At 48.4% G+C, this 280,738-nt stretch overlaps 12 protein-coding genes and 3 non-coding genes across 26 annotated transcripts; 10 read left to right on the top strand and 5 right to left on the bottom strand.

The window, feature by feature from the left end:
* Nucleotides 1-437: 437 nt before the first annotated feature.
* DPYSL5 (dihydropyrimidinase like 5) lies at nt 438-89,067 on the top strand. Its single transcript, XM_060026959.1, has 13 exons — nt 438-533; nt 39,570-39,834; nt 64,170-64,328; nt 66,324-66,503; nt 67,319-67,387; nt 69,089-69,133; nt 70,969-71,044; nt 72,045-72,201; nt 76,651-76,792; nt 77,962-78,104; nt 80,034-80,241; nt 83,982-84,150; nt 86,188-89,067. Exons 2-13 carry the CDS (start codon nt 39,574-39,576, stop codon nt 86,271-86,273), a joined length of 1,695 nt encoding a protein of 564 aa, XP_059882942.1. The 5' UTR covers nt 438-533; nt 39,570-39,573; the 3' UTR covers nt 86,274-89,067.
* Nucleotides 50,521-50,628, bottom strand: LOC132435681 (U6 spliceosomal RNA). Its single transcript, XR_009521624.1, has one exon. It is a non-coding gene; the product is annotated as a U6 spliceosomal RNA (small nuclear RNA).
* A 12,653-nt stretch (nt 89,068-101,720) lies between the features above and the next one.
* MAPRE3 (microtubule associated protein RP/EB family member 3) lies at nt 101,721-149,636 on the top strand. Of its 2 annotated transcripts, none has more exons than XM_060026962.1 (7): nt 101,721-101,885; nt 144,613-144,740; nt 145,803-145,948; nt 146,540-146,696; nt 148,028-148,182; nt 148,309-148,461; nt 148,703-149,636. In XM_060026962.1, the coding sequence occupies exons 2-7, from the start codon at nt 144,620-144,622 to the stop codon at nt 148,769-148,771; spliced, it is 801 nt and encodes a 266-aa protein (XP_059882945.1). In that variant the 5' UTR covers nt 101,721-101,885; nt 144,613-144,619; the 3' UTR covers nt 148,772-149,636. The 2 variants fall into 2 exon arrangements, with proteins under 2 accessions (XP_059882945.1, XP_059882944.1); XM_060026961.1 differs by having other exon boundaries at nt 146,540-146,741.
* A 3,869-nt stretch (nt 149,637-153,505) lies between these two features.
* On the top strand, nt 153,506-164,867 carry TMEM214 (transmembrane protein 214). Its single transcript, XM_060026958.1, has 17 exons — nt 153,506-153,667; nt 154,655-154,854; nt 155,420-155,570; nt 155,858-155,992; nt 156,240-156,322; nt 156,750-156,855; nt 156,967-157,048; nt 157,368-157,469; nt 157,844-157,985; nt 158,417-158,508; nt 158,802-158,850; nt 159,045-159,158; nt 159,394-159,511; nt 160,041-160,137; nt 160,325-160,493; nt 160,619-160,770; nt 160,967-164,867. Exons 1-17 carry the CDS (start codon nt 153,523-153,525, stop codon nt 161,091-161,093), a joined length of 2,064 nt encoding a protein of 687 aa, XP_059882941.1. The 5' UTR covers nt 153,506-153,522; the 3' UTR covers nt 161,094-164,867.
* An 8,472-nt stretch (nt 164,868-173,339) lies between these two features.
* TRNAY-GUA (transfer RNA tyrosine (anticodon GUA)) lies at nt 173,340-173,429 on the top strand. Its single transcript is given in 2 exon segments — nt 173,340-173,376; nt 173,394-173,429. It is a non-coding gene; the product is annotated as a tRNA-Tyr (tRNA).
* A 351-nt stretch (nt 173,430-173,780) lies between these two features.
* TRNAA-AGC (transfer RNA alanine (anticodon AGC)) lies at nt 173,781-173,853 on the top strand. Its single transcript has one exon. It is a non-coding gene; the product is annotated as a tRNA-Ala (tRNA).
* Nucleotides 173,854-174,259: 406 nt separating this feature from the next.
* On the top strand, nt 174,260-192,118 carry AGBL5 (AGBL carboxypeptidase 5). Of its 5 annotated transcripts, XR_009521479.1 has the most exons (16): nt 174,260-174,370; nt 175,498-175,758; nt 176,009-176,180; nt 176,502-176,665; nt 177,241-177,418; nt 177,684-177,862; nt 178,264-178,720; nt 179,224-179,393; nt 179,723-179,858; nt 180,510-180,712; nt 181,320-181,534; nt 189,032-189,184; nt 190,268-190,380; nt 190,687-190,733; nt 191,225-191,355; nt 191,730-191,867. XR_009521479.1 is itself a non-coding variant. In XM_060026954.1 (15 exons), exons 2-15 carry the CDS (start codon nt 175,544-175,546, stop codon nt 191,899-191,901), a joined length of 2,598 nt encoding a protein of 865 aa, XP_059882937.1. In that variant the 5' UTR covers nt 174,260-174,370; nt 175,498-175,543; the 3' UTR covers nt 191,902-192,118. The 5 variants fall into 5 exon arrangements, 4 of the variants coding, with proteins under 4 accessions (XP_059882937.1, XP_059882936.1, XP_059882939.1 ...); XM_060026954.1 differs by lacking the exon at nt 190,687-190,733 and having other exon boundaries at nt 179,284-179,393; nt 191,730-192,118; XM_060026953.1 differs by lacking the exon at nt 190,687-190,733 and having other exon boundaries at nt 191,730-192,118.
* A 9-nt stretch (nt 192,119-192,127) lies between these two features.
* Nucleotides 192,128-193,141, bottom strand: OST4 (oligosaccharyltransferase complex subunit 4, non-catalytic). 2 transcript variants are annotated; one of them, XM_060026957.1, is made up of 2 exons: nt 193,005-193,141; nt 192,128-192,359 (listed from the first exon to the last, which is right to left on the bottom strand). In XM_060026957.1, the coding sequence occupies exon 1, from the start codon at nt 193,139-193,141 to the stop codon at nt 193,028-193,030; it is 114 nt and encodes a 37-aa protein (XP_059882940.1). In that variant the 3' UTR covers nt 192,128-192,359; nt 193,005-193,027. The 2 variants fall into 2 exon arrangements, 1 of the variants encoding a protein (XP_059882940.1); XR_009521480.1 differs by having other exon boundaries at nt 192,224-192,359; nt 192,969-193,141.
* A 5,618-nt stretch (nt 193,142-198,759) lies between these two features.
* EMILIN1 (elastin microfibril interfacer 1) lies at nt 198,760-206,508 on the top strand. The gene is made up of 8 exons (XM_060026952.1): nt 198,760-199,360; nt 200,302-200,427; nt 200,889-201,109; nt 202,231-204,150; nt 204,520-204,636; nt 205,024-205,041; nt 205,201-205,338; nt 205,784-206,508. The coding sequence occupies exons 1-8, from the start codon at nt 199,191-199,193 to the stop codon at nt 206,119-206,121; spliced, it is 3,048 nt and encodes a 1,015-aa protein (XP_059882935.1). The 5' UTR covers nt 198,760-199,190; the 3' UTR covers nt 206,122-206,508.
* Nucleotides 206,509-206,927: 419 nt separating this feature from the next.
* On the top strand, nt 206,928-218,491 carry KHK (ketohexokinase). 4 transcript variants are annotated; one of them, XM_060026949.1, is made up of 8 exons: nt 206,928-207,533; nt 211,334-211,450; nt 213,769-213,903; nt 215,755-215,827; nt 216,559-216,705; nt 217,736-217,824; nt 218,056-218,119; nt 218,206-218,491. In XM_060026949.1, exons 1-8 carry the CDS (start codon nt 207,442-207,444, stop codon nt 218,227-218,229), a joined length of 741 nt encoding a protein of 246 aa, XP_059882932.1. In that variant the 5' UTR covers nt 206,928-207,441; the 3' UTR covers nt 218,230-218,491. The 4 variants fall into 4 exon arrangements, with proteins under 4 accessions (XP_059882932.1, XP_059882929.1, XP_059882930.1 ...); XM_060026946.1 differs by lacking the exon at nt 213,769-213,903 and adding an exon at nt 213,447-213,581 and having other exon boundaries at nt 217,962-218,119; XM_060026945.1 differs by having other exon boundaries at nt 206,930-207,533; nt 217,962-218,119.
* Nucleotides 218,492-218,635: 144 nt separating this feature from the next.
* Nucleotides 218,636-234,414, bottom strand: CGREF1 (cell growth regulator with EF-hand domain 1). Of its 2 annotated transcripts, XM_060026951.1 has the most exons (7): nt 234,354-234,414; nt 232,657-232,786; nt 222,055-222,148; nt 220,912-220,977; nt 220,752-220,822; nt 220,488-220,612; nt 218,636-220,291 (listed from the first exon to the last, which is right to left on the bottom strand). In XM_060026951.1, exons 3-7 carry the CDS (start codon nt 222,135-222,137, stop codon nt 219,845-219,847), a joined length of 792 nt encoding a protein of 263 aa, XP_059882934.1. In that variant the 5' UTR covers nt 222,138-222,148; nt 232,657-232,786; nt 234,354-234,414; the 3' UTR covers nt 218,636-219,844. The 2 variants fall into 2 exon arrangements, with proteins under 2 accessions (XP_059882934.1, XP_059882933.1); XM_060026950.1 differs by lacking the exons at nt 232,657-232,786; nt 234,354-234,414 and adding an exon at nt 231,203-231,447.
* ABHD1 (abhydrolase domain containing 1) lies at nt 231,052-241,880 on the top strand. The gene is given in 12 exon segments (XM_060026331.1): nt 231,052-231,471; nt 239,194-239,312; nt 239,314-239,352; nt 239,701-239,755; nt 239,758-239,848; nt 239,851-239,881; nt 240,091-240,136; nt 240,290-240,415; nt 240,545-240,708; nt 241,219-241,267; nt 241,367-241,532; nt 241,655-241,880. Coding segments are annotated over 12 exon segments (1,518 nt in total). The 3' UTR covers nt 241,867-241,880.
* PREB (prolactin regulatory element binding) lies at nt 241,880-245,701 on the bottom strand. 2 transcript variants are annotated; one of them, XM_060026943.1, is made up of 9 exons: nt 245,349-245,700; nt 244,623-244,815; nt 244,215-244,432; nt 243,946-244,026; nt 243,722-243,846; nt 243,351-243,524; nt 243,152-243,224; nt 242,800-242,959; nt 241,880-242,624 (listed from the first exon to the last, which is right to left on the bottom strand). In XM_060026943.1, exons 1-9 carry the CDS (start codon nt 245,481-245,483, stop codon nt 242,530-242,532), a joined length of 1,254 nt encoding a protein of 417 aa, XP_059882926.1. In that variant the 5' UTR covers nt 245,484-245,700; the 3' UTR covers nt 241,880-242,529. The 2 variants fall into 2 exon arrangements, with proteins under 2 accessions (XP_059882926.1, XP_059882927.1); XM_060026944.1 differs by lacking the exon at nt 242,800-242,959 and having other exon boundaries at nt 242,038-242,624; nt 245,349-245,701.
* A 1,038-nt stretch (nt 245,702-246,739) lies between these two features.
* Nucleotides 246,740-247,939, bottom strand: PRR30 (proline rich 30). The gene is given in 1 exon segment (XM_060027609.1): nt 246,740-247,939. A coding segment is annotated over 1 exon segment (1,200 nt).
* Nucleotides 247,940-263,982: 16,043 nt separating this feature from the next.
* On the top strand, nt 263,983-267,207 carry TCF23 (transcription factor 23). Its single transcript, XM_060027608.1, has 3 exons — nt 263,983-264,204; nt 264,911-265,153; nt 267,028-267,207. Exons 1-3 carry the CDS (start codon nt 263,983-263,985, stop codon nt 267,205-267,207), a joined length of 645 nt encoding a protein of 214 aa, XP_059883591.1.
* The last annotated feature ends 13,531 nt before the right edge of the window (nt 267,208-280,738 follow it).

Raw genomic sequence — 280,738 nt, 5'->3', positions numbered from 1 at the left:
TCCTGCAGGGGGAGGGGAGGCGGTAGCCGTCCCAGGGGACCCGTGCATCAGCGCGTCCAAGCGCCCGGGCTTTGTGAAGTGCCTTGAGTCACCATGGAAATCCAAAGGAACGCGGAGAAGGGCGCCAGGAGGTCGGCGGGTTCTCGGGCTGCGTCCTCCGTCCCCTCTCGGACCCTGGCCCTGCGGCAGGGCCTGTCGGGAGTTGTAGTCCCAAAGCGGCAGCCGCGAGAGGCGCCGAGGACGCCAGGCGCCGCCGGTCCCCGCCTCTCCCTAACCTGCTAGCGAGAGGTGGGGAGCTCTGGGGAGGAGCCGTCGCTTCAGTGATTGGCCGAGGACGCCTCCAGCCTCCACCCAAGACCCCTCCCCTGCTCGCGGCTTCTGACTCCAGCGCCCGGCGCGCCAAGGCGGCGATCGAGCGAGCGAGCGAGCGTGCAGCCGCCGCCGCCCCGAGCACCCGCAGCTCCGGCGCCGCGGCGAGACCGGAGGAGAACCCACCAACCGACGGACCCTCGCAGCCGCGGCATCCCGGAGGAGTGGGTGATGGCAGGGTGGGCGGTGGGCTTATTCTCCCCGGGCTGGGACATCCATCTCACACAGTCTCTGTTTCTCTGGGAGGCGCACAATAGGGCCGGGGTCCGGGTGCGCCTAGGGGCCCGGCTGCGGGGGACGCGGCGGGAAGTGTGGTTTGGGAATGGCGGCAGCCTTCCCGGGCTAAACTGGGGCCCGAATCGGTTCCTCTTTGTAAGCCCACAGAGCTCCCAGAGCGCCGAGCGGTGCCTTGCTCATAGTAGGCGTTTAATAGGTGCTCGTGGGATTGCAAAGAACTGGGGTGAGGAGGCAGCTTGGTTGAAGGGGGTTCACTCCTAGCACACAGTAGACGCCCAGCCTCAGTCGTCGAGGCGCAGTGAATAGCTGGAAGGCTGGGTGGGGGCTTGCTGGCCGTGGGCCCGTCCGGCCCCAGTCTTAGATCGGCGCCGTCCTCTGCCCCCACTCCCATCCGCAGACACCCTCTGTCCCTCTCCCCTCCGGGTTGGGGTTTGCCCAGCCTGAACCGGACCCGGCGGCCCGTCCACCCGTCCGGCTAACGGAGCGGACGCCTGAGGACGATTCGCCAGCCGCCTCCGAGGCACCTGTCTGAACGACAAAGGCCGCTTTTTTGCGGCCCGGCCCTCTCGGCGGGCGCCAAGCTGGGTCCCTGCGCTTGAGCCCAGCGCGGGAGCCCTTCTGGCTGCATCGATCTTGGCGAGCGAGAGACGTCGACGCCCCAGGCCCGGGGAGGAGGCAGGAGTCCGAGCTGGAGAGAAGCTGGGATGGAGAGAGGCGGAGGAGAGGCCTGCGTTTGAGCATAGATGGGGGAAATGGGAGATAGGGAAGCTGGGTGGGGACAGGTGACTGGATCTGGGAAGAGGGGTAAACTGGAGACTAGGGTTTGAGGAGGAAAGAGAAGGGTCTGAGGAGGGAGGGACGGAGCTTGGAGCAGGTGGCGCGAGGCGAGGCTGGGGCTGACGAAGAATGTGGAGGGGAGGAGGGATGCTGGAGGGTGGAGACTGCCTGGGTTTGAGGCGGGTAGACGCTGGGGAGGAGGAGACCAGCGCGGTGAGGAGGAGGGGTCTCCCTGGGGAGGGAGGTCTCCGGGGAAGGGAGGGGCAGGCAGCTGGGGTCGCGGGTCTCGGGCCTGAAGACCCTCAGCTCTGGCGATGGGCCTGGCTGTCCTGTGGCTGGCTGGGCGTGGCTCTTGCACCGGGCGACGAACCCAGGATGGCGGATCCGGGACCGAACTGGCTGTCCCCGCGAGGAGCTTTGTCTCCCGGCTTGACACCAGCCCGTAGGGACTCGTTTAGGGTTTTGAGATAATCCGCAGCGCCGCAGGCACACCCTTTTCTTCGCAGAGCTGAAAGGCTTGGTCCAGTGGCAGATGCTGCCAGGGAGGCAGAATGAGGGACGCCTCCCGCCCGACAGACCCGGAGAACAATAGCCGACACTGGTATCCGCCCGACAGCGAACTAGGGCCGCCCCCCCACCCCAGAAATGAAGTGCGCAGTTTTCTGGTGCAGAAAATGCTCCCGGAGAAATCACAGGGCACGTGCTCGTCTCTTGGGGTTTGTGTTGGGGAACCGAGCCCCGCCGTTAATTCCCTGGTGTGAGTGGCGCGTCCCCCTAGACTGTGGCACCGGCAGACAGACGCCGCCCCTGGGTTTGGTACCTTCTGGCTGCGGCACCGCCCCCTGCCCCTTGCTGTTGACCAACCACCAAGACGGTCTGGGGCGACCTGTGGAGGTTGCCTCGGTACTGAGCGGGCTCCCTGAGTAGCCGGCTTTGTCTGGCGAGGCGGCCCACCTCGAAGGTCTGCTGTGTGTTCCTAGAGGGAGTAGTTAGGGCCGGTGCGGACTGTGGTAAAATGGGGAGAAGCTGTCGTGGAGATTACCCGCCACGGGTGCCACTCCTGGCCTTAGAGCCGGCAGCCAGGGGACCAGTGCTTCCCTTTGCCAGTGACCACACCCAAGCCAGCTTATCCATCCTGCAGTTTTGGCTGGTATTGTCTGATGACCTAAGACAGGGATGGCTCTATGATAAGAGGCATCTCCTTGCCCATGGGAAAGCAGATGGACAGAAATGCAAACACAAAAAGGGGTTCAGCAGAGCTTTCCATGCACTCATAGTCTTGCTTGCTGTCTAAGTATCTTTCACGCCGCGCGCAGCGTCTTGACATGTGAAATGACAGCCAGAAAGTAGCATTCTGTTTGATAGGTTTTCTTTGATGATTGTTTAGCTGATATTAAAGGTGACTCTTTAGCATAGATTTATACTTTTAAATGGTCATTCATTTAAAAAAAAGAAAAACAAAAAAAAAGCAAGGCAGAAGCATTTTTGTTCCAGGAGTGGAGGAAGCTTGGCTAAATGACAGTCAGAGCATCATAGGACAAATCGGTGTGACATATTTGGCATGAATTTGACCGATGAGCCTTTCGGCTCTCTTAGCCTAGCCTTGAAACCTCTAGGTTTTACTCAGGTTGATGCATAAGGTGAGGGACTGTGATGTGACTGTTGGCTCTTGCCCAAAACGTATGGTTGCTGCCAACGTGAGGTCCTCCCATCTGGGCTGTACCCAGTGGCAGCAGCAGTAAGCTATATCCTGCTGCTTTTAAAGGATGGTGCTTTGAGGAGGTGCCTCTCAGAATTTACAAAGGACTAGCTGGAATGTTGTTCATTGGATGTGTTTAATTAAATTAATAGACCTATCTATCTCCAGAGTGAGTGAAAACCAGGAATCTCAGTATTAGAACACCCAAAATCTGATGCTGAAAGTTTTTTCTTATGAAAAAGCTCAAATGGGAAGTGTGTTTTCATGTCATTTCCCAAAGGAAAAGTTTCAGGAGGGAATGTTTTGTTGGTTTATTCTTCTTGAAGGAACTTATGGATTTAAGGGTGTAATCCTGTGAAAGCACTGTGTGAATATCCAACCCAATTTTTTCCCCATGGGGAGTCAGTTCATAGATGAGGGATGCCAGTATGACCAGCCCATTTCTATGGGGAAGATAGAGAGAAGTCAGCACGCCCCCCTCCCACCTCCTGTGAAAATGCCTGGGAGACAGAGGGGAGAGACGAGTGGCTCCAGAGAAGGACTTTATGTACCCAGAATTCCAGGGTGCCCTTGGGGAGCTCAGCTAGGGACATGAACAACTGGCTGTTTTCAGCATAGCCTCTCCAAGATGTAGATGTAAGCCAGAGTGGTTTCAGTATTCTCAATGCACTGCACGTTTCCACCTCTGGAAACAGTTACTCAGGCAACTCTGCACAACTGGCCAAAATCTGGTTTGAAGACTTGGTGTGGCTTCATCTGTGGTACCTCCACCTCTCCTTGTCCTGCCATGGATATCTAAGAATTCTCCCTCCTTAATAATAACTGCTCCTCTGACACAGAATTCAGCTCCAGGGAACTGTAGGCCAAAGGCCATCACAACTGTGGACAAATCTCTGGGGTAAGTTAGGATTTAGATAAATATTGAGAGCCAGAGAAGTTGGTATTATTAGAAAAGAGTATGTAAGTTATCCTTCTGGTGTCAAAACTAAACAAATTCTGATAGAATCTGATCCTGTTCATACATTTTTGTTTTCTGAGCTATAAGAAAATTTTTTCAGAAAAGTCTTCTAAGACTTAGTTGACAGGAGCTTATAGAAGAATAATAATATAGGAAATCTTTGTCAGTGTGAGAACCTGTAGGGAGAAGTTGGTATGAAATAAAGTCAAATGAGAATAACAAGAAGGTGTTTGATTTTCTTGCGCTGCTAGTGAATAAATAAGACATAATTTCAAAATCACTTTGTCTTAAATTTTTTATATGAAGATGAAAGGTTCAAATACTGTGGTATGAATCTTTAATGAACTTTGATATATATGTATAAAAGCAGACACATTATATACTTTAAAAAAAAATTTGTGAAAGAATATTGTATATGGTTTGTTCTGTTTCAATCTTCGAAATTTCTTCCATTTGAAATAAATGGACTTAACCATAGCATCCCCTGACCCTCCCATACCCTCTCATCAATCACAGCCCAGTTTTGTGCTCGTTCCCTTGTCTCCTCCCACCTCGACTCCCTCCTCACAATCCAGACTCAGAGACAATGTACACAGGAGGGAGAGCCTTGGTCTGAGCCAGGAAGCCTGGGGTCAAATCCGAGCCCTGCCACTTTCTGTCCGTCTCTCCTTAGATGAGTTATTTTTCTCTCAGGGACTCAGTTTCTTCTTCTGTACAATGAGGTTTATATGAGTTAATATATGTATAGCACTGAGACCAGAGTCTGGCGCCTAGTAAGTGCTCGATACATGTTAGTTAGCACCATCAGCACCATCGTCATACCCTTACCCCAGAATGTGTGCCCATAAAAACATTTTGATTCCCCATTTAATCTTTCATCCGGGGCAAGCCGGTGCGGATATCACCAGGGTCTGGAGCAAGCTGCTGTAGGGATCGATAGTGGGAACAGAAAGAATGATTAGGACACCTTTCTGAAGCTCCCACCCTTATAAATAGTAGGAATAGCTCTGTGCTGAGTCTGAGCCTCTTTAAACACAGCTGTTTTGAGCAGCTGAGAACTTGCAGAGTTAAGAATGTTCCAGAAGTGCTCTGACCCCAGCTTTGCCAAATTGTCCCTGTATATAGAGTTGGCCTGGCAACTCACCCTGCTCCTACACCATCTAAAGGACAATCAGGCATCCATAACTGGTGAGACGCTGTTGTTCCGAGGATGTTCTGTTCTTGGTGTGGGAAAGAGCGATCATGTTTGGTTGGTGGCAAGTTGTTGGGAATAAAAATTGTTCAGTTTATTTCTTAGCTCAAGTTTTCCAGCTAAGAAATAAACTTGGCAGCACAGAATTACTTATTTAACAAACATTTTCAAAACACTTAACTCTGTGTGAGGGGTTGTTCTAGTTCCTGTGAGTTAAGTACGGTACTGTCATTATTCCCACTTTACAGATGAAGCAACGGAGGTACAGAAACCAGCCAGCTAGAGAAGTGGCAGAGCCAAGCTTCGAACCCAAAGGGCCTGCTCAGAGTCTGTATAAGTTGAGGTTCTCCAGAGAAACAGAACCAATAAGGATTGGCTTATGTGGCTGTGGGGGCTGGCGAGTCTGATGTGTGTAGGGCAGGCCAGAGGGCTGGAAGCTTTCATGTGGGAGCTGAGGTTACGTGGGCCCCATAATGGTTAGTCTTACGGCAGAATTTCTTCTTCCTCTGGGAAACCTTAGTTTTTCTCTTAAGGTCTTTCAACTGATTGTATGAGGCCCACCCACATTATTGGGGAAAATCTTAAAGTCAACTGACTGTGGATGTTAACCACATCTATAAAATACCTTCCCAGCAACACGTATAGATGTGTGTTTGATTGAAAAACTGACTACTAAAACCTAGCCAAGTTGACACAAAAAACTATCACAGGGTCCGTGGTTTGTTTTTTTTTTTAATTAATTAATTTATTTATTTTTGGCTGTGTTGGGTCTTCGTTTCTGTGCGAGGGCTTTCTCTAGTTGTGGCAAGTGGGGGCCACTCTTCATCGCGGTGCGCGGGCCTCTCACTGTCGCGTCCTCTCTTGCTGCGGAGCACAGGCTCCAGACGCGCAGGCTCAGTAGTTGTGGCTCATGGGCCCAGTTGCTGCACGGCATGTGGGATCTTCCCGGACTAGGGCTCGAACCCGTGTCCGCTGCATTGGCAGGCAGACTCTCAACCACTGCGCCACCAGGGAAGCCCCAGGTCCGTGCTTTTAAACACTACCCCAGGATCAGAAGCTTACTTGTTGGGTATAAGATTTACAATAAACTAAAGAATTTAGCAATGGGCTATTTATCCCACTGCAAAATGGTGGGCCTTACCTTGTTGAAAATAGAATTTGGACCTCTTTTTTCATCCATGTAGCTTCTAGCACAAAATAATGCTCAGAGCAAGCATTCAGTGGATAATATTGAAAGAATGACCAACCGGAAGATTGAGATGATACTTTACAGGATTTTCCAGCCACTGAGATCTCTAACTCCCCACTTAAATTTAAAATCATTTGGCCCAAGTGAGGTTGAGGTTTTATGAATGACTAGACTCTCTTGAATCAAAACAAGAGAGGTACTTCCCTGGTGGCCCAGTGGGTAAGACTCCACGCCTCCACGGCAGGGGGCACATGTTCGATCCCTGGTCAGGAACTAAGATCCTGTGTGCCGTTCAGCGCAGCCAAAAAAAAAAAAGACAGGAGAATATCTGCATTCTGAATTGACCTCCCCACCTCCCAACATCTACCCATTTTCATTGGCTTTAGCAAAGATTTTTGGACCTGTCACTGCCTCAACTCCTTGTGAATGTGTCCTGTACACAGTAGCAGTGCCCAGGACTCAGTCACACCATATTTGTGTCCCTTTGTTGTCCACTGACAAGCATTCCCTTTGTTGATTTCAAATCCGCCATGGGCTCCCTCTAATTTCTCAGGCCTTTGGTCTTTATTCTCCCTGCTTTTGTCTGGTCCTGTCCTTCCCTTTGTCCTTCCGCAGAGCATGACCACTATTTATGGAGAAGTCGCCTCCTTTCCCATTTTTAGCGCTTCAACCAGATTTTCGTCTTTGTAGATCAATATATTCATTCTGTTATAAAATTCAAATGTAGGGCTTCCCTGGTGGCGCAGTGGTTGAGAGTCCGCCTGCCGATGCAGGGGACACGGGTTTGTGCCCCGGTCCGGGAAGATCCCACATGCCGCAGAGCGGCTGGGTCCGTGAGCCATGGCCGCTGAGCCTGCGCGTCCGGAGCCTGTGCTCCGCAACGGGAGAGGCTCCAACAGTGAGAGGCCCGCATACCGCAAAAAAAAAAAAAAAAATCAAATGTAGCTCCCAAGTTTTTCCTTTAATGCCTTTTTGCTCCTGTTTCCAACAGACATGAAACTCAACTTTAAGAAAGTTACTCGGAATGTTTTAAGTTTGGCATACTGCCAAATATTTGGGCCACACACATACATAAAACAGTAACATTGGGGATTGAGAGTGTATTTTTAAAATATTTTTATTTTATAAACTTTTTAGTAAAGTATAACACATACAGAAAAGTATACAAATCGTAAGTGTATAGCTTACTGAATTTTCACAAACTAAACATGGCCATGTCATCAGCACCTGATGAAGAAACAGCTTACCAGTGCATATCCCAAAACCCCCCTTAAGTCCCCTCCCAGTCACTGCTCTTCCTCCAAGTTCTCTGACCCCTATCAGCATAGATCAGCTTTGCCTATTTTTGAACTTTTTATAGATGGAATCAGATAGTGGGTACTCTTTCAAAAAGGGGCTTCTTTTGCTCAGTGTTACGTTTGTTGCATTTTGTATGCTCATTTTCATTGCTATATAGCATTCCATTGTGTAAATGTACCACAATTTATTTATCCATTGTGTTGTTAATGGGTATTTGGCTAGCTTCTAGTTTGGTGCTATCATGAATAGTGCTGTTGTGACCATTCTAGTACCTGTCTTTTGTGAACAAATGTGTGTTTCTCTTGGGTATATAGTTAGGAGTAGAATTCAGGTCAAGGATATGCATATGTTGTGTTTTAGTAGACCACACCAAATAGTAAGATTAATGGTGAAATTTTTTTTAAAAAAGTCAATCCCAAGGCATGCAACGCTGTGATTAAACTGTTTTTAGAAGCCCTAAATGCTGGCATAATTTAGTGGCTTGATCAGAGGTTGGTTTTCAACTCTTATTCTTCAGCAAAAAAATTAGAACTTTAGCTGTGTCTGACTGTTCTACAGTAGCTGAAGTGAACATTTCTAAACTAAAGACCAAGGATGTGCTTCAGCCTTGGTCTTGCTACAGCAATTTCCTTACTCCTGTTTCTTAAGGAAAAGCTGAGAATCAGATTATAATTGCAACATGGGTCCAGAGATCATTCCAGAGATGTCCTGTCAGCCTTGAACAAGATTAACAAGTGAGATTTATTCGGTTAACTATTTTGGATTTCTTGTATTGAGTCAGATAGCAGTTGTGAATTGTGTGATTTCTGTGGCTTAAAAAACGCCTCAAAAGAGTCAGCTTGTAGGGCTTCCCTGGTGGCGCAGTGGTTGAGAGTCCGCCGCCGATGCAGGGGACACAGGTTCGTGCCCCGGTCCGGGAAGATCCCACATGCCGCGGAGCGGCTAGGCCCGTGAGCCATGGCCGCTGAGCCTGCACGTCCAGAGCCTGTGCTCCGCAACGGGAGAGGCCACAGCAGTGAGAGGCCTGCGTACCCCCCCCACCCCCCAAAAAAAAGTGTCAGCTTGTAATTGCAAAGTTCATATTTCTTATTTGGGAATTAGAAGTATAGCATCTCATTTTTTGTGGGTTTTTCTAAAAAGACTTAAAACGCACATGTTATGGGGGGTGTTAATCTTATTTATTTATTTTCTTTTTTTCCTCTTTTTGTAATTGAAGTAGAGTTGATTTACAATGTTTTGTTAGTTTCAGGTGTACAGCAAACTGATTCATATATATATATGTATACACACACACACACACACACACACATTCTTTTTTCAAATTCTTTCCCTGGGACTTCTCTGGTGGTCCAGTGGTTGAGACTCTGCGCTTCCACTGCAGGGGGTGTGGGTTCCATACCTGATCAGGGAGCTAAGATCCCACATGCCACGTGGTACGGTGCCCGCCCACCTCTCCCCCCAAAAAAACCAACCAGATTCTTTCCCCTTATAGGTTATTATAAAATATTGAGTATAGTTCCCATTACAATGTGATTATAACAGAAAAACCCCTGCAACTACTAAAAAACGATAAAGATGAGGCACAAAGATATGAGCAGTAGCCTCTAACCAGATTGTGGATATAGGCAAACCCATCTCCTCTCCACAGCTGGTCTTCACTGTTGGCCCAGGAGAGACGGCAGCGATAAATTTGGCCAGTATAGATCAAGAGCAGCGATGTAGGTACAATTACAGGATGATGGTAATGAAACCTTTGCCACCAAAGGAGCATAACAAGGCAGTCATGAATTCCTAACTTGGCTGGGTTTTGCTTATGAGACCCATTCACAGCCCAAGTTGTTCCTGATAAAGAATATTTTCCTGTCATGTGGCCTTTCATGTTTGGTATTGGTCCTCATATAACCAAGTGAGTGAGATCAGATTTATCACTGCTTTAAAACCTAGGTTTACTGCTTGAACTCCGAGTCCCTTAAGCACTTAGATATTTCATATCTCTTTTAATATAGGATTTAATTTTGTTCTTTAAAATGTATATTCCAATATTTAATCAATTATAAAACCACTTTAGACCATTTTGCTAATACAGTTAGTGTAATGTTTGCGTTTCATCAAATCCTTGTCCCTATACTCAATGTAATTTTTACAGAGGTGTAACCACAACATGGATACTATTTTGTATTTTGTTCTGTCATTGGAAAAAAACTTTTCTGTGTCTCTACCTAATTTAGAAATGTAAACTTGTAACTGACTGCCTATCATTTCATTGGAATATACTATATTTAAACATTTACTTACTGATGAACATTTAGATTATGTTCGATTTTTATATTTTTATTTATTTATTTATTTATTTATTTATTTTGCGGTACGCGGGCCTCTCACTGTCGTGGCCTCTCCCGTTGCGGAGCACAGGTTCCAGACGCGCAGGCTCAGCGGCCACGGCTCACGGGCCCAGCCGCTCCGCGGCATGTGGGATCTTCCCGGACCGGGGCACGAACCCGTGTCCCCTGCATCAGCAGGCGGACTCTCAACCACTGCACCACCAGGGGAGCCTTATTTTTTAATAAATTTATTTATTTATTTATGGCTGCGTTGGGTCTTTGCTGCTGTGCGCAGGCTTTCTCTAGTTGCCGAGAGCAGGGGCTACTCTTCGCTGTGGTGCGCGAGCTTCTCAAGGCAGTGGCTTCTCTTGTTGCGGAGCACGGGCTGTAGGCACGTGGACTTCAGTGGTTGTGGCACGTGGGCTCTAGAGCACAGGCTCAGTAGTTGTGGTGCACAGGCTTAGTTGCTCCACGGCATGTGGGATCTTCCCGGATCAGGGCTCGAACCTGTGTCCCCTGCATTGGCAGGCAGATTCCCAACCACTGCGCCACCAGGGAAGTCCCCGATTTTTAAAATTTTAGATAGTGTTTACATCTTTGTGAAAATCACACACATGATTTTATTACCCAGCTGATAATATGTTTTTGAAAATTGAGATTCCCTTAAAAAAAGCTTTTGGTGTGGGGGATGCAGTTTTACTCATAATACCTGATAGCTCTCACGTAAGGAGAAATGCATAAATGTGTGTTAATTCCTTGAAATGCATAATATGTGTCACAAAGTTCCCTGATCAGAGAATGCCTTCTAATCGGTCTTAGCTGGCAAGTTGTTTATCAAAGAACTTGTGTAAATGTAGGAATAAAATTGTCTGAGATAATCAATCATTTTACAAACAGGACATGTAATAATAATTTGGAGCACAAAGGACTCCAAGCTAAGGCAATTTTACCAATAAATTCTGTAAAATTGTGTTGTCTCAATAGCAGGTAGCACCAAAAGTTGGCCATAGTGAAAAAAATGAAAGTTGCAAAGAGATGAAACAGTTATGAGAAGCATCCAATACTTAGTTAAATTCTAAATATCTGCCAGTAGAATGCCAATAGCCAGGACCAGAAATGGCTGTTGGAGCAGCCTAGCAAGCGGGAGAGGTTTGCTAACCATCCAGTAACTGGACTTAAGTTGCACTGAGCTGTTATTCGAGATGGGCTCAAACCTCCTCTCACATATTTCCTGAGTGCCTGCAAGGAGCAGTGTAATTTCCAGGAAGGAGCTTGCACGTGGGAGAGAGATGGGGTTTGAATCCTGACTCTGCTACTTTCTAGACGTGAGAGATCTTGGACAAAGTCACCTAATCTTCCCAAGCCTCGGTTTCCTTGTGATTTAAAGGGTTGTTAATATCTTTCTCATAGGTTTATAAGGAGGACTCAAGGGAAAACATGCAGGGAGCCTGGTGGGTACGTCGTAAGCACTCAGTAAGTGGAGCTAATGGTATTCTCTAGGTGCTAAAGTTAGGTGCTTTGAGCTACATGAAGGTATAGAACAGTATTGTCAAAGTACATGATTGTCAAAGGAACAGGCTGGACAATAGGATAGCTGGTGCAGAGGGAATAGAGAGCACCTGAGAAGTTCAGTCACAATGGTTCAGGTCCCTCCTCTGTACAGTGAGGAGATGGAGACTAGATTCTATCGGCAGCTCTGATCTGTGACAGCCGTGCTATGTTGCTGCTGAGACTGTCACAATTCCTTCCCAGCTCAAACCAGCAGACTTGCAGTTTGGCACCATCTATCAAAACGAAAAGTGCACACACCCTTTAACCGAGCAGTACCACTTCTGGGAATTTATCCTAAAGATGTACAAGTATATGTGCACGACGAAAAATAGGAAGGGATATTATTGCAGCATTATTTGTACGAGCAAAAAAATTAGACCCAACCTAAATTCTCAGCATTGGTGAGCTAGTTAAATACATTATGATCCATCCTTACAAAGAAATATTATGTAGCCATTTGAAAAAAATAAGGCAGATAATTTCTGATCTGATAAAGAACAACATCCAGTATATATCAGTGAATAGAAAGGAAAGCAGGCAGACCAATATTTAATGCATGTTTGCCATTTATGTGATATAAAATATATACATATATGCTTAAATATGCACAGACTCTCCTTGGAAAGAAACACAAGAAAATCCATGGTGGTGCTTGTCTCTGGAGGAGGGGACTGGGGAACATTTCACTATTTCTATAGTTTTAAATGTTTATCATGTGTATATTTTACCCGTATAAACAATAACGATAACTTGGCAGCCCTGGTTGGTTCTGGCTCACCTCTCAGAGACTCGAGAAAACTGGAGAAGGGTAGAATTCTGGGCCTCATGCTCAGGGCTTATGTTCTCATATGGACTCCCAGGTGGAGGACCCCTACATAAGCCTGCAGCGTAGGGCTTTCAAGCCTACTGAAGAGACAGAATGTGTAGCCCGTTCAAAACAAGAAAGGCTTTGGGGCCAGGAAGCGAGGGTGACGTACTACTGATTCGCAAATAGCATTTCTGATATTTTCCCTCGTATTTATTTTTATTCAGGGAAATTTGATTTAAATCTTAGGATGCAGAAGATGAGAAGCACTAATGAGGCATCATGAACCTCCCACAGCGCTGCGTGCATGTGCTCATTCCTTCATCCCTTCCTTCAAAGAATAGGTGCTTACTGAACACCTACAGTGGGCCAGGGGTCAACATAGGATATTGGGGCTAAAAAAAACCTTAGACAACATTTAATCATTTCACAGAGGAGGAACCTCCGGGGCAATTTAACTTCCAGTGAGCTGTACCAGTGCAGGCAGTTTCTGGTAATTGCCCTTTCTGGTCTCCAATGACGGGTTAAGAGACCTCTGGATCCTCCTGGAGAATCAGTTCCCTCATGTAGAGTAGAGTGTTGGTTCCATTCTGTTTTGCATTCTGGTTACTTTTGGGGCATGTTTTCTCTGTAAGGGCTGTGAAGGCAAACTCCTGGGTTCATACCTTTGTGTGATCTCTTCCTGTGACTTGCTTTTAACCAATAGAAGACGACAAAGATGATGGGGATGTCATTCCCATGACTGTTACGTGATGTAAGACCCCGTCATCTTGCTAGCAAACTTGCTCTAGACGCGCAGTTTGATGAGCAAGTGGCTGTGCTGGGAAAGCCCACTTGGCAGGAGATTGGGTGGCCTCTAGGAGCTGGGTGGCCTCTAGCTAGAAGCCTATGACCATAAGGAAATGAATTCTGTCAACAACCTGAGTGAGCTTGGAAGTGGGTTCTTCCCAGTCAGACCTCCAGATGAGAACACAGCCTGTCCAACACCTTGACTGCAGCCTGTGAGGCTCTAAAGCAGAGAACTTAGGGCTCCTGGCCCACAGAAAGGGAGGTAATGAAGATGCGTTGTTTTAAGCCACTAAGTTTGTGGTAATTTGTTAAACAGCATAGAAAACGAATTCACATCTCTCCTGCATCACTGTTTCTAGTCCATGTTTTCTTCACCCGTTTTACCCCATGAACCCACTGCTTCATTTGTTTATCATTCTCTTTCTGAGTCTTTGCTCGCCCTCCCCCTGCCCCCCGACTCCTGACTTCTGGGAGATAGAGGTGGACAGCAGCTGTGCTCTGACCCCGACAGGGCTGATGGAAGTCATCAGGCTAGTGGGCACTTCTGGCCCCTGTGGTGGAGGTCCAGCAGAGTTGGGGAGGGCGTTTTGCCCAAGTTGGTGGGGAGGGGGGACTGGGATAGAGCTCTGCCTAGGAATGTACTAGAAAGCAGTCGTGGAGGTAGTCAACACTCCATTTTGTGGCCCTTTTCAATGTATGTAACCTATTCCAGAAGTTGTTTCAGCCTGTCCTCCATTGTTTTTGTTGTGTTTTGTTTTGGTGGTGGAGAGGGTGCTTGTTGAGGGCATTCTCCCATTTTAGTCCCTTTTTTGGACCATACCCTGGAACATCTGGCACATCCACTCCGACCTGTTTCTCGACTTACGGGTCAGGCTGAAGTGTCCATTCTTTCCTATTACTGCTTCTTAAAGCTGGCGCTGCAGGCTTAGCTTGAAGCACCTGATGCAAGTTTGAAATGGCTTTGAAGCCTTTTTAACAGCATTATTGAGATGCAATGTAAATACCATAAAGTTCACCCATGTAATGTGTACAATTCAATGATTTCACCATTCTCTAATTTTTGAACATTTCCATCATCCAAAAAGAAACGCTTTGCCCCTAAATCACTTCCCACTCCCCTCCCTGACCCCAGCTCCTGGCAACCACTAAATCTACCTTCTATCTCTATAGCTTTGCCTATTCTGGACATTTCATATAAATGGAATCAAATGTGGCCTTTTGTGACTGTTTTTTGTTTTGTTTTGTTTTTTAATTTTATTTACTTATTTATTTATTGGCTGCGACGGGTCTTCCTTGTTGCGCGCGGGCTTTCTCGAGTTACAGCGAGCCGGGGCTACTCTTCGTTGCGGTGCACGGGCTTCTCATTGCGGTGGCTTCTCTTGTTGCGGAGCATGGGCTCTAGGCACACAGGCTTCAGTAGTTGTGGCACGCGGGCTCAGTCGTTGTGGCTTGCAGGCTGTAGAGCACAGGCTCAGCAGTTGTGGTACACGGGCTTAGTTGTTCCGCGGTATGTGGGATCTTCCCGGACCAGGGCTTGAACCCATGTCTCCTGCATTGGCAGGCGGATTTTTAACCACTGCGCCAACAGAGAAACACCTTTTGTGACTGTTGAAGCTTCATTTTTTTTAATCTTAAAAAAATAGGGACTTCCCTGGTGGCGCAGTGGTTGAGAGTCCGCCTGCCGATGCAGGGGACGTAGGTTCATGCCCCGGCCCCGGTCCGGGAAGATCCCACATGCCGCAGAGCGGCTCGGCCCGTGAGCCATGGCCGCTGAGCCTGCGCGTCCGGAGCCTGTGCTCCACAAAGAAAAAAAGAAAAAGCAGGAACTCCCCTGGTGGACCAGTGGTTAATACTCCACGCTTCCAGTGCGGGGGACGCAGGTTCGATCCCTGGTCAGGGAAATAAGATCCCACATGCGTGGCCAAAAGTTTTTTTTTAAAAAATGCAATATCTGCACCCTAGTCCACAATCTACCCTTTTTTGTTTTGATATAAATTAAAGAAATATATATTTGGTCGTCATTCCCAATTCCTGGCACAGAGTTCGTAAAACTCTTAATTTTCTGAGAGATTGGTGTGAGAGGAGTGTCTTGTTATTCATAATAAGCCCCTTTCCACCTTCCCTGAGCTTATGCTAATAAGGTGACTCAGAGGATGGAGCTGGTTGTCAAGGGAACCAACTAGATGATGGAGGTTTGGAACTTTCAGCCCCACCCCTCACCCGTCACCCCACCTCCAGCAAGAGAAGAGGAGTTGGAGATTAGGTTAATCACCAAGGCCCAGTGATTTAATCACTCATGCCTGTGTAATGGAACCTTCATAAAACCCAAAGGAGTTTAGAGAGCTTCCACACTGGTAAACACATCAAGGTGCAGGGAGGGTGGTGCACCAGAGATGGTATGGAAGCTCCAAGTCCCTTCCCCACACCTTGCCCTGTGCATGTCTTCCATCTGGCTGTTCCTGAGTTGTATCCAGTAATAGTAAGTAAAGTGTTTCTCTGAGGTTTGTGAGCTGTTCTAGCGAATTAGCAAACTCCAAGAGGGCATTGTGGGAACCCCAGATTTATAGTTGGATGGTCAGAAGTACAGGTGACAACTGGCATCTGCAGCTGGGGACAATCTTGTGGGACTGGGCCCTTAGCTTCCAGAGTCTGCACTAGCTTCCGGTGGTTAGTGTCAGAAGTGTTGTGAATAGAGAAAGAGTTTTCCCTTGGATAGTACCACAGGTTTTCAGCCATTCCCCATTGATGGGCATTCAATTTGTTTCCAGTTTTCTGGGTTTTTTGCCCTACCAGCAGTGCTGCAGTAGACTCTCTGTACATGTCTCCTTATGTTCTCGTGCTTTTTTGTCTATGGATGGAGCCCTACGAGTGGAGCTGCTGAGTCAGAGATCTTTTTAAAATTTTAATAGAGGCTTTCAGACTGTTTCCCAAAAGTGTGTAATAATTTGCATTTCCATCAGCAATGCCTACGCAACCTTTCCCAACCCCCACCCCTCCTCCCCCAAGTCCTGCCAACATCAGGCATCACTCTGGAATTTTTGCCATTTCTGATGGATATGAAGTGGCACCTCATTATGACTTTTATTTGCATCTCCTTGATTACTGGCGAGGTTGAACATCTTTCTATATGTTGTGGGTCATTTAGATTTGCTCTTCTGCGTATCACTTATCCATGTCCTATGCCCATCTTTCTCCTGGTTGTATTTTTCTTATCAATTTGTAAGAGTTCATAGCTGTCATATGCACTAAACATGTTTTCTCAGGCTATTTATTGCTTATTGACTTTATTTCTATGGTATGATTTTTATATCAAATGAGATCATCTTCTGTAATATCACATTTAAAAATTTTTATAAGGTCAGAAATGTGACTTTTCTTTTATGGCTTCTGGGTTTCTAGATTGACGTAAAAGGTCTCCCCTGCTTCTAGGTTATACATGTATTTTCCTGGGCTTTCTTCTAATATTTTTAACTGTTTTATGTTTTACATGTAAATAAATTCTAGATGGATTACAGATTTGGGTATAAGCTGTAAGGTAGGGAGCCAGCTTAATTTTCTCCCAGACAAATAGCCAGGGATGCCAGCACCATCTATTATTAAGTAAATCATTTTTCTCCCTGCTGAACTGAAATATCTCTTTTGTTGGATTTAATTGAAATCTGCTACCAATTGCCTTACTCTTTTCCACTTCTCTGTCTAATCATATGCTGATACCGTACAGATTTAATTACAGTAATTTCATATAGTATCTTTTATTATTTCTAAGGAAGTCCTTTACCTACCCCACAGTATTCCTTTCCATAATTTTCTTGACTCTTCTCAATTCTATTATTATCTGTTTCAAAATAAACCCTTTGGGAATTCTAATAGGAATTTCATGACACTTATCTATTAATTTTGGGATAATTGACATTTTATGATATTAGCTTTTCCTGTCTGAATATATTTGTTTCATTGTGTTTACATCCTATTTTATGTACTTTGAGAAGTTCTATAGGAGTCTGTGCCTGTCTTAGTTTTTTGTTTTTGGTCTCTTTTTGTGTGAAGTTGTATTGAGATATAACTTATATACAATAAAATTCACCCACTATAAGTGTACAATTCACTGTTTATTAGTATATTTAAAGGGTTGTGTTACCATCATGCAATTTACTTTTAGAAAATTTCTATCTCCCCCAAAAGAAAACTCAAGCCCATTTGCATTTACTCCCATTTCCACCCCCAACCTTGGGCAGCCTCTAAACAAAATAGATCCAAATAGAGAAAATACTTTATATTTAGATTTGCCTTTTCTGGACTATTCTTAGTGTTTTATTTTTTTATGCATAAGTGTTTTCCAGTGTTTTCACTATTGTGAACACAATATCTTTTCCTGTTTCTATTTCAAAGTGGCTGACTGCTAGCATAGGAAGAAAATATTTTGATTTTATTTATCTTATAATCTGTTGTCTTACCAATTTTCATAGGTTTTCTAGGTATACAATCATAACACAATTTATCTCTTTTTTCCGTTTTATCTTGAGGATTTAATTTTCTTATTGCATTTTTAAGCAAATTGCAAACATCATTTAATAATCGTAGTCAGAGAAGGCATCCCTGCTTTATTCCTGATTGTAATGACTATGAGTTGCCGTCAAAATGTAATTTATTGACAACTATTGATGAACTGCAGAGGCAGGGAAAGTCAAAAGAAGGTTGAGAGGGAGTTACCTTTCCATTGCCATTTCTTTTAAGGCTGGTATGAAATAGTTATATGTTTCCTTAATCATTGGCTGCACTGCATAGTGCCTTAGTCACTTAAAAATAAATACAATTAAAATTTCAGTTCCTCAGTTTCAAGTGCTCAGTAACCACACGTGGCTAGTGGCTACCTCATTGGACAGCACAGCTCTTTAGATCCTGGGTGGGCAAACCACCAGCAGCTTAGAGTGGTGGTCACAGTTTTAAGGGATTACTTGAAACAAAACAGAATATGTGACAGAACCCAAACTGGTCCAAAGGCCTTTTACAGAAAAAGTTTGGAGACCCCTGGTCGAGAATATTGTCTCTCCAACTGAGTCATTTTTATATACCTTCTTTCCATTTTTCTTATTACAATATCATCTATGAGATAGATGCTTAATATTTTTCTTTAAATAAGCTTGAATTTTTTAAAAAAGAAATATTATATCAATACCATAAATGGAAATGTTTGCCATAAATAAATAACTAGAAAAATAAATAGAATGAAAGCCAACCGATGTTATTAAATTCCAATAACAAACTAGACTTTGCTTTCTTTTGTTAAAAAAGAGAAATTAGCAAGTGCTAAGTATTAGACGAGACACATCCACCACCTGAGAGGTGTTCCATGATGTAATCAGAAGTAGAAAAAGAGAACTGAAAAAGAAACCGCCTCCTCACTCATGATTCAAGGTCACTTATGTCCGGGGACGTGTACAGGTATCTCCCGCTTCAAAAGCTCATTTTATGGCTGCTTCAGTTTTACGAAAGACCTACATGAGTACCTGTTTTCGCTAACCGACAGAAAGAGGATTTCTGCTTTTAGGAACAAAGGCAAAAAGCGAAAACAGCGTTCAGCTTTTGTTTTGCTGAGACCCTTTACAGAGGCAACGCGCACCTCAAGATAGGAGTGGCGCCGCCAGGCTCCTTCCCCGGGAACTACACTCGGCGTCTCAGCATCAGGCTGCCAGAGCTTTGAACTGTGTCTGTGAGCACTTTATCTAGATTTATTTTGTGCATCCATTAGCAAGATGTGTCCTAAGGTAATTGCTTCTTTGCTTTAGGCCACTTTGCTTAGAAGGTTTTCATAGGAATGCTCTACCGATGGGGGAGGGAGGGACACATACCTTCTGGAATCACCTGTAGTGTTCCTCAATTTTGGAACACTAGGCTGAGGGGAGAGGAGGTGGGGAGCATGAACTTGGCATAGGCGATGGCTGGGGTTGGGGTGGCCTAACTAGAGGAGCCATATTTAGACGCCTTCCTTACCATTACCAGTTCAAGGGTGTACAAGATACATTTGTGTCGCTTTTTACTCTAGGTTAGAGCACCAGATGTAAATTTATAATTGGACCATATCACTTTAACCTCCACAGAAATGTCATTGCTGAATTAAAATTTAATGATATTTCCTCAGCCTTTTATTGATGTTTGCTCTATATTAAAAATGACCACTGGGAAAATATTTCTGCTCCTTCTGCAAAACTGCAATAAAATATATCTGTTTCTTATTTTCCTTAAAGAGTAACCCAATAAATTCCTTCTAGAATTATCTACATAGAGAGCAGACCTGCTTTCTCGAAAACATTCTAAGACCTTCTTTTGAATGTTCGTTTAGGTAGAGGAGAGCAGGGAATTATTTGGGATTCAAAATGCCTTTCCTTTGGGTGAATCAGAGCCTCCCTTTTATCCAATAATAAGAAGAGTTTTCCCCTTCCCTCCCAAACCATTTCCCCCTTTGCTCTAACTGCCAGGATGCTTGGCATTAAATATAATTCCTACTAAATTATATCTCTTCTTTTTCTGAGTTCCCTTTAGCAGTCCTCTTTTTAATGCGTTTTTGTTGCTTTTAAGTCAAATTTGCTGGGGTGTAATTTACATAAAATATACATAACCATTTTCAATGTTCATTTAAGAGTTTTGACATATTTATATACCTGCGTAATCACTACCACAATTGAAATATGGAATATTTTTATTACCACCCAAAGTTCCCTTGTGCCTCCTTCTGTTCAATCCCCTTTCCTCCTCCCTCCCCAGTCAGTGATCTGCTATCACTGTAGATCAGTGTTTCTCTACCAGGGGGGAGTTTGCCCCTTAGGGGCCAATATGGCAATGTCTGGAGACATTTTTGTTGTCACAACTGTGCAGGTGCTGCTGGCGTCAGTGGGTCGAGGCCAAGAATACTGCTAAATATGCTACAATGCACAGGATAGTCCCTGCAGCCAAGAATTAACCAACCCAAAATTTCAGTCGTGCCAAGACTAGGAAACCCTACTCTAGCTATAGATTGGGCAAGCAAATGGTATCCCATGGCTCAAATCCAGCCTCATTGCCTGGTTTTGTGGAGCCCATACGTTAGAAATGGGTTCAATATGTACTCCAGCATGACTGGCTTCTTTCACTTAGCATGATGTTCACCCGTGTTGTAGTGTGACTCAATACCTCTTCTCTTTTTATTGCTGAATAATATTCCATTGCATGGATTTGACACATTTGTTTATCTTTCATCAGTTGATGGAGGTTTGGATTGTTTCAACTTTTTGGCTATTATAAATAATGCTATGAACATTCTTGTGTAAGTTTTTGTGTGGACATATGTTTTCATTTCTTTTGGATATACAGTATACTTAAGAGTGGAACTTCTGGGTCATACAGTGATTCTATAACTTTTTGAGGAATTGCCAGACTGTTTTCTAAAGCAGGTGCATCATTTTACATTTCTACTGCAGTACATGAAGCTTCCAGTTTCTCTCCACATCCCCGCCAACACTTGTTATTATCTGTCTTTTTTATTATAACCATCCTAGTGGGTGTGAAGTGGTATCCCATTGTGGTTTTGATTTGCATCCCACGGATTGCTAAATGAGCATCTTTTCATGTGTTTATTAGTCATTCATATATATTCTTTGGAGGAATGTTGATTCAGATCCTTTGCCCATTTTTAAATTGGGTTATGTCTTTTTATTACAGAGTCGTAGAAATTCTTTATATATTCTAGATATAAGTCCCTTGTCAGATATCTGATTTGCAAATCTTCCCATTCTCTGGGAGTTAGTTCCTTTTTATTAATGAGTATTATTCCCTTGTTTATTTGGAATTAGTACTGTACTCACAATTTGTTTATCCATTCACTCGCTGGTAGACGCTAGGGTTGTTTCCAGTTTGGGGTTATTATGAAAAAAGGTTATTACAAGGATAAGTCTTTGTGTGCACATATCTTTATATCTCTCTGGCAAATATCTATAGAGTGGGACTACTGAGTAGTATGGTAAGTGTATGTCTAACTTTATGAGAAATTGCCAAAATATTTTCAAAAATGGTTGGACCATCTTACATTCCTACCCGCAATGCACAAGAGTTCCAGTTGTTCCACATCCATTCTAACCTTGGTATTACTGGTCTTTTTAAGTTTAGCCATTCTAATGGGTAGTGATATTTCATTATGGTTTTAATTTGCATTTCCCTGGTAATCAATGATGTTGACATCTTTTCATGTGCTTATTTGCCATTTGTGTCTTTTTTGTGAAGTGTCTTTTCAAATCTTTTGCTCATTTTTTATTGTATTGTTTGCCTTCTTATTGAGTAAAGAAATTCTCTTCATGTTCTGGATATGTCCTTTGCAGGTATATGTTTTGCAAATAGTTTGTCCCAGTCTATGACTTTTCACTTTCTTAACAGTATCTTTTGAAGAGCAAGAGTTTTAAATTTTGATTAAGTTCCATTTATCAATTTTATCTTTTAGGGTTCATGCTTTTTTTTGTCCTAACCCAAGATCCTAAAGACTTTCTCCTATGTTTTCTTTTAGAGGTTTATAGTTTAGTATTTATGATTAGGTCTGTTATCCATTTTGAATTCATTTTTTCCCCACATGGAAGTACATTTGCTTAGCATCATTTGTTGAAAAGACTACTTTTCCTCCATTGAATTACTTTGTCAAAAATCAATTGACCATACATATATGTAGGCCTATTTCTGGACGCTCCATTCTGCACTACCCGTATATTTGTCTATTCTTAAACCAGTACCACACTCTCTTGATTACCGTAGCTTTATAGTAAGTCTTGAAATCAGATAATGTAAGTCTTCCAGTTTTGTACTTTTTCAAAATAAGTTTGCCTATTCTAGGTTGTACACATTTTTATATAACTTTAGAATCAGCTTATCAATATCCATAAGAAGGTCTGTTAGGATTTTGATTGAGGTTGTGTTGAATCTCTGAATCAAACTGGGGAGAACTGTCATCTTAACAATGTTGAGTCTTCCAATCCACACACAAAAAAGTAAAGATTTCATTTACTTAGTTCTTCTCTAGTTTCTGTTAACACTGTTGTGTAGCTTTCGTTGTACAAGTGTTGCACACCTTCTGTCAAATTCATCATGCTTTTGGTGCTACTGTAAACGAGATAAATGTTTTAATCATGTAAGCTGCCTCATTCTGTGGATCACTTGATGACCCTCAACAGAAGCAGGCAAATGGGGAAGGACTAGAACTGGAATGGGTAGGGGTGGGGTGAGGGGACAACTAGCCACAGACACTGGAGCACCTTCGTTCCACTGCGCAGCATACCCATGATGGTGGAGACCACAGCTGGTAGAAACCCAGGCATGTGTCAGAAAACAGCAGGTAGAGCACAGTGACGGAAGTGTGGGCACAGGTGGTGGGAGGAAGCAGTTGGTGTCAGAAGAGTGTGCCAACAGGTGGAGGGGCCTCAGACACAGATGGGCAGGACTTGACTCCCAGAAAAGGCAACAAGAAGGAAGAGCATGCCAGCCTACCAGTCATGAGATAGTGGACCCTTTAGCAAGCAGGGCTTGGGCGCAAGGCATCTGGTACCTGATGTGGAATCTGGGGTCTGACCCTCTACAGCAGAAGAGGTAGAGCGCACATTCAGGGCTTGTCCAGAGCCAGGTGTCCTAACTGGGTGTCTTAGCATGTGGGACTCTAGTCTTTAGACTTGTCTTCAGGGATTGGTCCTTGGCCTGGGCTGGGGCTGGAGAGGAGGCTGCCAGGGACTAGGAACCTAGGGAATCTGGCCAGCCCTTCTGGGAAGGAAAGGGAAATAAATTGTGTTTATAAAGGTAATTGGGAGTCTGTCATCAGTTCCAACCCCTCCCCTCTTCTAGTGGGAGCAGATGAACAAGAAAAAGAGGAAATGCTGGCATTCAGGGTGAATTGGATGGGCAGACAACCAGACTTCCCATTACTCCCATTTACTTGCTTTCAAGAGATGTAGACTTATTCATCCCTTTTGTTGGCGGTTACACAGCAGGTGCTCCACAGCCCAGCAAGGGCTGAAGGAAAGGCTCATTAGCTCTTTTTGTTTAAGTGAATGAAGGTATCTCTACTTTTTCAGACTCAACCACCAGGAAAAGCTTTTGGACCCCGAACAATCCATTGCACCCCCTCTCCAACTGTTCATTCAAGGAGGGCAGCAGCCAGATGGGCCGGGTTAGAGACGGTGTTCAACTCCTGCTTTTCAGCCATTTGAAAAGATTCTGTCTTGTCTGGGGCCCCGGTGAACGGAGTGGAGGAAGGGGGCCATTCGCTATTGCCTGTGGAGGTGGCCCCCATTTGCTCTCTTCATTGAAGATGATGCCCCTGGTGCTGGCTTGGTCCCAGGGTGGGAGGTGGAGTGTCTTTCACTGAGATAGGGGACACTGGACGAGGAGCCAGGTGCAGAAAGAGTATGATGAGCTTAGTTTTAGATGTGATGAGTTTGAAGGGCCAGTGAGACATCAGAGCAGAGCGATTCCATAGGCCATGAGATGTACTGATGAATGGTAGTTGAATAAATGTACAAGAGATGTTGACTTGCTAGTGGATTGCCTGCGCTGGCACAGACTTCCTCAGAGTGTACTCCAATGCTGCTGCTCGCTTGACCAGGGCTATCGTCAATTCCACAGCTAGTTTGTTATAAAAATATTTATGTAATCAGATAGTACCGAGAGATTGAGTCCTGCTGCAATTCCCTTTCTCTGGGACAACTGCAGTTAATAGCGTTTTATGCAGAAAGCTCATTTATGTGTGAGTTTATGTATATAGATGAATATTTATAAATGTGATTTACATATAAATGAGATTTAATATTCATATATATATATGAAATCTCACTTATATGTAAATACACAAGTAGATACACACACCACAGGTCCTGTTCTGTAACCTGCTTTTCTTAACTTAGCTCTGAATCATAGACAGCCTCCCATGTCAGTACTTAGAGATCTAAACAATCCTTTTCGATGGCTGCATAGCCTTCTATTGTGTGAATATGCCATTATTTACTTAAACAGTCCTCAGGTTGATAGACCTTCAGCTTGTTCTCAAAATATTTGCTATTATAAACAGCAATGCAACAAAATACCCACATAATACATTTTTGTGCAATGGTCCAACCGTTTTCTTAGAAGAAGTTTTTAGGTGTGGAATGCACATTTTAAGTTTTCATACAGACAGATCTCATGCAGATTTCCTTCTGATGAGATGGTACCAATGTGAACTACTAATGGGTCTGAGAGCGAGTCCATGCTTTTCTCACTTGCTCTGGGCTTTGTTCTCTTTTATCTGTGCCATTATGATAAGTGAAAAATGTAATTTCATTGTTTTCATTCACATATCTTCGATTATTAATAAAGATGCACATTATTTCATTTGCTTCTTAGCTGTCTATAGTCCCCCTACCCCTGTGGGTTACCTATTCATATCCTTTTCCTATTTTTTGTACTGGAGTGTTTGTCTTTCTCTTAAGATTTATAAGTGCTCTTACGTATCACAGTTATCCTTAGTTAGGGTTAGTTATATGGTGCAAACATGTCATAACTAGTTTTTATTTGTCTTCGTTAAAAGGAGTTTGTGGTATCTTTTGCTGCATCACAGGTTTTCATTGTTATTTTAGTCATATCTACATCAATCTTACGTTTTATAGTTTCTGGCTTTAGGTTATGCTAAGAAAATCGTAACCCATCCAAAATTTATAAAAGTATCTGTGTTTCCTTCTAGCACTTTATACTTTTATTTTTTATGTAAAATGTAAATCTAATGCTGTCACTTCCTTCTTTGCCATATCAGCGAGCCTTCCTGGTGCACTTCCTGATGCACTTCCGTAGCACTTAGTGTGGCCACACTCTTGGCCTAGCCCACCAGACCTTGGATGATCTGGGCTCTGCCTATTCTCCATCCTCATAAGTCAAAAGTATCAACCATCCCCAAAGCACTGCTCTGCTTCTGTTTTTAACGCCCATGCCTGTCTTCTCCCCCACTGTCTGGTGAACTCCTAAGCAACTATCAAGACTCACCTCAAGGGCACTTCCTCTGCGAAGCAGCCTTTTATCCCAGTCAATGTTAAGTGCTTCCTGCCCCTCCTGGGACTGACACAGCTGTTCTCTTAACTCACGTTGAAATTTTTCTTTATGCATTTCTTTCCACTGCAAACTTGCGAGCTCCGGGGCTGGGGGTTGGGGGCGTGCAGCATCTGGCTCTTGGTACAGTACCGTTTAGCAGGTGCTAAGCCTGCCCCTGTGATCTGATTTGCATCTTAGCAAGCTCAATGCGCTAACAGGGCGGAGGCTGGAGACCAATTAGAAGGATCCAGGTAATAGTGATGTCCCCATCCAGGTAGCTGACAAGGACCTGGACTGAGGTGGTGGGTTTGGAGAAAGGAGTTTAAGAAACAGATTTAGTGGGTAGAATGGACAGTGCTTGAGCAGCGTGTTTTGTTTGAAGTGTCTCCTAAATGTTCAACAAACGAGTAAATAAAAATGTTAGCCTATTAGCACCGTCCAGACCTTTTGCTTTTGGTATTATTTGGTGTCTAGAATTACCCCTACTCCTATTCCTTTCCGTGAAGCTGTGTGATGTTGGCTAGTCATCACCTCCAGTCATCATCTGTCGAGTGGAGATAGCCTATCACCTCCAAGGGCAATTGTGAGGTTGTTTCAGTTAAATGCCATGTGATATGAGCCTTCACAGCCCCTAACATAGTAGCACTCAGTAAATGTTAGCAGTCTGGCCTCCGCCACCTGCTTACCTTGGGTGATTGGGTCAGTTGCCATCTTCTGACTGACCTAAGGGATTCCTAGAGAGAGAAGCTGAAATCAGCATTTATTATTGCGCTTCCACACAGCACAGGCGTGCCCTGACAGCTGGTCTCCATCTGTCCGCAGCTCTCTGCTCACTCTGTTTGCCCATGCTGCCATTCTTACTGTCGTCCCCAGTCTGTTTTCCTTTTCCTCCAGAGACCCTCCCAGCATTCAGTCCTTTCCAAGCTCTGCTCCTTCCTTTCCTATTCCGTGAGCATTACGTAATTAACCTACTGCATCCTCATGCCGGGATCACAGCAGTCACTGCTCTCCCAGCCTCCATTCAACCTGTGCCTGGTAAGCAAGCAGGAAGACCAGCCCCCGAATCACGGTTATATCCCCTGACCATGCTCAGCGTCCTGCTCTGAATGCTCCAGGGCTTCCCAGGCCCTGCGGATCTCATTTAGAAGCCCGAGCCTCTTGCTCTGCACACCCTGGCTCTCCAAGCTGCTTCCTCATCCCAGCCTAACCTCTCTGCTCCAAGACCGTCAGTCGGCTTGCCATTCCCAGCCCATCTTTGCTTACTTCTGTCTCTTGTCTTTTTTTCATCCCACAGAATGCCTGCTTTGTTCCTCTGCCCCAGGCTTGCACCAAACACCCTCACAACTGGCACAGAACTCTCTTTTGAGATGCCTTCCTTGCCATTGCTAACAGCCCATTACTGTGGCTAACGCTTTGTGCTCATAAAATGCTTTCCCACTGCTGTCTCATATGATCAATCCTCCTGCTTTCCTTCAACTGGCATTTAATGAGTCCATTCTGCATACCAACCCTGGGAAGGATAAAATAAGGTATAACCTTTGCTCTCTAGGAGCTCCAGTCTAGTAAGAACGAATTCCAACCCACAGTTTCCTTGGCCATAAAACGGGGATGATAATGTTTAATGACCTCACAGGGTCATTGCAAGATTTATATGAAGTTGTGTGTGACACAAAAAGAGCTTAATAGCAATGATGTGGATGGATGGTGCCGATGGCCACTTTACAGCCGGGCAGACGGGCTTGGAGCTGTTAAGGATGTGCCCAGAGTCACACGGCTACAGGGACAAAGCCAAGTTCGGTGCTTGTAGCACGGCCCTACCCCATCGCTCACTCCATCTCCTCCTCATATCCCCCTTTGCTTCCTTTGTGTCCCACTCACTCTCAATCACTGCTCCCTTAAACAGGTCTCTGAAATACGGACACAATCAGGCTAACGGCATCACTGCCCCAGTCAAGGGGAAGTGGGTCATTTTCATCCCTAGTCCTTTCTTTAAGCCTCCTAAGCGTGCCCACTTGGCCTGCCACTCCAGGTGCTTCCCGCAAGTGCCTGGCTGTCTCACCCATGTGAGTTTGTCTCTAAGAAGCAGTTGATAAGCTCACCGTGGCTCACCCGCCTTCCTGCCCATCTCCCCAAAGTTGGGTTCCATTAGTCATGTCTGTCCATGGGCACTGATGAGGTTTGCTTCTCAGGCTCCAGGAATTCTGGATTGGGGTAAAAATACCCATCTGCCTCAGTGATGGAGGTGAGTCTGGTCCATGAGAAGGCAGCTGGCAGAAGCGGGCACAGGAAGAGGGTCACTGATTGAGCGGAAGCACTAATGGTGTTAAGTCAATGGCAGGTAAAAGCATTGCATTTGGGAGAGAGGCCTGGAAGCACATTTTAAGCCCAAGTTGAAATATCTGGTACCTCTTTAAAGGAGTCATATCACAGAGAAAAAAAGTTTGTGTCCTTCAGAAATCTACTTAAGAGTCGATATAAGGAAGGAGATTGGTTTGTTTCAAAGCCCAATCCTTTTAGGAAATCTTCCAGAAGGTGGCAGGGTGATGGCAAGACCTACTGAAAAGAAGAGAGAACGTCTTTCACCTTATGTCCATTTTTTTCAAACAATATAGAAGTATTTATGTCGTTTTAAATGACCATATTTACTTTTCATTATAAAATTAATATATAGAAAATTTGAAAAATCAGAAGGGGAAATCACCTACAATCCCGTAACAAACCTTGTTGTTTATTTTCATCTGGTCTATTTTTCGAATGCATATTTTCACATGGTTGTAATAGTACTTGACATACCATTTTTGTATACTGGCATGCTGTTCTGTTTGTTTTTTTTGTTTTTTTTTAATTGTGAAATGTTTTATGGGATACATCCAGAAGAGCACAGAAAATATACGGACAGTTTAAAGAATAATTTAAATTATTTTAACTCCCACCCAGGTAAAAGACTCGAGTACTTGCAGCTCTCAAGACGCTTGTGGCCCTCCCCAAACACAGCCCCCTCTCCCCCAGAGAGAACCACCAATCTGACTTTTCTGAGAACCTTTTCCTTGGCCTTTTCTTCATACTTCTACCACTATGTGCCTGTAATTCACTTTTTCCTGTTTTTGAATGTTATATGAATGGAATCATACCTTACTTACTTTTTGTGTCTTGCTTCTTTCCTTCAATTATTGTTTTCAAGACATTGTATATGGCCGTAGTTAATTCATACTCATTTTCAGTTTACAAGAGTAGTTTTATTTCCCTGCTCTGTTTCTCTCCCAAATCTAGACTTTATCACGTAGCCCAGGTTTGTGATGCCTTCATAGTTGGGAGAACTCATTCCTTTCCCCTGCTTGTGGCTTTCCCCAACCCCTGCCTGAGAATGTAGGTCTCCGTGGGAAGAGCACTTCCCCTTTTTCTGGCCATGGCGCTGGCCCTCTCTGCCATTTGGCTGGCGTTCTAGGAAGCAGCCACTCTGTGGGCCGCTGGAGACCCTTGAGCTGCAGCTGCCGTCCTTCCAAGGGAGTCGATGGAATTATTTCTGGGGCCTGGAGACAGCTGGCGAGAGCATGGAAAGCACAGCAGGGCTGAGGAATCTGCCAGAGGACTGGCCAGAACCGGGAGGGTTCTGGTGGTGGTGGTGACACTACTGGTCACGAAAAGCCAGTGTTCTCTGGCTAAAGCCTCAGTCAGGAATCAGGAAGCCTTGTCAAAGTGTGTGCACACCTTCCTCTGCTTTTCTTCCAGGGCCCTGGAGCAGCTGGGCTCACGGAAAGGGGATTTAATTCATACTGGTGTTTGCTGGTGCCCAGCCTCTCCGGGTCTCAAATGAGCCTCCTGACCTCAGTGAGTAAGTGGGCACCTGAAAGGAGCTATGTTGCTGCCCAAATGCCAGAAACTGGGCATGCTGGGCTGGGATGCCCACACAGACACACACGTGTGTCAGCGCACAGAGAAGCCTGTTCCGGGTCAGCAACACACACACTCACATGCACGCTCAGCTTTGCCTTCTAACAACTGCCCAATTTCTCTCATAGCTAATCTTGTCGAACAAGTGGCCTGCGGCTCCATTTCTTACCACTCTCTCACAGCTAATCCTTTGGAATTCCGCTTTTGCTCTCTTGAGCACTGATTATGCCAGCTCGGTAAACCGCGCCCTGCTGGGCCGGGCCAGGCCAGATGAACCCATGGGATTAAAACCACTTACTTGATTTTAGCCCGTTAAGGACTCACCCCTGTTGGATTTGTATACACTTTCCCGGAAGCCAGGCCCACCTCTTGGACTTTACTTGAAGCAGCTCCCTGGTCCTAGGCTGGTATTTTATACTTTCTCAGGGGCAAGCCCTTCCTTGGTCATCACGTTGACAGACTGCGGTCATCCCCTTTCCTGTTACTGCCTGAAGAGGCTGCCCTGGTGCTTGGCTCTCACCAGTAGTCTTGCCCTTTCCTGTCCAACCTGGTCTAATTCTACCTTCTGTACCATGTGGTAGCAAAGGTGGTAGCAGTATTCCAGATGCATATGCTTCATGGTCTTGTACAGATGGTCCCCAGTTACAAATACCTTGGGCCAGCCTTCACCTGCCACCCATAGCCCTGACCCTGCCCAGCCCCTGGGTTAAAGGAAACAGGGCCCCTGGGATGGTAGAGGCTTCCTGGCTAGCCAGTTAGATGCAGAAACAGTACGTTGCCAGCAGATGAAGGATACAGCGTGTCTCAGGGTGGATGTAACATCGGCCACAGCCTCTCTAGCCTCTGCCCTCACTGAGCTAGCCACCCCTTGGCCTGACCAGCCGTTCTTCCTGTCCAGGTCCCTGGCCTCCAGGTCCCCACCGGTCCTTGGAGAGCCCCAGATGAGAGACGGAGGACCTGCCCTTTTACCTCCCCCAGTTCCTCTTCCCACGGCTGAGTTCTACTTCCAGAATCCCTCAAAACTTTTTGCACAAAACTCCCAGGTGCGTGCCAGCCCTCCTGGACACTGATACTGGCCTGGGTTGGAGAGGAATCCAGGAAAAGTCCCGGATTTCTGGGTGGGTGATGGGGACAGTGCAGTTGGTTTGGGGCCAGGTGAATGGTGCTGCCTGTAGGACATCCCAGTGGAGTGGTCCAGTGGGCGTTTGGATAATATTAAAACTCCCCCACTCCTTCGTTCTTAGCATAGTGGAGTTTCCCAGATTCCTTCTTACCTTGGCAAGCAGAAAGCTAGGTGGTGAAGAAATCAGTCATAGAGCAGGTGAAGTGTGACTATGGGATGTGGGAAGAGGTTGTCACGGGCTGGGAGCAGCTGTGATCTTGTCCTTTTGTTTTTCTTACTTGTCACCTAATTGTTATTAGTCATTAATTCATACAGATTGACTAGGGGAGAAGTTACCTCCAGGAGGGGAATGTGGGTTGGGATGAAGGAGGTGCTGACTCTTGAACACGGTAATGACAATGTTGAGTTCCCGGGTGTTTGTGTCATTATTCTTTGTACCTTACACGTAGGTTATAAATGTTATTTAAAATCTACTCAAGAGTTCATAAAGCCAATTAAGAATTAGTTATAAAATCACACTGTGCTTTAGCATTAGTTAAGAACTGTTTAGTGCTTTACTATTTAGAAAGCAATTTACTTTTAAAAAAAATAAATTTATTAACTTAAACACTTAGCTGTTTCCCACTCACCTCACACTTCTCTTTTTTTTGGTTTTTGTGTTCTGCTGAACCTTTAATTTATTCTCATTTTCAACTCCAAGAGAACCCCTTTCCGGAATCGTTCCAGGGTGCTCTAAGCGCAAACAAACACCCCTTTCCCATTGTTCTGTCTCTCTTCCCTGTGTGCTGATCAGAAGAAGAAAAACAGCTGCATGGTTTTGTTTTCTTTCCCAAACCCGTGACATATATTGCCCTTTGATCCTTTAGCAAATGTTATCTGCTTGGAGCAAGGGACAAGACATGCCATTCATTTAGCGTTTCCCCTGTGACCTGAGCGGCTTCACCTCCCCTCCAGCTTCTACTCCGGGTTGCCATTAGGGTCGGCTTAAATGCCACAGACCCTTCATGTCACGGCGCAGTGTGTAGCTCTTGCATATTCCTGGCTATCACAGTGACCAAGTGTGTGTAAAGTCACACATTTTCCTGTGGATTCTACTGAAAGAGGAAATATGAGTCTTAAACCAGTGCCTGTTAAGAGGAAATATACATCTTAAACCAATAACTGTCAGGTTAGTTTTAAGGTCTTTCTGTGAGAAGAGTCCCTCTGCAGTCTTCTGGCTTGTGTGTCTGTGCCCAGCGTGAAGCCGCCCGGAGTCCGCCCCGCTGAGCTGCCGGCAGGAGGCAGCTGTGCCGGACAGACTGTGCCGCTCTCGTCTCACGCCTCCCTGCAGGCTCGGGGAAGTGTAGAAGGTGATGACAGAAGCAGGCAGCCCCAAACACGGTGTTGGGGTCGGCGGAACGAACACTGTGCACCTTCTAGGAGTGTGGGGCGTGTGCATTTCGTGAATGAGAAGCAGAGCTGCCCGTAGCCTTGACTGTCCACTTGGCAGGACGCACCCCCGGCTCCGCGCATTTCTGCCCTGGAAGCTGCTCAGCAGCGGGAAAAAGGGCAGGAGGGTGGGCGGTGCGGGAAATGTACTGTCATCCAGCAAGACAGTTGTTGGAGGGCAGATCGCAATAATTGCTACTATTTTCAACATGAAGAGGCTTTCTCATGAAAGACTGAGCTCCCAGCTTACACCGCTGTCCCTCCCCATCCGGAAGTCCCTGTTTCCCCCAGCCTGCACATCACCTTAGCTCTGACCCACCACTGGTTTAGGAATTTAAGGACCAGGAAATTGGGGGATACGGGCTGGGTACACTTGGATAAATCTTTGCATATTGGAGATATCCACCATCTTGCTGTGGAAGGTGTCATTCCCTGAATAAATTGTAAAATTCTTAAGATCCTTAATATTTGTAGCACAACACCACCCCATTAGTCCTGGACTGGTTCCCTTTGATTCAAGGTCACTGTTGGTAAAGTCCAGGACTGGAGGGAAAGTCAGAGGGGACTTGAATCTATGCAGCTGTAGAATTCCATTCCTCTGGTTTATTTTTTATAATAGCATTGAACTACCTGGCAGTTTTTCCCCATTTCTTCCTGGGAGGACAGATACGTGGTTTGAATCCTTTTGTTCGAATAAACAGAAGAAGTGGATGATCAAAGTTTTCGGTTAAACAAATGGGAGTGTGGGGATACAGTCAGAAGTCTTTAAAGGAGGTGTATTTATTTTAAGGCCCAGTTGTTACTCAATGATGATTTGATTATAATGTTTATTTCTATCTAATGTGGTATCTTAGTCAGCTTGAGCTGCTATAATAAGAATACCATAATAAGAATACCATAAACTGGCTTAAACAACAGAAGCTCACTCCTCACAGCTCTGAAGGCTGGGAAGTCCAAGATCAATGTGCCAGCCAATTCCGCTCCTGACGGGAACTTGCTTGCTTGCAGACAGTCATCTTCTCTCTGTGTCTTCATATGGCAGAGAGGGAGAGAGAGAGAGAGAGAGAGATCCTGTGTCTCTTCTTATAAGGGCACTATATGACCCTCATGACCAAAATATCTCCCAAAGAGCCCATCTCCAAATATTATCACATTGGGATTAAGGCTTCAACATATGAATTTGGGGGAGGGGGAGCCTAAACATTCACTCCATAGCGTGTAGTAAGCCAGTGGGCGGGATATTGGCTCTCTCTATACAGTTATGATGTTTGGGGATAAAAATCGGTGACTCGAAGAATCATAAATTAGTAAAACTGATCCTGACCTTCTTGACCATGACCATTGACAAGAATGTTCTTTGAATGTGCTGCCCCAACCAGAGCAGAGGGAAAGACAGTCATAGCCGGTGGCGTTTGCACTGCTTAAGCATGTGTTTCAACAACTGTGCTCAAATCCTTTCCCTTTTGGGGGGACTCTCTGAAGAGGTCCAAAGTATCTCCCCACTCACCCACCCCCTCACTCTGTAATGTTCATACATGCATAGTACACTCACAGACAGCAGGCACACTGTGGGGAAACATGTCAGTGGGTCTTTCCTTTCTTTCGTTTAGCAAAGACTAGCAGGGAAAGCTGTAGGAATGAGGTGCTAATGAGGTTGCTGGGGGAGGTGAGAAGCATAATGAATGTCAACCGTCACACAAGTCAACAGCAAGGGGGGACCAGGAGGGATTAGACATCTTGGTGATGTAGACAATCTGGAAATGTAGAAACGTGGGGAGGATACTTGTGTAACAAGACACCCCTCCCATCACCAACCTGCTGGCCTCATCCAGTCACAGTTGTGGTGTCTGGTACCTGGTGAGAGGCACCCAGTGTCCCCTGGACACTTTAGCCACTTAGTAATGCAATTATTTGTGTCTCTCTCGCCCACTAGACTGAGTTTCTTGAGAGCAAGTCCTGTGTGCCTTCAGAGTTGTCTCCAGTGCTTGACACTGAGAAGGAGTGAAGTTATAGAATATTTTCATGCACACAAATGTTCATTTTAAAAAGATATTCTCCAAAAGCACCTTGGGCAGGGAGATATGATATTATCCAACCACACCAGTCCAGGCCTGGAGTGGTAACCCCAAAAGACTGAAGTCCTGCAGGTAGTTATGATGGCAACAACCTCCAGTCTGAAGGAAATAGTCTACCAGAGGGTTGGAGGGAGCTGACAGTATTGTGCCTAATCAGACCTAGCAGCCAGGCCACTATTTACACTGAAGCCATTATTTACAGAGTTGGTTTCCAGTGAGGACTCTCTTCCTGGCTGGTAGCTGGCCACCTTCTCACTGTGTTCTCACGTGGCCTTTCTTCTGCGCATAAGCATGGTGCACAGGGGTAAGAGGGGGTAGGGGAGAGAGGGAAAGCTCTCTGTTGTCTCATCTTATGAGCACACTAATCCTATCTGATCGGGGCCCCACCCTTATGACCTCATTTAACCTTAAAAACTTCCTTAGAGGCCCCATCTTCAAATATAGCCACTCTAGAGGTTAGAACTTCAACATATGAATTTTGGGAGGACACAAACATTCAGTTCATAACTGCTCTGAAAACGACTATCTGGGTTTCAATTCCTACTCTGTTACAAACTAGCTGTGTGACTTTGAGGAAGTTCCTTTAACTTTTCTAAGCATCAGCTTCCTCATGGTAAAACTGGGGACAATAATGGTACCTATCTCAGGGTACTGTAAAGATCAAATAAGATGATGTATCTGATGGGCTTAGGGAGGGGCCCATTATACAGTAGGTGTTTACTAATTGTTAAGATCATTAACAGCACCCTCCAAGTTCTGAGAATGAGTTCCCTCTAAGGTAGTCCTGGGAGTCCAGTCCAGCCTGGATTTCCAGGACTAGGTCAGGCTGTGTGAATGGGATCTCCAGACCAGAGAGGTTCCAGGACTCCCCAGTATTGTTGAGGGAGCCCAGCCTTTTCAGAGCCTGGTTAGCCTTCAGGGATTTCCAACAAGGAAGTGGAAAACAACCGGGTGAGTCATGGTGGCAGCCCAAGGGTTCTAGAGAAGGATTCAGTGTTATGGCTGGTGGTAGCAGGTTCTTTTTTCATCTCCTTGCATGGAGAGTGGCAGAGGGAGGGACTGAGCTCACTGGACCTGAATGAAGGGTCACATTGGATTCTTTCTGCCTTCTTTGTAGCTTAAAAAGAACAACAACAACAAAAAAAAAAAACACCTTTTTTTATGCGGTATGCGGGCCTCTCACTGTTGTGGCCTCTCCCGTTGCGGAGCACAGGCTCCGGACATGCAGTCTCAGCAGCCATGGCTCACGGGCCCAGCCGCTCCGTGGCATGTGGGATCTTCCCGGACCAGGGCACGAACCCACGTCCCCTGCATCAGCAGGTGGACTCTCAACCACTGCGCCACCAGGGAAGCCCCAAAAAAACCTTGACACAACTTTTCAGATTCTAAAAGGTAATACAAGTTTATTGTATAAAATTTGAAAAATATAGAAAACTATCAAGAACATAAAAATCACCTGAAACTCTTCTACCCAGAGTTAACTTTGGTAACCTTTCCTTTAAGTCACAGACCTGGGTATGAAGCCCATCCTTCCATGCTGGAGTGGTGTGACCTTTAATGGGATACCTGTTCTTTTTTTTTAAAGGTAGACTTTTTTTTGTTTTGTTTTGTTTTGTTTTGTTTTTTTAGTATTTATTTATTTGGTTGCTCCGGGTCTTAGTTGCAGCAGGCTGGCTCCTTAGTTGAGGCTCGCCAGCTCCTTAGTTGCAGCACTTGGGCTCCTTAGTTGTGGCATGCAAACTCTTAGTTGCCGCATGATGTGGGATCTAGTTCCCTGACTAGGGATCAAACCCGGGACCCCTGAATTGGGAGCTCAGAGTCTTATCCACTGAGCCACCAGGGAAGTCCCTACCTGTTATTTTCAAAACCTCTACTTCCTCATCTTAAAACGAGGCTAATACTTCCTGCCTTGTTCCTACTTCTCGGGGCTGCCATGTGAATTAAATTCCAGGCACAGGGTGTTAGCTTACTAAAAGCTGTTTTCTTATTTCTACTGAAGAAAACACCCTTGGCTTATGATTCCAGCATCAAAGCTCAGATAAGAATCCCCCATAGGGCTTCCCTGGTGGCGCAGTGGTTAAGAGTCCGCCTGCCGATGCAGGGGACACGGGTTCGTGCCCCGGTCTGGGAAGATCCCACATGCCACGGAGCGGTTGGGCCCGTGAGCCATGGCCGCTGAGCCTGCGCGTCCGGAGCCTGTGCTCCGCAACGGGAGAGGCCACAACAGTGAGAGGCCCACATACCGCAAAAAAAAAAAAAAAAAAAAAAAAGAATCCCCCATAAATCATTATCATATCACCCTTTCAGGGTCTCTGCCCTCCAGGTCTGTGCTATGAGCATGTGTTCTGGATTAATAAGCAAATCAATATCCTCATTTACCACACTGACATAATGACTATGCAGCAATTTCCCAGCATAAATATTCCTATTTCTCCTCTTACTTAAAGCTGCTTTAAAAGGTGAGGATTATATATTTGCACAGAGGATTGTGTGTGTCTTACCATCATTTCCCTCTGAGAACTTGCATCTCTCCTTTTGTGGTCACACCTGGCCTTGGCTTTGTAATGAGAGAGAGAGAGAGAGAGACTGCATCTCTGAGGCTTTCTGGACTTCCTTTGGCCAGAATGGTTTTGTCCATCACTTAAGAACCAAACTCATTTCCTGATTATTGTGTATTAAATTAAAATTCCAGTTTTCAGATTTTAGGACAAAAGTTCCCCTGAAATATGTCAGCTTCATTCCAGCTTCAGACAATGGGCTCATTGCTGTGACTGTACCTGTCCCCCCATCCTTCTGGCCTACCCAACTCCTCCCCACTGCCTCTGCCCAGGGCCTTCCACCCTAGGGGAGGGACCCCTCGTCCCCAAAGGTCAGAATGATACCTGGCAGGGACCAGATGTTCATGGAGGACAATGTTGCTGTGTAAGGGAACAGCGTTCACTCCCAGCCACCTGTCTTGTTTCCCAACACTGCCCCCAGCAGACCACCCTCTCCTGACAGCAGGAGGACTTGGCAGTTGAGGCTGAATAAGTACTGTAAACTCTCTTGGTGTGGAGATTCCATGCACTCCAATCTGGTCAACTTGACAAAAAAAACAACTGCCTAACCAAGTGTGTCCAGGAGAGCAGGCTAAGCTCTCCAGATAGTTGACTTATTTCCTTACAAGAGCTATTCCTTCAACGGATTGTGAGACCTTTTCATCCTGGGACAAAGGCTTCCTGTACTTTGCCTAGTGGCAGGCAAAATGAAATGACGAGGATGAGAGATAGTATGTCACTTCCTTTGCTCTGTTCACAGTGATGTGCTATATTGGAAAAGGGATGAAAGTTGAGCATTATCCTGGACATAGAGTTGCCAAATGTCCTGGGCAACAAATATGAAATTGGCCCACCGCTTGTTGCTTTAAACCATTTGATTGTCAGGGTGCAACAAGTAGATGCAGCCAAAACTGTTCATTTGTGAACAGTTTTGAGTTTCCTATACTGGATGCTGGGGATGAGGACCAGGCAGAAACGATGTTTGCTGCTACGCCTTTGACTTTGAGGACTTAGTCCAGAGGTGGAGATAGACTCCAGTGCCTCATGAAGGTACAGAGGGAGTTGGGGAAGGCTTCTCAGAAGAGGGAACAATTAATTGGATCCTGAAGAATAAGTTTACCATGTAGAAAGGTGGGCTTTATTAAGCCCACAGAGATACTGCAGTGGTGTAGTCTCCCTCCCCCGGTCAGATTGTGTCCTATATTTTCTAAGCCTAAGTAAAAATCATTTCTGTTCAGATACTGAATGGTCAAGATAGTCGCCGAATCAACCTGCATTAAACGTATATATCAATTAGGGGAGAATTGACATCTTTACTATGCTGGGTCTTCCAATCCATGAACATTGTATGTCTCTCCACTTATTTATTTCTTTGGTTTCTTTCATCAGCATTTTGTAGTTTTCAGCATACAAATCCTGTATATTTTCTTAGATTTCTACCTAAGTATTTCAAATTTTTTGTGTGTCCATTTGTTCATCGCTAATATATAGAAAAACAATAGCTTTTTGTTGATCTTGTACCTTGTGACCTTACTGAACTGACATTTGTTCTAAGAGATTTTTTGTAGATTCTTTGAGATTTTCTGCATAGCCCCCATCACGTCACCTGCAAATAAGAATGGTTTTATTTTTCCCTTTTCAGTCTATATGCCTTTTATTTCATTAGTGCTAGCTAAAACTCCCTTTGTTGAATAACAGTGGTGAGAGTAGACATCCTTGCCTTATTCTCAGTTTAGGGGGAAAGTATTCAGTCTTTCATAAATTCTGATATTAGCTGTAGGTTTTTTGGTGATGTTCTTTAATTTTTTTATTTATTTATTTTTGGCTGTGTTGGGTCTTCATTGCTGTGTGTGGGCTTTCTCTAGTTGCGCTGAGCAAGGGTTACTCTTCGTTACAGTGCACAGGCTTTGCATTTCAGTGGCTTCTCTTGTTGGGGAGCACGGGCTCTAGGTGCACAGGCTTCAGTAGTTGCAGCACGTGGCATGTGGGATCTTCCTGGACCGGAGATCGAACCCATATCCCCTGCATTGGCAGGCGGATTCTTAAGCACTGCACCACCAGGGAAGTCCCTGGTGATGTTCTTTATCAACTTGAGGAAGTTAACTTCTTTTCCTACTTTCCTGAGAGTTTTTTATCATGAATGGGTGTTGAATTTTGTCCAGTGCTTTTTCTGCATCAATTTATATGATTATGTGATTTTTTTCTTCTTTAGCCTGTTAATATGGTGGATTACATTGATTGATTTTCAAATATTGAGCAAGCTTTGCATCCCTGGAAGTAATTCCATTTGCATAGTGGGATTCTTTCATTCTTTTACATATTGCTGAATTCTGTTTGCTGATATTTCGTTAGAAATTTTTGTACCTACGTTTATGAGGGATATTACTTTATAGTTTGTTTGTTTGTTTGTTTTTTTCTATACTGTCTTTCTCTATCTTTGGTATCAGGGCAGTACTGACTTCATAAACTGACTTGGGAAGATTTCCTTCTCTATTTTCTGGAAGAGATCGGGGTTAATTCCTCTTTAAGTGTATGGTAGAGTTCTATGGCTTTTGAAAAGTTGATTCTGGGGATGCAGTCTGGACCAAATAAAGCTGAACCTTGCGGGGGGGGCTTGAGCGTATCAGATGAGCTTGTCAATGGGCAGCCAGCTGTGGCGCTCCAGTGAGGTCGTGGACTTCTTGAGACAGACATAGGAGGGTGAACTGAATCAGAATCCATCTGAAGCATGACAGGAATTAAGCAGCTGTGAGGCTTGGAGAATCTGGCTCTCTGAGACACGTCCCAGGAGCCTCTGACATCTTCAGGACCATACGGTATACTGGGGACACTGGTCCTACAAGACGTCTGGGTTTGACTTGGCTACTTAGTAGCCATAAATTCCTTATTAGCAATTTCAGTTTTCTCGTCTGTAAAATGCCACTTCTTGGGTTGTTTTAGGAATAAAATGAGACAAGAGATATGAAAATGCTTTAGAACCACCACAACTTCTTGCGAAGGTGAAAATTGATGTTTCTTTGGGCCCCAGCTTCACCCTGACTGCTGTGGTGTCATATTCCCAATGAGTCCTGCTGGGAGGTCAGTGGGAGGCTTGTGGCCCCAGCTGGCTATAGGACCAGTGTCCTCGGGCTGTGGGGAAACTTCCTCCCCATCCCTGCTCATGTCCTCTGCCCATGGAGTTTGGGCTCTCACAGGAAAGGGTGGGACCTTGGTGACAGTGAAAAGGAATTTGGACCTTGACCAGTGCCCCCTCTCCCCTTTCACAGGAACATGCTTGCCAATTCAGCCAGTGTGCGGATTCTCATCAAGGGAGGCAAGGTTGTGAACGATGACTGCACCCACGAGGCTGATGTCTACATTGAGAATGGCATCATCCAGCAGGTGGGCCGTGAGCTCATGATCCCCGGAGGGGCCAAGGTGATTGATGCCACTGGGAAACTGGTGATCCCTGGAGGCATCGACACCAGCACCCACTTCCACCAGACCTTCATGAACGCCACATGCGTGGACGACTTCTACCATGGGACCAAGGTAAAGCTTCTGTTTGGGGAAAGTGCCTCCCTCAGTGGTTTCCTCTGTTTCTGGGGCTGCTCTGGACTAGATCCACATGAACAGGGTGCTCTTGCTGTATCGCTCAAAGGAGAAGGGTGCTCTTGAAGGGGCCACTGTGGCAACTAAAATAGGAAATTTCAGGCTAAATGTCATAGATTTCTAAGATTATGGAAAAGGAGGCATTTAAGCCTATTTTGCTGATCGCATCACTTACTGAGGCACCCAGGCCAGGAACTGATTTTATTTTTATATTTTTATGTCATGTAGTACAGACCTAGAGGAAGAGGAGAATAGCTGGAGTTTCTTATTGTGCATGCGTGGGGCAGGAGGTGTGTGTGTGGCGGGGGTAGGTCTGAGGGACTGCTTTATGTATGATAAGCTAAATTAATTTCCCCAAAATTGTGAAAAATAGATATGCCTATTCTAGATGATTTTAATGGTAGAATTATGAAACAGACATAGTTAACTATCTTTTATTATCTTTCCTAGCTCGTTCTTTTTAAAAACAGCTTGAAAGATACTGGTGGTAGGCCCTCTTTTCAGAGTGAATTATCATGGACAATATTTAAGAATTACTGAGCTGGGCCTGAGCTACTTTATGTCCCTAAATGCAAAATACAAAAATTCAGACCTGTGAAACAAATGAATCAGGAGGAAATTATGTTTCGCCAAAAGAGTCACAAGTAGGTTCTTTCACCCTTTCTCTGTGCTCCAGAATTCTGTCATTGCTGTCATCCCTGTGTGCTGTAATTATCTGTAATACGCAGGCCTCTCCCTGGACACCAGACTGTGGGCTCCTTAAGGGCAAGACCTGACTGTATTCTTCTGCTTTCCCAGAACCTGGCCTTGACCTGGAATGAGAGTAGCTGGCCAGCAATTGTTTGTTGACTGAATAAGTGATTGATACTTATCCATGCTGTCTCTACATCCAGCTGTGCATCAGATTCATCTTGGAAGACTTTTTTCAAATGCAGAGTTGAATCAGCATCTTGAGGGTCAGAAGTCCCTGGCCCTGGCAGCAGCCCTCTGTACTGTCTGATTTATAAAGGACTTGGCCTCTAATGCCCCCTGGGTGAAAGGAGTCCACCAGTGGCAGCAGTCCTATGTCCTACTTTGGCCCACTGCCTCAAATCCCCATTGGCCCTGTACCTTAAAATCTCACCTCTGTTCTACTTGGGGTTCTCAGGGAGCCCCTCTCCCGTGCTCAGTGCACTCCCCCTGGGATCCATCTTCCTGGGGGCTCCAGTGCTCCGGCTGTTAGGCAGCAACTGATAAGGCTCCCCAAACCCACCCTGAAGAGCCTGGCTGGGGCTCCAGGCAGGCAGAGGCTGGCCCAGCTCAGGCAGATGTCCCTTAAGGTCTCCCTGAGGATATGCCTCCTTCCCAGTCCAGACGCAACAGATCAGACCCCCGGAAGGCTGAGCTGTGAGGAGTCACAGTAGCCATGGCCCAGCCTCTGCTGAGGCAAGGATGCCGCCAGGCCTGCTGAATACTCTGGCATCCCAGGCCACACCTGCCCGCTTGAGCCAAGCCCTGGGAATAGAAGTGATTGGTGGGCCTGCCCTACTTTCTCCTCTGAGAATTACTCCAGGGCCCTGCAGATGAGGCTTCACTAATGAATGGGGAGCCCCATCCTCATAAACTCTTGCAGGGTCCTCTTGGGGGGACTCTGGTGGCAGTCGGGGCCTTTCTGAAGAGAGTGAGCACATCCGGCTCACCATCCCCATGCACTTGAGCCCGGCCAGGCCAGGCCTGCTTCATTTGTGGTTATTTTTATTGAAGTACAGCATACACACAGAGAAGCGCACAGGTTCTAAGGTACACAGAATCATCACAGCCGAACACACCCTTGTAACCAGCACCCAAACTGAGAAACCAAACATTGCCAGCACCCAGAAGCCCCCCTTGTGCCCCCTCCTAGTCACTACTCCTCACCAACGATAACAGCTATCCTGACTTCTAATACCATAGTTTCTAAAAAGTAACAGCTTAATGGAGGTATAACTCACACTCCATACAATTTGCCTCTTTAAAGTGCAGAAGCGGGTGGCTTTCAGCATATTCACCATAGGTTTTGACTGTTTGCTTTATGTAAATGAAATCAGGCAGCCTGGACCCTTGCGTTGGCTTCCTTTGCTCAACATTATTTTTGTGAAATTCGGCCATGTTGTTGCACGTTGTACTTCATTGCTTCACAGTGTTCTACTGTACAAGAGCCCACAGAGTACCTAGACATTCTGCTGTCACCAGGCATTGGGGTGGTTGCTACTTCGGGGCTATGACAAATGCTGTTGCTCTGAATGTTCTCATCCATGTCTTTTAGTAAACGTGTGTGCACGTTTCTACAGGCATATTCCTGGGAGTGGGATTGCTGGGTCATAGAAGACACACATGTTTAGCTCTGGGAGAGACTCCCACATTGTTTTCCAGTTTGGTTGTAAGTTTATACTCCCAGCAAGAGAGTAAGAGAGGACCCGGTATTTACCACCAGCGTAACTCTGCTCACCACACCAGTCCATGCTGGGGTCCGTTTTGCAGCGTGCACCAAAAATTGTATGCAGTGTGCAGCCTTGCACCAAAAATTGTAGCTTGCCGGTTACTCTCCCCGCTTGGGAGATCTTTAGTCCAGGGTCGGATGCCACACTGTCACTATGCTGCCTGCCAGCCTCTGGGAGAGGAGGCTGGCCTTTCTTTGTTTTATTTTCCACATTGTCATCTGCCGGGGCCTCATTAGCCAGGAGTGATGAGTTTTCCCCTGAGAGCCTCCAGCTCTTTACAGCGAATGAAGACCTTTGCACGTGCAACTTTGTGCAAGGTGGTGGGTAACTTTTGATCTTTTCCAGGCTTCTCATCCATGGAAGCAGCTGTCTCTGGAAAAACACAGAAAAACCCCTGTGTGATTAAGGGTTCCTGTAGGGTCAGACACCCCCAATCCATGCCAGGCCCAAGTTATAGGAAATTTAAGGCCCGTAAACGCCAAGCCACTCTGGCTGCTCGCGTCACCTAAACTGACCTTTTGTTATATCCACCCCCTAAGTAAGATCGGACCTTGTCCTTGTGCCGCAGCACATACTGAGCGTCTGTTTCATAACACAGCCCCTGACGCAGTCCTCCCCAAACCCCTCTGGGAGACCCTGCCCAGAGTCCTGCCTCAGACATCCCAGCCCCCCAAGAACTGGCTTCCTGCCCCGTCCCCGTCCCCCCCACTCCTGGATTGCCTCTCCCTGTTGCTGCTCCTACGGCTGGATATTTTGGCTTCCTCTTATCTCTAATTCCTGACAATCTCCTGGGGAGAGAAAATGCTCTCCTGTTGCACTGCTGATGTCAGGGATGTGTGGATTTAATTATTCACACAGCCTGTGGCACTCAGGCCCAGGCTGTGCACCCTGATAGACTGCCGCTGACCTACTTTGCACCTTCTAAGAAAGGTAACGGTTGATCTGCTTTCAGCATCTGGGTTTATAATAGAATAATAACCCCAAGGAAAGCTCACCCTTGTGATTAGCCTATAGAGAAAGAGAGATCAAGTTGCGCCTTTTTGTTCCCGTCTGACAGATCCGAAGGGCCTTGAACTCTGCACCCCCTGAGCTATGGCCTGCCTGTCAATTGGGCAGCAGCAGCCAGGGCTGGGAAAACAAAACCGTTGAAAGCCTGGCTTTTCTGAGAGCATCTGGGTCTCCATTGTACTGGGTCTGAAGGGGTTTCTCTAGCGCTTCTTTAACACACGCTTTGCCTGCCTCTGCTTCTGTTAGAGGCTGGGGCACGCTCTGCCTGGCTCCCCTGCCTCTGCCCCCCTTGCTCACAGCCCGGGCACTCCATCCTCCTCCCCGCCTCCTCCACGCCTCCAACCTGCAGGCCCCTCCCTCCCAGAGGCCCAGAACCTGGTCTCCAGAGATGCCAGGACGCCCTGCTTGTTAAAAATGCCCCCACGGAGGAAGGGGGTTATCTCCTGTGGGAAGGCAGGGGCAGGAGGGGAGGGAGGAGAGCCAGTGACACCAACTGTGTTAATAAAGGTCTAGGATTTCACTTGGGTCACGGGGGTCTTTTATCATTATCCTACTTAGCTTACTCATAAATTATGCTTATTCTTTGGTGTGAATCTAATATTACATAATAAGAATGTTAATGCAGGCTGTTGAGCTCCACCCCACCAGTGGCTCTCCGTGGCCCGGTGGGAATATCAGAATCAAACTACAGGCACAGCCCCTTCACTAAGATGGTGACAGAGGGGGCAGCAGGGACAATGGGGAAATGCTCCCTAGATGCCTTTTCTGCCTCCCACTCCTCCAAAAATAGACTGAGAACCACTGTCTAGGCCAATGGTTTTCAACCTTTGGAAGCAACTTACAGTAAAACTACTTGGGGAATTATTTTAGAAATACATGTCCAGACCTCTCCTCTCTACTGCCTGTACCCTCCACCCCAGACTAATGAAATCAATGTCTCTAGGTCTGCCTCTTCCCCCATCTGTATTTTTTTTTAATTTAAAAAAAAATTTTTTTTGGCTGTGTTGGGTCTTCATTGCTGCACGCGGGCTTTCTCTAGTTGCGGTGAGCAGGAGTTACTCTTCGTTGCGGTGCGCGGGCTTCTCATTGCAGTGGCGGAGCTCGGGCTCTAGAGTACAGGCTCAGTAGCGCCTACATGGGCTTAGTTGCTCTGCGGCATGTGGGATCTTCCCGGACCAGGGATCGAACCCGTGTCCCCTGCATTGGCAGGCAGATTCTTGTCCACTGCGCCACCAGGGAAGCCCATGTATTTTTTTTTAAAGCATCCTTGATGATCCTAACACTAGCATGCGGATTATTAAGGAACTTTCTCGGCTATTTTGAATGGCACATTGTCCTGGCTGTTACTCCTGTTGCCTGTCTGACCCTCACCTTATGTGCCAGAATGACATCTGAATCCCCTTTGAAAACTTGGGCTCGTCTTGCCTCACCCTTGCCAGTATTATTTATTAGTTTCTCTCCTTCTATTCACATTATAGGGTCCCATTATTGGGTTCCCAAGCCCCAGCCTGGGGCCTAGAACCCCTGTACTTGCTAAGTGTCCCTGGTGCTGTGCTCTGCCCTCCTGTCTGTACCGCATAGGCATCATCAATGAGCGATGGATTGGCCATGGTCAAGATGTCATCAAATGGAAATCCAGCTGGGTCTGTGCCTCTTCTTTGAGGACCCAGAGACTCTCTCTTGTCTGTGCCAGGGCCATCTGGTCACTGAGACAGCCTCCCACTAACTCAAAACCATCAGCAGCAGGACGTCTATTCTTGTAGTCAAACCACAAGGGGAGCCAAATCTTAACCCAAAGAGTGTTTGTCTAGAACAGGATCAGCCTAGCAGATGTACAGTGGCACAGGCTAGGTGGCCTGCCACTTCCCGCCCCCAGCGGAGGGTCCTGACCCTACCTCCCTCCTCCCACTGCAGAGGACTAAACCTACCAGAGTCCTGGGATAGGACCCGCTGGGACATAAATAAATTCCCTTTGTTGTCCAGCCTGCCAACCTTCTTACCAAGGAGCCCATGTATCCATTGGGCAGACTGTTTTTGCTATTTTGCCTTTGAAACTGGCTCTTTGGGCTTTAAACCTTTAAATGCTGCTCACTTCCTTTCTTCTTTTTTCTTGACTCTGTTATTCTGTCCATTTCTGTTTAATTCTAGCCAAAATCTCTTTCCAGTCTTTTTGCTCTGCAGTAACCCTTCCTGCTTGTCGGGATCCAGACTCATACAGTCTTGCTTATTAACTGATGTTCCCAAGTTCACTTCATTCCGGTAAAAAAACTGGAGGGATCTTAGAAATAGAGCCCCACCCTCCCATTGATAGGGAGAGAGAGTAAATGAGTTGCCCCAAGTCCCAGAGGTAGTTGGACCACACTGTAAGTTTCTCAGTCTGAGGCCCTTTTCACCACACCACTCAGAGGATCCTGAAACCCCAGATTCTGGACAGTCACCCCTTTCAGACAGCCTCTGACCTCTCAGTAGGCTGCATGCAAATAGTTAACTCAACACTGTGTGACTCTAAGCTTGCCTGGACCAGATAAAGGCATCAAGGAACTGATGCATCAGGCAGACAGCAGAGTAAGCTCTCCGCCTCCCCAAGATGGCGGCTTTATAATGCACCACTGTCCCTAGAGGAATAACACTGATGTCCATGCCTTAGAGCTGACAGTTTTTACCATTTACAAATGGTTGTTGTGGGGATTAAATGAGTTGATGCACGAAAAACACTTCACACAGTGCCTGGCACAGAGTACGTGCATGATAACCGTTAGTCCCCAGGCTGAGTGCCTGCTTCCACCCTAGGCCTGGCCTTGACTCTGTCTGATCCACCCACTTTGGCTTTGCAATGAGATTGTTCTACTGTCCATCTAGTGCCCGTGCTGCCTATGTCCTCGGCTTTGCCAGCAGGGTCATGTCCTGCTTGAGAACTTGCAGTGGCTCCCTGTCGTCTAGTTTGGAGTCCTAGATCTTCACCCTGGACAGCTCACCATCTGACCTTGCCCTCTCCATCCAATCCTCACTGCCCGTATGTGCCCATCCATCAGGAAGGGGGTTTTCTCAGCCCCCTTCGCTGTGAATTTCCCATGCTCCCTCCTGCCATCCCTTCCCACCCATCCACAGAAGGCCTTCATGACCTACCAAGCTCATGTCACATTCTTCCTGCAGCTAATTCAGCCCCAGGATCCACTTTTTTCTCCTCAGCTGAAATAAAATCTCATCCTGGGGCTTTCAAATTGTTTCCTATGTAAAGTTTGTCTCTCAGCTGGATTGAAACCTTTGAGGGGCAGAGACGACAATTTATATTTAACTCGTGACTCACCACAGACTCGCAAAGATTAAAACATGTAGTACAATAGATGCTCAAGAAATAGATGAATGTCTACATAGGGTGGCAGTCGTGAGCACAGGCTGGGGTGGACGGCCAAAGTTTGACTTTCAGCTCCACATTTACTGGTTGTGTGATTTGGACGAGTTAATCTCTCTCTGTGTTTCAGTTTCCTTCTCTGGAAAATGGAGATTATGATAATACTTTATGTGTGTTGAGATACTACTGGTAAAGAACTTAAAATAGTACTTCATAGTTCCCCGGCAGTCTAGTGGTTAGGAATTGGTGCTTTCACTGCCGTGGCCAGGGTTCAGTCCCTGGTTGGGCAACTGAGATCCTACAAGCCACGTGGCCAAAAATAAAAAATGAATAAAAATTTTAAAATAAAAAATATATTTAAAAACTAGTACCTGGTGCTTACTAAGCACTATATGAGAGTTTGTTAAATAAATAGATCATGGGACTTCCCTGGTGGCGCAGTGGTTGAGGGTCCGCCTGCCAATGCAGGGGACGCGGGTTCGTGCCCTGGTCCGGGAGGATACTACATGCCACGGAGCGGCTGGGCCCGTGAACCATGGACGCTGAGCCTGCGCGTCCGGAGCCTGTACTCTGCAATGGGAGAGGCCACAACAGTGAGAGGCCCACGTACCGCAAAATAAATAAATAAATAAATAAATAGATCGTGATGACTGAGGACCAACCCCTGAAAAATCCATTTGTGAAGTTTCCTCACAGGCATACGTATTAAAGTGTTAGACATCAAATAGGAATTACAAAATTGGTTTCTGTCTCTACTGTCAGGGTTGACTGTGTGTGTTATAGGTTTCAAATGGAGCCTAAATAGTACTGGTGATGACTTCTAGATAATTTTCTTTCTCCTTTCTTTCTCTTAAAAACAGAAATATCCAGTCATAAACTCAGCACGTAGCAGGAGCTATTTAAAGATGTCCTGCTTCAAATCAGGTATCTCGTATAACAAAACCTTGCTGGCAACTTTCACTGTACATCTATGTTAATTGGCAGGCCAACATGTAGGCCAGGTTGACTCTTCTTAGAACAAATGTAAGAGAGATCTATCATTTCTTACAAATTTTTACATCTAGCATTGGAAAAAAATCTCCTATGGTGACCAAGCAGCTCCTCATTTCCTAGAATAAGAGTGTTTGCAAAGAATTGATCTATACAGAGAGATTACTGCTTTTTAAAACCTTTGGTTCAAGAATAGAGATAAATGTACCCTTGGTGATTAAACCCAAGCATCTTGGAAACCTTTCATATCTCATACTAGCTCTGCTTTTATACTCTCATCCAGCATCTCTGGGGTTTAAAAAAAAGATAGAAGAAAAATACATCGTGTATTGTATGTATACTTCAGTGAGACATATAGTATATGAATGATGTATTTTTCTTCCTCCTATTTCTTTTCGTAAAGACGGAATACTTTTTAATATTTCAAGAAATATTTGAATATGGCCTTCTGGAAGGCTTCAAAAATCTCAGTTGAAAATATCTCTTCTCCTCACTGAGGTTGCCTCCTATCTGAAGTGGCCATATTTCTGTGTTGAATGTCAGGTACACATCTTAGAATGGTTCACTGGCAGGTAGAAATGTGTGTAGACGCTGTATCTTCTCCCTTACGTGGTTTCCGCCTCATTGTTCCCTCAGGTTATCCCTGTAGCCAACCATGTTTTTCTCTCCTTCTGATCCTTTTTTATTTCTTGTTAATTAAAAATTAGGTGCTGTAAGGATCCCTAATTAGTGACTATGTGAGGATAGAGCTGTAGGCCAGCTATAGTTAAGAACTTTCTCATTCACCGGTGTGGTTCTTTGTTTGTTTGTTTGTTTTGGCTGTGTTGGATCTTTGTTGCTGCGCACAGGCTTTCTCTAGTTGTGACGAGCCAGGGCTACTCTTCGTTGTGGTGTGCGGGCTTCTCATTGCGGTGGCTTCTCTTGTTGCGGAGCACGGGCTCTAGGTGCGCGGGCTTCAGTAGTTGTGGCTCGCGGGCTCTAGAGTGCAGGCTCAGTAGTTGTGGCGCACGGGCTTAGTTGCTCCGCGGCATGTGGGATCTTCCCGGACCAGTGATCAAACCCATGTCTCCCGCATTGGCAGGTGGATTCTTAACCACTGCACCACCAGGGAAGTCCCTCGTTCACAAATGTTTATCTCTCACACTACACACACACTCACACACTTAGACACTTTCACATACTCACTCTCACAGTCATACACTTACACACGCACTCTCACATACACACACGTGCATTCACTCGTGCACACAGTTTTAGAGCTGGAAGAGCCACTGGAGATTAATGAATTCAACCCCTCATCTATAAATACCTTTCCTCTTTAGATTTAAACTCTCTACAGTGTCCTCAATATTTAAAAATAAAATTAAGCTTGATGAATGTTGGTGAACTCTGTTCTTGGGAAGAGTATGTACAGAATGAAGAAGGTCATGATTGGGTAGCCCAGGAAGCCACTTTTTTTTTTTTTTTAATCTATGTGTTACGCTTTTTTTTTTTTTTTTTTTTTTTTTTTTGCGGTACGCGGGCCTCTCACTGTTGTGGCCTCTCCCGTTGTGGAGCACAGGGAAGCCCTATGCTTTTTTTTTAAACAACTTGATTAAGGTATAATTGACATACAATAAGCCACACATTTTTAAAGTGTATGGTTTGATACACTTTGACATGTGTAGATACTGCGAAGCCATCACCATTAATACAATAAACATATCCATCACCGCCACCCCCCCCAGCCAAAGTTTCTTGGTGTCCCTTGCAATCCTTCCCTGCGCTGGCAACCACTGATCTGTTTTCTGTCACTATAGATTAATTTGCATTTTCTCACATTTTTATATCATGGAAAAGACAGTATGTATTTCTTTTTTGGTCTGGTTTCTGACTTAGCATTATTAAGTTTTTGGCAACTACAGATAAAGCGACTATGAATATCTGTGCACGAGTGTTTGTGTGGACACATGCTTACGTTCCCCTGTGTAATTACCTAGAAGTGGGACGCCTAGAATATATGGTAGGTGTACATTTAGCTTTTTAAGAAATTGCCAAAGTGGTTTCCAAAGTGGTTGTAACATTTTCTGTTCCTTCCAGGCTCCACATTTGTGCCATCACTTGTTATGGTCAGTCTTTTTAATTTTAGCCATCTGACAGATGTATCAGTGGTAGCTCACTATGGTTTTAATTTGCACTTCCCTAGTGTTGAATGTCTCTGCATGTGCTTATTTGCCCTCAGTATATCTTTGGTGAAGAGTTCACATCTTTTCCCTATGTTTTGAGTCATTGGTCTTGTTTTTTTTTTTTTTTTATGAAATGTAAAGAATAGGTAAATCTTTATTTTTTCCTTTCTAGTTTTATGGAAATATAGTTGATATACAGCACTGTATAAGTTTAAGATGTACAGCATAATGATTTGACTTATATACTTCATGAACAGATTACCACAGTAAGTTTAGTGACCATCCATCATCCCATATAAATACAAAATAAAAGAAAAAAGAGGGACTTCCCTGGTGGTCCAGTGGGTAAGACTCCACGTTCCCAATGCAGGGGGCCCAGGTTCGATCCCTGATCAGGGAACTAGATCCCACATGCGTGCCACAACTAAGAAGCCCGCATGCCGCAGTGAAGGTCCTGTGTGCCACAACTAAGACCCGGTGCAGCCAAAATAAATAAATAAATTTTTTTAAGAAAAGGAAAAACAATTTTTCCTTGTGATGAGAACTCTTAGGATTTACTCTCTTAATGACTTTCACCTATAACATCCAGCAGTGTTAATTATATTTATCATGTCATACATTACATCCCTAGTACTTATTTACCTTACAACTGAAAAATATGGAATGCTTCAGGAAGCTGTGTGTCATCCTTGTGCAGGGACCATGCTAATCTTCTCCGTATTGTTCCAAATTTAGTGTTGCCAAAGTGAGCACTGTTTGTCTTCTTTTTATCGGGTTGTCAGAGTTGTTTATATGTTCCAGCTACAAGTCGTTTGTTGGGTACATGTTTTGCAAACATTTTCTCCCTGGCTATGACTTACCTCTTCATTTTCTTAACAATGTCATTGGAAGAGCAAAAGTTTTTCATTTTGAACTTCAATTTATTAATTCTTTTTCTTTCATAGTTTGTTTTTCGTGCTGTAACTGAGAACTTTTTGTGAAATCCAAGGTCACAAAGATTTTCTCCTATGTTTTCTTTTAGAAGTGTTATAACCTTAGCTCTTACATTTAGGTCAATGATTCATTTTAAGTTAGTTTTTATATATGGTATCCAGTAAGGGTTGAGGTTCAGTGTTTTTACATACGGCTATCCAATTGTTCTAGCACCATTTGTTGAAAAGACCATCCCTTGTCAAAAATCAGTTGACCGTATGTGCGTGGGTCTATTTTTGCACTCTCTTTTCTGTTCTTTTGATCTATGTATCTATCTTTACACCTATACCACAATGTCTTGATTATGATAGCTTTAGAGTAAGTCCTGAAAGCCGGTGGTGTAAGCCTTCCAACTTTGTCCTTCTTTTTCAAGGTTGTTTTGGCCATTCTATATCCTTGGAAGCAAACTTTTTTAGTGCAGGCTGTAAACCAAAAACTTAAGAGAACAGTAAACTCAGTGTATTAACCAAGCACTTGATAAACATTCTCAGCCCTTAGCAGGGTCCCTTTCTGTTAGCCTGAAAAGTTAAGAATTTTCTTTAGAATTTTCTAAAGTTATTTGGAGAGAAAAAAATCTGTGATGTGTGTGTGTTAAAAGGAACTTAACTGAGTGCTGGGGGTTCAGATGAGGTCCATGAGGATGTTCCATGATACTTGGCTACATATTGATCTCGATATGTTTTCTTCACATGACCCATATCTTTATGTATAATAAGTTGTGATGATGTCATAGGGAAGAGTTCATTCTGCTTCCTCTTGCTCCCTCTTTGTCTTACAATTAGAGTCAATGGAGAACAGAAGTGGGCCGAGGAGTTCTGAGCGGACTAGGTTAGGATAAAACTTACATGAACTGAAATTCTAACCACTGAGCTGTTGCCACCCTCTCCCCTTCCCTCTGTCAGGTTTCCATCCTGTTTGGTACCCTTTGTTACCACCAGGCCTGGGCTGTAGCTCTTTCCTGGTTTGGTGCCCTGACTCTCACTTTGCCAGGCTTAAGATAACTAGGACTTATATTCGGGAGAGCACGCTTGTTCTGAATCTCTAAGCCCCAGACATAGTGGCCCATCAAAGAGTCTACTTTTCCTGCTGTGCGGAAAATACAGTGTTCAGCCTGGAGCGTGTGGAGCCTCTCACGGGCTCTGGGTTCCCAGACCCCCAGGTGGCATCTGGCAGTGCATGGCTCTGCGTAGGACCTGCAGCTACGTTTCCAGCCGCTGTCCCCTCCAGGAGGGCTGCACTGCCCTGTCAGGCCCAGCATTTCTGTATCCCTTATACACGTATCGTGATCTTTAAAGCCCCCCTCAGGCAGGCCTTATTTTCCTTCCTTTGCAGGTGGAGAAGCTGAGTCTCAGGGAGTGAAATGCCTTTCCAAGCTAGCAAGTACAGGCATAGGCCTCCCTGCCTCCCAGAGCAGACGCCAGCGCGCATTCCCCAGCATCAGCACCTAGCGTGGCCTCAGGACAGCCTCCCTCATTCCCCAGCATCAGCACCTAGCGTGGCCTCAGGACAGCCTCCCTCATTCCCCAGCATCAGCACCTAGCGTGGCCTCAGGACAGCCTTCCTCGGCAGCTTGATAGCACTATTATCACTGAGCTTTGGGACCAAAATGAAGACTCGCCAACACTGGAGCAGATGAGGGAAGGAGAGCAGATGGGGTTACATGTGGTGTATTTCTGGATTGTTGGTAAACCCCTCTGGTCTGGCCTCTTTGGGCAGCCTGGACTTTTAATAAAGGTGGTCATGACCTGCTTACCTGTAAACTTTCCCGCTTTGGGATTAGAAGGGGCTTTGCTAAGGAGGAAGATGACAAAGGGCGTCTCCGGGCTCTATTTTAGAACGGTTTCCCCTGGCCCCCTGTCTTCTCAGAAGCTAGCAGCCACGTTCCCTCCGCCACATAACTCCCTCTGAGGATCATCTCCGGTATCCATGGTAACTACATGTCGGGAGACAGGCTGCTCTGTTCTGTGGCTTTGTATTAAACACAATGATTTAAATTGGATGCTCGGCAGTGGAGATAATCATTCTGGATTAGAGAGACGCCTGGAGACCCTCATTTCATAATTTTAGAGTTGGCACAATGCTCAGGTTTAGCCCTGTAATTCAAGCCCAAGCCACACCCACCCCTCTGTTTCTAAACTGCAGTTAGGTCCAATTTCACTTGGGATTTTCTCCATCCTTTGACAGAGGAATCTTGGAGCCAGGGAGCCCCGCAGTCAGACCAGGGCTATCTTGAGCTCTAGAAGGGGCGGCATCGTGTAAAGGAAACCTAGGGTGCTAGCGGCAGATAGACCCTCATTCAGTCTGGCTGCATGATTTCCTCTGTGCCCCATTTTTCTTATCTGTAAGATGAGAAGAGTAACCTCTACCCTACAGAGTCATATATTTTTAAATTTTCTATTGTGATAAAATATATATAACATAAAATTTATCATTTCAATCATTTTTCAGTGTACAGTTCAGTGACATTAAGTACGTTCACAGCGTTGTCACCACAATAATCCATTTCCAGAACTTGTTCATCTTCCCCAGCTGAAATTCTGTACTCCGTAAATACTAACTTTCCCATCCCCCACTCCTCCCAGCCCCTGGCAGCCACCATTACACTTTCCATCTCTATGAAGTTGACTATTCTAGATACCTCGTAGAAGTGGAATCATACATTTTTTTGTCCATCTATGACTGGCTTATTTCACTGAGCATAATGTCCTCAAGTTTCAACCATGTTGGAGCCTGTGTCATAATTTCTTTCCTTTTTTAAGGTTGGATAACATCCATTCTATGTACGTACCACATTATGTTTATTCATTCATCTGTCGATAGACACTAGGTTGCTTCCACATTTTGGCTATTATGAGTAACGCTGCTGTGCACACGGGTATACAGATATCTGTTTGAGTCCTTGCTTTAAATTACAGAGTCATTCTGAGGATCAAATAAGATAATAAATACGAATAATATTAGGAACATTGCACAAAGCAGGCTGTCAGTAAATGTTCATTTCTCTCCTGAACATGAGTTCAGCCTAGGTGGTAACTGCCACAGTGGTCCGATGGCTTCCGCGGGAGTGGTGTCACTTTTTGCTAGCTTCTGTGTCCCCGGGACATGCTAGTCTGTTGGGTCTGGGAATTAACACAATTCATTCCCAGGTTTAAAGGAAATGTCTTAACCACAGAAATGTGCATCGTCTCCTGATAAGAACCATGCATGCTTTTCCATTTCTCCCACCATTTGGGATTCATGTATTCCTAGTTCTAAAATGAGAAGATGTTAGGGCTGACGTATATACTTCCTTATCTGTTGTCTATTTTAAGTATACCAGGTGGGAGACCCTGAATCTGCAGTTGGGATTGCCCCAGGCTATGAAGCTCTGTGCTTAGTTGCTATTTGTTGGTATCAAATCTATTCTCAGGGTTACGGAAGAGTATGAGATTTGGAATAAAAATACCTGGATCCCAGTCTCGGCTTATGTCTCAAAAACTGAGATGGTGAAAACATCTGTCCAACACAGTGGTCATGAAGGTTAGGTGAGGGCAGCACTTGGCTGTGCAGGTGACCCTCTCCTGGAGCACTTCGTGGGGACCAGGTCTCTGTGTTGGTCTGCATCCCTTCAGGAGATTTTCTCTGGGTCTAGTTTCATCCCAAAGTTTCTATGGTGGGGGTTAATCCCCTGCTGCCCTGGGCCCCTCCAGGGTTGAGAATCCAGAGCGAGGAGCCATCTTTCCCTTTGCAATTAGCTTTCCTGCCACAAGGCCACTGCACAAGCAGCCCTGGAGACAGCCAGCACCTCTTTGTCTTCAGGAATTTGCCACAGAAGGGAAGGGGCAGCAAGAGCTCTTGCACAGCCTGGTCTGACCTGCGCCTGACCCAGCTGCTCCCCACAGCATAGCAGTCAGGCCTGTTCTTTATTGATGGGGCTGAAGGGAGGAGGGCAGATGGGGATTTCACACTGAATCCCTACCTTTCTCTCTCCCAGCAGCGCTTGCAGCTGGCTGTGTCCTGTGTGCCCAGGGTCTACCTGTTGAGCAGGGGCCAGGCAGGCTTATATCAGGGCTTCCCAAGCAGATGCGTTCACTGTCCCTGAGACCGGAAGCCTACCCTGGTACGCTCGCATCTGGGAAGGGGAGCTTGGGTTTCCCTCGAAGACATCTTAACTTCTAGGGCAGCTCACCTCTTCTTGAAGCCAGTGAGCCAGGGAGATTGTTGCGCTGGTGACAGGGTTTTCTTGGCTTCCATAACCCCATGCCAGCCGGCTCTCCCTCCTGCCTCTTGACTCTCCTTCCCAGGCTCCTTCCGTGGTCTTGTCTGTCTTACTCCTCTCCTCTGTGGTTGCTTCTCAGGATCCTATGCCAGACTGCCTTCTCCCCCTCCCCACCTTCTCTCCCCAGGTGATCTGTCACTGATGACTCCCAGGCTTACAGCTACAGCCTAGACACCTCCGTGCACCTGCCCCAAACCCAACGCATCCACCACAACCCCACTCCTCTCCCAGGGACCCCTCCTTCCAGGAACGGCGCCCCCATCCTCCCAAGCCAGAGCTTACTGGCTCGAGACCACAGGACTCCTCAGCGATAAAGCCAGACCTCAGACCAGGTGTGCCAGGCTCCAGAGTTCAGGCCTTTCCCACCAGAGCACCCTGCCTTCACGTACCATCGGAGAATCGAACTGTATTTCTAACAAACATAAAAGTTCAGATGTCACTCTAAGCCCCAGACAAGCTCTGCTCTGGGACCCCGCCCCATTTTTGGCTGTGCTGGACCTCCACCTGGATGCCTTTGTCAGTCCGTCCCTGGACTCCCCACTCCCTCCGCAATCCCAGCCTGCTCTCTCCGTCCCAGCTCCTGGCTTCATGGAACTGACCCCTTATAATATGGCAAGTTTCCTTCAGCCCTCCCTCGTGGATTCTGTAGTGCATTTCCCATACAGTTTTCTTAAACCTCGTCTTGGCTCAGACTGACACTCCTAATTTTCCTAAAACCTTTCCTCTGTTTTGCTAAGAAGTCTGGGACCAAGGACCTGGGCACCCTCAGCTCTCCTCCATGTCACCTCAGCTCATCTTCTCCTCTATCCATCCCCCTCCTAAATGGATGGGAAGAGACGTCCTTCCCAGCCTAATAGATATGAATATCAACCCTCAGTTTCCTCATCTGAATAATGGGGAGAATAATACATATTTCTTTTTTTTTTTTTAAGCAGAGGTCTTCTTAGAAGCCCATATGATTTAAATTTATTTATTTATTTATTTATTTATGGCTGTGTTGGGTCTTCGTTTCTGTGCGAGGGCTTTCCCTAGTTGTGGCAAGCGGGGGCCGCTCTTCATCGCGGTGCGCGGGCCTCTCACTATCGTGGCCTCTCTTATTGCGGAGCACAGGCTCCAGACGTGCAGGCTCAGTAATCGTGGCTCACGGACCCAACTGATCTGCGGCATGTGGGATCCTCCCAGACCGGGGCTCGAACCCGCGTCCCCCGCATTGGCAGGCAGACTCTCAACCACTGCGCCACCAGGGAAGCCCAATAATACATATTTCACAGGACTGTTGTGAGAATTAAATAGCCACAGAGTATGTGCTCAATGGATGTTGGTTATAATTAACAATTTTCATCTGCTCCATCCGTCAGCTCTGCATTAAGATTTCCAAAGACTCTCTTCCCTCCTAAATTTGGTTGTTCCTCTCCTGATACTATTTTTTCAGCCACGCAGGCATAAAACCTCCCCTGTTATTTACATCCTCTCCTCTTCTGTCATCAAACCTGGCTGCTATTTCTTCCCCGAAACAGGTTTCCCATATGTCATTCATCCCAGTCCGCAGGTTGAGGTCCGTCGTCTCAGCACTGCAGTCGACTTTGCACTGAGCAGTCAGGGCCATGTTCTGGAGTCTGATTTTCATACCCAGAAGCCTGCTGTGACTACAGACATGTCCAGGGGTGGGGGTGACCAGAGTCCTCTCTGTAAATGTGCTCCTAAACCCCACACTCCCAAAGCCCCCTCATCACCACCACCTCCACACACACAAGTTGCTAAACTTTGCTGATTGATGGAATCCAAATTCATCAAGGTCCACACAGTTTGCCTCAGTCAAGACCAGATCTATTCTCTGTCCTCTGGCTGTGTCCCCGGCTCCGCCCACCTCACTTCCTACCCCAGAGCGTCTCATCCTGCCCCCTTCCAGCTCTCAGCCTGCCCATCCTACTGTGTCCTTCCCCTCCTCTGGTCTGTTGAACTTGATGTTGCCATCACCATTGAGGAATGTTATCTTGCGCTGCTTTGTACTCTCATTATTTTGAAGTCATTTCTATTAGAAATGAACGTGTTTCCTGTCCTGTTTGCTAACTGGACTCTAAGCGCCTTAAGGTACTTCTATCTCTCACTTCTTCCGGAGCATCTGATACATATAACACGGTGTGCACACTCATGCTACCTACCAGTTAGGCTTATTGTTTATTAACTAAAATAGCTATAATGGTAGTATAAATCACTAGTGTTTATTGGGCTCCTACTCTGTGCAGGTGCTGTCCCAGGTGCTTTACGTGCATTATCTCATTTAATCCTCATGGTAACCCCACAAGGGGTGTATTATTACTCCATTTTACAGATGGGGAAAATGAAGCTCAAAGAAATTATATAACTTGCCCAAGATCTTATAACCATAAGTGATGGAGCTAGGATTTAAACCTAGATCTGCCTGCCTTAAAGTCTGGTTCTTGTCACTCTACTATTTTGCCTCTAAATATAGCATTAATGTGTTTTAAAAATGGCAAGCTGGGGACTTCCCTGGTGGTGCAGTGGTTAAGAATCCGCCTGCCAATTCAGGGGACACGGGTTCGAGCCCTGTTCCGGGAAGATCCCATATGCCGCGGAGCAACTAAGCCCGTGAGCCACAACTACTGAGCCTGCTCTCTAGAGCCCGTGAGCCACAACTACTGAGCCCGCGTGCCTAAAGCCCGTGATGTGCAACAAGAGAAGCCACCGCAGTGGGAAGCCCGCACACCGCAATGAAGAGTAACCCCCGCTCGCCGCAACTAGAGAAAGCCCGCGCGCAGCAACGAAGACCCAACGCAGCCAAAAATAAATAAATAAAGTAAATAAATTTTTTTTTAATGGCAAGCAGGTTAAGTGTGGGAAAATGTCCTTTTGCTAAGGTATATTGCAGATTGAATGTTGCCTGTCTCCTCTGCTGAAAATTCAAAGAATGAAGGGTGAGTTTTCGATATGGTGATGCTTAACAGTGAGAGCATTGCAAGGTCAGAAGTGGGACCATGCCCTAGATGAAGTAATAGAGGCTGGGACCCAGAAGGTAGGAGTGAAAAGTAAAAGGAAATTGAGAAGTGCAGTTAATTATAAATGTGCAATTTAGAGAAAAACCAGTCAGCTGAAGAATGAGCTCAACAGGTCAAGAAAAGGCTTGGGAGCTGTATGTAGCCAGAGGGACAGTGGGTGGTCCCAAGGAACAATCATGTGTCACTTGGTGTCCTGGAGAAAAGCTGGTTGCAGGGAGGGTTTGTGTTGTTTCGTTTGTTTTTCAGAGAAAAGGGGCATCTGATAAAAGGTGTTGGGGAGACTCTAAAAGAGGTTGGAGCAGTGGTCAGCATTCCAGCGGCCTTGAAGGGAATTATCGGAGAAAGGCTCAGGGTCCTGAGCCCCCAGTGCGAGCTGGATGAATTGGCATTGAAGCCAGCGTAAGCCTGTTAAGAGCGTGATCTCCCTAGATCAGGTCAATGTAGCTGATAAAAATGGACTCCTTGTTTACATACTATTAAGAATTTCAAGATGACAGCAGAGATTAAACCAGGACAGAGCCAGTCAGAACACAGGGCACTGTGGGACTGCCCAAGCCACATACCCACGGAGCTGGTGTTGGCTGGTGGGCGTATGTTTCAGGATGAGAAAGGTGTTTACTGAGTGCCAGGCATGGTTCTAGGTACCATACATACATCATCTCACTTGACGAAATGCTCAGGCCCTTCTCTGGGGAGTCTCTCACATCCCAAGGAGTGGTGCTGCTTAAGAGCTGGCTTTCCTGAGGGCCAGAGAGCAGCCAACAATATCCCTGAAGGGCAAGGAAGTTATTCAGAGCAAGAGAGAAACCACTGATCTGGTTATTTTCTTTTTCTCTTCTACTTTGAGCGAGTATGAATAAAAGATGGAAGATACATTCAATGTGAAAAGAAAAGGAAGTGGTTCAGCAATTCCAAGAGAAGCAGATCCCTCTGAACAAGTGATGGCTTTCTCAACTGCATTAAGAAATGTCGAAACATTTGCATTGGACTTAGTTTACAAAGCACATCCAAATACTGGTTATTTGATTCTCAGTGTAGGATTGTTCCCTCTGTGAAGATTGAGTTGCCCTTAATCTATACATCTAGATACTCCAGACCCTGCTATTATGATTCCAATCACCTCCCCCCAGACACACCCATTTTCTGAGCACTAGTGTGAAAATATGTTCACAGGAAGTCCCTACGCCACCCCTAATGAAAAACCCCACAGATAAGCTCTGGCCCAAGTGCCTTCTCAGCAACAGGGTACAAAGTTTGTGCCTTGATCTATTGGTTCTTGGCCTTGGAGCCAGAGAACCAAGCCTTTCCCTTTGGGGAGCAGGGTGGAGGGGTAGAGAAAAAAACATAGCTACTGAGGACTCAGCAAAACGTGATTAGAGCCGCAGCAACGTAGAAGATGGTGAAGAATGACTCTCCAAAGATCTTTGTCCTGACAAAACCAGGAAGGGCCAATGCACTGTTCTTTCCAACGCTGTGATGTCAGCAAATAAATTATATCTGAAATTTCTTTCCAACTTGCTGAGCAGGTCCCTGGTCAATACGGAGACCCCCATGTGCCCACAGTGGTCTGATAACTTCTGAAGCATAAAGATGACATTTATAATAACAGGTTTAGGTTGAGTTCAGTACAAGTTCCTGCCAAGCGTATGCCTGGAAACTGTGACATAAAATGGATTACCATTAAGAATATTGGTTTTAAATGTAAAATAGATAGCTAGTGGGAAGCATCTGCATAGCATAGGGAGATCAGCTCGGTGCTTTGTGTCCCCCTAGAGGGGTGAGATAGGGTGGGAGGGAGACGCAAGAGGGAAGGGATATGAGGATATATGTATACATATAGCTGATTCACTTTATTATACAGCAGAAACTAACATACCATTGTAAAGCAATTATACGCCAATAAAGATGTTAAAAAAAAAAGAATACTGGTTTTTCTTAGGGAACAAGTGGATGTGACATGACTGGGCATCAAATAAACCCAGATTTACCCAGCGGTATGTCATAAATATCAAAAACAAAATAATGGTGACCCTTTGAAATAGTAAAATTATGTTTCATATCCTGCCAAATGTGTATGATGCTGCTGCGTCTGTTGGTTAAACAAATGGTCCTAAAGTCCATATTAACTTAACAGTGAGAGATGTGAAGTCTCACATTCACAATAGAAATGAATGCCACATACACAGTGGGGAATGCTTGGCTGGACAGAAGTTTATGTCAAAAAATAAGGGCCTGGGTTGATAAATGGCCACTTCAGTCAGCCACCAGGCTCCAGTAGGCCCTAGTGTGTTAGCTGTTCCATGGTCGCGTCTGTCTCCATAAATGAATCTTAATTCTGTCAAATAAAAAAAGCAAGTTGCAAAAGGACATGGACAGCATAATACCACTTGTGTACATTTTTCAGATTTGCAAAACAAATATAGTAAAAGCATAAAAACATGGATGGGAGAAATTTACATCAACCTCAGGGTTAAGGGACGGGAATAAGATGGAGGGCTCCAGTTGTATTGGAAACATTTTCTTTCATTTTTTAAATTAAAAAGCATGTAAGGTAAATACAGTAAAAAGCTAACATCTGTTCAAGTTGAGTAGTGGGTTCATGGGTATGTGTTGTATTATGTTCTGTACTTTTACTGTATGGTTGAAATGTTTCCTACATAACTTTAAAAGAAAGTATTTTAAATACATAAACATGGTTAACTAAATTTTAAGTAGTTTTAGTTTCCTCCGAATTAATTTTTTTATGTATACAGTATTACGAAAGTAATATATTCTATGAAATAAATTTCAGAAAATTAGAAAAAATAAATTACTCAGAATCCCATCATCCACAAACAGTCATTGTTAATGTTTTGGTATATTTCCTTCTATTTTTTTTTTCTTTGTGTGGGTGTGTGTGTGTTTAAACATACTTCTAAGTATCTTGGGGACACTTATTGAATTCTGTCTTTCTCACTCGTTATAGCATCACCCTTGTTCCATGTGAAGGCTTAGCCTCCATGAACATCATTTCTATGGATTCTTAAGATCTTTCACAGCTTCACTTTTCTTGCATAAAGACAGTTACGAACATCCAGCAGCCACACAGTCACCTTTCCTTTTGATTATCGTAAATATAATCCTTTTGAAAGCCTCCGGAACAGGATTGCATCACGCTCTGCTGTTGATTTGTACAAGGCTGTTTTGTGTGGAATGACAGTAAAAAGGTCTGTCACATCTGTGCTATCACATTCCTGCGAGGACTGAGCTTGTCAGCATTCATCCCGTGGGTGGGAACTGTGCATATTTTAGAAGCCAGCTCTGTGTGCATCTCGCCTGGGAGGAAAGCAGCACTAGTGCATCCGGCGTCTGGTCTGGGATCCCGAACCCGCAGCTGGGAAAGTGTTTACTGATCCCATTACACTTTTGCTTTGAGGCCTGGGGTAACAGCAGTAATGATTTTTCCAGATATTTGTATGCCCCTTCCCAGCTTGTGGAGGTTCTCACAACCACTGCCACCTGAGCTGCTGTGGGCCCCCAGCGGTGAGGTGCAGAGCAGAGCAGGCACACAGGATTACAACCAGCAATTGGGAAAGTCAGGACCTCTGCCGGATGCGTCTGACTCCGTCCAGAACTTCTCAGTTACTATGCTTGGACCCAGGCAAGAGGAGTCTCTGCCATGGGCTCTGGACTACAGGCAACTCCCCCACGTCTGCCCAGAGCCCACTGTCCCAATCCTGGACCACACTCTGGGGCCCTGGAATCCCCTGACAAAGGGCCTGAGCGCTGCCAGGGCCTACATTAGCCTGAATCTGTCCTTCTGGGGGCCAGACCACCACTCTGTGCACGCCTAGCCCCAGGGTGGCATCTTGCAGGAGTGAGCAGAGCTTAGATCCAGGGGCTGCAGGACACATAACCGGAGTTGGAGAGTATGGGCTAGAGGCAGACGCAGAGGCTGAAGGCCAACATCCTCTAGAGTGTAGCTCAGAACTGCAAGCATTCTGAGAATTCTGAACTCAAGCCTGGCCTTCTGAGTCATTATGAACATATATCTGTTAGAGTAGGGGAACAGAGTATACTCTGTGGAACAGTTTGTTAGCGTGACCTGTAACTTTTAACTAGAGATTCAGCAGGTAGACCTCCTTTTCTACTCTCAGAAGCCCACAGATGCTAAGAACGGTCTTGGCTCTCTTATTCCACCGTGCTGTCTCCATATTCCCTTTTTCTTCTATGCAAGTCTACAGACAGATGAGGGAGTGCAAAGGAAAACAATCTAGAACCACAGAAGTAAGACAATTTAGTGTGTAACATCCCAATATACCAGACACCCCCGTGTCCACACATAAAAGCAAGAAATGCATTTCAGGACAAAATAGAGTACAACCACCTGCTATGAGGGTGAATCATTCTGGCACGATCCAGCAAAATCAGAAATAGAAGCCAGCTAGTAAAGCTACAATCTGCTGCTCTTCCCCTTCTCTCCATCTCCCACATCACAATTCCTGCGTGTGAGCCTCAGAACTAGCACCCTCTGTTGGTTGCTTTAAGCTATGCAAGAAGTCAGGCCCCTGCGTTTCCCAGGACAAGGGCACTAGTCTCACCCGCCCAGCCAGGGTCAGCGTGGAAAATCAGTGTTGCAAGAGCTTTCATTGTAATTGTTGCTTGGCCGCTGAGTTAATTTTTTTTTCAGTCCCTTATTCTCCAGCAATATTTCTGATTCGTCATCAATGATTTAACCGAATAGAGAAGCATGAAATCATCAAGACAGTTTCATTGTGCTGTTTTCCTCCCATACAGAAAACAGAGATAAACAACTAAACTCTGAATAATGAAACACACATATTAGGACAAAACTTTACAAAGTGATGATTCTCTTGACTTTCACAGCTCTCCAGCAAGGAAGCTGGTCCCGTGGTATAGGTAAAGACTCTGTAACAGAATATTTAAAAAATAAATAAATGAAAAAATTTAAAAGCAAAAAGAGAAAAAACATACTTGACCTCTTGCATCACAGAGGTCAAGTAACCGGGCTGAGGTTATCCAACTGGGAGGTGGCATAGCAGGGACTTGAACTTGGAGCTGATTCCAGTCACTGTAGGGATCCAAATAAAAGTGTAGGTTTTGTCCAAATTTTAATTCCTCAGGAAAAGAGAGTCACCTATACTAAAGCCCTCATAAAGTTTCACATATTATGGGGCCTGTCTCAATTTTTATTTTAATAAAGTTTTTTTGGAGAACAACCCGTTAGCCTGGAATAGCCTTTGGGCAATGCTAGTTTAGGAAGCTCATGGAGGTCACCTGACCAAACTGGTTTTTAAAAAAGTACGTGGGGGCAGACCTTTAATACAGATTTAGTAATTATTCCTGGGAGCATTGTTTGTGATTGCAAATGAGACCTTTTAAAGATTTCTTTTTAAGTGGTATCTCGTGGAGATTGTGGATAGGATCATTTTTTCACTGACAGATCGTACGGGGACCTAAAATGCTCTATCTCAAACAAGACAGATGGAAATGAAGTTAATGTTCTTGGAAAAACTGAAGACAAAGACCCTGATGTGAAGATGCCTATAAAAACTTTGAATAGAATTGTTTCATGAAATGTGAGTGAATAAAACAAAATAATATAGTCAAATTAACATTTTACTATGGTTTACATATATATGTGTAACTAAAATAATATTATAAACAGACTTATATTACATTATGGTAGACATTTGATTACATCACCTATATATTCAAGTTGGTCAGAAATTGTCTGGGGGGAATCTTCTCATTTGGAAATATAGGCACTGGTAACACACTAAGTCGTTTTTCCCAAGCACTGAGCTGCAACCCAAGATGAGGAAGAAGCAGGTTTGTGTGCTGGGTCCACAGTAATGATGAAGATTACACCCTGGCTCCTGTGTTGACAGCTCCTTACATTTTCCCAAACATTGCTGCACTTGGGCCTCCCAGCCTCTTGTGTGGGAGAGTCTGTGGCTGTCCTGAAGGTCCACCTGAGGACCCAGTGTCCCCACGTCAGCGACTTGGGTGCGGGTAGAGATGTGACGAGATTGCTTTTCCCGTCTCCCTCAGGCAGCACTAGTTGGAGGTACCACCATGATCATCGGCCATGTCCTGCCTGACAAGGAGACCTCCCTTGTGGATGCCTACGAGAAGTGCCGGGGTCTGGCTGACCCCAAGGTCTGCTGTGACTACGCCCTCCATGTGGGGATCCCCTGGTGGGCACCCAAGGTAACAGCACTGGGTGGAACCCCAAAAGAAGAACCAGTGCTCTTTTTGGCAGAGGGGCCATCTGGTGAGAGCCAGCTGGGGGGGTGATGCTGTCCTGCGGTGTGGAACACCCCTCCCACCTCCATCCTAACTCCTCCAAATGCCAAAAGAAAAAACACTTATGATTCTATACGGGGGGAGGCCTGTTTTGCTTAATTTAAAGAGCAGTTTTCCAGCGCTCTGACCACAAGGCGCTCAGCATGTCCTGACGCTCTACCTAAGGTGTCACTTATGTAGCAGCCCCTAAGGGGTTGCAGCTGAGGAGCAAGCTCAGTAAGGGTCAGCCCTGAGGGTCACATCATTTTGTGCTTGGAGTGACAGCACTGAGGTCTCAGAACGGAGGGTCCCGTCCTGGCTCAGTGCCACCTGGTAAGAACGGATTGGGGTGCTTTTTTCCTGCTGGGCCCCAGCTCCTGCTCTGGGCACCCTGAGTTTGCTCCTGGTGTGTGACTCCCACTGGGCCCTTTCTCAGCTCAGCCTCTGTGCCGCTGGCTTTCCTGGCCTCCTGTTGCCCAGGCCCCAGGGCCAGAGTCCAGTCCCTGCTCCCCGATTCCCTCTTCCTCGTTCTTCCTGAATACAGATACACAGGCATGTAGATTTTGCTTCACTTCTGGAGTTTTACTGCTTCTTACCCCAGGGAAGCGACCTGTATATTCATTCTTTCATCAAGTGCTCATTAATCACCATGTGCCACTCAGTACTTGAGTGGGTGCCCCGGAATCTTAACCATAAATAAGCATTAAGCGATTTTGCAAAGTTCTCCAGCTGTGGATCCTGATCTAAAGGGCCTGGCTCCCTTCCGAGACAGTGACTTACAAGCCTGGCTGTACTTCTGCCCTCAGGCACAAGCCTTGAGCGTGGGGCTTACAGTCTCTTCCATTATATCCAAACTGGTGCTTATGAAAGGCCATGGAACCCCCCAAACTCACACATGAAGATCCCCCTCCTGGTACCGGCTAAAACGTACAGACCACACTGAATGTTAGCCATCCTTTATCTCAGATGGAAGTTTTGTCCACTTCGGACACCCTCCTGGATGGGCGACCCCTACCCTGAGCCTCTCTCCCTTCCCTCCTCCAGTGGCCTGGAATAGAGAGGGTCTGCTCAGATTCCCAGCAACACTGAGGCCAAGTCAGCTATCCCTAAGTCCCCAAAGGTTGTGGGGATTTTCATGCATCTAGAATTTTTAATTCTTTTTTATAATAACCAATTTTTTTTTCTAATTACAGATTTTAAAAATAGAAAAGAAAGGAAGCACATGATTCAGTCACCCCAACACAATCACTATTGTTATTTTAGCTTATTTCCTTCTGGTCTTTTTTCATAGTTACTCTTTCTCTTAAGTGTGAGCATTTTCTACCTGGCTGCATGGTCTTCATGACCATCAATGCCGTGGCCACTTAATGTTCTGTCAAGTAGACGAATCACAATTTATTTTCCTATTGTTGGACCGATGTTTCTTCCATTTTTTCCTAGTATAAATAATGTTGGGATGAACCTCCTTATTCACATAGCTTTGCTTCATGTTTGGCTTTGTCCCTAAGTTAGATTTTCCCCAGGTCTCTGGATTTTTAGCATTAGTACGCCTTCTCTGTACACCCCTTCTGTTGTGGGGGCGGAGGGAACTGGCCACAGGTGTAAAAGTCATTAGTGCATTTACCAATAAGGCTGATTTGGAGGCAGAAACACAGGACAAGCTTATGTGATAGGAGAAACATGCCCAGATCTCGTTTCTATATTTGTGTCACGCTGGACAGTTTTCAAAACACTTCCGCATCCATTTGCTCACGTGACCTCACAGCAGCCTGTGGAGTGAGAGGAGAGTGAGATACTGCAAGGTTGCGGGTGGTCATGTGGCGACAGAGCCACCTCTCCTCCGCGCTGGGCCAGCGTCTGCCAGTCAGCCTCTTGGCCCTCTGTACTCACGTGGCATTGCCTTTGCATTCTGCTCTCCAGGTGAAAGCAGAAATGGAGACCCTGGTGAGGGAGAAGGGTGTCAACTCGTTCCAGATGTTCATGACCTACAAGGACTTGTATATGCTTCGGGACAGCGAACTGTACCAAGTGTTGCACGCTTGCAAGGATATTGGGGCGATCGCCCGGGTCCATGCTGAAAATGGGGAGCTCGTGGCCGAGGCAAGGCAGTAGAGAATGTTGGGGGAAGTTGGGGGAGCACCGATAGAGACAGTTCTCTGGGGGATTCCTGACCACCCATGACCCTCCCTACAGGGTTCAGATAAAACAAATGATAAAAGAAAGTGTGAGATGTTAACAGCCCAGATGACAGATCTCTGTCCGAAAATCCAAACTCTTCTAGTGTCTGTAAAAACCAAATCTCTCTGTCTAGTCCAAAAGGGTTTCTAAGTCTTGGATGGCGATGTCTTCATTCAAATATGATACTTAAATTCCATTATCACAGAGGAATTTGGAGCACCTCTAAGAAATATTTTTAATGAGATGTGACGTACAGAATAAATAAGGGTCAACATTCCACCTTCCTGTACCTCCTCAGCGGACCTGAGGTATTATAGAGATCTTCTCACTGGTACCAAGACAGACAAGCCCCTTTGTACTACTGGGTCTTAAGTAGGATTCTTGGGGTAAAGGTTAATCTAGGCCTCTGTGGAAGCTGGAGGTTTAACTAGATTTCCAGTGAGGAAGTTCTGATTTGCAGATCAATAAACAGTGTTTGTCTTTAGTGTCCCAGGCCTGTTGGCTGGTGACTGAACTGTATTTTTAAGAGGAAAAGATATTTTCAATCATTATGAAGTGAGACTCAGGGGGTCCCTGTCCTAATCCTGCCCTCGTTCTAAGATGGGTATTACAGAAGTGAGAAAAGCAGCAAACCTATTGGAATGGGCTGTGCTGAAAATATTTTACTGTCCCTTGGGTTCAGTATTTTTCTGTATCTCTATGATTCTCTCAATTTTCTTTCTTTTGCTCTTATTCAGGGTGCAAAGGAGGCGCTAGATTTGGGTATCACAGGCCCAGAAGGAATTGAGATCAGCCGTCCAGAGGAGGTGAGGAAGATATCCGTGTTCTTTGTCATCATCTTTCCTATAGATTCACAGAACTTTTAGGATAGAAGAGTCATCGGTAAATACGAGTTGCATGGTATTGCTTTCTTCATGGGTGAAATTCCTATCTGGAAGCTTCCCAGGGAACAACTTCCTCCATGCTACGGCCGACCTGCCCTTCAGCTTCCTTGGAGAAGACAACTTTGGGGAAACAGACCCACCTCACTGGGGGCTGATTTCAAGGGTCTGAGGGAGGCCATGTGAACATGCCAGGGGTTGCTTTGGCCAAAATTGAATCGGGAGAGAAAAGACAGACTGAAAGGGCCTTTAGATGTTAGAAGAAATTCCAAACTATAAGCCAGTGAGTTGCCATTTTGGGGCTGAGATCCCTTTGAGCATCTGTGGAAAACTTTGGACCCTTCCCACCAGAAACGAGAAGCTCATGCGTGTCTGTGCTCTTACCCCCTTTTCCTATTCGTTGCTGAGATGGTGACTAAGCCCTGCTCTCCCTCTGCCCTCTGGTTTTATCCTTGCACAGTTTTGCAGGGTGTCGACACAAATGCCCCAGGTCCCCCTTGCTGAAGAATTCGGCTTTGGAGGATCACATTAGATAAATAATGTGTTCTTGCCCTATGACCCTGTTCGGACATGCCTTACTAGTGGTGAGGGGAGAGCTATTTTCCATTTCTTCAAAGCCTTAAATGCAGAGTGGTGGTTGGATGTCCATGAGGGACTGATGGGGAGGCCTTGGGGGACGAGGAGCTGGAGACAGGATGTGATGGTTCTGTCATCAGACAGGAACCAAGTCAGCCTACAGTGGGTCAGCCTGGTGTGGGCGGGGGTCCCACCTTACTCCTGCCGTGGGTTTGTCTCTGTCTGCGAGAGCGCTTGAATATAGCTCCTGTTTGGGCACCTCAGAGTTGATAGAGAAAGACACACCAGCTTCAACAAGGCACTCAGAGTGCCTGGGAGAAGAGGGGTGGGGGGATGCGCACAGGACTGGGCTTTGTGGAGTTCTATGAGGGGAAGAGAGCGGTGCTGACCGTAGTGGCAGTAATAGCAAGAATACCACCTTCACCATCTACTGATTAAAGGGGACATCTAAGGAGGTTTTGCTCCCCAGGGACATTTGGCAATGTCCAGAGATATTTTGGGTTATCCCAACCTGGGGGAGGATGTTACTGGCATCTACTAGGTCGAGGTGAAGGGTGCTGCCAAAGAGCCTGCAGTGTCTGTTCAGCCCCTTCCACAAAGGATTATCTCACCCCAAATGCCGCTAGTGCCGAGGTTCAGAAATCCCGATCCAGGCCAATCTTCAGCTTGAAATCAATCAGTGTTATTCCTTTGCTACAGTTCTGAGATGGCTGTGGAGAGAATGCACCAGAAACCAGGGAGAGATGTGACTGCAGGTTTTCGTTTGTTCTTGTTTTGTCGTCTTTTAATTAAGCCCTGAGTAGCATCCAGCAAAGACGTGCCTAGAGCCCTAAGTCCCGGGGTTCTCTCAGTGTGAGCAGAGGTGGTTGGAGCTTGGTGCCCCTGCCCAGGGTTTCCCCCCGAGCCAGCCCCTGTGGGTGCTGTTTGTCCCTCCAGCTCTGAGTCAGACATTCCAGCACTTTCTGCGTACGAGGTGGGGTGTCAGGGAGATGTAAGCTTGCTTAGGGAGATGGTGAAGCTTGTTTTCTTCCTGTCCTCTGTTTCTAACAGGTGGAGGCAGAAGCCACTCACCGAGTTATCACCATTGCAAACAGAGTAAGTAGACCCCAGCTCACCCTCAGCCCATTCTCAACTCTGGGGTCAGAACCCAGCCTGTACAGTAGAGTCCCATCCTGCTCTGGGTGCCAGCCCCATGCCTGGCTCCCAGGACCGCCAATGAACACCGTTTGCTGAATGAACAACACCGTTGCTATTCCCACAGACCTGGCAGGAGTCCTCCCTGCCACTGGCTCTCCATTCTACCCTGCTGATCTTGCTGAGACCTGGTTCATTGCTCAAATGGAAATGCCTCCCAGCAGAGGCAGGGCAAGGTGGGGACCACAGAGCCTCATGGCAGCTGGAATCTGTTCCTTGTAGAGGAGCAGAGAGACGTTTGCTTAGAGAATCATGATTCGAACCTCCGCCTCTGGGCCATTCATGATTTTTCCTTGGTATGGTTCAGGGTAAGGGGGCGCTGATGCAGTGTGGTGGTGGGAATGAGCACACACCTTGGGGCCTTGACCAAAGCCAAGCTTCCAGTCCCACGCAAGTCAATCAACCACTCCAAGAGACTATTTTATTATCTAAAATTGGAATGATAATATCACCCACTCTTCACAGGACGGTTGTGAGGATCAAAGGAGTCGTGGAAGGAAAAGCACTTTAAAAACAGGAGAACACTGTACCAAGATCCTTTCTCCTCCTAAACCATCATTAAGTGTTCTATTTGCTCAGATAATCTGAACTCTAGTTTTCTAAGTGTGGTCTCTGGACCAGCTGCATCAACATCATTTGTTAGAAATAGGAACTCAGAAATGCAAATGCTCAGGCCTGTTCAGACCCACTGAATCAGAAACTGGGGGTGACGCCCAGCAACCTGTGTTTTAACAAGCCCGCTAATGATCCTAATGGGCGCTAACACTTAAGAACTTCTCCTCCAGAAAGACCTAGGCTACCCTGAAGGCTGTGAGCTGAGGATGTGGTGTTAGGAACGCCAGGGGAACACAGAGGTTGGAGGTCCAGTTGGTCTCAGCATTAGTCAGGAAACCTGTGCCAAGCACATCAAATGCCAGGCCAGCCCCTAAATTCTCTATCCTCCTAATGTGACAGGCAAAGAAGGCATTAGAATAACATTTGGGAAAACAGTTTCCCCTTAGCCCTTTGTAAGTCCAGGAGCTGGACAAGGACATTGTTTTACTGTCGTAACAATAGTTACGCTATCAATTACTTCCTGATGGAAACTTACCCCAGAATTAGGAAAGATCTGAATAACAGAAGGGCAGCTCCTCGTTTTCTTAGTTCAAACACATGCCCAGAGAAGTGAAGCCGTGGACCGTGGTCACACAGCTTGATAGAGGAAAAGCCAATCAGTGTTATAATCCAGGTGTCCATTTGCAAGACCAGTCCTGTCTGGTGCAGACTGTGAGCCCCGAACCTCTTGTGTATTGTTTCTTCTCCAGGGTACATTCTGTCTACTGATAAAGCAGCCCTCAGATGGCAGACATCATCATTTTAGATATGGGATATAATACACAACTGTCTCTAGGTCATCACGTTCATGAATAGGAAATGAAGAGTCCCTCATTTCAAGTTGTAAATAGTCTAGGTGTTGGCTGGTAGAAAATGTGAGGTTCAGCACTTGGCATCTTGCCCTGATGTCCCCCTGCTGGGCTCTGGTGCTGGACGCTGCCTGTCCCCTCCTTGTTTCGTGGGGCTCCCCAGCCTGCAGCCACCAGCCCTGCATTCCCAGCAGAAGACCGCCACCCTGAGGGGAGTGCTAAGCGATGCAGGGGGCGGCGCTGGGGCCAGGACTGGGCTGGTCCGGTCACCTTGGTCCTTGTTAGGTTATGGGGTTGATGCTCTCTCCTTCCCACCGTGTTTCCCGTCCTTAGACTCACTGTCCCATCTACCTGGTCAACGTGTCCAGCATCTCGGCCGGTGACGTTATTGCAGCTGCTAAGATGCAAGGTGAGTCCGGAGGCTGGGCTGAGCAGCGCCCATGTGTGGTGGGGCCCAGCAGCTCCATGCACTTCCCAGCCCGGCTCCTGGGGCCAGGCGCTGAGCCTGCCTTTTCCTTTCCTCTCTGGCTGTCTTCCTCACAAGCACCCTGCACTGGCCTGGGTTCAGGGCATTAGCACCAGTGTTTCCCTCTGCACATTTGTTTGCATAACAGATTTACAGAAGTGTCCGTCACCTCTCCTGGGTCTGGTAAAATTTTCCAAGTTTTCAATCAACTCATTAACTGGTATTTTTTTCAGTCTCTTGGGTTTTGCTAGTGGTTGCGTTGGTAACCAACATGAAATCCTGGACCAGTTCCAACGGGCATTTCAGTGGGGAAATGCCTGGGAAGTCCCTGGAGAAACGACACTGTGAGGGCCCAGCGTCCCTTTCAGGAACTCAGTGTACCAGCCCCAGGGCACCTGTGTTGTCGGAGCACCTGGCAGCACCTGAAGGCTTTGTACGGCTCGGGGTGCCAGTGAGGGCCCAGTAACAGGAGAAACAGGTCACGGTCACAAACCTGAGGATATAAATTGGGAGCAAGGGCCTTCAGCCTTCCCACCACATTGCCCTCCAAATCCTGCCTCTTGCTTCTTCAGCGGGACCCCCTTCGCCGTCTCTCCTGCGCTGTCGTTCCAGTCTCCCACCTCCGTCTCCCTGCCCTCTATCCCCTGCTACGGTGCCACCCCCAGTTTTCTCCTGAAGCTGCTCCCGGCAGCCGCCTGCTCAGGAAACAGATGAGTGCTGCCCCGCCTCGGCGCCCTCGCCCTTCTGTTCTTGCCAGCAGTCAGCCCGGGGACAGAGAACAGTCTGACCTTGACCCCAGCTGTGCCCTCAAATGCCCAGCTGAGCTCGGGCAAGTCCCTTCCTCTCTGACTTCAGCTCCTTCACCTGCCTCGTGAGAGGCTCAGACCAACGATCTCCCAGGTTCACTGGCCTCCTGGTGATGGTTTGAACCCTCTTCTTTCAGGGAAGGTCGTGCTGGCCGAGACCACCACCGCGCACGCCACACTGACGGGCTTACACTACTACCACCAGGACTGGTCCCATGCAGCCGCCTACGTCACGGTGCCTCCCCTGAGACTGGACACCAACACCTCAACCTACCTCATGAGCCTGCTGGCCAAGTAAGGTGTTTCAGCAGGACCACGGCGCGGCATTATCTCACAACGTGCGCCGTTCCGGGAATTTGTAGATCTTTGAGGTGATATCGTAGAGGCCCCAAACCTGACCTAAGTTTGATTTCGTCGTGTCCAGAGGAGGGTTTTTGCTTTTGTTAGCTTCTCCATGCAGCTCCTATCACCACTTGATTCGGATGAGAGCTTCTGAGGTGACGAGTAAAGAGCGTATATAAAACTGTGAACGGTGGCTATTCAGAATTTCAAAGGATATTGACACCTTACACTGGAGGCCACTGGGGAACTATAGGATGTGGTCTCTGACTTACCCTAGAAAATCTGTGCCTCTTTCTATCTCTCGTCTTTCTTCACCTCTCCCTCTTCTCATGGTGTCCCACGTGGTTTTCTCTCGTTGTACGTACCTCCCTCCTTCCGTGTGTTTCTCCCTCCTTTCTTTCCTCTTCCCCTTTTCCTTCTGCACCTTCTCCCGCTTTCCCCGTAACATCTTCCTCCAGACCTCCCTTTCCCCAGCTCTTCTTTTTCTAACACTGCTTTTCCCCATTCCATCCAGGTCTAAATAAAATGCTTTAATGAATAGTCTGAATTTGGTGGGACACAAACGTGGAAAGATTTTGTTTCGTTTTGCTTCAAATTCTTTCTTGCCTCTAGTGACATTTTGATACTGGTAAAGGCCATTGCTTTTTCTTCTCTGTTGCTTATCGAAGTCCAGTTCAGTTTAAAAGTCAGTCTCTTCCCCTCCCCACCCCCCAGCTCAGAGAATTAATAGGGGTTAGGATTAAAGGGGTGGCGAATTCCATTCCATACCCAAGCACGATCTGTACTCCTGCACTAATCGTCGCTGCTTCTCTGGCTAAAAGTGACTGGCCTTTGGGGCCCTCCTTGTATGGGGCATGTGCCCAGATACAGGCTCCCTTGAGTCACCCTCACGCAATCCTCTGACACAGGAGATGGAGTGCAGCTAGACGTCTCCTTCCCGTACCTTCCCGGCTTCCAGAACTAGCAATTCCCTGTGCACAAGAATCTGGCCAAGCAACTTAAGCCTGGCCACCTTCTACAGTATCTGGGGCCCAGAGCAAGCTCACACCGCTTTGCCACTCCCTACGGTGGGAGGGCAGGCTGGCCCCCACCCCTGGCTCTCCTCACCCAGAGGCTCAGGCAGGTGCCTGCTGCTGTCACCTCTGTTCTCCACAGGTGAACCTCTTGAAATGTCCCCTCTTGAGACTAGTTGGAGGAGAGGAAAGCACCATTCAACCCATGAAAAGAGGAAGAAGGGAGAGTGCAGGACTCACCATTCTGCCAACACCTCAGTCGCCCTCCCTGTCTTCTGCTTTTACAAGACCTGGGGGTGGTGATACACCTCTGTTAGGGTGATGGAGGGGGGTGTTGATGTAAGTGACCAGCCCCAGTTGGAGGTGGCTGTCGTTAGATAATGGGGCTTTTATCTCAACCACGTCCTTAGTTTTCAGTCCTGGTTGGCTAACAACTGGAAAATTTCCACTCCACATCCTGCTACGTTAACAGCCGAAAGAGCAGTGTGGGGCTTTCCAAATACAACTGGAGTGCAGGCAGTAGGGTCCCGGGGTGAAGGTGGCCCCTGGAGGGGCAGGATATGCTGTGGCACAGTGGCAGTAATTAAAGTCTGTCCCATAGTTTTGCTGTGATTCTGAGCAGTGGCAGCTCTGACAGATTTAACCAATTTGAGAGAGTAAAGGGAGAAATGCTAGATCAGCTCTTTCTTTTAAAAATGCTTGTTGTTGGGAAAAACCGGCCTCCTTTTCATCATCATCAACACAGCAAAAACAAACAAGTATCAAGAACCCACTATAAGAATTTGGGCTCAGTTCCAAGATCAAAGAATCTTTTGAAATACCTCTGCTTGCCACAAGCAAATTTACTGAAAGAACAAAAAGGTAGTAAAACTCCCAACCCACCCAAATTACAGTGCCCAAAGCCACACAAATTTAAATAGGCAGGGGAAGAAAAGTATTATTAATCGAATAATTCAAGTTTTTATATCTAGCCTATTTTGTCAAATTTATTTAAATTATTATTATTTTTATTTTATTTTATTTTTTTTTTTTGCGGTACGCAGGCCTCTCACTGTTGTGGCTTCTCCCGTTGCGGAGCACAGGCTCCGGACGCACAGGTTCAGCAGCCATGGCTCACGGGCCCAGCCGCTCCGCGGCATGTGGGATCTTCCCAGACCGGGCACAAGCCCGTGTCCCCTGCATCGGCAGGCGGACTCTCAACCACTGCGCCACCAGGGAAGCCCTATTTAAATTATTTAACTAACTTCTATTCATTTAACTAGAATTATAATTTCATGTGAACTATTATGAGAATAGTTTGAATCCCATTTTTTAATATTTATTTATTTATTTGGTTGCATTGGGTCTTAGTTGCAGCAGGCGGGCTCCTTCGTTGCAGCTCATGGGCTCCTTAGTTGCGACTCGCTGGCTCCTTAGTTATAGCACACGAACTCTTAGTTGCGGCATGTGGGATCTAGTTCCCAGATCAGGGGTCGAACCCAGGCCCCCTGCATTGGAAGCTCAGAGTCTTAACCACTGTGCCACAAGGGAAGTCCCCAAATCCCTTCTTTAATCAGTGCATATTGTAAACGTGTGCAGTTTTATAGAATTTGGAGCATAATTTTTACATTTTTAGGAATTTATGATTACTATAATTTTGCTTCTATGACATTGTTGGTGATAATTGGTACTATGCAAAATACTTGATAGAAAACCCAGACACCAATTATCATATTTCTATAAGAAAATATGAGCTGTTTCATAATGATCTACTTTAGGATGTGGTTTCTTCAAATATACCAGGGTAATGAGTACAATCTATAGATATAAGGATTTGTCCTTTATTTAAAATCTGACTTCTCAAAGGGATCAGAAATTTTTTCATTTGAACATATATATTTTTAAAGTACTTAACAAAAGGCAGTGGCGTTTTAAACTTTAAAGAGTAAGGATGGGTCTGTCATACCTCTCAGATTCAGGGCAGTATCAGGGGACCCCAAAAGCCCTTCTGGAATGTGCCCCCCCATTCACTCTTGCCTAGTAAGCACTTATTTGTGTAGGGGCCTTTTTAGAAAAGTGGGTGCTCAGTAAGACTTGTCAGTTAAAGCATGGGGTCCTGGGGTCCCAGACCCTCAACCCAGGACTCTGATGGGCATCTTCTGATCTGAGCCCTACCCGGGTGTCTGGAGGATCCCTGAGGAGAAAGTGAAAACCTAAAGATTCTGTTTATCTCTGGTGGGTTCTGCAGGTCTGGGGGATGTGGGGATCCCCAGGAGACCCTAGAATAAACCCTCTGCTCTGTGGAAGAGCCCCTCCCGCAGTCTCTGAGAGGGCCCAGAACAGCGCCTCTGGCGCAGGGAGCTACCAGCCCATGCCACAGAGTGGCATGCCGTGTGCACTCTCACTGATGTAAGTCTCTGCCCCGAGTTCTGAGCTGGCCCAGAACCCCTCGAGAGCCTGGCCGTGCCTTACCCACCGTAGCCTCATCAACCGTCTGAGGACCATGTTCACAGATGGCAGCGGCGATGAACCGCTGGCATGTTGTTGCTGGTTGATCAAGGCAGACTTCTCTTCCGTCTTGTCCTTCCTCTTCCCTGCAGGGCCAGGAGAGCCCTCACCTCCAAGCAAAGCTTCACATGGAACTCGAGTGTTTTACCAGCACATGCGTATTGCCAGCAGGGCCTGGTGCAGGTTGAGGAGGGAGATGAGAGGGAGTCGGCGTACGGTTCTATGGAAGAAAAACTACCTCCACCCTCTCACTTTAGTTAAACTCATTTTTTTAAATTTATTTATTTATTTTTGGCTGCATTGGGTCTTCATTGCTGTGCGCAGGCTTTCTCTAGTTGCAGCGAGTGGGGGCTACTCTTCGTTGCGGTGTGCGGGCTTCATTGTGGTGGCTACTCTTGTGGAGCACGGGCTCTAGGCGCGCGGTTTTCAGTAACTGTGGCACACAGGCTCAGTAGCTGTGGCACGCGGGCTCAGTAGTTGTGGTACACGGGCTTAGTTGCCCCACGGCATGTGGGATCTTCTCAGACCATGGCTTGAACCCATGTCCCCTGCATTGGCAGGCAGATTCTTAACCACTGTGCCACCAGGGAAGCCCTTAGTTAAACTCTTAAGTTCAATTTTTCTCCACCCGTTAGTTCTCTTAACATCCAAAGACTCTCAGTGTCTCCCATGACGCTGGCATTCTGTGCCACAGTTGGCACACACGCTCATTCTGCAAATGTGTAAACTGAGGTTCTCACAGATAACTCGCTAGAGGTCATACAGCTATGAAGTGGCAGAGCCGAGATTGAAACCAGCTTTGCCGGGTTTCCAAGTGAAGGGTTTATCTCTGTCCCTGCCCCCACCCTCTGGGACCCTGGCCTCCCCTCCCCTTACTGGTCATGTCCTTCTCTCTACCCAGTGATACTCTGAACATTGTGGCGTCAGATCACCGACCTTTCACCACGAAGCAGAAAGCTATGGGCAAGGAGGACTTCACCAAGATCCCACACGGCGTGAGCGGCGTACAGGACCGCATGAGCGTCATCTGGGAGAGAGGAGTGGTATGTTCCCACGACCCCTCCCCACTCTGGGCCTCGGAAGAATTTTCACCCTTAGGAGGGCTGGGTCAACCACAGCTCCTGTTTCACTCAAATGGAAAACAGAAAAGGTCTGTTTTTTTTCCTGATCGGAAAGGTAATAATGCCTAGCATAAAAATTTGGAAAATACGGAAAAGTATTAGGAAAAAAACCCCATAATTGCATACTGGGAAATTATTAATATTTTGGTATATTTCTTTCCAGCTCTATGCATGTACTATACATTATTTTAATTACTGGGTTCATCTTCTTTTCATATAACAGTGTATTTTGAGTGTCTTCCTATATCAGTAAAAATTCTTTAAAAACATATTTTTAATGGCTAAATAATATTCCCTCCAATGGCAGTGCCATGTTTCAATTAATCCTTCCACGATGTTTGGAACTTTCAGCTGTTTCAAATTTTTGCTCTTAGAAATAATGCTGCAGAGAATCTCTTTGTTCATGAGTGTACATCAGCATTTCTAATTATTTCCTGAGGACAGATTCCTAGAAGCGGATTTCTGGGCCAAGGGATATGAACCTTTTTAAAGATCTTGATATCTTTTGTCCAATAATAAAGATAGAGGCTGGGACTTCATTTGAATACCTCCTGTTCTGCCCATGAAGAATAAGTAGTTTTGATCTTGACCTATCACAGATTAGATGCAGCATAGAGTATGAGGCCAAAGAGATTTGAAATCCTCAAGCTTAAACAACCAGCTCGGGGAAGACCCATGAGGCAGCTCCGGAATCCCCTTTGAAAAGGGTCCATGGTGCCTTCATGGGTGGGACGATAAGAAGCCTTTCCAGGAGAGAATATATGTCCCTTCGTGGATGCAGGGAAGCTCCTGATTTATCCAGAGTGAGTACCGAGTAGACCTGCTTTTACAAACAGGAGGTAGATTTGCACCAGGAAAGCAACCTTTTGGAACAAGGGCCCACCCGCCCCCATTGCTGCAAGAAGGAGAGAGGAGTAGCATGGAACCAAGCCTAGCAGGTTGGCTCATCTGAGATGATGCCCATGGCGTTGTCCTTCTCAGCACCATTGTTCTGACCAACTAAAAGCCCTCAGGCCAGGGTCAAGCGTGACCCAGGGTTTGAGGCACACACACAGGGCGTCGGTTGACCTAACACTTTTGCAATGTTTCAGGTTGGAGGAAAAATGGATGAGAACCGTTTTGTGGCTGTTACCAGTTCCAATGCAGCGAAGATTCTCAACCTGTATCCCCGCAAGGGCCGCATCATCCCTGGAGCCGATGCCGACGTGGTGGTGTGGGACCCAGAAGCTACAAAGTAAAGCCTGCTGCTAGTCTCCAGGGCTAGAGGGACTTGGGATTTTAAGGACCTTATATTACAGAACTCCAAAAGCATATCATCTTTGCACTACTTATAGCATAGAGCAAGATGACCCTAAGGTGTGTTCAATTCAACAAATACTTGAGGGCTTGCCATGGTCCAAGCACTAGGAATGCAACAGTGAACAAGAAGGGCTGAAGATCTGCCATAGTGCAGGTCCATGTGCACAGCACTTTACAGTTTTTCAGAGCTAGGTCACATCAACTATCTTGTTTGCTTTTCACACAGCCCCAAGAAGCACTTAAGCCTAAAGTTCTTATTTCCATTTTACTGTTGAAGAAACTAAGAGCAGAGAGTAGAGGGACTCCCCACATGACATAGCTAATAATTGGCTGAACCAGATAGATGTCCTGACACTCAGTTCTGGACTCTTCCACCAACACTCTGCTTCTCCCGTTGAGGGTGTGGGTCCCCTTGAGCACACAGCGCTTGATACCCATGGCGTTAATGAACACAAGATGAGTGGGTAAATGAAGTGAATCAGGAGTTATCAAGCCACAGGATAACTCACCAGTTATGAGCATCATCTTTTTTTTTAAATTAGTTTATTTAATTTATTTTGTTTTGGCTGCGTTGAGTTTTCATTGCTGCACGGAGGCTTTCTCTAGTTCCAGCGAGCAGGGGCTACTCTTCCTTGCGGTGCGCTGGCTTCTCACTGCGGTGGCTTCTCTTGTTGCAGAGCATGGGCTCTAGGTGCACAGGCTTCAGTAGTTGTGGCACGCTGGCTCAGTCGTTGTGGCTCGCGGGCTCTAGAGAGCAGCCTCAGTAGTTGTGGTGCACGGGCTTAGCTGCTCCACGACATGTGGGATCTTCCCGGATCGGGGTTCGAACCCCTGTCCCCTGCACTGGCAGACGGATTCCCAACCACTGCGCCACCAGGGAAGCCCCAGGGCATCATCTTTACTCAGAGATTTGAACAGGGTAATGGGAATTGTTTTTTAACGTTAAATTTCATTCAGTCACTCAACAAATCGAAAAGTGCCACCATTTGCTGAGCACTTTTCTAGGTGCACAAGCAGCGAACAAGATAGACAAAAATGTGCTGGGATTTTGAAGATAAAAAGTTGAATAGCAAAGAAACGCACCTCCCTGCTGGGATCCCCACACTGCTTCTCCGTTAGGGCCCTTGAGAAGCCGGGTTCTGCATCCAGCCTGGGGCTGGTCCCTGCTGCTGCTGCAGGTGTCGCTGTTAGTGATTGCTATTGGCAGAAAGACCCCTAGAGTATAGCCCAGTGTATTAGTCAGCTAGGGCTGCCATAACAAAATACCACAGACGGAGGCTTAAACAGTAGAAATTTATTTTCTCACAGTTCTGGAGACTAGAAGTCCAAGATCAAGGGGTCAGCAGAGTTGATTTCGTTCTGAGGCCTCTCTCCTTGGTTTGTAGACGGCCATCTTCTCCCTCTGTCTTCACAAGGCACTTCCTCTGTGCGTGCACTTCTGGTGTCTCAATTCCCTCTTCTTATCAGGACACCCATTTGATTGGATTAGGGTCCACCTATATGACCTCATTTCACTTTAATTGGTTCTTTAAAGGCCCTATCTCCAAATACAGTCACATTCTGAGGTACTGGGGGCTAGGACTTCAACATATAAATTTGGGGGCACACAGTCCAACCTAGCCTTTGGGGGTCATCCCTTCCCACTGAGCATCTTCCCTTCCCACTGAGCATCTTCCCTTCCCACTGAGCATCTTCCCTTCCCACTGAGCATCATCCCTTCCCACTGAGCATCATCCCTTCCCACTGAGCATCTTCCCTTCCCACTGAGCATCTTCCCTTCCTGCTAAGTACCTTCCCTTCTGTTGAGCTGTGACATCTTTACCTCCTCTCAGAGCGTTCTCTCCCGCCACTGCCTTCCCACCAGGACCATCTCAGCCAGCACCCAGGTGCAGGGAGGAGACTTCAACCTGTACGAGAACATGCGCTGCCATGGTGTACCCCTGGTCACCATCAGCCGGGGGCGGGTCGTGTACGAGAACGGCGTCTTCATGTGCGCTGAGGGCACCGGCAAGTTCTGCCCCTTGAGGTCCTTCCCAGACACTGTCTACAAGAAGCTGGTCCAGAGAGAAAAGGTAAGGTGGGGGGGGGGGGGGGCGGAGAAGATATGTGGGAAAAGGTTGAAGGCCGCTGGCGGCAACATCTTATATGACTTTTAAATCTCAAAGATGTTCTCACTCTGTCTTTCCACCAAATCTTATTGCCTGAATAGTCACTTTGGGAACAATCAAAATAGTAGAAAAGGAGCACCTGTAACAAAGTAAAATTTATTGGGAAGGGTCCCCAACTCCCCGGGAGCCCGGGGATACTGTGAGGTGCTCATAGCTATCCCTGACATCCAGGCTTCTTGTCGTCCCTCAGGGGCAGGGGACTCCTGGCTTGGCCTGGTTGTCATATCTGCCCTGGAGATGCTCTTTCCCCAAACTCCCCACAGCCGCCCTGTAACTGCAGTAGGCTGGGTGGGCTTTGCTGAGTCTGGGCCCCCCAGTGAAGTGGTCAAGCCAGGTCTGGCTCACTGCCACGCGGGGGTGGCCTGAGGTCTTATCGTGAGAGTTTCATCCAGTCCTCGGATTCCGTAAACACCCTGGGTGTTCACTGAAGCTTGGGGCTCCACCTTATCCCCAGGGATACCGAACTCTGGGTAGAGTTTCACCCAAAAGGAGACTGGCTGTTCCCTCGTTGCTTGGGGATTGATTGTCCAGCCTTATCTTTGAGAGCTGTCCTGACAACTCCGGGTGCTGGGAACCAACTGCAGCCCTGGCCTCTGGGTGGAGAACCCAAATCATCAGAAAAGAACAAGTCTGACAAAACTGACAGGTGAAAGCATCATGAGGTTTCCCCTTCCCTTCCTCCGGCATAAAGCAATATTATTATGGTCCAAAACGCTCCCGCCTAGCTACTTCCAGATTCTGTCTCGAAAGGGTGGGTGTTCTTAGAAATATCATGACCAAGGGCCTGGGAGCCCCAGCCCAAATGCAGGTCTTCTATCAGGGAGCAGACTTGGATTACCTAAAAAAAAAGCAGGACTTTAGTTATCCCAGTATTCAATTCAAAAGCGAACTCAGGATCTCTCGGGTAGGTGAATGGTCCCATCTCCAATATGCTTCCCAGATGTGGACAATGGCAGGAGACCTCAGCCCCACCTCTGGGGGACGTGCCACAAAGAACTGTAAGAGCGACACGTTCACACGCTACACTACCTGACCAAGGGTGGCAATGATTTAAAATAAGAAAACGGAAAATAACAAGTGTCAGTGAGGCTATGGAGAAATTGGAGCCCTCGTTCATCGTCAGATGAATGTAAAAGATGCAGCCACTTTGGCAACCAGTTTGGCAGTTCCCAAAATGTTAGCTATAGCGTCGCCAAAATAACCCAGCAATTCCACTCTTGGGTATATACAGAGTCAAGAAAAATGAAAATATGTGTCTTCACAAAATCTTCTACATGAATGTCATAGCAGCGTTATTCATAAAGGCCAAAACGTGGGAACAATGTACACGTGCATCAACTACTGAATAAACAAAATGTGGTCTATCCATACAATGGAATATTATTCAGCCATAAAAGGGAGTGGAGTGCGAATATATGCTACATACAACACGCGTGACCCTTAAACACATCATGCTAAGTGAAAGAATCCGGTCACAAAAGACCACATGTTAAATGATTCCATTCGTATGAAATGTTCAGAAGAAGCAAATCCATAGACAGAAAATAGATTAGTGGTGGCTTAGGGCTGGCCAGAGGGGAGAATGGGAGTGACTGCTCACGGGGACGGAGATTCTTTTGGGGGTGATGAAAACATTTTGGAATGACACAGTGTTGGTGGCACAAACCTGTGAATTACACTAAACACCCCTGAAATGTATTCTGTTAAATGGCGAATTTTATGGTATGTGAATTATATCTCAATTTGAAAAAAAAAAATCTTTAAACAGTTCTGTGGCTTTCCCAAAAAAAAGATGTTTTAGTCAGGAAATAGGATCAAAAGAGGGCAGAGAAAGTGTTTGAAGCCCTTCTAAAAACCAACCTGGGACTTCCCTGGTAGCGCAGTGGTTAGGAATCCACCTGCCAATGCAGGGGACACGGGTTCGATCCCTGGTCCAGGAAGATCCCACATGCTGCAGAGCAGCTAAGCCCGTGTGCCGCAACTACTGAGCCTGTGCTCTAGAGCCCACGAACCACAACTACTGAGCCTGCGTGCGCCTAGAGCCCGTGCTCCGAAACAAGAGAAGCCACCGCAATGAGAAGCCCGCGTGCCACAAGGAAGAGTAGCCCCCGCTCGTGGCAACTAGAAAAGCCCACGTGCAGCAACGAAGACCCAATGCAGCCAAAACTAATAAAAATAAATAAATAAATAAAAACCAACCTCACAAGAATGTCAGACAGATACCAATTCACATCAGACCGCTCTTAGGGCCAGACATAGTGGAAGAGCTCAGCTTCTAGGACTGATATAAATTCAACTCAGAGGCCCTTTATCCAAAGCACTTATAATGACAACATAAGGTCCTCAAGAAAAAGCCAATTCTATTCCCTATTCTCTGGTATAGCCCTTATGTAACAGAATGCAGGTACGCAAAAAACTTCATTTCCCCCAAATTATAAATAAGCAGTCCCTACAGAGCAGGGTCCTCAGGAAAGAAAGTAGCTCTGGGGTTGGGACCAGTGTATAAAGCCAAAGCAAGGGGCTGCCGGGAGCCGGGTCCTGCCAAGGTCACTCACCCAGGATTCACCAGGTCTGTACTCCCACCCTTCACCCCCGGAACCCCAAAGTGCAGCCTGGTAAAGGCTAAAACACTTCAGACCAGTTTTGACATTCTGAGGACTGAGCTCAACTACAGATCTGTTGGAGAATACAAAGGAATATGTAAGCGGAAGAGCCTTCCAGAAATCACCCTTGTCTGTTGTTTCTCTCAACAAGGTTTTCAGCAAGCATTGTGCAGCGAGGAGATTGAGGTTATGTCCCTGAAGAGTGCCTGGGGTGTAGATTATTTATGCTGCCCCTTCAGACCTTATGCACACACTCCAACACACTTCCTCTCGCAGCAGAACTTTGTAATATGATTAAGCCCCGAACTGACCCCTGCAATAATAACAGCTACTGGTACTTACATGTCACTCACCGTGTGCCAGAGCTTTACGTGTTCTATTTCATTTGATCTCATAACAACTCTGTATTCTTATAAATAAGAAAACACGCACAGAGAGGTAACATAACTTGCACAAGGCCACACAGCTTACACGTAACAGAGCTAGGAGTGGAACCCAGGCAGTCTGGTTGTAGAATATAGGCTCTTAACTCTATTGCCTTTGTGAGTACAAAATTAACTACTATTGCTGCCGGGGGATTCTAATCTCCAAATCAGCTGTATTTAGCCTCTATTCCCACAAAGTTGTCAGATCACAATAAAAGGCCTGGCCTCTTGGCAGCCTGGCAAGTGAGGGGATGACATCGCTCGTGTGAGGGGTGCTCTCTAAAGCTGAATACCTCAGAAGTCTACCCGCCACCTTGGGAAACATTCCACCCATGTCAAGGGGAGTCAGTGGGTATCTCTACGCACATGCATGCAAACACTCCCACACATATGCACTGTTTAGGAGGTACAAGCGGATTCTCTACCCCTGGGTTCAAGGTGTAGGAAGGCTTCGTCACATACAGTAATTTGGGTCCTAAGAACAGTGGCAGCTTCCAAAGTCTTATCAGCCATCAAGGGGGCTCTGGTGGTGGTGGTGGCTTGGTCCTGAGGGTTGATGCTGTCTGTGCTCTGATGGCATCATCTTTTCCCCTTTTCTGCTCTCCACCTTCACTAGACCTTAAAGGTGAGGGGAGTGGACCGCACTCCCTACCTGGGGGATGTAGCTGTCGTTGTGCATCCTGGGAAAAAAGAGATGGGAACGCCACTCGCAGACACTCCTACCCGGCCTGTTACCCGACACGGAGGCATGAGGGACCTTCATGAATCCAGCTTCAGCCTCTCTGGTAAGAGCAAGGGCCACTTGGCCTGGCACCTGCATCTCCACCACAGTGAGGGGACAGGAGGAGGGCAGAGGGACTAGGAACCCCACCCCTGCAGAGGGGTTTATGCTGCTTTCCTCTCCATCTTCTCCCTCCCTCCCCGATCCCCTGCCCGGTGATGACTGCTGGGCCCCATGTTATAGACACACAAACATTGGCGGGCGGGGAAGGAGGGCTCTCCCAGTCCCCGGGCACCAGCCACTCTTAACAGGCCATGGCCCTTTGGGGCCTTTCCCCGTGGTTTCTAAGTTCAAATAGTTTCATCCCTTGAGATATCTTGAGGGCCCTGCACATAGGGATGCCCCAGAGACGATCTGAGCGCAGAAGCGTTAACTCTGTGCTACGTGGATCTGCACCCCCATTTCCCACCCCACTCCTCAGCAGCCTTGCTGAAAGATGTGGTATTTCCCTTATACCCTTTCCTCCCTCTTCTTAACCTCAGGTTTGCCACCTTCTTTTCTGCCGGGAATTGTACTGTATGTAATACGATATAGAATATATGGGGTGTATCTATGCTTAGAGACTTTATCGTCGACAGCGTGTGTCCCAGGTGCTCGGCCGTAGTTAAAGGTGGGGGTCATGGCGGCATAAACGGTGAGCCTCACTGGAGAGCAGGCAGAGACGGTAAGATGCCTTGGTCCTGCAAGCAGCTTTGCTGGAAGCCATGATCCCTACTTGAAAGGGGCAGAGGCCGGGTCTCACTGAACGGCCTTCACGACTAGCCCTGGCGCAGACCGAGCCTCCGCTCTGCAAGAGCCGTGCTGGGGCCGGAAGGTGAGAAGAGCAAGATCCTGGGGGAGGTGAGACGCAGCCACAAACTGTCCTAACATGAGAGGCCGAGAACTAAACCAGGGGAGAGCCGGGGGGCACGGCTGCCCGCTGAGCTTCCTCTGTGCCCAGCCATGTGCTGGCCGCAGCTCAGGTGGTTCTTGACTGAGGAGCTGACCGCCTGTGGAGAGGGGTCCTCTCCACCACCCTCCCCATTGTCTCAGAGCCAATCTCATTACGGAGATAACTTCGCCCCCACCCTGAGGGCCACTGCTACTCCCACCAGCGATGGGACTGAGTGCAGGGAGTCAGAAAGGGATCTGCGGGGTGGAGTGTCAGCGGGAGCCCCGGCCTTGCCAGTCCAGGAGGTGTAGCTCCCCACGGTTGCCTGCGTCTGCCGCTTCCTGCAGCCGCCAGCCTCAGAAGAAGCAGCAAGGCCCCCAGAGCTGCGAGCCCCCTCTGGCCCCTGGCTTCTGCTCCCACCCAAGTCTCGGGCAGAGCCAAGACTGGGCGGAACTGCTCTCAGGTTCAGCAGACATCAGGCAGCCTCTCACCTTCCCTCCGCCCCAAACCTGGTCTGTTCTAAATGGGACAGGCTGAAGGATGTCCCATCACACTCCCTGGGGCCCAGACCTTCTTTTCTTTTTTCCAATTTATTTATTTACTTATTTATTTATTTATTTTTGGCTGCACCACAGGGCATGTGGGAATCTTGTTTCCCCGACCAGGGATCGAACCCATGTCCCCTGCAGTGGAAGCACGGAGTCTTAACCACTGCACTGCCAGGGAAGTTCCCAGGCCTTCTTTTCTAAGTCTCGGGACTTCGAGACGTGGGGGCGTTTGGGGTGCCGTTCTCTGATTTTCCAAAGCAGTGGCACACCCTTCCTTCTCGCTCTCTTGCTCACTGAGGCATATGTGCAAAGGTCCACTTGCTAACAGGCATCTCCCTGGTCCGTGTGCTTGGCAAGAGACCATACCCCCAGGGCTGGCAGCAGTGAAGGCAGCATAGCGAGGCAGTTAATCATGGAGGCTCTGAACCAGGAAGACCTGGGTTCAAGTCCAGGCTCTACCACTTAAACGCTGTGTGACATTAGCCAAGTTAACTTCCCTGAGCCTCAGTTTCCCCACCTGTAAAATAGGATGGAGTTGGATTGAGGATTAAATTAGATCCTAAGCACGGAGGACCTGGTTTTATTACCCAGGGGAGCTCACCCTCTGCTTCCTTCCTTGCAGGTTCTCAGATCGATGACCATGTTCCAAAGAGAGCCTCAGCTCGGATCCTCGCTCCCCCCGGAGGCAGGTCAAGTGGCATTTGGTAAAGGCACTGACCAGCCCCCTAAGTGAAGATGCACCACTGCCACCAGCCCACACGCCTTCCGGCCACAGCTGCAGGGGGCGGGAGAGGCCGGGCTGGGCAGCGCACCACCTGAGGGGGCCCCGGGACACGGGGAGCCCTCCCCATGTCTGACACGTGATTCACTGTGCTTCGAGCCGACCCTAACAGGCACTTTGAGATGTGTTCCTCCTGCTGCAGTCCTTTCCTGCCTTGGCCTCGGCAGGCTTCCCGGGGGCCCATGCTATGCACAGAGCCCAGTGCATAGAGCCTGGCCCCGCCCCTCCTCTCACACCCGCCTCTGGGCTGGCCTTGGGAAAGCCCGACCTTAGTGCCCTGCCCCTGGCTGACCCGCCAGCTGTCCAGAGCACTTTAGCAGATGTGTTTTAAAAGAAAAGGACTCCCTCCCCCATCCCCTTCGGCCCAGTGGTCACTTTCCCCAAGTCAGACAGGTGTTAGCATCCCAGCCATGCCCAGGACATCCGGTTTTTCCCCACTCATCTCCCGCCCCTGTTTGGTTGTGGCTGGGACACTCTGTGCCCTTTGCCAGCTGCTTCCTCTCTGCCACCCCCCAGAAGTCCCAGGCCCAGAAGGGCTGGCCGGGCGGGCATGAGGCTGGTGCCAGGCGCGTGTATATGATTTTGTTTTGCACGTTTGGTTTGCGCAGTGGTTTGGTTTGACTTGTTTGTGCATCCTGTGAAAAATGACGGTGCTTCGTGTCACTAGCATAGCATAGAAACAGGAATAGATGTGGACCTTAGGAGATGCTGCTTCGACACCAACCAGACAGCCTAGGGCACCGATGACAGGGGTGAGAGGGGGATACTGGACTCGCAGGCCCTTTTTCTCCCTTCCTGGAGTCTTCCTGCCCTTCCCCTCCCCTCCTGGTCTAGTTTCCTGCATCCTGAGAGGGTGCCCGGGATGCTGGCCCTGCAGACCTTCAGGGAGCAGGGTGGCCTTTCCCATCTCTGGCCCTGGTCACTCCCAGCACTAACACCACACACACACACCCAGCCGCCTGTACGCTTCCGCCTACTGGACCAAGGCCGCGCCGCTCATCCGTGTGACTGGCGAGAGGCCTCATGCCTGCTAAGAGAGATGGGGGTGGGACTAGATCCGGGTGCGAGGCCAGGCCAGCAGGACCTGGTTGTAGCCCACAGCGCTGCTCCGGGGCTGCAGTCTCCTGTGGTCAGCACCTCACCCTAACCTGCCTGTGGCCTCCATCTCCTCCCAGTTGGGCCCTCCCTGCCTCCAAAGCTCCAGGTGGTTTCCACGGAAACACTAGAGGCTGCCCTTGCTGAGCCTTGTTCCCCCTCGGGGAGTGACATCATGTTGCACATTTGGTCTGAGCACCCGGGCTGACACGTGGCTCCTGGTCTCTTGGGCCGGCGGTCATACCCGGCACATTTCTGTAGTGCTTTTCACGTTGTCAAAGCCCTTTCATGTATGAGCTCTCAATTGCTCCTCACAACAGCTAAGTGTGTATTATTCCCCCCACTTCACAGCTGTGGCCCAGAAAGCTTAGGCCTTCTGACTCCAGAAATGTCCAGGACTGCCCTTAAGAGCTTGGCTGGGTACCCTAGCTGTGGACAGGAGGAGTGGAGTGGCATCTCTTGCGGATCCCACCTGAGAGTTTAACCAACTAAAAGACTTACTCTCCCAGTAGGCATTCTGCTTTGTTTTGCACAGGTAGATAAATTTTTCTTGTAAACAAACTGACGCGTATCACTGTTTGAGCCAGAGCCGGTTACTTGTTGGAGGCCTGCCCTGTGGTTTGAGCTGTCCCCACGTCCTCACTTAGGAGCTGAGAGGACTGAGACAGTAACCCAGGAAGCAGAGGCAACAGAGACACTCATGGAGGGTGGTGGCCATGGGGACAGTTGGTGGGGATCTGAGCCTAGGAAATTGTGTGACGCTGACCCCGTGGTACAGTGCGCATCATCTATCCCTTTCAGCCCTTGCTGGGTCATGGGCCTTGGGCAGATGCCAAAGAGCCAAGCAGTGGTGGTGGCCAGGGGGCAGAGCATCCCTGCTTGGGCTAGGAAAGCTTTACCTTCTCTGAGTGCCTCCGCCCGAGAGATGCGTGGTCCGTGGCTCTGGGAGACCACATGTTGGTGTGGTCCATCGAAGGCCTTCCACTTCATTCACCCCCGACCCTTACATAGACCCACCCTTGCCCAGGAGCTTCTAGATGAAAATCAGAAGGAGGTTCAAGGAACCAAATGAAAGGTCACCCCCCGCCACCCATTCCCTGCCCCTGTGCCGAGCTCCAGCCAGCCCCATCACCAGCCCCATCGGCTCTTGGTTGGAATGAAAAGGGTCTCTGGTTGCACTGAATGCAGCTCTCAAACTGGTCTTGTACTTGCTGAATAAATACTGTTGTTCTTGCCTTAGCTGCTCTCTAGGTTTGTGGGGTTAAGTTACCAGAAAATTGTGCTACTGTGTGTGTGTGTGCGTGTGTGCGCGTGTGTGTAGTGCTAGGAGTCCACAGTAGGTCTCGGTCAAGCCAATGCCGTGATGAGGGCTTTTCCGATACTGACCCAGAAACCACAGAACCACTCGGAAACCCAAACCGCCTCCAGCTGCCCAGGTGGCAGGCACAGCCTGGGGTCGGGATGGAACCTCCAGCACCCAAGTGACTTCCTCACTCCTCTGTAAATGTCATGGTGCTAAGATTGTGTCAACCCCATGAGGACACGTGGTCCTGTGCTCTGGCCACCTGACTGAGGCAAAAACAAAACAGCCCGACTCATTGTGTTCTGGTGCAGGTTTGTATTAAACTGTAGCTACTTCTCACTTGGTCTCAGTTGTGTTTCTTCAAAGAAGAGGGGGCTTGGTAGGGGGCCTCTTCTTCCACAGTGGCTGGGATGGGGCTTCAGTTGCTAAAAAAGTCAGCTTTGGGTCTTCACTTGTGTTAGGTGGCAGGTGGCAGCTCACTGGGAGGCCTGAGCAGAGACTGAAGATTAAAAATGCTAAGAGATGGGAGCCTCAGTGGCCCAACAGCTAGTAGTCAGGCCTCTCCTGGTGGGAGCAAAACCAAGGTTTTTGGTGCCAAATATCCCAGGACAAGTTTGGGCTGAGTTCTCTGAAACAGGAATAATTAGGGGGAGACATCAGATACAAAAGGCAGGCAGGAGTGGGGATGGGACTAGGCTTTCCCCACCCACCCTTTGGTTACCATTTTGGAAACCCATAGCCCCGTCTTCACACTGGAACTCTTGGCTGTTGGAATCATGGTCTCACAAAATTCCATTTCAAAGGACTGTACAAGGCCAGTGTGTCTTTGAAGGACCTGCAGGCTGCTCCCTGGCTCTCCGGAACCCCACCTTTTGCATTGGCCCACTGTGCCTTCAAACCCTTCCATCTGCATCAAGACTAATCTACCTTCTCTTAGATCTCAGCCAGAGGTTGGGGGGCTATCTGATCAAACACTTTCACACTAAAGAGTGAGTGAAATTGTTGCTACCAGTACTATGGGGTCACTTGTACTTCTTAGCCCCAAAAAACAAAACCTTAATGAGGGAATTTTAGGTAGAATGGGGAAATAGTTGGGAGCCGGAGAACCTTCTCAGTTCTCACCAAATAAGCAACCCTCCTGCAAATAAGGCAGCCCATGACCAAAAGAAATACCCAGAGCACTGCAGTTAGGACAGAGCCCTTCACTGTAATGAAATGAGCTGTGTGTATAAGTTCTACTGGGGTTTCGGAGCCAGATGGAAACACCATTATTGGGCTTGTGAAGGATGCCAAGTCCCTGGGGTGATACTGGGCCAAAGCACCTGTGTTACCCTGTTTCCCCATAGCATGCATGGGAGCACACCAGAATTTGATTAACTGCCAAAAATCCTTTGTAAGTGTTTGAATGAAAAATGGCATGGCAACTCATTTGGCAGGTCATGTGCACGGTAGCAGGTGGTTTATAGAAAAAAAATAAATAAGATACCCAGGAAGACACTGGTTGCCTTTGTACGTATGTAGTCGTGGGAAAACAAAAGACCACAGACTCAGACTTTAAAAGTAACACTTGATCGTTTGTAAGAATCTGCATTTGTGGAAACTGAACCAGCCAGCAGCTAAGCAACCATCACCCTCTATTTCTTCACTCCAATTACAGGCTGACTCTTATATACAGGTACAACCTAACACTAAGAATTGCCTTGCAGTTGTTGCAGTGGAGGAGGATGGGCCTCATGACACCCAAGTTATAAAGAAGAAACCTCACGATACACGGGCAGCGTAGACCTTCTAGTCCTAAGTTAACAAACGGCTATTTGACCGTGTTGCTGATAACACATTTGAAAGGGCTCTTAGTACTTTTCCAGCAAAACATTCAAGGATCTAACATTTGTTGATACTTGATACCATCTTATAATGATGGCAGCTGAGTTCTTCACCTGCTTCCCTTCATATATTTACCAACCACACATTATACCTAGAGGTAACTTGTCCGGGTTTGCCCAGACAGTCCTGGTTTGAGTCTATTGCCCTCCAGAATAATTATTATTAGCGCCCCCTTCACTTTCAAATGTGTCTTGGTTTGGACAATAAATTTTTTGGGCATCTTAGGTACGCCTATATGTTCATGAGTTTATTAATATGCTTGTCAGGAGCCAAAAGTTTTTCCATCACTGAAAGATGGAGGGCAGGGCATGGTGAGAGGCGAGGAAAATGGGTCCTTTTTCACGGGTGAGGACTGGAGTTTCTGGTGACGAGCTCTGAATCTCCGCACAGCCCTCGGAGGCCTCGTGACGTCTCAGTGGCTGTGGATGCAGCAGTGGTAAAGGCCTGGGGGCACTTTCCTAGCTTTTCAGTTTAGCTTATAGACCTTATTATTCCATTAAAAGTTGTAAGCCTACCAAATTTTATCATTTACTTTTTTTTTTTCTTTTTTTTTTGCGGTACGCGGGCCTCTCACTGCTGTGGCCTCTCCCGTTGCGGAGCACAGGCTCCGGACGCGCAGGCTCAGCGGCCACGGCTCACGGGCCCAGCCGCTCCGCGGCATGTGGGATCCTCCCAGACCGGGGCACGAACCCGCGTCCCCTGCATCAGGAGGCAGACTCCCAACCACTGCGCCACCAGGGAAGCCCTCATTTACTTTTAAGGGGACTTTGATTCAATTTATAAACTTAAACACATTACGACATTTTAAATTACATTTAAAATTCTATTTCCTTTTTAAATAACTTTCCCAAGTACTAAATAGTTATTACCAATCTGACAAACTTAGAAATATAGTGAGCTTAGAGGTTTATTAGATATTTCTTTGCTGAGCATAAATTTAGTAAGTTTTTGACATAAATTCATGTTACACATTTTAAATTAGTTCTGGGGCGCTCACTGTAATAGGCCAAAATTTCTTTTACAAGTATGACATAAACTACCAAATACTCTCAGATCCTCTCTCTCGCTCTCTCTTTTTTTTTTTAAATTGAAGTATAGCTAATTTACAATGTTCTTTTAGTTTCAGGTGTACAGCACAGTGATTCTGTATATATGAGTTTCCAGACATAATCAAGACATTTCTAATTAATGGAAATAATGCGTCAAGAGCTAGCAAGAGAAAGGCACTAGCTGCATACAAAGAATTGGAAACTGAAAGCTGATTTGTCAAAAAAAAAATACTAGAGGATGGAAGATCATGGAGTATGTTTTCTAAATTTTAAGGGAAAATAATTTCCAACCAAGATTTCTACACCCAACCAATCTGTCAACCAAGTATCAGTGAAAAGTCATTTTTAGACATGCAAGATTGAAAAGTTTGACCTTTCTTGTACCCTTTCTTAGGAATCCATTTGAGGGTGTGCCCCAACGTATTAAACTGTAATAAAAAATAGAAAGACATGGGATAAAGGGAATAGGAGATTCAACGTAGGTAAGAGGATCAGGAATAGTGTAGAGGGAAACCCCTGGAAGGCAGCTGGGCAGCAGCCTAGAAGACAATGGGTCCGGAAGGAGCAGCCCTGAGAAAACCCTGACCAGCAGGCTAGAAAATCCATTTGGTCCAGTATTCGCTCTTTTGTCACAATGTGCTATAAATACTTAGCTGAAAGAGGTTCTAAGAACAACCAGAAAGTATCGCCCTGCTCTTGATAAAAGAGAACAGAAGAAGAAAAGATGATTTGCAAAAAGAATGAATTATGGATTCTCTGAGTTTGGGGCTTCCTTACACACATCTAATTTAACCTCTGCAGAAATTTCTACCACATCCCTGACAGATCGTCTAGCCCTCAGGATCCAGGACATTTAGTCCAGTGACAGAGAAGCTCCTTCCCCAGGCATACTATCCCACTCCCCCAGAGCTCTGTTTGTTCAATATTACTTCCCTAATTGAAACGGAATTCTGTCTCTCTGCACCTCATGCCCGCGTGCCCTATAGCTGTTCCCTCTGGAGGAGCACAGAGCAAATGGCCACCCCATTCATGTAACAGCTCTTCCCATATGTGCACTTCATAGTGGGCTCCGTCCTGCCCACGCCACTCAGGTTTCCTCTAAGCCAGTAGTTCTCAAACTCTGGCTTTGCCTCAGAATCACCTGGAGTGCTTATTTAAACACAGCTCACGGGGCCCCGCCCCAAGAGCTTCTGACTCAGTAGGTCTGCTGCGGGCCAAACATTTCTACAAGTTCAGGTGCGCTGAGAACCAAACTTTGGGAACCAAAGTAAGCAAACAGCTCCCCTTCTGTCAGCTGTCGGTCCGTGGCATTGTTTTCATGCCACTCATCCTGAAATGTGGCACCAAGCCTCCAGAATGGAGGTTCTGGTGCTTTTTTTTTTTTTGTCCAAATTATTTTTATTTATTTTTTAACATCTTTATTGGAGTGTAATTGCTTTACAATGGTGTGTTAGTTTCTGCTTTATAACAAAGTGAATCAGCTATACATATACATATATCCCCATATCTCCTCCCTCTTCCGTCTCCCTCCCACCCTCCCTATCCCACCCCTCTAGGTGGTCACAGACCACCGAGCTGATCTCCCTGTGCTATGCGGCTGCTTCCCACTAGCTATATATTTTATGTTTGGTAGTGTATATATGTCCATGCCACTCTCACTTTGTCACAGCTTACCCTTCCCCCTCCCCATATCCTCAAGTCCATTCTCTAGTAGGTCTGTGTCTTTATTCCCGTGCGTCTTAACCCACAATGACTCCCTGGAGACTGCAAGGAACAGCCTGAGGGGCAGAGGGCCCTGGAGAAGTAAAGCCCTAAGAAATGACCTCCTTTGGTGAGTGAGCGCCTTCAGTTCCTGGGGGGGGCGGTGCAGAGCAGCAGCTGTACACTGAAAATGCCAGGAAGGTATATCTTCCCCTGCCCCTTTCCACTGTTGGGCTGGCCTCCTCTTCTATCCTCTTTCTGCCTTGTTCAGCCTTTCGCTGCTCCCCAAGTCCTGGGTCCATGAGATGGCCCCTGGCCACAGTACTACCCATAAAGGCCTCCAGGTGGCGCTTTAAGCTTATCAGTGCCTGCTTCTTTGGCGTAAGGCGCCAAAGCTGACCTAACCTAGGTGAACTGGTAAGGCCCAAGAAAGGCCAATATGTTCAGGTCGCCATGGCCTCAGTCCCAGCCCCCAGAGCAGCTTGGGATAAGGGCAACCTTGAGTGTGAGTGCGGGGACATAGCAGCCCTTCTGCTACCAGGAGAACCCCTGGGGAAGTTGTCCCTTTCAAGGCCAAGGTCTAAGCTAAAGTTGCAAGATTTAACAAAAATACAGGATGCTCAGTTAAATCTGACTTTCAGATAACAAGTCATTTTTAGAATTTTTTAGTGTAGATATGTCTCAAATAGTGTCTGTGGCATGCTTATACTGAAAAATTATTTGTTGTTTACCTGAAATTCAAATTTAACTAGGCATCTTATATTCACGTGGCAACTCTAGGTTTACGTTCATGAGTTTTACATCTTCCATGTAATGCGTGCTTATGGAATATCTGCAAGCATGTGTTAGATACTACAAAAATGAATCAAGTGCAGCTTCTGCATTGAGAGATTAGTTTGGGGAAAGTACATATTGAGAAATAATTGTAGTACAGAAGGCATAGGAAGCATGGGATAGTGGAAGTTTGGGGTTTGGTGTTGGCTTTAGGTTCCGACCCGGCTCCTGACGTGCACTAGCTGTGTGACTTTACTTAACCTCTCTGGGCCTCTACTGTTTATTGTGAAAATGGGAATGATACCAACCTCAGGAGGTGACCAGGGAGGTTATAGGAAATGGTACGTATTTCATGCCTGGCTATAGTAGCAGCTAAATAAATGCTAATTTCCCCTTTGTAAACAAGAAATACTGTGAGAGAGAGACAAATAAAAGTGCCAGAGTAGCAAAGAGCTTTACCTGCTTTGAGAAGGTCTCTATAAAGAATGTAACACTTCAGTTTTTAAATAAAAAGAACAACTGATACTGTTTACTGAATGCCCACAGCATGCCAAGCATTGTCCTAAGCACCTGATAAACAAGATCCCACCTAATTCTTAAGTCTCTGAGGCTTTTACTACTATTATCCCTACTTTACAGATGAAGAAACTGAGTTAAATAGCTTGCCGTAGAGTTAGGGAGTGATAGATTTAGTATTTCAACTCAAGTCCATGTAGCTCCCAAACCTTGCCTTAACCTCTGTTTAATGCTGTCTTCACGTGAATTGGCCCTTGACATTTGAGGTGGGGATCGCTACGAAGAGAAGCACGATTTGTGTCCACTGAGCTGCAGAAAGAGTGGATGCTGATGCAAAAGCTGGGGCAGGTGAAACAGAAGAGTCTTGGGAGATACAGGCACCCCAATGTTCATTGCAACACTATTTACAATAGCCAGGACGTGGAAGCAACCTAAATATCCATCAACAGAGGAATGGATACAGAAGATGTGCTACATCTATACAATGGAATATTACTCGGCCATTAAAAAGAATGAAATAATGCCATTTGCAGCAACATGGATGGACCTAGAGATTGTCATCCTGAGTGAAGTAAGTCAGAGAAAGAGAAATATCATAGGATATCACTTATATGTGGAATCAAAAAAAGGGTTCCAGTGACTTATCTACAAAACAGAAATAGAGTTACAGATGTAGAAAACAAACTTATGGTTACCAGGGGGTAAGGGGGGGAGGGATAAATTGGAAGATTGGGATTGGCATATACACACTATTGTATATAAAATAGGTAACGAATAAGGACTGTATAGCACAGGGAGCTGTACTCAATACTCTGTAATGGCCTATATGGAAAAAAACATCTAAAAAAGAGTGGATATACGTATACATATAACTGAGTCACTTTATTGTACACCTGAAACTAACACAACATTGTAAATCAACTATATGCCAATAAAAAAAAAAAAAGTCCTGGGGCCTGGAGTCCACCTCAGACTCACGCAAGTTAATCCAAGCCTTTATCACCCACCTGCTCATCATGGTGGGCATTTTCCACCAAAAGCAGGGTAACATCTTGCAATCTAAGCCACTGGTATAAAGGTTCTATTCAAGCTGGATACAGTAGGTAATTAATGTCCACAGGAGGTTTGTCTTAAGACCTTTGCAAATTCTAAGTTTGCATAGTTGCTCCTATATAATGTATCAGGGTATAACTGAGGGGGAGAATCAAGTGACCTCTTGACCTTAATAAGAGTTTGGTTACTATTGATAGTTACCATTTATTGGGTATTTACTGTGTGTCAGGCACTGCCAGTCATTTTTCATACATTATCTCACTTAACCATCACAACAACAAATGAGAAAAACCAAGGCCCAAGGTCGCATAAAAGAGGAAATATTGGACCCAAGGCTTGTGCAGCTCCAGCGGGGGTGGGGGTGATGGTGTTAGACTCGCTCTCTAGATAATGTCACCTGCTTCAAGTCTTGGGATTAAAAGTTATTCCTCAGCAAAATTACATACTGTTTCCATGGGTCCCTTGTAAAGTTTAAAACCATGTCAAGGGTTCCTATATGTGGGAATCTGTCCTATTTGAGTGTCCTGTTCCACTTTTAGCTAGTTTCAAATGAATAACGGACACTCAGTAACAGTGACCAGCACTGCAGCTCCTCTCTGCCCTCACCTCACAGCTAGGGCAGCCCTGCAAGTGCCCATCTAAAGTCTAGCCCCCTGTCAGCCAGAGTTGACCCACTCTCTCAGACTCCCTCAACCACTTGGCTTCCCCTGTCACCCGGGGCAAAGCACAAAAGGTCAAGTTGTTTTTAACTTGCTTGGCTATTTTCAATCCCATGTGAGGTGCTAAGCATACAAAGGTAAATAAGATATGGTCTCTGAGAGTAAGGACCTCGGGTGGGGAGAGATGTGAATAAGCGTGGTATCGTAACACAAGGCAATGTGAGGCCGTGACAAGAACGTACCTCGCACCAAAGAGAACGTGTCAACTGTCTGGAGTAGGTCCCTGACAGTGTCACAGAGGAAATGACACTAAAGCTGGTCTTGGAGAATGAGTGGGAGTTTGCAGAATGAGGGGAAAGGGGGACTCCAAGCAGGGTGAACCCCGTAACGGTGGCTCAGCTGTGAAACAGAACAGGTTTCTTGGCCAACCACAAGTGCTTCCTCTTTGTGGCTGACATATATGGTGAGAGGTAGTGAGGCTGGGGGCATAAGAGGAGTGGAAGGTGAAGTGGAAATGGTTAGTAGGGGCCAGATTAGAGCAGAGCTTCTCTACCATGTGAAAGAGTCTGAACTTTTATCCTTCAAGCCAGTGTGTCTCAAACATTCCACTAAAGTACCCCAAAAGGCAGTGTGGAGAGTTCAGGCCTGGAGGTATCTTGAGTTCAAACTCTCTAACCGTCTTGTCTTTAAAATCATGTGATTCTTGCATTCTACTTCATCACATGTCTGGGTTTTTAAAAAATATTTTTAAATATTTTCCTGAATCTCTAAATAAAATTGAAGCTTGAGGAAGATATAACTATTTTATAGCTCCTCACTCTGTTTCCTTACATGACTCCCCCATGCCCAGAAGCTGTTTCAGCCAGTTTGAGAAGGGCAGCCATAGGGACTTAGGCAGAGGAGTTATGTTGATAAGGTTTATCTTCTAGAAAGAGGCTTCTAGCTGGTGTTGAGGATGGGTCAGAAGTGGGAGAGACTAGAGGAAGAGAGACCAGGTGGGGGGCTCTGCAATAACCCAGGCAAGAGATGGTAAAGGTGATGGAGATAAAGAAGGAGAACAGACCTGAGAGCTATTTAAAAATGGAATTGATAGTGTTGGAAAACTGTTCTGGTATAAGGAGTTGGGGAGAAGATGTGGGTTAGGATCACCCTCAAGTTTTTCTTGGATAGTGATGTCATTAACAATAATAGGGAATATAGGAAAGTTAGGTTTGTGAGGGGGGAAGGGTAAATAAGTTTAATTTAAGCCTATTGAGTTTGAGGTGCCTGTGGGACATAGGGCTGGAGCTATCTAGAGGGCAATTACATATACAGGTCTGACAGTTGGAAGAGCTGATTGGGATGGAGATACAGATTCAGAAGTCATGGGAATACCTGAGGCCACTCAGGAAGTATGTATAGAGGGAGGAGAGAGAAATGAGATGGGAATCCCCGGGATGGTTAAGGGCAGATTTAGAAAGCAAGGGAGAATGGAAAAAGGAATGTCAAAAAGTCAAGAGGACTCATCACTTCCTGGCGAATGGCCAGTTCCAGGGCTGAGGTAGGGAAAGTACAAGATGAGCCGGGAACATCTTTTACCAGAAAGCAAGGGAAGGTTCAAAGGATGATGGGGACAAATCCAAAGGACACAGGGGCCAACTTGAAGTTTCTTCCACTGGCCAAATCTGTGGCCATTGAACATCTAAACAAATAAGAAGAAGAAAGGATTATAACCCACTGGGGGAAAAATCCCTGTCAACACTGATATAAATAAATAAATGGCAGTGGGTCTGAACCCTAAACCAGGAACTGGCAATGTGTGCCCACTGGACTTCAGAAACGCTATGAACTAGTAACTGCTGTGTGTGCCTTTTTCTTCTCCTCTTTGAAATGATAATGTCCATAGAAATTATCCTATGCCTGTGCCTCTAGTGTATGCTGGGTACGTATAAGGCAGATGATGTGTCTCTTTACTTCACAGGTCTTCAGATCAAGAGGACTGGTACTCAAGGTGTTATATCCAAGGAACTGGGCCTGAAAAGCCATATCCACACTGGGCCCTGAGTTAGATGTTGAGATCCTGGACTTCAAGTTGGTGCTGTCATGGATTGAGACTTGGGGGTCTTGAGGGAGGGGATGAGTGTATTTTGCATTGAGTGGCATGTGAGTTCTTGTCATTAGGTGGTAGGGTGTAGCAGATAGCATTTTCCAAAGATGATTCAACAATATCTCTCATCCATGCTCTTATTACGTGACTTGGACATTGCTCCCTTTGAGAGGTGTGGCCTATGTTCCCTTCCTTTGATATTAGGTAGACTTTGTGATGTTGTTCAACCGATAGGGTATGGTAGAAGTGATGTCTGAGGCAAGGTTATAAAAAGAGATGCAGGGACTTCCCTGGTGGTCCAGTGGTTAAGACTTCACCTTCCAGTGCAAGGGGTGTGGGTTTCAATCCCTGGTCGGGGAGTTAAGATCCCACGTGTCTCGCCGCCAAAAAACCAAAACAGAAAACAGAAGCAATATTGTAACAAATTCAATAGAGAGTTTAAAAATGGTCCACATCAAAAAATGGTCCACATCAAAAAATGGTCCACATGAAAAAAAATCTTAAAAAAAAAAGATGCCGCTTTTCTCTTACTATTATATTCACCCTTGAAACCTTCAACTACCATATAAGTATTCCAACTGTCCCAAAGCCACCATGTAGTGAGAAAGCTAGCTCTGAGACAATATGAAGAGAGAGGGTTGTCTAGTTAGCCCCCTGCTGTTTTTAAGCTCCAGCCACCATCTGACTGTAACCACTTGAGAAACCCTGAGTCAGAACCACCCAGCGGAGCTCTTCCTGAATTCCCATCCCACAGAAACAGAGATAATGAAATGGTTATTGTTTTAAACCACTAAATTGAAGTGATTTGTTTTGCAGCAATAGATAACTGACACACGGTAAAATGTTAACATGTGGAGAATCTGGATGAAGGGTGTACAGAAACTCTTTGTAGAATGGTCCTTTATCCCATGTGTGACAAATGGGTGGGGCTACAAGGACCATAGTCTCTTCTCGGGATTACTCAGGACCAGCCAGCTACCTCTGATGCCAGCTACCATCCAAGTCCACACCTACAACCATGGAGATGTGCTGGAACTTCAGAATGGAGAAGGAAAATAAACTGAGTCTGAAAATTTTCCCTTGTCCTTGTGACACCCAGACACCCTATAGATACAGTTAGGAACAGCTTCAGTTCTCCAACTCTGTAGCTAGGAAAAGTGTAGCCTGCATTTTTACTGTCCTAACCCCTTGATTTGCTCTGGGAATCATCCTCTACAGGAAACCCTCTCCTGTCTGAGAACTGCCTTGGATGGGTGGAGACAGTCTTGACTCAGCATATGCTGTGTCCCTCTCTTTTCTTACTCTATCTGTAGTCAGCTGCCTTCTCCTTCTCTCCTGAGAAAATGGGCTCAGTCAGAGTGCTTTGACACCCATAGTCCTGGGGTGGAATCTCTGGGAGCTATACAGGGAGACTCAGAAAAGAATGCTAGCCTACGAATTCTTACTTCTGAGTCATTCAAAGAGAATGCAGCATGTCAACAAGCCCAGCAGAATCCAGTGATGTTCACCAAGAGCGCTGGATCTGAGCTGGGTTAGGAGATGGTAGAATAGTAAGGCATGAAGGGCTTGTACTGATTATAGAGGGTGACAGGGATCATTGAAGAGGTCAGTAACTTGTGAGAAAATTTATTTAGTGGAAACATTAGGGACAGTGTAGAAGGGAGACTAGCTACAGGTGAGGAGTCAGGAAACAGAGAATGCCAGAGTCTAAATTAATAGAGGACTAGAGTTTTGGCATTAAGATAGAGAGCTAAGTGAGTGAGAGAGGTGTAATAGTGTCTGTGGTACTTAAAGATTAAATATGTGTAAAGATCATATGGAAAATATTAGTGGAGACTCTGAGGCAGTTAGGTCAGAGAAAGTGAGGATGAACAAAAAAATTTTTTAACCTTTGACTCCTTTCACTTATTTCTTTGGAGTCAAAGAAGATACTTCTTTGAAGACTCTTTGAAGAAAATCTTTGTCTTCACTTGATCCAGTTCCATAAGCACTTATTGGAACTCTACTATGTTTCATATTGGGTGCTAGATGCTGAGGGAGCAGATGAATAAGACAGAATTCCTGCCTACAAGGGGCATGTAGTCTGATTGAAGAGACACATGCAAACCAAGGACAATACTGTAAGATGTGTATGGAGGTATACAAAAGGAGGTATGTACAAGATGGGTACAGAGGTGACCTTAAGATATCCACGGGAGTCAGGGCTGAGGGAAGGAGACCCAGAAGTAGTTTGCACAAAGAGAACCAAGCTAATGAAATCATGAAGTGGTGAGCATAGTGGAACCCTGGGTGGAGTACTGGAGGACAAGGACAGTAGGTGTGGACAGGAAGAAGAGGGATCTAGAAGAACTGGGGAGATCCATAAAAGCTGACCTAGAACAGGGAATCTGGGAACACCAATGAACATATCAAGGAGGGAGCTAGTTCTGAGGGGGTAGAATTTAAACTAGCTAGTGGGCAAGATGAAGAAACAGGTATCGTTTACAAACGCATTGGGACAGAGACAATAAGGTTGATAAAAATTCGTGACATGTGTATAGAAGACTTTGTTAGCTCCATTTAGAGGTAAAGGTATAGACTTTTGGGCAGGAGACAAAAAGGAATGCTTAACACAGGCAGAGGAAAATTGAATTTGGGGATTAGAGTAACAGGCTGCGATTGAAAGCCATAAACCAAGAGAGGAGAGAAAGCCCAGCCTTAGCTCTCTCCTGTTGCTTAAAAAGAAGAAATATTCTCCCCTTTCTCCTTTGCAGTAGCCGTGAGACAGATAAGAATCCGTCATCTAGAGGGAGGAGATATGGGGATATATGTATATGTATAGTTGGTTCACTTTGTTATAAAGCAGAAACTAACACACCATTGTAAAGCAATAAAGATGTTAAAAAAAAAAAAGAATCCGTCATCTGGCTACTATGGAATCAGGTGTAAACGGTTGTTCTTTCTGTGATCAGTTAGGGTGGAGGAATTGTTACCCCGTTGCTAAGGAAAGAGGAAGGGGCTGTTTCCAGTTGCCATGGAGACAAGGTAAGAGCGTTCCCTCGATACCGCCGTAAATTTATGAGACGGTGTCCTCTCCTTGTTGCTATGGCAACTTAGAGGGACTGTTCTCATCGTCCCCACCTCCCATCGCAGTTGCTAACACAAGGTGGAAGTAGGGGCTGTCCTTCCCTCTCCAACCAGTTGCCTTGGAGACGGCTGGTGCCCTGGCCCCGCCCCGCTCGGACTGACAGCGGTGGCCGCATCGCGCCTGCGCAGTGCTCTCTTCCCCCGCAGTCTCTGTGCGTTGAAGCCGGAGACCGCGGCGGCCTCTGTTAGGACCCTCCGCCCCAGAGCCGCCGGTCGGAGCCGCAGCCTCCGCCGCAGCGCCCCCGCCGCCTGTCCCCTCCCCCGCCGCCTCCGCCGGAGCCATCTCGCGCACTGTGAGTCCAGGCCGAGGCGACCGACGCCGTGGGGCTGAGTCAGCGGGAGGCCCGGGCCCGAGCTGGGGGAGGGGAACCGAGTTGCCCCCCTCGCCTCCCGACCCGCGCACCCGCCCCCCAACTGCGTCTCCCCCACGCCCGCCTCCCTTCCTCCACCCCTCTCTCCCGGGCTCCCCGCGGCCTCAGCCGTCAGGCCTCCCCGAGCCACTCCCCCTCCCCTTCTCTCCCCACAGACCCACCTTGGGGCTTCTTTCCCGCTGGATGCGGCGCTACCGCACCTCTGCTCTGGACAGACTTTTCCCCAAAAAACTGCCCCCCGTTCGCCCTTGTCCCTTCTCCTTACTCCTCTTGGGCCTGACATCTCCGGCCTCTCGGGTTTTCCCCAGTGATATGCCAGAAAAAGAGTGACAAGGGAGAGAGCGAGGGGAGACTGGGGGAGGGGGGACGTTGTGCCTGCCCAAACGTTGGGGCCTCAGGTTTCCGACCCACACGCTCCTGCCCCGGCTGGCGTGGGGAGGCAGGTCTGGACAGTACTAGCTGGCTGCTAAGAGCTTGTGGGGCTTTCCGAGTAGATTTGCTGGGAAGCGTTCCGCCCCATCATCATGATCAGCTACTGCTTAGTGAGCACTCTCTAGTGCACGGTGGCCTTCTAGTGGGCTGAGCTCTGGCTTTGGCGGGCGCTGTGGAGAGGGACTAGAGAGAGTGGAGGGAGGGGAAGAAAAGGTTGCGTTTGGGAGCTGAAGTTCCTGCGCTTCCAGTGCGTTGTTGTGAATAAGCATCTTGCAGTACTCTTTAACATGCTTTCCATCCCCCCCCCCGCCCCCTTCCCTTCCCCACCCCGCCCCCCCCCCGTAGTACAACATGGATATAATGGGAGGTTTGGAAACAGGCCTGACACCCGTAGCAAATGCTTACTGTTTGTATATTGAAGGGTTGTGATCTCTGATACCTGTAAATTCCAAGTGGTAACCAACTGGGCAAGAGTGAGTTTTAACATAACATGTGCAGAGCGGAGAAGGAGGAGGAGAACTGAGGTTTCTCTCTGGTGTAGGGCTGAGGCTTGCACCCCCTGTTTCCTGCAGCTGTGTCTCTGTGGGGACTGTCACCTGATAGGGGTTCTAGCATATTTGAACAATTCCCTGGGTTATGTTTGCTACCCATCCACCTGCCCATCGTGCATTCCCTGATCTTGGAATAGAGCAGGATCCCAAACTGTTTTCTTTTTTCGGAAGAAATGGAGCTGAAGTTAGAGTTGGTGCGCACAGCCAGAAGCTGTCTCTTAATAAACGTGCCTCAACTCGAGGGCTCCTAACTACTGTGTGTACCTCATTGCCAACTTCCTTTGATTCTTTTTTTTTTTTTTTTTTGCTTGCAGATCTCAGTGTACTGTTAGAAAATGTGTGTAAATATCACCCAGTTAAACTGTAGAAGAGGCTTTGGGTTTTTTTACTTTAGGGTGCAAAAGGCGTAGATGGTTCAGTTCTAAAAATCATGGTGAAGAACCCACAAATTTGGAGTTTCTGGCTTGCAAACGGTGAGGAATAACGATTTTGCGCCTTGACTTTGCTCAATCATGGCCTATTGGCAGCCTCCTCAGAGCCACTCCCCGCCCCCATGCCCATCAGATTAGTTTACAGTAGCAAAGACGGCTGTCGCCCTAGTTTTAAACATAGAGATGAAGTTCAGGAAAACTACTGCCCCCATGCAGCAGTGCAGTTTCTTCTGTTTCGAATGCCAGTCTGGGGTTTGGTGGGATGCACCTGCCTGCGGGGCGATGGGAACTGTGGGGCCTGAGAGTTACATTCCTTCTGTGTGGTCCTCTCTGTGTTGCATAGCTCACCGAAATACCCGAGCAGGGCAGGAGCAGACAGCTGTGCTGGAGAGCTGCTCCTCCTGAGTTGAGTGTATTTTGGGAATCAGCGATATTACTGGGGTGGAGGGTTGTGAATTAAGAAGCAAGAAAATGTGTCAAGGCTAGATAGATCAGGAGGGTGTGAGTAAAATGTCCCCTTTACAGTTTACTGTGGGATAGGACATTTCCAGAGCACCACAGTGGTTTTTATATAGGTTAATTTGCCTTTAAAATCCATACCTGTGTTTTATGAGATAATGATGGAATGCCTTTTAAACTGCTGCTGTTGGGAAACAAGACTAATACCTGTGTCTCATACGTTGCCTATCCAGTTGTTACTGAGTGTAATTGTTAAGATCAGGGAGAGGGACATGATTTGAACCAAATTAGACCTAAATCTATGTGATCTATGTTGTAGTCTTGTAGCACTGTATTTCCTTGATTCTAAGACACACCAGCAATTTACCAGCAGCTTTTAGGTAAACTCATTTAACACTACCAGATCAAAATATACATGTTGAGTCTACGGTGCCTCCTAATTTCAGGAACATTAAAACAGCCAGGAAGCGGCAAGATTTGAAGGAGGGATTTGCGTGTCTTAGAACTGAGAATGATATTTATAATATTCCTGGGGATGTGATGATCCTGAGAGTGCATGCATTGTGAGGACGGATTTCCTTAAGTCCTTTCCCTAAGCCAGCCTACTCTGTGGGGTCGTGTATGTAAGATGATTGACTGCAGTTAGGCATGGCAGTTGGCTGTTGAAGAGAGGAAAGTTCCTATGTGGGAATCCATCCCAAGGCCTTCATATGGTACCCTCCAGAAGCGGAGCCAACTAGCTGGCAGCAAACATCGTATGAGCTGTACCTGAATTTAGCCAAGTAACATCTTTCAGAAGCTGAGCAGAAAATGTAATTTTTCTGAACCAAAATGCATCTGATTTGTTCACAGACATATTTGTAAAGATCCTAAGGCACATGTCCTCCCCCCCGTAGGATGTTAGAAGTGGAGAGGACTTCAGATGGCTCAGTGTTCTCATTTCCAGATTTCAGTATGAGACACCAAGAGTTAGTGACTTGCCTGAGGTCACCCAACTAATGTATAAAGTATGTGAAAACATTTTGTCAGCTGTGCACACCATGCAAATTAATGTTGGTAGTTATTAGTGGCTGAGTCAGGATTAGAACCCAGATTGCCAGTCTAGGGCTATTCTACAATACCATGTTACCTCATCCCTCATATTTAATATTCTAGAGGGTTTTAATAAAAAATAATTTAGTAGTCTGTAATTAGCCCTGTAGACAAGGGCTTGTTTTTTGTCTGATTGCAAAGCCAGGTGAAATTGAGTGTCACACTGTCTAATTAAATATTTATTCTTGCCATCTCAAAAATATTTTTTCCCCACGCAGTGCATTTCAACTTCAAGGAAGTTTTTCCTTTCTTAAATTTGCATCATCTAACGTAAAGCAAACGCGAAGGTGGGTGTTTGAAGTCTTCGCAACTTATCTGTGAGGCTACTGCTGTATTCCAGGAAGCAAGGTGGAGAGGGCTGAAAGGGGGCCGAGAGGAGGAGCAAACTGGATTATCTTCCAGCTCCCAGAATGTAACCTTCTGTGGTTCCTGGAAGCCATAGAGATTTCTAACCCCTATCCTTGAGAAAGGGAGGTGATCTGGCCTCTGGAAGCAGACAAACCTGCGTTCAAATCCCAGTCCCACCACTTCCTGACCATGTGGCCTTGGGTGAGTTATGGAACCTGAGTGCCAGTTTTCTCATCTGCAAGCCTGAAATGCTACCCATCTGTTTTTTTTGTTGTTTTTTTTTGCGGTATGTGGGCCTCTCACTGTTGTGGCCCCTCCCGTTGCGGAGCACAGGCTCCGGACGCGCAGGCTCAGCAGCCATGGCTCACGGGCCTAGCTGCTCCGCGGCATGTGGGATCTTCCCAGACCGGGGCACGAACCCGTGTCCCCTGCATCCGCAGGCGGACTCTCAACCACTGCGCCACCAGGGAAACCCTACCCATCTGTTTTACAGGATTAAATGAAAGGAAGTGTGTAGAGTACCTGCTTAATAAGAGATAGCAACCATTAATTTATATTACTAAAGTATAAAATAAAAAATAATGCTTTCCAAATTTTATCATGACCTAAGTCCATCTTGGCCCCCCAATTCAGCAACCCCCATCTCCCAGCAGGCCTCTCGGTGTGTTTGACATGCACAGAGGGATTTATCCTGTGAAGACCTGGCACTTGCAGCGTTATTTCAACTGCCAAAATAGGAGTATATGAACTGCCCCTTTGTCTCCATGTATTCAGCTGACCTGGTTATCTGAAAGGCTGGCAGGGCGGGAGCAGTTGACTGGGAGAGCAGAGACTTCGTGCGTTTGTGTATGTCATGGTGGCGGTTAGTCCTCCGCTGGGGAGGCCAGTCTGGGGAGTGATCTTAATTTGAAATGGAAAAGCTGCTGAGCTCTCCCTCGTGAGTCAAGCTCGCAATGGCCTTCATTCAGTTCCTCTACTATTAGAGGTGTAGCTTTAATTGGTGACTGCTCAGATCAGCTCTGCATCTGGGAGATCTGGAGGGCCCAGGAGAGGAGCTATCTGCCTTAGGAGGGAAACCTCCTTGCTAGTGAGGAGAGGTAAAGGGAGGGCATTTGGGATGGCAACGGTTCCAGATGGAGTCAAGGCGGAGACTGCCACGTAATTAGGGAGCCCGGGCAAGCCATTCAGGTGGGACACAAATGAATTTAAGTTCCTAAAAATTTCATTTGGAAAGAAAATACTCATAAATAGGCATCTTAAGACTGAAAATTTAAACACAATAGTTTTAACCTCTGGGAAGTGGAATTTGAGTGTGGAGGAGTGAAAAGGACACTCAAAGGAGAACTCCTTTTTTTCATATATAACTCTATCTGTGAATTGTTGTAAGAAGCATGTGTGTGCTTTTGTAATTTAATGAAGACCAATAGAGTTGGTAGTGGTTGTTTTTCAGTAAGTACATTTTGGTGAGCAAGAAGCAGTTGCCTTTACTTGGAGCCGTCAATGCTTGGGGCAGATGGGGTTAGACTGCTTCCTTCAAACAGGCCAAGCCAGTTTGCACCAAACCAGGCTCGTAGGTAAGGACAGGACCCTCCAAAGTGGCTGCTTCCTGGCAGCCCAGGATACTTCACTGACCTCCTACCTCACCACCTCTTCCTAGTCTCTTCATTCCCTTCTTGAGAATTGTCCCTTCCTTCTCTTGAACAGTTGAAGTAATCATTGTTATTCTAATAAGCTATTTTAATTTTCAACTATTGATGAAAATGGCATCTGACCAGATGACCTTTATGAAAAATCTGTGCCCCTTACTTAGCATGAAGAGGGCTTGAAGTATAATGGCACCCAGCTGAAATGCTGACCTACTCTGTTATGGTAGCCGCGTTTTAGATCAGATCGGGCTGATAGAGCACAACTTTCCCACAGTGATTTATTAACTGCTTCCCCTAGGAATCACTGATAAACTGACAAAATTGTTATGTATGATTGAGCTTTAATTTTCTCCTAAGTTGGTCAGTTGTGTTTCCTAGCCAGGTGTTCTGTTTATTATAGAAAGATGACACACCTATCATTGGACACGTGCTTTGACTTGCTTAACCAAGCGTTAGGATGGGTTATGATGAGTAATCCACATTCCATCACGCAGTGTTCCCTTTGGCCAAGAGTACAGATTTGGGCGACAGTTGGCCAAGGTTGGTGAGGCTTCCTGTGGCCAAGGATGGTTTTTCCTCTGTGTAGAGTTGACTGGCTAATACTGGCCTAAGTCCAATATCTTGTTCTCACTAGCATCGTGCCCTACCAACTTTCCTAAACGGGTATAACGTTACATCGGTGTTTTGAGCTCTGGACACATTATTTGCCTGAAGTAAATAAAGATTTGGCCTATCTAAATGTTGTGACTCCACGTAAAATGATTTTTTTCCTGAAACTATTTCTTGTATATAGGGGATACATACCAGTTGTGTGATATATTTAAAATAACTGAGCAAGAAGCATGGCTTCAAATTTGCCCAAGTAGTTTTGACAGTGTGTATCAAAAACGTTAAAAGGAGCATATGTTTAGATCAGAGATTGCTGTTCTAGGAGTATTGCGAAAATCAGAGATGTATATAAAAATACCTATACAGTGATTTTTATTAATGCAACATTATTAATTATAATCATTATTAATAACAGCAAATAGTTAAAACAACCAAAAGGATCAATAATTAGGCATTGGTCAGTTCACCTAGATGAAATACTGCACAGGCATCAAAAATCTTGTAGACTATTTTTTGATATCAGAAACTTTTGATATAATCAATGAAAAAAAGGATGCAAAATTGTGTGGCAAGAATGATACCAACTTTATTTTAAAATATATGGAAAGGTACTAGAAGGGCATATGCCAAAACCATAAGTGATTATCTTTAAGTAACGAGATTACTTTTCTTTCTGAGTGCTTTTCAGTGTGTTCCAAACTTTTCTGCATTAAACAGCTATAACTTTCATTACAAAATTTTTAAACCAGCGCTGTATAGTTTCCATGTAGTAGAGCAATTGCTAAGAAAATCTCAAGGTATTTAATTTTTTATTATTTTGTTTCACTATGGTCATGATTCAAGGTAAACACTTCTCAAAGGTGTTCCTTTAGATAGTACTTCATTTCTTCTTCGAGAGAGAGCGTGCCCGGAGTGTTACTGTGTGGGTGTGTGACTTAAAACCGTAGTCTAGAAACTCTCAATTCCAACCGTCCAAATGAAGTAGTCTCTCTTGACTCAAATGAGACGTAAAAAAAATTATGAAAAGAAAGTGTCTTACAATATAGTCTTCTTTGCCTCTTAACTTTTGCTGTTTAGATTTATCAGATTTCAGTAAAACCCCGTGTAGCACAGGGCTCCATTTGGGTGGACTTTTTCTCCCCCTGTCTTTGCAGATTCTCTGGTGTCCTGGTTCCCCCATGTCTCAGGGGCCTTATTTGAGGCTTTCTCCCTCGTTTTGGCAGTTGTGCACCTATCTGAACTATCTGTTTTGAAAGACTCCACCCAGGCCTGCAGCAGCCTCCTTCCTCCCTTTGCCCTGGCCATATTCTGTTCCCCCCTCAGCTCAGAGGCCCTTTTTCTTCCAGGCGTGGGTGGAGAAGGTTGGGTGGCCACCTGGCAGCAGAAGCCCACTGCGGGGATGGGCTGGGCCGGTCCCTGGAGCTGCTGACTGGGATGGGAGGGGCTGGCCCGGCCGCTGCTGTCCTCTCGTTCATTTTCCCATCCACGCACACACTGTGCATCATCTCTGTGGCCTGTCCAGTGGGCTGATACCTGCCCTCTACCTGTGGTGGTGTCGGCCCACCTCTGAGCGCCGGGACGTAGAGCTGAGGAACCATGTGGTCTATCACACAGCTCGGCCTGTGCTGCTGTGTAAATGTTTTCTGAGCAGGGTCTGCCTCTTCTTCCAAGTGGTTCTGACTCCCCAGACACCTGTCCCAGACAGGGTGGAGGCCTACCCTGCCACCTGGGATTATTAGTGAACATGTCTTTGGGTGTGGCTCGCTGGGGACACTCCACCACCTGGAAAGAGCGACTGTGGGAGAAGCATTCATCTTCTCTTGAGGGTGTTGTCCAGGTCACCTGGTAATTTAAATGGTGTTTCCTGCCTGGTGAGGAATGAAATCTCCGCTGCTCTGAGTCAGCAGGATCATAGCTGAACTGCTGTGTGTTGTGCCATGTGAAAGGGGCAGGCCTGGGGCCACTGGATGAAATGAAATACCCTTCCCATATGGGGCGTGTCTCACTGAAGGCTTATCTCCGGTGGTGTAACATGCACTGTGTAGCTAGACTTTTCTGCAGCACCAGACTCTTGGCAGACGGCCGTCAGCCCCCACTCCCGTCCCTGCAGATTATTGCCACTTATCAGGGTCTCTGATTCAGTCTGTGATCTGTCCTGATTTTAGCTGGGTAGAGTTCACCGCTGAAAGCTCCCAGTTTGGGCATCCTATTAACACCTTTAAGTGACAGGACCACTGCTAAGTACAGAGATGTGTTATGCTGGCCCTAAAATAGCAAGGTACAGTGTTTTGAGAGTTGATAACATTCGTATTCCCCAGATAGTATAGTTTCCAGGTTTATAGGTTATTCATATAAATTTGCATATTGTCTTCTTAAGGCCTTATTCTAAGTATACTCTCAATAAGATCTCTCCAAGTCCTTTCTGTTTTGTATTCTGAGTCATTATGGGGTATAAAAGAAATGAGATTCAACCCCTGTCCATGAGAAACTTCAGTCTGGTTTGGAAGCTAAGGTGGATGTGTGGAATGATTAGCGTGCATGACGACATGGGAGTTGATAATATTGATAATACATCTGTGCTCCTTTGTGGTATAAGCCATGGTCTCTGCCCTTAAGGAACTCAGCTAACATTCTGGCAGGAGAATTGGACACAAAATTATATAAATCGCTATCACACAATGGGGTGGGAACGCCAGCAGTGATGGGAAAGGGTGCTTTGGTAACCCAGGCAGAAGAGTGACCCTGAGCGTGTAAGAGCTGGGGAAGCCTTCAGAGAGGGAAGCATATCGGAGCTGGGTATGCAGGGTAGCACAGGATCCCACCCACCAGAGGACAGGTGAGTAGGAGAGTTCAGGCAAAAGAAATGAAAAGAACAGCATATTGTGAGTCACTAGCACTACAGAGTCTAAATTCAAAAAGGGCTCTGAGAGGAAAATAATCATTGTGAACTGGAGTAATCAGAAAAGACTTCACAAAGGAAGCAGACCCTGAGCTTGTCCTGAAGATGAGAAGGCTTTGAGTAGACAGGACACCAGAGAGGGCTTTCCGCGAGGCAAGGTGCCACGTCTTGGAAGGAGTGACTGGCCAAGGACCATAAGTAGGTCACCTTTACCAGACTGAGGCTGTGAGAGTTTGCACAACATTGGGAACATTAGTCAGAAATTAGGAAGTTGAAGAGACAGTTTGGAGATAAGTTTTGGTTTAGGCATGGAGAACTAAAGATGACAATTGGAGACATCCAAGTGGAGTGATCACAAAAGCCCAGAAGCTGAGGATGAGGTTGGATGGAGCTATGGGTGTGAGAGTCAACAACACAGGAGCGATGGCTTCCCTGAAAGGGGGTTTCTCCAGGGGTCTCGGGTACAGAGCACAAAGACCAGAGCCCCAAGTAGTAAGCTTTGAGAATTGTCCATAATTAGGAAAAAAGTGAAGCAATGTGGGGAAGTAGGAGGTTTCAGAGCAAGGGAAGAGAGCTTCAGTGCTGCTGGTTTAACTAGACTCAAGGATTCATCCAGAAGAAAATCATGGCAAGGGTGTCACTCCAGTGAAACGCTGGAGATGGAAGCCAGATTGGGTAGCGTTAAGCAGGGAACTGGGTACAGAGCAAGTAGAGGCAATAGATAGTCACCAGAGAACGGCAACAGGGAAGGGGAGAAAAGTAGTAACCAGAAGAAGCAGCGGGATCAAACTTTTTTTGTTACAATTCTGTTCCTTATCATCAAACATATATAAAATTTTAGTAAGCATGTAGTTTTTGTTTATGTAGTTTTTGTGTATTGAAGTGTGCTTCATCTATAGATTTCTCTATATCAGCATAATCCATAGATTTGTCACTGCAAACATCCCCTTCCCTCTGTGGTATTCCGTCATAGTGATACCAAAATGTGCTTAACCATCGATCTATTATTGGGCAATTAGGGTATTTCCAATATTTTGCAAGCGTAAGTATCTCTGCTCTGAACATCACTGTACAAATTCCTTTTTTTTCCTTCTTGGGTTATTTCTTCAGAGGTATATCCTATAAAGCAGAGTTACTGAGGCAAATGGTACAAACCATGTTAGGTTTTTTTAAATTGAGATATAATTGACATATAACATTATATTGGTTTCAGGTGTGCAAGTAACGATCCACTATTTGCATACACCGCAAAAGGATCACCGTGATAAGCCTAGTTAACCTACATCACCATACATAGTTACAGTTATTTTTGTTATGATCTTGTAAGATCTGCTCTCTTAGCGACTTTCAAATACATAATACAGTATCATTAACTATAGTCACCATGCTATACATTATATTCCCCAGGACTTATTTATTTTATAACCGGAAGTTTGTGCCTTTTGACCACGTTCACCCAGTTCCCTCACCCCCACCCCGACCTCTGGCAACCACCGATCCGTTCTCTGTGTCTATGAGTTCAGTGTTTTTAGATTTCACATATAAGCAAGATAATACAGTATTTGTCTTTCTCTGTCCAATTTACTTCCTTTAGCATAATGCCCTCAAGGTCAATCCGTGTTGTAGATGGCAGGATTCCCTTCTTTTCTTTGGATGAATAATATTCCGTTCTGTATATATACCACAGTTTCTTTATCCGTTCATCCACTGATGGACACTTAGATTGTTTCCATATTGTTGTTGTTTTTTTTTTGTTGTTGTTGTTGTTGTTGTTTTAATGGCCTTATTACACATTGTTCTCCATGGTGATCCAATAAACTTACAGTCAGAGTAAGAGTTTAGTATTGACTTGGAATAATTTCTGAAAATAAGGAGACATGAGCATGTGTGATGGTGGAAAGGAAAAGGAGTTATTTGAGGAAAATAATCCACATACAAGAGAGAAAGCGAGCAAATAGGAAAGATCTTGAGAACACCAGGGAAGGGATGACTTTGCAGGAGAGGGAAGGACTCCCTTCCTCTGAGACTGATAGGAGGAGAGTGTATAGCTCTTTGTACCCCTGACTTGCAGGGTGAAGTCCAGGGGAGATAACTGGAGTTCCTACTAATAAAAGACCTTTTCCTTAGTGAGACAGAGCCAAGGCTGCTTGCTGAGGTCGGGGGCGAGGTCCTGAAGGTCTGAATTAACCACTGTGAGAAATGAGCCTGGGCGTTTGAGAGGTGAATGAAAGTCTTGTTGTGCAAGGGTGAGGGCTGAGTTGGGCCCATGAATTCCTAAGAGCTAAGTCTCTGAAGTCCTCTAGCCTGGAGAAGCAGCAGTAAGTGGGGCAGCACGAGGATGGGGGTGGCTTAGCGTGCTCGGGGCAAGGTTTCTGGGGAGGCAGAGTTTGAGATGGCAGTGAAGCAGCTGGCCCTAAGGTCAGAGGTGGAAGGAAGCACTGCAAATCTAAGACAGGCACTGGTTGTCAGCAGAATGAGGGGGAAAGTAATTACAGGCTCCAGTGAGAACAGAAAGGGGGGTTGGAAGGTGAGTGATGAGCCGTGAGGAGGTTTCTGACAGAGGAAGATTTTAATTTTAAGAGGCTGTTTTTGCTTTTAATTATTCACCTTTGTAGAATGTTTGGGGGTGTTTTTGTTGTTGTTGTTTGTTGTTGTTGTCTCTTCCCTTAACATATGGGCACGTATTACTAGCAACATGTTTGTAGCTAAAATCTCTGGTGTAGCGCTGTGCTTCCAGGGTGTGGCAGGATTACCTCTGGGCTTGATGGAGGAGAAACGAAGGTGGAGGAGCTTCACAGAGTCCGGCTTGATAAGGGGCTTGCACCATGAGGTGTCTTTGGTTTCAGCCATTGCTCCTGTGGTCACAGCTTGTCGCTGCGGAGTGGCACCCAACCACCAGCCCTTATCCACCCACATGGTTTTAGTGTTTGAAGCCTGAGCAGGCTGACCTTCCCTAGGCTCGGCAGTCATATTTTCAATGCACTGTTGTGTGGGCCTGGCTGTTTCCGACTCTGCCCGGGAGCCCTACCGAGCCATTCCTCTCTGGCCTCTGTCCGTGAAGGTTCTTCCTCCAGGCAGATACAGCCCCTTGCCAGGGACGCAGTTTTGTGAGTGGACTGTGGGTTCCGTTTCAGCCTCACTCATCCCCTCCCTGGGTGCTTTGTGCAGTGTACAAACTGTACAACTGTATATAGCAGCTCTGTTTCTCTCTTGCCTGTTTTGAAACTTGGCCTAAGGCCCTTGCCTCCTGTGACTGGTCTCCTTCTCATGTCCTCCTAGATCATCCACTTTGACCCTGACTCTGACTGACACCCTTGGTTGTGGCCTCTATTCCACTTGCCATATTCACATTACCATCATACCGCACAACTAAAGCCCTTTACACAGCTGACCATGCATAGCAGTCACAGGGGCCAAGCAGGGAACTGAGCAAGGTGGAAACACATGGAAAGGGAGTGCCAACACCAACACAGGGACGTGGAAAAGCCAGGGCCAGCACTCTGCCTCCTTTCCAGGGCCTTCAGCTGAGTCTAAACCTTGCCTGGACATTTTGTAAATGGTGTTTCATTAAAGCCAGGACTAAGCAGGAGTACGGCTCCCAGCCAGCCCCTACCAGGAAGGAACAAACAGCTCACCAGTGCAGGCCTCAAGCCAGGTGGGGTAGGCACTAAGATGCATTGTTTTGCATGGAGAATTAAACGGGCCCTTTGTAAACATAGCCCCCTGCCGTTGCTCCTTTCTCTTCCCTCCTAGTCAGCCTAGGTCTGAATAATTAGCCCTTGGCCCATCAGTAGCAAAATGAAGAGGAAGACTACAGCTAATAGGCTGCAGTACGCTTAAGAACCTTGAACTCGGAGTTAGGAGACTTGGGCTTAGAGTTACACGACCTTGAACAAGGCACATCTCTTCCTTGATCTCCACTTTCCTTTTCTATTAAATGAGGGGTCTTTGCATATGCTGTTCCCTCTGTCTGGAGCATTCTTTCCTGGCCTTTTTGGGCAGAGTCTCCGTAACCTCACTGTGTCTTGGCCTAAATGTCCTTCCCTAGGGGAAAGTGTTCTGTAACCTCCATCCTCACTCCACTCTAGGTTGGGGACCCCATGACAGGGTTTTTCAAATGGTAGATGACAACCACTAATTGGTTGTGAGACCAATTTATTGGGTTGTAACCAGCATTTTCTAAATGAAAAGACCAGGGAACTCCCTGGTGGTCCAGTGGTTAGGACTCCGTGCTTCCACTGCAGGGGGCACAGGTTCAATCCCTGGTCGGGGATCCCACAAGCAACGCGGTACAGCCAAAAAAAAAAAAAAACAAACAAATGAAAAGACCAGAAAATATCAGAGGGCATCACTCATAGTAAGAGTAAGAACTGTTTAATGGAACTTTTGTTTTATTATCTATGTCTGGGTGTGCGTGTTTGTGTATGTATTGGATTGAATATAAAATGTATCTTTCACTAAGAGGCAGAAAGCCATTGCTTTCAAAACACCCTAGTCGTATATGTTTACTATACAGCACTTAATGAGATTATAATTACATAGTTATTTGTATGATTTTATTACTACTTACCTATTTCACTAGGTAACAGGCTTCATGAATCAAGGATCAAGACTGACTGACTCACCCATATGAGACCTAGAAATTGTGGAGGCTCAACAGATAATTGCTGAACGAGTGGATTTCTGAGGGGTACTTTGTTGCTGTCAGTCCTTAGTTCTGTGAGGCAGTTCCTAGGAGTGACTAGATAGTGGTTGCAATAATAAACCAAGAGCCCTCACGTTCGTCCCTACTGGACAAAAGTAACAGAAGGAGCGGCTCTTGGACCTCTCGGTCTCCACGTTAGCAAGGAGTGGCACCGGAAACCGGGAAGGCCAAACCAGCTCCCCTGAGAGGGAGAAGGGAAGAAGAGGACAGATACCACCACCCTATTCAGCAAGGCCTCACTTGGGCAGAGGTACCTTTCCAGTAACAGAGAGACAGGACGTTCAGAGACCAAACCCTCCACGTAATCTGTGCTCACATAAAGACAAAGGCGACTTGCCTAGTGTAAGATCTCCCAAGGGCCCATTTCCCACTCCCCTGGGTGTGGGCAGCCAGCCCATGACCCAGGAGTCCCCTGGGTTCCCAGGATAGACTCCAGAGCTCCTCTCCCTCCTGTAGCGCCCTCACCCCGCCCCCCAGCTTCCAGAGAACTTATCTGCTTCTTGAGGCGTCTTTCCGAACCTAGCCAGCCTCACAACAGGTAGAATCAGTACCCCGCGCCTTCCCAGACGTGACGAGCCTCTGACTGTAGCCCAGAGGACTCCCCATGGCCTGGAAGGCTCCATTAGCAAGACCCAGCCAGGCACTGCCTTGGCCCAGAGCTGTTCTGGGATGTGCTAAAGATCGTAACTCGAGAGGACTTTGTTTCCGAGGCCCTGAGGCCCTGTCGGGAGGACGTAAGGACGTCCGATTTGCTGCTTCATCTTCAGAGTTCATCATCTGAGCTCAGACAGTGCTGGCAGCATCTAGCTGTTCTGTGGAAATCATGTTCCTTCCTGCCTGGAGCAGATGACCTCTTTGGGAGGGACGAGGGGATAATAACTAGATGTTTTAGAGCTCCTAGAACTGTTTGGTCTTCTGGCATCGACAGCCTCTTCTAAAAGTCTCTCCCGAGAGGCTGCCAATTGGCTTCCTTAGGAAGCTTTCTCAGGCACCTGAGCCGCCCTTGGTGGTTGAGGGCAGGAGGCGAGCTAAGAGAAAGGACAGAGAAGCCTTTACTGCAGCAGCCGCCTCTCACCTCTGGTCCTTTTCCCCCTGTTGGAGATTTAGGGTTTGGAAAAGGATTCTTCAGAGAGCTGCCAAGTCCTGTCATTCCTCTGAACAACACCCTTGAGAATTTTTGTATCACTTGTCTCATTCTCACCCTAATAATCCGTGCGTCCTAATTTGTATCCATACATTAGCTTTCCTATGAATTAAAAAAAAAATTATTCTCAAAAATCACTATCACCTAGCCCATATTTCAGAAAAATTTCTTAGAGCAAGGTGCGTTTAACTAATGCCTTTAGTGTATAGTAGTCATCAAAAAAACCTTTGTTGGATAACAAATGTAAGTCAAAATTGCCTTTACAATATTTTAAAATTAAAACATTACAGAAATGCTTAATGTAGAAAGTAGAAGTCTTCCATAACCTTGTCCCCCAAGGAGAAATCAGTGCCACAATTTTGTTGAATATTCCAGCTTTTTTTCTGCATATATACTCTAACGTATTTATTATTTCTTTCTAAAAACATGAGATCCTACTATTTTTCATTTATAGAAAAAAGGGAAAAGATAGAAAAAAGTAAACAAGGAAATTAAAGCCATTGTAATTCCACCACTCGAACAATAGTGGCATCAAGGGGTGGCCATGGCGGGCTTTAGTACTGCCAGCTTGCGGAGCCACCCAGGTGAACCCATAGTCCAAATACAAACGTGTGTGGTTCTGCAAACACAGTTTCAAGACTCTCTTCTGTCTCCCTCTTCCCACCAGATTACCAGCCCCAAGCCCCTCCATTCACAAAACCTGTTGCCACCACTGTTGTTTGCTACGGTGAATGCATTGCTACATTTTCTTCCAGTTTTTAATTACGTTAAGATCCTGTCCACTTACAATGTCTCCAGTAGTCATGTTCAAGAACCAGTGCAAGATACACGTGGAAAGCACTTTCCATTGTCCCAGGTAACATCATATTTGGTTTTGTCCCCAGTAGCACTATTTCCAAGACACTGAAATAACGTCAGGGAACTTTGTTTTGAATTCATCCCTGGAAGATGCTTTCACTGTGCTAGTGAAGAAGCTGAAACATAGGGCCAGTGACTTGTTTAAGCAGAATAAAACTCTGCCTCAGCTAGACTTACCTACAGATGTCTAAATGTGTCAGGATTGCTAGCTGAATTGCCTACATTCACTGAAACACTGAAGGAGTAGAAGGGACATTCCCAGGTTCTGAATTCTTCCTTCCCCAGCCTAGTTATCAGCTGCTTAGTACCATTTAGATAGATGTGCTTCAGCCCTGAGGGAGGTTAGGATATGTGCTGTTGAAACTCTTTTCTTCCCTTTGGGGAAGGATGTTGGCTCTTCCTCCGAGTCAGTCCGAATCCCACCTGGGCCATCCTCCCAGCTCAGGAGATGTTTCACGGTATTCTAGTTCTAGGTTCTCTTCTGTACATCTCATTTCTCCATGTTCTGACAGTGTGGATCTGAGTAAGTGAAGCCATCCTCGTAGAGGTAACATGGGAGAGGTAGGCTCCACCACCTCAGGTCTGGCCTAGGCCAGTGCCAAGGTCACAGAACAACCAGCATAACCCAGAGCCATCTCCACAGAGTAGGACAACAAAGAGGGACTCCTCAGCTTAGAGAATCCAAGTGAGAGGAGATATGATCAGTCTGTGTATTAGTTTCCTATTGCTGCTATAACAGATTACCATGAACGTAGTTGCTTAGAACAATGTAAATCTATTATCTTACGGTTCTGGGGGTCTGAAATAGGTATAGTGGGCCAAACATTGTCTCCCCAAGTCCTAATCCTCAAAACCTGTGAATATTACCTTATACGACAAAAGGTGTGATTAAGAATCTTGAAAGGGGGTGCTTACCCTGGATTATCTGGGTGGGCCCTAGATTCAGTCATAGGTGTCCTTATAAGTGAGAGATGGAGGGAGTTTTGAGAGAGAAGAGGAGGAGACAGTGTGACCACAGAGGCAGAGACTGGAGTGATGTGGTCACAAGCCAAGGAATGCCTGGAGCCACCAGAAACTAGAAAAGGCAAAGAACAGATTCCCCCTAGAGCCTGCAAAGGGAGTGCAGCCCAGCTGACACCTTGATTTTGGACTTCTGACCTCCAGAACAGTGAGGGAATAAATTTCTGTTCATTTAAGCTATCCAGTGTGTGGCAATTTGCTACAGCAGCCCTAGGAAACCAATGCAGTGGGTTAAAAATCAAGGTGTTGGCAAGGCTGTGTTCCTTCTGGAGGCTCTAGGAGAAGATCCTTTCCTCGCCTTTTCCAGCTTCTAGAGGCTGCCTGCATTCCTTGGCTTGTGGCCCTGCATCACTCCGACCTTGGCTGCCATCATCACATCTTCTCTCTTACCCCTCCCTTCCCCCTTATAAGGACCCCTGTGATTATGTTAGGGCCACCTGGATAATCCAGACTAATCTTCCCATCACAAAATCCTTAACTTAATTAATCTGCAAAGCCTCTTTTGCCACTTAAGGTACCATATTCACATGTTCCAGGGATTAGGACAATGACATTTTGTGGGGGCCTACCACAGTCTGCAGATCCTAAAGGGTGTGGGTAAGAATGATGGATCTGGGCTTCCCTGGTGGCGCAGTGGTTGAGAGTCCGCCTGCCAATGCAGGGGACACGGGTTCGTGCCCCAGTCCGGGAGGATCCCACATGCCGTGGAGCGGCTGGGCCCGTGAGCCGTGGCCGCTGAGCCTGTGCGTCCGGAGCCTGTGCTCCGCAATGGGAGAGGCCACAGCAGTGAGAGGCCCGCGTACCGCAAAAAAAAAAAAAAAGAAAAAAGAATGATGGATCTGTTTACCACATCCCTGAGTGTTCAAATTAGATGCTACTCCCTGAAGTGAGAAAGGCAGTATCAAAGGAAACACGTCTTTTGCAGAGGTAGTAAACATGGAATGCATTACACTCACAGGTTCTTCTAGGCAGAAAATGGTAATAAATAAATAAATAAATTTTTTAAAGAGATGGGGTATGAACGTGAGCTAGGCAAGGTGAAGTTCTCCCTTTAAGCTTTCGAGGTGACGACATGTGGCGGGGGTGTCTCCTACAGCCTTCACCTTTGGTGCTTATCAAGCAGCCTAACTGAATGGGTCTGTAAGGGCATTTCATGCAGCCATCAGTCATAGAACTGTTGCCCTGTTGGAGATGAGCCAAAGGATGAGTCACAAGAAGTATACATGGTACTGGGGTTAGAGGTAATGGGGCAAGTTCATTGTAATGGCTTGGGGAGTTCAGCGTACAGGGCATGTGGGAGATGTTATGGCTCCATCGTAGAAGATGGAAGTGGTTCATGGGGGTGTTGGTCAGACGAGAGAGTGAGAAGCTGAAGATGCACCGTTTGAAACATATTTCCACCTATTTCCACTCTATTTCCAGTAGAGGGGTCAGTACTCAAGAGAGAGCAACCCAGTGATAGTTGCTCTTGAAGGCAGGTGGAATTACTCGAGGCAGTCTGAACACACATCAAGACCATCAGAAGCAGAGTCCCCATTCTGCTCCTACCTGTCTCTCTGACTCTGGGAAATAATTATTTCTTCCTCAGAAGTGAATAAAACTTCCTACTTGGAGAGGATGATAAGTCATTAATTATTCATGTTTATTTTCATATTTACAGATGAAAGGCATGCTGACTTCAAAGAAGTAGAGTTAGGACAGGAGGAAGAGAATTAATTCTCAACATTAAAATTATCTACTAGAAAACACTCAAGGCCTATTTTGAAAAGGTTTTTCATGATTGAATATAAAGCTGGAGAGTGTTAAAAGGAGATTTGACAACCAATAAAGGGATCAGAGAATAGTCCGTTAGGGCAGAAGTGTTTGTGTTCCTAACCACTCAAACTCATTTCTAGGACGAGCCATTAGACCAAGGTGTCCTACATGCTTGTGAAACACGATGAGAAGCTATGGTGAGTGCTTTGGAACCTCGCCAGATAATTAATGGCTTAATTCTGCTTCAGCTCCTCTCTTCATAACACAAAGGTCTGAGACTCCAATTAATGAATTTCACTTTAAAAAGAAGCAGCTTATTGGATACATGCTCTAGTTTAGAGCATGAAGCTCAAGGTAGGGGACAAAAAAGAACCCATCATCCTAGGGCCACCTCTCTATAGACCACACTACTCTCCTCTCCTAGGCAGACGGACCGGCTGGAGGCCAGGTTCTAACTGCCAGTGCCACTGTTACGTGGTGTGTCTCTTGGCTCACTGGTCTGAGCAGCACATCAGGAAACACCCACTAAGCTCCGGAGGCCCTGGGCAGCTCCTACTTGGTTGTTACCAGGGGAGAAATGGCTTGTCTCTGCTGTGAGCTGGATACTGTGCAGGATGCTTTCCACATACTGCCTCGATTAATGAGAAGAGTGATCCAAAGTCTGTAATTCAGGGGAAGGGACAATAATATCATGAACAGGATGAAAGGCAGGTTTGAATTCTGTTCTCAACTTCCGTGTTCACTCACTGTGGTAGGAAGTTGAGTTCCCCAGTGCCTCTATTTATCCTTCTATAAAATGAGGTTATTACCTGTTCCCATCGCCCAGCCATGATGTCAACATTGGGAATACTTTGAACTTCTCAGATGAAAGATGATATAAAACGACAAAGTGAAAAGTTGATGTGGGAGAGGATGCTAGAAGACTGAGAATGAAACGGCCAAGTGAGAGTAAAATGTAAGGACGCCAGGATTTTCTCCCGTGCCACCATGGGGGCTTTCTGGGCCTTCATTTGCCTTGTCTTATGGAGGACGGTGTGAATCCACACTGTCATAGAAGGGGAGACAGACTAGTGTATTGGTAAGAGCAAAGACTTGGGTTCACCAACCTGCTGAGTCTCAAGGTAGGAGACAGCACAGCTAGTTTTAAGAAACTCCCAAGGTGCTTCTGATGCACAGCAAAGTTCGAGGAACAGCGTGTTCCAGACTGCTGATGGTCCCTCAAAGACGCTGTGTGTTTCCACACCTCGCATGTGCGCTCGGGCTGTCCCCACTCCCTTCCTTCCTCACAAGCATCGGCTTTTCTTACTATGATGAACTCCAGTTCTTCTCCCAAGGCCAGATCACGTATCACCTTTTGCCCAAAACTTTCCCTAACCTTTTCAGAGAAATTAATTATTCTTGGGTACAAAAGACTATGCAACCATCAGAGAATGAGGTGAACCTCTGTACACTGCATGGAAAAGTAACCGTGATATTTTTAAAGGGAAAAAAGGTCATAGAATGTTTATAGTTTCTTTAAACAATGGAACAAATGTGTGTATACATAGTTTGAGTATGTATATTAAAAGATCTGAAGAATACACGTACCTGATACCAGGACATTTTTTTATTTTATACACATCTATAGTATTTGAATTTCAATACCACTTTTTTACTTTTTCAAATTCAATAACAATTAAAGTGATTACCAAGAGAGTAATTGCTCAAATAATTACCAGGGAAGAATGGATTGGTTTTGTAGCCCTTGTATGTGTCATCATTCTGTGTGTCTCTCTCCGTGGGTCAGCTGTGAGCTCCTTGATGGCAGGGATGGCATCCTGTTCATCTGCCTGTCACCGGTGCCCGACACTGTCCCTGACACATGGTGGATACACAATGTGTACTTACTGAATTTAGAAGATCTAAAACAGAGTCCAGGGAGGCTTGGTTGATCAGCCCCAGGACCATACATATGAAAATTGATTTCCCGTCCTTCACCACCAACAACAACCCTCACACATCCTTCCTTTATGCCAACTTCCTATGAAAAACTGGATGTGTAATTGTTTAGCCTCATGATTTGGGGAAATCAGAAACTGTTATTCCTCCTGTAAGTAAGGGAGAAGAATAAATGAGATATGTTCCTGTTTATTATATTTACATCTAAAAACGACAGCAATGCTTTTTGTCCAAAAAAGGTTTTCAAGTCATATTTTATGGGAAGCAGGACACTCATTCTCACTGAGTCATGTTCTCAGATTTTTTTTTAATACTAACCTATTCTAGAAGTTGTGGATGGATTGTTTGAGGGGAAGAGAAAACAGATCTCTCAACAAACATTAAGCACCTACTTTGCACCATGCTTTAGAATTAAAAACACTAATGTAAGTCACTGCCCTTGCCCTGAATTCCTGTTGTGGTTTTAAAACACTCTGCTGTAATCACTTAGTGCGTATGGGTGTGACTCCCTGCCCAGTGAAATGGCAGGTTGAGGACCAGCTGCTGAGCCCTCTGCCCCCTTCTCAGCCTTACCCACACTGACGCTTGCTAGATTTAGGAAATACGGCCGTTCTGGTCCTTTGTCCTACTAGTGTAGGCCCAGCTTGGTCCTGGCCACTGGTTGGGTCTGAAAGTTCATGCTCAGCAGGAAAGCCAGAACTATAATGGACACCTTAAGAGCCACGTTCTCCTGCGTAGAGGGTGGGCTCTTCTCACAAGACAGAAGCTTATTGAGAATATTGACTTTAAGGAATGCTTCCAGATACCTCAGGATTTGGCTAGAGCCCTAATCTTTGTAGGTGGGAGCTGTCCAACATTTCAGCATACTTTTGCATCGCCCGCTTTGAAAGAGGTGTATTGACGATCGATCTGTCTGTTTTCACTGTTTTGTTTTGTGCCATATTCTAAGGGAAATGACACAGCTCAGGATCTAGCCTCTCAGGTCTTCAGATCTGATACTTTAATGATCAGCTCTACTTAAGGTCACTAAGCCCTGAGAAAACCGACTTATATTTATTTGCTCAGGCACATTTGTACCAGAAAGTACATTTAATACAAGGGATGTACTTCTTCCCTATACGGGGCCTTGAAAATCAGAAAAGCAATCAGAGCTTGCTCTGTGAGCATAAAATCAGAGCAAATAGAGTTGCAAGATGTTAATAAATGATATATCATCACACTCTGGTCAAGCTTAATTAATTCTCCCCTCTCCACTAGAAGAGGCACTGTCCTAGTGACTAGAATGCCAGTGTCAACTAAACAGAGTGCCACTCCTTGGGTAATGTTAAAATTGCACTAACATAGTTTTACTTTCCAGGCACTTTTTTTTCTAGGTCCCACGATAACCACCCCTCCGTTTATTATTAGCTTTACAACCAGATTCTACATAATGACATGTGACAGTTTTTCTAAGTTTGTAGCTTATTTTGCATGGATAAAGGTGCTGCCTTGTGACCTCTAGGGAGAAGTATTTGTCTTGTTTACAGTATCTCCAAGTCACACTCTTCCTCATGACAGGTAATCCTGTCTCTACCATGTAGATACTTGTTAGCAGGGATCAGTAGACATTTTCTGTAAGGGCCAATATTTTACACTTTGCCACCTGCACAGTCTCAGTCAAGACTATTCAGTTCTGCTGTTGCAGCATGAAAGCAGCCACGGACAATACGTAAATGAGTGAGTGAGTGTGGTTGTCTTCTGATAAAACTTTGTTTACAAAAGGAGCTCTATGCATAAAACTGATAACTAATAAGAACCTGCTGTATAAAAAAATAAAATAAAATTCAAGTACTAAAAAAAGGGAGCTCTAGCTCATAATTGCTGACCCCTACTTATTAGTCATAATCACCGAGGGGGCTCGTTTTTGTTCTTTCCTGACTTTACTTCAGTCCTCTTTTATCATAAATATTAATATGATGCTTAGTCTTCAAAAGAGGTTTTTTACTCTCCCCTAAGAGGACCAGGAATCCTTAGAGAAATGGCTTTTTCCAAGATGGAGGCAGGAGAGGTGCAAGTTGAGCCTAGAGCATCTTTTTACACCAGAAAGTAAGGAACTTCTCCAAGAATGTTGGGGATGTGTCATAAAAGACATAGGAACCAGCTGAAAGGGGCTCCCAATGGCCAATACTGGGACAGTTTGAGCATCCAAATAAATGACAGTAATGTATTATAGCCCATTGAATAAAATAATCTGTGAGTTTATACTGATCTAAAGAGATAAATGAAAAATAAATGGAGGGGAATGATGGTGTTAATGATGGTGTTAGGAGAAAAACGTGGTTCTCAAACAGGTTGGAGGTCAAATAAGAATCACTTGGCGAGCTTTTCCACATACCTGAGCCTCTTTCTAGAGAGGGGTGTGTGTGTGTGTGTGTGTGTGTGTGTGTGTGTGCGCGTGCGTGTGTGTGTGTGTGCGTGTGTTGGAAAATCTCTCTCTGGGAGACACTGCTGAGCCTTCCCTGTTTGGAGACCACCAATGTTTGGGCCATAGAGGACAATGGGAAGACAGCAGATGGGAGTATTGTATCTTGAGTCTGCTTGGCCCATTCATGCCTGTCCATCGTGTCTATTCCTTCTGTTATCCTTATCAGAGTGTTTGGTCTTCTTGGAAGCTGGTGGGTCCAAAAAGTGGAGCTCTTGCCTCTGGGGTCCTTGAGCAGCCATGAGAAATAGATGAGACATTAGGAGACTGAGGTTTCCTTAACTAGCAGAGACCACCACCTATAATGTTTCCTTTTTAAGCTCTTCACCCGAGGAACAGAAAATACCTGGAAAAAAAATATCTAGTGAAGAATTAGCTCTTACTTTCCAGTGAATTTTCAGGAGGGAAAAGACAAGCCCACTAGCAGGCAAATTAAAGTTGTGAAGTGAGCATTTAAAACATTTTTATTCTACTGTGAACAATAGATATGTGGGACCAAAATGCATAGTACATGATATGCGATCCCTGACTTCAAGGCACATATGTTTGGGAAAATATTGGGGAAAAATTAAATGACAATATAAAGGATAGATTGGTACCTTAAATGTTGTTTGGCAGGCCACATATATACTTAATCACCAAATGAATTACGTAAACTCATAAAATTCATTAAATATAGAGGGATAAGGAATTGCCAAAGGCTAGAGTCGTCAGAGAAGACAGAGTAATACAATCAGCATCTATTGGAAGGGACCTTAAGAGGTCACCTAAAAATAAAAGCTCACCTAGTCCAGCCTTCACTCTGGTTCTTGACCTTGCTAGACGTCCCCAAAGGGTGTCATCCAGCTTCAAAACTTGCCATGATGGGACCTTACCCCTTTCTGGGGTAGCCATGCTGCCTTTAGCTCCGCTGGAAAAATTTTTCTTCAGTTGGTCAAAATCAGTCTTTTTGTACCTCCAGCACTTTGGTCACAATTACATCCCTTGTGGCCACAGAGAAGTCTAATTCTCAGTCTTCCCCGGGTAGCTCTTCAAGTCATTACAGATAGTTTTTGGATCAGCCTGAGTTTTTCTTCCATCTCTAAACTAAACCCCCAGTTTCTCCATCAGATCCTCACATGACCTGGATTTGAGTATATTCACTGCATCCACTATCATGGTCACTCTCTTTCAAACATACCCCTGCTCGTGAATGTTATTCTAAAAGTTTGCTTCCCAGAACTGAATTCAGTATTCCAGGTGTGGTCTGACAAGCCCAGAGGGGAGCAATACTTTTTTCATCCTGGAAGAAGGACCTTATAATTAGATATCTGGCTTCAAACCAGTTCTGTTCCTACCAGCTATGTTACATCAGGCAAGTTACTTAAGCTCTCTGAGTCTCAGTTTAGATCTACTAATATCTGAGAACATACCATGTGCTGGGCACCATACTAGGGATGCAGAGACTTAATCCCAGTCCTCAAGAAGTTCATGGTGAAGTGGAAGAAAAAGATATGATAAGTACTGTCTATGTTAGAAGTACACCTACACGTATTACAGAAACACCTAGAAGGCCAACCTAACTCAGCCCAGCGGAAGGGGGTGAGAATCAGGGAATTGACACTCGAGATGAATCTGGAGGTTAGGCTGACATTTTCCAGGTGAAAATCAGTGGCAAGGAAGGGAAGGCATTTCCAACAGAAGAAAAGTATGAGCAAAAAGCGCCAAAGTCTGACTCAGCCTGGTATGGTGTCTTAGAGCTGGAACGTAGAGTGGGAAGGGGACATGATGGTGCGAAGGGAGGCTGGAGAGGCAGACAGGTGCCCGTCGTGGGAACCGTGATGGAGGGCAAGGGAAGACATTGGATCTGGGGTTGCTTTAATGGTAGTCTGCAAAGTAGTGGGTATGAAGCCCAGAAAATGGAGCTGATGATACCCTTAGCCCAGTCATACTCCCCATGTTGTGAGGAGTAAGTGAGGTAAATAAAATGCACAGCAGGGTCAGGGCCATGACGGGCTCAGTCAGTGGCGTCCTCTTCCCCAGCCTCTGCCACTGTCGCCTTTTGTCAGCCCCATCACAGTGGCAACTCACACGGAGCTCTCATCAGTTCAAACCCCGTAAGTGTTTGCAGATCCTTAGGTCCCCTGCCACATTGCTTCCTGCCATTTGGTTTTCAAGATCCAAATGTAGAACCTCATGTGTATTTCTTTGGAGTGGTTTAGCCCCTTGCCGTAGGCCATCACAGCAATCTGGTTTCCTGATTCTATCAGCCAGTGGTTGCGGAAGTGGTGGAACATGACCCTCATCTTAAAAGGAGGAAGGCATCCAGGTATGAGTCAGGGCTGGCAGGGCTTCAGTATTAGGAAGAGTGATGGCAGGAGAGCACCAATCTGAGGCTGAGGGTCTAAGGAATGGAGAAGGCAAAGAAAAGAACAGGAGGGAAGGAGTGGAGTGAAATTGTGAACACCAGCACAAGAAGTTTAGTCTCTATCCTATAGACTCTATATAGGTGTAAAGGGCCACTGGAGGTTTGGTGTAGGGGGGAGGCAAGGATTCAAAGCGGTGTTTTTAGAAAGTTTGTCCTGCAGTGAGAGGTAAGAAAGTTTAATGGAGACTACAGTCAGGAATACCATCAAGTCACAAAGTGCCAATTTGGACAAGGAGGATGTCAGTGATAATGGAAGGGATGAGATGGATGAGAAAAATCAATGACTTGACAACTTGGCCATAATGGGAGAGGTAGGATTAGATCCAAACACCTTTTTTTTTTTTTTTTTTGCGGTACGTGGGCCTCTCACTGTTGTGGCCTCTCCCGTTGCGGATCCGGACGCGCAGGCCCAGCGGCCATGGCTCACGGGCCCAGCCGCTCCACGGCATGTGGGATCTTCCCGGACCAGGGCCGGGGCACGAACCTACGTCCCCTGCATCGGCAGACGGACTCTCAACCACTGCGCCACGAGGGAAGCCCTATTTAATATCTTTATTGGAGTATAATTGCTTTACAATGGTGTGTTATTTTCTGCTTTATAACAAAGTGAATCAGCTATACATATACATATATCCCCGTATCTCCCTGCTTTTTTAAAAAACTATATTTTATTGAGTTTCTTTCTTGTCATAAAAGTTATACATATTCACTGTAAAAAATTTAGAAAATCCAGATAACTCCAAAGAAGAAAATCAAAATCCCCTGTAACCCCACTATCGGACAGAACCAAAATTATTATTTAAGAATATACCCTCACATTATTCTTCTATGCCTGTGGGTATATTTCTGCTCTGTAACAGTTTCCCCCAATTTAATGTATTGTAAACATCTTTCCGTGTCTTTCAGTTGGGATTATGTTTTGGTACAAGTAACAGCAAACCCTAACCCAAACCAACAGTGGCTTAAACAAATTATAGGGGTATTTTCCTCACATGCCAGGAGTCTGGAAGTAGGAGATACAGGCAGGGAGAACAGCTCAAGGACGTCATCAAGGACACTCCAGCTCCTTAGCTTGTTGGGTGTTACCTCATGTCTCCAGGTGGCTCTTAGTTGAAAGAGAGGCTGGGAAGCAAGTATTTCGTTTTTCTGACCTCTCTAGTGGAGAAAGGTGGAGGAGAATGCTGTTGGGAGTGGGTGCTGAGTCAGCCAGCCCACGGTGCCAGAGAGGCACTACACATTCTTCTACAACATTGTTTTCTTAAGCAGCTGCATAGTCTAGATGTACCATGATTTGTTTAACAGTTCATTGTTGTTGATCATTTCACTTGTTTCCAGTTTTTCATTATTATAAATATGCTTCTATGTATTAAAGCTTTATATATAGCCATAATTTTTGCTACAGTAGAAAATTCCTTAATTCTATAAGTAGAATTAAGGTCCAAAAATATGTAAAAATGTAAAGGCTTTTAATATATTTTTTGGCCAAATTGCCCTTCAAAAAGATTGTACCGAATTACACTCTCACCAGCAATGTTTAAAAGAGTACAATTCCCTGCACCCTCAAGAACAGGTTTTTGTTTGTTTGTCATTAAGCTATTATCCTATGACCATTATGCGGATTTAACTTAGTACTAGCCTTGACCAGACCGAAGTGCCCTGAAGAGGGACACTGAGAACCTCAGCCAGCCCCCACCCTTCCCCATCCCTGCCCGGAGGTGCAGGTCTGCAGGGCGTCCTGTGCTTCCAGGTGGCAGGTGCGAGTCCTCGTCCTGGCGGGCGCTGCAGAGGACTCGTGATGTTTCTGGTGAGCATGTACGTCACTCATCTACCTTTATTTTGAAAGTCCTTTTTCTGCCACTGTGGAGTCATCACCATTTGTCCCGTCTTAGTCCTAAGGCAAGGCCCTGCTGGCCTGTCTGGGACTGAGGTGCTTCTGGGAGCTGGCCTCTTGAAACAAGGCTCCCCCCACCCCCGCATCCGGATGTGCCTCAGGTAAGGTAGCCTTACAGGCCTACTTCACTCTGTAACAGAGGGAAGGCCGAGAAGACCGTATTGGTAGATTCTTGGGAGGTATTTTAATCCTATTAAGCTGCTTTGAGGACATGCTGCAGTTTCCTGGGGAGGCGGCCAGAAAAGTAAATTATCCCTGCACATCCCTTTGAAATAATTATTAACTAGTCAGCAGTTAGCCACTGTGCACAGTCCTTCTCCTCAAATGAGGAGTCATCTAGGGGTGAGAGGATTCCTCTGGCCAAGTCATGTCTGTGCACACAGTAGGTGCTTAAATACTCACATGTGGAGGCATAGATTCGTGTGTGAACAAATGAGTGACTGATGAACCCAAGTGAGTCTGTGCTCAGTGCAGGAGCAGAGGCCAGGCCCTAGCACCACACCACCACCATCCAAAATAAGAAAAAGAAGAGGAAAACACAGGCAGGACACTCTATGACAGAAGTCGCAGCAAGATCCTTTCTGACCCACCTCCCAGAGAAACGGAAATAACAACAAAAATAAACAAATGGGACCTAATGAAACTTAAAAGCTTTTGCGCAGCAAAGGAAACCATAAACAAGACGAAAAGATAACCCTCAGAATGGGAGAAAATATTTGCAAATGAAGCAACTGACAAAGGATTAATCTCCGAAATATACAAGCAGCTCATGCAGCTCAATATCAAAAAAACAAACAACCCAATCCAAAAATGGGCAGAAGACCTAAATAGACATTTCTCCAAAGAAGATATACAGATTGCCAACAAACACATGAAGAATGCTCAACGTCACTAATCGTTAGAGAAATGCAAATCAAAACTACAATGAGGTATCACCTCACACCGGTCAGAATGGCCATCATCAAAAAATCTACAAACAATAAATGTTGGAGAGGGTGTGGAGAAAAGGGAACCCTCTTGCACTGTTGGTGGGAATGTAAATTGACACAGCCACTATGGAGAACAGTATGGAGGTTCCTTGAAAAACTAAAAATAGAACTACCATACAACCCAGCAATCCCACTACTGGGCATATACCCTGAGAAAACCATAATTCAAAGAGTCATGTACCGCAATGTTCACTGCAGCTCTATTTACAATAGCCAGGACATGGAAGCAACCTAAGTGTCCATCGACAGATGAATGGATAAAGAAGATGTGGCACATATATACAATGGCATATTACTCAGCCATAAAAAGAAACAAAATTGAGTTATTTGTAGTGAGGTGGATGGACCTCGAGTCTGTCATACAGAGTGAAGTAAGTCAGAAAGAGAAAAACAAATACCGTATGCTAACACATATATATGGAATCTAAAAAAAAAAAAAAGGTTCTGAAGAACCTAGGGGCAGGACAGGAATAAAGACACAGATGTAGAGAATGGACTTGAGGACACGGGGAGGGGGAACGGTAAGCTGGGACGAAGTGAGAGAGTGGCATGGACATATATACACTACCAAATGTAAGATAGATAGCTAGTGGGAAGCAGCCGCATAGCACAGGGAGATCAGCCCAGTGCTTTGTGACCACCTAGAGGGGTGGGATAGGGAGGGTGGGAGCGAGAGGGAAGAGGGAGGAGATATGGGGATATATGTATACGTATAGCTGATTCACTTTGTTATAAAGCAGAAACTAACATACCATTGTAAAGCAATTATACTCCAATAAAGATGTTTAAGAAAAAAAAACTATTCAGAGGAAAAATGAAAAGATAAGAAAAAGAAAACACCAGAATTGTGATTCCAGGAAGGAAACGCTAAGGATTCTATTTAAGCGGTCCCTTCACGACCTTACCCTGACCTCCAGAGAGGCTGCACGCAGAGTGTGAGAAGCAGTATCCTGAGGAAACTGAGCTCTCTGCGATCTTTCCTTTGAAGGCGTGGTTTGAGGCTACCGTCAGTTACTACCACCGTGAGGGGAGAGAAGGGAAGAGAATGTTATGTACGTGTGAGATCTGGAAAAACCTTCAGCGTTACAAGAAAAGAAAGCAACCCTGATTCCCCATTAGTGGCCAAGCTTTTGGTTCTTAGATCAAGGCCCAGTTTTTCTCCTTCTTGAATTATCCAACAGTCTCTTTTTCCTAGAGTGGAAACCAACAGGCCAAAATGACCTCATTGAGAACAAGACATCTAAAAGTAGAGCAGCAGGATTCAAAGTATTACTCCAGTGACTAGAAATATGTGGGAGAGAAAGTAATAGGATTTCACTGGGGGTAAGCCTGCCTGTTGAGAAACGTTGTGTATTTTCAGTGAGCTACAAACATTGTACAGCATGAAGGACCATCAAATTTAAAGGACACCTTAAAACCAAGTGGATAAAAGCCCCCACTAGCTTAGCCGCTAGGACTAATTCCCTTAAGAGAGCTAAGTAGGGCTTGCCACCGTCAAGAGAGACTGCAGTAGACTTGATGTCTGATGAGTCCCATGAAACTGACTCATAACATCAACAGTTTATCCAGATCTCACACACACGGACAGACATATTTATGGTAATTAGGTGGGCCCAGAGTGGGAGGTTGCTGAAGGGCTGATTTAACTCACAAAAGGCCTCTTCATGTTGAGATTCCCAGGGAAGGAACTTGTATACCAAGGACTTGATTAAGTTATAAATGTGATAATTTCAGAAAAGTTGGAAAGTTTTGAACGGCCTATAATCAGAAGTAAAGGATTTACCTCCTTGGGATAAATCATGCCCGGGTAATGAACTTTACTTTGACAAAACTGTAACTTCTCTTTAAAAACCGTATGTCCTTTGGGACTTCCCTGGCGGTCCAGTGGTTAAGACTCCGTGCTTCTGCTGCAGGGGGCACAGGTTCGATCCCTGGTCAGGGAACCAAGATCCCGCATGTCGCGTGGAGCGGCCACAAAAACAAAAACAAAAACAACTTATGCCCTTTCTGAAAGAAAATAATAGCTAGAAACAGTCTTAGAGCTTCCCTCATCTTTGGGATGCGACAAAAGGTCATCCACATAAAGAATCACAGGGAAATTTAAGGTCCTTGAGGTTGTGGTTGAGGACTTGTGAAAGGAGGAATAGCCTCAGATCTTTTGGGCAGAACAGTCCAGTTACACTGTTGATTTTCCCAGAAGGAGGCAAACACATGTTGACTATTTTGGTCTAAAGGAACACGAAAGAAAGCAGAACATGAACCTATGACTGTAAAGTATGCCACCTCAGGAGGCACTAGAGATAAAAGAGTATTTGGTTCTGGTCAGGGAATGACTATTCTATATATGGCCTCAAGGTCCTGAGTAAATCTGTATCCCCACACCTTGGGTAGGGTTATTACGAGGACTTGTTCAAGATATGATGTGTCCTTTCTCTATTATGCTTTTGACTATTTATTTTAGTCTTTCTTTAGCTTCTGATTTAAGAAGGTTTTGTGCAAGTTTGGGAAGAAATTTAGACAGGTCACTCTGCACCTTAATGGATTCAGCCTCAGTAATCCTGCAAACGCTTGATGTTTGAAACTTTGTTCCCCTTTCATTTTAAAGCGCCTCTCAATTTTGTTCAGCTTGAAGGCTGCCTGAACTGGCCACCATGATTCTAAAGCATGCTTGCTGAAATTATGCCACCTAGAAAGATAAATTCACACACTTGGGTTACAGTATAAATGCCTGTAAGAAGCAGGAGCCTGGGCTGGAGGGGCACAAACTTAGGTTTAAACTGAGACAAACCCATAATTTTTGGAATAGTCAGTCGGAAGCGTTGCTTGTGTACCTGTGTTTTCTCAACCCCCTCCCCAACCTAATGCCTGGGTCTCCCACCTACAAAACCCAATCAGATTTGTAGTTCCAGAGGACAGAAAAGTATGGAGAGATCTCTGCCAGAGCCAGACTGTCATGGACAAAGCAAGAGAAGATTGAGGAAGGTTCTCACAGGGTTTTTTGTAATTGCCCAAAACTGGAAACAACCCAGATGTCCTTCAGTGGGTGAATGGATAAACCGTGGCATATCCATACTTGTACCATTGTTTGGACTACTATGCAGCAATAAAAAAGAACTATTAATCCGTGCAACAGCTTGGATGGAACTCGAAGGTATTATGCTAAGAAAAAAAAAGCCGATCTCAAAAGGTTGTTGTATGATCCCATTTCTGTAACATTCTTAAAATTACAAAATTATAGTGATAGAAAACATATCTTTGGTTACCAGGGATTAGAGTAGGAGGAGGGCATGGCTATAAAGGGGTAGCATGAAGGAGTTTCTTTGAGGTTCTAGAAGAGTCTGTGCCCTAGCAGAGTGGTGATTACATGAATCTGTACATGTGATAAAAGTTCATAGACTGGACCACAACAACACAAAATAAGGGTGAGTGTAAAAACTGATGAAATCCAAATGAGGTCTGTAGCTTAGTTAATAACGTACCCACGTCAATCTCCTGGCCTTAACAATTGTCATGTAAGATGTTATTGGGGAAGCTGGATGAGGATATGTGGGAATTCTTTGTCCTATTTTGCAATTGTGAGTCTAAAATTATTTCAAAATAAAAAGTTTACGAAAATTTGGAGGGGCACTGATTTCTGCAAGCAGCACTTGGGAATCTCTTCAGTTCTTACCGGAAAAGATAATATAAACTAAAGCCTCAAGAGTTATAAATTTAATGCAGTTTCTAAGCATTGTAATTTCATTTTCTATATTTTTGATTTGGAAATTACACTCAGCTACTATTTTAACTATAGTAGTGTTACAAATATTTTTGTATTGTTACAGATATATACATGGGGGAAAACATCCCTTGCTGAGTTTCCCCCAGGATGGAATAACTCCCAGCTGCCTTACAGAGCTCTCGGTTGTAGCTTCTGTCTACCTTTAACCACATCTCCTTCTGCCCGCAACATGCATTCTGGGGTGAACTATTTGTAATCCTCTCCTTCCTCCCAGTCTGTTCCTCTATCCTTTTGACTCTTATTTGCTTGATGAGCTTTTCCTTCAAGACCCAACTCAAACTATGCTTCCTCTAGAAGCCGTCCCTGACCCAGGAAGCAGAGCTGCTCAGCAGCATGCCCTTCCTGCATCTGGGGTTGTGTAATGTGTCGCCCTTTGGTTATTATGTTCACGTGTCTAACTCCCACCCTAGTCTGCGAACTCCTCAAGGGGCCAGACTGGGTCCCTTTCCTTTCCTTAGGCCCCATGCCTGGCTCAGTGCCTGGAACACACACTCCATAAACGGTGATCAATGAGTAGGTGAATCTGAGGCTCTGGAAAGTCCTTAGTAACAAATTTTGTTTATTCTACCCTTCCTTAATAATTTTCAACAAAACTAAAGACCAAAAGGGGATTTGATTAACCACAGTTAAACAACAGTATATTAATATTTAAAACATTTTCCAAACATTCAACTTAGTCAAGACTTTATTATATTAAAATTTGTTCCCATTCTTTCTTTTCGTTCATGACACCATGTTGTAAAAAGCTTTAGTAAGACCATGAGGTTGCACTCATGAGCCTCCTTAGACAGATACGATCTAGAATTTAAGGATAGGACATGAATTTTCCAGATTTTACTGAAAGAAGCGAGGTGTTTTCCGCCTCGCAAGCCGTCACTCTCTAGTCCACCTGCAGTGCTGCAGCGGACCCAGTGGCCTTGGTGATGAACCCCTGATTTCCCTCCTCAGCATCCTCTCGGGCAAATGATCCGGGACTCTGGAATTGTCTGCAGGTCTAGCTTCTGTCCTCACACTCCAACAGAACGACTCAGAGTTTCATCATTTCTTTTTGCACAGTCTAATGACTATTTCTCTATCCAAGGCCTGGTAACTTCATTAAACAGGGCAGGTAACCTCCTCCTTGAAATTGGTCCCTCCCTTGGCTCCTGGGACACCACGTCCCTCTCATTTCCTCTCTTGATTGCATCCTCTAACATTCCTCTAAGATTTAATCATTGGTCTCGTGCTCATTTTTCAAATAAAAGTAATAATAAACATGTTTCCCAAGTCCCAAATTTTCCATATTCTCTTCACTGCTTTCTGTTGTCCTGTCATCTATAAAGGCCTAAGTTAGGTGCCACCTACCCCCAGAAGCCATCTAACTACTGAGGCCCCACTCATCCTTTACACTCTCCTGGAGCACTTAAAAGCCAAATACCCTTGCACAAGTCAGTACTTCATATATTCTCTTGGAACTATAAAACAAGGAAATCTCTTATTTTATGAATTACTCTTATTTCTTCAACCAAACAAAGGCTCCTTAAGGAGAAGACCCATGACTTAAAATCATCCCATGTCCGCATGGTGCCTTGTGGGGTGCTTAGCACATTATGGTAGTGGTCAGTAAACACTCGCTGAGTGACATTAGAGCAATGTTTCAGTAGCTTGGAAAGAGAAATATGAAGAAGAAAAACCGGGACTTCCCTGGTGGCGCAGTGGTTGAGAATCTGCCTGCCAATGCAGGGGACATGGGTTCGAGCCCTGGTCTGGGAAGATCCCACATGCCGCAGAGCAACTAAGCCCATGAACCACAACTACTGAGCCTGCGCTCTAGAGCCCGCAAGCCACAACTACTGAGCCCGCGAGCCGCAACTACTGAAGCCCGTGTGCCTAGAGCCCGTGCTCTGCAACAAGAGAAGCCGCTGCAATGAGAAGCCCGTGCACCGCAACGAAGAGTAGCCCCTGCTCACAGCAACTAGAGAAAGCCCACGTGCAGCAACGAAGACCCAATGCAGCCAAAAATAAATAAAGAAATAAAAATGAAAAAGACTCAAAATTAGAAAGAGCACTATGGTCTTTGGCACACGGTGACTGTCAGAAGAAACAGCTCCTGACTGGGTTGTGGCAGGTCATCCTCCAGATCAGCTGGAACCCCATTCAAGGATCGGACTGAGGTCGTGGCTTTGGGACCAGCCTGCTCTGCAGGGTCTTGACTCCTGCTACCAGGTCTGGGGTCAAGGGAAAGAACAGTTGAGGAGGTCTAGTCTGGTGATTTGCTAAACCGTTTCCTATGCTAGGACCATAAGGTTCACGGTGCAGTCACTGGTAACAGGAAAGGCAGTTATAGCTCTCATCAGGAGAGGTGCAGCTGCTGGCCATTCTGCAGCCTGCGGCTTCCAGCATGGTCCTCAAGACCAAATCTCCACATCCTGTGGCCGGGAAGAGCTTCTCGAGACCATCCAGCTCCTTCCCAGATACCTAGGACTGTACTTAGAGCTAGGCATTATATTCCTTATTAAATCATAAATAAGGCTGCGTAACTCTGAAAGCTCACATTCTAATATTTAATAACCTTGTCACTGGCCTAAATCTAATTTTGGCTTTTTGTTTTTAAGCCTTCAGTGGAACTCTGCCTTCCACAAATATGTCTTGAAAATAATTCGGGGACCCTTGGTCTTCTCTAATTCTTTGGTTCCTAGAAGAACTCCCTGCAGTTCCCAGGTCTCTACCCTCTGCGCCCAACGGCTGTGAGGGAAACACCAGGTCTTTTGGTCCTGCAGGGGGTGTTGGGCATGCCTCAAGCAGGCTCCTTGAAGAATACCAGATCTCCAGTCAGACAACTTGGCTTTAAATCCTCGCTCTAACATCTCCTAGCTGCTTGACTTTGGGCCTCAGTCTCCTCATCTATAAAAAGGGGACAAAACAGTCCGCATTTCATAGAGCTGTTACGAGGACTAGGTGAGTCATGCATACAAAGCGCTGAGCAGAGGCCGGCACACAGCAAGTACTCGGTCAGCGTTACCAGCATGACTGAGGCAGACACTGAGAATCCAGGGGCACCTGTTTGAGAAGCAGGCGCCCAACACACATCCAGCTTCAGGCCTCCGAGACTGTAGAACACCAGTCTGAGAGGGAGACAGGCTACACAGAACTGTGCTTTTTCTGCCCCTTCTGCCTGGGGACTGCCATCTGGGCTTCCTGAAGCTGGGCCTCTAACCACGATCCTTCCCCAACTCCAGATTTCCCATATATTCTGCTTTGTAGATGCATCCTACCGGCCAGGAAAACTGGAACAGATGCTGTGGGATCAGAGGAGAGAGAACTCTGAGGAGCTTGCCAAAACGTTTCCCACTCCTGACACGGGGCTATGCCCGTTGTCACTGGGCTACCCCTTCCTGCCCGGGCCCAGGGGGGGGCTGAAGTCACCTGTTGGGAAAATCTGCAAATTTGTTACTCCTTGCCCTGCTGGGTCACACATCCAGATTAATTATTCTGGGGTTGCATGGGGGCAATATGTGCAGGCAGGGATGAATGGTTCTGAGAGACCGGAAGAGCCCTGCCGGCGGGTCACAAAGCCCTGGCAGACGCAGCCAATCACCTTCTTCTCATGGCTGACCAAAGCCCTGACTCACGGGGAGGCTCAGACCACAAAGCTGCATTTAAAAAGTGGAGATGGGGCAGGTGGAGTAGTTCCGCGGCTGGTGGGGAACCAGCGCACGCCTACTCCAGCAGGTCTAGGACAGGGATCTGGACGGTGTAAGTTCAGGTAGGGACTGGAGCTTCTCCAGGATTCTTTTCTCACGACACTTTTAGGTCATGTCGCTCTTCCCTAAGATCCTGAACCCCGCTGAGGTCCCAGTCACTGGAGTCCTGAACGTGTCCTGCTGAACACGATCTAAACTCTGAAGAGGCAGATCTGGGTAATGCTGCCATGCCCCCTTGTAGCTGCTGTCCCGGGGAAGGAGTCCTCTGGGGAGTCCTGGCCAGATTGCTCTATCTGGTCATAACTCAGAGGGTTCATGGAAACCCGGGAGGGGAGTAAACAGAACTCGTCACTTGCTAAAATGAATCCGTTTTTAGTAGGATCCGTGTCGGTGGGCAGGTAGAAGGTTAAACCTTTCTTTCCAAAGGTTCTCTACTGGACATCTTTAAGTTCCACAAACACCTACTTTTTAAGTCAACAAGCTTCCACGATGGGAGCTGCCATCAAAACAAGGCTACCAGCAGCAGGCTCCTGGAGCTGTGCAGTGCGGGGAAGCGAGGCTTAATGTAGAACATGTGGCTTGGCCATGGGCTCAGCCACCAGCTGCCTGTGAGACTTTGAGCAAGTAGTTGGAAGTATCCAAGCCTCACTTTTCAAGCCTGAAGAATCAGAATGATTCTCTTGAGCATGGGATTGCTGTGGGGTTAATGAGGGACCCCGTCGGTGGGAACCAGAGGTTAATCCTCTCTCCACTTTGGGGGCTGAACAACCTTCGTGACAGGTAGAGGATGACTGATGTGTCTGACTCCTGTTCTTCCCAGCACCCTGGAAAGCTCCCCACAGAGTTCCGATCAGGGTTCTGAGCAGGGGGAGAGCAGGGGCAGGCGTGGCTTTTGGTTGTGACCCTCTGGCAGCTATGCTGGAGCTCTGGTGCCCATTTCTTTCCTTAATTAGTACTGGCTCAGGGCCCCGGACGCAATAAAATATTGCTGAATGAACGAATGAATGAATGAATGGGAGAGGCTGAACTGCACTGTGGGGTTTCAGGTGGCAGGTGGGCTCAGAAGGTGTGGTTTTCTGGCCACATTCCCTATCTGTTGACCCCAAGGAGCAGGAGAGTAGCAAGCTGGCTGCGCCTGCTGGCCACACACAGCCAGATGCGGCACATGGATGAGCATGAAGCCCCGGGATGCTCAGCAAGAGATTGAAAACCACCTCTTCCTCTGATGCAAGGAAAAGAGAAACTATAGAACATGGCGATATAGCTGCCGGACTCCTCAGAGCAGGGCTTCGGGGTGGATCTGAGAACAGAACTCGGTACCTGTTGGGAGGATGCCCCAGTCAGACTGGCTCTCAGTCCAGCTCTGTGCACACCGCCGGGGAGGGGATTGCTGGCCCATCTGCGGCCTGAACATAAAGAGAGAGGGGGGCTGCAGCGGCTGCTGGGACGTGTGGGGAAAGGAACGTTTGTGTCTGTGGCACTAGTGGGCCTGGTGTCTCCTTACTGATCCTTCATGCTTCAAAAGCAGTTCTGGTCTTGGGGGGCACATTCAAGCCATGTCACTTTATCTTCCTTTCAAATGATGTTTCTTCAGCCCGTGTGGCTGACAGCTGTCATCTGGCCAAGTGGCATGTGCTCCCCTTCTCTGAAACTGGAGTCTATTCAGCCTACTTTCCCTCAACCCCAGGCCCAGCCCTCCTCTGCTCTCAGAGCCCCTCCCCACCACAGCCAATCCACCCGTTTTATTTCCATGCCTTTGTGACAGACTGCTCATTTAATACCCTAACCTTTCCGCCAGCAAGTCTACCTAACAATGTCCAGAACAAACCTGACAAGGTTCAACATTGGTGCCTCTGTCCTCTCTCGTGCAGACTCTCATTCTGCGTGTCCCTGAGACTCGACTCTACCTGCCCCCCCGCAGGCGATGGTCGTTCCCCCTCAGTGGGGACGTGCACGGGAGGGGTACGTCCAGGCCTGCCCCCCTTCCGATAGCTTGTCTCCTGGTCTGCCATGGTGGTTGAAGTTCCCACCATGAATGCTGCTCTTGCGGATTTAGCATTTGTCTCCCAAAAGCCTTAGTTATCATCTCAATTTCGAATATGAGGAGATGAAGGCTCTGGGTGCAGCCACTTGCTCAGACTCCAGATCAACCACTGACAAGGCCAGAGCATGAACCCAGGCCATCTGCACCCAGACCCTTCGCTCCTCCCACACCATGGCACCAGGGAAGGAAGAGCGACTTGATTTTGCACAGCTCTAGTGCAGGATGACTTGCTCTGATTTAGGCCGCTGAGCATTAAGAGAAAGGAAAGGAAGTGTCCCAGGGACAGGGTTGGAAGACCCTGCTATTGTAGCCCTTGGAACAGAGCCTGCCTCCTCTGGGTGGTTGCCTACCATTCTCTCAGGGGAGGAGAAGCAGCCCTTGGTTACAGGTGTAGTCAACTTTAAGAGTTGTCTCAGACATGGTCTCTGCTGGACTTGGAGGCAACTGGTCCACTTGGGGCTAGATGCTTGGGCCAATGCTTTATATGCCTCCTCCACCCCCAGAAGCTGCTCTGATTTGAATCGAGGCCCGAGTCAACCCCCAATACAGTAAGTCATCAGAAGTTGGACCCGTTGATGAGTTTAACTTATGGCTTTGGGGAAGCGGGAGGTTGGTTTAGTTGAGTCCAGAATCTTAGAGTGGGCCTAGTGCCCTAGGCCACTCTAGCTGGTTCAGTTCTCAGAGGACACCTGGGTCAGGAACAAGGACTCCACTCAAGCCCGTGCCCTGACACCACCAGGTTTTGACCAAACCAGGCTTCCTCTTTGAGGGACAAGGTCAAAGTTAGGGGCTCTTCTTTTTCTAAACTGAGCTAGGGAGAGAGGGATTTGGGGATGGGAGAAACTTTTAAAGGAGTCTTTGCCCAGGACCTGGGTGCCACCTGCTGGCCATAATTTAGTTGTATTTATAGGGCCAAATCTGGGAGAGGAAAATCAAAAGGGCATCCTGCCCTCCCCACCATGATGAGGAAGAAGGGAACTAGGAGGCTGGTTTCTTCGTGACCGCCCCCCGCCCCAGCAAGTGTGACTGAGAATCCTTGCAGAGACCCCCAAGTGTCTTGGATGAGTCCTCCTGAGCCAAAATGGACCTCAGCTGGGCCAGAGGGTAGCATCCCCTGAAAGAACCAGAGCCAGTCGCAAGTGGAGACAAAGCTCTGCCCCAAAAGCGCCACAGGAGGTAAAAAGCATAATTGCTGGTTTGGCCCTGAGAGGAGCCATTCTTTTCCAGCTTTCTCCTTACAGGCACTGCTGGCTCTTTGGGGACCCTAGATTCAGACTAATCAAAGGTGTGGAAAATGCCCTTCCATCATCAGGCACGGACAGAGCTGGGAATTTCTGGCCAAGCTGAGAAGATTTGGGCATTTTTCCAGTACCTGTGTAGCTTTTGGTGACTCTTAGGGCCCTGATAGCAAGGTCTTTCGTTGTGTTCTGGAAGGGAGACTGGAGATTTTTCATACTTACCAAGGAGGAAAATAGCCAACGCTGTACCCCAGGGAGGTCACAAAACACCCCAATATCCCAGCCTGTGCCATTGCAATGCAGGCCAGGCAGTCCCAGCCAAGCACATGCATCAGATGAGGACTTTGGTTCTAATACCTTGTTGTGCACCAGGAGGAGTTTTTAAATTATATAGATATAAAATAAAATAACTATAAAATATATAGCTATACACACACATATATATAGATAGAACACTAACTATATTATACAGTCAGCCCTCCATATTCGTGGGTTCCATAGTCATGAATTCAACCAACCATAGATGGAAAATATTTGAAAAAAAAATTCCAGAAAGTTCCAAAAAGTAAAACTTGAATTTGCCATGAACCAGCAGCTATTTACATAGTGTTTACATTGTATTAGGTATTATAAATACTCTAGAGATGACTTAAAGTATACAGGAGGATGTGCATAGGTTATTTGCAAATACCATGCCATTTTACATAAGGGACTCGAGCATCCACAGAGTTTGCTGTCCACGGTGGTCCTGGAACAAATCTCCCATGGACACTGAGAGCCAACTATACTATACATTATATATAAGTAGATTGGTATATATCATATGTAGTGTATCATATATAGTTATACATACTATATATGAATATGTACTACGTTATATATAAATATATATTAATGTATATTTATATAGTGTGTTATATATAATTGCATATATACTATGTAATAATATACGTGATGTGGTTATATATAATATTTAGAGAGGCTAGGGAACCACAGGAAGGCTGCCCTCAGGTTAGAAGACCCTTGAAGCTCAAATGATTTCAGTCAAAAACTGGAGGATTAGTTTAGACTAGGACCAGTGCCTCTGCTTTTCTTCAATAATCAGCACTTGAAACTCATACACAGTAAACAGGAAAAAAATCCCTAAAGTGGCTCAGGAATTCCCAGGGCCAACCTAAGACCACCCTATACCTCCCAGAACCACCCCTGACCAGCCCAGACTCTGTACCCCAGGAGCACAGGGACAGAGCAGCCCCCAAGACCTCATGCAGAAATGAGTCCCAAAGCCTGTGGTAGGCCAGTATCCAGAATGGCTTGTCCCCTCCGCACTGAGATCCCACAGGCCTCTGCAGACCCCCGAAGGCCTGGCAGGTTCTGACCATTCTTATTGGGGCCGTTCAAATCCATTCTCCAGCTGTGCATGCTCTCTCCTTGCTGACTTTCTGTAGCACCTACCGTTTTCACCACACTTTGGGGCATTTGGTTATACTGTTCTCCTGTGTGTTGGTCTCCCCAGTGAGACTATAAACTCCTTGATGACAAGGGCAAATCTTTCTGTTTCTCAGAGTCCCTAACTAAATACTCATCAAAATACAATGCACTTGCCTTGACCCTACCCATCTGCCTGTCTAATCAAGTCTGGTGTCCAGGCGCTCCTGCCACGCCTGCTGAGGTTACTTTAGGTGAGTTCCCTGGAAATTAAGAAGCACTCTCCTAACTCTAGTCTCTGTGATTGTCATTCACTGAGAATTGATCTAGAACCCCAAAGTGAATGAAACAGCCTGGCCATTGAGTTTACAGTCAGGTGGAAGGGACAGACAAGAGAATGTGATCAACGCCATGATTGAGTAAGCTCAGGGTGACAGAGAGACACAGATGAAGGCCATGTCTCCCTGCACAGGGGCTCAAAGAACGTGTCTTGGAGGAGATGGAGCCCAAGCTGAGTCCAGAAGGTTGAGTAGGGGAGGGAGGGTCCCGGCCAGAAGGTGATAAAAGATGGTTCAGAAAGAGGAGAAAAGGTGAGGAGGTGTCACTTAGTCATTCAACAAATTTGCTGAATACCTTGCCTGTGACAGGCCTAGAAACACCACTACTGGCTTTGAGATGCTAACTGATGAGGGAGGCAGGCATTTCAGCAAGTCCAGTGGTTAGTGCAAGGGTCAGGTTACAGGGTGGTGGCTCAAAACCACTGTGTAAGAGGGGACTCAAGTGCAGTCAGAATTACCCTCAGAAATCTCTGGAATTGTCAGCTCCTGAGTCCTTAGAAGCTCCCAAGATGATAACTTTTGTTGCTCTTGGCTTTTTGGCTCTGTCTGGCTTCCCTTTCCCTGGGCAATGAAGGACAAGGTCTATTTTTAAGAGGAGGAAGGACTAAGAATAAACAAGAGGGTTTCTTGATTTTTCTTCAAAAAATTTATTGAAGTTAAATGTGCATCTAGCGAGGTTCCATTATATATACTTGGGGTGAGGCCATGGGGCAGCACAGCCTAGCAGATACCAACTGAGCCTCTTCTCTAAAGCAGCTTCTCTAATTTAACTGTGCCTGTAGACCCTCTTGGTCAAGCAAGTGCAGTTTCTGACTCAGTAGATCTAGGGCGAGGCTCAAGAATTAGAATTTCTAACTTGAAATTTCTAACAAGCTGGTGCCCATAGAGCACCAAAGCTGCTCCAGGGACCACAGTTTGAGAACCTCTAGAGCAGAGAATGAGTGGACTTTGGGGGTGGTGGCTGCATGCCAGGCAGAGGGTGAGTAGAGAGCTGCCCATGGCTCCCAGTTGGGGGATCAAAGTAGAAGACAGGGCTGGAGAGGGAGGGCTCATTGAAGAGCTTCATAAGTGATGGGGAGGGGGTCACATTATAAGAGCAGGTGCCCACAGGGGACCCGGAAGTGGGATGGGTGTATTCTTCCTTCAGGGAGACAATCTGCGTATTAAACCTAAATATTCTTCACTCCAGAAATATGTACTCTCACAATTGGTGAAATACGCAGTCCTATTTCTCCATTTATGATAAAGACCTAGTCACAAGAAATATTTCCCTCTCTCTTAACAGTGCAAGTCAGTAATAACAACTGACACTTGACCTCTGCGTGGGGATGGGGGAGGGTAAGGAGGCGCTTACACCCACTGGTGGGGGGGTGGGGTGGGGGGGCGGGGGGGGGAAGGGGGGATGGGGGCGTGGCCAGGGCTGCTTTCACATAGATCCTGACCGCAGCAGTGTCAGGGATGGACTAGGGGGAGGGAGTGCCTGGGGGCCGGAAGGCCCCCTAGGAGGCTTCTGCTAACCTTGGCTGGAGAGAATGGATGCAGAAACCCCGAGGCAGCAGGAGGCGAGGCGAAGAGCAGGGCACACTGGGAAGGCAGAGGAGCCGGGCTCACTGAATGATGGGCTCTGAGGATGAGGGGGAGAAGGCTGTCTGGGACGACCCCACAGGTTTCCAGCGTGGGTGACTGGGTGCCTGGTGGTGACATTCACTGGGATAACGAATACAAGAGCAGAAGCGTGTATTGAGGGAAGTTTCTGGATAAGCGGAATTCAGGTGCCTGTGGATCGGCCAGCAGGCCACAGGGATTATAGGATATGAAGTCGGAGCAGAGGCGAAGATTAGTCAGCTTTCTAGAAGCCAAATCTGGTCAAGTACTGTCTGCTTAAAATCCTCTAATGGCTTCCCTTGTTTAAACAGAGAGTCCAGACTCCTCCTCATGGTAACCAAAGCCCGTCGCTACCAGCCCCTTCCAGTCTCGTTGCGCCACACCCCAAGACAAACACCCGCTCCCCAGGCCTGCTGAACAGCTCAGAGTCCCGGAATAAGCCATGCCTTTGTTCTTGACAGTCCTGGGGCCTGCACTGCCCTTCTACCCCATCCCCTGTATGTTGAGAAAATTCGTACCCCTTTCAGGCTGCTCTGAAGTCTTCGCTGACCCTGTCAAGCAGAAGAGATCCCTCCCTTCTTTGTGCCATCCCCGAACTTTGCATGTGCTGCTTTTCCTGCCCTGTCACTCCCTGCTGTGGGGATTTGCCTGTCTGTAAACTCCTTGGACGCAGAGACCACGTCTGACTTCACCACTTCTTAGCGCAGGTCTAGCATATAGCAGACACTCACCAAATGTTTCAAGAGTGAATGAGTACCCCTTCTCCAAGAGGTAAACTGCTGGTCTGGAGGAAGATGCTTCTCGTTTCCCCAGAGACCCTCCAGCTCCCCCTCCTTCGGGCTCAAGAACAGCACAAGGCCCCCAGGGTCTTACCTTGCCTTTCTTCTTTCTTTACAGCTGGGGTATGGCCGTCAATGTGTACTCCACGTCTGTGACCAGTGAGAATCTGAGTCGCCATGATATGCTCGCATGGGTCAATGACTCCCTGCACCTCAACTATACCAAGATAGAGCAGCTCTGCTCAGGTGGGAGGCTGGGAATCGGGGGGAAGTGGGCTCTGCTGGGGGGACAAAGGGGGGTAGGCAGGAGGCAGAACAGCCACAGCAGACAGTGGAGCTTGTAACTGGGATTAAGGAGGAGTGCTGCGGAGCCCTCAACTAGCCAAAGTGTTTGGAGTTGGAGTAAGGAAATAGGGGTCTACGTGGGATGGAAAGAGTAAAAAGCAAAGAGCAGGGGCTTCCCTGGTGGCACAGCGGTTAAGAATCCGCCTGCCAATGCAGGGGGACACGGGTTAGAGCCCTGGCCGGGAAGGTCCCACATGCCATGGAGCAACTAAGCCCGTGCACCACAACTACTGCACCTGCACTCTAGAGCCTGCGAGCCTCAGCTACGGAGCCAATGTGCCACAGCTACTGAAGCCTGTGCACCTAGAGCCCATGCTCCGCAACAAGAGAAGCCACCGCAATGAGAAGCCCGTGCACTGCAACGAAGAGTAGCCCCCGCTCACCGCAACTAGAGAAAGCCCGCACGTACCAACAAAGACCCAATGCAGCCAAAAATAAATAAATTAAATAAATAAATGTATTTTTTAAAAAAAAACAACCCACAGCTTCCTAAGGAGAGGTTAGGTTACTGTGTTAAAAAAAAAAAAAAGCGAAGAGCAGGAGAGGCACAGTAAAGGGCTGCAGAAGGGGAGCAGCAGTGGGGGCAGGCAGTGAAGCCAGAGGTCACGTGCACCAGGTCCAGCCTAGCCACTTCGGTGGGGGGGAGGGTCCAAATCTCAGCTCTTCTTGTAGTGCAACCCTGGACAAGTCACCACACCTCTCCAGGTTTCAGTTTTTCCATCCATGAATGGAGATGACATCAGCTACCTAACCAGGGTTGCTGTTAGGATTAAAGCCCAGGCATGCAGTGTTTGATACGGTGCTGGTACATATTTGCATCACTGTATGGTAATTGCTCTCACTCTTGGGAAGTCTGGCCCCGGCTCTGGGAACAGAGAGAGAGAAGAGGAGACGGAGAGGTTTGGGGGAGTAGCCCCAGTTGGCCTGGGGACGTGAAAACGAGCATCTTGTGTTTCTCCACAGGGGCCGCTTACTGCCAGTTCATGGACATGCTCTTCCCTGGCTGTGTGCACTTGAGGAAGGTGAAGTTCCAGGCCAAGCTAGAGCATGAATATATTCACAACTTCAAGGTGCTGCAAGCAGCATTCAAGAAGATGGGTGTTGATAAAGTAGGTGCCTGCGCTCTGAGGGGCCCCGAGGAGCTGTGTGACCCTGGGAAAGAAGATGGCCCGCCAGCCAGGGCAGCAGGGGCTGTTGGGGTCCATCCAGTTCTCACGCCTCTCTCCACCCCGACTCTCCAGGGGGAATGTTCCCCCAGCTCCAGGCTCAGTGGAAAACCCCACAACTTTGACATCCCATCCCGATGACATTCCTGTCCCTTCCTCCTCTCTGGACCCTACACCCCAGCACTTGAGCCTCGTATATTGGTCCTATTAATTCCTCCTCTGGAAGGCCCAGGAAAGGTCTCTTGGCTCACTCGACTGCCTCAACGGCCCAGGACCCTGGTTCCAGCAGCCCTCACCCCACATGCAGGCCCAGCACCAAGGGATGTCTCCCCACACACTTCCTCCTGTGCCTGGAGGAAAGGGCCTGCCGCCTACCCATCTGCCCTGGTGGCACGGGAGGGGGGCCAGGTGGAGAAGGTGGAGGATGCTGCAGCCCAGGGGCTGGCTTTCCTGAGAGCAGTGGCCCTCTCACAGAGAAAGGCAGCCCTGCAGCAGCGGGAGGTTAAAGTTCTCTGCTTATGTGGTCTATTTCAGATCATTCCTGTAGAGAAATTAGTGAAAGGAAAATTCCAAGATAATTTTGAGTTTATTCAGTGGTTTAAGAAATTCTTTGACGCAAACTATGATGGAAAGGATTACAACCCTCTGCTGGCGCGGCAGGGCCAGGACGTAGCACCACCTCCTAATCCAGGTGATCAGATCTTCAACAAATCCAAGAAACTCATTGGCACAGCAGGTAATGTGCCCGAGCTGGGGGAGGGAGTGTGGGGGGCCGGGCCGGAAGGGCGCTACAGCCAGGAGCGGCCCCTGGGCCACCGGCCCGGCCCTGCCAGCCTAGAGGAGACTGTTATCACGGAGTTCAGATGACGCCGCCTGCTGCCCGCTTAGACCAGGGGGAGTCACAGTAGGGAGGAGAGGGCTCCAGAGACTGCTACAAAAGGAGAGCCACCGGCACCGGCCAAGGTGGCAGCTGGTGATGGGAGGCCCCGGGGCACTTCCCTCTGTAGCCCGAGCCAACTCCTCTGCCTCAAGATGATGGGGCAGCCCCTGGCTTGGTCCCTCTGTCCAGGTCCATCCAGGCCAAGGGCCTGGGCCGGCACTACAGACACTTCTTGCCCCCTGCCCACTTGACTCCCCGGGGATGGGAGTTGGCCAAGCTTGACCATATCTTCCCCCATTTCCAAAATCCCACAGCCCTAAGTCCTCAAGAGATGAGTCTCTGGAAACGAGGCTTTGTCTGGGTTCCAGAGGAGAAGGGGAAAAAGCAACAGGGCCTTTGGGGGATGGGAAGGTTGGCGAGAGCAGAGGCGCAGCCCCGCACGCGTCTGAACCCGTCATAGCAGAGCGGCTCCTCTGTGTGTGCTGCTGCCCGCCTGGGGCTGCCCCCACTCCTCTGCTTGCTTTGCATCAGAAGCTCTGTCCTGGGAGCCGCCATAGCTGGACAATAAGTGGCCACAGCATGCCGGGTGTGCAGGGGAGGAGTGGGGTCCCTGAATCAGGCCCAGCAGAGGGCCCAGAGACCATCCTGAGGCAGGGAGCCCAGAGGGGCAGGGGCAGGCTTCTGTGATCTCCTCCAGAAGGCACCCCCGGGGAGGATGGCTGTGGGCTGGGGTATCTGTTAGCAAAGACCCAGCGAGACCCTGTGCCAGCTGCTTTTCCCCAGGCCCCGGCTGTCAGTGCAAGAGGGCCCTCAACCCTCCAGCCCCACTCCCCAAATTCGCCATCCCAGTTCCCTCCTCTCCCCCTCAGGCCAGCTCTCCTCCCTGCCTACACCTTACACTTCCTTTAGTTCCCTGTAGCCCCTGCTCTCCCAGGCTTGCCAGAGGGCTGCCCCGCTGCTGTGGTGTCACGTGTGGCCGTGGCTTGAGGCCTAGCTGTAGATGCCCATCTGAGAGGGAGAGGTGGGGAGGGCGAGAGTGCCTGCCTTTCGCATGGGCCTGCCCCGCAGTCACACCAGGCTGTCTCGTGCCACGTGAGCTGTGGGCTCACGCAGCCCCGATCTGACTTTTCTCCTCTGGGCAGTTCCACAGAGGACGTCCCCCACAGGCCCCAAAAACATGCAGACCTCCGGCCGGCTGAGCAACGTGGCTCCACCCTGCATCCTCCGGAAGAATCCTCCATCAGCCCGAAATGGTGGCCACGAGACCGATGCCCAGATTCTTGAACTCAACCAGCAGGTGAGTGGCGTGGACGCTGGCAGCTGAGAAAGCCCCGCCACAAAAGCCAGGCCCCCGGGGCGTCAGGGCGGGAAGGGAGTCCGAGGCGGTGGTCTCTGGCTTGAACACCACCTTCTCCCCGAGCAGCTATTGGATTTGAAGCTGACAGTGGATGGGCTGGAGAAGGAGCGCGACTTCTACTTCAGCAAACTCCGGGACATTGAGCTCATCTGCCAGGAACACGAAAGCGAGAACAGCCCCGTCATCTCGGGCATCATCGGCATTCTCTACGCCACCGAGGTGAGTCCCGCCAGTGCCTGCTGAGCCTCCCGCACTCCCGCCGGGCCCTCACGCCAGAAGGGGCCTTGGAGAACGTGGGCCGATGAGGGCAGCCAGCCGAAGTCACCAGCCCAAGGTCTCCCAGGGCGTGAGCAGGGCAAGTAGGACAGGAACCTGGGCCCTGGCTCCCAAGCTACCCTCAGGAGTCCGCACCCTCAGCCTGCCTGCCTGACTCACCTCCTCTCTCCCTTCCACCCTCCAGGAAGGATTTGCACCCCCGGAGGACGATGAGATCGAGGAACACCAACAGGAAGACCAGGACGAGTACTGAGGGCGGCTCCAGCCCTGGCTGACTGCACGGCTGCCGTGCCCCTCACCCCGCTCCCATGCCCACATTATAATCCTTCCCTGACAGCCAGCTGGCCGGGTGCTTTGTGTCAGTGCCGTGGCCCTGGGGAGCCTGGCGAGCAGGGCTTGGGGGTGGGGGGCAGGTGAGCAGGTAAGGGCCCCTCCTCCTGTGGCAGAGGCCCAGTTGGGCGGGATCCCTGCCCACTCCCCACCCCTATTTATTTCCGTGGTCTCTGTGCTGTGTCGGCCAACACTTCCCAGGGGGCTGCTGCCACCCACCCCAGCCAGCCGCCTGCTCCCCTGACAGCCAGCAGCTGTATATTTGACAAAGTCATTGGTATATTTTTACTTACTGGATTTTCCTTGCACTTTACCTGTTCTTTTCCCAGGGCTGACAGCACGGGCTCTGGGGCAGCGTGTCTGGCTTGGCCTCCCTTCCCCGTTGCCAGGGCTGTGGCAGGACTCACCGATTCTTATTTATTTTGTCTTTTGACTTCCCAGTAGTTGAGGGAAAGGCTGATGTCAGGAGAGGGATAGGGTGACTGAGGAGGGGGTGCCTTAGGCCCCGGTGGTCAGGGAGAGCGAGGGGAGCACGTGAGGGATGAAAATGACCTCCTGGCACCAGGCTTGCCCACCCTCGGCCCCCTGACCCCAGCACCGAAGCCCAGCACTGCCCCGAGGCCCCCAGCCACTCCCCCTGCAGCTTGGTTCATACCACACATTCTCTGCCTGGACCCTCCTGTACGTCTGCCTCCCCTCTGCCCGCCTCCCCAACCCCTGCCCCTCGGGCCACCCAGCCTGCATACGTGTTCACTTTTATTTAAATAAACTTGTGTGGTAAAAGTCCATACCACGTCTCCCTCAACTGAGCCACAGCCTGGCTCTCAGCGCTCTTCTCCTGAGAGACCCCGTCTCCAGAGGCGATGGCCATGGAGCACAGCACCCCTGCCGTCCTCCCTCGGGCCCAGAAACCGCCACTGGCTTAGCCTCAAGAGCCCAGCTCTGACCTAGCCCCCATCTCCCAACGCTGATGCCCGGGCTTTAAGGGCTTGCCATTCCCTGAAGAGGAACAAAGTTCAGGGCCATGGCTGTGACGATGGGCAGCCCAGTAAAGCAGCTGTGGGGTAACAGGGGGGCCTGGCTGAGAGGTGCTTTGTTTCAGTCCCCTTTGGGCCAGTATGACTGCATATTGTCCCCCACCCTTGTCAAAGCTCGTACGCCCCACAACAGTGATCCAGCTGCGGACAAGGGCTCATGTGACAGAGCTGAGTGAGCTACAAAGAGCAACGGCTCTAAGAACTGAAGCCCAGAAGGAAAGCAATGTCCAAGGGGTTCCTTCCACAGAACAGGCTCTAACGGGAGCCGGGAACTCTGTCACGACCTCCGTACAGCCCTGCAATCCTGGTGTGTGCCGGCCAAGGGCCATGATAACCAGTGTCCCGGAGGCCCCGAGGGCGCTGAAATGCATGTGGATACCGGGCCCATTCAAACAGAGCCTTGGCTGTCATCTAGAACAGTCCTGCATTTACTGATGAAAGGACTGAGAACAATATGTGACATGGCTTGCTCAAGGTGGTAAAAAACTAGACTAGAACTGAGACCTCCTGACTCAGGGTTCAGGGCTCACTCACAAAGACCACAGAGGTGTGACCTCCAGAACGTTCCTCTAGCTTCAGACTAGCCCTGGTAGATGTTTCCTTGCCATCCTGAGTATGCCTGCGATACCACGGGGATTGTGTTTCTTCCATGGCCCTGCTCCATGACCCTCCTCCCAGACTGCCACCACTTCTCAGATGACTCCAGTTATAAGCCTGAAATAAGCAAACTGTGTCTGTTTGTTCCTCATTCACTTCAATTCCTCCGTTTGACTGCCACCCCCACGCACAGAGACTTCTGATCTTATTCTGCTTTTCTTCTCCAACAAGTTCCCTGCCTGCATTTATTTATCATTATGATTTTTAATTCCTGTGCCTAATTTTAAAAGGCTTTTCCCCCCACCATTCCAGGTAGATATAGTAAAAGGATAACGTAGTTTCCCTGCGTTGCCCAATGTTCATTTTCAGGCCGAGACCTCACCCTGCTGGTTAAGTGGGTGTGGTAGACAGAATAACACCTCCCCCGAGATGTCCACGTCATAATCCCCAGAACCTATGGCTATGTTAGGTTACATGGTGAAGGGGAATTAAGCTGCAGATGGAATTAAATTGCTAATCAGTTGACCTTAAAATAGGGAGAGTATCCTGGATTATCCAGGCGGGCCCAATGTAATTGCAGGGGTCCACAAAATTGGGGCAGGGGCCAGGAGGTCAGAGTGATGCAATCTGAGGAGGACGTGACCCGCCATTGCTGACTTTGAAGATGGAAGGGAGCTATGAGCGAAGGAATTTGGTCAGCCTCTAGAGGCTGGGAAAGGCAAAGAAACTCTCCCCTAGAGCCTCCACAGTGGACCGCTGCCCTGCAGACACCATATTTAGCCCAGTGAGACCCTGACAGACCTCCCCTTCCAGAACTGTAAGATTAGAAGTTTGTGTTGTTTTAAGCCAGTAAGTTTGTGGCAATGTGTTACAGCAGCAATAGGAAACTACTACGGTGGGTCAAACTGCTTCAGTGAGCTCACTCTTCTTCTCGCCTCCACACTGGACACCCACCCGTCCTCCTCTTTTGATTCTTCCCTCAAACCCCATGGGTACCTGCCTAAGCCCACCTCCATGGCTAGTGTCTAAGGCTGCTCTTTGAACACCCAGAGCTCAAGGATGTGAAGCCACTGCCTCCTTCCCAATGTCTGCAACATTTAGGATGGTGAACCATAATTTTCTGTTTACACAGTTGTCTCCCACACAAGCTTCGAGTTCCTCTCAAGCAAGTGAGGTGTGTCCTCTAGCTCCACCTAGCACCATGCTAGGTGCTTAGGTAGAGAAGAAGGTGCTTAGGAAATGCTACTGGATAAGTAAGTGAATGACTTCTATCCCTTAGATGCCAAGTCACAACAGATGACCTGCCAGACTATTCTAAGGAAAGATAGGAAATAAAGCCCCTCCCTTTCTATACATTTCCACCATGGAGCAGCCCCCTTCTTTGCCTCTATGGAAAGCCCATTCTGTTTCTCTTCCAAGAACAGTGTCTCTTCTGTGACCATACATGTGACACAGAAGAGGCAGAACAAAGAGAAGATAGTGTCTGAGTAGAGCTAAACCAATGATCTGAAAAAACTGAATTGATTAATGATCAGCTCAAATCTGTTCCTTGCCAAAAGCACTGCATCTCAGAGGCAAAGTCAGCTACGGTCAGGCCTGAAGGGGCTGGAGGGCAGGCAGAAGGAGGCAGCAAGAGCCGGTTGTATCCCCCTTCCTGCCTTTCCCCCACCCCATCCCATCCTTCACATATCCCCATTTACCTTCCCAAAAGCAGATGTGCCCCTTTCCTACTGGCTTCCCAGGGTCTGGAGGACAAAGTCCGAATTTGGCAGGCAAGGCCCATGGCATATGGGCTCAGATCCATTTCCAACCGCATCCTCTCCAAAATCCCTTAAGCACTGTCACATTGAACTACTTCCAGTCTCCCAGCCTTGCCACGCTGTGTCCCACCTCTAGGACTCTGCTTAAATCAATAAATCCATACAACTGGCCTGTTCTCTCCACTTGTCCTCATCCCCAGCCAATGAAAATTTGCCCATTCCTCAGGACCCATCTCAAGGGTCATCTCCTTCAAGAAGCCTTCTCTAATCCCCTTCCTAAAGGAATTCATCACTCCCTAAGCTATTCGTCCTGTGGGAAACTGAACTCTATTAGTTCTTACTATAACGGCTTGCCTGTCTTGTTCCTCAGTATGGCAGGTGTGAATCCCATCCTCAAATGTAGGAGTGTACATGAAATAGCACATTTCCTTAATCGTGATAGATCCCTTCCAGTTCACCTTCGCTCATCCTCCCCTGCTGGGATGCTTCAAGTTTTGAGGTCTCACGTGATACTACAAGCCTGGCAGAAGGCCCTCGGGAGATAGTGGATGTCTGAGCAGTAACCTGTTTGAGTGGTTCCCCAGGTCTGCAGCTCTCGATCCCTTCCCTGCCACATCTGGGACTTGAGACTGACTCTTGTGGTGGGAGTCAGAGTCTTTTCTTTCCCATTGCCTGGAAGGGGAACCCAGCGCTGGCTGTACCGGGGCCCCAGACTTTTCTGTGCCTCCTACCAGAAGGACTCTCCGCTCTCCACTTCCTGCCCTCCAAATACTGCCTCTTCCCTCAAACTCCATCCTCTTCCTTGTTCCTGCAGAACAGATTTTTATAGCTCATTAAACCCAAAGTTTAATCACTAGCAACAGAAAAACTAGCACTTTCCTACAAGGAAGGAAGCATTTAATCTTCAAACTCTCCTGGGAGATGAGAACTATTTTCATTCCATCCTTCTTGCACAACTAGAACGGAAAGAAAAACAAACAGTTAAATTTCCACCAAGTCACCCAATGCCTTCACATTTTGCTCAATAAAAGTTGTCTGAATGCAAAAGCCTCTCATCTCAACATCTTTGCCTGGCTGGTTTTTTGCTGCGAAAAGGCCCCGATGCCGACCCGACCCCTAGAGTGGGAGAACCAGGCAAACACGAAAGACTACAAGTCCCAGGCTGCCTTGCGGGTGGCGTCACGCGCCGCGAGGCCCTGCGAGGAGACGTGGCAGAGCGCTGCGCGTCCGCGCCGGACCGGAAAGTCCAGGGAGGTGGCCGTGGCGGGAGGCTCGGAGCCATGTCGGCCAGGACGGCGGGTGGGGGGCGCTGGGAGGTGGTGAAGAAGGGGCGGCGGCCTGGGGCCGGCAGCAGTGGTAAAGGCGGCGGAGGGGACCGCCGGGCGCTCGGGGAGGCGAACGGAGTGTGGAAGTACGACCTGACCCGTGAGTACCCACGCGGCCCGCCGCCGCGGCCCGGCCCCGGGCCTGCCCCCACGGGTGGTAGGGAGCAGCTACCCGAGCCCAGAGGGTCAAAACACCCCCGGACTCCTGGAGGCGCGAGCTCTCCTGCCGATCGGTACCTCCCAGTTCAGCCGGCGCTACCCTGGCGTTGCCTATTTTGAGCCTCACGGGAGGTAGACAGCGCGAGGGAAGTCGCTGTCCTTGCCTCTCAAATGAGTAAACTGAGGCCCAGCGAAGTTAGATGCCTTGTCCAGGATCCCATGTCAGTGGGGACCGGGATTCTGGTCTTCGGACGCTCAGCTGACTGCACATACGCCCTACCAGCTGTTCCCGGGCCCTGGCCTGGCCTCTCTGGGCAGGTGTCCGAGAGCTGCGGAGAGGCATCCTGGTTCATTATACACGGTGCCCCCGCCTTAAGTAACCAGCAGGTCGGGAGTGGGCGTGGGGACTGGGACGCACATGAGGCCCTGCACTGGGAGAAATGACCCACCACACACTGTCCACACCCACCAAGTATTATTCTAAGTGGTGCTGGTTTCCTCAAAGCCTCCTGGAGGAGTGGAGAAGGCTTGCCACTTGTTGATTATAGAGTTGTCACATCTGAACCAGAAGGAACTGGGGTAGAACCAAGATGGAAAAATCCTGATCTCCCAGACTGGTAGCCATTCAACAAAGAAGCCAGCCGTCCGTATCCCACCCCCAACCACCGATTCTCACATACTCTGATTTCCTAATAAAGAAACGTCTCATCTCTGTGAAAGAGCCCATGAACTCACGAGCTGTGATTACTGAAGAAGCAGCCAGGAGGGCTCCCTGCCCTGCTCCTGAAGCAGGACAGCAAGAAGGGGCTTTGAGGCAGGATCCTCCCTGGAGATGAATTAGGTGACAGTGTGGAGGAAGGGACCACTGTTCCTGTGAGGCCCTCCTGACTCAGGGCTGCCCCCCTTTCTCTGCCTGTCATTACCCCAGCTCCAATCCAGACGACAAGCACCCTGTATGAGCGGGGCTTTGAGAAAATCATGAAGCGGCAGAATAAGGAGCAGGTTCCACCCCCTGCTGTGGAGCCTAAGAAACCGGGGAACAAGAAGCAGACTAAGAAGGTGGCCACGCTCACCAACCAGAACCAGAAGCAGGGCCGCTTTCGCAGCCTGGAGGAGGCACTGAAAGCTGTGAGTGTGCCTAGGCTTTAGGCAGGGCAAGAATGAGGACTCAAGGAGTAGAGAAAATGAGAGGAGCGGGAGGGGGACAGGCGGCTCAGGGACCTGTGGAATGTGGGACATTGCTGGCTGAGAGGAGGCGTTCAGGAAAGGATGGAAACCCCAAGGGGTACAGTGTTTGCACTTAGGATGGAAAGGAAATACGTTTATAGAGAAACATAGATTAGTGAGAGGAGGGCCTTGAAAATCCAGAGATACAGGGAGGATTTAGAAAAACTGCTTGTGGTTCCTCTCCACAAGGAAGGAGTGATCTTTCATTTTCCATCTAGTCTTCTGTTTTTCCCCTTGAACCTGTGAAGGGCCCAAGAGTATTAGTCCTTGAGATCAGCAATTGCAGCTGTCATGGTCTCTGTTTCCTAAAGATCTGGATTCAGCAAAAGTGTGGCATTCCACATACTTTCGTTTAAAAGCAGAAACCCTTTGTTCTTCCTACCACCACCTAGTTCAACCATTTTCCCACCTCTACCCCATTACTCTGTACCCACAACTCACCATGAGGGTCCTGTGTCCCTGGCAGCTGGACCTGGCAGCTCTGCAGAAGGAACTGGACAAGAGCCAAAGCGTGTTCTCTGGCAACCCATCTGTGTGGTTGAAGGACCTGGCCAGCTATCTCAACTACAAGCTCCAAGTGCCTCCAAGTGAGCCCACACTAAGCCAGCATACTCACGGTTAGTTCTCCAGACAAGTTCAAGGAAATTATGAAAGGGCTGTGCGTAAGCATGTTACTTAGTAACTGAGCCCAATGCCCCCTACTGCCCTGATTTACATGGGTGATTTCAGCTGTTCTCAAATCATCATGGCTTAAAAGTTTCCGGACCTCGTTGAAATAGGGAGGATGCCAGCCACAGTGCAGTGACCTCTGCCTCCACGTACCGTTCTCAGGGGGCAAACCAGAGCTCTCAGAGCTGGCAGAGGCTTCTGGTCCTAGCACTCATACGAGGCCTCTCGGTCGCAGATTATCCCTACAGCCTGGTGAGCCGGGAGCTGCGTGGCATCATCCGAGGGCTACTGGCAAAGGCAGCGGAGTCTCTGGAGCTCTTTTTTGACCACTGTCTATTCACCATGCTACAAGAGCTGGATAAGACGCCAGGTGAGAGGGGCCCGTGAGGAATAGCCCAGTCCCATCTGGGGAGCCTACCCCCTTTTTCCTGCTTCAGGAGTAGCTGGGTGGTTCCGTTTCAGCAGAGAAGCGTGCTAACCTCAACACTCTTTTGGAAAAGGAGGAGGATGTTAGGACTCGCTGGGCCTGGGTTCTGGGCTCTCAGCTGTCAAAAGGGAGGTTACAGGTTTGGGATGCTGATTAGTATATGTAGGTCTGAGAATGTATATCTCTCCAGGGGAGTCACTACACGGTTACCGCATCTGTATCCAGGCCATTCTGCAGGACAAGCCCAAGATCGCCACCATGAACCTGGGCAAGGTGAGCTCAGGGTCGTGGTGGGGACATCGGGAGGCTAGGATTGGGGAGGCTGTGCGGAATCTACACTGTTAGACCCAATTAAGGGGTAGTGGGAGGTCCTGTAAGACAGATGATCACAGCTAACACTGTTAGCGCTTACTGTGTCTACTTTGTACATTATATGAGGTAGGTACTGCTGCTATTCCCATTTTGTAGATGAGAAGATTGAGCCACAGAGTTGGTCAACTAGTAAGTGGCAAGTATGGGTGGAGGCCACAGCCTGGTGCCGGAGCCTCCCTCTGAATCGCTCCGCCACGCTGTCGTGCTGCTGCCCTGTCCCACAGCCTTCCCCTCCTCTCTCAGTTGACATCTCTCTTCCTCCCTGGCTTGGGGAGTGCTCCTGGCACTCTGCCCTATCCCAACCTGTCTCTCCCACCGGTCTCCTCAGTTCCTGGAACTGCTGAGGTCCCACCAGAGCCGACCAGCAAAGTGTCTGACCATCATGTGGGCCCTGGGTCAAGCAGGTTTTGCCAATCTCACCGAGGGACTGAGAGGTAACGAGGAAGTGGGGAAGAGAGAGGGAGGTTTTGGAGCCAGCAAGTTGCTCTTTAATGTTCTCAGTGGATCCAGGCCTGAGGCGTCCTCCCTGACCTTTGTCTCCACAGTGTGGCTGGGGATCATGCTGCCTGTGCTGGGCATCAAGTCTCTGTCTCCATTCGCCATTGCATACCTGGATCGGCTGCTCCTGTGAGTAACGGCAGGGAACAGCAAGGCCAAGGCCCAGGGCGTTTTCCAGTGGCTATTTCAGCAAAATGGGGTGCTGTGATCCTGGTTTCCGTAGATGTGAGGAAAATCAGGACCAGCTCCTCCCAACTCACAGTGTGATGGGGAAGAAGGAAAGGGAGGGAGCCAGGAAGGGGAGGGGGATGGGGTAGAGTTTATGCCCTTTTTCTTTTTTTTTTTTTTACAGCTAGGTTATGCCCTTTTTTCTTAGATGTTATTCTTAGCTGTGTCCATGGCCCGGGCAGGTGGTCCCCAACAAGCCTGTTTCTTTCTTCCTCCACAGGATGCACCCCAACCTCACCAAGGGCTTTGGCATGATTGGCCCCAAGGACTTATTCCCACTTCTGGACTTTGCCTATATGCCCAACAACTCCCTGACTCCCAGGTAGGGCTGCCCTGGGGCACACCTGCTGTGAAGGATCCCAGCAGAGGGTTAGGAGTAGACAATATATGTCCCTTCCCTTCCAGCCACTCTACATCTGAGATTATCAACCTGCAAGTACAAGGGATCATTGAACCCCTGGAATTATATGGGCCCTCAAGTGTGATTGGCATGTGGGCATTTTCCTGGGGAGGGGACCCATGACTCTGAGCAAATTTTCCAAGAAGTCTCCGAGTCTAGAAAGATGCAGAACCATCACAAGGCCCTTCATGACTGCCCGCCTTGGGCAGGGTGTGGACTCTGAGGCAGGCAGAAGGGACACAGCGCACAAATCCATTTAGAGCTGTGCCTGGCTCTCTTCTCAACCCCCTCCACAGCCTGCAGGAGCAGCTGTGTCAGCTCTACCCACGACTGAAGGTGCTGGCATTTGGGGCGAAGCCAGAATCCACCCTGCACACCTACTTCCCCTCCTTCCTGTCCAGAGCCACCCCTGGCTGCCCTCCGGAGATGAAGAAAGAGGTGAGGAAATGGTGGGAGGCTCCTTTTTCCTTCCCAGGGGTCTGCTACAGAGGTCCTTATCTGCTGACAAAGGCCCTGCTTCAGGGAGCCCGTTTTCTGGGCATCCCCTTAGCTCACTCCTGACAGCTGCCTGCCCGGCTCCCTCATGCTCTGCCCTCAGAAGAACGGAGCCGAAAAGAGGCACATTCAGGTCTGGCCGGTCTCTGATATCCTGCCCCTTGCAGACAAGTGAACTTCGAGCTCAGGAGCCCTGGCCTCCCCCTTTACAGCCTCTCGGAGAGTTTTGGGGTATGGGCACAATTTCTCCATCCTTTAGGGTGGATGTGTTGCCCGGATGGCCTCACTTAAGAGAGGAGGATTACCTCCCAGCAATCTCCCTGCCACCAGCCCCGGGCCCCAGCAGTCTCTCCCTTCTCCTGTCCTCTGTGCAGCTCCTGAGCAGCCTGACCGAGTGCCTGACGGTGGACCCCTTCAGCACCGGCGTCTGGAGGCAGCTGTACCCCAAGCACCTGTCACAGTCCAGGCAGGTGGGGGTGGGAGGGTCACCTGCCCCTGATCCACACAGAGAAGCCTTAATTCACGCTTCTGGTGTGTCCCTGTCCTAGAAGCAGAAGGGGGATGTTTGTCACTTGTTCAGGCTCATGCCCCTCAAGTTCAGTGGGAACATTGCTGGGAGGCCTCTAGGAAGCTGCTCCTCTGCAGGGGGCGGGGAGGTGGATATCTTTCAGCCTGAAGGAGCGGGGCCTCGTGGAGGACAGGGGGATGGAAGGGGCCAAGTGGGTCTCCTGATTGGAAGGGGTTGTGCTTTCCCCACAGCCTGCTGCTGGAGCACTTGCTCAGGTCCTGGGAGCGGATTCCCAAGAAGGTAAGGAGCTGGGAGGACATGGCAGGCTGAGCCTCATCTGGGTTCTGGGTTCATACCCCTCAGCCACTGTCCCCCCTTTCTGAGAAGGTACTCTGTTAGCACATCTGGCATGGAAAACAAAGCAGAATGGAGGCTCAGGGTTCCCTCCTGGGCCAAATCTTACGATCTCAGCCTAGACTTTTCTTACCCTATAGACACAGAAGTCTTTGCAAGAAACCATTCAGTCCTTCAAGCTTACCAACCAGGATCTGCTAGGGAAGGGCAGCTGCAGCAACCAGGATGTCATCACCTGTGACGCGGCCTGCAAGGTGCCAGCGCCCAGCCCTCCCCCAGCCCCACAAACTGTTTTGTGTTGCTGTCTCAGCACACCCTGGGGTGGGCCTGTATCCCATACCTGCCCCACCTGTCCTTGGAGCCCGCACTACCTCCTGGGTAATGTGAGGGCCGGATCCTCTCCCTGGAAGGCCTAGCTCGAGGCCTGCTTTACGAGGCAAGGAGCAGCCCCTCTCCCTTCTGACCGCTGCTCTCTACCCCTTCTCCTAGAGTCTGTTGCAGCAGGCACGGGGCTTCTGGCTGCCCTGGACGCGGCTACTCCTGTTGGTGCTGGTCTTTGCCATAGGTTTCCTGTGCCATGACTTCCGGTCACACAGCTCTTTCCAGGGTAAGCAGGGATTGGCAGGCAAGGGAGGTAGCCTGGGGCTCTCTATGGGGACACAGAGCTGGATGTAGCACTCCCCGCCCCCAGCACAATCCGGAACAAACACTTTTCCGACAGATGTTTCAATCACACCTCAGATCAGACAGGTGCTTTGCAGTATAGAAATGCTTGCATATTCATGGTCTCATTTGAGTAGATGTGTATCTTGTTTTTAACTTCTGAGGAAACTGAGGCTCAGAAAGGTTTACCAATTAGCTGAAATACAGCTAGGAAATAGAAGGGCCGACCCTCAAAGCCGAGGCTTCTTGACGCCTAAGCCCTGGGCTCCACCTGGCTGCACCCTTCTTGCTCCCCTGGCCTGCATCCTCCCTCCGTGTGTGCTCCAGAGCAGACTGGAGGCAGCTCTGCAGCCCCAGGAGCACACTGAGTTCTGCCCCACCCCTCACTGGGTCTGCCCTGGGGCCTGTAGTGTCTGTCTCTCCGATCCCTTCCCCGCTCACCTCCCAGCTCACCCGAGGCCCCCTTTACTCAGCCTCCTTTTCTGGCCGGTTGCTTCATTCATCTGGTGTCTTGCCTGCTGGCCAACAAGCATGTACCAAGATCTACTCCTACAGCCTGCAAGGCTACAGGTGAGCACCTCCTGGGGAGGGGTGGGGTGGGAGAGAGAGGGCTTGCGTGTTCAGGCATTGACAATCAGTGGGAAGTGATGGTGGTTTTCCTTTCCCAAGGCCTCCCTTGCCCCAGCTGTTCTTGGGCCAAATTGCCTGTGAAAACTCAGAGACCTCCCTCCTTCCTCCCCTGTGTCTTCTCCTACAGCTGGCTGGAGGAGACATTGCCGGCCTGGGGTTCCCACTTGCTGACCATGGTGAGACCCAGCTTGCAGCTGGCCTGGGCCCACACCAGTGCCACAGTCAGCTTCCTTTCTGCCCACTGTGCCTCCCACCTTGCCTGGTTCGGTGACAGCCTCACCAGCCTCTCCCAGAGGGTAAGCCAGAGACAGGGAGGTCAGAGAAGGCTGCTCTCGCCAGGGGCTGAGTTCTTGGGAAGGTGCAGCCCCATGTGGACTGCATTCCCTGGCCACTCTAATCCCGTCCATTCTCCACGGTCCAGCTACAGACCCAGCTCCCTGATGCCCTGAACCAGCTGCTCCATTCTCTGAGGGAGCTGCTCCTGTTTCTCTACCAGAACGTCCTGCTGCCCACGTGGCACATGCTGCTTGAGGCCCTGGCCCGCGCCCAGGAGCACTGCCATGAGGCGTGCAGGTGAGACCCTCGCCCAGGGCACACCCTTTCTCCAGGGACGAGGCTCCTCTGTTGAGTCTCTCGCTCTGCCCTGGCCCCTGCTCATCCCTTGGCCACTTTGGGATGCGGGTTGTGAGTGTGAGCTACAGCCCTGTGACTTGACGCAGCTGCACATCACCGCGTTCCAACCTCCACAAATGTTCTGCTTTCCTCCCAGAGGTGGGGTGACCTGGGACTGCGTGAAGACACAGCTCAGTGAAGCTGCCCACCAGACCTGGCTCTGCCTACAGGAAACCACAGTGGCCTTCTTGAACTGGGCATTTGCCATGATACCCCAGCAGTAGGCCCTGCCTCCCTGGCTGCTGGGTTCTGTCTGGAGCAGACCATCTGAGACTGCTGGCGGGGAGAGGGTGGCAGTTCTGCATGGGGGTCTTTGTTACGTGGTGCCTAAGTTCTGTCTCCTAGGCAAGTGGTTGGCTGCCTCTGCCTCAGTTCTTCCACTTTGGCAGCAGCTGAGCCCAGGGGTATCTCAGCCTCCTACCCACGATTCCACTGAGCACTGCTCTGCCCGATTGCACACAGCTCCCAGCCTCTGTCCTTGGGCTGGTAGCCTCTCTCGCCTCCTCTCTTGTCTCCTGCTCTCCACTTCCTTCTCTCTCATTCCTGAAACCTCAGACAGCTCATCTCCAAAAAGGTGGGACTCCAGCAAGTGGTTTCTGCCTTCTTCCGACAAATGATTTCTGCTCCCAGACTTCAGCTGCAGCAGAAAAAAGAAAGGGACCTCCAGAAGAATCCAGAAGAATATAGCACCTCAGTGGGTGGCAGCAGCTTTGCCTCTACCACACCCTGGGTGTGGCTGTCAGTGGACATGGAGGCCTGGGTGGAAAGGCCTCTCACCTCAAAATGCTCAACTTAGGTCCTTCAAGGCCCCTCACTGCCCCTTCCATTGTGGTCCTACTTCCTCACTCGCCATTCCCCTTCAGTGCTGGGGGATCTCTGCCCCAATGTTCAGCCTTTCTCTGCTGCCCACCCCTACCATCCGTCTGGAGAGCAGAGCCCAGGTAATCATGTGCCTTGGGCCCAGGGAACCTTCAGCAGTCGGTTGAGACAGGATGTGGCCCATGGGTATGCCTACTTGGTGGAATAAAGGACACAGATTTGACTTCTAGCTTTCCTCTGTGCCTCTTCATACAGGAATTCCTGTAGTTGTGGACAGGAGGACAAAATTGAAGCACCTGCACGTTCTTCAGCCCCCTGCCCTCCCGAAGGTTGTAGCCACTGGCTGTAATTGAGCTTCTGGCAAGGAAAGCCCATTCTAAAGTTTGGTCTGTCGAGGGTTCTGGACACACTCCTCTTGCTCATGTATTGTCTCACTTGTCCCTGTGATTCGCGTCCCAGGATTTGCTTTGGTAGCTTGAGTATTCTATGCTTGGAAAAGTTGGGGAGAGTCTCCTAGAGGAATTCTTGGCCAGTGATCAGAGGGTGTCTTCTTTGTTCCCAGGACCTTAATTTATTAATTCGTTGATTTTATAGGCAGTGAGTGAAAGGTTTAGAACTCCAAGAGTCAAGGGTTTATCACCAAAGTCCCTTTTAATTTTTGACTTGAGACTATAATAATTAGCTAACTGCATGGGTTTTCGGTTCTTACCTCAAGCTTCTTTCCTTGAATGTTTCAAAAAATATAAGCAGTACTAGAGGTGCACTGCCTGCTCCAACTTCCGTGGGCTGGTTTCTGCTTCCGTCATAAACACCTGAGATGGCCAGCTGCCACTTTCCCCTTCACGGGCTGCCCTGAGATGCTGCCTCCATTTCCAGCAGCAAGATTATAAAGAAGCAAGCATAGAAAACTCTTGATACAAGGTGAGGCCGTGAGGACTATAGCATCTCACGTTTTTGTTCTCTTTCCTTGTTAGAATGTAACTACATTACCACATTGGGAAGAACCCTGCTCTTCTAGTGGCAGTCAGCCATGACCATTTTTCCCAGAAAAAAAGAAACCCTGCCTGGCAAAGGACCAAGGTTTAGGACTGCTAGGCAGGACAGTCCAAGGGCCCCAAGACATGTTCCATTGCCTCAGTTCTTCCTTACCAATCAGATGGGTTCAACTCTTAAGAGTAGTGAATCCTTGTAACCGTCCTGTATTCAAGGCAAATTGAAGAAGGGGGGCTGGTGTGAGCTTGGGTTGGCACGAGCGCAGGACCAGTAAAATGATAACACTCTGTCCTACAATAACATTGAGTCCAGCCAAGGCTGCTGGACTGGATTTTCAATCTAGCAACTCAGAGAATCCCACTTATAAGTGCTTCATTGGTTTCTAACGTGTGTACTCTTTCTACCTTGTTAGGTTCATTTAATCTCTGACATATGATCCTGGGATGCAACATTTTTCTTTAACTCAGGTAAACTGGGGTCTCCACAGCCTCTCCCAGGGACACTGACACCTTAATTGGCTTTATTCAGTAGACACAGTGGTTTGACCTGATAACTGGAATTGTCAGAATTTTTCCTCTGTCATTAGTCCGACGCTGTACCTGCTGTCCATTAAAGCTAGACCAGACATCCAGATGTTTTACTTTAGCAGAACTGTCAACGAACAGGAATCCAAGCTGAGCCAGTTAGTTGAACCAGTATGGACTGGTGGAGTACACTGATGCCGGCAGGCAGGCAATCACCCTGGTAATTGGTGTTTTGGGAAGTAAACTGACACCTGAAAGATCACTTCTAGACATTTTAACTTTACTTTTCACACACAGGTGGAGTTTTACAGAGAACATACCATATAACTGACGGGCAGTTTGAATACTGTTAACTAACTTTAGTTATTACTAGTTCTTGTACGGACTTGCAAATTATATCGCATGACTCATTAGAAACACTTCTTCCCATTTTTCTAAGTCTTAACGCATGGTTTTGGTTTCCTCTGGTCTGTGTACCCCGTCTACAGCCTCAGCTTTAGAGCAGGGCAGCTTGATGGGGAGCCTTACTATGGATAGATAATGCTGCTGGACTCCCACCTGTGACACTGGCAGTCCATTCTCAAATGGCTCCACTCTTACTAGAGTGGAGTGTTTCCCACAGAAATAGGCATGCCTGCCCTGCCCTATTCCAGAATGACCCAGTTGTCAATTATACAGAAATTTCAGTGGTTGGATGACCTCTGAGCATTTTAATATGTCTTAATCTCTCCTGAAGGAGTTTGGATTTAAGTGAACACTTAAAGTGACTAATTCTTTTTCTACATAATCTTCCTGGTTCTGCTCCCAAGGGGACTTTAGGGGGAAAAGGACCTTGCTTTTCCTTACGTGATGTTCCACTTTTACCTGGCAGTTTCATTGCCCAGACTTGAAGTATAAGAATTTGGGGGTGAGGGAGAGCTTTCACCATTCAGGGCATGAGCGAATACTTATTGACTATTGAATATTCTACCTATTAATAAAAACGTTGCGTTCAGACATGTTGGATGTGCCTTGGTATATCTTTTTTTACTATGTTAGTACACAAGTTATTAATTTTTAATAGACTTTATTTTTTATAGCAGTTTTAGGTTCACATCAAAACTGAGCAAAAAGTACCCTCCCCTTGCCCCACACTCCACAGCTTCCCTAATGTCAACATCAGTGAACCTACACTGACACATCAGTGTCACCTGGAGTCTATAGTTCCCATTCAATCTTTTTAAATTTATTGACTTGTTACGTAACATGTGGGCTATCCTGGAGAATATTCCATGTACACTTGAAGAATGTATTCTGCTGTTGTTGGGTGGAATGTTTTGTATATGTCTGTTAGGTCTGGTTGGTATGCTGATCAAGGCCTCCATTTCCTTACTGAGCTTATAAATACATTCTTAATGTTAAAAAACTTACAAATCAGTAAGAAGAGCACTAAACAACAGTAAAACTATGGATGAAAGACATACTTCATAAAAGAAATGCAAATGAACAATAGACTTAGGGGGAAAAAGTCCATTTCGTTGGCAAAGAAGTGTAAATTTAAAATAAGGTAGCGCTTACTTTTGCCTATCATATTAATAAAAGTTTTTTTAAGTGATAATATACTCGGTGAATGCTGTGATAGAAATTGGTATAATGTTTCTGGGGATTAATTTGGTAATATTTATCAAAAGCCTTAACAGTTTCATACTACTTTACCAAGTAGTTCCACTCCTATAAATATATTCTAGAGACTATAGAGAAGTAAACAGAAATATAGACAAAGATTTATGTACAAGAACATTTATTGTAGCAGTATTAATAGGAAAAATTTGGATAAACTGTGTCCAACAATAAGATGAGTATTTCAATGAACTTTTGTAAAAAAGCAAACGATGAGAAATGGCTGTTCAAATGGTGATTTCAAAAAATCTTTAATGACAAAATTGCTTGTTATTAATTGAGCTCAATTTATTGAAACATTGGCTACAATAAGAAATACAGAAAATAAGTGTTGGCAAGGTTGTGGAGAAATTGGAACTCTTCTACAATGGTGGTGGGAATGAAAAATTGTTCAACCGCTGTGGAAAACAGTTCGGCAGTTCCTCAAAGAGTTAAACATAATTACCATAAAACTCAGCAATTCCATTCTTAAGAGTATACCCAGGAGAAATGAAAACATACATCCACACAGAAACTTGTACACGAATGTTTATGGCAATATTATTCATAAAAGCCAAAAGGTGCGCCTGCTGGCCACTGGTGGGGGACCCTTAACACCCAAGGAGACGGGAGGAACCCCAAAGTGAACCAGTAGGACGGAGGGGGACGGAGTGGGGAGGTGAAGTGGAGGCCAGACAGGATTGGCGCCCCTGAGGCTGGGGAGATCAGGAGAAGCAGGTGGGAGGGACTCTCGGAGAGCAGCCGGAGAGGAGCAGAGGGCGATCGCCTGGCCCACTTAGGCCGGGGAGCCTGCTGAGCTCCCAGGTGAGGTCCCCTAGCCTCTGGGACCAGGGATGGGGGGCACGCCTGGGCCCCTTCTGTTCCTGGAGCCTAAGCCCCACCCCCAACAGCTCCCAGGGCCTTTCCCAGCCCTGCGGGTCCTGAGCATTGGCCCCGCCCACCACCCAAACCTCGCCCTTGCTTAGGCCCCGCCCTCCACAGCTAAGGCTTTCCCCCCCTTTTTTTTTTCCCTCCTCTTTTTTACTATTGTGTACTGATGTACCTTCTGGTTGTTGAGTCATCTATATTTTTATTTTTATATTCTTCCTAACATATCTGTTAGCTTCTAGTCTAATTTTATTTTTTACTTTGTTATTGTTCTTTTTTTTTTTTTTTTTGCCACCCCAGGCAGCTTGTGGGATCTTGGTTCACAAACCCTGGGTCCAGCCGAAGCACCTGCAGTGGGAGCTCTAAGTCCAAACCACTGGACTAACAGAGAACCTCAGACCCCAGGGAATATTCATCGGAGTGAGGTCTCACAGAGCTCCTCATCTCAGCACCAAGACCCAGCTCTACCCAATAGCCTACAACTCCAGTGTTGGAAACCTCAGGCCAAACAACCAGTAAGACAGGAACACAATCCCACTCATAAAGAGAAAAAATGAGATGGCAAAAAAATATGTCACAGATGAAGGAGAAAGGTAAAAACCTACAAGACCAAATAAATGAAGAGGAAATAGGCAATCCACCTGAAAAAGAATTCATAGTAATGATAGTAAAGATGATCCAGAATCTTGGAAATAGAATGGAGGCATGGATTGAGAAAATACAAGAAATGTTTAACAAAGATTTAGAAGAACTAAAGAATAAACAAACAGAGATGAGCAACACAATAACTGAAATGAAAAATACACTAGAAGGAATCAAATAACAATAACTGAGGCAGAAGAATGGATAAGTGAGCTGGAAGACAAAATGGTGGAAATAACTGCCAAGGAGCAGAATAAAGAAAAAAGAATGAAAAGAATTGAAGACGATCTCAGAGACCTCTGGGACAACACTAAATGCACCAACATTCGAATTATAGGGATCCCAGAAGAAGAAGAGAAAAAGAAAGGGTCTGAGAAAATATTTGAAGAGATTATAGTTGAAAACTTCCCTAACATGGGAAAGGAAATAGTCACCCAAGTCCAGGAAGCACAGAGAGTCCCATACAGGATAAACCCTAGGAAAAACACACCAAGACACATATTAATCAAACTAACAAAAATGAAATTCAAAGAAAAAATATTAAAAGCAGCAAGGGAAAAACAAAAAAATAACATACAAAGGAATCCCCATAAGGTTATCAGATGATTTTTCAGCAGAAATTCTGCAGGCTAGAGGGGAGTGGCAGAATATACTTAAAGTGATGAAAGAGAAAAACCCACAACTAAGATTACTCTACCCAACAAGGATCTCATTCAGATTCGATGGAGAAGTCAAAAGCTTTTCAGACAAGCAAAATCTAAGAGAACTCAGCACCACCAAACTAGCTTTACAACAAATGCTAAAGAAATTTCTCTAAGTGGGAAACACAAGAGAAGAGAAAGACCCACAAAAACAAACCCAAAACAATTAAGAAAATGGTAGTAGGAACATACATATCAATAATAACCTTGAATGTAAATGGATTAAATGCTCCAACCAAAAGACACAGACTGGCTGAATGGATACAAAAACAAGACCCATATATTTGCTGTCTACAAGAGACCCACTTCAGACCTAGGGACGCATACAGACTGAAAGTGAAGGGATGGTAAAGGATATTCCATGCAAATGGAAATCAAAAGAAAGCTGGAGTAGCAATACTCATATCAGATAAAATAGACTTTAAAATAAAGACTGTTACAAGAGATAACGAGGGACACTACACAATCCAAGAAGAAGATATAACAATTGTAAATATTTATGCACCCAACATAGGAGCACCTCAATACATAAGGCAAATGCTAACAACCATGAAAGGAGAAATTGACAGTAACACAATAATAGTAGGGGATTTTAACACCCCACTTACACCAATGGACAGGTCATCCAAAATGAAAATAAATAAGAAAACACAAGCTTTAAATGACATAATAGAACAGATAGATCTAACTGATATTTATAGAACATTCCACCCAAAAGTGGCAGAATACACTTTCTTCTCAAGTGCACATGGAACATTCTCCAGGATAGATCACATCTTGGGTCACAAATCAAGCCCTGGAAAATTTAAGAAAATTGAAATTGTATCAAGCATCTTTTCTGACCATAATGCTATGAGATTGGAAATCAATTACAGGAAAAAAAACTGTAAAAAACACAAATACATGGAGGCTAAATAGTGCGCTACTAAATAACGAAGAGATCACTGAAGAAATCAAAGAAGAAATTTAAAAAATACATAGAAACAAATGATGAAAACGTGACGACCCAAAACCTATGGGATGCAGCAAAAGAAGTTCTAAGAGGGAAGTCTATAGCAATACAATCTCACCTCAAGAAACAAGAAAAATCTCAAATAAACAATCAAACCCTGCACTGAAAACAAGGAGAGAAAGAAGAACAAAGAAAACCCAAAGTCAGTAGAAGGAAAGAAATCATAAAGATCAGAGCAGAAATAAATGAAATAGAAACCAAGAAAACAATAGCAAAGATCAATAAAACTAAAAGCTGGTTCTTTGAGAAGATAAACAAAATTGATAAATCCTTAGTCAGACTCACCAAGGAAAAAAGGAAGAGGACACAAATCAGTAAAATTAGAAATGAAAAAGGAGAAATCACAACTGACACTGCAGAAATACAAAGGATTATAAGAGACCACTACAAACAACTATATGCCAATAAAATGGACAACCACGAAGAAATGGACAAATTCTTGGAAAGGTACAATTTTCCATGACTGAACCAGGAAGAATTAGAAAATGCAAACAGACCTATCACAAGTAATGAAATTGAAACCATAGTTAAAAATCTTCCAACAAACAAAAGTCCAGGACCAGACGGCTCACAGGCAAATTCTATCTAACATTTAGAGAAGAGCTAACACCAATCCTTGCCAAACTCTTCCAAAAAATTGCAGAGGAAGGAACATGCCCAAACTCATTCTATGAGGCCACCATCACCCTGATACCAAAACCAGACAAAGATAATACAGAAAAAAGAAAATTATAGACCAATATCACTGATGAACATAGATGCAAAAATCCTGAATGAAATACTAGCAAACAGAATCCAACAGCACATTAAAAGGATCATAAAGCATGATCAAGTGGAATTTATCCCAGGGATGCAAGGATTCTTCAGTATATGCAAATCAATCAATGTGATACACCACATTAACAAATAAGGAATAAAAGCCATATGATCATCTCAACAGATGCAGAAAAAGCTTTTTACAAAATTCAAGACTCATTTATGATAAAAACTCTCCAGAAAATTGGCATAGAGAGAGCCCACCTCAACATAATAAAGGCTATACATGGCAAACCCACAGCAAGCATCATACTCAATGGTGAAAAACTGAAAGCATTTCCACTAAGATCAGGAACAAGACAAGGCTGTCCACTCTCGCCACTTTTTTTTTTTTTTTTTTTTTGTGCCGTACATGGGCCTCTCACTGTTGTGGCCTCTCCCATTGCAGAGCACAGGCTCTGGATGCACAGGCTCAGAGGCCATGGCTCACGGGCCCAGCCGCTCTGCGGCATGTGGGATCTTCCTGGACCGGGGCATGAACCCATGTCTCCTGCATTGGCAGGCAGACCCTCAACCACTGCGTCACCAGGGAAGCCCTCTCGCCACTCTTATTCAACATAGTTTTGGAAGTCCTAGGCACGGCAATCAGAGAAGAAAAAGAAATAAAAGGAATACAAATTGGAAAAGAAGAAGTAAAACTGTTACTGTTTGCCAATGACATGATACTATACATAGAAAATCCTAAAGATGCCACCAGAAAACTACTAGAACTAATCAATGAATCTGGTAAGGTTGAAGGATACAGAATTAATGCACAGAAATCTCTGGCATTCCTATACACCAACAACAAAAAATTAGAAAGAGAAATGAAGGAAACACTCCCATTTACCATTGCAACAAAAAGAATAAAATACCTAGGAATAAACCTGCCTAAGGAGGCGAAAGACTTGTACTCAGAAAATTATAAAACACTGATGAAAGAAATCAAAGATGACATAAAGAGATGGAGAAAAATACCATGTTCTTGGATTGGAAGAGTCAATATTGTGAAAATGACTGTACTACCCAAAGCAATCTACAGATTCAATGCAATCCCTATCAAACTACTAATGGAATTCTTCACAGGATTAGAACAAAAAATTTTACAATTCGTATGGAAACACAAAAGACCCCGAATAGCCAAAACAATCTTGAGAAAGAGAAATGGAGTTGGAGAAATCAGGCTCCTCGACTTCAAACTGTATGACAAAGCTACAGTAATCAAGACAGTATGGTACCGGCACAAAAACAGAAATATAGATCAATGGTACAGCATAGAATGCCCAGAAATAAACCCACGCACACATGAGCACCTAATTTACAACAAAGGAGGCAAGAACATACAATGGAGAAAAGGCAGCCTCTTCAATAAGTGGTGCTGGAAAAACTGGACAGCTACATGTAAAAGAATGAAATTAGAACACTACCTAACACCATACAAAAAAATAAAGTCCAAATGGATTAAAGACTTAAATGTAAGACCAGACGCTATAAAACTCTTAGAGGAAAACGAAGGAAAAACACTCTTTGGCATAAAACACCGCAAGATCTTTTTTGACCCACCTCCTAGAGTAAGAGAAATAAAAACAAAAATAAACAAATGGTACTTATTTAAACTTAAAAGCTTTTGTACAGCAAAGGAAACCATAAACAAGACAAAAAGACAACTCTTAGATTGGGAGAAAATATTTGCAAATGAAACAACAGACAAAGGATTAATCTCCAAAGTATACAAACAGCTCATGGAGCCAATATCAAAAAAACAAACAATCCAGTTAAAAAATGGGCAGAAGACCTAAATAGACATTTCACCAAGGAAGACATACAGATGGCCAAGAGGCACATGAAAAGATGCTCAACATCACTAATTATTAGAAAAATGAAAATCGAAACTACAATGATATATCACCTTACACCGGTCAGAATGGCCATTATCAAAACAGCTAGAAACAATAAATGCTGGAAAGGGTGTGGTGAAAAGGGAGCGCTTCTACACTGTTGGTGGGAATATAAATTGATACAATCACTATGGAAAACAGTATGGAGGTTCCTTAAAAAACTAAAAATAGAACTACCATTTGACCGAGCAATCCCACTACTGGGAATATACCCTGAAAAAACCATAATTCAAAAAGAGACGTGTACCACAATGTTCATTGCAGCACTGTTTACAATAGCCAGGACATAGAACCAACCTAAATGTCCATCGACAGATGAATGGATAAAGAAGATGTGGTACATATATACAATGGCATATTACTCAGCCATAAAAAGAAACGAAACTGAGTTATTTGTAGTGAGATAAATGGACCTAGAGTTTGTCATACAGAGTGAAGTAAGTCTCAAAGAGAAAAACAAATACCGTATGCTAACACATATATATGGAATCTAAAAAAAAAAAAAAAAAAGGTCCTGATGAACCTAGTTGCAGGGCAGGAATAAAGACATAGACATAGAAAATGGACTTGAGGACATGGGGTGGGAGGGGGAAGCTGGGACGAAGTGAGAGTAGCATCGACATATATACACTACCGAATGTAAAATAGCTTAGTGGGAAGCAGCAGCATAGCACAGGGAAATCAGCTCCGTGCTTTGCGATGACCTATAGGGGTGGGATAGGGAGGACGGGAGGGAGGCTCAAAAGGGAGGGGATATGGGGACATGTATATGCATATGGCTGATTCGCTTTGTTGTGCAACAGAAACTAACACAGTATTGTGAAGCAATTATACTCCAATGAAGATCTATTTTTAAAAAAAAAAACACCAAAAGGTGGAAATAGCCCTAAGGTCCATCAACAGAAGAATCAACAAAGGAATAGAATATTATTTAGCCATAAAAAGGGACAAGTACAGATACATGCTACAATTTCAATGACTCTCAAAACATTATGATAAGTGAAAGAAATTAACACAAAAAGTCACATATTTTACGATTTCTTTTGTATGCAATCTCCAGAATAGGTAAATCCGTAGAGACCGAAAGCGTATTAGTCGTTGCCAGGGGCTGGGTGAAGTATGGATGGGAGTGATTACTTTAAGGGTACAGGGTGTTCTTCCAAGGTGATTTTTAAAAAAAGAAGATTTTAGACTAGAGAGAGGTTTGCACAACATTGTGAACGTACTAAATGCCACTGAATTGTTCATACTTTAAAATAGTTAGCTGTATGTTATGTGAATTTCGCTCAAAAACAAAACAAAAACCCCAAGCAACGTAATTATATTCTGCTTTCCAGCCCCCCCCCCCCACAAGAAAGACAGTGAGAGCGCTAATCACCGTTCCAAGAAAACTACCCCAAACTAACGTTCTAGGACATAATGATAGCATTTGCAGCAGCAGAATGAAGTTAAACCAATACATCAATGGGAAGATGTTAACCTCCTGCTTTGTGGATGGGCACAGGCGTGAACCCCGTGTTGCGTTCAGTGACAACAGAAACTTCGGATTTAAAACAGACTGAGCGAACCCCAAAAATGTTGGAGCCGCAAGGGGCTTAAAACCATCGCCCGACCTGGATTTGCCCGGGCGATTGTGACTCGGGGTAACACAGGCGGTTGCAGAGCTGGCAATGGAGACCAGGTCTCCCCGCACACCCACCCCGCCACACCGCGAAGCAAATCTTCACACACGAGTTGGGTTTTAGGTTTGTTTCTTTGTTTTAAAATCCCGGGAGCTTTTAGTGGGCAAAGGATTGTGGGCTGGCATGCCAGGCCCCTGGAAGGAGAGATGCAGGTGTGAGGCGGGCAGGGGCGGGAGCCGGGTGAATGCTAGCGGCCCGACTCCCCGCCCGGCTCAGGGCCCCGTCCGCAATCACTAATCCCGGGCATCCCGCGTGGCCCGCTCCAGCGTCGCCAGGCTCGCCTCCAGCAGCTCGGTGGTTTGTATCTTTCTTGCTCTTAGGAGGAAGAGATCCTGACAAACATGGGTTAATTGACTGAATGAATGTCCTTCACATCAGGAGAGCAGTAGGATTTTACTGACGCCCTTGGAGAAACCGGAGAGAAACGAGGAGCGGAAATAGCGAACGTAAGCGGTCGGCTTTGCAAACCCAGCGGGCGCCGGGCGATTGTAGAGCACGTGTGCGTACCCGCCCGGCTGGAGAAATGCGGCCCATAAGTCAGGGTTGTGGGCCAGGTCTCGAAGTGTCCGCAGTCCTGTAAGAAACCACAGCTGGTGGGGGCGGGGGGGGCGGTATCGTTTTGTAAAAAGCAAGGAAACGGAAGGGAAACTGTATTGCCCGTGTTTCCTTCGTCCAGGGTTGGAAAGCGGGTCCTTTGGCAGCGCCCTTTGCTCGCATTTCTGTCTCCGGGTTCCTCTGTTCTGTGCACCCTGGAGGAGCTCGGCCCCGGGGAGTTCCTTTAGAGGGTGGGGGCCAGACCACCCTAAAATTACTGAGACCCTGGAGTGAGGTCTTGGTAAGTATTAGAGGAACGACGGCAGCTTCTTACAACGGCGGGGCCTTCGATAGCTGAGTTGGTAGAGCGGAGGACTGTAGTGGAGCGAGCTACGGCAATCCTTAGGTCGCTGGTTCGATTCCGGCTCGAAGGACTTCGTGTGATCTTTTTAGCTTCCACTCATTCAGAGGAGAAAAGCTTACCTAGAAGCCGGCTGTGAGTTGCGTACGCACTGCAGATGTTCCGTGAAACATATATGCAGTAAATAGGGTATGGGTACGCCCTCTTGGGGGTTACATGCAAAGGAATGTTAACCTGTGCTTTTAAATGAGGCTTATTATTGCTTATGTGTAATTATTATATGTCTGCTTTTAAAAATCTTGCCCCTGGTCCCGCTGCACTTGAGTGCTAAGCTAAATGAATGTTCTGAATTGCGGTCGGTTCACTGGTCAGGGGACACCCCGGAACAACCTGTAAGGCAAAAAGAAAGAAGCCCACAACGGCCGGGGGATTAGCTCAAATGGTAGAGCGCTCGCTTAGCATGCGAGAGGTAGCGGGATCGATGCCCGCATCCTCCACTCGGTTTTTGGCCCGGGCACTGGAGGATCCCCGAACCGCAAGAGAGTGGCTGAAGCCTGGTGGGTGTTTTGTAATACACAGAGCAGTACCGTAGGCAATTGTTAGCGTCACACACCGTCTTTTTATTTTGCAGGTGAGTCTTTTCCAGTGTCCTTCTTGGTCACTTCGTCTTTTCCTCCTCCCGGTGGGCAGGCCGTTAACCGTCTTCTGAGAAGACGCGGGTGGAACCCTCCCGCCGGGCCCGCAGGTCGAGCCCCCAAATAGTACGGGCTCAGGTACCCGCTAAATGTGCGAGGGAACCCCGGCGTGCTGGCCAATGGCAGCGAGCCTTACTGGGCGGGTAGCCAGCTGTCCCCGCGGCCAATAGGCGTGAGACTTCTTGTTTCCCGGCAGAGCGGGGTCCCGGCACCACGGCGCTCGGGTTTTGTTTGGGCCCTGGGTGGAGGGCCCGGGTGCCGGGGCCCAGGTGGCGCCTCGCTAGCGGGAGAGGGAGCGGGATCACCGGCCCGGAGAGAGGTGAGGGGCTCTGCGTGGAGTGCGGGCCCCGGCCCCGCCCCCTTTTCAGCCCCCCGCGGCCCGGAGCCCCCCTGGAATCCCACCCCGCCCCGCCCCTCGCCCGGGGTGCCCCCGGCCGCACCCCCGCTCCTGTGGCCTCGCCTGTTACCCGCTACGCCCTGCCTTCCTACCCTCCCGCGAGTGTGAGTCCGCCCAGAACCGTCCCAAGCCAACAAACCCCACTCCGGCCGGGACAGTCTCGGTCCTTGTGTGAGGGTCCTTCAGAGTTGTGGGTCGAGAAGCCATCCCCCTGTCCCCAAGTAGGTCTCTATCGGCCACTTGTTTTTTAGGGATGCTCAGAACACCCATTACTAACCCATAACTACCAGGGTAGCTTTTTCAGGGGCTTCACTGCTTACAGGACTGGGGGTGAGGGGGTGGAATAGACCCGTACCCTAACTGGGTTTGAGCTGTAGTCTCCAGGTGAGCAGGTGGCTTCTGACCAGTTTCCTTTGGCTTGGCAAAGGCCACACGTCTAGTTTTCCTCCCTGATAGGTATGGGGTAATAACAAAAAAGTAAGAACCAGCCCTTCCAGGGCTCAGGGGAGCAACAGAAAACTGCCTGGTCAGTACTTGTGAGGACAGAGGAGTGGAGAGAGGAAGCTGCCCATCCAAAGTTAGAAACTTGGTTCTCTCCACTCTGCTCTTCTCCAGAGTAGGGAGCCAGTCTGGGAACCAGAGATCCAGAATGGCCCATCTCTCAAGATGGCCACATGTGGTGGTGGGTGTGTCTTGGCTAGGTTTGGGCAATCTGACCTCTCTAGCTTCTGTAATCTTTGGGCTGCAAAGAAACTTAGAGTCTAGTGTTTCTCAGCATACTTAAGCCACTGAGTATTTCATTTTGGAATCGCCAAGCTGTGGTAAAATTGGGTCCTTTGAGGTCAGTTATAACCCTTAGTGTGGGGACAGAATACTGCTTATTCTTGGCCTTTGCTGGAACCCCACTTCTACCCTTTTTTTTTAAGGCGGAGAGAGACTCTTGTTTCTTAGGGCACTCCCTAAGAGCAGCTCTCATTCACCCAGAGATACTCAAAGAACATGTTTTCATTTTTCTTCCCTCTCCTCCCTACCCCACCATTTTTCCCCAGTTCTCAGGGCCTGAGTGGGGCAGGAGGATGCTTTCCCAGCCCCACCATGGAGCTGCGCTGTGGGGGATTGCTGTTCAGTTCTCGCTTTGATTCAGGGAACCTAGCCCACGTGGAGAAGGTGGAATCTGTGTCTAGTGATGGGGAAGGAGTAGTGGGTGGTGCCTCGGCCTCCACCAGCAGCATTGCCTCTTCCCCTGACTATGAGTTCAACGTGTGGACCCGACCAGACTGTGCTGAAACAGAATTCGAGAATGGGAACAGGTAAGAGGAGAGTAATGGAGGGTGGAAGAAGGAAGAGAGGCTGACCCCGCACCCGTGCTTCAGTTAGCCCTTTGACTGAGAGTTCGTGCCAGCACACTACCCTTCCCCTCCCACTCCCCCTTCCTCTCCCTCCCTCCCTCTCTCCCTACCAAGTAGCCCTTTCCCAGTTTGGCTTGCTCCAGCTCTCCCACATAGCTCCTCTCCAACCCTCCCATGTAGAATGACCTGTCTCTCCTACTCTGGCCCTCAGGTCATGGTTCTACTTCAGTGTCCGGGGAGGAACTCCAGGGAAACTCATCAAGATCAACGTCATGAACATGAACAAGCAAAGCAAGCTGTATTCCCAGGGCATGGCCCCCTTTGTGCGCACACTGCCCACCCGGCCACGCTGGGAACGCATTCGAGACCGGCCCACCTTTGAGGTAAGTTCCCCATGAGGAGGATAGACGGACTTGGGTGCTAAAGCAGATGAGGAAAAGGAAAGAGGAGTCCCTTCGATACAGCGTGCTAGGCAGGCGGGACACCAGGTTTTGGTACCAGCGTCCCTCTGGCGCCAGCTGGAGTCCAAGATAAGCCCCTGCCTCGGGAAGCCTAGAAGGATCTGGCTGTCACGTGGAGTTTCAGAGGGAGGGACGTTGGTAAAAGTGATGAGGGTGTGAGGTCAGTTCCTGGTGACCCCAGTAGGATCTTAGTTCTGACGCCGATGGCATGTTGCCCCTCTCTCTTCCTCCTCTGCTCCTCAGATGACAGAGACGCAGTTTGTGTTATCCTTTGTTCACCGTTTCGTGGAAAGCCGTGGGGCCACCACCTTCTTCGCCTTCTGCTACCCCTTCTCCTACAGTGACTGCCAGGATTTGCTAAACCAGCTGGACCAGCGCTTTCTGGAGAACCACCCTACCCATAGCAGGTGCCAGCCGCATTCTTACTCCTGTCATGCAGTCCTGGACCACACAGCACCTCTGCTACTCCTGGAACTTGCCCTAAGAGCCCTGAAACAAAACCTCATCTGTTCTTTTCTCTGTACAGAATGTGGGATTTGGGGTACCTTTGACAGATGTTTCTGTGTGACCTTGATCTTGGCATTACCACCGCTCCACTCCACTTGTCCACCTGCCTACTTCAAGCCTCTTAGCATCCTAGCTCCCCTCAGTTTCCCAGAGTTGCGCCAGCGCTGCCATCGCTCAGCACACACTTGTTCTCCTGCCCCAGCAGAGGCCAACTCTCTGTGTCTATGCAAAGTAGTCTATCCTAGGGCACCATAAACCGGGGAAAAAAACAGTAAGTTCATCCTGTCCTGTTCCCTGCATTCTGGCAACGCAGACCCACCCAAATCCTCAGCCTCATTTAAAACTGTGAGGGACTGTAAGGCCCCAAAGGCTAGGGTGAAGTACCAGATCCCACAAATCCTGGGCTCGTGACAAGGCCCACCTGTTGGTAGGACTGCAGGGACTTCTCCTGGCTTAACGACCTGTACCTCTACAGCCCCCTAGATACCATCTATTACCACCGGGAGACCCTTTGCTACTCTCTGGATGGACTGCGTGTAGATCTGCTAACGATCAGTTCCTGCCATGGGCTTCGAGAAGATCGAGAGCCCCGCCTAGAGCAGCTATTTCCTGATGCCAGCACACCCCGACCATTCCGTTTCACAGGCAAGAGGGTGAGTAGAAATAGCATAAAGGTAGTACCTTGGCCTTTGCCCAGCTCCAGGCACTGCTGGTAGCTTAAGGCCATGTTATTCCGCAGCCCCGTGGACACGGCCTCAGCCTGCATTCCGAGGCAAGTGTGACGGCTCCTACTTCATTTGCAGACTCAGCCAGCTGGAAGTCCAGTGGCTGCTTCCACCTCATCCCACCACTATCCCCACATGATGACCGCGGAATATAGAGCAACTGACCTAATAACTGCTCTCCTCTCCACCTCAGATATTCTTCCTAAGCAGCAGGGTACACCCTGGGGAGACTCCATCTAGCTTTGTCTTCAATGGCTTTCTGGACTTCATCCTTCGACCTGACGATCCTCGGGCCCAAACCCTACGTCGCCTCTTTGTCTTTAAGCTGATTCCCATGTTAAACCCCGATGGCGTACTCCGGGGCCACTACCGGTAAGCAGCGTCCCCAGCCCGCCTGGATTGTTCCCAGTCCCCTCACGCCCTGCATCTCAGTGGAAGACTCTCATGTAACGTCTGTGTTCCCAGTCCTCTGGCACCCTAACAAGGGCAGGTTCATGTGATCATCCAGTGACCTGAGAAGGAGTGTCCCATCTAGTGGCACTCTCTAGGAGAAGAGCCGGAATGCCCAGGTCCAGCTGAGCCGAGGGAGCTGTCTTTTAGGGTTCTGTGGGAGGGCTGACAGCTGGCCACAGAGGGGGCCTGCCTCAGTTCTTTCTTTCCTAACGCACTCTCAGCCTCTCGTGTCACAAGTCAAGTCTCCTTTTCATCTACTCTAGTGTCTCCTTCGCTGGCCCAGCCCTCTAGACCCTGCTTTGGTCCTTGTTTCTCTACAGCACAGACTCGCGTGGAGTGAATCTGAACCGTCAGTACCTGAAGCCTGATGCAGTCCTGCACCCAGCCGTCTACGGGGCTAAAGCTGTGCTTCTCTACCACCACGTGCACTCCCGTCTGAACTCCCAGAGTCCCTCTGAGCACCAGCGCAGTCCCCATCTCCCTCCTGATGCTCCCCTTTCTGACCTTGAGAAAGCCAACAATCTCCGAAATGAAGCTCGCCTTGGGCACTCACCTGACGGGGGGAGCCCTGAGGCCTGGACACAGACCGAGCCAGCAGAGCCGAAGCACCACAGCGTGTGGATTATGCCACAGCAGTCCACTGAGGCTGAGCATCCAGACCCCGACACCATCCCCCCCAAAGAGAGTGGTGTTGCTTACTACGTGGACCTGCATGGACATGCTTCTAAAAGGGGCTGCTTCATGTATGGAAACAGCTTTAGTGACGAGAACACCCAGGTAGGAATCCACAGGTGGTCATGTGAGTGTGGGACGTGTTGCAGGTTAGGAAATAAAGGTCAGGCCACAAATGGAGGGAAGGGGGCCTTCTGGCAGGAAAGCCTGGGGCTGCAAGAGGTACACTATCCTGAGCGAGCTCCAGAGAGCCAAGAAGGGGCAGCACTGGGCCCCTCACGTCTCAGTCGTTACGTCATGACCTCTGAATGAGGGTCAAGCCGTCGGCATCCTAGTCTTTTCTAGGGTTTGGGAAACCAGGGGAGGAGGAGAATTTCGCATTATTGGAGAGAAGAAAGGCTTAAAAAGAGGTAGAATCGTACCTTTCCAACACCTAGAAATATTGTCAAACATTCAGTGAGAATTTATCAACACTGAGTACTGCCGATGGTTCGGAAGGTGTCTGCTGTGTTTAAGGCACGTGGCCGCATGCTTGGCATCTCTTCCTTGTCCGAATCCCTTCTTGCTCTGTCTCTCCTTCTGAGTTGCCTTTTTCCTCGCCCAAACAGGTGGAAAATATGCTGTATCCAAAGCTCATCTCCTTGAACTCAGCCCACTTTGACTTCCAGGGCTGCAATTTCTCAGAGAAGAACATGTATGCCCGAGACCGCAGAGATGGCCAGTCTAAAGAGGGAAGCGGCCGGGTTGCAATCTACAAAGCCTCAGGGATAATCCACAGGTTGGGTGGAAATTGAGATACAGTTGATGAAGTAGCTTCCCAAAGAAGACAGTACCCAGTCGAGGGCGCTCAAGGGGCAGGGGTAGCCGAAGTCTTCTCCAAGGACAGATTCACAACTAGTGTTCTTGTCTTTAGTCTGGGACACTAAAGGTCCCTTTTGGGGACCTTCTTAGGTACATAATAAAGCGCCAAGGTCAATTTCTAGTTGCTCGGGATTAGCACTTTCTATTTGTGTATATTTTTTCCCAAATGATTGTCTCATAGACCGCCTAGGCTGTCCCCCTGTGGTTCTGTCCAGATTCTGTCTGATAAATGTCTCTGTGTCTTAGCTACACACTTGAATGCAACTACAACACTGGACGCTCAGTAAACAGTATCCCTGCCGCCTGCCATGACAACGGACGTGCCAGCCCCCCTCCCCTGCCGGCCTTCCCCTCCAGATACACTGTGGAACAGTTTGAGCAGGTATGCATGCAGGGGATGAGTGGGGAAAAGGGAAACCGCAAAGTCTGGAAAGGCCCTCACTCTTGCTACCTGACTCTAAGGTCCTCTGAGGACAGGCGCACCACTATCGCTGCCTCATCTCTCAACCACTGTGGTTGGCTTCCTCGGTTAACAGGCGCAGGCCTCTGACTGTAAGAGTACTGAGAGGATGAGTGCGCACTATTCTGACCTCCCCCCAGCCCCGCCATAGAGAACCCCTGAGCTTGTCTTCCTCCTTCTATTGCATTTGTTCACTACTGACCTAAAAGTACCCCCTCTGCAGAGGTACCTGACGATCCTGGTGTCCTAGGGCACACAAGAGGTGTAGAAAGAGCTGTGGGTTATAGAAGAGATCCCAGTGCCTTCTCCTGCTGGGAGAACTCCTGCCTGGTGCCAGCCAGAAAGCCCACCTGCCCCTGCTCGTAATGGATGAGGGCCCCAGATGGGCAGCAGTTTAGGGAATAGCTCTAAATCCACTTGGGATAAACAGCCTGAGCACAAAAGTTGGGATACTCATTGAGCAAACGTGAGGCCGGCCTCTCCTTCCCTTCCACTGTGCTGTGCACCCCAAACCAACACAGCACCCTAGGTTGGAAGACCAAGACACTGAGCCAAACCAGACTCTCCCCACAGGTGGGACGAGCTATGGCCATTGCAGCTCTGGACATGGCAGAATGCAATCCATGGCCCCGAATTGTGCTGTCAGAGCATAACAGCCTCACGAACCTCCGGGCCTGGATGCTAAAACACGTGCGCAGCAGTCGAGGCCTGAGCACTACTGTGAACACGGGTGTCAACAAGAAGAGAGGCTCTCGAACTCCACCCAAAAGTAACAAGTAAGGCCAGCAGGGTGGAAGGGAGAAAAGCTGTGAAAGTGGAACAGGGCTCTAGAGCGAGGAGTTCCAAGGAACTTGTGTGATTCCCAACTTCCAGAAGGGCCACATGGTGAATATTTCCAGGGTAAACTTAAATTAGTAATATCAGTGTATTTTTTGGAGAATGGGATCCTCTTCCCTTTTACCTGGAGCTGCATACTTCCCAGATATCTGAAAAGCAGGCTAGGGGATTCCCTGCTCCAGAGCCCTGCACAAATCAAATACAGTTAGGGTGCGGGTGGGGGCAAAGCTCAGCTTCCAGTGGTTGTGAATGACTGAGGGGTCCAAGGGCAGCACCAAGGCATTAAAGGGGAATTCGCTGGGAGTTAAAGCTGCCCAGGGACAGCCCTTATGGCTCTTAGTGTATTGTCTGCAGGAGCGCGTTATGTGTGAACAGGGGCTCCCAGGCATCCTGAGATGCCCCAGGTTAGGTACCTTATCCATGGACGTAAATCCCTCCCTGTGCCTTTTCATTCCAGAGGTGATGCTTTACTGAGCATCAGACCATGGGGAAAGACTTGCAACAACCTCCCTGGCCCAGGGTTAACTGGCGTCTGCTTCTTTGCAGTGGGCTGCCTGTTTCCTGCTCTGAAAATACCTTGAGCTGCACGCGAAGTTTTAGCACTGGCACAAGTGCTGGTGGTAGCAGCAGCAGTCAACAAAATTCTCCACAGATGAAGAACTCCCTCAGCTTTCCTTTTCATGGCAGCCGGCCTGCAGGGCTGCCAGGCCTGGGCTCCAGCACCCAAAAGGTCAGCCACCGGGTGCTGGGCCCCGTCAGAGGTAAGCTAGTCTGGGAGCCCCTGCAACAGGTGTTCACTTGTTTGGGGCATTGCTGGGGGAAGTGAGAGCTTGAAGATACACACTTGGCCTGGGACCAAGGGGTGAATCAATAAAATTAGTATATAGCAGAATCTACAGCCTCTTCTGCGACCTTGGTGTTCCCTGCGGCACGAGCTCCAGACGGTACCGTATATGGCATAGGCGGGAGTCCGCGGTATCTGGGTCTCAGCAACTGCTGGGAGGCAGGAAAGTTTCCAAGGAAGAAACACTGGCTAGAGCAGGGTCACACTGAGACATGGAGCCTCCACGTCAAGGACAGGGTCGGTCTTGTTGGGAGCAACATAAGGAGATGTCCTCACAATCCAAATCGCAGCACCATACAAAGACGGAGAATCCTCTCCAGGGTCTCTATGGGCTGAAATTGTTCCTAGCTTCAGAGCCTGTTCAGAAAGTGTTATCAGAAGGATGCCAGCTCTTCCAAAGAAAAATGGAACAACTACAGACAGCTCCTGTTCTAGGCTTACAAAGCAACAGTCTAGCCCCTTCCAGCAGTGGTCACAAGTGCTCAGCTGTGCCCCTGGGTTTGGCCAAGGAGACCCTGCTTGATACAAGATAAGAGATTCTGGGTCACAGTGTAGCCCCAAAACAGGTGGGCCTTCAGGGAAGAAGAGGAAGGGAATCCAGAGCCGTTCCTCGGGAGTGACCTGGACTGTAGTAGGGAGACAGTTGCCGGGCCACTTCTGGAAAACACTAAATCAAAAATCAACATTGTATGTGGCTTCTGGGCTACAGCAATCTTGCCAGAGTATGGAGGCTTAAACGCTAGAACTAAGCTTTGCTGGTCTTCAAGCTGCACTCGTCCTCGTTAGCACTTCCCTGCTACTCAGCTTGCAACAGAGTTTTCGGTGCAGAGCAGAAACATGCACTGGGGTCAGTGGCTGTGGAAATCTGACTACTAGTTAGAGCAGCCACAGGAGAGAGCGCAGCGGGCCTTACCAGCTTTGACCAGTAAGATGTTCTACCCCTGAGAAGCTCCATAGTTACCTCTGCTTATGTTCCAAGCCCCACTCTTAGAGTCTGTCTTCATTGGGAAAGGACACTTTTGCACACTGTTTGATAGAAGGAGAGTATTAAAGCAATAATAATGCCTTATATTTAAATAGCATTAAACAGTGAACAACAAAAAAACAGTATCGCATATTTATTTCATTTAATCCTCACAAAGACTCTGTGGGATAGGTGGTATTTCCACTTTCCTGATGAGGAGACTGAGGGTGTTTAAGGGTAACTCGTCCAAGGTTGCGCAGCTATGAAGTGGCAGTTACTCAAATTTAGTCCTTTCGTGCTCCAGTCTACTTGAGTTTCCCACCTTAAATCTGGACATTTCTTCTTCTTTTAATTTCTTTTCCTTTTAACTCATAGAAGGAGTATTGGCACCATAAATTCTCCTTCCCTGATTACAAAAGGGAAATAGCAAAGAGCCTTTTCTAGGTCCCCACTGGAGGATTCTAGGCAGTTTTTAGTCAATATTTTATTAACATCTTCCCTGCTCCCCCCCCACCAAATGCAGAGTGTTGTATTAAGCTCCTTGAGTGAGAGACATGTATTCTGTTTATTTGTTACTTCCCCCAAATAACTAATAGAAAATAGGCATAGTCAGTACAAAGTAATTCCTGGTTGACTGACTTGAAACTTTATGGGGGACACAGGGCAGTAAACACAACATAAAAGCACACACTCATTATAAACATACAGGGAACATGGGGAGCCACTGTGGTAGATAAACACAAGAGTAATCACCCAAAGAATGATCAGTTGAGAAATGGTTTTGAAGAACGGGTGGTGGTGTATGGTTTTAACAAAAACATTCCAGAGATAACAGTGATAGCCAGGACCAGAGCTGCCTCGTAGAGAGGGCCACAGGCAGGCGCGCTAGCTGGTTCGAAGGGCCAAGCCCTGCCCGTGGGAATCAGGAAGGCAGGTGGGAGGAAGAAGCCGGAATGTCTTGAAAACAAAGATTATGAGTTAACAAGACATATGGCAACGACTGTGTTTCTGAGAATGACGGGAACAAAAGATTTAAGAGAGCCATCTGTGAACTGTTTATATATAAATCAAGCAGGGATGGGGAGGTGGGATCCTTGCAGTAGTTTATACATGAGATAACTAGTGCCTATACCAGGGTCTATGAATGTACATACTAGAAATAGAAGTGGCAGGATTCAGTGGTGGTGGAAGAGAGACAAACTAAGAGAGCTTCATGGCTACAAGCTAAAGGAAAATGTCATGATGACAGTAAGACATTGTTGGAAGCCAAGTGCTGAGTTTATCTATTTTAGACATGCTTGGATGTCATGGGCTAGCTATATGGAGATGACCCACAGGCATAAAAAGGGCCAAACTGTAGAAAAGGTGACATCAGGGTTGGATCTAAGAGTCATCCACGTACAGGTGAAACCAAGTGAGAAGCCATGTTCCCCCAGGTAAATGAACTTAAAAGCAGAAAGAGAGCTGGTCTGAGTACCAAGACACCCTAGGGACTTGCATAAATATTTGTAAGAACTAAGAAACTATGTCTCTAAGGTCAGGGGGTCAAGAAGGTTCCTAATACCACCAAACAGGAATACTGTAAGGAGCTGAAAGATCAGGTCTAGGAATCTTGACTCCTTTTCTCCTGAGCATCTGCTGGTGCTACAGTTTTACCACTTCATCTCAAGTCCCTGTAAGACTCCAGGATGGGAGACTGGCCCTGGCCTGGGCTAGGGACTTGTGATGCAGCTGTGGTATGTGGACACGGCATCTTCAACTAACCCTTAGAAAAACTTCTTCATTTTGTTTGTGTGATTTATCCTATGCTGTAGCTTTGTGACATTTCCTGGTTCCACACATCTGGCCCCTGGGCCTTTGCCACATCTGGGCATACTTTGTTTTCCGAGATAGGAAGAACACGACCCTCATATCTCTATAACTATAAAAGCAGCTATAAATATACTTTCCAAATCCCAAAACGGGGATTGCGTTGACAAGGTTTTTTTTTTCTGACTTACCAACTTATTTATAAGAAAATTCCCACTAATGTATAAAAATTTTATCACATTTAACCGTACGTTTAACTGACTATCCTTTATTGGCCAGAACAGAACATGAGATTGGGCTACCCAGAAAATTTCAGAAAAGATCTAGGTAGCCCAGCCAGAAGCTTAGGCTAGAATCAGGGAACTAGTCTGGCAGGGTCTGTCCTCGGAGGCTGGGGGATGACATTTTAGAAGCCAAAAAGTAGCCAACTTGGGGTGAGCAGGAATGTTGCTGGGGCAGGAGGCTGGAAGAGCCTGAGTAAGCCTTGCCTCCCAGCGCCCCTGACCATAGTGCCAGGATCTTCCTTACCTCGTTCTCCCCCTGCTGCAAAATAGGTCCCGAGAACTGCCTTCCCAGACCCATGGTCACATCCCTGACCACGGGGCTCAGAGCGCAGAGGGCACTGTCCACAGCTGCCACCGAGGAGCAGGAGGGAGAGCTCACTGGGGAACAGCTAACGTAACAGCTAAAGTGTGCGATTTCCTGGTGCACGAGCAGATGCAGACAGCTCGGAGGAGGACCTGCTGAGGAGGGGGTGGATAGTAAACGGGCTCCTCCTTCTGTTGCCTATGTATTGATGAAAACAGGGCTCGAACTAGAGGGAAGCCAGTGAGGTGCCTAGGACACATGATTTAAGAAGGCACTCGCTCTCAGGGTCAGGCAAGGGCCTCCTTAAACTATGCACTCTAGGCGCCTCACTCGCTTCATACTAGTCCTGGCCCTGGATTCAAGCAAGTCTCACTCAATAGCTTAAACTTATTCCCTAGCCCTCCACCCTACCGGGCGGGATACTGGTGTAAAAGACAAGGGACTTAAGTGTAAAGCGGGGAGCCTTCAGCCATCAGCCCACCATGGCCACTCTAGTCCGCCCCAGCTCTGGCACTTAAAGCTGAGGTTACCAGAATTCTCTCCTGGCCTCTGTGATGCCTTGTCTCAGCTGACCAGCAGCTTCTGATAGAGCAGCTAAAGGCCAATGGTGAGTGGAGGCTCCCTTGAAAAGTGAGTCAAAGGACATAGGAAGAGTGCCTCCAGCACCATCATCACTTTTACTTTTTCCCCTGCAAGCGAAAGTTTTGTGTTAAATAGCAGAGTAATAAAACTTATTTGATGGCAGGAAATATCTCCTAACACATCTATTTATTCCCTTAGCACCTAGCACCATGCCTGGCACTTATTAAATGATCTGCAAATATTTGTTGAACAAATAAAAGGCAGGAAGTTGAAGCTGAATGAAGGCTTGTCTCGCCTGTCCACCCCTCACAGGGCATAAATCAGGTCTGCGTTCATCCTAGGGATCCAGTGAGATCTGGGGTGCTACCTGTAGGGACAGTTCTAAAGATGTTTTGGAGGGATGATGCATGACCTAGGCACAGGTTACTCAACTGCCCCTCAAAGTTGCGAGCCCTTAGAACATCCACTCTGACGCATACACTGGTAAGGTGGGTCTGGCTCTATGCCTCTGGCCTCTGCCCCAGGACTGTCCGGCCTCCCAAATGGAACCTAGGGGCTGATTCTCATAAAACACCATCTCACAAGCTCTAGATGTAGAGCTGTTCACATTATCACTTGCATTCAGCCTTAAGGCACTGTTTCTCTAGCTTCGAGCCAAGAAAGAAGAGAGTTGGGGCTCCTCCCTTTAATTCTTGTCACAATGGAGACTGGGTAGGCCTGGATGATACCGGGGCCCAGAAGCCAAAACATGAGAAACTGGGCTGTGTGCTCACGCTGCCAAATTCACAGGCAGCCCCCGAACCTTAAGACAGTCTTCTAAGTGATGACGTGTTACCTTTAAATGCCTTGTACTTTCCAGATCAGGCCTCTCTCCTAAACTAGAACCTGTCTCCTACCCTGAAACTCTCTTTAGGGGCACGATTCCTGAGTTGTATCCTTAATATCTTTCCTTTGATCCTTACATTTCACATTGGCATTTTTTATATCATTTGCCTGTTTTGCTTTGTATCTTTTTTTTTTTTACATCTTTATTGGAGTATAATTGCTTTACAATGGTGTGTTAGTTTCTGCTTTATAATAAAGTGAATCAGTTATACATATACATGTTCCCATATCTCTTCCCTCTTGCGTCTCCCTCCCTCGCTTTGTATCTTCTTAAGTGCCACTCAGTTCCTTACTAGAACCTACAAATGTCCCAGAGGCCTTCACTCAATTTCTAGCCTGCTCTCTTATCCTTCCTTGGGGTGGGGTGAGGCTTCATCCCTTAACATGGTTTCAACATCCTTCTGTGTATAGATATTTCTCAGATCATCTATTTCCTGCTATTTCCCCCTCTGTCATTAAAGTTCGTTATTTCTGCCTACTGTGCACTATCAATCACTTGACATCATCTTGACATCCCTGTTTTAATCAAAGAATTACCCAGGTCTAGGCTCTACAGTGTCTCTAAGTCATTGGTGGTGGGTAATGTTTCGAGTTATGTGACTGTGGCCATGAGTCTGACTTCGGTTGTTTTGTTGGCATCACTGTGCCAACTCTCACTAGGTCTGGTTGTTTTTGACTCCTGTCTGTGGTCTTAGACTCTAATTGGTACCCAGCATCTTGGCAAACTCCTCAAAGCTAGAGTAGCTTCCATCCTGAGATCTCTCCCTTTCTTCTCGTCCTTATTCATACGAGTATCAGTTTTTTTAAATTTGGTTTGGGACCTTCCAGAAGTAGCCTTGTCACTGCTAGTGTAGCTAGACAAGGTAAAGTTACTGTCACCTGCTTCCTACTTTAGGGCCTTTTCACATGTAACACATGTTGCTTTGTTAGAAGTCAACTGGCATCTGGAACTACCATCGAATTCAGCTCCACAAAGGTTAACAGCTCATTCCGTTTGAGAGCATTTGGTACCTGCTGTCCCCCTGTGATAAGGAAGGACCTGCCAAGCCTGAGAATCTCCCTACCTCACCATCTACCCCACTGGGACCCCACCTTTCAGAATCCGTAGCAGTGAGGCTCTAGCTACAAAGAAGGGACCAAGAGAGCTGCCCCACAGAGTATAACCATATGCCCTTAGACAGGGATTGTTGAGCCAGCTTACGGTCTACAGTGGGTGTCTGCTATCCAGGTAAACAACATGTTTATTAAGGTCTCTGGTTTTCCAGGCAGTACTTTACAGGCACTGGGATGTACAGTATTAGAAAAGACAAGGTCTCTACCCTCAAGAGACTCAAGTTCCAATTAGAATATTAGCTAACATTTATTGAGCACTTACCATGTGCCAGGCAGTATTAAGTACTTTACATGTACTAATATTTAGTTAAGGAGACAGAAACCATAAAAAATTACTAGCCAAGTGAACAAAGGACAATGAAAGAGAAGAATTAATCCTACTGTTAATGGTCAGCGAGGATTCATAGAGGTGACATTTGAGATCGGACATATAAGATGTCCAAAGTTTCACTAGAAGAGGAAACAGACTTTGCAGAGGAACCACATAGTTAGTAGCCCTAGAGGCTATAGCAGAGGGTGTGAAGGATCAAGTCAGCATCCTACTAAGGATGTGTAGACTGGACCCACAGTGGGCGGGGCTCTGAATGCCACGTTAAAAAGTTTAGACTTTATCCTTTAAAAGACCTTCAGTATCTCTCCCTTGCCTGAGCCAAAATGACTTGATCAGGTCTGTATTTTAGAAGAATAATTTCTGGCATCTGTGTGAAGGATGGATTGTAAAAGGGAAGAGACTCAAGCTGGGGAGGCCAGTGGGGAATTTTTTTCAAAAGCCTGGATGAGAGATAAAGACCTGTATCTGGATGCTGGCAATGGCAAGGGTGAATAAAGGAGGAATTCCAGTGAAGGCAGAGGGAGAATTGTCCAGATTTGGGTTAAACACAAATCTAAATGTGAGGGAGGAGTCGCAAGAGGAAACAAGGTTTCTAGCAGATTTTTCACCAAGATAGGGAGAACAAAAGGAAGGAGGGGAGAAAATGAGTTTTGTTTGGGTCATGAGAGACTGCCAGGTAGGAACGATCAGTAGACAATCAGAACTGCAGTTCAGGAAAAAAAGGGCAAGAGGGAGACTTGGGAGTTTTGAGTACATAGAGCAGGAGAGAACCAAGGCTAAAATGGTGGGGGACACTGACATTTAGGGGCAGGACAAGTAGTTGAAAAGGGGCGGTTAGGGGGGAAGAGGAGAACCTAGGAAAGCCAAGCTCAATAACTTCTTTGCCAGAAGAATGAACTGGTGGGTGAGTAGGCTGGTTAGCTCCAGAGAGGTGAAGTAGGATGAGGGCTGGATGAAAACTGGAGAGCTGGAATAAATTATTAGTTCTTTCTACCCATCTTAGACTTACTTCAGAAGAGGGATGCTGGTGTGATGACAAGCTTGAAAACAGGCATCTGCTGACAAGGGAAGGCCAATGGGGCAGGGGAGTGACAATGCCTCACTTATTTGCCCTTTTATCTGCTTGTGTCCCTTCCACTCAGAGCCCCGAAGCCAGGACAGGAGACGGCGGCAGCAGCCACTGACCCATCACCCTACTTCAAGCAGCCCGGCCCCGTCCCCAACTCCTGTTAGTTCTAACACAGCCTCTTTACACATGGGCTCCTGCCTACTGCCCAACTCACTCGGCACATCAGGTCTGTACCCACCGCCCCTGAAATCTGGGTTGGCCAACCTCCTTCCTTCCCTACCTCCCAGGGCATAGGCCAGACTCCTGACTAGGCTTGAAGAAATCCCTCCAGCTCTGCTGCCATGTGACCTGGACCTCATTCCTGACTTGATGTAATACAGGCCACTCCAGACCAGGGGCACCAGTTATCCTCCTGGATTATCCTAAATCCCTAACATCAATGCCCTTGTACAGGAGGCTGGAGTTTAGTGAACATCTTTGTGTAATAAAATAACAGTTACCACTTACTGAGCGTTTACTATGTGGCAGGCACTGCTCTAAGCACATTATCTCATTTAATCCTTATTTTTACAGTTGAGGAACCTGAGGACTTTTCCTACCTGCTATTTATTCAAGCTCCCTGACTCCAGGAGCTGGGCAACTTAGACAAAACTGAAGAATGAAAAAAGCATAGGCCTTTCACCTGTCACCACCGCAAATGTTGTGTGACCATATCATCCACAAAGAGCCTAGACCGTCTGCTCTCCTTTTAAGTTATAGACCCAGCCGTGTAAAGCACTGGATGGGGATGATTTCTAAAACTTCAGCCTAACATCTCCTACCTCCCTCAGAGCCCACTACTCCCAACCTGTTAACTCTCTTCGACGGGTAACCCTGAATCCACCAGTCTTGGGTACTGACGACTTGATCCTTAAATGCTTGCACATATGACTGGGATAACTCTAAGGTCTATAAATTCATAGTAGTTCAGTTGAGTGGGTTCTGATTCAAGCTCAAGTTACTGTTCTACCCCTCGGACCAGACTAGAGCGTGACGTGCTTCTGAACCAGCGGCGATTTTGCCAGGCAGCGGACATTTTTCTGGAGATGTTTGGTTGTTACAGTGGGGAGGAGGCAGGGGAAGAAATGGCATCTGCTGAGCAGAGGCCAGAGATGCTGCTAAACATCCTGAAATACACAAGGCAGCCGCCCACAACAAAGAATTATCCAGCCCAAAATGTCAATATTGCCAATACTGAGAAACTCTGATCTAAAGGAAGTTACCTCTTCTCCGTGGCCCCATCCTGATATCAGTTTCTTTTGTTCCCTAGGGAGTAGCTGCTCATTCCTACCCTCAGGGGACAAACCAGAGGCTGTCATGGTGATTGGGAAAGGCCTGCTGGGGGCTGGACCTCGGATCCCCTGTATCAGGACCCGACTACAGGTAACATTTTTGGGTCTTCCCCAGTCCCCAGCATAGCGACTCTTGCAGAGCCCAGCAAGGCGCTGTTCACCTGGGTAGTGGGAGGGAAAATGCCCAGCACTGCTTTACACCCTCTCCCCACAACCACAGCAGAGAGCTGCTCTGATGCCTGAGTGCCTGTCTGTCCGGTGCTGCACCCCCGTCCCCTTCAGCCAGGTCTCTTGCTTGCTTCCAATCCCAGTATCCCTGCCAGACATACCCTAACCTCAGCCTGCTAGCTTTGGCTTTGCCTGCCCCTGCCTTAGCTTCTCCTCTCTTTCTGCCCAGACCTGCCCGAGGAGAGTTCCCGCCAGGAGGGGTCCCGGATTCCCCAGGTAACACATCTGGTTGCTGCTCCTAGGAACAGCTGTGCCACCAACTCCGATTCACTCCAGATCCCCATGCTAGGCTGACTGAAGTTAGGTGTAGGCAGAAGCTGACTGAACAGGTGAAGCTTAAGCTGCTCTGGCAGGGGCTGAGGCAATGAAGGCTCTGAGGCAGACCCACTAATCCTCCAACATCTTTCCACACCGTGCTTCTCTACTCAGCCAGATCTTGACCGTGGTATAAACATGAAGGTTAAATGCTGGACCCTTCTGACTCCCCTAGTTAAGCTTGGAATGTATAGTCATAGACTGAACCCAAGAGTTTTCTAGCTATTATCCTGCCCTACCTTCTCAGCTAGGAACAGTGCCCAGGAACTCAAGGTCCCAGTACCCGTGTTGACACCCATACTACACTCATACGTGTGGATACTAGAAGGAAACCTAGAAGCAAAAAGTTCATGGAAGAATCCAGCCTCATAGCCTACCCCCTGTCCACACAGGCTAGGCCCAGGTTGGGCCGGGGCTCACCGCCGACTCGCAGAGGGATGAGAGGCTCTTCGGGCCCCACGTCCCCTACCCCCCGGAGCAGGGAGAGCAGTGAGCCAGAGCCGGGACCCTGCTCCATACCACGGTGAGCACCAGGGTGCAACGCTTCACCCCACCTCTCACTTCTATCCCCTTATTCCCATCTCTGCCATTCAAGATCATTTTCTTCCTTCCCTTCTCCCTTTGACCCCCGAAAGACTAAATGTACCTTCATTAAGAACCTAGTCCCTGACTTTTTTCCCCATCATGCTGTCCGTCTTCACTCCAACAGACAAGAGAACAACTTCTAGTTAGGCCTAAGGAGCAGGCTGGTCAGACCATTCCTGTCAGACCACTGTGCAGTGCTCAACCTGCCTATCCTCACCCACCTTGCCTCTCTCACCTCCCAGCCCCTGGCTGAAAGACCAGAAGAAGGGCGGAGTTTTCACAACCCTGACTCCTCTCTCTTCTCTGTTGCAGGCTGCCTCAGGCTGGGCCCCCACGGCCCTGCTCTGCCCCTGCCTTTTCTCCTATTTCCCGTAGTCTGTCTGACTCCCAGTCCCGGATTTGTTACAGTGGGGGGCCCTTGGGCCAAACTGAGGTTTGTTTTGTCCCTAAATCTCCTCCACTCACTGTTTCTCCTCGGGTCTGAGGCCTTGACCTTCACGCCCAGCACATGACCTGGAGATGGGGAACACAGTGAGAAATGTGCTAGTCCCCTTTCTCAGCTCCTGATTCCATGTGACAATTATAACTCCTTGGAACGCCAGCCACACTGTTCTGAGACACAGCAGAGCATCACCTTGAGACAGGACAAAGCAGGGACCTGCCACCCCTTCCCTCCCTCCACAGCACACGATTTTGGGACCACAAAAAAAATCTATATTTTTATACTGGGGGGAGGGAGTAGAAAATAAAGTAGCCCTATGCTGGGCCCTATTCAGTGGCAGCTTCTTGTTCCATAAGGTTAAGGAAGACTTTGAGGAAATTAAAGTTGTTTGGAAAAATCCAGGTGTAGTTGCTTTGTATGTTGTGATGGGTAGAAGGGATGAAGTGAAGTGTGAAGGCCCCTCACACCCTCCATCTTGCCTCAGACTATGTCCTGGAACCCTAGAAAAGAGGGGGAAAGACCTGAGGTAAGGAAAATGCTGCAGCTTTCCTCTGGGGCAATCCTTCAGGAATCAACTCCCATCCAGCCTGTCCCCCCTTACAATTCTCGCCCACACTTATGGGTTGGTTTACCAGACGTTCACACAGCACCTCCCCCCATCCCATTCTTCTCTATGGCTTGGGTCTACACTAGCCAACCCCTAAATCAGTGCCCTGTGCCCCTGAAATAGAATTCTCTATCTTTCCAACCCCTCACAAAAAAAATTATGCCTAAATAAAACCCTAAACAACCTTGGAAAAGTGAGTACTATTTAAGTGAAGAGCCTAAATCCTCTTACTTGGACGGCATCCTCAGTACCTTTATTCCTTCGGGTGTCAGTACTTTCTTGTACCCGTACTATCAACTTGGGCATCTGGGGACCACAGGAAGATGGGGACTGAGGGGGTTTAGGGAACCCACCCCGTTCTAGCAGGGAGCAGTTTAAGGGGGAAGGGGGCAGGGCACTCGCTGCTCTGTGCGGATAAAGGGGCCGAGTATCATGCTTGGCCCAACACTTTCTGATTTGAAGTTTCGAACCCTTCACGCCCTGGTGCGGCCCCGCCACTCACTCTTTGGGGCTGGGCGCTACAGCCCCGTACCGTTACCTGGGGCGGAGAAAGCGCCACTTTCATTCCTGCTTCTTGGGATTGTTGACGGCCACGTAGTGATAGAGAACGACAAGCAGGAAGAGCGACACGCCCAGCATGTTGGCAAAGATGGCGAGCTGCACGTCCGTGATCATGCTGCGGAGAAGAGGGGGGACTGAGCCTCGGACCGGCGCACTCCTCGCCCAGACCAGGACCCTTCCTCGCCGCACTGGCCCAGCCACCGCCGATGGGCCGTGGACCGCGCCTGCGTGCCTCTCACCTGATCAGCAGAGCTCGGCTCCGACACGATCTGTGGACTAGCTCGAGCTAGGAGACCTGGACCGGAAGTTTGCTGCGCCAGCTCAGTCCCAAAACAGCCACTTCCGGCCGTCAGGCTCGGCCGGTAAGGGCTCCCTAGCCCCCGCGTCTCGCCTGCTCCCGCGGCGCACTCGCAAGGGGCGGGGTCTTGGGCGGGGCTGAGGAGGGGCCGGCCGCCGTAGGGGGCGGGCGGGCTGCAGACGCTCGCTTCGTACGCGGCACGGCGCAGCTGTGAGCTGTTGGCGTGGTCCGGGACAGGGTTAGGGGCGCTGGGGCCGCTTCCTTGGAGCCGAGGAGTGGACTAGAGCGAGGGTGTGGCGGCGGGACCGAGCGGGAGGCTCGGCCTGACCCTAGACTCCGGCCCCCCTCTCGGTCGCGGGCCCACATGCTGCTGCCCACCCTTCGCTTCCCGGCCCGGCCAGGTGCTTCCTTTGCGCCCTGCCCTCAGGGTCCTCACCCTGGTCCGGGCGGCCGGGAGAGGGGTAAGAGGCGGTGCAGAATGGGGACAGGGCTGGGACGGCCGGCTAACTCTCCTCGGCGCCAGCCTTTCTGCCCCACATCCGCCAAATAGAACGATCGTGCCTGTGATCTGACCAGTGCCTCCCTTCCGGACTCCCTCCCTCCATCCCACTCTCAGAGGTGGGCGTCGGAAATAGGGCGGACCCTCCCGGAATCAAAACCCAAACCGTGGGACTTAAGCCAAGTGGGAAATCACCCCCCACCCGGATGTGAGGGAGGGGGGAAAGGAGGAAAGGCTGGGACCAGCAAGAGGGATCGTGTGGGTTATAAGCAGAGTGGGCCACCGAGGAGAAAAAAGGAAGATGACTGGGTAGATGTCCGAGGGTCTCTGGTGAGGGGAGAGGCAGCCTGGGGCTCTACAACCCTCTGCCCAGCCAAAACCTACTCCCCCCCACCTCCTTGCTTTCCCTCAGCTTCACCATAAAAGGGAACGGCACTGAGCCAGGCTGGGGCCAGGGGCTGGGCTGTTTCTCTGGAGCTGTCAGGGGTAATGGAAGCCAGTTGCTCTGCGGTAGAGGGGGGCCAGGGCTCAGGGGACGCCTCTGCTTCTCTGAGCCAAAGAAAACTACAGGAGCTGCTATGGGGCTGGAACAGCTGGGTAAGGGGACTGACTGGCAGGCTGTGTGCACGGTGAGCTAAGGGTGCACTAGCCCGGAGTGGGCTTCCCTGGCCTGGGACCATCAGCAGTTTGTCCTCCATGCACCAGCCCAGTGACTCCTAAGCTTGGTCTCGGCCTTTAGCAGTCTGTAGTTTCCCGGCCTCCCCTCTCATCACGCAGCCCCCACCATTTCCCAGAAGTTTTCTGTTTAGAATCCCAACCCCATGTTCCCTCCACATAACGGTGAAATCCCAGCCATGTACTCCCTCATGTGTCCCCTCAGTGAGCAGTCTGTTCCCAGCTCTGCTCTGGGAGAATGAGGGTCTAGGTCTTAAAGGATTACACACATTATGCTTTGCATCTCCTGGAAATTTGAAGCAGATCCAAGAGCAACCAAACTTTTAGATCTGTTGAAACACAACTAGATCCTGGAAAGTAGACTTTCTAGACTGCAAATGACATAAGGGAAGGCCTTGGAAGTGCTTCAGCTTTCCAAGGCTGTCCAGAAACCAGCTGACCCAGTTGCAAAGTAAACTAGACTCTCAGAGCTGAAGGGGGCCTTCAAGGTCATTTTCTGAAGAAGGAAACTGAGGCCCAGAAGGTAATTGATTTGACCAAGGTTCTACAAATGGTTAGAGACTGTCACCTGATCCTTCTTCCTCTGTTCCATACTCTGTTGTGTCAGACTGTGGACTCAATAGGTTGTCCTAGGGTCAGGGGAAAGCGGAAAAGGTTTTGTTTTAGAACCATCCAGAAATGTCCTTCACCTCCCAGAACTTCCTGTGCCTAGGTCAGCGAGTCTTTATCAGCCTTGAATGGGTCATTTGGCCTAGTGCCTGGAGGAACATTTTAACCAAGTTAAAAATGGTCTCCAGGACTAAACTGGACTCAGCTAAGAGCTAACAACTCCTGAAAAAAGCTTGGGTGGAAAAGTACGTGGGAAGTGAGACAAGTGAAGCCTTATCCTGGGGGAAATCGGGGGAGAGAGAGGGTTAGGGGGCACGTGGGGCAGGGGGGAATGTGTGGAGCTTAATCTCTGTGATTAGTGTGACAATTTAAAGCAGAAGACATAGTCAGGATTAGGCTCAGGAGTGAAAAGACAACAAGACCTGGAAAAGGGGCACTGGGCCCTGCATCCAGGGAGGTTAGCTCCTGAAGTATTGTACCTGTGGGAAGGGTTGGAAGGAAAAAAAAAGTGTGCATTTGTGCATAGTGGACTTTTGCTCAAGAGTCCCCACAAGCTGGAATTCCCATCTGGGTTGGCATGACCCAAGGCCCGGTTGTTATTATTCCCCCCTTTTTCCTCCCACTCTTCAGTCTTCTGACCGAGGGTGGTAGGCATAAAATGGTCCTTACTGCTGGGGCCCCTATCTCTCTGGCCCCAGGCACAGGAGTTCATTGCGCCATCAGTGATGGTTGACTGAATGAGTTAGCTGCCTGGTACAGCCAAGATTTCCCATTGGCACTAGACCCATGGAAATCTGTCTTGGAGAGGTTATAAAATAGATCTTGTCCTAGTGCCCGAGGGACTCTTAGCCTTTTTTGGTCTCAGGAATTCTCTTCCAGTCTCTTTGGCAATTTGTGGCTGCCTATCAGTACCACCGCCACCACTGCATTCCCTCTAACCTTAGTCTCCACTGCAGCCTGCTTGCCCAACACCTCAGGCCGCCCCAGTGAACCCACTGATTTCTTTGATATCTCTGAACATTCATGTCAGGCTCTAGGTCTTGGCTCCTAATTACAGGACTAAATGAAATGCAACCTACCGCCATTATATTTCAAAGGCAACATTTTTGACTTGACACACTTAAAATACAACAGATTTTGTAACTTAAGGGGGCAGGCAAAGGAACGGGTGACAACTGAGTAGTCACAAGATGGCTGGGATGACTTTTTAAGTTGCCAGGAGCTCCTGAACGGAGAAGACCGGGAAGAGCAGAGAAAGCAAACTCACAGCAGCAGCCAGGGCCACCTGGAGGGGAAGTGAGTGAGCTTCCGGCCAGGGCCAGGGCCAGGGCCAGGGCCTAAGCAGCTGCCTTCCACTGACAGCGACTTTGAAATCAGGACCTTCTAGGACCAACTCCTTCAGGTCTCCCTAGGTGCCGATCCCCTCACCTCTAAGGAACAGGCACAGGTTTCCATTTCTGATGGTTCCAGAGTTTACTGTCACCATCCTGTCTTTTCGCCAACATTTCTTCCAGTCATCAGGATCATATTCTGGACGTCAGAGGTAGATCACTCAGATTCACATTGAAGATTTGGTGGCATCCATTCTTATAGTTTCCAACTACTGTCCTGCAAATGGTTCCCAGAATCAAGACCCACACTGCTAACCATCTCCTTTGGACGTTTATTTCCATTGAGATGTGTTATTCTCATCTTAAACTCAGGATGCCCAAACGAAGGTCATCTTTCTTTCCTTCAAACCTGCTCCTCTTCTCGATTTACTCACGCTGGCTCAAACCCTGGAAGCTTCTGTGGTGTCCCCCTTCATCTGGTCCCTCATTACCCATGCAGTCACCAAGCAGTCACAGCCTTCCCTTCCAAGTCTGCGTCACTTTGCAGTGTAGAATTTGGAAGGGACCTGAGATGACAGAAAGATAGCAGACCCCCGGTGGAGTCAGGGGGTTTGCTCAAAGTGATAACACTATTTAGAGGAGGAGCTGGAACCAGCATCCTTGTGCCCTAACACCCTGCCCATTGCTCTTGCCAAGAATATCTTCTTTCTGTGTGCGTATCGACCCCCTACTCAAAAACTTGTAACCCAAGCTGTTAACCAGTCATCTGAACCTCTCCCTGATTTTTCCACAATCAACCTCTCTGACTTCCTGACACAAGGAAGAGCTAACATTTACCACATGCCAGACACTATTCTAAATGCTTCACATGGATTAACTTAATCCACATGAAACTAGGAAGGAGGGAACTATGATTATTCTCATGTTACAGATGAGGAAACTGAGACAGACCGCTTTCACCAACCTGAAATCTCTCCCCCTCCCCCCGTCCCTGTTTTTCACTTCCCCCCACTACCACATTTATCAGATTCTCTTTCTTCCAATAGCTCTTCTCTGACTCCCCACGGCAGCCAGCTATCTTTCCCCTCCTCTTACCCAGAGCACAGCATCCATCTGGCCTTCTGTCTGTCCTGCCCTGTGTTCGTTCTGTCGGGCGCTTGTGTCCTGTTCCCCAGCAGGACCAGCTACTCCTTACTGAGTCCTACACGTGCCTTTGCTACCCAGGCACCTCCGCAGCGCCCACACACCAGGCTCTCGCCTCCTTTCTGTCTAGTACTGCTGCCTGGCTCTCCCAAGCGGCCCACCACGCAGGGAGACCTGTACAGAACACAACGCTGGGGGCCAGATGGTGAGGGGGGCCGGCTGATAGAGTCTGACAGAGTCTATGGGCAGGCTGGTGGTTGAGTCAACTTCCTTACTTGCCTCAGAGGCTACCAGACTTGGCTCCACTCTAGGGAGTGACTTCCTTCAGGCTAAATACATCGGGCCCAACTCACCTCCCTCCTTCCCTCCCCTCCCTCACTCATGGCTGACCTTCTCCAAGACAAGTCTGAGACCCATGTTCACCTGGCCTTTTGAGAATGAAAGCCTTTTTCCTCTTGCCCATGTCCTCTCCATGCTTGACAGAAGGCTACTCCCCACTTCCAGATTCTTCTGGCTTCTCTGAATTTCTTGCCTGCCTCAGTGAGTCCTTCTCCTTTTCCTCTCTGGCCCAGTGGCCCTCACTCCTCTCCTCCTTTTTCCTCGCAAGCCACTGACCTGGGTACCATTTATATTCTAATCTGAGCCCTGCTCTTGACTTGCTGTGTTACCTTGGACAAGTTACTTTCCCACTCTGGGCCTCAATGTTCACATCTATGAAAGGAGGCAGCCGGACTAGATGGTGAGTGACTGTCGTGCTGAGCCCTGCGATTCTTTCTTCCTTTCACAGCTCTCCTCTCCACCTCTCGCCTCTGCGCTCCTCTCTCAGGCCTTCTCTCCCGGGGTAGGCCTGCCCTGGCCCCAGGAGAGCTGTGGCTCCAGCTCCCGTTCCCTGTCTAAGCGACCAGCCCTGGGCCTCCTCCCCAGCTCTGGCCCCAGCTCCGCTCCATGTGGCCCGTCTGAGAGGCTGGCCCCAAGCCCGGGGGCAACTCCACATTTCTCTGTTTTTCCTTTTTTTTTCTCTCTTTCCCGGAGTTAACAAGAAGCAGATGTGGCGCACGATGGCTGGAGAGGTGGGGGGAGGAAGGGGGAGGCTGGACCGCCAGCCAGACAGGGGGGAAGGGAGGGGAGTGAGGGAGAGAGAGAGGCGGGAGGCCAGGGCCCGCCCCGAAACCACTCTTGCGCCTCTGAGCAGCCACAGGGGCAAAGCCCTGTCACCCTCAGGATCCAGTCATTGGGGAAAAGCGATAGGGAGGCCAGAGGAGGGCCAGCTGGGGCGAGGGGGTGGAGGCCCAGGAAGCAGCATCTGAGAGGGCCAGGGACCAGGCACAGGAGGCCGGGGGGCACAGAGAACAAACCCCCCTCAGAAGTGGAGAAGAGGAGAGCGGAAGGAACCGAGGGAGGGACAGATAGGAGCCTGAGGAGGAGAGAGGAGGGGGAGAGGGGTCAGGCCAGGCGGCCAAGGAGGAGGCGTGCGGCTGGGGGCTGCCGGCAGGAAGCTGGGGACAGGACCTGCTGTCCCTCGGATCCGCGGCGTCCCCCGCTCCAGGCAGAGGCGCCGGTGGTCAGGCCAGGATGTGCCTCTGAGGGCCACCACGGAGCGCCCCCGCCATGGCCCCCGGAACCCTCTGGAGCTGCTACCTCTGCTGCCTGCTGACCACAGCCGTGGGGGCGGCCAGCTACCCTCCTCGCGGTTACAGCCTCTACACTGGGAGTGGCGGGGCCCTCAGCCCTGGGGGACCCCAGGCCCAGAGTGCCCCCCGGCCTGCCAGCCGCCACAGGTAAGAGTCTGGGCCCCAGCCCGAGGCTGGAGGTAGGTGGGAGGGTGGGTGAGAAGGTGTGTATCCTGGCCCCGACCTTGGGTCCGCTCTTCTGGGCTGTCCCCGCCTGGGGCAGGGAAGGGGGAAGAGGAAACCCATCCGCCAGGTGCTCTTCACATGCCCGCCTTCCTTCAGGGCACTTCCAGGGCCCCCTGAAGAGCTAGGTCCCCCCCCAACCTCAGGGAGATCTGCTTCCACGTTAGGCGCCCAGGGAAACTACCCTGAGGGACACCAGCCAGGCCTTCCTGCCAGCCGCCAGCTGCATACCAGCCTGGGATTCTCGGCAGACCTCTCATTCCTCTCTAGGGCTCCCTCAGGCCCATCCAGTAACCCACGCTTCTGACGCCGCTCCTCTGCTCCCTGTGGCTCTCCAGCCGACACGGACCAGAGACTGGCGCGAATGGGGCCAAGAGTGTAGAACGTCGAGCCCCAAGGTGGGCAGCGCTCATCAATGGCCTATTCTCTCCTTAACCCTGAGCTGGAGCCCTGCCTGCCCCGTCCTCTCCCCTGAGTGGTGGGTGGAAGCCAGCATCCAGGGGATCACCAGGGGCCCTGGCCAGTCGGTTCACACAGGCCACGCCAAGCTGGGGGTTGAGACAGAGGGACACGAATGAATGTGTGGATTCAGAGGCTCCCCACGTGCCCCCAGCCACGAGGATCAACATCTCGTGGTTGTGGTTTTGCATCTACATCTCCTGTCCCCATCGTGAAAAGTCTTTATTGACTCCTGCTGCACAGGAAGGTGGGGGGGCGGGGAGCCGCCCCTGCCAAAGCCCTGGCTCCCACCGTTCCCAGGGGCCCTTCATGTTTTGACCCTCCCTCCGCCCCTCTGGTAGCCCCCTGGTCCTTCCTTGGGGGTATGTGTCTCTGGATCTTGGGCCCACGTGGGGTTGTATCTGCAGGAACTGGTGTGCCTACGTGGTGACCCGGACAGTGAGCTGTGTCCTTGAGGATGGAGTGGAGACCTTCATCAAGCCTGACTACCAGCCCTGTGGCTGGGGCCAGCCCCAGTGTTCCCACAGCATCATGTGAGCACCTCCCCCTGCCAAGGGATGTGCACTTGGCTGGGGCTGGGCTAGGGCGGCCAACTGGGGGCATTTGTACCAAGCAGGTAGCAAGGGGCAGGACCGGGGGCTTCAGTCACAGCCAGCTGAGGAGATGCTGAGGCAGCAATTTGGCTGGTGGAATACTGAGGGCAAACTTACCTGGACCACCCTGCCAGCCCCTGGAATGCCTTTTCCGGGCTGGGTCACAGTCAAGGAGAGTTGTTCAAAGTTCCAGCACAGGACAAGGGGAGGAAGAGTAGGGATTTGGCCCTCGGCCAACACGCTGACAACTGTCAACTGAGCAAGGCCACATGCTGGTCAGTAAGGGGGACCCAGCCTGAGGGACAGGTCTAGTCCACCAGCGGCTGCTCATCTCTGAGGACAGGGGCCGGGATCACTACAGGACAGGGAGGAGTCAAGAGGCCTCCCTCTGCCTCTCCCAGGTACCGCAGCTTCCTCCGCCCTCGCTACCGCGTGGCCTACAAAACAGTAACGGATATGGAGTGGAGGTGCTGCCAGGGGTACGGGGGCGATGACTGTGCCGAGGGCCCTGCCCCGGCGCTGGGCCCTGCACCCACCACGCCGCGCCCCCGGCCCCGGCCCGCCCGCCCCAACCTCTCGGGCTCCAGTGCGGGCAACCACCTGAGTGGACTGGGTGGGGAAGGTGAGTACCGGAGCTGCTGGGGAGAGGAGGGGAAGGCGGTGCTGGGGGAAGCGTGGGCCAGGCTGCTGCGGGGAACCCCTGCTCCAGGTCAGAAGAGGGGACAGAAGGGAGTTAATGAGATCCCTTCCCATGCATGAGAGCGAGAGCGAGAGAGAGAGAGAGAAGAGAGAGGGAGAATGTGTGTGTGTGTGTGTGTGTGTGTGTGAGAGAGTGACAGAGAAGAGAGATTGAGTGGAGACCCAAAGAAAAGGAAGGCAGAAAAAGAGAATGTGCTTGTTCACGCCCACGTGTAGCCAAGATACTTCCTAGTTGGGAACAGCTGCGGAGGAAGGGGGACTTCCTTGGAGAAGCTTGGTCCAAGGGGATAGACAGATGAGACTACAAGTCCTAGCATGCACTGCAGCCAACTACAGGTCCCAGGCCCCTCGGTGGCCTCTGGAGACTACAGGTCCCAGAATGCAGCAGTCCCGGTTGCCCGGCACTGCAGATGTGCTGTGTTTGCCTGCCAGGGAGATAGCTGTGCTGTAATTATGGAAACAGGAACTTCTGGCTGATTCTCTGACCACCCAGCCAGATCCCCCGCAGCTCGCCTCAGAGCCCTGTTTGTCCCTGTAGTGCTGTGGAGAGGTTCCTACCCCACGTCCGCATTTCACTCACCCTGAGGGAAGGACCTAGTGTCATTCCCTTTTTTCGGATGTTGGAACAGTTTCCATAAAGTTAAGAGGCATTCTGGAAGGTGGAAAGGACCTGGCCTTGGTGGTCTGATGGACGACCTGGGTTTGAAACTTGGCTCTGCCACTTATTAAACTTGTAATCCATGGCCCAGTTAATTAACCTCTCTGGTCCTCTGTTTCCCAGTCTGTGAAATGGGAAGAACTAATGGTATTTGCACAATGGAGTTGCTGGATGCGGGAAGGAGCCATGGTACACATGTGGCTTAAAGGCATTCAGTGAATGGAGTTTCCTACCATCTTTTCTTGCCCAAGTCATGCAGCTAAGGAATGGCCGCATCAGCTGGGACCTCTGCCCTCTTGTTGGAGCTGGGGAGCGCAGGACCTAGGAGGTAGGCACTGAGCTCTGAGGCCTCGCCCCTCGCCCTTATGCCTTCCCCTCTCTGCCAGGACCTGGGGAGTCACAAAAGGTGCAGCAGCTGGAGGAGCAGGTGCAGAGCCTGACGAAGGAGCTGCAGGGCCTCCGGGGTGTCCTGCAGGGACTGAGCGGGCGCCTGACGGAAGACGTCCAGAGAGCTGTGGAGATAGCCTTTAATGGGAGGCAGCAGCCCGCAGATGCAGCTGCCCGCCCCGGTGTGCACGAAACCCTCAGCGAGATACAGCAGCAGCTGCAGCTCCTGGACAACCGCGTCTCCACCCACGACCAGGAGCTGGGCCATCTCAACACCCATCACAGCGGTGGTGGCGGCAGCGGTGGCAGCAGGGCTCTGGGCCCAAGCCCGGCCCCTCCCGGCCACAGCGAGGAGCTGCTGCGGGAGCTGGAGCAGCGGCTGCAGGAGTCCTGCTCTGTGTGCCTGGCGGGGCTGGATGGCTTCCGCCGGCAGCAGCAGGAGGACAGGGAGCGGCTGCGAGCGCTGGAGAAGCTACTGGCCTCCGTGGAGGAGCGGCAGCGGCAGCTCGCTGGGCAGGCCCTGGGCCGCTGGCCCCCTCCGGAGTGCTGCCCTCCAGAGCTGGGCCGGCGACTGGCTGAACTGGAGCGGAGGCTGGATGTGGTGGCTGGCTCGGTGACAGTGCTGAGCGGGCGGCGAGGCGCCAACCTGGGAGTAGCAGCTGGGCAGGGGGGCCACCCCCCAGGCTATACCAGCTTAGCGTCCCGCCTCGCTCGCCTGGAGGACCGATTCAACTCCACCCTGGGCCCCTTGGAGGAGGGCTGGCGGGGGCTTCCCGGGGGCCTGGGCCACTGGCTGCCTGCTGCCCGGGGCCAACAAGAGAGGCTGGAGGGGCTGCTGGCCAACGTGAGCGGGGAGCTGGGGGGGCGGCTGGCTCTGCTGGAGGAGCAGGTGGCAGGGGCTGTGCAGGCATGTGGGCAGCTCTGCTCTGGGGCCCCGGGCGAGCAGGGCTCCGAGGTCAGCGAGATCCTCAGTGCCTTGGAGCGCAGGGTGCTGGACAGCGAGGGGCAACTGCAGCTGGTGGGCTCAGGCCTGCACAAGCTGGGAGCAGCTGGGGAGTCCCAGCAGGCCACGCTGGAGGGACTGCAAGGGGTCGCGGGCCAGCTCCAGGGTCGGGTCAATGCGCTGGATGAGACGGCTGCAGAGTTCGCACTGCAGCTGAATCTCACAGCGGTGCGGCTGGGCCAGCTGGAGGGGCTGCTGCAGGCCCGTGGGGATGAGGGCTGTGGCGCCTGTGGTGGTGTCCAGGAGGAGCTGGGCCGTCTTCGGGATGGTGTGGAGCGCTGCTCCTGCCCCCTGTTGCCCGCACGGGGCCCTGGGGCCGGCCCGGGTGTTGGGGGACCGAGCCGTGGGCCTCTGGATGGCTTCAGTGTGTTCGGGGGCAGCTCAGGCTCAGCCCTCCAGGCCCTGCAGGGAGAGCTCTCCGAGGTTATTCTCACCTTCAGCTCCCTCAATGACTCACTGCATGAGCTCCAGACCACAGTGGAGGGCCAGGGTGCTGATCTGGCTGACCTGGGAGCCACCAAGGACCGCATCATCTCTGAGATTAACAGGCTGCAGCAGGAGGCCACAGAGCACGCTACAGAGAGTGAGGAGCGCTTCCGAGGCCTGGAAGAGGGACAGGCACAGGCCGGCCAGTGCCCCAGCCTAGAGGGGCGACTGGGCCGCCTGGAGGGAGTCTGTGAGCGGCTGGACACGGTGGCCGGGGGACTGCAGGGCCTGCGCGAAGGCCTCTCCAGACACGTGGCTGGGCTCTGGGCTGGGCTACGGGAAACCAACAGCACCAGCCAGACACAGGCCGCCCTGCTGGAGAAGCTGCTAGGGGGGCAGGCCGGCCTGGGCAGGAGGCTCAGCGCCCTTAACAGCTCCCTGCTGCTCCTGGAGGACCGGCTTCACCAGCTCAGTCTGAAGGACCTCACTGGTGAGGGGGCAGGAGGAGGCACGGGGTGGGGGCACTCCTTTCAAGTCCTTTCTTTCTCCTCCCCTGACCCTGCGACAGCCCAGCTTTAACCTCATCCACTTTCTCCTTGCCCTGCCCAGCATGAATTGCAGATCCACCTCTGTCCCAGGGCTTGGTTTGTCCACAAGGGATGATCCAAGGTCCCAGCTCCCCGCCCTCCCCTGACGGCTCAGACAGGCCTGTGGGTGGAGGAGGGGTGCTGCTCTGCTGGCTAGGTACCCAGCATGGGCAGCGAGGGGCCCCATCACCCTGTCCCTGGATCCACCACCTTCCCTGTCCTTTGGAAACTCCTTTTTAAGGCTCTCCTTCAACTTAGTTTTGTCACTGTAGGTCCTGCAGGTGAGGCTGGGCCACCAGGGCCTCCCGGGGTAGAGGGACCCCCAGGCCCTGCCGGACCTCCGGGACCTCCAGGCAAGGATGGACAAAAGGGGCCCATCGGACCACCAGGTATGTGGGCTGAGATCCTCGCTGCAGCCAGGGCTACTCCCAGCCCCAACCCCGGCTGCCCCGGGCTTGACATTCTACTCTGAACCGGACAGAGAAGGGGGGGAAAGAGGCAAGGAACTGGGGCTGCTACATGGCTGACAGTGACTAGGAGCTAGGATTGTCACTGTGTTGGCCAGTTAGCTGTGGTGGCCTCACTGCTGTGTTGAAGACGATGCCTGAGCCTATAAGGTTGAACAGAATGGACCCTATCTGTTCCTCCTTTTCTTGATACGCCCAGTTCTGTTTTGGAGTCTGCATAGCACCTAGCACAGTGGGAAAGCAGATGTTTGCTGAGTGACTTAGCGAGAGCTGCCCTACTTCTCACAGCTCCCTTTTTTCTTCCCACAGGTCCCCAAGGTGAACAGGGTAAGTTCCTCTCATTCAGTGCTGGAGGGCGGGGAACTGAACTAGGATTTGGAGGATGGAAGGCCTCAGACAGCCCTGGGGGTAGAGACCCAGGAGGGGAAGGGGGCTGGGCAGCCCTGCACTGAGCGTCCACTCTGACACCCTCCCTACCCCACCTAGGAGCAGAGGGGGCACCAGCAGCCTCTGTGCCCCGGGTGGCCTTTTCAGCTGCCCTGAGTTTGCCCCGCTCTGAACCAGGCACAGTGCCCTTTGACAGAGTCCTGCTCAACGATGGGGGCTACTATGATCCAGAGACTGGTAAGCCTGGGAGTGGGCAGCTGGGCACTGGGGGGAATGGGGGAGGCTGTGCAGTGATATGTCCCCATTCTTGCCGTTTCAGACAAGCTGAGTCTTTTCATTCTCTGGTTTGGGGAGACCCCTATTCTCTCCTTCATTTATTCATTCTCACCACAGCTTGGACTGGGGGGTGAGGTGGGGAGGGGAAAAGCCGGGGAGGGGAAAAGCCTATCATTCCACAGCTCTTTATGGGGGCCTCTTCTTGCCCAGGCACTGTTTTAAGTGCTGGGGATGGGGAAATGAACAAAACACTGGTTTCCCTGCTGTCCGTGGAGTTCTAGTAGAAGAGAGGTGAAAAGACCCAGAGGGTCCCTCCGCACGTAGTCCAGGAGTTCTGCAAGGGCTCCCGGACACCTTCACGGCCCCTGCCACCTGTCTCCCTCCTGATTGCCACTGTTGTCCCCAGGCGTGTTCACGGCGCCTATAGCCGGACGCTACTTGCTGAGCGCGGTGCTCACTGGGCACCGGCACGAGAAAGTGGAGGCCGTGCTGTCCCGCTCCAACCTGGGCGTGGCCCGCATAGACTCCGGTGGCTACGAGCCTGAGGGCCTGGAGAATAAGCCGGTGGCCGAGAGCCAGCCCAGCCCGGGCGCCCTAGGCGTCTTCAGCCTCATTCTGCCGCTGCAGGCCGGGGACACGGTCTGCATCGACCTGGTCATGGGGCAGCTGGCGCACTCGGAGGAACCGCTCACCATCTTCAGCGGAGCCCTGCTCTACGGGGACCTGGAGCTAGAACAGGCATAGACAGGGAGCCGGGCCCCACCGGCCCGAAGTGTCTACGCCGGCCAAACAGCCAGCGGGGGTGGGGTGGGGGTGGGCTCCGGGGCGTCTCGCCTGGGACGGGGCCCCGACCCGGGGCAAGCTGCAGTCTCTGTACCCGCCGCAGCAGCGCAGGCGCCCAGAGCAGCGTCCTTCCCACGGTCGGAGTGCGCCGGGTCGGGGACTCTGGGGTCTCCTCGTCCAGACTTTTGGCCTGATCGCCGTCCCTGCAAGACTCGGACTGCGGAGGAGCTAATCCTCGCACACTTTGCTCCCCCAACTGGCCTCTAGGCCGAATCCCTGGGCTCCGGGACTCTCTCGAGGGGGCTCCGGCCCCCACCGCCATACTAAACTATTCAGGAATAAAGACACTTGGGTTTTCTAAAAAAAAAAAAAAAAAAACTAAACAAGCTGTCTGCTCTACTATGTGTTCAGGGGTAGATAGGCGTATACAGGGGACGGGGTGAGGGAGCCCCGGGTTCCGGACCCTGCTCGCGTCCTCCGCTTTGGCAGGGGTAGCTCTGCCTGCACTTGCACTGGACGCGCAGGCGAGAAGTGCGCCCGGGGCTTGGAGCGCTAGCCGGGCCCCACTACGGGTCGCGCCTTTTCCGCCGGCGTCCGCCAGAGGGCGCTGGGAGACGAGACCGCGGCGCCGCGGGGCGGTGTCTTCCGTCACGTGACCTCCGCCGCTCATCTTGCGTGCCCCAGCTGCTCAGCGGCGGAGGCGAGGCCTCGAGCTGGGATTGGCTGGGTCTCGGGGGCGGGGCGGGACAGCGGGGACCGCGCCAGCCGCGGCTCTGGATGCCGGGGTCCGGGCCGCAGCTGCGAGGCCAGACTCAACACCGCGGGCCTAGAGTCTGGAGAGGGAGCCGCGGGTGCAGGAGAGGGCGGGACAAGCGATGCCTTTCTGCTGCACTTTCTCTTGGCATTCATGAGGTTGCCTAGCTGCGCTTCAGAGAGATTTGTATTAGCTCGGAGTCCGTCTGACAAGTGAGGAAACTGAGGGCGAGAATTTGAAGGCGTAGCCATCTCCTGGGCCACGCAACCTGCTAAGGGGAGGCCAGGGACCAAGACCGCGGGGTCTGCACTCCCAGGCCCGCTGGGGTCGATGCGCGTGGGGAGCAAGAGCCCGGCTCCGTCCTCTGCACCTCGCCGCTGCAGGAGGCTCCTTGGAGGAGGAGCTCGGGACGCGGAGGAGGAGCCAGTACAGACTCTGGGAGCTGGGACACGATTCTCCGGGATAAGAAGCAGAGCCCGGGAGGAACCCCGTCAGCCGAGCGGGCAGAAATCTCCGGGAGCAGCATCATGGAAGAGAAACAGATTCTGTGCGTGGGGCTAGTGGTGCTGGACATCATCAGTGTGATGGACAAATACCCGGAGGAGGACACGGACAGCAGGTAGGGGCGCCCGGGCCCCTCGGAAACCCTAGGGGCCGCTGCAGCCCCGCGTTGTGCCAGGCGGCCAAGACCAGAGGGCTGCGGAGCAGGGGGTGGGGGGGCCGGGGGGCCCGCAGCGAGGCCTTGAGAGTCGCCTTGGGAGCTGGTGCCCCCTGCCCTCTGCCCGGGACCTGGGGAAAGAATTGAGGCCTTTAGTAGTAAGATCCAGGCTTTGGATAGCGTTGTGTTCTCCAGTTCCCATTTCAACCCTGGGACCGTGTCAGACATCATTATCCCCATTTTACCGAGTAGGCTAAGCAAGTAAAGACCCTGAGGGACGCAGTTATTTATCCACGGGCACACAGCTAGGAAGGTGCAGAACCAGTTTTTTTCTTTTTAACGAGAACTGTGCACTTGCCTATCACCAGCATTTACTTCTAATTTATTTACCACATATATATCTCATCTGTGTCTTTAAAAAAATTTTTTTGAGGTAGCTTACAATAAGAAGTATGTGCAGTTAGACTGTTCAAGAACTTTCAAAACCATGGTGTTCAAGCTTCCCTGTAGCTCGGGGCTTGCTGGCACGGCAGGCAAATTTGGAGATGCTGTGAGTTATGGGTAGAGCTGGCTCATGAGCCACACAGACTTTTCCCTGGTGCCGAATTCCAGAAGTTTACCAGAAGTCCTATTTCCAATACTCAGTGAACAGCATAGTGGAAGAGACCCTTCTTGGTTGTCTGGTAGAAGTTGAAAAGTCATTTGTTGGTTCCCGTATTTACTCTTGATCACCCTTACACTGTGATCCCGAGACACTGCTGTGTGGTGGAATCCGTGGCTGTCTCTTGGTGCAGTCTAGTGCTCAGAATACGGACAAGAACTGCTTCTTGGCCCTCACTTGTCTCAGCCAAGAACTGGATGAAAGGCGAGTTCAAGATTGAACTCGGGAAGGACACTACAGCAACCACAGCCAGGAGGCTCACTGAGGGCAGAGCCCCCGGCATTCTTCAGGCCATGGGTCCACACAGCACTGTCACAGGCATTGTTACATAGTTTCCTCACAGCAGCCCATGGGAAGCGTGTAAGGATCAGTTGCTCCTCTCTTTAGAGACGAGGAAGCTAAGGATTTGGAGAAATTAGACAATTTCTGTAAGGGGCCACGTAGTTGATGAGTGGCAGAGTGGTGGTCACAACTCAAGCGTCCTGATGCTAGTGTTCCAGCCCTCCGCCCTCTCTAGTGCTCCCTGTTCCTATTTTTTTTTTTTTTTTTTGGCGGTACGCGGGCCTCTCACGGTTGTGGCCTCTCCCGTTGCGGAGCACAGGCTCCGGACGCGCAGGCTCAGCGGCCACGGCTCACGGGCCCAGCCGCTCTGCGTCATGTGGGATCTTCCCGGACCGGGGCACGAACCCGTGTCCCCTGCATCGGCAGGCAGACTCTCAACCACTGCGCCACCAGGGAAGCCCCTCCCTCCCTGTTCCTTGGCTGCTGCCCGCCTCATGGAGTTGACCTTTTGCTTTGGGCTGCTTTGTTTGACAGAGGTGACAGCCCCTGGCAAAAGGTGCAGGGACAGTGGGAGGAGGCACAAGGGTATGCTGCCGTGTGGCCCTAGCCCACCTACCAAGGTCAAGCCAGCCCCAGGACTTGGTGGCCAGTGAGGAGGCAAGTTTACTTTCCGGAGAACAGTGCAAATTCTGGGGCTCCAGTTTCTCTAGGAACTGTGGAGGACCTCCAGGGGACCCAGAGCACTTGCTCTGCTGGAGCTGAGTCCCGGTGCCTTTGAGCTTACTCATGTTGGAAGGCTGGGACAAGAGCCTGCTGGTCCCACCCTGACGGGAGCTGGTTCCGACGCTGGGCACTAAGCAAGGTGCCTCTCTGAAGAGACCCTCTGTGCTCCCTGCGCTTGAGGGAGTATCTCCCTGCTCCCCCAGACCCATGGCTCTGCTCCTCTGTGGAGCAGTTTGGTTGTCCACAGGGCCTCTCTCCTGTGCTCCCATCCCACCCAGCCCAGCTCCTGGACTCTGTCTTGCCTCCCCGATGGGCAAACCTGAGTGGGGACACAGTCCTTCCCAGCATCTGAGCCCCACCTTTCCCAGGCTCTCTCCATAGGCAGCCGAGAACTGCCACCTGGAACTCGGCCAGACCCCTGAGGAATGGCCCTGCCTCCCAGAGTCCTGGCTGAGAAGGACCTTCCGGAAAGCATCTTCATGCTCAGCAGAGCATTTCTGCACAGAAAGTTGGGTGTCAATATAACTTTGAAGGGTTTCCACAGAGTAGAACTGTATACCCTTTCCCTGAAGCCGCAACAAGCTGGGACCCAACTACTTTCCATTCAGAAACCACTTGCAGTGGTTTGGGGTCAGGAGACCCGGGTTCTGGTATCAGCTTTGTCATTAACTGTTGTTGGGCAAGTCCAGTCCCTCCAGGCTTCTCCTCTCTTCTCTGCATGAAAATTTCTCTAAAGCTCATAGCTTGAGAAATGTTTGACCTTTTGCAGATTAGTATCCTTCTTTCTAATGAGATCGTGGTCCCCTTTTCCCAAGGCTGAAGGGAACTTCAAGGTTAAGCTTTGTGTACAAATATACCCTAGCCTAAAAATTCTACTTCATTCATTTCTCTTAATTAGTAGTTCTTCGGTACTTGTTCCCCTTATCGTAAGCTGCCACAGTTATTATTATCCTTTTTGGAGATGGAAGCATAGAAATAACAGCCTGTACTGTTACCTCACAGTATTATTGGAGCACAAATGAGAAATCATTCAGGTTCTCTGACCATGTATGCATGAGTTATCATTTTTGTTGTTGATGATGACAATGAAGCCCTTTAGGTGTATCTTGACTTAGTTTCCTTTTGTTAGATTTTCAGTAAAGATGGAGAAAAAAAAAAGGAAGAAAAAAAAGGTAACTATGCACTGTGATGGATGTGTTAACTAACCTTATTGTAGTAATCACTTCACAAAATATATGTATATCAAACTCATCACGTTGGGGCTTCCCTGGTGGCGCAGTGGTTGAGAGTCCGCCTGCCGATGCAGGGGACACGGGTTCGTGCCCCGGTCAGGGAAGATCCCACATGCCGCGGAGTGGCTGGGCCCGTGAGCCGTGGCCGCTGAGCCTGCGTGTCCGGCGCCTGTGCTCCGCAACGGGAGAGGCCACAACAGTGAGAGGCCCGCGTACCAAAAAATTAAAAAAATAAAAAATAAATAAATCATCACGTTGTACACCTTCAGCTTTCAGAACGTTATATGTCAATTATATCTCAATAAAGCTGAAAAAAAAGGAGAAACAAACAAAAATGGAGAAAAACTGGTTTTCACTCACTGGTCTTTTTAACTTTTGTCATCATAAAAGTTACCACACACAACTTTCTTAAATGATCACAATGTCCGGGTTTGCTTCCTGTCTTAATTATTTTAATCTGAGTTATTACTGAAGTGGTCTCTCCTAAGACAGGAGCAGCAGGAGATTTGCCACCTTTGAGAAGAGGCAGCTCTCAAGGAGGAGGCTTGGTGGGGGGGTCCCTGTAACAGAGGAGGAAGTAACCCAAAGTCAATGAGACCCTCAAATTGTGATGGGCCCAACTGAGTACTTTCCTGATGTCATAAGAGTAGGTGAAAGATAGAAATGAATCACTGTGAGCTTGAATTTAGCCTGGGCTGGGGAATAGCTGAGCCTCTTCCCTTTGCTGAGCCTAAGGCTGGCCTGGATGCTTTCTGAGGGGAATCGCCTGGCTTTTACATCCTGCGGGCCCTACTCAGGGCTCAGCCCTGCTTATCCCAGCCCCAGCCTGCTGGAGCTGCAGGGACCCTCCTTGTGTTTTGCAGGTGCTTGTCCCAGAGATGGCAGCGTGGAGGCAACGCATCCAACTCCTGCACTGTCCTCTCCCTGCTTGGAGCCCCCTGTGCCTTCATGGGCTCGCTGGCCCCGGGCCACGCTGCCGAGTAAGTGGAGGGAGCAGGGGAGGGTGGCCCACAGGGTGGGGGGAGAAGAAGGAAGCCTTGGCCCTGGGTGGGCGGTCTCTGAGAAATGGTTTGTGGCCACCAGAAATGGGTGGGGCGTGGGGAGTGGAGTACCGGCAACCCAGACCCTCCCTGGTATGGCTTATCTGCTGCTCAGTTGTTAATGCTGCTCCTGTTAAAGGTTTCATTTTCACAGCCTGTTTCCTTGGCCAGTCCCTGGAGCCTGCTTCGGCTTCCCACCTTCTCCTTCCTTGTTTCCAACAGACTGTCTGCGGTGGATGTGACTTTGCCCTTCTCAAGTCCCTAATCCTGCCTGTCCTTTTGGCAGAAGGCAGTTAGGGACATGCTGTACCTGCCCTCTCAGGGATGTCCTGCATCCACGGTCCCAGGGTCCAGGCCTGCAGTTTCTTTCCCAGCTGAGGGGGCAGGGCCAGTGATTGTGTCCCCGTTGTTCACTGAAGCAGCGAGAGCTCCCTGCCCAAGGACACCCCAATGCCACGTGCTAAAGCTGGGCCCAGCCCCATGCCTCCCAGCTCATCGGCTAGGAGGCTGCAGCTCGTAGTGGCCCACACGCTTCCTCTATGTTGGCTGCTGCAGGGACCCAAGAGCCCTTTGACCCCTGGCACTGCCAACTCAGCAAGCGCTTATCAGGCGGTGAGGCCCACTTTGCCCACTGTGGGCACAGGGGCAGGCTGCCAGGTTGCTGGCCTGTAAAGCACAGCCCTTTGAACCCTGGTTTGAGCGGGGCTGGTGCCAGAGCCCAGCCCCAAGCCGCAGCCAGATTCCCTTCCTTATGAACTGGCACGAGAGCCTGCCCTGTGATGTGGGACAGAGGGAGCCGGAGCCAACAGCTGCTCACTTGTCAGCCCTCGTCAGCAGCTGCCTTCCCTCCCAGCTAGAGCAAGACCGTGCCTCTTGCTTTGGGGTGGTGGACCCACCTTTGTGTGGCAATCATGCTGATAGCTGGGCCATTCCAAATTCTCCCCATGTGTTCAACAAACACTGAATGAGCACCTACCATGTGCCTGGCACTGTGGGTGCAAAAAGTTATTTGGCAAAAACCAAATCATATTCTCCATGCTGTGGGAAAGCTACTATTTAAAGGATCCTTGAGACGTAAGGCAAGGAATGATGCCCCGATGTGGTACCTCTATACAGATCTGTATTGTGCAGCCTTGGTGTTGCCGAAAGTGGGGTTCAGCCATAGTGAGAAAGGCCAGGATGGTGGCTGGACTGCTGGGCGTAGTGGCCACAGCTCATTTCCAAAGAGCTGGGAGGGATGGGTGGCCTCCTTGTTCTGCTGGTACAGTCTTCCTGAAGGGCCACCCCCCGGCTCACTCTGATTGGAGTGAGAGTCCTGGACCCGGTCCATACTGAGGGGCCTCAGGCACTGAGAGGGCTTGCCACTGTGGAAGGAGCGGGCAGTGAGCAGGGCCACCGAGGCAGCACCACTTCCTGGCTGGGCATCGTGGAGGCAGGTGTAGAAGGAGAGGAATCACGTTAGGACCGGAAGGACTTCAGAGAGTGGAGCACCATGGGGATAAGCAAGCAGAGGGCACCTGGGGGACAATGTATCACCTTGGTCATTATTAATACTGCCTGGGCCTTGCGTGATGCGGGCCACAGTGCCCTCACCTGCTAGGTTCAAACAGGGTGCATGTTCTAGGTCCCACATCTACCCCATCTAGCTTTATGAACGTGAGCAAATCCTTTCCAGCTTGAGTCAGATTGAAGGACAGGGTCAGGGTTGGAGTTTGCTTCAGTCAGGACCTAAAAGAATGTCCCTTAGGGTTTTTCTCACTAAGCTCCAGCCATGCTCTCCTGCCTCTCCTGCCTCCACACAGCCTGTGACAGTGACTCCCAGTCCCATCCTAGCCCCTGTGCTTGCACCCCAGGGTCCCCGGTGGCCCTGCCACCTACCCTCCAGTCCCCAAACCCCCGTCGAACTGCGCCTCCCCGGGTTACTCCGCCCTGGCAGTTTTGTCCTGGACGACCTTCGCCGCTATTCCGTGGACCTACGCTACACGGTCTTTCAGACCACGGGCTCCGTCCCCATTTCCACAGTCATCAGCAGCGAGGCCAGTGGTAGCCGCACCATCATACATGCCTACAGGTTTGTACATCTGTCTGCGCCTTGCCAGCTGCCGCCGCCATTGCCGTCACTCAGCTCCCAGAGCAGGACCCTCTCTCCAAGACCCGCGTGCTCCGGCACCGCTCCCCACCCCGCGGGAGGTCCAGGCCCCTGGTAGCCTCTAATCTGTGTCTCCTTGCCCTTCCCTTGGCTCGGGCTCCACCCCAAGCTTCCTGGTGGCTGACTTCAGGCAGCGGGGCGTGGACGTGTCTCAGGTGGCCTGGCAGAGTAGCGGGGAAGCCCCATGCTCTTGCTGCATCGTCAACAGCTCCAATGGCTCCCGTACCATTGTGCTCTACGACACGTAAGGCCCCCTGGCCTGCCCTGCCACAGCCCACCAATTAGCTCCCTCACTTGCCACATGGGCAGCCCACTTGCCCACCCTCTGTGGCCTCTCTCTTTGTACCAGAAATTGTCCCTATGCCAAACTGTTCAGTGATTTCGGAATTGTTCTCAATTAGGGGAGAAGTGAGGTGGGAAGGGATGGGCTTTGCTCTGCCTGGCGACTTGGCCTTGGTCAACACCAAGGATGGGCGGGCAGGCCTGTGCAAACTGTAATTTATGATGTGATTCGTCCATAATCAGCCAATCAGCAGCCTGGGTGTGAGATGGGGAAATTGTTCTGAGGACAGAGGGATGGGAGATGTGATTCAAACCATCTTGAGCCCTGAAGGGGGCCCACTGGGGTTTCCAGGGTCAGCCCCAGAGTTGCCAGCCTGCAGCATGGCACCAGGAGCTGAGGTTTGGGTGTTCGAAAGAGATGAGCAACCCCAAAGGTCCCAGCATAATGAAGCCAGACCAAATGCCACACACCACTCGCAGCCATTGCTGAAGGAGGGAAGGGGAACACTGGCTCAGCAGAACAGGGCCATCTGACGTGTTGCTAACCTCGGGCAGGGCAGGGGCATCCCTTTAGGGTCCCAAGCTTCCAGGGAGAGACCCCTTCTCATCTCTCCAGATTCCCTCCTGAAAAATCTCAAGAGGTTTAGTTTACTGAGAAACTAGGGTGTGCCAAGTACTCTGTTAGGGCAGAGATGGCCCAAGCCCAGCTGCCCTGGGGTTCTGACTGTCCCTGCTGCCCAGCACGACCACTGAACCTGCGGGAGGGGCAGTCATCCTAGAACAAGATTTATAACCAGTGGCCCTGGGCTCTTTGTGTCCCAATGAATGAGTGGGTAGGCATACATGCTAGACACGATCTTCCCATTGGGCAACCCTAGTCATCTGCCCATTAAGCAACAATCTGTAGCAGCTTTGATCAGGGACACAACATGGGTATTCACGGGAAGGGAGGGAGAGGAGCTCCAAGGAGAAATGTTTATTGCCCACGGCCTCAGTCCAGGCATATCCACACACATTATCTCCAGCTGCAGCAGGCCTGCGGGGCTAGGGGTTCGGTCCCATTTACCGAAGGGGAAGCACCTCAGAAAGGCCACAGTCACCCAGCTAGTTAAATCGAAGTAGGATTTGGCGCAGAACATGGAGGGGAGGACACTGGCTGTGTGTAGGTCTCTGGCCAAGGAAGGTCAAGGCGGACCCTTCCCAGGTCTCCACACCTAAGTCGGCCAAAAATAAACTCATTCTCAAGCACCAACCTTGATCCCAGGGCCATAACATGGAGCTGCCAAACTCAGGACAGGGCTGCTGTCACCACTGGGGTGCCTGAACTGAGAGGACCCAGACCCGAGCTCCAGGCAGAACGGCGCGGCCTTTGGAGTTTCCCAGGGCACTGCGTGGTGGTAGCTGTGTGTGCTGCTGGCAAGAGGAATTCTGGGAATTGTAGTCCCTGGTGCTCTGAAAGCATTTTGGGAGATATGGTCTGCAAGGCACGCAGAACTGGTCCCTTGCTTGACATATGTGGTGGTTGAGTTTGCCCTTAGATAATATCACAGCCTCAAACACAGGAAGGGGCATCCTAGGAAACTGCCTGCAGCCCCCTGTGTGGATGGAGCTGAGCAGGGCAAGGAGTGGTCTCGAGTTTAGCCTGAGACAGGGTCTGTCCTGGAGCCAAGCCTCAGAAGCATGTGCTATAGATTCAGTTTCCTGCCATGCTGCAGGCAGCGCCAGGCATAGGGGCCCTAGCAGCCAGTTAGAGATCCTGGCCCTGGCTGACCTCACCATGCCCCTTCTCTGTCCTTTCTGTCCTGCGACTCAGGAACCTACCAGATGTGTCTGCTAAAGACTTTGAGAAGGTTGACCTGACCCGGTTCAAGTGGATCCACATTGAGGCAAGCCCTGCCCTACCTGTGTTTTGAGGGCCTCAACCTGCCAGCCCCTCCACATGTTCTGCCTTCTTCTTGGTTTCTTTGAACCATGAAGTACCTTAGAGATCAATGAATCCAACCCCCCTCACCCACTCTCCATCCTCCTTCTATGTTTTCAGGTGGAAACTAAGGCCCAGAAAGACTGGGTGATTTTCTCAAGGTCACACAGCAAGATGTAGGTGCCAGAAGCAGGGTGCTGGCTCTAGGCAAAGTCTGGTGCTTCCTGTGTTACAGGCTGCCCCACCTCCTCTGGACTTGGCCTCTGGCAGGAGCCTGGCTGTGGGAGGCCTGACCTGTTACCTCTGGGGAGGCAGGAATGGGAGGGCCTGACCCAGCTCCCAAATAAAGGGAACTAGAATCTTCATTCCAAGAGAAGTTTTGGAGTCTAGGTGGGAGGAAACCTTGAGAAGTCCTGAGTTCTAATCCTAGCCCTGTCATTTAATTTATTGTAGGTCCTTAGGAGAGTCTCTCTTTTATTCTTTCGTCTTCTCATCTGAAATGGGAGGGCTGGTCAATAAGGTCTCCAAGGTCCAGAATAGCACTAGAATTTTGAGACTTAGGTTGGGTTTCCGGCCCAGCCTTCCTGGCCCCTCTCCCCCCTCACCCATGGTTCCAGCAGGGAGGGAAGAATGAGGCAGAATGAGACCAGCGCCCAGCTGGTCCTGAGTTGCCTGCCCTGCCCTGCTCTGCCCCAGGGCCGAAATGCATCAGAGCAGGTGAAGATGCTGCAGCGGATAGAACAGCACAACGCCAGGCAGCCTCCAGAGCAGAAGATCCAGGTGTCTGTGGAGGTGGAGAAGCCGCGAGAGGAGCTGTACCAGCTGTTGGGCTACGGAGACGTGGTAAGCATCCCCCACGGCCCCCCACCTTGCCACATCCAGCTTAATTTGGTCCTTAAAGGGAGTCCGAGTGTCCCCTTGTCCTGCCTGTCACACTTAGGGCGGCACTTTGCGGCTTGGTGATATTGGCAGGTGGGGGCAAAGCAGAGGCAGACCTCTAGCTTAGGGCTCTAGTGCAGGCCTCAACAGCGGCCAAGGAGTAGAATTTCTCCAGCCCAGCGGGCGCATAGGTATGAAGGCAGCCAGAGGGCTTGGTCAAGGCCAAGACAGCCAGCCTCAGGGCCAGCCTGCGTGGAAGCCTCCCCTCCCTGGGCCTCCTGTCTTTTCCTCTGTCAAATGACAGGATGGGACTGTTCTCCGAGGTGCCCTCCAGTTCTGTAGGGGGTGAGGGAGGATGGGAAGGGGGCTTGCGCATGGTAAGTGTGGAATGTACGTGGAATCGGGATGATAATCTAGCATCACAGTGGCAGCTCGTTGGGCCTCAGCCTTGGTTGCACGTTAAATGATGTGGATGCCTGAGCCCCACCCTCATTTTTTTTTTTTTTTTTTTTTAATTTGGTTGGTAGAGGTGAAGCCTGGGCTGAAGTATTTTTTAACAAAACACCCTGGTGATTCTAATATGTAGCTGGTGTTAAGGAAGCTCTAGAACCCCTATCCCTTTGTTTTAAAGATGAAGAAATCAGACCTAGAGGGCATAGCTGTATGCGGAAAGCCAAACAGAACAAAAACCCTCCTGAAAGCCGTGGTTTCACCTGCCAGTTGTAGATTGCGCCCCAAGATGACCTCAAGACTCACTCTGGGTTTTCAATTGTGAGGAAATTCGTTGATCTTAGAATAGGCCGGGGCTTTCGTGTCACAATTTACATGGCTGTTTTCTAGCATATCCTGAGCAAGTATGAAAACGTGTTCCTGAGGGACAGCGAGATGCTACTTGGGGGTTTAGGTGGCCACGATGGAGGAGCAGGTTGCTGGTAGTGAGGGACAGCTGGGGTAGAGCTCAGCTGACTGTCAGCCTCTCTTCCACTGCCCACAGGTGTTTGTCAGCAAAGATGTGGCCAAGCACTTTGGGTTCCAGTCAGCGAAGGAGGCCCTGAGGGGCCTGTACGGTCGCGTGAGGAAGGGGTGAGCTAGCGGAAGCCAGGCAGCGGCCCGGGTACGGGGAGTGAGGGAGCCTGGCCTCCAGGGTCTGCCCCGGGGAGGGATAATGAGGCTGGGGGCCAGGGCTGGGCTAACACCCAGCTGAGTGGAGGGTGTCACAGGGCTACGCTGGTCTGTGCCTGGGCTGAGGAGGGTGCCGATGCCCTGGGCCCTGATGGACGGCTGCTCCACTCCGACGCTTTCCCACCGCCCCAGGTGGTGGACACTCTGGGGGCCGGAGACACCTTCAATGCGTCCGTCATCTTCAGCCTGTCCCAGGGTGAGTACCCCAGCAGCAGGCCCAGGGCCGGGGCCTGCCCCTGCCCAGAAGGCCCGGCTGATCTGGCTACTCATCCCCCCCTCCAGGGAAGAGCATGCAGGAGGCACTGAGCTTTGGCTGCCAGGTGGCGGGCAAGAAGTGTGGTCTGCAGGGCTTCGATGGCATCGTGTGAGTGCCCTGTGGCAGGAAGCACCGGCTCACATCCCCGCCCCGGGCCAGCAACACTGGCTGCCGTCGCCCTCTCTTCTCTGGCCAGCTGGCGTCAGGCTGCCTTGCCCCCCCAGGCAGATGCAGGCTGTGGGAGGGCTCCACCTGTGACCTGGCATCTCACATGGCAGAGCTGCAGAGCAAATAAATCTCCCCCAGAGCCAGCTTCCTTCTGGCAGTCTGTTTGTCTTCGATGTCTGAGCTGCTCTGGCTGGGGATTCTGGAGGCTTTGATCCTGCAGTCCTTCGCCCTTTTTTTCTCTATTCCCCAAACTCACCTCCTGCCCAGGCCCAGAGGAGGGGCCACCCAGACCAGAGCAGCAGGAAGTGCCCCAGGCTTGCCACCAGCTGTGCCCCTGCTGGGGCCCCAGCTCAGGGTAGAGGGCCAGACTTCCAGCCTTTCTGGCGGGGGAGGAGACTTAACCCCTTGCACCCCAGGGAACCTTCCAAATAACCACAAGCCATGAGAAAAGCTCCTCTGGGCCCCAGCTCTGTCACAAGACTCCAGTGGCCACAAGTGTGTCCACATGGCTGAGCCAACCTGACAGGCCAGCGGGCAGGGAGCCTCCTCTGGTTTGGCGGAGCCTCTGCAGTCCAAAAATATCTCCCCAATGACTGACCCCGAGCCTGACAGCCCCACCCTTGGAGCTGCCTTGTAGTTAAGGCGGCGCCTGAGCCACAAATGTGACCCGGAATGCAAAGCATTGCTTTCCCTGGGGGAGACCTGGTCTGAGGGCATATGGGAATTGGTGAATTTCCACATGGGAGTTGGGGCAGGGGGGTGAGGCCGTAGAATGTGATAAAAGGTATGGGCTTTAGGCTCAGACAGGCCTGAATTCAAATCTGCCACTTACTTAGCTATGGGACCATGAGTACATTACTGAGCTCCATCTTCCCCAATTTCCTCACCTGTCAAATGGTGCTAATTCTGCCTGGTCATAGAATCATCATGAGGATAAAATCACAATATGGAAAATGACCAGCGTGATGCCCAGTGTGTACTAGGTTCTCAATAAATGGTAATTATTAATATTTTCAGGGGTGGGGAGCAGATACAGGATGATGGAGAAGATCTACCCTGAACTGCAGGAGGGCGTTCTAGTGGTTAGGCCCCAGGGAAAGGCTGAGCTCCCTTCCCCGGGTTGTCTGCAGCTGGCGGTGGCCTAGTGCTGTACTCTGCTGTGTCTCAGCACCATCTGGGAACACTGGGTAAACTGAATTCCTGCACTCCCAAGAGGACTGCCCAGTCCCGACCCTCTGCAGCCTGAGGTCAGGGCAGGCTGGACCAGTGGATCGATGGCCCAGAGGGATGGGTTCATTTGGTTCTTTATTGGTTTTCTGGGCCCTAAATCTGCCCTTCAACTTAGGGTCTCCCTGAACTGCACAGAAAGACCTGCCACCTACTGGGGCCAGGAAGGGGGCACAGAGGTGTTCGTTGTCCTGACACACACACCCTACCCTTTGGGGCATATGTTCTGGCACTGAGACTTGTAGGTGTGCAAACCTGTATCCTCAAGGTTTATATCTCATCATTCTCCAGCTGAACAGCATGAACCTCAAGCTCATTTGGGGTTTTCTTAGACTCCAGTGTTTCCCTTGGAAGCTCTTCTGCTCTCTCTCCAGTGTCCCTGGCTTCTACCTGTCCCCCAACCTCCCCTCCAGGGCCTGGGGCTTCTCTTGCAGCCTCTGCCTGTCCCCCAGCCTCCTGTACAGGTTCCAAGGACTCCCTTCTGGCCTCCACCTGTCCCCCAGCTTCTTCTCTGGGACCTGGGGCTTCATGTGCTTCTTGTCTTGACGGGCTTTTAGCCAACAGAGGCCGCCTCCCAACATCCTGTGGCTCTGGGGGCTCTTTGAGATCTGTGTGCCTCGGGGCCTCTCCGGGGAAGTTGACGAGCTCTGCAGGGGTCATGAGCCCATCCCCATTCAGGTCCTGGGTCTCCAGCACCTCATCCACTACCAGGATCACCTGTGGAAGGGTCTATAGTGACTGGAGATGCTCCCAGGAATCCTGGCCCTCCCAACACCCCCCTGCATCCCTGCCACGCAGGCTTTGAGCCCTCCTTTCACAGGGGATTCACCAAAAGAGTCATGATGAAAAAAACCAAAGCCCCAGGGAGCTGGGTCTTCTTCTGGGAGAAGGGCCCCCATCCAGCAGGGCTTACCGGGTTGGTGGTGAGAGAGTCGGAAGCTCCAGGGGCCAGAGTTGCTGTCAACATGGACAACAGCTCCAGGCCATCCAGCTGTCCACTCTGGTCGTAGTCATGGAGAGCAAAGAGGTAGAGGAGAACTAAGGAAGAGAGGCTGGATCAGAAGACGCATCAGGGGACAGGTGGATCAGGCAGGAGTCGCGGGATGGCCTGAGGTCAGTCCCAGCTCTGGCTGCCCTGGGCCTCCCGTCCACGGGCCCCATCGGCCCAGCCCCTCACCCTGCTCCCGGCTCATGTGCTCCGGCTCCTCTTCCATCCTCTCTAGTCCCTTTAGGTAGCTCTGCAGAAGTCTTGCAGAAAAGCGGAAAATCAGTCCACGAGAGGCCAGTCTGCAGCCCCAGGCCTGGCCCTCGGGTGCGCCCCACCCCAGCCTACTCACTGAAGTTGCTCCTGGCCTGGCTGGAAGGGGTTGGGTAGAGGTGGATGCTGCACTTCAGGGTCCAGCCTGGAGGAGGGAGGGAAGCACCGGCCTCGCAAAGGGCCTCCTCTGAGGGCCCAGCCTCACAGCCTTCCATCCCCAAGCTCCTGGTAGAGTTCTCCCCCCAGACCCAAAGGGAGCTGCTTCTCCAGGTCCCCAAAAACCTTGTGGGGAGGAGGCCATTCTGGCCTCCTCAGAAGCAGAACCTTACTCCCCAGACTCTGCCTTTGCAGATTCCTAGCTTAGATGGTAAGTGAAAATCCCAATAAAACATCTGGTTTGGTGGAGGCCAGAGGAAGCCGCACCTAGCAGACACAAGTTGGAGACCCAAGAAACCACCACAGTGGGCGGCAGGACAACATGCATCACGGCAACGCTTCCTCTGTGACGCTGGGAGGCGGGGGACAGGTCTCTGGCTGAGCCTGGTGGCACTGCCCAGTTTTATACAGACCCGATTTGCTCCATGACACAAAGTGGACTCTTTTTTACCCCAAGTTGAGGGCATATATGTTGGTTTTGTAGTTTCGATCTGCTCAGGGGCTTTTTGTCAGTCTTTAAAGCTCAACATTTGCTCGCAGTTCTGGACAGGGATCCCTGTTGGCCCCAGTCAGTCCAGATGTGTGATGCCAGAGAGCTGGCAGGAGCTGCTACAGCAACTTTTGTCGCTGCTGCCAGCCCTTGCTGCTGTGGCTGTATCCGTCCCCCGACCCCACCCAGCATACCCACTGCATAATATTAAGACACAAAACCTCAAGAAAGGTATTCAAATAAAATAGAAGTGATATGCTAATGATCTCTATTTCTTTGGAGCTTCCACTATAAGGTCTTGATAAGAGGACTGTAGCCCCTTCCCAAGCTTATAGCCTCACATCTCATTGGAAATGAGCTCCCGGTTTCCAAGTGAGTCCAGCAAACGTGTCGATGCCCACTTTGCAGAGGGCACTCTAACAGGCACGAGGCAGAAGCTGAGGTGGTGGGGATGATACAGAAGTCAGGGAGCGTACACCCAGTCTTCCGCCTCCCAGGGGGGCCCACAGCATACCTCTGATTCTCCAGAGACCCCCCTGCTCCCAGCCCACAGCCCTGCCCTCTGAATCCCGTTACCTTGTGGTGCCGTGTTTGGGAACAGCCTGACTCAGGGGCAGTAGCAGCAGCAGCACTGACGTTCTCATCGTCACAGGTAACATCCTTCCTGTAGCTGGAAGTAGGAAACGGGGTTAGGGAATCAGAGGGAAGCAGTGTCTGCCACAGAGGGGGGAATTGGTGGGTTAGACAGGAACGCCTCTCTCCCTGCCTCTACCTGCCACCCAGGTGACAGGACTCCTGTGCAGGGAGGAGCCACACACGGACATCAGGAACTTTGCTCAAAATAAACCTTATTCCGGATCCAGCATGTAAAGCGCATAACGCAGACTTGTGCTGGGGGAAGCCGTGCTGCGGGCAGGACTATCCCACTCTTGCCCTGCCAGTCCCCCAGGTGCTTGGAGAAGTGCAGTTTAAGCACATATGATGTAGTTCAGTCCACTCATTTTACGAGTGGAAACTAGTTCAGAGAGGATGAGAAAAAGGCCAAATTAGAAGTGCACAGAGTCACAAAAAGACCAAGCCTTAAACAGGGAGGGAAACAGATTGTTGGTTTGTATCTGTATTTGTATTTGTATAAAAACTCACTGAAGAACAAATCAAAAGAGACTAGACTCCTTGAAATAGGTCTACACTCAGGTAGGGCTTGAAAACACAACAAATCAGGGTCAATCCAACAGTGGTCCCAAGAATTGCTATTTATTAAACACAGGAAAACCAGATCCCAATAGAAAGGAAAAAAACAAAAACCTTCCTTTAGACCTACATTGTGCAGGCCCATTGGCAGCACATCACTTGATTAACTGAAAATAGTCCAACAGAGTGTCTATCAATGTGCAGAGCATGAAGCGTTCCAGTCAGTCCCAGGAGTGTGTGCATGATCGTGAGTTTCTGAGGAAGCGGAAGACCTCCAGAGCTGAGGCTGAGACCTCAAACTCATCTTTAGGAAGACAAATCATGAGGTGCTTGATGGTCTAGAGCAGAGGATCAGGAACCCTCTGAAATGGTACCCTACACTTTGGCTGGCATTGAATTTTCCTGGAGAAAGGTGTGTAGCTTTCAGCAGATTCTCAAAGAGTTCCATGACCCTGATAAGGTTCAGGACCACTGCAGGGGGAACATCAGCTTCCTAAGAGCTCTTCCTAGAGGCAGTGGGCAACTGGCCAACAGGTAGATACATGTGTAGCTGTGCAAATAGAGCTGCCTTGAGGAAGAAGCAGCACAACGTGGAAGTCCACAAGAAGGTGAAGCTCCCGAGAGTCATAGAAACTGTCTCTGTTTTTCTAGACATACGTGGGCCCCAACAGATATAGTGAGTCTACATAGTTTGTAGACTAAGACCTGCCGCAACCAAAAAAAAAAAAAAAAAAAAAGCATCATGGAGGAGATAATAGGGGAAAAAAAAGAACCTAAAAAATAATTTAAAAGGAAGACAAATAGAAAGCATAAAATAAGATGGTAAAAATAGATCCAAGTAGGGCTTCCCTGGTGGCGCAGTGGTTGAGAGTCCGCCTGCCAATGCAGGAGACACGGGTTTGTGGCCCTGTCCGGGAAGATGTCACATGCCACGGAGCAGCTAGACCTGTGAGCCATGGCCGCTGAGCCTGCGCGTCCAGAGCTGTGCTCCGCAACGGGAGAGGCCACAACAGTGAGAGGCCCACGTACCACAGAAAAAAAAAAAAAGATCCAAGTATATCATAAATTGATAAACATAAATTGTATAAACTCATAAATTGTAATAAACATAAATTGTATAAACTCATCAGTTAAGAAATAGAGATTATCAAAAGGTACATAAAACAACATACAAGTTACATGCAATTTTCAAGAGATTAACCTAAAAAGTAAAGTCACAGAAAACAAAACGGTGGAAGAAGGATATATAAAGCAATACTAGAGGAAAGAAAGCTGGCAGAGTTTTATTGACATTAGAATAAATAGAATTTAAGGTGAAAAGCATTATTATAGATAAAAAAGTATCATGACAAAATGCACAAAAGTTTAATCCCCTAGGAAGATATAATGATTCTGAACCTGTATGTACCTAATAGCATAGCCTCAAAACACCTAAAACGAAAACTGGCATAACACTATCACCTGTTAGAATGACCAAAAATCCAGAACATTGACAATACCAAGTGCTGACAAGGATGTTGAGCAGCAGGAACTCTCATTCATTGATGGTGGGAGTGCAAAATGGTACAGTCGCTTTAGAAGACACTTAGGTGATTTCATTCCAGACTAAACATGTTCTTACCATACAATCCACCAATTAAACTCCTTGGTATTTACCCAAAGGAGCAGAAAACTCATGTCCACACAAAAACCTGCACGCAGATGTTTATAGCAGCTTTATTCACAATTGCCAAAATTTGGAAGCAACCAAGATACCCTTCGATAGGTGTATGGATAAAGAAATTGTGGTACATCCAGACAAAGAATATTATTCAGTGCTAAAAAGGAATGAACTATTCAGCCATGAAAAGACACGGAAGAATCTTAAATGCATATTACTAAGGGAAAGAAGCCGATCTGGAAAGGCTACACACTGTATGATTCCAATTGTATGACATTCTGGAAAAAGCAAAACTATGGAGACAGTAAAAAGATCAGTGGTTGCCAGGGACTGGGCATGAAAGGGATGAATAGGTGAAGCACAGAGGATTTTCAGGGCAGTGAAAATACTCTATATGATATTATAATGATAGATACGTGTCATTATAGATTTGTTCAAACCCAAACAACACCAAGAGTGAACCCTAAGGTAAACTATGGACTTTGGATGATTACGATGTGTCAGTATAGGTTCATCAGTTCATCCTGTACCCCTCTGGTGGGGCACGTTGATAATGGATGAGGCTGTGCATGTGTGGGGCGGGACGTATATGGGAAACCTCTCAATTTTGCTGTGAACCTAAAACTATTCTAAAACAAATAAATTCTTTAAAAAAAACTGGCATAAACACAATCAGGAAAATCGAATCTGCCATTATGGTGGGAGAATTTAACATACCTCATACAGTATTTGAAAGATTAAGCAGACTAAAAATTAGTAAGAATGTAGACGATTGAATAAAATATTTTCTAAGCCTGAGCTAATGAACAAATAGAGAACCCAACTCCAGTCACTTAGCAAATACATTTTCTTCTCAACACATGTGGAATATTTATAAAAACTGACAAGCAATAGGCCAAAGAATATGGCTCAGCAAATATTAAAGAATCAGTCTCATACTGTTACATGACTAAATGCAATTGTATTAGGAATCAATAACAAAAATGATGTAAAAATCTCATTTATATAAAAAATTTAAAAGGTACACTTACATATGGGTCAAAGAAGGATATCATAATGGAAACTGTTGAATACTGAGGATTGTATAATACTGGGAAAACATACATCAAAACAAGGTATGTAGCTAAAACAGTATTAAAGGGGAAGTGGGTTGGGGAATTCCCTGGTGGTCAAGTCGTTAGAACTCGGCGCTTTCACTGCCCAGGGCCCAGGTTCAATCCCTGGTCAGGGAACTAAGATCCCACAAGCCGGGACTTCCCTGGTGGCGCAGTGGTTAAGAATCCGCCTGCCAATGCAGGGCACACGGGTGAGAGCCCTGGTCCGGGAAGATCCCACATGCTGTGGAGCAACTAAGCCTGTGCATCACAACTACTAAGCCTGAGCTCTAGAGCCTGTGAGCCACAACTGCTGAGCCCACACACTGCAACTAGTGAGCCCACATGCCACAACTACTGAGCCTGTGTGCTGCAACTACTGAAGCCCACGCGCCTAGAGCCCATGCTCCGCAACAGGAGAAGCCACCACAATGAGAAGCCCTCACACCACAACAAAGAGTAGCCCTCACTCGCCACAACTAGAGAAAGCCCACACGCAACAAAGAAAACCCAATGCAGTCAAAAATAAAAAATAAATAAATTTTTTTAAAAAAAGAGAGAAAAGATAAAACTTTTTTTTAAAAAAAAAAGATCCCACAAGGTGTGTGGTGCAGGGGTGGGGGGAATATATATATACACACATATATATACACACATATATATATATACACACATATATATACATACATACACATATATATATATGTATGTATAGGAGAATGGGGTTGACTTAAAAACTTATATTAGAAGAAAGGCCAAAAGCTAATGAGTTAAGCTTCCAACTCAAGAAGCTAGTAAAAGAGAATAAACTTAAAGAAACTAAAAGAAATGAATAATAAAAGATAGAAGAAATTTAAAATATAATAGAGAGCAGCAATAAAGTCAAACTAGTGTTTCTTTAAAAGAACTAATGAACTACAAAACCCCTGACAATTTTCATTAAGAACAAAGAGAAAAGGCACAAATAAACAATATTAGGAATTAAAAGGGGACATAATTACAGGAATAGAAGAAATTTGCAAACTTGGCAGATATAGCCATTTTCCCAGAAAAACTTAACAGTAAAACTGACATCAAAATAAATAGTAAATTTTAATAGTCCTATAACCACTGAAGAAATTGAATCAGTGAGTATTAACCTATATTGTTTGAGGAACTATAGACGTGAACTATTTCTGGAGAGTAATCTGCAAATGTGTATTAACTGCCGTAAAACCCCTACCCAACAATATCATCCTGGGGATTACGTAAGGAAAAACACAAACAGAAAAGAAATTATAAGGATATTTATAGCTGTGCTATTAATATTAGTCAAAGAACTGTTAACACCTGTAACATTTAGGCAATGATTAAGCAAATCCTATTATGTGACAGAGCCATTAAAAATGATAAATATTTCATGGGACTTCCCTGGTGGTCCAATGGGTAAGACTCTAAGCTCCCAATGCAGGGGGCCTAGGTTCGATCCCTGGTCGGGGAACTAGATTCTGCATGCATGCCTTAACTAGGAGTCCGCATGCCGCAACTAAGGAGACCGCATGCTGCAACTAAAAGATTCCTGAATGTTGCAACTAAAGATCCCGCATGCCACAACAAAGATCCCGCATGCCGCAGTTAAGACCCAGCGCAGCCAAAATAAATAAATTAATATTTTTTTAAATGATAAATATTTCAAATTCATGTTTTAAAGGAAAAAATTGACAGATTTGAGCATATCAAAAGTTTAAACTTCTGTATTATGAAAGACACTATGAATCAAGTTCAAGAAGACAAGTGATGGAGGACTGGAGGGAACAGGGTTCAAGGCTATTTGGATTTTCAGCAGGGTGGAGTTCACCACCCCTACCCCCAGCAGAGGCTTGGAGACAGAAATCTCCGTAGAGACCCCATGGAGACTGAGTGGAAATCCAAGAATGGCAGAGTTATGTGCCTAACCCGTGAGGATTAGAGAGAAGGCCCTGCCCACAGTGTTCTTGGCGGTTAGGAAGCAATGGCTTAGAGAGGGTCTAGGCAAGTGGACAGGAGGGCTGCCTCACCCAGTTCTTGGTATCCAGCATGCTGCTGGTTTAAAGAGAGGGGTCTGAGGGCTCCAGGCTCTAAGGTGGAAGGAGGGGCACGAAATGACTGAGAGGGCCAGCTGGCCAGAAGAGGCCAAAAGGAGAAGGCCAGAAGATATAGACCCAGGACTGGATGCCGCAGAGGACAACATGGGAAGTACCAGTCGAAGTCAAGACCTTGAGTGACAAGGACCAGGAAGGCGAGCCTTTGTAGGGAAGGCAAGTGTAAATATAAGTTTATAGAGTAGGGCTAATGGTACTCATTTCTTCAATATTTATTGGGCACCTACTATATGTGAGGCACTATTTTATAAGTAAGATGATAATATTAGGTAAAATTACCTATTATTTTTCCTCCTTAAAGTTTACATATTTATGTAAGTAGGAAATGATACAAATGTTAGAGCAATGATGAAGAGAAAAACAGAGAAACACAGAATTGCTAAGGAGTAGGTGGCATAGCCCAAAGTTTAAGGGTATGGGCCCTAATCTCTGGCTGCCTAAATTCAAATCCAGGCTCTGCAGCTCACTAGCTGTGTGCCTCCTGTGTTTCAGAACCTCTGTCTGTTAACATGAGGTTGATGAGAGCACCTCTTGGGGTGTGGTGAGGATTGAATGAGACAAGACGTGTAAAGCGCAGAGCCTGGTTATACGATAAGGCATCTTCCTTCCAGAAGCTTTTCTGGATTGCTCTGTGGTAGCTTCACACCATCCTGGTCTTCCCACCTGGATACCCTCCAACTGCTTTCTCCTCCCATCTGTTAACTGCCAGGATCTAGGCTAACAGGAGGCACAGGAGTAATTTAAATCCCTCAGAGCTGTCAAAACCTATTATCCAGACGTAATGTGTTATCATCACTAGGAGTTGCCTTTTAAAAGAGGACATTTGGAAACAACAAAGAATGACTCTGGTGGTAGCAGTTCAGGGATAGAGGGGAAACACCTATCGGATCCCACTAATCCAGTCACTCATTAGGCCAACTGTGCTGGTTTGAAAAACATCTACCAATTCTTTCTTGTGGGAAGTAGCTGGAGTTAAATTTGCCCTTCCTTGTATATGATCTGGACTCAGCGACTCACTTCAAACAAATAGCAGAAATGACACCATGGGACCTCCAAGTCTGAGTCATAAAAGGCAACACGGTTTATGCCTGTTTCTGGTTCTCTCTCTCCCTCTCTTGACATGCAGATATGCTTCTCTGGAGCTCTGAACCGCCAAGGAAGAAGTCTGCCACGCTGAAAAGACCATGTGGAGAGAGCACATAGGGACAGGGATGCTTGAGGAGCCCCAGTTGCTCTAGCCTCCAGCTGCTCGCTTCCCCACCCAAGGGCCAGGCAGGTGAGAGAGCAAACCTGTAGATCATTCCAAGCCCCAGCCTTCGAGCTGCCCCAGCCAACACTGATGGAGCAGAACTGAGCTTGCCTTCTCTGCCCTACCCGGAATGTACACTCATAGGCAAAGTCAATGTTATTGTTTTCAGCCACTGAGTTCTGAGGTGATTTGTCAGGTTGTCACAATGATTGGAACTGCCTTCTTGGCAGTCACACAGGGCCCTGCTCTCAAAAGGGCCCTGGGCTTAGTCTAATGCTCTGCTGTCTCTGTCTTGAAATTCTTAATCTTAGTTTTGCACTGAGCCCTGAAAAGTAAGACCTGGTCCTGAACCTGCCCACATGAATTACTCTTACTCTCCTCCTCTTGGTCCTATGTCCCACGTGTGCAACTATTCAGCATGTGCAGTGGACAGAGGACAGAGCTATGGAACCAGCCAGACCTAGGTTCAAATCCCAGCTCCACCACAGACTGTCCCCGTGACCTCGGGTAGGTTAATTACCCTCACTAAACTTATCTGCATAATGGAGATAATAATAGTACTTACGTCACAGAGTTACAGTGAATACTAAGTGGATAATGAATTACTCATTGCACAAGGAGTCTATTATTCTTGTCCCTGCCTCTGCTATCTTTTCGATTTAAAGAACCCTCCATACGTAGAGTACTCTTCCTTTGCTGGAACTCCACTGCTCCAAAACCTTCAATGGCTCCCTATTTCTATTACAGTCCAGAGTCTTCACCTGGACATTTAAGGCCTTCTACAATCAGATATCAAGTTACCATTTTAGACTCATCTTCCAGTGCTCCATTATACTAATGCTCTGCTTCAGACAGAGGGGTTACTGGAGTCTGCGAAATACTCTTCATTTTCACTTTGCAGTGCTTTTGCCCAAGCTGTCCCACCCTTTACCTGGAACACCCTGCGCTCTCCTGACAACCCTAGCACTCTGGTTTCAGTCCACTTCAGAAACAAATAATTGCACGTGAACTTTTAGTGTCATCTCAGTAATATTCTCCTCAGTCATGCTTCCAAACATGGCACCTTTAGTACAGGTAACTCACCTCTATTATTTAAAGGAAGTCAGGCTAAGGCACCTCAAGTAATGTGTAATGAGGTTGGTGTAATGTGATTGCTTCACACGTTCACATTTCTCACTACAGTATTTACAAAAGCTTTTATAAGCAACAGAAATAGAGCAGCTATTGAACAACTGCCTGTCAAATAAAAACGTTCCTCATCATTTTCTATAACGTGCATAAACATAATTTACCCTAATGACCACAGAAAAGCCACCACAACCGCTAGAGTTGTGATATAATTCAATAAAGTTATTCACATCACACTCACACACACACACACACACTCACAATGATCCTCTAGCCTCTGATTTCTTCAAGTCTTTGCACCAGTGCATGGGAGGAAAGCCTGGCCTTGCAGTTAGACCTCTGATCAAATCCAGCCTCTCACAGTACTAACAGTGTGATCTCAGCAGGTGTCTCCGTGTCTCTGAGCTCTGGGATCTTCACTTTAAAAAATGAGGATAGTGGTATCTATCTTGTAGGGGCTTGGGGAGGATGCAATGGAATAATGTAGGTTGAGTGCATGGCAGTGAGTAGATGCTCCCTGAGTATTTCAGAGACTCTAGGATGTGGCGGGGCCTTTTCTCTTGCTTGACTTCCCATCCAGTGCAAAACTGCTTGCACAGCATGCCTGTCAGTGGCCATCAGCCTCCACTGGACTTTCCAGGACAGGAGCCTACCACCCACAGGGCACGCATTCCATTTCTGCCTAATTCGAGCTGTCAGAAGTAATTCTGAGCTCAATCCTCTCCCTTAACTTATCTCTCCAGGGCCGCCTGTGACTCCCAGCACCTCCCACCCGCCGGCGCAAGAGAAGAGGCACTGGCTATACAGCCAAATGGGTCCCACACCTGAGAGCTGGGCTCCCCCTGCCACTTCTAGCTGGGTGATAACCTCGGCCCCTCCCCGGTCCCCCTTTTCCTCCGCTGTCAAATGAGGATGAAACTCCTGCCAGCCTCCCCTCCCCCCGGGACTATCAAGAGCAACGAATGAGACACCAGAGGGAAAAGCCCTTGGGGGACTGTGAACCCCCCTCATCACAGCGAGGGAGCTCAGGTCTTGCTTTCTAGGCCCTCCCTCTACGTGCTCTCAGGGGTAACCTCGGAGAGGCGTCCAGAGGCGAAAGCCAGCGCTCCGGCGGCGTCCGAGCCGCAGGGGATGCGGAGGGACTGCGCCTTCAGCCTCCGACCTGGAGGCCAGGAGACCGCCCCTGCCCGCGGTCCCGCCCCGCGGCGCCCAGTATTCCCGGCTGCCCGCGGCGGGGTCCCCGGCCCCCAGCCCGCCAGCCCCGGGCGGGGATCGCACCCACCTGCGGCGGCGCGGCGCGGCTCTGGCCGGGTCCGGCTGGGTCGTCGCTCGAGGCTGTGCGCCGCCGCGGCCGCCGCGCCTCGGCTCCCGCCGCCCGGCCCTCCCCCGGGCCGCTCCACGTGGCTGCTCCACGTAGCCCTCCCGGCTGCGGCCGCCGCCCTGGCCCGGGCAGAGTCCGGAGCGCCAGCGCCGTGGCCTGGGTCTCCGCCCCGCCCCGCCTGGCCCGCAGACCCCGGCCCTCTGCGGCCCGCACCGGGCGAGGGAGAGCGTGTGCGTGAGTGTGTGCGTACAGACAACTAGAGAGAGAGAGGCAAAGAGACAGATGATGAAGCTGGTGCGTAACGAGAAGCACGTTTAACTGGGCGCTCACTCCCTGCTGGGCCCCAGATGTGTGTGACAAGATAGAATGTGACTTACCGTTAGCCTGTGATTGTGGCTGGTGTATGTGGCTGCGTGGATGAGAGACCTGTGGCACGGTAGGGGGTGTATCCAGTATGGCGGCACTTGAGAGAGTATGGCCAATGCGGGACTGGCCGGGTGTGTGACCGTACAGGATGTGAGTGGTGTGTCTGTTGGGGTATCTGGCTGAACTCCTCCTGAGTTGTGATGCTCAAGTGACACCCGTGACTGTCGGTGTCCGGTGAGGGTATCACTGTGTGACTGTGACTGCACAGCACTGAGAAGTGGCTCCATCGGAGCCATGGTGGGGGAGGGGGGGCCTGGGAAAGTATCAGCTTAAGGGTGACAGTGGCAGCCGTTTGCCAGCACAGCGTTGCAGTGTGTGGCTATAGCTTCGTGGTCAAAACGCAGTGTCACCAATTTTCTCAGAGCAGCCAGTTCCTCCACCCAGGCTTCAGACTACTTCCTCACCCACTGGCTCAAAGACTTAGTTCTTTGAGTGCACGACTTCTTATCTCTCTGGAATCTTCAACTTCTCCCTCCCCATCAGCTCCTTCCCATCAGCATCCATCCACAACAACAAACTGACTCTCATCAAAGTCACCCTGTCCTCCTTCCTGTGGTGGGCAGGTGGATACTGCTGGACACTACCTCCCTGGGTCATGGTATCATTGGTTTCGGCAATACCATTCCTCTCTCTTTAGTCATTTTTTCTTAGTTTCTTCCTGTGTCGGAGTTCCTCTGGGTTCTCTCCTCATGCCCCATCTGCTCATGTGTTCTTCCATTCACGTAGCTTCCATCACTATCTCTTATGGGTTGAACTGTGTCCCTCAAAAATTCATATGTTGAAGTCCTAACCCCCAATACCTCAGAATGTGACTTTATCTGGAAATAGGGTAGTTGCAAATATAATTAGTGAAGATGAGGTCATACTGGCGTAGAACCTAATCCAATATGACTGGTGTTCATATAAAAAGGGGAATTTGGACACACACACACACAAGGAGAACAGCAGGGGAAGATGTGGGCAGAGATTGGAGTGAAGCTTCTACATACCAAGGAATGCTGAAGATTTTCAGCAAACCACCAGAAGCTAGAAGAGATGTACGGAACAAGTTCTTCCTCACTGCTCTCAGATGGTACCAATCCTGCTGACACCTTGATCTTGGACTTCCAGTTTCCAGAACTGTGAAACAATAAATTTCTGTTGTTCAGGACAACCAGTTTGCAGCACTTTGTTATGGCAACCCTGCAAGCTAATATATCATCTAAATGCTGATAACTACCATATCTCAAATTCCAATCTCTGAGCCCCAGGCCACTTCAGGAACTGAACAGCCTACTGATTTGTGCCGGATCTTAATTTTTAAAGGTGACTGAGTGACAACACAGAGAGGTCAATGCCACTGAAAGAAGAGTTTAATGTTACAGTTCCCTCAGGAAGAAGAGGCACAGCTCACCACACAGGACCACAGAGGGAAGCACCAGTGTAGGTCAGAAGGCAGAAAGGAGCAAGGGGAAGGCAGAGGCCACAGCTTTTATTAAACTAGAAAAGCAAGACGAGGCAGGTTAAACAGTTTAGGGTTGGCTAGTTTTAATAACTTCAGAGAGCTTTGGGGCATAGGGGCTGTCGCTAGTTGACTGGTCCCTGGTCCTGGGTTTATCTAGGAAAGGGAAAATATTGGTTTGGTGTGTGAGAGCTGGATAAAGGAAGTGGTTCAGAGTATGGCCTCTGGATTGCAGGGGAGACGTGAACAACTTTGGCTGTTAGTTTGGTCCTGTGATTAATGGATGCCAAAGAGACAAATTCAGAATCTAAGAAAACACAATTAGAACACCTACCAGCACCCCAGACGTGTCTGAATCAGAATGCATCATCTTCCTCCTCAACACTTCCCCTCCCCCCGCTTCTCTATCCCAATGTTACCACCATGCATCCCTGAATCTATGCAGTCAGAAAACGGGGTCGTCCATGATTCCTCCTTCTTCCCCCACCTCCAACCTACTACCAAGTCCTATCAGTTCTGCCTCCTATCTTAAAGATCTTCACTCCTCTCCTGAGCCTTCCCCCAGTCCAGGCAGCCCTGGTCCACGCCAAATTTCCGTTAACCGCCTCCTAATTAGCCTGCTTTTCATCCCCCTCCAATCCATTCTCAAAGTAGCCTGAATGATTCTTCTGAAATATAACTCTGATCATGTCGCCCACCCCTTCTTAAAACTCTGATGGCTTTCCTCCACCCTTAGGATAAAGCCTAACATCCTTTATGCAGCTGCCCACAACCTGATTCCTGACCATCTCACATGCTCCAGCAACACCAAATTTCTTTTGGTTCCTTTAAGAAGTCTCTCACATCCAGGCTTTTGCTTGTGCTCTCCCCTCTCCTGGAACAATTACTCTCTCCCCTCCTCCACCTTGTCTTGGAAACTACTACTTATTTTTTGATTTCGCCTTAAATGTATTGTCATTTAATATCTGGGTGTGCTTTCTCTGATCCATGGAGTCTGGGCACCCTCCCCGGGGCTCCCACTGCAGTCAGTACTTCCCTTATCTACCACCATGCTCTGTTGCAGGGGTTCAACCCTGATTACACATTTGAGTCTTCCAGAGAGATTTTAAGTTGTTATTAATACTTAGGCTCCTCTCTAGACCAACCATAACAGCGGGTAGGGCCTGGGCACCGCTAGTTTTAGAAACTCACAGATAATTCCAACCTTCAGTCAAGGTTGAGTCATTGCTCTAGTAGATTACTTACTTGTTTCCATATCCCAGTGAAGACAGGAACAGCATCCCAAGTGCCTGGTACACAGTGGGTGATGAGTAAGTATCTATTGTACTTGTGACAGGGATTGTATGAGGCAGCGTAGAGTGACACTGGACGAGTGGCTTTAACCCATGTGTGTGTGACTCTGTGCGGAATGGCACTCACTCAAGTAGCTGAAACTTGACTACGTGACACTGTGGCGTGTCGGTGTGAATGATCGTGTCCAGTGTGTGAGGGCCACTGTCAATGACTGAACACTACGGGAGTGGAGTGGTGTGAGCACGTCAGTGGCTGTGCCCTGTGTGTGACTGACTGAGAGGCTGGGGGGCTCTGGCCAGGCTGTCAGACTCGCCGCTCCGGGGCAGGGTTTGAGGAAGACGGAGCTGGAGCTGCCTCTCAAGATGGCGGCTGCGGGGAAGGCCGCTAGTCCTTACGAGAGGCCGCAGGGCCGGTGATCGCGAAGCGGAGGCAGGAGCCGTAGAGGCCGTTCGCAAGACACTGAGGTCAGCTCCGCGCAGACTGCCCAGGCGCGGTACACACACCCGCTCGACGTCCTAGCACCGCCCTAGCACCGCCCTCGCCACGCCCGCCGCCGGGAGCACGGGCGGTGGGCGGGGCCTGGGTCCCCGAATCGCCGGGCAGTGCGGGCGGAACCCGCACAGGCTGTCCAATGGCGTGTAACGGGCGGGGCCCAGCGCGCACCTGCGGGCCCAATAATCGAAGCTCAGGTGTCAGAGCCGGTCAAGAACTTGGGAGTGGAGACTCAGCAACGCGAGAGGCTGAGCTCCTCCCTGGGCCCCCAAGATGACACCTGGACAGAATCATTCTCTCTGCTTTTGGGACTAGGCGGTGCCCTCTACTTGGGCTACTACTGGGCATGGGTGGCCCCGGTGGGTGCGGGTCCAGAGCTCTCTCCGGCGGGTGTAGGTAACTCGAGTCTGAGGGCAGCTTCCAGCCGGGGCTCGAGCCCTTTGTGGAGGCTGGCTGGGTGGGGTCTCCTGGCCCAGGTGAAATTTGACGCCACAGCCCCACCACCACTCCGGCCCCGCGCTCCAGCCAGGCTCAGCTTTGCTACTATCACCTAACGGAGAGTCGGTTCTTTGCCTGCCTGGATTCTCTGCATCCCGCGTACTCCCCATGCCAGCTGGGCCTTTCAGTCATCGGAGGGGTGCTGCTGCCGATGATGTGGACAGACACTTGCAGAAAAGCGGGGTGGAAGGCATCCTGAGCTGTCAGGGAGATACGCACACTATCTTTTTCTTTTTAGGCAGTCTAGATGAGCTTCTCATTAGCTGCTCTGAATGAAGGAACCAGTTGGTGGTGTGGTGGCTAACTCCCACCATCATCCCATCAGCTTAGTAGGACCTTGCTTGTCTTAAGGACTGGCAGAGGTTCCCCGCCTAGCTCAGGACTAATGGATAACCCTAACTGTCCTTGCTGATTCAGCCCTGTTTTAAGTTCTAGGCTCTCCATGTAGAGTGCAATGGAAAAATCCGAAGAGGATGATTTTGATGAACTTGGAAATTTTATTCTCACTGAAATTTATGTAATTTACATAGCCACAAAAATCTAAATCTTTTAATTTTCATTAAACTCGGTTCTAAGTAGCTGAGTCTAACAAGAAACCTATTGATTCAAGCCCTTTAAAATGATCTATAGGGAAATTTAATGTTACCTCAACTTTTCTGTATTTTCAGAGCTTTATACATCCTATGTATTGTTTACAGAATACATTTGCCTTAGTAAAACAATTTTAAAAACCCAAACCTCACAATACCCTATAAACCTTACCTTATATGCCTGATTTGGAAAGTCAGTCATTTCAGAACAGAGCTGTCCTGAACTAAACATTTTCCTTTGCTTACAACCAGCCACAGAGAAGTCAGAGACCTCTGCCACTTTATACTCCAAATCCTTCTTTGATTTCCAAATACTGGTTTAAATGCAGAGAAAGTGTCATTCTGGACACTCTGAGGACATGCAGTTTGGATTGTCCAGCATGGTAATGGATTGGAATTGATTCATCCACAGTGACTAATGGCATTTAAATAATTAATTCTCAGGGATAAGTCAAGAAACACTTCACTAGAATTAAAATGAAACTAACCCACATACATCAAACCTGTGATTTATTGGCACCTTGTTCTACACAACTGAGCTGTTTGACCAAGGATTTAATAAACTGATAACTCAAAATCTTGGCAACTAGGAGGTATTATAGTAAAGTGACTAAGAGCACAAACTCTTAGTTTCAATCCCAGCTCCACTGCTACCTAGCTTTGGCACATTTTGTGACCTTTGACAACTTACTCAATATTCAAACACGTTCCCACAGGGGGATCACAGTACCTATCTCAAAGAGCTATTGTGAAGGTTATAAGATATAATCATGTAAAATGCTTAGCACAATACCTGGCACATAAGGAGCACGCAACAAATCTTACTAGTATTGGTGGTAATATCATAATTATTTTTTACACTTTTTAATAGAAGTATAGTTGACTTACAATGTTGTGTTAATTTCTGCTGTACAGCAAAGTGATTCAGTTACACAATTTATATACAATCTTTTTAAATATTCTTTTCCATTATGGTTTATCATAGGATATTGAATATAGTTCTCTGTGCTATACAGTAGGTCCTTGTTGTTTATCCATCCTGTATATAAAAGTTTACAACTGTTAACCCCAGCCTCCCAGTCCATCCCTCCCCCAACCCCCTCCCCCTTGGCAACCACAAGTCTGTCCTCTATATCCGAGTCTGTTTCTGTTTCGTAGATAGATTTGTTTGTGTTATATTTTAGATTCCACATATAAGTGATATCATATGGTATTTGTCTTTTTCTGACTTCACTTAGTATGGTAATATCTAGTTGCATCCATGTTGCTGCAAATGTGTGTGTGTGTGTGTGTGTTTTTTAACGGCTGAGTAGTAGTCCATTGTATATATGTACCACATCTTCTTTATCCATTCCCCTGTCAATGGACATTTAGGTTGTTTCCATGTCTTGGCTATTATGAATAGTGCTGCTATGAACGTAGGGGTACACGTATCTTTTTGAATTAGAATTTTGTATGGATATATTTTGTATGGATTGCTGGATCATACGGTAATTCTATTTTTAGTTTTCTGAGGAACCCCCATACTGTTCATAATGGCTGTACCAACTTACATTCCCACCAACAGTGTAGGAGAGTTCCCTTTTCTCCATATCCTCTCCAGCATTTGTTATTTGTAGCGTTTTTAATGATGGCCATTCGGACTGGTGTGGGTTGTTACCTCACTGTAGTTTTGATTTGCATTTTGCTATTAGAGTCATTGAGCATCTTTTCATGTGCCTATTAGCCATTTATATTTCTTCTTTGGAGAAATGTCTATTTAGGTCTTCTGCCCATTTTTTTCTTTTTTTTTTTTTTTCTGCCCATTTTTCGATTGGGTTGTTTATTTTTGTTGTTGTTGAGTTGTATGAACTGTTTGTATATTTTAGAAATTAAGCCCTTGTTGGTCTCATTGTTTGCAAATATTTTCTCCCATTCTGTAGGTTGACTTTTCATTTTATGGTTTCCTTTGCTGTGCAAAAGCTTGATTAGAAAAAGCTTGACCTGCAAAAGCAGATGTAATCTTGATTAGGTCCTATTTGTTTATTTTTATTTCTATTGCCTTGGGAGGCTGACCTAAGAAAATATTGGTACAATTTATGTCAGAGAATATTTTGCCTAGTATCATAATTATTATTCCACTTTGCCTTTTGCTAGCTGTGTGACTTTGGGCAAACAACTTAACCTGTCATAGTTTCTTATAATAAGGTTGGGTTTAGCCTAGTGCCAGCAAATAGCATACAATGAATCACAGGTGTTATTATTCCAGGGCTTAAGGCCCAGGGTACGAGTCACAACAGTCACAGTACCAACCTGGCCTCTCTAGTTCATAATTTACGTAGCCCCTTTTGACTGCAAGAAGAAATAGGAATTGGTCCTTGGGTCCCTTTAGGCCTGCAACAGAAATGCAATTTCTATTTCTTGAGTCTGAGGCCTTCTGTCTTTGTACAGCATACTCCCCCTTCATAAGCCTTCTCTGTGGCTGGGCCCTCTCATTCACCTGATGTGTATCCAGAGAACCAAGCAGAGAGGTTGAAAGATAGGGCTAAGTGCCCAATGACCTCATCTGGCCCACCATCCTATCCCTGTTACCTTCCTCCTGGCTGGCATGAAGAAAGAGAAAATCTGTTCCCATTGGGACTATTCCTCCTTTAGAGCATGGTCTAACAGCAGGGGCTGTTAGGTAAGAAAATGAGGTGGTGCGGTACAAAGAAGCCCTTCAGCAGCGAGCACATGCAACAGGGAATGGGAATATGCAACAATGGAATGCTAAAATCAGAAGGAGCCAGCGTGACCGGAGCTAGTTTTGAGACGAGAGTGTGGATAATTCAACTGGCAGAAGTGTAGACAATTCAAAAGGCAAAAGTCACAGATTAAATGGTGCTGCATTTCTTCAGCCTCTGTCCAGGATCCCAACCTTTCCTGCAGATCAGCTGGGCAACTTATATTACCTACTCTCTCCAAAATGGGTTTGGGGCATGGATAGGTTGAGTGTGGAAGTCGGTTCAGGGGCAATTCTGGAGAGGTGACACTCTAGGACTGGAGTTGGGGCCCTAGTGGGACTATCTTAACAGAGGTGACTTGACCATTCCAGACTGAGGTATGCTAGATTTCTCACGCCCAAAGCAGTGCCCTGCAGGCTGGCCTCTGGAAAGGGGTCACTCCAGTATCAGGTACCTCACTGGCTTGGTGCAAAAATCAGGGCAGTGAGGCACATTGTGTTGTGTGACTAGAGGCCACAACTGGTGACTGGGTCCCAGTTTCTGGCCTTCCTGGAGCGACACTGTCCAGTCACTGTGGAGACTTTCTACCCTACGCTCTGGTGTTTTGAGGGGCGGCTACAAACCATCTTCAGTCTTACTGCAGTCTCCGCCTGTAGCCCCTTACTCAAGGTAAGAAGGGACAGATGGGGGTGAACACGAAGCTGCAAGTACAGGGGAATCCTACTCGTGTACCTCTTTTAAAATGGGGGTAACCTTTGACCCATCTACCTCAGTGTGCTAAGGGTAACCAGAGTGGCTATATGGAAAGGCTATGTAATTGCACAACCATGAGGTAATACTCAAATCTTTTATGTCCCATTATACCTCGTTACAGTCTTAATGTTTTGCATAATGCATGCCCTCAAATGATGCTGGTAACTTGTGGGAGTTGTTTGGGGAGGGAGAGGGCGTAAAATCTTTCGAAGTACATGGAGTTCCTAATAGTAACTTTCTGTGCCCTTTTCTCCAAAACCACAGGGAAGTTCTCGAAACCCCGGATAGCGGACAGCTCCTCCTAGACTGGGCCAGCAGCCTAATAGCAGTCAATATCCTGACCCTACCACCCAGCCATTGTTATTGCTGCTTCCTGGTATCACAGGCAGTAGTTAGGAGACATATATCTTGCACTAGTTGACCAAGCTTTGGAGGATGGCTATAGGTAAGGATGGACACAGCCCAGCAGAATTGGGTGGTGTCTGATAACTTAGAATTGTGTGCTGGGGGTCGGGGGAGGGTCAATTCAGACCCTGCTATGGGGAGGAGGTACCATATGAAGGGCACCTTTTGACGGAGGCCTTTCTGAAACCTACCAAAAGGGGAGGAGCCCTTACGGAGGGTCTGCCTAACATGTACCTGTGTGTGCCCCAGGGCTATCGTATTTAATAACCGGGGCTGCCGTGGGGAAGAACTGCTGGCGAGTACCCTCCTTCCTCGTAGTGGCCCTTCACCCCGCTCCCTTCAGAGACCCTGGGCCCCAACCTACCTGTCTTCCATTTCTTGAGTCCTTTCACTTTTCTGCCTTCTGGTCAGGGCCTCCTTCCCTACCCAGTGATCCGGTTTGCCTCAGACCTACAGGGCCCTCTGTGCCAGCAACACTGAAGATCTGGAGACAGTCGTGAACCACATAAAGAGCCGCTACTTCCAAGCTCCACTGCTGGCTGTGGGCATCTCTCTCAGAGGGTCAAGGCTGCCTGCACTTAACCCAAAGGCCCAGTCTTCCTTTTTCTCTTTCCTCCTCCATGTTCTCTCCCGTTCTCCTGTTCCAACTCACCAATACAAACCCTTCTTTCATGGCCCCTGGGCCAATCCTGCAGGATATTAGCCGAACCACCTGGCTCGAATGGGACGGGCTGCGGGGTTGGTGGCAGCACTGACTCTACCTGCATGCTGGGATACCTCTGAGACCACCTGCTCCCTGGAGACCCCACTGAACTCACTGCTCTTCAGTCAGCACCTCACTGCTGGGCTCTGCCGAGCTGGGAACCGGTAGGGTCTTGACAAGTGGAAAAGGGAAGCAGACAGGGTAGGATGGCAGACATGCCAGGTTCTCCCAGTGCTCGGCTCAGTTCCCTATCTGATTTTCTCACTCGTGAGATAGGACAGAGGCTGGCTCTGGGTCAGGTCCAGGAGTAGAGCCAAAGCCCTATGTGTTCTTTTTTTTTAATTTTTCTTTTTGGCTGCGTTGGGTCTTCATTGCTGCGCGCAGGCTTTCTCTAGTTGCGGCGAGCAGGTACTATTCTTTGTTGTGGTGCACGGGCTTCGTTGAAGTGGCTTCTCTCATTGCGGAGCACAGGCTCTAGAGCGTGTGGGCTTCAGTAGTTGTGGCTCACAGGCTCTAGAGCACAGGCTCAGTAGTTGTGGCACGTGGGCTTAGTTGCTCCACGGCCTGTGGGATCTTCCTGGACCAGGGGGTCGAACCCGTGTCCCCTGCATTGGCAGGTGGATTCTTAACCACTGTGCCACCAGGGAAGTCCCATCCTATGTGTTCTTTTGCAGAAACAGAAAGGTGATGGAAAAGGTGGTGAATGTAGACTTTGTGCTACAGGTAGAGTGTTTCAACTCTCCCCTCTCGGCCCAAAACTGTTCTTCCAACACCTTATTCCCTTTCCTCATCCTAGCCTATCCCACCCGCCACCACCTGCAGGCCCACACAATCCACCACTTTGATGAGCGCTACACAACTGTGGTCTTTGGACATCAAGACTGTGCTGCCTATTACCGAGCAGCAAGCCCAAGAACCAAGGCAGATGCCATCCAGCTCCCTGTGCTCTGCCTCAATGCAGCTGATGACCCCTTCTCCCCGGTCCACAGCGAGCACCTGGGATCTGGACGCTTCAGGCCCCGGGGGAAATGGGCCATGCAGTGCAAGCGGAAAGAGCCTGGGCTCTCAGCAGAGGCCAGGGCTCCTGACCTCCTCTCCAACGCCTCCTAGCCCTTCCCCTACAGGCTGCCCAACATTCTCCCCACGCTGCACTGCTCGTCACAGCTCGGGGTGGCCACATCGGCTTCCCGGAAGGACTGCTTCCCTGGCAGCACTGCTACGTGAGCCGCCTCATGCATCCGTATGCCAAAGCCATCTTCCAGCACCTAGCAGAGCTGCTCAGCCTCAGGGCACCCACTCCTCCTGAGGGAGGCAAAAGCTGACAAGAGTACCATCTGGAGCCTCAGTTCAGGCTTCGCTTGTTTATTAAATATCAACTTTTCCTGCCTAATGCGCTGAAGTTCATTTTCCCTTTTCTCAAGGCTAGGGTAGACTGTCCAGGAATTTACTGCATGGCTGGCTGGCTTGGAGCTACCCAGCTGAACCCCAAGATGACTGCCTGGTTCTTCCTTTCGCCCCTTCCTTCTCTAATACCAAGTCCCAGGCCAGTGCTTTTCCCAGCAAATGCCAGGAGCTCATGTGAAGAGCAACTGGCCACGAGGCTGTAAGGGGAGGGGAAGAAAACGACTGTTTCTGCAGGAAGGAGAGCAGTGCCTCCAGGTTCTTGGGCATCTTCACATATTTCTGGAGAAAGGACAAGCTCAACTATGGAGCCTCTGGTAGGCAGAGGGAAGGAGACAGGTGGTGTGGCCTGGCCTTCAGACACCACTGTCCTGGGCGGATCCACAGATGACGAATGCAAGGCTCCCAGGACTCAGTGTCGCACAGGGCCACAGCCAAGCTTTCACTGGAAAGGGCAGGCGTTGCCCATTAGTCTCATCAGAGGCAACCTCAGCTGTGGACCCAGATGGAGCGAGCAGTGGTAGGCCCACACTGGTCTAGAAGGTGGCAGTGTCCAGGCCCCTGGCTCCCTGGGAGCAGGGAGGCTAAAGAAAAGCTGGAAAGGCCCTCTGGAGCAGCAGGATGGTCACAACGATAAGCCCGACACACAGCAGCAGCAGCAGCCATATAGGAGCACTCCCTGCAAGGGGAGAAGGGAAGGAGTCAGGAGGCAAAGGAGCATCACAGCCCAGAGAACAGAACCATTCAAGAAGGGGGTAGTGGCTACAGATAAGCATCCCATTCTCCAGGAGGCAAGTTTTCGCTACAGCGAAAGCTGGGGTGGTTCCCCCACTGCACCCACCCCAGTGACTCACGTCGTGAGGGCAGCAGGTGTAGCTGGCAACGGCTATCAACAGCCACAGAAAACAGAGCAGTTTCCTGGGACCCAAGGAGCTCTGGACCACGACCCTTCTCAGGTAGAAAGGCCACATCCGTCACCACGATGCCATGGGCCTCCTTCATGTAGTACAGGCGCTGGGGACAGGAGGAAAACTAGTGAGGGAAGGCCCAACTGGGAACATTCCTTCCGGAAAACACGGCCTCTGCCCCCAGAAGACTTTCCCGCTACAGGCTGGGCCAGACTCCTTCCTGCACACTCAGTGCAGAAGCAGGCCTAGAATCCCCACCCCAAAAGCCCTCAGGGCTGTGCCCACCTCCACTCATTACCTGGAGAGAGAAAGCTATGTAGATGGCAACAGAGCCAGTGACAGTGCCCAGGCCTAGGAAGGTGCCCGATTCACTGCAACAAACAATAAAATGCTCACTGTCCTGGAGTCTGTGCCGCAACAACAGTCCTCAGGGACTCACGTCTCCCTGAGCTCCCCCTGGTCCCCCCATACCCAGCCAAGCCACCACTGTCTCACACCTGACGCTAAGGCAGGAGACGACTTCATGGCCACAGGACTTGGTCCGAAGGGGCAAGAACGTGGAGCCATCCCAGGCCGTGAGGTAGCAGGGCGGGGGCTGGCGCAGGCGCTTGTGGGGAATCTGCACCGTGAAGAGTCGCAGCCCAGCAGGCTGGTCTGGAACCTGCCCAAACCTGGGGGCCGGGCGAGAAGCTGTTCAGCTCCTGGGGCCTGCCCAACCCTCCTCAGAGGTGTGTGCCCTCCTGCACCCTGGTGAGGCCTAGGGTAACACCCGACAGGGCTCCGACCCTCCCCAGCTTCCCCCCAGTCTCCTCCCACTCCCCCACATCTAGGCTGTGCCTCCTTCAGCCACCCTCTGGGGTCTCCACACCTGCAGGCCTGGTAGCGGTAAGGCGTGTTAGAAAAGGTGGGTCCGTTCTCTTGCCAGTGCAGCTGTGTCACCAGCTGATCCTTCTGCCACACGGAGGCCTTAAGGTCCCAGCCCACAGTTACCAACTAGTCAGGAATCAAGATTCCAAGGATGGACGGTTAGGGGATCCACTTGCTGGGCAAGCAGCATAATCACCTACTTTCTCCGCCCTCTCAACTCCTCACCTTGCCATCAGGCCCCAAAGCCAGGTCCTCAATCTCCCCTTCGTGGGCTCTGAACTCCAGAACTTTCTCCAAGGTGGGTACCTGCAGCCAAACCACCAGCACAGTTAGCCTAGGTACCCGGCAAGAGCGCAATGATACTCCCCCTCTTCTCTACTAATGGCCGCGCAGTGCAGGCTTCACTCACAAGTTCCCCAGAACCCATGTTCAGCTTCTCACAATTCTGGCCTTGCTGCTACTGACACTCATCCTCTAACCTCCCAAAACCACACCTTCCAGACACGAACGTAGCCATCTGTCCCTCCAGTGGCAAGCAGGGTACTATCATGGTTGAAGCATACAACTTTCTGCAGTGGATCAGTGCTGAAGTCTGTCTGCACCGCCTGCAAATTCTCTACGCTGAATTCTATCTCCTCCTGGTGGGTTTCAGCTCCAGACTTCTCTGCTGGGGCAGCCCCTTTCCTTTGTCGAGGCCCCTGCTCCTTGGAACCTGCAACACAAACAGCCTGCCAGGTTCCAGGTTTCTCAAGTAAGTAGTACTGGCCCCCTCTCTAGTGGTGAACATCGAACTTCTCGCCTGCTACCATAACCCCACTTCCAGCCCCACTTCATCAGAGACCGAGATGAGAGAGATCTTACTTATTTAACCCTCCTCCCAAACCTAGAGAGGGGGCTCTCACCTGCCTTCCCTGCCTTGTTTTTGCTCTTCTGCTGATGGATCTGGAAGCGCAGGAGCTGACAGTGGGCGTCCTGCCCCGCTGCAAGGATGTTACCAGCCAGCGCCAAGTTCATGGTGGCCCGTGTCTCTGTGTCATGGGAGTGTAGTAAGGAGGCGCTAAGGCGCCCATTAATCTGCTCCAGTTGCAGAAAGTGCTGTGGGAGAGGGAACCAGGGTGAGGTTCAGAGAGCACCTCAAGGGCAAACTTACATCCTATAGTCTGATGCTCTACCCCTTTGCTAACTACACTTTCTAGTTTAAAAGACTTTTTGCAACCTTTTTTCTTTTTTGAGCCTCACGAATCTGTACAGCAAGCAAGGCTCTAGTTTGCAGATCAAGAAGAATGATGAAACCCTAGCTTCTATTTCACTCGCCGCTGCTATTAGTCTGGCAGACAAGTCTATGTGGTCCCCCTGGAAAAAGCCAGGATAAGACCCCTGGTGCTAATCCTGAGGTCGAACTGAAGCGTTCGTGCCTAGGTAGCGCCGTGTGCAGTTTTCACTTTACCTTAGGAGCCTCTCAACTGACCGGTGAGTTCTCGATTGAAATTCGCGCCGGGACGCCCGGCATGCCGGGGTTCCCACCCGGGAGGGGCCGGGTCCGAAGCAGGGGTGCGGCCCGCCCCCAGACCCTCCCAGAATCGCCCTCAGCCCGTGGCGCGACCCGGCCCCAGGAGCACTGTACTCACCACGCCGTTCTTTATGCCGGTCTTGGCGGCGCCTCCTCCGCCCGCAGCGATGAGCAGCCCAGCGCTGGGGTCGACCTGAAGCGCGTACAACGGGAACGGGGCCCGGTACAGCTCTGGCGCCCGGCGCCGACCCATCCCGCTCGCCCAGCGCTTCACTGTCTGCGCCGAGGCACCGGGGACATGCCGCCCGGCCTTCGACTGCTGCTACGGTCGCTGTTGACTTTGGTCCGGTCGCCGCCGGGAGGACTCCAGACCCCTCTCACAGCCGCCGGGTTGCAGAAACTGTAACTACACATAAGGCTCCCTATCGCTGCCGCGGGCCGCCTAACCCGGTCTCGCAGACGCGCAAGGCGCAGGCGCACCGAGCCCGCACTCCTCACGCAGGCGCAGAGCCGCCAATACGCGTCAGCACTAGCCGGCCGCGGGCAGGCGGAGCCCCAGCTCCAGGATGTCGGTCTCCGCCCGCTTGTGAAGGCAGACTCCGCCATCTTTTTGCGGGGCTTTGGGGGCGCGCACCAGCTTCAAGGAAATGTTTTGATCTGCAGTAGCGGGGTGGGTGGGGGGTGGGGACGGGGTGTGCCAATAAAGGTTAAGGGAGGTTAATAAGCCTTTAATAAAGAAATCCGTGGATTAGGACTGTCCACACTTCAGGAGTGATACGCAGACTCGTCGAGCGCAGCCTTTACGTTTACCCAAGAGAAGAAGTGATTTATCCAAGGCCTGCCTCGCACCCCACCCTCCTGAGGGGGCCCTTGGATTTCTGATCTCCAACGTGAGGACCCCGTGTTTCTCTGCAGTGAACGCTAGGCTTGCCCTTGCCTGCAAGGAGACATGTCCTGCTGCTCCCCTGGCCTTGTCAGCATGAGTCCTTTTAATCTAAGGTGCAGCCAGAGGAAGGGGCCCAGTGGCTTCGTCTCTGGGGATGCCATTACCTGTCCCAACAAATCGAATTAAATGGGTGAAGGGCCTGGCAGAGCCCTCTGCACATCTCAGGTGCTCAGGGCTTATGGGTCCCTTGCCCTCCTCAGATATATGGCACTCACTCTCCTTGGTCATTCTGTTTCCTTTGACTCTCCTCCACCCCTTGTTGGGTTCTGGTCACCCTGAAGGTACAGCCACCCACAGGATCTGCTCAGCAAGACACAAACACAAGTTTTGCAGGGTCAGGCTTTATTGGATACACCGAAGGCTGAGTGGGGCCTTGGGTGCCCTTGGTCCTCTTCAGCCAGGAGAAAGCAGACTCCACAAGGGGCTCCCAGGGTTCAGGGCTGGAGAACATAGCTGACCTCCAGCCAGCCAGCCCTTCAGAGTGTCTCGGGGGCCCCCTGAGATCTGGGGCCGGACAGGGATGGTGGGGTTCGGAGGAGGTGCTCCAGGGAGCCTCCGTGGCTCTAGAGTGGTGACTTTCGGAGAATGGGCTCTGGAGAGGCAGGCCTCTTTGAGGCAGAGGAATGTCTGGGCTTCAGGGAGACAGTGGCCTGTTTTGGTGCCTGAGTCTGAGACCCTGACCAGCACATGGAGTTTGGTGACTGAGGGCCTACAGACCTGAGGCTCCCGTTCTGGGAGGGGTTGCCTGGGCCTAGATCTGCCTGGGCCTGAGCTGCTGGGGCTTGAGATGCCTGGGCTTAACACCCACGGGCCTGAGCGGCCTCTCCCCGAGGGCCTACTTCCTCCGGCCTTCTTTCTCGCAACAGATGCAAGGCCCTGGCCTGGCCCCGAGGCAGGCGGAGGCCAAAGCCAATGCCGATGCGCAGTGGTCCGGATTCCTGGCCCTGCGCACAGGGCAGTAGCTGGAGGAAAGCAAGTAGCCTGGGTCCAGTCCTGTACCTGGGGATAGGGCAAGAGGGGCTGCGGGGCCGGAGACATACCAGACAGACAGGATACTCCACGACCGGGGACTTGCCGGTTTTGCCTTGCCACAGGCACTGCAAAAGCCGTAGCCGCAGGTCGTGGGCTATACGGCGTTGCCCCAGATGAACCACGAGGGCCTGGACCAGGGCTCCTGGGTCCCTGAACTCTGCAGGGTCCCTCTCGCTTGCCACGCAGCCCCCCTCCCCCACAGGGGACCCGGTGTTCCTGTGCTGCTGCGAGTGCCATGTCCGGCTGTTAGAGTGAACCCCACGAGAAGGTAGACTGGGGCTTGGGGAGGTGAGAGTGGAGCTAGGTACGTCTTCGGGGTGGGAAGGAGACTGGCAACATGAGCTCAGGAGAGAGGAGTTCTGTGGCTGAGAGAGAGAAGAGGAGTGAGTGAGAGTAGGAGTTGGGTATAGCCAGTGGGAGGGCGAGGAAGAACGTGGTGCAGAGACAGAGAGGCAATTCTGATGAAAGAAAGAAGGGGAACTTGGGAGATAAGAAGAGTAGGGATGTAGGACAAAGTCTGAATTTGAGTCAGAAGAGTAGAAATGGGAGCCTGCAGAGTGGGACCATGGGGGAGGAGAGCAAGGTGGGTGGGTGGGACGGAGTGATTGTTGGGGAGGTTGAGGTCGAAGGTTGCAGGGAAGGGAGTCCACAATTTTTGAGGGGCCCCGAGGGGGGCGCCCAGGGGGTGCTGCGTTCTGTAGCAGCACTTGGTCCTTGTTTTGAGGCAACATTGCCTTGAATCCAGAGGAGAATGGAGTGTCAAGCCCACAGATTAGAGACCTGGCAGCGGCAGGACCAGCATCTCTGGGGCCAGAAGTGGCCGAGAAATCAAGGCCTTCTGTGCACAGAATGTGGCTCCAGCCTGGTGTTGGTAGGACTGTTGGTGGCAAGCCAAGGAGACACCCAGCCCTGGAGCACCAGCTTCTCTGGGTGTTCAGACGGGAGTTTGGCTCTAAACTTGCCTTCTCACTTCTTTGCAGTGGGCCAGTGATGAGGGATGGAGGGGATGGAGAATCAGGACTGACTCTTGGGAGCTGAACGACAGCAGAAGTTATCTGGGTGGGCCAGGGAGGAAGACACAGCCCATAGGATCTGTAGAGAAAGAAACAGAGCCCAAGATATTGGGAGGCTGGGTCCATTTCTGGTTCTGACTTATGTACCATGCAGGCTGGTTCACCAAGGCCCTAGATCCATGTCACCCTGGGGTCAGAAGAGCTGGCAAAAAGCTCCAGAGAAGGTAAGAGCTAAGGAGGAGAGGAGTAGGGAAGGAGGGGAGGATGGATAGGATGGAGTTAGAGGAGGGGGCTTGGGAGATGGGGACTGAGATGGGACTAGGAAATGAGGGTGTTCTGGTGCTGTGAGCTCTTACCAATGAGGGTTCCTCTGGGCTGTGTTTCTCAAGGCACTTCACTGATGTGGGACCTGGGAGAGAGAGGAACAGAGTCAACAAATGGTGGGTACGCCCCTCTCTGCCCCCAGCGTCTGTCACCCAAAACTCACTCTGACCAAGAGTTCTGTCTGAGCCTTGCCCTCGGTCCTCCTTCAGCCAGGCGGAGGTCTTCTGTTACCAGGTTTTTGTTCTCCTAAACCTGAATCAGTGATTCTGCAAGCATCCTGGTTTCCTGGCACTCTGGTTGCCCTAATCCCAGTCTTCCCTAACGCTGATGTCCTCTGGCTCAGTCTGGTCCCAGCCACGATGGCTTTTCACGCTCAGTAGCAGTAGTAGCAGTGGGGCTAGCTGGTGAAAACCTCTGGGAGGTGGGCACTTTGTCCCAGCAGCCCTCGGGAGCTGGGAGCTGGGAGCCCCTTTTCCTGGGGCAGTTGTCCCTGGCATCTAGTGCCTATGTCACAGAGGTCGGGGGCTGACATCATAGACTCTCCTCCTCAAGGCTCTAGGACCTTCTCTCAGAGATCATCCACAGGCTGGCCCTTGACAAAACTGAAGCAAGCAAAATTCCCTGGGGCCTTCAGTCTCTCCTTCAGGGCCCAGCCCCCACCTCTGCTCTCTGCCCATATATTTACAGTTCCCACCACCTCCTCCATCCAGGCTTCTCCCCAGCTGTACAGCCTAGAGCCTCCCTTCAACTTCTTGTTTTCTTTGCTTTCTGAGCAGTGGTTCATGCTCCACACCTTTTCCCCCCTTGGGATAATGCTTATATGTTTGCTTTTTTTTTTTAATCAGTTATGTTCTATAATTTTTTAGCTTTACTGAGGTATAATTCACAACTAAAATTGTAACACCTTCGAAGTGTACATAGTAAATTCTCCCTTACTCCACCTTTTCGTTCTATCCAGGCTTTCCATGAATTGGACAAGGCCCACCCTTGGAAGGGCAATCTGCTTGCTCAGTCTGCTGATTCAGATGTAATCTCATCTAGAAACACCCTCGCAGACACACCCAGAATAATGTTTAACCAAATATCGGGGCACCCCTTGGCCCAGTTGACACATAAAATTAACCGTCACAGTATATAAGTGAAAGATGAGATGCCTTTCCAAGGGTCTATGATGCCTAGATTAAAGGAGACTTTGCCCATATCAATATTTCCAATTGTCTCCTTTTTTTGGTGCCCTGGAGTTTTTTTCACCCCACGACTAGTCATCATAATAAAATTAGGACTGAGTAAGATGTACGGTTAGTATAAAGTGAGAGAAGGGTTCTTATGAAGAGGTGAGTGGTGGGAAAGCAGAACCAGGCAAAACCTCAGTCATATCAGTTTTAGGAAGGAGCGAATATGGAGGCTGAGGTCAAGCCTTAGGGACTGAGGGCTTCCTGGGATGCCAGACTTTCAGCGCTAAACCCAAAACAGTCCTAGATAAACCAAAACTAAACCCTAGAACTTGAGTCCTCTTGGAAAAGATTCATGTTCCCCTAAGGTATGAGGATCCCCGTTTAAAGGTTACTGTTCTAAAAAAAATTTCTATAGTAACTTCAATTTACACTAACCACTCTCTCCCTTATTTTGTGTTAATTACTATATGCTTAGTAAAACTCTACTGACCAAGCAAATGGAAATACTCTAAGCATTTGGCATCCAAGTTGGAAACATGATATTTTAATGCAGTTGTTTTCTTGTTTGCTAGTTGTTTCCTATTGTAGATGTTATTTAACACACACTTTAACCACCCCCCACTACTCCAACGGTGGGCAAGAACACTGTGTTCAATTTCTTTCAAATGCTCTATAGCGTGCTCTTTCCAGAAATCCACCAATGTTTGTTGAGAGGATGAATGAATGAGTAAATTGATAGTTATCTAAGAAAATTTGACCTTTGCACTTTGCTTTTTCTTTTCCTTTCTTTTCTGTTTGGGCCCTACATTATTGCATGGTAGGAAGTGGAAGGAAGGGGCTGCTTACAGAACCACCTGAGTATTCTTGGAGAAATCATGATTATGAGAGAGGTGTCAGAAAACAGAGATAGGTAAATATTCAAAAAGGGAAAAATGATAAATTCTAGAATCTCAAATCAGTCAGTTTCTAGTTGCTTGCCAGGAAAATTTTAAACTGAATTATTGACAGAATGTATATAAGCTCTTAGAAAGGAAATGGATGATCACAATGGCCAGAGTGGGTTCAAGTAAAACAATTTGTAGAGAACATACAGCCGTCCGGAAGTGGCATATATACCATGTCATCAGGGAAGGCAGTTATACCTTTCACTTTCTAGGATAAGAAGTGTGCTCTTGACCATGCCAACTAAAACACACAGCCTGAGATAAGTGCCAGAATGCCAATTTGTAAATTTACCCTAGGGACTTCCCTGGTGGTCCAGTGGTTAAGAATCCGCCTTCCAATGCAGGGGACTTGGGTTCCATCCCTGGTCGGGGAACTAAGATTCCACATGCCGCGGGGCAACTAAGCCCGTGTGCCACAACTACTGAGCCCGCGCACTGCAACTAGAGAGCCCACGCACCACAGCTAGAGAGTCTGCACGCCACGACTAGAGAGAAGCCTGTGCACTGCAACGAAAAGCCTGCGTGCAGCAACTAAGACCCGATGCAGCCAAATAAATAAATATTTAAATATATATATATATAAAAAAAATAAATTTACCCTAAAAATGTAGCTCACACGGACAGGAAATAATTAGCATATTCTCTCTCTATAGTCTATTTGGGAAGTTAAAATGTAATCAGAATCCACAAAATTGGTTTACCATGAGAAATCATGGTTGCAGGGATTGACTTACTGCTTTCAACATCAGCAATATTCTCAAATCATGTAGACAGAACTGCCTGGGGGTCAGAAATGCTTGTTTCAGAACAAGGGAAGTTGGGCAAACTAATAAATTGATTGCCTGATAGCACGAAGCTAAGAGGTTAGTTTCATGCATCTCAGTAGAAATACTCAAAGCCTGTTGGGTAAAGCTCTATCTTTTCTGACCAATGCTGGGAGGAGTATTATCAGGTTTGTTTCTGTGACTCTTCTTTTCTTACTCTTCCAAAGTTGATGGACACATTCTCTCAAACTAGCTACTATGAAGACTTGCTAGATGGGAATTGAAATGTGCACACCTGTGTTCTGACCCACTGTGAGTTGCTTTTGCAGTTCAGCAGTGCAATTTGCCTTATCCTCAAGTGCTTGTTTGTATCTAAATATAGTCCTTAAGTACTTACCACATAAAATTTCCCACATTACTCTTACTTCCTACTTTGTAAATGAGTTTTCAAAGGAATTATAATAATCCCCATGTATACTGATTTCATCAAGGTTTTGACAGAGTGTTGTGGTGGAAAAATGTGAGCCAGCCAGTTGAACCATTGTTGCTTTTTTGCCTTTTAACTCTTCTGGTTCTTTGAAGTATACAAATAATGCACAAATAAATTCATTATACAAAATCCTAACAATACATACGTATACAGAGTAAAATTTAAAAGTTGTCCTTGACACTCTTCCTATTTTTACTCTCTCCAGGGATGTCCACTGTTTGTCCTCTACTTTTGTATATATATAATATTTGAGTTTATTAATTATAATTCAATATCTCTGCTTATGTATCTCTGTTTAATCTATCAGTTTCTGAAAGAGGTGTGTTAAAATCAACTATTAATTGTTGATTTATATATTTCTTCTCGCATTTCTGTTAGCTGTTGGTTGATGGATTTTTGAGCCTGTGTTAATAGGTGCAAAAATATAGTTGTAACGATTAAGTCTTCTTGTTCTGTTGTTCCTCTTATCATTTAGCAAATCACACAACCCAGCTTTCTTCTCCGGAAGTTGGAAAATGAACATTAGGGCAAAACTGAAGAAATGAGAAGGAAGAAAATAAAAATGATAAGGCTAAAAATTAGTGAAATGGAGACTTTAAAAGAACAGGGATTCACACTCACTAGGATGGCGATTATAAAACAAAAACAAGACAGAAAACGATAAGTGTTGCAGAGGATGAGGAGAAATTGGAACTCTTGTGCACTGCTGGTCGTAATGTAAAGTGGTGTAGTTACTATGAAAAACAGTATAGCAGTTCCTTGAAAAATTAAAAATAGAATTATCGTATGATCCAGCAAATTCATTTCTGGGTATATACCCGAAAAAATCAAAAGCAGGACCTCAGAGAGATATTTGTACAACTAATGTTCATAGCAGCGTTATTCACAGTAGCCCAAAGGTGGAAATTACCCAAGTAACCAATCGACTGATGAATGGATAAACCAAATGTGATAAATACATACGATGGAATATTGTTTCACAAAAATGACAAATACCGTATGATTCTACTCATATGAGGTACTTAGAATAGCCAAATTCTTAGAGACAGAAAGTTCAGGGGTGCTGGGGTAGGGGAAATAGGGAGCTATTGTTTAACAAGTATGGAATTTCGGTTTTGCAAAATATGGAAAACGTTCTGTGGATGGATGGCACTGATGTTTGCACAACAGTGTGAATATACTTAATGCCACTGAACTGTATACTTAAAAATGGTACATTTTCATCATAATTTTTAATAAATAAATAATTTTTAAAGACGCAGAATATTAAAAAAAACAAAGGCTAATAATCTAGGCATATTTCTGGCAACACTGATCAAGGACAAAAAAACAGGTGGGTGCAAATAAAATACAGAACAAAAAAGGGGAAAATATCTAGAGACATAATGGAGATTGAAAAATAATAAAAGGGGGCTTCCATCTGGGGCTGGAAGTAGTGACACTTCCAGGGCGTTCCTATAGCACTTGAGGCACTAGGAGAAAGGAGAAGCATGAGTGACTGTTCCAAAAGGAGAGGGAGAAGCCTGCTCTTCTTGTCCCCTCCCACTGGCCCCATGGTCACTCAGATGGATCCTGAGCTTACCAAGTACTTCTTTTTCAAATGGACCTCAAACAGTATCCAAGAGGTCATTGTTCCAGATGTAGATGACAACTCCTGGGAGATGGAGCTCAAGTTCTAGGTTGAAGATGATCCTACCCTACATCCACTTCCTCTCCACATCTCTGTGGACAGAGCCAATACCCATGGAACCATGCAGGGGCTTCTTCTTTCACCTGAAATAGTGGGGGCTGATGGTGCGCTGAAACAAAACCCAGGAGGAAGAGAATTTGTCATTAGTACTAGAGGCCAAGGAGCCACGAGGCCCAACTTCCATTAGTTAGACCAGTTCCTGGGACCCTACCTATGTCCTACTTAAGAAATAGATGTCCCAGACCAACTTCAAAGGAGAACGCATGACAGAAGCTCTGTCTTCACCCATCTGCTGCCTGTGTTCTCCATGAAGCCCACTTGGACTAATGTGGCAGAACCTGCCCTGCTATATCCATGGCCTGGCTGCCGGGGATGAAGCCCAAGACTGGGACAAAGTTGTACTTCACATGGCTGTCCACACACATGCATGCAGGTGGTCCCGTAGCAGCAGAGGTAGCCAGGCACAGCATGAACCTTTGCTGTGCCCTATAGATGAGTCTCAGCACTCAGAACCGTAGCTGCCTTCAAGATAAGGTTGCTGAGGCCCAGTCTGCCTGCTCTGCTGCCTGGTAGGAAACTTGTGCAAGATGTTAGAGCACTAGAAATGGCCCCTGTACCCTTTGGCCTGGGAAGCACCACCCCTGTACATCAGTCTTACCCTGTCTGGGTTCACCACCTGGGGCTTTGTGGGCACTGTCTTTCACTGTGTAAGTTTTCCTTTCTACTCTAGCATCCCTGCTGAGGATGCCACCCTGAGGTGAAAGTCCGAGAAGTCCCAGGTTAAACTGGCCATGACTTTGCACTCCTGAGGACTGAGCATGTAGGTAGAGGAGCTCCCTGAGGGTGTCCAGGTCACCTAACTCTGAGAATGCCCTTGGGCACAAGAAGATCTCTTTCCACGTGGCTGCAAGTGTGGATTTATCTTTTTCTTCCTTCCTACTCTGTGTCCTGGCTCAGAAAAGTTGGAGCCAGATTGCCCTCCTTCCCTGATAGGTAAGTTCCTACAGAAGGAAAGCGATCATACCCATTTACCATCTGGCAAGGGCTTCCATGGGTTCCCCTAGAAGTCTGGCTTTGGCATTGACCTGATTACGTTTCAGATGGGCTCTGAATGGAAGCTTCCGGAGAGGCCTACCTTAACAAAAACTGAATGCATTCTGAGAAAGACAATATTGAACTGAAAGCCTAAAAGTACTTGCCACTCATTCTATGAGCCACTTCTCATCTCACAGATGGTTAGAATGCAAGAAACTCTGGAATGCCCAATTTGTCCCCTCACGGTGGTGTTTTCTGTGGGTGACTTTTCAAAACTGGTCTGAGGGTCTTGGGATGGAAGACTCTTAGCTCATCACTTGACTCTTAGCTCATCACTTGAAGTTGGCATCTGATAACTTCGGAGTAGCTACATGTATATGGGAATAACAAAAGACAGTTCTGTTATGTCTGAAAAGTATGCAGTTTTTGCTCTTTCCATCCAAATGCCATTCTTCTCTCTTGAGGGCATGGTGAACAAGTCTGTCAAGATTAGAATGATCTTTGACCCCCAAGAGGATTGCCACAATAGTTTCTTATGATTCTGAATTTCAACAGCAGAAAAGTTCAAGTACAAGGCAGGGTTCTTATGCCCCTTAGAAGGTGTGGCTCTCTCAGGCAGAGCTTGGAGATGTTTCTTGTCAGTCTCATCCTGCGAGTCCTGCCACAGAATGGTTGCCCTGTTGGAGTCATTTGAAATTTGGGTTTTCCCAGAGGCCCAAGGCCTTGTCCATTTTGAGCCAAGTGTTGCTCTTAGACAGGAGAACTGCCTGGCCATTCTCGGAGCTCTGCACTGTTCTCTTCCAAGAGAACTGCCCAGATTTTTGAAAGAAAATTCTTGCTGTATAGGATTTTTGGTTTTTCTCGTTTCCTTGATGACCTATTTCTAAGAGCATTCTGTACATTAAAGTGTTGGAATTCCTAGATGAAATGGATAAATTCATAGAAAAATATAAAATACCAGATATTTATAAGAAGAAATAAGGAACTAAAATTGAGATGAAAGTTAAAATTTCTTCACCTCTTTACCAAAGAAAACACCCAGGCCCAGTAGTTTTACAAGTAAGTTTTACCAGACTTTCAAGGAAAAGTTAATTTACATCTTATATAAAAAGTTGTTTTAGAAAATAGAAAAAGAAATATAGCCAATATTTTATAATAACTATAAATGGAGTATAAGCTATAAAAATTTTAAATCACTATGTTGTACATGTGAATAATTTATATTATGAATTATTGAATAATTTATATTTGATATAAATATTAATTTAAATATTATAAATATTTATAATATATTATTATATTATAAACAATAATATATTATAAACCAACTATGTCTCAATTTTTAAAATTAAAAAAATGAAAATAGAAAAAGTGAGGTTGTATGAGGTTGCATTGTATGAGTTTAGTGTAACCTTGACTCTAAATGCAAATAATGATAATTAAAGAAAAGAAAATTATAATCTCATTTCACTTATGAAGTAGTTGTAAAAATTCTAAGTAATGTATTTACTAAATGAGTCAGACAGTGTATTTTTAAAAAATGAATCACATGCAAGTGGGATTTTTTCACAGGAAATCAAGGAAGATTTATCATCAGAAAATCTAATGACATCATTTAGCATATTAATAAGCTGAGGGAGAAAAATCACGATTAATTCATGATTATGCAGGAAAAGGATTTGATAAAGACCTACACTTACTGATGATTTTAAAAACCTCTTAGCAAACGAGGAATAGGGGAGTACTTCCCTAACTTGGTAAATGTCATATGTCAAAAACCTACAGCAAATATTACGTCTAATGAAGAAATATAGATACATTCTACTTAAGATTAGGAGAAGAAAAGGGTGTCCACTATCACTATTTTTTTAAATTTATTTCTTTTTTATTTTTGGCTGTGTTGGGTCTTCCTTGCTACACGCGGGCTTTCTCTAGTCGTGGTGAGCAAGGGCTACTCTTTGTTGCGGTGCGCGGGCTTCTCATTGTGGTGACTTCTCTTGCTGCAGAGCAAGGGCTCTAGGTGCGTGGGGTTCAGTAGTTGTGGCTCACGGGCTTAGTTGCTCTGCAGCATGTGGGATCTTCCCTGACCTGGGCTCAAACCTGTGTCCCCTGCATTGGCAGGCGGATTCTTAACCACTGCACCACCAGGAAAGTCCCACTATCACTATTTCTGGTTAACAGTATTGGAAGCACTAGTCGATCCTCTAAGGAATGATGAAAAAACAAGTATAAAGATTGGAAAGGAAGAGATAAAATTGTCATTATTTTATCTGCTTAGAAAAACCAATGGAATCAACAGAGTATTAAGACAAATAAGAAAGCCCAGCAAGGTTGCTGGATTCAGGATAAACTTTTAAAATGTAATAATATTTCTGTATAGCAGCCATAATCAGCTAGAAAATATAATAAGAATAAGAGCATTCTCAAGAGCAACAAAAACTATGAACTACTTAGTTGAACAAAACTATTTCACTTAAGCAAGAATACACAGATGATCATACTAAGTGGAGTAAGTCAGAGAAAAACAAATATCACATGATATCACTTATATGTGGAATCTAAAAAATGATACAGATGAACGTATTTACAAAACAGAAATTGATTCACAGACATAGAAAACAATCTTATGTACCAGAGCAGAAAAAGGAGGGAGAGATAAATTCGGAGTTTGGGAATAACGGATACACACTGCTATATGTAAAATAGATAAACAACAAGGACATACTGTATAGCACAGGGAACTGTATTCAATATCTTGTAATAACTTATAATGGAAAAGAATCTGAAAAAGAATAGTTATATATATATATATATATATATATGTATGTATAACTGAATCACTTTGCTGTACAACCCAAACTAACACAACATTGTAACTCAACAATGAATCAATTGTTATTGAATCAATACATCAATAAAATTAAAGAAAAAAAGAATACACAGACATTTGTGGAGTAAACTACAAAATTAATAAAGGATATAGAAGATGTTTGAAATAAAATGAGAGGTATTTCATGTTTTTGGAAGGATTGACTTCAAAGTATAAAGATGGCAATCCTCCACAAATTAACCCATAGATTCAATGAAATCCCAATCAGAATATCAGTAGAATTTTTTAGAAACTCAGCAAACCTTCTCTAAAATCTATATAGAAAAATAAGGGTCCAGAAATAACTAAGTCAACCTTGGAAAAATAAAGCATTAAGAGAGGAGTTTTATCTCACCAAGTATTAAGACATGCTACAGAGTCATAATAATAAAGCAGTGTGATGTTGGCCCAAACACAGACAAAAAGATCAGTAGAACAGAGCAGAGAGCTCAGAAAATGACCTATATATAAATACGGGAACTTAGTATGTGGTAAAGTGGGAGCTGCAACAAAACAGGGAGAGGAGGCACTGTTTCATAGATGACGTTGGGGAAACAGTATCCCAATATGGAGAAAACAACAGAATCTCTACCAAGCTCCGTACACAAGGGATGCTCGAATTCATCAGCTGTCAGATAAGGACAATTTAAAACAGCCCTTATAAATAAGATGGCCCTTGACAGCTATTCAACTGTAACACTAGGAATCTGGTTAACACTAGGTAGTGGTGAAGATGTGGGGCTCTAGGGCACATGCAGTGCTGCTGGACGTGCAGACACTGTGGCCATTCTGGATGGCACTCTGGGAGTACCCAGCATTCTGCTCCTGGACATGTGTTTTTAAAAATCTGACATGAGTCCATAAGGAGATATGCGATGGTATTCATGACAGCATTGTTTGGGGCGATAAGGAGTTGGAAACAATCTGGATGTCCATCCCTGGGGCTCTGGGTGGTCAAAATGTGACGGGTGCACACTGTGGAGTATCCTGCAGCAAATTAGAAGCAAAGGACTTAAAAACATAGGATGGAATGGAAGAAGTAACAATGTGATCTGAGACATAAGTACTATTGTATTATATATTTGCAATATAAATGCATTATCATTTTAATGATTTTTAAATCCATTCACTCAGCAATGCACATGGTTCAACGACATGCATTGCATTAGTTATCTATGGCTGCTTACCAGATTACCCCCAAACTTAAACAGCAATCAGCATGTATTATCTCACATGGCTTCTGTGGGTCAGGGATTCTACAGGTTAGAGCAGCTTAGCTGGGTGACTCTGGCTCAGGGCCTCTCATGGGTTGCACGCAAACTGTTGGTCAGGACTGCAGTCATCTAAAGGCTGAACTGCTGCTGGAAGGTCCGTTTTTGAGGTGGTACACATACACACATGGCTGCTAGTTAGTGCTGGTGTGGTTGATAAGCTTGAGTTCCTCACCACTTGGGCCTCTCCTCAGGGCTACTTGAGTATCTTCATGATTTAACAGCTGGCTTCCCCCAGAGGGAGAGATCCCAGAGAGAGCAAGGAGGAAGCTGCAGTGTCTTTTATAACCTAGTTTCTCAAGTAACGCACTGACATTTCTGCCACATGCTACCTGTTAGAAGCAAGTCCCTACGTCCAGCCCACACTCACGGGGAGGAGGATTATGCGCCACCTTTTTTTTTTTTTAGTTTTTATTGGGGTATAATTGCTTTACAATGGTGTTAGTTTCTGCTTTATAACAAAGTGAATCAGCTATACATATACATATATCCCCATATCTCCTCCCTCTTGCGTCTCCCTCCCACCCTCCCTATCCCACCCATCAAGGTGGTCACAAAGCACTGAGCTGATCTCCCTGTGCTATGCAGCTGCTTCCCACTAGCTAGCTATTTTACATGTGGTAGTGTATATATGTCCATGCCACTCTCTCACTTCGTCCCAGCTTACCCTTCCCCCTCCCTGTGCCCTCAAATCCATTCTCTACGTCTGCGTCTTTATTCCTGTCCTGCCCCTAGGTTCTTCATTTTTTTCTTTTTTTAAGATTCCATATATATGTGTTAGCATACTGTATTTGTTTTTCTCTTTCTGACCTACTTCATTCTGCATGACAGACTCTAGGTCCACCCACCTGACTACAAATAACTCAATTTCGTTTCTTTTTATGGCTGAGTAATATGCCATTGTATATATGTGCCACATCTTCTTTATCCATTCATCTATCGATGGACACTTAGGTTGCTTCCATGTCCTGGCTATTGTAAATAGAGCTGCAGTGAACATTGTGGTACATGACTCTTTTTGAATTATGGTTTTCTCAGGATATATGCCCAGTAGTGGGATTGCTGGGTCATAGGGTAGTTCTATTTTTAGTTTTTTAAGGAACCTCCATACTGTTCTCCATAGTGGCTCTATCAATTTACATTCCCACCAACAGTGCAAGAGGGTTCCCTTTTCTCCACACCCTCTCCAGCGTTCATTGTTTGTAAATTTTTTGATGATGGCCATTCTGACAGGTGTGAGGTGATACCTCATTGTAATTTTGATTTGCATTTCTCTAATGATTAGTGATGTTGAGCATCCCTTCATGTGTTTGTTGGCAATCTGTATATCTTCTTTGGAGAAATGTCTATTTAGGTCTTCTGCCCATTTTTGGATTGGGTTGTTTGTTTTTTTGATATTGAGCTGCATGAGCTGCTTCTAAGTTTTGGAGATTAATTCTTTGTCAGTTGCTTCATTTGCAAATATTTTCTCCCATTCTGAGGGTTGTCTTTTCATCTTGTTTATGGTTTCCTTTGCTGTGCAAAAGCTTTTAAGTTTGATTAGGTCCCATTTGTTTATTTTTGTTTTTATTTCCATTTCTCTAGGAGGTGGGTCAAAAAGGATCTTGCTGTGATTTATGTCATAGAGTGTTCTGTCTATGTTTTCCTCTAAGAGTTTTATAGTGTCTGGCCTCACATTTAGGTCTTTAATCCATTTTGAGTTTATTTTTGTGTATGGTATTAGGGAGTGTTCTAATTTCATTCTTTTACATGTAACTGTCCAGTTTTCCCAGCACCACTTATTGAAGAGGCTGTCTTTTTCTCCATTGTATATTCTTGCCTCCTTATCAAAAATAAGGTGACCATATGTGTGTGGGTTTATCTCTGGGCTTTCTATCCTGTTCCATTGGTCTATAATTCTGTTTTTGTGCCAGTACCATTCTGTCTTGATTACTGTAGCTTTGTAGTATAGTCTGCAGTCTGGAGCCTGATTCCTCCTGCTCCGATTTTTTTCCTCAAAACTGCTTTGGCTATTCGGGGTCTTTTGTATTTCCATACAAATTGTGAACTTTTTTGTTCTAGTTCTGTGAAAAATGCCATTAGTAGTTTGATAGGGATTGCACTGAATCTGTAGATTGCTTTGGGTAGTAGAGTCATTTTCACAATGTTGATTCTTCCAATCCAAGAGCATGGTATATCTCTCCATCTGTTTGTATCATCTTTAATTTCTTTCATCTGTGTATAGTTTTCTGCATACAGGTCTTTTGTCTCCTTAGGTAGGTTCATTCCTAGGTATTTTATTCTTTTTGTTGCAATGGTAAATGGAAGTGTTTCCTTAATTTCTCTTTCAGATTTTTCATCATTAGTGTATAAGAATGCAAGAGATTTCTGTGCATTAATTTTGTATCCTGCTAGTTTACCAAATTCATTGATTAGCTCTAGTAGTTTTCTGGTAGCATCTTTAGGATTCTCTATGTAGAGTATCATGTCATCTGCAAACAGTGACAGCTTTACTACTTCTTTTCCGATTTGGATTCATTTTATTTCTTTTTCTTCTCTGATTGCTGTGGCTAAAACTTCCAAAACCATGTTGAATAATAGTGGTGAGAGTGGACAACCTTGTCTTGTTCCTGATCTTAGAGAAAATGGTTTCAGTTTTCCACCATTGAGAACGATGTTGGCTGTGGGTTTGTCATATATGGCCTTTATTATGTTGAGGTAAGTTCCCTCTGTGCCTACTTTCTGCAGGGTTTTTATCATAAATGGGTGTTGAATTTTGTTGAAAGGTTTCTCTGCATCTATTGAGATGATCATATGGTTTTTCTCCTTCAGTTTGTTGATATGGTTTATCACATTGATTGATTTGCGTATATTGAAGAGTCCTTGCATTCCTGGGATAAACCCCACTTGATCATGGTGTATGATCCTTTTAATGTGCTGTTAGATTCTGTTTGCTAGTATTTTGTTGAGTATTTTTGCATCTATGTTCGTCAGAGATATTGGCCTGTAGTTTTCTTTCTTTGTGACATCCTTGTCTGGTTTTGGTATCAGGGTGATGGTGGCCTCATAGAATGAGTTTTGGAGTGTTCCTCCCTCTGCTATATTTTGGAAGAGTTTGAGAAGGATAGGTGTTATCTCTTCTCTAAATGTTTGATAGAATTTGCCTGCGAAGCCATCTGGTATGCTCCACCTTTTGAAGTGAGGAGTGTCAAAGAATTTGTGTACATAGTTTAAAACCACCACAAAAAGTAGACATTAAACGAAAGAATATACATTAAACAGTTTGGAATGGCTGCCTATGATAGGGAATAGGATAAAAGGGAACAGATGGAAGGGAGGGAGGGGGGGAAGGAGGGAGAGAGGAAGGCTAACAAGAGGCCCTGCGTGGACCAAAAATGACAGTGTGCACCGAATTCTCTGCATCTGGAGTTAAAAAAAAAAAAAAAGTAATTCAGTGTGCATCTTTTCAGTCTCCTTTCTATATATTCACATAAGCACAAAAACCTTTATACTTTTTTTTTTTTTTTTTTTTTTGGCCACGCCATGAGGCATGCGGGATTTTAGTTCCCCAGCCAGGGATCAAACCTGTGCCCCTGCAGTCAATGGCAGAGTCCTAAACTGGAAGGGAGGACTGGCAGAAGGGAGTCCGCCAGGGAAGTCCCTAAATCTTGATACTTATAGCTTTTGTTTTTTAGTGTCTTCTTTTAAAATCCTGGCTGGGATCTTATTATACATAGTGACCTACAACTAGGTTTTTTCACTTCACTGTGCATCTTGGAGAGTTTTCCCATGTCACTATATAGATGTCTGCTTCTTCTTATTACTGCATATCATTCCACAGAATGGATATAGCAAAATCTATTTAATCACTTCCTTATCGATGGACATTCAAGTGAATTTTACTTCTCTTCTGTTTTCCTTTCTCTCTGGTTGGCTGAATGTCTGTCTCTGTACATCCACCTTTGTTCCTCTGTCCTCTCTGCACTTTCCCTTTACTTATTTTGTCTCCTCTGGAGTTCAAGATTGGGGGATAAGGGACGTGCAATGACTCTGCTGCAGGCAGGGGTGGTAACCTGAGGGCAGGCAGGGCCGACTGTGGCAGGCTTGCTATTCCTTCGGCCTGCCTCCTCCTAACTAGCGGAATGGAGGATCTCATGCAGCTCAGTAAACATCCTGGTCCTTGCCTTCAAAGACCTCGCGCCTAGCAGGGGAACAGACATGTGAGTAACCCACCCAAGGCAGAACGGTGTAGGGTGAGGAGCAGCCTTCCATGTCTCCCTGACTGCCTGGGCTTTCGTCCACCACCATCACTTACTAGATGTTTGGCACCGGGCAAGTTATTTCACTTCCTGATACCTCAGCATTCCCATCTGCAAAATGATGATGTGAGAGTCTTTTTTTCTTAAGACGTTGATCTGAGAAATAAGATAATACATGTAAAGTACTTAGCACAGTGCTTGGCATGTACTGATCTAGAACACTGAACTCTTAGGAAGCTAGCCAGGGTGTGGTTGTGCATAGAATGGGGTACCAATAAAACAGGGAGACGTGGGCTCTGGGTTCTGTGGGGTTGGAAGAAATCCTCACAGATCCTTTGGACATAACCCAAAGGATGGGCAGCCTTTCCCGGGGCACAGCTGGAGGGAGGTATTCCAGGCGGACAAAAAGGGAAAAGTAAAAGCACTGAGGTGGAAATAAGAGGCACGTTTGGGGTATGGGGAGTAGCGCCCTCTGGCTGGAAGGTCGTTTTCACTGGCAAGGGGAGGAAAGGTCCTTTCAGGGATGAGCACAGCCAGGTTTCTGGCACAGGGAAGGGAGTTCAGGGCCCTTCCATGGACTTAAGCCCCAAAGCGGAAGCTGCAGGTCTATCCCAGGACCACAGTCAGGGTCAGGCCGGGATCCGGGAAAGGAGCTCCCTTCCCACTGTCCTCCTGCCCTCTACAGCAGGGGCCTCCTCCCAGGGCCTGGCCACTCCCCGCATCCAGCACCCCCGCCCTCAGCCGGTTGGGAGGCAGTCAGGAGGCTTTTCGCGGGGGCTGTGCCGGGTGGGCGGTTTTCCCAGAGCAAGGAGTGGAGCAGGACTGAGTTGGCGCTCGCTTCCTCAGATATAGCCGTCGCTGTCTGGATGACCAGCCTGCCCCGCTAGCGTGAGCCTAAGGGCTGCCTCAGGCCCTGTGTTCCGGTCCTGGGGGCTGCAGCATCATACCTCAGGGGTGTGGCATGTCACAGAGAGAGGCCAGAGCGGCACTGGCCATGCCAGGAGTAGGGAAGAGCCCGGCCAAGGCCACACCGAGGTCGCTGGCAGGCACTGACAGGAAGAGGAGCCGCCTGAGCAGGACAGGGCAGGACCTGTGGGAAGAGACCAGCTGGAGCAACCCAAGATGGAGCAGAGCTGCCCCAAGCCCTCGAGGGTCCGGCGCCAGGAGGCTGGCTCGTGGCCGGGTAAGAAAGCCAGGACCTGAAGAGGTAGCTGGGAGAGGCAGGCATGGGAGGGGCTGCGACGTCACCTGTGATGGCAGAGCCTCACTCATGGTTACTGTCCTGCCCAAGAGAGGGGACATTGGCCAACTTCCGCTCCAAGGCTCCATGCTTGGGCGGTTGGGGAAATCAGAGCCGGTCTTAACCAGAGCGTGGCTCAGAGAGCTGGCCCAACTCACTTGTCTCAAGGAAACTGAGGCCCGGAGAAGTGACACGTTTCCCAAGGTCCCAGAGCAGCAGTCAGCGACAGGGCCAGCACGCTTTGGTGTCCCTTCCTCTTTACCACAGTTGCCTCTACGTCTCAGGACCTGGCTGGGCCTAGGGTCAGCCCTACAGAGCAGGGCAGGACTGTGTGCTCCCTGTGGGCCCAGGGCATCCTGGTAAGCAGGATTCAGACTTAGGTGTGGATGCGGCAAGGGCCAGGGGGAGGCACAGTGGAGGGTGGGAAAGAGTACAGGACTCAGTTCTGAGCCCAGATGAGGTCTTCTCTCCATTTCCTCTGCCGTAAAGCGGGGCCGGGCTGAGAGCAGACAAAGAGGGGACGAGGCCCTGGGGTCCCTGTCGTTTGGCATGCTACTACTCTGGCAGGAGACCTTGCCCTAGGATGCTCTTAGCAACCAGGGGCAATGGGCGTCCGGTCAGCCCCACTCACCTGGGGTCCTCTGTGCAGAGTGAGGCCAGCCCTGAGAACGCCGCTCGGGAGCGGAGCCGGGTGAGGACCCTGCGCCAGGCCTTCCTGGCCCTGCAGGCCGCTCTGCCTGCCGTGCCGCCCGACACCAAGCTGTCCAAGCTGGACGTGCTGGTGCTGGCCACCAGCTACATAGCCCACCTCACCCGCACACTTGGCCATGAGACGCCCGGCCCCGCCTGGCCGCCCTTCCTGCGTGGACTCCGCTACTTGCACCCTCTCAAGGTAGGTCGCGGGCCCGGGGCCTTGGGGAAGGGGGTTTGGGATGGGGGATACTGGACTTGTCCCCCTGCCCTCGGCAGAGCTGACGCTGGGGCCGGCTGCTTCCTGCTCTCTCATGGGAAGAGGAGCTGAGGCTGGCTCTTGGGACTGGAATGACAATGTTTCTCATGGGATGCAGTGGGAGTGATGATTGGAAATGACTTCATGAGAATATGGTTCCTCCAAGGGGAGGGAAATTCTGAGAGGCCCCAAGACTCCGGGGCACTTAGTGGTAGAGGAGAAAAGGGAGTAGTTTCCAGGGCTGGGGTCTGGGAAAGAAGACACACCTAGGAGATTCCTAGATTCCGAGGGGCACTATGCCACTGTACAGTGCCTTGGTGTCCTTTGGACTTCTGTCTCAGGAGGGATCCCCCTTTGGAGAACAAAGCTCTAAGAAAGTATCACTCTAGAAGCAACCAAGCTGGGTGGGGGCGTGGCAGGGGCTGGGAAAGGGGGAAGGAGGGCTTCCTGCCTGCATCACTTACCACACTGTCACCTACCTTTCCTGAACCTCAGTTTATTATACGGAAAGGGAAGATAACATGAGTCTGACTTTGCTTCCAGCGTATGAAATGAGATCATGAAGGAGAAGTATGATTAACAGTAATCATCATCGCAATAACAGCTAACATTATCTGGGGGCTAAAGTTATGCCCAGAGCTAGACTAAATGCTTTAGTGCATTTTTATCTTTTAATCCGCACAAGAACCAAATGAGGATTAAAAAAAAGAAAATTAAAAAAAAAAAAGAAAAAGAACCACATGAAGATTACTTTACAGATGAGGAAACTGAAGCTTAGGTAGGTTAAGTGGCTGAATGCAGTTCAGGCCCCGGGCTCATAGCCACTAAGCAGGCCCCGGGGGTGGGGCAGAGCACACTGTAAGTTGCTGACTGGGAGTGTAGCTGTTATAAAGGGTCGTCTTTGCCCTCTGAGGACAGCAACTTTATTTCTATGGAGGATAATTTTCACCATCTCTCTTCCTTCAACGTCCTAGTTCTGAAATGTCTTGAAACTTAAGATATTCTTCTTTCATATAAATACAACTAAAATGCAAGAATTTGAGACATTTCAGATGGGGCAATTCTGAAATGCCAATGGTGGCACCTGGTGCAGTGTCCCCGGGTGGCACAGTTGCTTACTTAGCTGTAAGACGGCGGCCAAGGTGAGACCCTCGCAGGGAGCAGGTGATGCATAAATATGTTGAAGAATGAACAGATGAGAGCCCGGCTAGGTCTAGCACTCTGGCAGCTGGGTGGGGTGGGTTGGCTAGCCAGCAGCAATGGCCCTCAGCCCCCAAGTGGGGGGCTGTCAGGTGGAGGGCAGACCTCAGAGCCAAGTCAACCTGGCCTTTTCTGGGACTGGCCGCGCTCCTGCTGGAAGGATGGACAATCCTGGGAGGTCCCCTGCTTAGGGGGAGGGGGCAGCACTGACATCTCGGGCCACAGGCACTTGGGCCCGGCCGGGACTGGGCAAGAGAAAGGGTCAGGACTGTTCAGTGTCAGGAGGAGCCTGTCCTTGCCCCACGCTGCTGCCCTCCCCACTGCCCAGGCCCTGGCTGCTGTCAGCTCTGCCGCCCGCCTCCCTCCCCACCATCCGGGGCTCCTCTTGGGGCCCTTGCTTTTCTCAGACGGCTCCTCCTGTGCCTCTCGGCCAGGCTCAGGTGGTCAGGAGAATTTGTGAGGCCATGAGTGGTGGTGAGCCTGGGACCGCTGTCATCGGAGCAGTCGTGGGGACGGGTCTCGGGGAGGGAGGCTAGGGAAGGCCCGGTCTGGGGTGCCGAGGGCTACGAGGGCTGTGCTGGTGAGCATGACCCTCATCCCTTCCCCATGTCTTGCAGAAGTGGCCGATGCGATCGCGTCTCTATGCCGGAGGCCTGGGGTGCTCTGGCCTTGACTCCACCACAGCCGTCACCTCGGGCCAAAGAACAAAGGAGGCAGAGACCGGGACCCAAGTCTCTGGAGAGGCAGACGCTCTTCTTCTCGCCAGGCCGCTCTCACCGGCACCTGGTGACAAGTGATCATCACAGTCGCCCTTTTCTCCCGGACTGTGACTCAAGCTTAGGGACCTGGATTCTCTGCCAGGCCCTGCCTGTCTTCATTCTGCCTCTCACCCATCGATCTGGTTCAGGCTCCACTCCCAGGTTCCAGCACACAGACCAGGCAGAGCAGTGGGCAGCTCTGTGACAGAGAGTACTCAGGAGGACCGGGGAGCAGATCCTCATCTCGTCCCCCACGGGTGATGCCCCAGTGGCTCCCTTGTGGCAGTTACAGGGAAGTGGGCAAGGAAAGGGTCTGACTGAGTTGGAAGTTGAGTTAGGGCTCCGTCCCTTGCTTTTCTCCCCTGAGGTTCCCACAAACCCTCTGGAGATTGCAAGAAGACAGACACTGCTGCACACGCACAGAGGTAGCGGCTGAGGCTGGCAGCAGCTTCAGGTGCTGATGGGAAAGCCAGGGGCCAGACAGGCTCTCGGCAGCTGTGCGTGTGAACAGAGCTGGGCCGGGGTCGCATAGGCAGAGAGGAAACTGAAGAAGGGAACATACTTTGTTATTGCACTGCAAGATGCTTACCCAACATCAGGAATTTAGGAATTTTGTATCTGCATTATGGTCTCTCCAGCTGCCCCTCATCACTACATTTTCTCCCTCTCTGGGCCCTGCACCCTTCCACTCTTCTCTTGTTATGAGTCATATTTACAGGTTAAACCATAAAGCTTACATTGCTTACATTCCAGTATCCAGAGAAACTTTTACGTAGTCCTAGCTGCCTAGTTTGAGATTTTATCCCAGAGGCAGCTCTACCTTAACTGAACCAGGCAGCACCTTAAGCCCTTGCGTTTGAAGGTTTTGCTAGACTCAGTTACATCCTTGAAGGACCTGAGAAGGAGAACGTGTATCTTTTCCAGGGGATAATAATTAAAATCTTCCATTATATTAGAAACCTAATCTCCAGGACAAACAAGATAGGCCTGGGTTCACTGGGTTCCTTGTATGATTTTGGCCGAAGGCCCCACTGGCTCAGGAGTTATTTCTACAATCTGCCTACAATGAGCTCCCTCCGGCCAGCTCCTCCCCACAGGCACTGCCCTCCCAGGCGCTCCCTTAGTCCTGCCATGGGGTGCCAGAAATCAGATAGTGCTCTAATGGAATTCATCTCTGGCCTTGTAGAAATAGTTTGAGGAAAAATCAGTGTCCATACATACAGAAAGTAACTTTCCAGATCAGGTGTGGCTTCAGATCAGGTACCTAAAGTCCAGACAGAGAAGGAATCATCTTTTTGTTAAACTTCAGTGCCTCAGAGTGGGAAGGCACGGGTCAGGCCAACTAGAGTCCCAGCAGGGGTAGCCTTAGACAGACGCCACCACTGCCATCATGAGAACGAATGAGGTTCTGGCCGACTGGGCGTGGCCGGGGGTCTGAGCTCTGGTGTGAGGAACTGCTATTCCTCCACAGGGCTGACCAGGGCAGCCGGGGAAAGGGGGCTGAGGGGGTGACTCAGCAAATTGGTGTGGAGGCACAAAAGCAGACACAGAACGTCCCAGCCGCGGCAGCATGAGATGTGGGAGAGCAGCTGGACCGTGGCTGGGAGCCATGGCGAGAAGGCCTCAGCCAAGGCCAAACTCATAAATCTACCAAGTCTCCGCTGAGGAGCCCGGAGAGCTTGTGCAGAGCTGCTTCTGGGCAGCTGGACGGGGCCAGGCAAGGCAGAGACCAGGTGTGGGTGGGCACTAGCACAGTGTTCTTCGCAAGACCATAAAAGTCCAGCGCGAATGTTCTATGTCTAAAGCCAAAAAGCAGTATCTTCCTTGTTGAATTTGAATGTGGTCAGAAGAGGAACGCATGAGTTCCCTCGCAAGCTGGTAGCACACAGTCTCTCTCTGGGGACGAAGCCGGGAAAGCTGGCTTTGGGTGCGCATTGGGGCCCCCCCACAGCACGGAGCGTCTCCTGAGAAATCAGGTTTGGGAGCGTGCTCCATCCACCCCACTCAGACTCCAGCCTTTGCCTAGTAACGCCAGACCCTTCGGGAGGGGGGGGACCACATTACCCCGGTAGAAAAGACAAGGAGAGCCAAAGAAGGATGCAGCTGGTGGGGGGCTGGGGGAGGGCAAGTACCATCATTACAAGTCTCTAAGTCTGTCTCGGGACCTTTCCAGGCATTTCCTTAGTGTTCTGGACCGTCCCCAAGGCGTCCAGAGACCGTCTCCTCCAGCCGGACAGCACCCAGCACAGTCAGGTCAGGAAGCGAAAGGACTGACGGGGGCAGGCAGAGCCGAGGAAAGGACCAGGGGATGAATGGGAATAACCAGAGGAAATGTCAGGTTGGAGACTTCGACCCACAAATGAACCAGAATCAGGAGTAACGCCCTTTTCCTCTGTAGCAGAGGAAGAAAAATACCCTCTCACTGGGAGACCCTGGGAACAGGGGTATGTAGGAAAGAAGCTCCAAAAGGAAACAGGAGCCTGGATGACAAAATGACGCTCAGGTGGCCTGGCTCGGGAGTGAGAGGGCTGATTGGTCCACTTGAGCGTCTTGTACCACCTGCCCCATCCCCAGGTACCTGTGACTCTGGTGGGGGTGAGGCAGTGATGGCCAGGACAACCTCCTCGGGGCTGGATATGCGCGTCCTTTCTGAGAGGCAGCAGAATTACAGGGGAGAGGCTTCGATGCACTTTGGGAGCAGCAGAGCTGGCCAAGGGATATCTCAGTATTAAGGTGGAGACTGCAGATTTCACTAAATCGAGAACTAGCGTCATTAGAAATAGAAAAATCTGGCCTTGTCTGAGAAATTCCCTTTCGCTTCCTCTGGAAGGAGCCTGGCTAGGATGAGTCAGATGGCACTGTCCTCTCCCCTTTGTGGCCTAAGCCCTAAACCCAGGCTCCCTGCAATCTTGGTATTCGAGATCAGGGGTTGGCAAACTATAGCCAGTGGGCCAAATCCAGCCCCCGATTTTTTAAATAAGTTTTTATGGGAAAGGAGTCACACCCATTTGTTTACATATGATCTATGGCTACTTTCCTGATACAAGGCAGAGTCGAATAGCTGCGACAGACAGTAAAGCACAAAATATTTACAGAGTTCCTGTGGAGGAACTCTGGCCCTTTACAGGAAAAGTTTTGCTCTTGATCAGAGATATGCAAAGTGTGGTCCGGGAACCCTGGGGGTCCCTGAGACCCATTCAGTGCCCTAAGTAGCCAAAATTATTTTCATAATACAAGATGCGATTTGCCTTTTTTTCACTCCTATTCTCTCATGAGTGTAATGGAATTTTCCAGAAGCCATATGACATGTGATATGGCAACAACAGATGGAATGTAGAAGCAGATAGGAGAATCCAGCTCTCGATTACAACAGACATTAGAGGTATTTGCAAAAATGTAAACCAATGCCACTCTTCTCACTAAATATTTTCCAATATGGAAAATAATTATTTTTCATAAAAATGGTATCTATATTCACATATAGTGGGTTAATGTTATTTTTAAGTCTATTTTAATTTCTAATATGGTAAATATCAATCACAATTACTCACAGAAGCAAAAGCTTTTCAGAGCCCTACTTTTTTAAGAACGTAAAGGGATCTTGAGACCAAAAATTCTTAGAATCTCTGCCCTAGAATAGATTGGCGAAGGTCAAGAAAAGTTCTTACCCCATCCCCGTGACCCTGTACGTGACAGCTGTACCCTCTGCCTGGGGCAGACACAGTGATTCGGTCTTGGCCTTCGAGAGACAAGGGGCTTATGGTGAGGGAGGGGGGTGTGCCTGGCAGAATGTGGACAGACTGTCCCGAGTCTGTCACAGTGAGGTCTCCTGAACGATGAAGGTGGGGCTGATCCCCTGGTGGGCTGGGCCTTCCTCAGGCACATCCACGGCCTCCTTGTCTCTGCTGCCCCTCAGCATCCCGTTGCTCACCTTCTCCGGAAACACAGCCGTGTCCACAGAGAGATCCTGGGGAACACAGAGCAAAGGGAGTGGGGGCGGTGAACGTGAGGCAAAGGGAGATGAAGGAACCTCCCCTTTCTCTTGCAGGAAAGGTGACCCTGCTTTGATCCTGGCTAGAAAGGAGGCCAACGAGGAGCAGGCCCGGGGATGAGCACGGGGCTGGGAGGACGGAGACGAAAGGCCAGCAGCTGCGGCCTCTCGGGGCCGAGACCCTTCTGCCCACCAAGCCCCCGCTCCCCTGTGGGAAGGAGCCAGGCAGCTGCTGCGGGACAGTCCAGCTCAGGCCGATCAGCAGAGAAAGGGGGGCTGGGAGGAGAAAGAAAAGGGAGGCACAGGAACCCAGGAGGCCCGGCAGTAGCCTGAGAGGGAAGGGAGGGGCGATCTGACAACAGACGTGCTACCTGGCTGTGGGTTCTGCAGTGAAGTCGCTTCTGACAGGACATGGGCAGGAGGGCAACGAGTTTCGGCAACACTGGGTAAATGGTCCGAGGGTTCAGGGTCCGGCCCCGCATTCCGCCTGAAGACAAAGCGCTCCTGAGGCTCCTACTGTGTAACCAGGGCACACCCGCGGCCCCCTGCTCGCCCCCTGCTCTCAGGACTCTAAACCCCCAGTCCCCGCCCACCTCCTCGAGCTCCACCAAGAAGCGTGACTGTTCCAGGCACCCAGGAGCCCAGGATTCCCTGTACCCCCATGCCACACCCTGTCACCACTGTGCAGACTGCCTGCCCGCCCCCCGCCATCCCACTAGACTTGCAGCCAAGCATACGTCCCTTGACCTGGCTGGCAAGTGGCTTCCAAAAGAACCACCACGGTTCTTGCTTTGATGATGAGAAACCCCAGGAGTGAAGATCTATGTCCTCTTTGTTGAGCCTGGATTTCCTACTCCCCCACCCCCAGACTGGCTGCTGGGAGCACTTCCCCTCTTTGGGGCTCTGCCTCCCCAGCCTCAGGTTTCGAGAGGAGCCCCCTCCCCCAACACAGCTAGGGGCCAGCTGCTGAGCAGGGAAATAAAGGACAGGGACCACTTCAGCTGCCCAGGGCAGAAGCAGCAGGATTAAGTGCAACCTACAGGAGATGCTGGAAAGACGGAGTAGCCAACCACCAGCCACTGGGGAGATCATGCGGACCGAGCGGGAACTAAGGACCATTGAATTAGCCGAGAAGTTATGAAGGGGCAAAGACGATTGGGCGTTTTTTAACCTGAAAAGAAATTGACAAATTATCAGATTACGAACACTCCTCCACATTAAAAGTTGAGTAAATCAGGCTGGCCTAACAGCAGGTCTATCAAGGTTTCAGGGGTCAAGAACGTCTGGGTCGGGTCCAAGTGGTGTGAAAATAAGTTCTGTGTCACACATCCCAGAAACCACAGTTAACTGCACAGTGGCTGGCAGAGTCCTGGTGAAAACGCAGGTACACTCTCTCTACAGACGCAAACTTTGAATAGGGCTTGGAGAGGGGTCCAGGTGAATATAAAACTATCAAGATGTGATATGCTCTGAGAGGAAGTACAGTAGCATGAAGCAGACGTTGAAGCAAAGCTCAGTTCTAACTGAAGTGGGAGTATATGCCACGCCAGCTGGGAAGGGCTACATCTCATCACAAGAGGCCATTGGCCCTGACATTGGCAGGGCTGCCAGACATGGGAAGTGCCGGTCAGGGCTGGTTTAATGTGCCTCAAACACAGTGGTAATACTCCACCAACTGGCCAAGGAGTTTCTCTTTTGGCCAGTCTTACCCGGTGCCTATTGGCAACAACATGCTGCCGCCATCATTTCCCTGGACAGAAGGGCAAACCAAGGCAGACCTATTTTGCTTTTGGAAGGTTGTCGTAAAATATGCCATTGACCCAGACAGGCAGGCCTCTCACACATTACTACAAAATGAACAGTTACCTGTGCCTTTGAAAGTGGAACTCTACGTGGGGAAAAAATGGTGTTACTGAAAAATTATGAAATCCTAGGCTGTAGTTTGATGACTACAGGACCCAGAGTTAACAGAGTTTCGTGGGGCTCCTGTTACATGTGAGCCACGGGAGCATTGGACGAGAAGACTGGATAGCCCTTTTTGAAAGGCAGTGACACTTTGTAGAAGAGATCCTGGTATTATAAATCCTCCCAAGAAACCAACTGTTAAAAACACTACCAGTGGGGCTTCCCTGGTGGTGCAGTGGTTGAGAGTCCGCCTGCTGATGCAGGGGACACGGGTTCGTGCCCCGGTCCGGGAAGATCCCACACGCCCGCGGAGCGGCTGGGCCCGTGAGACATGGCCGCTGAGCCTGCGCGCCCGGATCCTGTGCTCCGCAATGGGAGAGGCCACAACAGTGAGAGGCCCGCCTACCGCAAAAAAAAAAAAAAACAAAAACCCACTACCAGTGAAGTGATGAAGTGTGTCATAAACACCAAGCTTATTTAAGACCTAGATTGGAAAGGGGCTGGTCTCCTGCATATTAAAAGAAGCCAGAGCCATCAGTAGCCTCCCAGGAACAGTGAAAATCCTAAGTTGGTCCTCCTGAGGCCTTTTATGAAGGAGAAAAGCGTCTTTTCTGGCTTAAGAAGACACAGATATTGGCTGGGCTTTCTGCCCACCACCTGTGCTGGAGGATTTTTTCCTTTTCCTTTTCTTTTAAAAAAAAAATTTTTTTTTTTAAATTTTTTGGCTGCGCCGCACAGCATGTGGGATCTTAGTTCACTGACCATGGAATGAACCTGCGTCCCCTGCATTGGAAGCGCAGAGTCTTAACCACTGGACCACCAGGGAATTCCTGTATTTTTTTTCTTTAAAGCATTTCCAGGATGATCTTTGTACAAAGTCAGAACTGGAATTGTTCAGAAGAACCCCTCTGGTTTCTTTACCAGAACTGCTCCACTTAAACTTACATCCCAAGACAGGGAGCTCATCTATTTTAAACAACTCCTAGCTCTTCCTAAATTGCAAAATTGTGAAAGAAGATGGCTCTGATCTTGACAGAAAGGCATCATTTGGGTTAATCATTTCTCCCATAGCTTTTATTTTTTCCCAACTTAATATGGTCCTGGATGGTCATCTCATTACCTGGTGCAATAACTGCTATTTGTAGGGAGTCTTCATTCAATTTGCTCTCACTTATGGCAACTACACATTTATAGAAGGAATTTCTCCTGAGACACCCTAAACAAACAGGAAGAAACACAGTAGGAAGGAGAAAACTTGGGTTTGTAAAAAGTCTTCGACCGACTGCTGAAGAAGAAACTATATGCCTTATGCGGCTCCTGCATGAGCATCATATTTTCTAAGAAAGATTATTGGACTTCCATTTCTGACAATATGGTAGACTCATGTGCAGGAAAACCCTCCTGGTACAGAACACTCAAAATGATGGATAAAAAGTTTTACAGGTTTTAAAATTCATTGCTGGGCTGGCAGAAAAGTGAGGGAAAGGAATAAGAAAGTATAAAACCAAAATTGTTAAGCCAGGGCTTCCCTGGTGGCTCAGTGGTTAAGAATCCGCCTGCCAATGCAGGGGACATGGGTGAGAGCCCTGGTCCGGGAAGAACCCACATGTCGCGGAGCAACTAAGCCTGTGAGCCACAACTACTGAGCCTGCGCTCTAGAGTCCATGAGTCACAACTACTGAAGCCTGCACGCCTAGAGTCCGTATTCTGCAACAAGAGAAGCCACCGCAATAAGAAACCCGCACACCGCTCGCCGCAACTAGAGAAAGCCTGTGCGCAGCAACGAAGACCCAATGCAGCCAAAAAAAATTGGTAAGCTAGCACTGAAGCCAGTGTAGCCCTGGTGGTATCTGCAGGTTCCTGGTGCCCAAGGCCAGGGTTTTAAGAAGCCAAATCTGGGGACAAGAGACAAAAAGCCCGGGCCCATACAAAATGCAAAGTTGGATCAAAGACTCTGTAATAAACTTGGGATCCCCAAATGCCAGTATCCTCAGTGAGTAAAGGAGAGATGAGAATATCTGCCCCAATAGATCTTGGCTTGGGGTGGAAGGTGGGGGAGGGAGTCTCCCACATATTTCCAAGCCCTTAAAATTTGGGGGTCCAAAAACGCCCCAAATTTTAAGTGATCTCAATTTAGTAATGATTCTAAGCACAAGAAATTACAATTCTTCTCTGGAAGAACATACTTTAAATCAGGCATTGAAGGATTCCCGTGGATAAAATTCTGACAGACTTGAGCTCATAGCAAACAGTTCTAAAAATCAGAAGGAAACACGCTACCATAAGCAATGAGAGTGGAAACATTGAACTTGGGAGTGATAGGATCACACTTGCAATGACTGCAGATACTGTAATTTTTAGGTACAGAATATACATTAAATATGTTTAAAGAAATAAAGAGTATTTTGAAAAGACAACACAGGAACAAGAGGCTGTCAAACATGACCAGGCAGAATTGAGGGAAAATGTAGAATTTTTAGGCATTAAAAATATAATATTTTAGTTAGAAATCCAGTAGATGATTAGAAACTGCTGAAAACAGAACAAATTAGCAAACAGGTCTGAAAAAATCACTAGAATTCAGTTCATATGGACAAAGAGATGGAAAATAGAAAAAAAAAGAATATAAGAGAGTATCTTCATGACCCTGGAATAAGGAGATATTCCTTTAAAAAGATACAAACAGCACTAACCCTAAAGGAAAAAAATTGATACATTATACTACATAAAATTAGGAACATCTATTTATCACAAGATGCTGTTGAGAGAGTGAAAAAAGGCAAGTTCACAGACTGGGAGAGAATATTTGTAATACATGTAATCAAAGGGCTTATATCAGGAATATACTTAAAAACCCCATAGAACAATAAGAAAAAGACTGACCACCCACTTATAAATGGGCTAGAACCCTGACTGGAGACCTTTCTAAAGAGGATATCCAAGTGATCAAAGATGGTCAGCTTCAATAGAAATTAGAAATATGCAAATTGAAATCCCGAGATACCACTACACATTCTCCAGAATGGTTACTACCTGTATCTATTAAATCCAGCAAGTACACAGCTAGGTATATACCCCCCAAATATGAGTGCACAAATGACATCAAAAGATATACACAAGAATGCCCATAGCAGCATTGTCTGCGATAGCCCCCAAACTGGAAACTTGTTTTTGTTTCCTATGGCTGCTCGGGGCTGGACTTCAGCAAACCAGCTGGCACCTTGTTGGACTCCACCCGTAGGGGAAACCTGCAAGGCTGGAGGAGAGAGAAGGGACTGGCTTCTTGTGGTTTGCGCCCAGCAACAGCTCTTTAGGGCAGTTCAAGTTTCCAGCTTTTCCCCATCTCAGAACCAATCTTACTGTGTGCATCAAAGATACCTGCACCAACTGTCCAGTACTCCTTCCTCTGAGGCCTGAGTTGCACCTCTTCCAAGCTTCTGGATTCCTGTTGCCTTTTTTCACCACTACCCATCCAGGGGCTTCCTTCTGTTGCCACGTCTATGTTTCCTGGGCCCTTTCCTTTGGCCTTTGCAGTCCTTATAATAAATTCCCTCTGTTAAAAATAACTGGTACGGTTTTTATGTTCCTGACTGGACCCTGAATGATATTACAGCCGTATCAATTCTTTTTGGCAGGTTTCATTCCCGACCTGCCTCCTGACCAAGAATGCATTGAACATCACTCCTCTTTCAAACAGGGAACCCGAGGGCTGCGACAAGGTTCACAGATCCTCCCAGCCTCGCTCTGTTGATTGTCAATGGCATCTTGACGTGGTCACAGAAATCCCTCAGAGCTGGAGAGGAGAGCATCTTGGGCGTCTACAGCTGTGACTGCCTGCCAGGAGGACAAGGAAGGTCACACCAACCCTTATGAACATTCTCTGGCTGCGTGCTTTTTTCTCCTGTGCATGTGCATGGGAAAATGGCCTCTTTCCTAAAGGCTCACAACCCTCCTCAGATGTTGCTGAGGAAACTGGATTTGAGAGCATCCAACTCCAGAGGCTCCCTGCTGTTACTATGGCCACCACTGTGTATGTTTGTGTTTAATAACGTCATTGTAAAGGCTGATTCTTTAACCAGATTGTAAACATGTGTGCAGAGCTTGCCCAGCAAATGAACAAGAAGGTTGTGTAATTTGTGAGAAAACTAACGTGAGTTGAGACCTTGATGGGCCGTGATCTTTCAGCGTTCTTCCCCTAGCAGGCTTGTACCAACTGTTATGAATTATTATAAAGCCACTCCACCCTCCATCCCCCCAAAAACAAATAACCTCATGGTATACAATTTCCTAACCCACTTAAGTACACATCTCCATAGTTCCCACCATTTAAATCTGTGTCTAAATAAAACAGAACACAAGCTGCTTATTCAACAATCTATTTTTATCTACACTTTCAGCCAGAATATTCTCAGAAGATTTCCCTATTGTATACATTCTAGATTCAATCCTTTGGTTCTGCCCAGGGGCGTTATCCAGCATCTTGGGAACTCAGCTCCTGACCTGCTCAAAGGCAAGTTCCTATTCCCTCACTGCAGCCACTCACTCCTACGGTCATACCCTTTCACCAGTAACTGCACCATCTCCAAAATCTCTGTTTCAAGCATTCTGATTTGATATTTTGATCCCTATTTCCCATCCTTCCATCTCACCCAGGCTAGTGCTTGCGTCCCATATTTCTTCTATCTTATTGAGGCCTCTGATTGTTTTAACACCTTCTGTTTTACTAACCATCTTCCCCCATATCCTTACTTCCTCTTCATTCATCTCCGGTTCCACGTTCATTATCATAATCGCTCCCTTGCTGTTACCCTTCTCACTTGCCCCTCCCCCTCCATTGTTTTTGCTCCACAGCTTCCTGACCTGATACTATCTTCCCAATCCAGGCCTGAGCACGGCTGGAGATGAAACCACAACTGTGGCCCCTGGCTTCCCTTGACATTTTCACCATAAATCTCAAATGGGACTCAACATTGCAGCAACCTTCCCTCGTATGTTTCCTTTCCCACATTCTAACACATTGATTTCCCACTTCTTTTTTTCCACTAGAGTCCTCTCAGCTTGTCTTCATCACGTACTTCATGAGAAAACAAGAGCAGTCAGGCAGGAACTCCTCCATCAGCATACCATCAACCACACCTACCACTTTCCCAGCTGTGTCCACGCTCACGATGGATGAAGCTTGTCCTCTGTGTGGGCCTGAATCCCACCGGCTCTTGCCCTTCTGAAGGGCCTCACTCTTAAAAGTATTCCCTCTGCCTCCTTCTGCATCCTTGGCTTTTTTCTTACCACTAGATAGTTTCTCCCACTTTTATCAGCCTACAGATATTCTCTAGCATAGCATCTCCCACTAAAAAACCCTTCCTTGACCCTGTTTCTCCACCTGCCACCACATTTCTCTGCCCCACCACAGAGCAACACTTTTTCAAAGTTCTCTCCATCGCCTTTCCTCACTCACTTGCTCCAACAAGGTGTTTATCTCCACCATTAAAACTGCCCCCCTTCTGCTGAATTTAATGTTCATTTCTATGGCCTTGTCTTAGTTTCTGTTTTGTTTTGCATCATTGGACCCTTTAGACAACTCTGTCCTTCTTGAAATACTTTTCTTCTCCAGATTCTTTAACCAGCTGTTCCTTCTCTGTCTTCTTCCTGGCTCCTCCTCCTCTGTTCTCCTTATAAATATAAAAGTAGCATGGAGAAAATTAGCAAGGCAAAAGTCACTATAAGTAAAGTTAGAAGGCAAATGACAAACTTGACAAAGAGTATTTACAGTTCAGGTCATAGACATAGTGATAACATCAGTCATATTCGAAAAGCTCCTAGAAATTATTAAGAAAAAGACCAACAACCCAACAGAAAAATGGAGAAAGAATATGAACAGACAGATCTCAGGAAAGCGAATCAAATGCCCTTTAACATACAAAGAGATAGACACACTCATTAATAATAAAGAGAAATAAAGATTGAAACGACAATGAAATACCATTTTCAACCATCATACTAATAAAAATCCAAAAGTTTGACAACATGCTCTATGGAAAAGCAGATCTCATATATTTCTGTAACATTAGTGTGAAAAGATCTTTGAGATAGAAATAAATGAAGACAAATACAAAACAGCATGTATTTTACTCTCCCAGAATATATATGATTTGTTTGTATTTGCATAAGGAAACACACACACACACACACACACACACACACACACACAGAGAGAAAACAATGAAAAGCAGTTACTTGTTGGAGGGGGAATTGAAGTGGATGGGGAATAAGGTGAGAGTGAGTCTTTTAAGGCTACTCCTTTTTAGGTTGTTTGGCTTTTGAACTATATGAATGTATTATTTAATTTTTAAAAAGAGAAACAAAGAACAGTGGTCCAAAGAGTGTCTCAGTGAAATTTTTCTATGCATTGGCTTAAGGAACACAAACAAACGTGTTTCATCTTCAGAGGGAGTTAGGGCATTATTATAAGCATGCTCTGTGGATCCTGAGTTGTACTTAAGTCCTGTACCATTCAGAGATGGTCATAACGGCCTGAAATGACATTTATGATGACAGGCAAGAGCATCATCAGGCATATGTTAATCGATTTGAATACTCTGCACTGGCTCCATGACTTGGCTATGTACAGACTCAAATTTTTACCAGAGCACCATCTAAACACTTATCTGCTTCAATTACCACCTTCACCAGAAGCACTGGCATTCATTGGGTGATTTAGTTGCTAGAAAGAAAGTGTTCAAACCAAATACCCAAACAATAACTAACATCATTAGTCATTAGGGAAATGCAAATCAATACCACTTCACACCTACTTAGGCTGCCCATAATTAGAAAAAAAGACAAAACAGAAAATAACAAACGTTAATGAGGAAGTAGGGAACACTTGTATATTGCTGGTGGGAATGTAAAATGGTGCAGTCACTGTGAAAAACAGTGTGGTGGTTCCTCAAAAAGTTAAACAGAATTACAATATAACCCAACAATTCCACTCCCTGGTATGTACCCAAAAGAATTAGAAACATGTGTTTAAATAAAAACTTATGGGGCTTCCCTGGTGGCGCAGTGGTTGAGAGTCTGCCTGCCGATGCAGGGGACGTGGGTTCGTGCCCCGGTCCGGGAAGATCCCACATGCCATGGGCCCGTGAGCCATGGCCGCCGAGCCTGCGCGTCCAGAGCCTGTGCTCCGCAATGGGAGAGGCCACAACAGTGAGAGGCCCGCGTACCGCAAAAAATAAAAAACTTATGAATGAACATCCATAGCAGCCCTATTCAAAATAGCCCCAAAGTGGAAACGACCCATATGTCCATCAAATGACGAATGGATAAACACAATGTGGTATATCTACACAACAGAATGTTATTTGTCAATAAAAAAGAATGAAGTATTGGTACATGCTACAACACAAACGAACCTTGAAAACATGATACAAAGTGAAAGAAGGCAGACACAGAGGCCACATATTGTATGATACCATTTATATGCTCCCAGCATTAATCACTGTGCAGTCCTACAGAAAGTACAGACCACTTCATCACCCCAGAAGTTATGTTGACTATATATCTAGCCAGGGTGAACTGTGCAGACCTACATTCAGGAAAGAGATTCTGTTGTGAAATTTTTACCTGTTTACCTGTTCAATATCTTCTTTCTTCTTGTTCTTTTTGTGTAATCAT

The sequence above is a fragment of the Delphinus delphis genome, chromosome 12 (genome assembly GCF_949987515.2).
Source record: "Delphinus delphis chromosome 12, mDelDel1.2, whole genome shotgun sequence".
NCBI lineage: Eukaryota > Metazoa > Chordata > Mammalia > Artiodactyla > Delphinidae > Delphinus > Delphinus delphis.
The sequence above is the reverse complement of the archived record's forward strand: the minus strand, read 5'-3'. Positions and strand labels throughout refer to the sequence as shown.

Excerpts from the sequence above, each read along its gene's own strand:
- DPYSL5 (XM_060026959.1), top strand. The coding sequence starts at position 39,574 with ATGCTTGCCAATTCAGCCAGTGTGCGGATTCTCATCAAGGGAGGCAAG. Across the intron at positions 67,388-69,088 it reads AGATCAGCCGTCCAGAGGAG|GTGGAGGCAGAAGCCACTCA; the intron begins GTGAGGAAGATA and ends TGTTTCTAACAG. Across the intron at positions 84,151-86,187 it reads ATCCAGCTTCAGCCTCTCTG|GTTCTCAGATCGATGACCAT; the intron begins GTAAGAGCAAGG and ends CCTTCCTTGCAG.
- MAPRE3 (XM_060026961.1), top strand. The coding sequence starts at position 144,620 with ATGGCCGTCAATGTGTACTCCACGTCTGTGACCAGTGAGAATCTGAGT. Across the intron at positions 144,741-145,802 it reads GATAGAGCAGCTCTGCTCAG|GGGCCGCTTACTGCCAGTTC; the intron begins GTGGGAGGCTGG and ends GTTTCTCCACAG. Across the intron at positions 146,742-148,027 it reads GAAACTCATTGGCACAGCAG|TTCCACAGAGGACGTCCCCC; the intron begins GTAATGTGCCCG and ends TCCTCTGGGCAG.
- TMEM214 (XM_060026958.1), top strand. The coding sequence starts at position 153,523 with ATGTCGGCCAGGACGGCGGGTGGGGGGCGCTGGGAGGTGGTGAAGAAG. Across the intron at positions 156,323-156,749 it reads CCACCATGAACCTGGGCAAG|TTCCTGGAACTGCTGAGGTC; the intron begins GTGAGCTCAGGG and ends CGGTCTCCTCAG. Across the intron at positions 157,470-157,843 it reads AACAACTCCCTGACTCCCAG|CCTGCAGGAGCAGCTGTGTC; the intron begins GTAGGGCTGCCC and ends CCCCCTCCACAG.
- AGBL5 (XM_060026953.1), top strand. The coding sequence starts at position 175,544 with ATGGAGCTGCGCTGTGGGGGATTGCTGTTCAGTTCTCGCTTTGATTCA. Across the intron at positions 180,713-181,319 it reads ACTCCACCCAAAAGTAACAA|TGGGCTGCCTGTTTCCTGCT; the intron begins GTAAGGCCAGCA and ends GCTTCTTTGCAG. Across the intron at positions 190,381-191,224 it reads GTATCAGGACCCGACTACAG|GCTAGGCCCAGGTTGGGCCG; the intron begins GTAACATTTTTG and ends CTGTCCACACAG.
- OST4 (XM_060026957.1), bottom strand. The coding sequence starts at position 193,141 with ATGATCACGGACGTGCAGCTCGCCATCTTTGCCAACATGCTGGGCGTG.
- EMILIN1 (XM_060026952.1), top strand. The coding sequence starts at position 199,191 with ATGGCCCCCGGAACCCTCTGGAGCTGCTACCTCTGCTGCCTGCTGACC. Across the intron at positions 200,428-200,888 it reads CAGTGTTCCCACAGCATCAT|GTACCGCAGCTTCCTCCGCC; the intron begins GTGAGCACCTCC and ends TGCCTCTCCCAG. Across the intron at positions 201,110-202,230 it reads GAGTGGACTGGGTGGGGAAG|GACCTGGGGAGTCACAAAAG; the intron begins GTGAGTACCGGA and ends CCTCTCTGCCAG.
- KHK (XM_060026946.1), top strand. The coding sequence starts at position 207,442 with ATGGAAGAGAAACAGATTCTGTGCGTGGGGCTAGTGGTGCTGGACATC. Across the intron at positions 215,828-216,558 it reads TCAAGTGGATCCACATTGAG|GGCCGAAATGCATCAGAGCA; the intron begins GCAAGCCCTGCC and ends GCTCTGCCCCAG. Across the intron at positions 218,120-218,205 it reads CATCTTCAGCCTGTCCCAGG|GGAAGAGCATGCAGGAGGCA; the intron begins GTGAGTACCCCA and ends CCCCCCCTCCAG.
- CGREF1 (XM_060026951.1), bottom strand. The coding sequence starts at position 222,137 with ATGTTACCTGTGACGATGAGAACGTCAGTGCTGCTGCTGCTACTGCCC. Across the intron at positions 220,613-220,751 it reads GCACATGAGCCGGGAGCAGG|TTCTCCTCTACCTCTTTGCT; the intron begins GTGAGGGGCTGG and ends TCTCTTCCTTAG. Across the intron at positions 220,292-220,487 it reads ACTCTCTCACCACCAACCCG|GTGATCCTGGTAGTGGATGA; the intron begins GTAAGCCCTGCT and ends ACCCTTCCACAG.
- PREB (XM_060026943.1), bottom strand. The coding sequence starts at position 245,483 with ATGGGTCGGCGCCGGGCGCCAGAGCTGTACCGGGCCCCGTTCCCGTTG. Across the intron at positions 243,225-243,350 it reads GTCTCCTGCCTTAGCGTCAG|TGAATCGGGCACCTTCCTAG; the intron begins GTGTGAGACAGT and ends TGTTTGTTGCAG. Across the intron at positions 242,625-242,799 it reads ACACCTGCTGCCCTCACGAC|GGAGTGCTCCTATATGGCTG; the intron begins GTGAGTCACTGG and ends CTCCCCTTGCAG.
- TCF23 (XM_060027608.1), top strand. The coding sequence starts at position 263,983 with ATGTCACAGAGAGAGGCCAGAGCGGCACTGGCCATGCCAGGAGTAGGG. Across the intron at positions 264,205-264,910 it reads GGAGGCTGGCTCGTGGCCGG|AGTGAGGCCAGCCCTGAGAA; the intron begins GTAAGAAAGCCA and ends TCCTCTGTGCAG. Across the intron at positions 265,154-267,027 it reads GCTACTTGCACCCTCTCAAG|AAGTGGCCGATGCGATCGCG; the intron begins GTAGGTCGCGGG and ends CATGTCTTGCAG.